This window comes from Lagenorhynchus albirostris, chromosome 17 (genome assembly GCF_949774975.1).
Source record: "Lagenorhynchus albirostris chromosome 17, mLagAlb1.1, whole genome shotgun sequence".
In the NCBI taxonomy this organism is placed as follows: domain Eukaryota; kingdom Metazoa; phylum Chordata; class Mammalia; order Artiodactyla; family Delphinidae; genus Lagenorhynchus; species Lagenorhynchus albirostris.
Window position 1 is genome coordinate 75,621,822 of NC_083111.1, and position 287,511 is coordinate 75,909,332.

The window sequence follows — 287,511 nt, forward strand, 5'->3', positions numbered from 1 at the left end:
CTTCCTAAGCTGTATTCTTCTCTGGGTTCTGGCAACAACATCACTCTTAATGTACAGCTGCATCCTCCCAAGGTCCCAGAGTACTTCACTGCCTTCCAGGAGAATGCAAGACAGTTATTGGGAAGGGAGGAGATAATAAATTCACAGAACATCAGCGTTCAAAGACATCCTCAGATCCTCCCAGCTTGGGCGTGTAAATTGGTGCAACCAACTTTGCAGAGCCCTGTGGCAACCGCTAATAAGACATATGCATAAGCAGTTCCCAGCCACCCACTCGTAGGTGGACTCTCCAGAGAGACGTTCCAATGTGGGCATAGAAGACATGCACATACAAGTTCACAGCCACAAGTTTTATAAAAGCAAGCGCATTGGAAACTCCCCAACTGACCTTTCATAATGACTGTATCAAGGCTGTGTGGTCTTGTGGGCCAGTAGAATACACACAGAAGATAAAACAAATACACTGATACTCAAGTGGGGATGCGGGCACGGCTCCAAGTGTACCGCTGATAGAATAAAGCAAGTTACAGAAAGACAACCAAGGCTGGGCTGCTGCTTTAGCCAGCTGTGGCTGCCGTAACAAAACGCCATCGACTGGGTGGCTGAAACAACAGAAATGTGTGTCCTTACAGTGCTGGAGGCTGGAGTTCTGAGATCAAGGTGCAAGCGTGGTTGGATTCCGCTGAACGCTCACCTTCTGGCTTGTAGACGGCCTCCTTCTTTCTGTATCCTCATGTGGCCTTTCCTGGGCACTAATCCCATCAGACCAGGGCCTTGCCCTCATGACCTAATCACCTCCCACAGGCCCCATCTCCAAATACATTGAGGGTTAGAGCATCAGCATATGAATTTTGGGGGGATACAAATAATCAGTTCATAACAACTGTGAATTCCTGTCCCCCTACTTGGCAGACAGGAGGACTCAGGTGTGCAGAAGGTGATATGCTTGCCTACAGCCACCCCGCCCACCAATCACAGATCAGGCCTTCTCACTCCCACCTGCATGCTCTTCCCGACACCGTGTTGGTCTTCAGCAGCCATTCCCATTCCTTTCTGCCAGGATCGTTATAAGAATATGTGTTATTAATTACTTTCTTCCATAGTGCTTCTTCCCACTCTCCCCTATCCCAGTCTGCTTGTCCAGGATATAACTGGGAATATATGTTACCTCTGCATCCCTCTCCTATCCCTGGGAAGGAGCTTTTCTTGGTCTCTGAGGTGTGCCTATGAGCCCCTGCACCTTCTCCCAAGAGCTGTTTGCATGTGTACTCATTTAGTCCACGACTGTTTACTGAGCACCTACTATGTGCCAGATACTATACCAGCAGTGGGGATTCAAAAATAAGATGTGGTCTCAGGTCTAACAGTGTTTGGGGTTTAGACGTGAATAGTTGGAAAACCCTTACTGTGTGCCAGACACTGTTCCAAGTTCTTTACTGAAATGGATTCACTTAATCCTCATAACATTATCATCCCCATTTTATGGGTAAAAAAGAAATCAGGCAGAGACGTTTAGGTCAACTTCCCAAGGTCACGCAGGTAGCGAGTGGCAGAGCCAGGATTCAGTCTCAGGGAGTCTGGCTCCAGAGTCTAGCCTGACAAGATATCCCCAGGTAGGTAAGCAGACAAAGACAGGGCACTGTGATGAACTATGAGACCCAAAGCTCAGGAGGCTTTGGGAACCCAGAGAAGGAGGTGTTCATGGAGGGCTGCCTGGATGAAGGGACCTTTGAGCTGAGTCATGAGGATGGCTAGATCTTTTTCTGGGTGAAATTGGACACATGTTCTCTACACAAAGCAAAAACACATGCAAAGACCCAGGGTATGAGAGAGTAATTAAATTCAGGGTACTGTGAGATGTTTGATGAGGGAGGACCAGAAGGATTGAGAAAGGGAACATGCAATTGATCCATTTCAAAATCATTGCCGTTTAAAAAAATATAAGGCAGCATAATATATTTTCGTGGCTAAGTGGCCATGTTTTGGACCCAAAAAATGCTTGGGCTCAGATCTCAGCCCCAAAGCTTCTTGGCTTTATGAACATGGATCTCATGATGTCTCATTTCCTCATCTGTAAAACGGACATGATGATGTTCCTGCCTCACAGAGTGGGGTGAGAATTAAATGAGTTAAAACACGTGAGGCTCTTAGAACAGTGTTTGCACATGGTAAGTGCTCTTTATCATTGTCATCATCATCACCATCATCATCAGTTGGTTCATTCGTTTGGCCTGTTTATTTTGTCCCAGGGCCATGTGATGGAGGACAGAGTTATGGAAGGCAAGTCCTGAAACTCACGTTTAGAGCCATTGTCACTAGAAAGTGTCCTCAAGGCTAGTGAGGAGAGGGACATGCTTCCAGCCTGTCACTTGCAGGAATGCAAAATGTCCCCACAGGTCCCTGTTTGATGAGAGCAAGCAAGGTCACTGCTGAAAGACAAGGACTTCTATTCACAAGGAGCGCAAAGGCGCTGGGTATATTAACATTTGACTTTGCAGAGGGAGAGACAGGGGCGCTGAGTGGGTCTCAGAGGCAGATCCAGCCTCATAGGACCCTTCGGGGATCATGGTCAATAGAGAGGTGCTCCACAGGGGCCTCCTGCAACAGGTGACCCTGGAACCCCCAGGAAGGACCCGTTAGTGATCATCTCAGCATTATCATCTTTGCTGTTTTGGACAACTGAGTCAGAACTTAGATTTCTAGGATTACTGTCAATGGGCACTTACATCTGTTAGTTTGTCTGAACCTCACCATACCCATGTTAGTGAGCAGAAGCTGGTCTCATTTTTCCTATTTTGATTTGTAAACTGAGGACCAGTTATGTGACCTGTTTAGTGATGAGCTGAATCATGACCAAGACTCTCCACACTTCAGGCTAAAGATCTTTTTAGTATAAATATATCCCTTCATCTCCCAAAGTACAGACAAAATCCAGGCTACTTCGTGTTCAACTTAAAGAGAATTCACAGTCCGCACGGCTGCTGCTAGCTGGCAGCTGCATGGCCTCCCTCCACTAAGGATGCTGTGTGGAGGGAGGAGCATGGCTTCCACCCATGGGCTCCCAGGCTCTGGAAATTGATGTGTCAATACAATTTCAAAGAATATTCTGAAGACAAACATAGGGTGGCCAATTTGTATTTTTCAAAATGAGGATATACACAAAATATAATTTAAAAAATATAATATTACAAAGAAAGGATATTTCAGCATTCCCACAAAACCCCAAACAAGTAGGAAGCACTCAACATCAGATTCAGGACATTCTCTGCAAGACGGGCAAGAACTCAGACAAGTGCACATGCTGCTCAGGACTGCTGGGAATAATCGCACAGGTTGTGCACTGCACAACTCCAGGGTCGGGAGTGCCATTCACAAAAACTATGCTGATTTTGCCCTTATTTTCTCATTTCCCCACAGACAGGCAGAAATTGCTTTAGAAGGTAAACTGGCAGATGAGAGTCCCTTCTAGCATGCCGATTCTAAATTTCTCAGTGTTCCAAAGGAATATTGACACATTCTGGTCCAGAAACTTTAGGTGTGCTTTGAGAATCACAAGAAAAACCACCAAGTCTACTCAAGGGCCCCGCACTCCAAGGAAAGCTATGCTTTAATTCCCTTTTGTTCAGTAGCCTCTTAAGCAAACATTTAAGAAAGTGTTTTGCAGTGGACAAAAGTGGTGAAGCCACTGCTCCTGCCCACCCACCTCATTTTACAAAGTCCCTGAAGGGTCACATGACTTGTCAACAAACCTAGTCTGTTTGGCCATGGCTGGAAAGATGGCGGTCACCTTTGGGCACTAAACATTGACACATCAATCTAACCCCTTCCTATACCCATCTCAACTCCACAGGTTCTCAGAACCTAGGGAGCCTACATATACTCCTGGGTACTTCTACCATATATGACCCAGCAATCCTACTTCTGGCTATTTATCCAAAGGCAATGAAAACACTAACTCAGAAAGGTGTATGCACCCCCATGTTTATTGTAGCATTATCTACAATGGCCAAGACATGGAAGCAACCTAAGTGTCCATCAATGGATGAATGGGTAAAGAAAATGTGATATATACAGTTGACTTTTTTTTAATAAATTTATTTATATATCTATTTTTTATTTTTGGCTGTGTTGGGTCTTTGTTGCTGCACGTGGGCTTTCTCTAGTTGCAGTGAGCGGGGGCTCCTCTTCGCTGCGGTGCATGGGCTTCTCATTGCGGTGGCTTCTCTTGTTGCAGAGCACAGGCTCTAGGCGTGTGGGCTTCAGTAGTTGTGGCACACGGGCTCAGTAGTTGTGGCTCGCTTGCTCTAGAGTGCAGGCTCAGTAGTTGTGGTGCATGGGCTTAGTTGCTCCGTGGCATGTGGGATCTTCCCGGACCAGGGCTCAAACTCGTGTCCCCTGCATTGGCAGGCGGATTCCCAACCACTGCACCACCAGGAGAGCCCTATACAGTTGACTCTTGAACAGCTCAGGGGTTAGGGGTACCGACCCTCCACACAACGGAAAATCTGTGTAGAACTTTACAGTCTGCCCTCTGTGTCCTCAGGTCCACATCCAAGGATTTAACCAAGCACGAATTGTGTAGTACTGTAGCATTTACTATTGAAAACCATCCATGTAACAGTGGACCTGCACACTTCAAACCCATGTTGTTCGAGGGTCAGCTGTATTTAGAGTGGAATATTATTAAGTTATAGGAAAGAAGGAAATCTTGCCATTCACAACAGCATGGATGGACCTTGAAGACCTTAGGCTGGGTGAAATAAGTCAGACAGAGGTAGACTATCTGCTTTCACTTATATGTGGAATCTAAACAAACTCATAGCTACATGGAGCGGATTGGTCTTTGCCAGAGGCGGGGGTTGGAGGTACAAACTTAAGTCCTGGGGAATAAATAAGTACAGCATGGTGACTATAGTTCATGAGGCTCTACTGTATATTTGAAAGTTGCTAAGAGAGTAGATCTTAAAAGTTCTCACCACCAGAAAAACAACTGTTAATTATATGGTGCTGGATGTTACCTAGACTTATTATTGTGATCATTTTGCAGTATATACAAATATCAAATCATCATGTCTTACACCTGAAGCTAACATAATGTTATAGGTCAATTATATCTCAATAAAGAAAGAAACGTTAATATTTCGAACAAACAAAAAAAGAAAGTCTCCTTTACCCTTTCTCCTCCCCAAAAGAAACAGATTCAACGTATTACTGCATGGTTTTCTAGTTCTTTTCTAAGCCCTTAAACACACACACAAATCTGTATATATATATCCAGGAGATAATAATGTAAGCATGGTTCTAAAAATTCCTGTTTTCACTTAAAATATTTCTTAGCAATAATTCCATGTAGTGCCTGACTCTTTTCGAATAGATGAAGAGATTTTCCTGGACACGCCATGAATTGTTTTAACCACTTCCCTTCTCATGGGCTTTCAGGTTGTCTGCACTTTTCAGTGTCAAAAATAGATTTCCAGTTAATATTCTAGAGTTAACATATTTGTGCCTAAGAATGAATCTTTATTTAAGATGTTTTCAGAGAAGTAGAACTCTTGGGCCAAAGGTGCATTTAAAATTTTGATAGCTGTAGTCAAATTTGTTTTAAAAATGTCTTTACCAATTCATCTCCCATCAACAACATATGAAAGTGCCTATTTCCACACATCTTCCCAGCCCAGGATTCTCAGTCTTTAATCTTTGCCAAACTGAGAGGTAAAAAATGTTAACTTATTTTCATTTGACTGTCTCTAGTAATTGGAGAAATTAAATATTTTTTCACGTGTTTATTGGCCATATGTGTTTCTTCTGTGACTTTGCACATTTTCCTATTCTTCTTCGTTTCCTTAACAATTAAAAAAATTATTTACATATTTCAGATGTTGATGAAAATATTTATAATTTTTTATTTCAATAATTTGATTGTCTTCAACTTTGTCATGTAATTTTTCAAACATAATGATCTTTTTCACTTTTTAAACTTTTAAATTTAGAACAGTTTTAAATTAATAGAAAAATTGTGAAGATAATACATAGAATTTCCATGTACCCCACACTTGATTTTCCCTTTTATTTATATGTCACATTAGTATAGTACATTTGTTACAATTAAACCATTGTTACATTATCACTAACTAAAGTCCATATTGTATTCCTATTTCCTTAGTTTTTACCTAATGACCTTTTTCTCTCCAGGATCCCAAGCAAGACCCCACATTACATTTAGTCTTTTTTTAAAAAATTAATTAATTAATTATTTTTTTGGCTGCGTTGGGTCTTCGTTGCTGTGCACAGGCTTTCTCTAGTTGCAGTGAGCAGGGGCTACTCTTTGTTGCAGTGTGTAGGCTTCTCACTGCAGTGGCTTCTCTTGTTGCGGAGCACAGGCTCTAGGTGCGCGGCTTCAGTAGTTGTGGCACGCGGGCTCAGTAATTGTGGCTCGCGGGCTTAGTTGCTCTGCGGCACGTGGGATCTCCCCGGACCAGGGCTCGAACCCATGTCCCCTGCATTGGCAGGTGGATTCCCAACCACTGTGCCACCAGGGAAGTCCCACATTTAGTCATCTTGTCTCCTCAGGCTCTCCTTGACTGACAGTTTCTTGGATGTTCCTTGTTTTTGATGAGTACTGGTCATGTATTTTGTAGAATGTCCTTTAACTGGAATTTGTCTGAGAGTTTCCTCATGATTAGATTGGGGTGATGGGCTTTTGAGAGGAAGACCACAGAGGAAAAGTGCCATTTTCCTCACACTGTACCAAGGGTACATACCATCAACATGACTTACCACGGCTGGTGTTGCCTCGATCACCTGGCTGAGACAGTGTTTGTCAGCTTTCTCCACCACAGTTACTTTTTTCTTCCCCCTTTTCCTTATTGTACTTTTAAGCACAGCCCACGCTTAAGGAGTGGGATGCTACCCTCTAATTCCTTGAGGGCAGAGTATCTACACAAAGTATTTGGAATTCTTCTGCACTGAAGAATTGTCTATTCTCCCCCATTTATTTATTTATTGAACCATTTATTCATAACAGGATGGACCCGTGATACTTACTTTATACTTTAGGTTATAATCCAGTAGCATCTAATGTCTTGCTTGAAGTGTTCCAGCTCTGGCCACTGGGAGTCGGGAATTCTTTCATTTGGCTCCTGCATCCCTTTGATAGACGCCTCTCCATCACTGTGACTTTATTTTTTTAACACTTCCTAACTTTCCAGCATTACAAGGCTCATCTTGTATATTTCACGACCCAGTCTTAGAATCATCTGTTTCTCTAAGGAATCCTGGTTCCTTTTATTGGAGAATGATATTAGCAACCATGATCTGGGTGGTAGGTATGCTTGTTGCCAGAAATTGGTATTGCCAGTTTTTTTGGACTTTAACCACTTAATGGGTGTGAGTAGTCTCTTATTGTTGGTTGAATTTGTGATTCCCTGAAGTCAAATGATGTGCATCTTTCCACATATTTATCTGCCTTCTATATATCTTCTTCGGTGAGGCATCTGTTCAGATTTTTTTGTCCATGTTTTAAAATTGTGGTAAAATATACATAACAGGAAATTTACCTTTAAACCATTTTAAGTGTACGTTCATATTCATGTGCAAACATCACCAAGATCTATCTCCAAAACACTTTTCATCTTCTGAAACTAAAACTCTGTACCCATTTAACAATAATTTCCAGTTCCCTCCTTCCCATAGCCTCTGGCACCACCAATCTACTTTCTGTCTCTATGAATTTGACTATTTTAGCTGTCCTCTTGCGTCTAGCTTATTTCACTTAGCATAATGTCTTTAAGGTTCATCCATATTGTAATATGTCTCATAATTTCCTCCCTCTTTAAGGCTGAATAATATTCCATTGTATGTATGTGTCTCAGTTCATTTATCCATCCATCTATCAATAGAAATTTGGTTTGCTTCCACTTTTGGTGATTAAAAATAATACTGCTATGAACATGGGGGCATAAATATCTCTTCAAGTCTTTGCTTTCAATTCTTTGGGGCTTGCTGAAGTGGAATTGCTGGATCATAGTATGGTAATTCTATGTTTAATTTTTTGAGGAAACATCCTGTTTTCTGTAGTGGCTGTACCATTTTACATGCCCACCAGCTATGCACAAGGGTTCCAATTTTTCCACATCCTTACCAATACTTGTTATTTTCTATTTTGTTAACAGTAACCATTCTAATGAGTGTGAGGTGGTATGTCATTGTGATTTTGATTTGCATTTCCCTAATGATTAGTCCTTGTTGGCCATTTGTATGCCTTCTTTGTAGAAATGTCATCTCAAGTACTTTGCCCATCTTTTAATTGGGTTGTTTGTTTCTTAGATACTGAGTTGTTTGTCCGTTCTACAATTAAGTTGTTGCTTTTATATTGTTGAGGTTTAAGAGTTTTTGGAATGCTTTGGATACAAGCCCTTTACTAGGTATGTGCTTTCTAAGTATTTTCTTCCTTCTGTGGCTTGACTTTTCAACATCTTAACAGTATCTTCCACAGAGCAGAAGCAAATGTAAATTCTCTCCTATGTTTTCTTCTAAAAGTTTTATAGTTTTGCATTTACATGTAGTTCTTTGGTCCATTTTGGGTTTATTTTTTGTGAAAAATGTAAGGCACGTGTCTAGGTTACTATAATTATTATTTGCATATGGACACCCAATTTTTCCAGCACCATTTATTAAAACGGCCTTTCTTTCTCCATTGAATTGCCCTTGCTCCTTTGACAAAGACCAAATACTGTATTTGTGTTGGTTCATTTCTGGACTTTATTCTGTTCTATTGATTGATGTGTCTGTTCTTTCACCAATACTGTGCTGTTTGATTACTGTAGCTTTTATAGTTTGCCTTGAAATTAGATATTGTTAGTGCTCCAACTTTGTTCTTTTTCTTCAGTATTGTGGTGACTATTCTTGATCTTGTGCTTTTCCATATAAACTTGAGAATTATTTTGTTGAGATATAAAAAATACCTTCCTGGGATTTTCATTAGGTTGCAATGATTCATAGAATAAGTTGTAAAGAATTGATTTCTTAGTAATATTGGGTCTGTCAATTTGAGAACATGGAATATATCTCCATTTATTTAGATCTTCTTTGATTTCTTTCATCAGAGTTTTGTAGTTTTCCACATACAGGTCCTATACTTATTTTATTAGTTTTATACCTAATTATTTCATTTTGGGGGTGCTACTGTAAAAGATACTAATTTTCAATTTTTAATTCCAATTGTTCAATGTTGGTATAAAGGAAAATGCTTCACTTTTTATATTAATCTTGCTATAATCACTTATTATTTCCAGAAAATTTTTGGCTATTCTTTAGAATTTTTGATATAGGAAATGTGTCATCTGTGAACAAAGAAAATTTTATTTCTTTCTTTCCAATCTGTATAACTTCTGTTTCCTTCTTAGGGTCTTCTGTGTGTGTGTGTATGTGTGTGTGTGTGTGTGTGTGTGTGTGTGTGTGTGTGTGCATCTTATTCCACTGTTAAGACTTCTAATGTGATGTTGAAAAGAGGATATCCTTGCCTTGTTCCTGATTTTAGAGGGAAAGCACCTCGTTTCACTCCATTAAGTTTGGTGTTAACTGTGTGTGTTTTATAGATTTTTTTTTTAATCAAGATGGGGAAGTTGTCCCTTCTTTCTAGTTTGCTGAGAGCTTTTATCAGGAATGGGTATTGTCAAAAGCTTTTCCTGCATAAATTGATTTGATCGTATGAGTTTTCATTTTTTTAGCCTGTTCATATGGTGATTTGCATCGATTGTTTTTGAAATGTAAAACCAGCCTTGTATATCTAGAATAAATTCCACTTGGTCATGGTGTATAGTTCTGTTTATACATTCTTGAATTTGATTTGGTAATATTTTGTTGAAGATTTTTACATTGATGTTCATGAAAGATGTTGATCTACAACTTTCTTTATAATTCTTTGAATTGGGTATTAGGGTAATGTTGGTTTCAGAGAATGAGTTAGAAAGTATTCTCTCTGATTCTATTTTCTGGACGAGATTATGGAGAATTGGTTTCATTTCTTTCTTAAATGTTTGTAGAGTTTACCAGTGAAACCATCTGACCTTGGTGTCATCTTTTATGGAAGGTTATTAATTATTGATTAAAATTCTCTAATAGATATAAACCTATTCAGATTATCCATTTCTCTTTGTATGAGTTTTAGTAGTTTATATCTTTTTAAATAAATTGACCTATTTCATCAGTCATCAAAGAGAATTATTCATAGTATTCCTTTTTATCCTTTAATGCGCATGAGAGCAGTAGTGATGGCATCATTTCTGATACTGTAATATGTGTTTTCTCTCTCTCTCTCTCTCTTTTTTTCTTGATTAGCCAGGCTAGAGGTTTATCAGTTTTTAGAATCTTTTCAAAGAACCAGCTATTTCTATTGTTTTTTTTTTTTTTTGCTTTCAAGTTCTTCAGTTTCTGTTCCTAATATTATTACTTCTTTTCTTCTGCTTTAAGCTTAAACAGCTCTTCTTTTTCTAATTTTATTGATTTTAGATCTTTCTTCTTTTTTAATATACGCATATATTGCTATAAATTCATCTTACAGTACTGCTTTTACTACATCAAATGATTTTTGATTAGTGTTACTTTCAATTTAATTTAGTTTGAAATATTTTTAAGTGTCTCTTAAGATTAGGGGAGCACTTAAGGTGAGGGCATTCTGAATCAAGGACACAGCCTACCAAGGAGGAGTGAGGAAATATGCCAAGTTCATAGGATGAAGATGAATTTTGTATTATAGGTACAGAATATGAAGTGGTGTCCAACCAGAGGCAAGATACGAGGTAAGAAGTCAGATCCTGAGTGCCCTCACGTGCCATGTGCTAGAGTTCAGCTTGTATCTTGGAAGTAATGGAGTAGAAAGCATTCTACCTATTAGTTTTGAATCTAGACACTGTACTTCAATCAGAATGCTATGAATTTTTGCTACCCAGCATCTAATCAGTGTGGCTTACAAGAGCTAGTCTTCACAGTACCCTCATGTCAGGGAAATGTGGAATGCTCGTCCCTCTCATGCTACTGAAGCCTAAACAAAGGAATTAAGAGGAGTCGATTCCTTATGCCCCATATTACACTAGTTCACCCAGCTGTACCCTCTCAGAGTACCCCAGAACTTCTTTTTATATAACACGCATCATAATATTAAACAAATAAATACAATTGCAAGTTAACATCTGCCTCTCCCCTCCGAAGGTTGGGATGAGGGTGCAGTGGATTTCATGACCTTTCATCCCTAGCATTTACAAGGACTGGGCAAAATTCTCACTGCCTGTATTAAATCCATTCCTGCTCAGAATACCTGGAGGGATTTCTCTTTTCCTTAGACAAACCACAACTCTTTTCGTATTTGGTACAGGGATGGATCCAAGAAACAGGACATTTGATGTGGGTTAGATCTGAAAATAGTAATGGTCTCATCTCTGGTGGAAAACTGAATGTTGGAAGTGCTTGGCAAATGTTGGCTGTTTGACAAGGCATTGCAAGACGCACTCAGGGGACCATTAGGTGGTTTCTAAGCAAGAATAAAAGGGAATAGAGGGAGTCCAGAAATGTGGGACCTTGAGGATCAGAAAAGCTGACTGATTCTAGACTCCAGATGGTAGAAAATAAGAATTAGAAAGCCTTTTGTCTAAATAAACAAGCAAACAAACCTTGCAACAAAGATCAGATTAAAAATGTGGTCTTCCGGGCTTCCCTGGTGGCGCAGTGGTTGAGAGTCCGCCTGCCGATGCAGGGGACGCGGGTTCGTGCCCCGGTCTGGGAAGATCCCACATGCCGCGGAGCGGCTGGGCCCGTGAGCCATGGCCGCTGAGCCTGCGCGTCCGGAGCCTGTGCTCCACAACAGGAGAGGCCACAACAGTGGGAGGCCCGCGTACTGCAAAAAAAAAAAAAAAAAAAAAAGTGGTCTTCCCACTTAACCTTGACAGCCTCATGTACTATGAAGTTGAGAGAGAAGGGCATAGGGATGGGGAAGCAAAGAAATAAAGTAGATTTGAAAAATATATCCAGGAAAGATGTTTGAGTATCATTACTGGCTCTTCGAACTGACTGGAAGCAAAAACATCAGATGTCTACTAAGGTTTGGGGAGGATTGTATTACCAAGGAACCCGTAATTTCAGACTAAAAAGATCCTTGATGATTTAATACTTAAAACAACACTTTGTCCTCCAACCTTCCGTAAGGAAAGATCAGCCTCCAGAAACTCACAGTTCCCAAGAAGAGCTTCTCCCCAACACACATCAGAAGTGGTCATGGAAGAGAATGAGCAAAGAAAAATCTCCCTAGGGGGTAAAGCCTGCACCACTGGGAAAAGTGGACATCATGATTCTGCCCAAAGAGCAGAACAGAAGTCTAGGGAGCCTCCCCCTGTCCTAAAACAAGGAGGCTCACAGTGTCTGCACTACAGGATTCCCACATTGTTATTAATCCGTGACTATTATGTGCCTTCTTTTGTGAATGTGAGACTTTACTGTGGAATTTCTGTTGCTGCTCCACCGTCGTACATCAGGAGAAAGAGATAATTTGTAATTTTAGTTTATAAGTCCCAAGATTCCTAATATCCTTTGTGGTCCTCAACACCCTTTCTCTCTTTCCCACTGGCAGGTTAGAGGTTAATACCAGGGTGATCTTGAGAACCATGTGCTTAAAAATGGCAGTATGTCCATCAGCCTGGGCCCCTGAATGACCATGTCGAGCAAAGCCCTCTGTTAACCCACATTGCATGATGATATCATAGGGAAATGCATGTTTAATGTGTCAGTATGCTAAGAGTATGGATTTGTTTGTTATAGCATCTGGAGTTAATTACCCTGACTAGTATATTGAGTGACTATTTTAAGCCACACAATAGCTCAGAAAAAAAACAGGTCCAGAGCCCGGGTCTCCGGATCCCTAGTCCAGTAAGTTTTCTACTTTTGGAATATGTCTTGTGCTGACTCTAGAATGACAAGTCACTCCCCGAGGCCCTGCCTTTATTCACTAGAATAATGACACGGTCCCATTGTTTTTCCGCTGGCCCAGCTTGTCCAGGTTAGCAAGTGTGATGGAGGCATCGTCTGCTGACCCAGTTTCTCTCCCTCTACTGTGTTGAAGGAGTTTATGAAGGTCTGTAACTACACAATCACCCTCCTCCTTTATGAGCTCAGACAACATTTCCCCCCTTTTATTACATTTACTGTCCTTGCTTGCCGAGGCACTTTTATGACTGTGGGAACGATTGCCTCGCTCTTGAGAAACTCAGGAATATCCCTCAGTGCTTCATATAACTTGTCACAATATTTTTAACAACAATTCTTCTTGTGTTTTTCTGTGACAGCCTCTCGCCAGCCTCTCCCCTGACAACACTGTGAGGGGCCGGTCTGACAATGGGAGTCATCCTTCTTTGCAGAAGCAGCTATTTTCCAAGGCTCTGCCCACAGCCGGCTTCTCCATTCTTCTAAACCCACTACCCATGGTCTCAGGCTTGAGGTTAGAGTTTGAAGGTTTGGGGTTTTCTTTGCATGGGTAGAGAAAAGAAACAGACCATCCTGAAATTAGAGGCTCAGAGGAGCAAGGGCCAATGTACAGCCTTAGACAAAGGTTACTAGCAACAACATTAAGAGCAAAAATTTGTTTACAAAGCCGTTTCATATGTAATCCATTTGGTACAGCAGTTTGGCTGGGGGGACATTACAATTTAGTACATGGTCTTCGAGATTCAGGTGCTTTTGGCCATCCTGGGAAGATTCTGCCACCCCCATCATCACCCCATTTTATTCAATATATGGATGTCTTTGTCTATCCTTTGTTCTCCCATAATATCCTAAGCTTATCTCTCCTGCAATATTTATCTGTTTTGAGAACAAAACAGCCATTCATCTCTCTGAATCCCGGACACTTTAACTGGTGCCCAGCACACAGTGAGCGATCAATATTCATTAAGCCAACATTGATTGAGCACCTACTCTATGCCAGCACATGTCCTAGGCTCTGGTGATACAAGGGTGACCGATAACATACAAAACACCTGATCTCAGGTTTAATTCAGTCGGGGAGAGAGATAGGAAAAATGATTAAAAAAAAAAAAAAGAGAATGTTTGGGAGCGAGAGCTGCCAGGGAGACAGTAAAATGCTCATGGTCAAGAGGTGATTGGGCTGGAGGGGAAACTAGGTGGTCAAGGGGCCTCTTGGAGGGAAGACATGTGAACCGAAACATGAATGAAGAGACAGAGGAGCCAGGAAAAATCTGGGTGAAGAAAAGTCCAGGCAGAGGGCACAGCCAAGTCCTTGCTGTGTTAGAGGAACAGAAGGACAAGAGCGTTGCCAGGTGGGAAGAGTGAAGGGCAGAGCCCCAGCAGGTGAGGCTAGATGGGCAGCCGGGAGGGGCCCGGGTGGGGATGGTGGATTCACTCTGACAGCAACAGGAATTACTGGAGGGTCCAAGCAGGGGGCATCATGATTTACTCCATATTTTTGGAAAGATCCCTCCAGACTGCTGGGCAGGGGACAGATGGCAGTCTGAGTGGCTGTAGGGACCTTAGGGAGGAGTTGGCTGCTCCCAGTAGGGGCTGAGGTTTGGACAAAGGCATACGGTGGGGCTGGATGTACTTTCAAAGGTAGCGCTGAAAGGAGCACAGTTTACCCGTCGAGGCGGAGATAATCCAACCCGTAAATACAGTGTGACATTTTTAAAGCATCTGCTACGTACAAAGTGCTTTCCATTTGTTATCTCATCCCTGCATTCATAAAACATGTATGGGCCTATCCCATAGGCCAGGAACTACGAAGTAGAAAGTATCTTTGTTTCTATACTTGGGAAACTCGATGACAGGAAGATAAAGCCAAGGTCTCAGACGGGGGACAGGATACAAGTCTAACTCCAATGTCTGTGCCACTTCTATTACACTCAACTGTGTTCCCTCCCACGGTTTTCAGGGAGGGCAAGATTTCCCAGGGCTTTATCTCTTCTTCAAAGTACCGGAACTACGAAAAATAATCACATCTGACATTTCTTGAACACTTACTATGTCCTGGGCACTGTGCCCAGAGAATGATGGACATTATCTCATTTAACTCTTTATAACCCTGTGAGGTAGAGGATGGGACTGAGGCTCAGGGAGCTGATTAGCCCAAATTATATGAATAATATAGAATGTTTGCAAGAATCAGTAAGTAGTAGAGCCAGGCTTTAAGACCCAGCTCTTTTGGACTCTTTACCACCATGGTTTTCTGTCTCCAGTAATACACAAAGAACGTCTGCATTGTTCTTCACAGTTCACAGAGCTCCTTCTGAAGTCACATCAGCTCCTGTAGGATTTGGACTGTGGGCCAGTGCAGGCTTAGGCAACCGAATGGCCCGACACACAAGGAGGCGCCATGCAGATGTGATGTCCGCTGAGACCCTCTCCGGTTCAGCCACCTTGTTTTCCGGAAAGAAAGCGGCAGCACGGCATTTCCCATGTGGGTCAACTCCCAATAAGCACATCAAAGCCCTGAAAATGTATCCCAGACATCTTTTCAGACTGACATAGGAGAACCACCCCCAAAATGTTATTGAAAACGTTGCCAATAAAAATGATGAACCACTTTTGCAAGTGACCCAAGACTAAAACTTTTTTTCTTCTTTGCCTCGAAAGGCATCCCCTTCATCTGTCTTAAATTGTAATCAGATACAACCTTGATAGAATGAAAGCAGAGGTCACACCGAACAAACTGGCACTTTACGTGCTCTGAAAAAGGCTCCTTTGTAACAGGGAAATTATAGCATTTCTATAGAGGGATTTTTCTTAAAAGGACAGGCTGCTTTGTTCAAATGGTGCTGATTTCAGCGCTCTGAGGAGAGGGCGCTTTCAGACTGTCGGCCTGCTGAAATGTGTGGGGTTCCTTTTTTTTGTAGAAACCTGCATATATTACAGGGAATATATTCAAATAGAAATTGTAAACCGTTTCTAAGCAATATTTTGCTCGTCCAGAGACATCAGACAAAATGCAAAATGGTCCCCACTTTACATCTTGCTTATCTATAGTATCAGATGTCGTATGAGCAGAGGTAGAATATGGTTCCTGGATCTCTGTGGGACCTGAGTTATACATTTTGTCCACACACATGCTGCTTCTCTTGGGAGGGGAGCTGACATTTGCAAGCAGTGGTATTCCAGATCACAGAATTTGACTTGCATTTAAAAGGGAAAACAGCAACAAAACAAAACTCTTGAGTTTAGGTAACGTACAAGAAGAAAGGAAATATAACTTGGACCCACGGCACCCTGCAATCTGAGGGAGCGAGGCCAAACTTTGGGAAATCATATTGCAAAGCAGAGTGTGAAAGTCTGAAATGTGTTTGAACTAAAAAACAGGGTTTTGTGTCAATTGAAATGCCAGACATGTCATGTCTCAACATGTAACGTTATCAGAAATTAAGCAAAGTGTTTCATTTTCCCGGTGTCAATTTTAACACTTAACAATATTTTTGGCATTGTAATTACTGTTTTCATTCCATTAGGTCTTCTGTGAGTAGGAATGTTTTGTCTGCAACTCTAATAATCATTTATACTTTGTATGAGCAGATGTATTGCTTCATTAAATCTGATTGTTTATAGCTAATCATAAAAGTTTTACCAAGCCTACTAAACCCCATATTTGGGTTTTAAGTGTTTGTTTCTCACCCCGTTAATTATGTCATGAATGAAATCAGTATTGTCATTTTTCATGAAACAGCTATATTTGTGTTGGGGTGAAATGAGACTTCTAAATTTCATTTCCTAGGTAATGAAAAGAAGGAATTCCAGGGTGATATTCTTTAATTTCATGCACAATGAGTGCTTTTTAATCTAAGTCTGGGCAGGAAGGGGCTGCCTTTCCCCTGGCATCATGAGGCCATTGTATTATTTCCCAAGAAATAAGGTATAGGTTTCATTAATAGGAAAGCTATGAATGTCTTGTGTGGTCTAGACCATAAGTTAGTAGAAAAGGATCAGTCCTAGAGGTAGCGGGATGAACTTGATTTTAGATATAGCAGGAGAGACCTGGCCAAGAGAAAGAAGACCCTGTAATGCATCCATTTCACAACCCAGTCTGGACTTGCATGACTTGTAAACTTTCATTATGTGCAGCCACTGAGATTCCAAGGTTTATGCATTACTATCACAGAGCCTAACCCGTTCTTTTTTTTTAATTAAAAAAATTTTTTAATTAAAAATTTTTTATTGAAGTATAGTTGATTTATAATACAATGTGTTAGTTTCAGGTGTACACAAAGTGATACAGTTATATATATGTGTGTATATATATATATATAATGATATTTATATATTGTTATATATTCTTTTTCAGATTCTTTTCCATTATAGGTTATTACAAGATATTGAATATAGTTCCCTGTGCTATACAGTAAGTTCTTGTTATTTATCTATTTTGTATATAGTAGTGTGTATCTGTTAATCTCAAACTCCTAATTTATCCCTCCCCCGCCCCTTTTCCCTTTGGTAACTATAGTTTATTTTCTAAGTCTGTGAGCCTATTTCTGGTTTGTAAATAAGTTCATTTGTATCACTTTTTTTAGATTCCACATATAAGTGATATCATATGATATTTGTCTGACTTACTTCACTTAATATGATAATCTCTAGCTCCATCCATGTTGCTGCAAATGGCATTATTTCATTCCTTTTTGTGGTGAGTAATATTCCATTGTATAGATGTACCACACCTTCTTTATCCATTCATCTGTCGATGGACATTTAAGTTGCTTCCATGTCTTGGCTATTGTCAATAGTGCTGTTATGAACACAGGGGTGCATGTATCTTTTTGAACTAGAGTTTTCTCCGGAATATGCCCAGGTGGGGTTGCTGGATCATATGGGAGCTCTATTTTTAGTTTTTGTTTGTTTGTTTGTTTGTTTTTTGCGGTACGCGGGCCTCTCACTGTTGTGGCCTCTCCCGTTGCGGAGCACAGGCTCCTGACGCGCAGGCTCAGCGGCCGTGGCTCACGGACGCAGCCGCTCCGCGGCATGTGGGATCCTCCCGGACCGGGGCATGAACCCGTGTCCCCTGCATCAGCAGGCGGACTCTCAACCACTGCGCCACCAGGGAAGCCCCTATTTTTAGTTTTTTGATGAACCTCCATACTGTGCTCTACAGCAGCTGCACACATTTACATTCCCACCAACAGTGTAGGAGGGTTCCCTTTTCTCCACACCGTCTCCAGCATTTATTACTTGTAGACTGTTTGATGATCGCCATTCTGACCGGTGTGAGGTCATACCTCATTGTAGTTTTGATCTGAGCCTAGCCCATTCTAACCAATAGATACTCACTTCTCAGGCTGTCATGAGGATCGAATGATGTTCACGCAGGGTGCCTAGGGCAGTGCCTAACTTCTTGCCTGTGATCGGTAAACGGTGCGCCTCCCTCACCCAAGCTGCACCCACTGGTTCATCAGCATAGGTGTGAAGAGGCTCACCTCTCACCCCAGTGGCACGTTGTTCCTGCCTCACCTCTCTGAATGTCGTGACAGCCTAGGAATGTTATAGAGCCTACGGAGGCATATGCAAATGCCACTGCCAGATTTATAGAGTTGATAATAGAGCTCTTGGGCTAACAAAGGCAGTGCTGGAGTCAAAGGTTGCAGAGCATTTTGATGCAAATGTATGAAGAGGTGTTTTGTCTCCTAGTCAAGCCTTCCTTGGCTGAGATGATAAACACCTGAGGCAGCCTGGTCCTGTCCTAGGGCTGTTTATCAGTTATGGCATCCAGTGGAGAGACAGCCAGCTGGGTCCTACCAGGCCACTTGCTGGAACTCGGGAAATACCTTGGGGGGAAACAAATTCTTCCCGGAAGGAACTCATCCCATTTGTTCCCTTCTGGACGCTAGGGAAGGGTGCCAGGCTGAAGTCCCTTGTCTGCCCCAAACTAGCTGTGTGCTCTGGGAGTGTTCTGCTCACACGAGGACTTCCTTTCTTCCTCTGATGGCACTGGGTGAATCAGAATAGAGCAGAGCTTTGCACATTTCCTGCAGCAACAGCAGAACCTTATGCAGAAATCCAACACAAAGAGCATAAAAGTAACAGTGTTTAGGTTGAAATAGGAACAAGGGCTGAGAGACACTCCACGGCCACCCCTCCCGGCAGCTCTGCAGCACCCTGCGCTCTGCAGGAGAAGGTTTGAAAACTTCAGGCACAGACCATCTTTCAGGTCCCTCTGAGCTCTGATATTCCGTGACTCTCCAGTTTCTATAATGTGAGACTCCCCCCATAGTGGGACCCCAAGCTGCCTACTTTCATGGTTCTTGCTTCCCAAAGATCAGTTTTTCTCAGATCTAAAGATGGGATTCTTTTCTTTGAAGGGACTGGAAAGATGGTCTTTAACAACTCAAGACCATCTCCTGTTCCTGAGTTCCTACCTCTCTCCCTCTTCCACTCTGGAGAGACAATGAAGATTATAATATGAGCAATCTCCTGTGGTTTTATAGTACTTGTAGTTTACACAAGTCATTGTAAAACCTTTATTTGGTTGAAGAATATGGAAAAGGATGAGAGAAGATCAGGCCACCCCCCTTCCCCTAGAAGAGGGTCCACAGATACAGCTCACAGAATGCCCCGGGGGTCTCTGTGAGGGGTGGGGATGCTGGCCAGGTCCCATCATTAACCTTCCTCTTTGAAGCCCTCTTGACTGCTTCTCTACTTCCTTCTTGCTACCGAAGGTCTGACTTTCCTCTTTCTGGATATTGCTTTCGGTTGCAGTCTCCTTGACTCTCACTTCCAGCTCTGCTCTGGCCACTGGCTCTGGTCTCGATGGCGTTAGTCCTCACTCCTACAGAAAGCAGCCCGAATCTAGTGCCCTGGTCCTCTAGAGAGTAGGAGACCCCTCCCCAAAGTCATTCTGGGCACCATGTATGTTGGATTCTGCTACCTCTTTACAGGCACAGCCTAAGTGCCCTCCCCTACCCGCCCTGCATCTATCCTACTTGGAGCCCTCCCAGCTACGGAGGCTCTGTCCCATCCTTCCTTTCCAGTAAGACATGCAATATCATCTTCACAACTATGACCTTAATTTCTGTGCGGCTTTTCTCATTCTCCACCCCTGAAATAAGCCTTTGAAAGTGTCAGATAACCCCCTCCAATTTCAGCTGTGACACCTGCAGGTGAAGCTCTCACCTGGTTCTGCCTGTTTCTGTCAAGAAGAAAGTAGGAGAAAAGAAGGAAGGGGAGAGGGTAAAAGGGTGGTTTGCCAGTGCCCTTTAGCCTCGAGATGTGGATTTTATTTATTCCTCTTCTCTTGAAAGGAAAATGGAAACTATGAAGAGGACAGATAAAACAATAGGGCCGCTAATATGAGTAGTACAGCTGACCCTTGAACAACACGGGTTTGAACTGTGTGGGTCTATTTATATGAGGATTGTTTTCAGTGGTAAATCCTCTAGTACTAAAGGGTCCGCGGTTGGTTGAATCCGCAGATATGGAACTGCTGGGTACAGCAGGCCAGCTGTAAATTACATGCAAAATTTAGACTGTACAGAGGGTCAGCTACTAATGCCCCACTGTTCAAGGGTCAGCTGTGTATTCTGTGCCAGGAGTTCTTCTAGTCCCACGTTACCTATTTGATCCTCACAGCGCTGTGAGCAGGCAGCCTCGTTGTCCCCGCCTTCTTTTCCCAAAGTAATGTAGCGGATCTAGTGTCGGACGAATATGAATTCCAGTGCAGCTTTGCCACTTTTTGGCTTTTCAACCTTGGAAAAGTCACTTCATTTCTCTGAGCCCCAATCTACCCTACGTGCAATGGAAATGATAATACTTCGTGTCTCACAGGATAATTGCAAGGATTAAAGGAGATTTTCATCTTAATGTTTAGCACAGTACAGGACATAATCAATACATATTGGTACTTTTCTTCATTCATAAACTTACTCAATTCTTGAGCATTACAGAAATTAAGAGACCTTAGTGACAAGGGTAAAATCATAAGTTAAATGGATCTCAAGCCATATGGATCCAATTCATTCGTTCATTCATTCATTCATTCAACAAATGCTTCTGAGCAACAGCTATGGGTCAGGGGCTGTGCTAGGACACAGGGAATACAGTGATGAACAAGACAGGCAAGTCTCTTCTTTTATGGAGCTTATATTCTAGTGAGAAAAGCTGACAATAAACAAACAAATCATGTTAAGTATCTTGAAGTAGATACAATAGGGACAATTTTATGTATCTCCATAAGTCAATACACATAAGTGCATGTTTATACGTTCACACATGGGCACACACATGACACACACATACATATGCACACAGATGACATACGCGCAGGCACCAGTCACATGCAGACTCACAAACTCTCACACATGCTCCTTCACATGTATGTTTTTTTAATGCTTCCTTTTACACCATCTTTACACTGAGCCAGAGGAATCCACTGCTTTCGGGAGGGTTAGGAGACTGAAAGCAGGAACGCTGAGAAGGACTCCATATGGAGCTTTTGATTTCCAAAATAGTCACCCCAAACATAAAGAGACTGGAGATGTCGGGCAAGGCAAGTTCCCACCTGAGAAGGGGAGGAAGTGGACTACTCTTCATAGCAGGAGGAAGCAAAGAGACCTGGAGGCTTCCCATCCAGGCTGGAGATGCTGCCTTCGCCTCTGAGAAGCACCTTCCCCACACAGAGCCTTGAGTCAGCAGCAAGATGGCGCAATGCAATAGAACCCCATGTGAGTGACAGCGGGTGTGACAATGTCCAGCTAGTGCCCCTCTTCTCCACCTTCTCTCGCATGTTCATGGTGAAGTGGAGCCAGTAGAGCAGCAGGAGCAGGGGGAGGCTCATTGATGGATGGCCCCAAGGTGGTGCTGCCAGCCCCCATCCTTAGGCAGTCCAGAAGTCCCCAAGTACACTGGGGGAGGGGCTGGTCCCTGAGGTCCTGAGTGGACAGTGGACCCACAGAGGTTTGAAGCTGGAGAAAGAGTCCACAGAGAGCTGCATCACCGTAGCTAGAGTGAAATGGCAGGGATTTTAGCAGCTTGTCCCACCTGACATCCAAAAGAACCAGACAGGATTAGGCATACCTCAGAGGTCACTAGGACGCACACTGGTGACCCAGTATTAGACCAAACTGGCCACACTACAGTGGAAACATCAGGAGATGAAGCACACAGAGACCACCTTCTCCCAGTTCTGGCAAAAGCATCCCTGAGTACCTAGACAGTATCTGGGAAAATGGATGGAGAGAGGAGAACAATGGAAAGGGGAAGGGGATCGTTCTGAGAGAGAGTTTGGACTTAGAATGGATGGAGCATTTTCCCAAAAGAGGCTGAACTTACCTGAAATAAGCTGTTTTAGAACGGAGGAGGGTGAGTTTATATTCTCCCCATCACCTACGACCGTTACTGCTTCCAACAGCTGAATAAGGAAGACTCTAGGGAAGACTGAGATCTCCTACAGAGAAAAAAATAAGCTATTGTTTTGCATTTCTGAGTTGTAGTGTGTAAATTTCAACTCCCGTACGTAAACAACAGCAAGAGCGAGACGCTGAGCAAGAGGATTGTGGGAAAGGGAGATTGACATTCTTAGCTAGTGTGGTCAGGGCAGGTCTTACTGAGATGGTGACATTTAAGCGATGACCTAAAGAAGGAGCCAGACACACAAAGAACCTAGAAAAAAAAAGGATTCCTGGCAAAGAGAACAACATATAGAATGGCCCTAGGGTGGCAAAGAGCTTGGCATGAGCCAAGGAGCTGGAAGGAGGAGGGTGACCTGACGTGGGATTGGAAATGTAGACAAGGAGTGGATCATTAAGTTCTCATTGACTACAGTGGAAAATATTGAAGGGCTTTCAGTAGGGCAACGATAGGATCCAATTTGTATATTTTTATTTATATATATATATTTTTGCGGTATGCAGGCCTCTCACTGCCGTGGCCTCTCCCGTTGCGGAGCACAGGCTCCAGATGCGCAGGCTCAGCGGCCATGGCTCACGGGCCCAGCCGCTCCGCGGCATGTGGGATCCTCCCGGACTGGGGCACGAACCCGTGTCCCCCGCACGGGCAGGAAGACTCTCAACCACTGCGCCACCAGGGAAGCCCCAATTTGTATATTTTTAAAAGATCCCTCTGGTGATGCATAGGGTCTGTTGGGAAGCTCTGGACATACCCCATGCAAGAGATGACGGTGGCTTTGACTAGGGCAGCAGGAGAGAGGGAGAGACATGGATGGATTCACAAATATTGTGGAGGGAAACTCAGCCAGATTTGCCCATTGCTGGTGAATTGGGTGTGAGGTAAGGGAGAAGGAGAGATGCAGAATGATGGCCAAGTTTTTGGCTTAAACGGCTAGGTAGAAGCGGCTGTCGTTTATTGAGATGGTGAACACTGGCTGTGGAGATATTAAAAATCTTGCAGCAAATTGTTACCTCCCTGCCATCAAGAGGTAGGTCCTGGCTCCTCTCCCCTCGAATCTGGTGACTGCATTGACCAATAGAGTACGGCAGAAGTGACTATGATATCCAAGATCGGGTCATAAAAGACCAGGAAGTGTCCCTCTTCTTAACTGGAGCATATGCACACTCTCGGGTCCCTAGGTTGTCACTGTCCCACTTATTTTGGCTGTAAAACAAGTTACACAAAATTTTCATGGTGTCAAGCAACACATACTATGCTGACGGATTCTGAAGGTCAGAAATTCATACAGGACACAGTGAAGAATGCTTGTCTCCACTCAGCCATGCTGGTGGCTTGAAGGCTCCACTCAGCCATGCTGGTGGCTTGAAGCTGCTGGAGTGATCTGAAGGATCTCTCACTCATAGTGCTGGTGCCTGAGCTGGGAAAACTTGAACAGCTGGGGACAAGAGCAGCCTGGGCCCTTTGGGCATCTCTAACTCTGTGTAGTCTCTCCACCTGTTCCCTCCAGCATGGCAGCTTCCAGGTTGCCTAGCCTGTATGTATCTGCCCAGTACTGCAAGGCCCTTCCTAAGACAGTGAGCAAGGTGGAAACTTTATCACCTTTTCTAACCTATCCCTGAATGTCACACAGCATCACTTCTGTTCACTAGAAGCAAGGCACTAAGACCAGCCTATATTCAAGGAGCGGTAATTAGACTCCGTATTTTGCATGTAGGAAGTACACAGTTTCAGCCATGTAAGAAGTTTGACTACCTAAGACCACCCGGCTGGCTCCATAGGCCATATATTGAGACTTCAGTTGAAAGTCCAGTTAAATCCAGCCTTCCCACTATGCCCATCGAGCACTGGACGTGTGAGTGGACCCTCCAGAACAGCCCATCTGCCAACTGAAAATCCCCTAGTGACCTCTGTCAAAGCCACATGGAAGAGAAAAATCACTCAGCTGAGTCCTGCCCAAATTCCTGAGCCACACATTTATAAGATATAACAAAATGATAGTTGTTTTAAGGCACCAGGTTTCGGGGTGGTTTGTTACGCAGCAGTACATAACTGTAGCACTGTGGAGGGATCTAGTTTTGGACTTGGAGGATGGATGGGGCGAGAGAATCAAGAATTTACTTGTAAACTCTTTTGCTTGGGGTTAGTGTCCTGAACAAGGCGGTCAGAGAAGTGAATCTGGAGCTGCAGGGGAGGCTTCGAGGTGCCAGGGCCTCGTCAGTGTCGGGGCAGCTGTGAGTGGTGGGGAAGCACCGCCTGGCACACTCAGACTGCTCCTGGATACACTTCATTCATTCATTCTTTCATTCACTCATTCACCGTGCAGACCCAGGCAAGGTATTTAAACTCTCTGAGCCTCACTTTCCTCATTTAGAAAGTGGAGAGTTCTTGAGGACATGTGACCCAGTATTCCCAGTACAAAGGCACTCAGTGGAGCCTCTGTACCTCCGTCTTTCCTGTAAGACTAAAGAAATAGTATAAACTGAGGCCTTAGGTGAGGATGGAAACCCTCACATCCCAGTGTGACCTTAATGATGTAGAAAAGATGGCTATTTACATTATAACTGTTCTTGAGAAGAACAATGTCCTACAATAAAATGTCAAGTCTAAATAAAATGTAAAATATCGAGGTCTCAGGTGACTTCCTCAGCCCCCTCCTCCTGTCTTACATGAACCTTCAAGAATCCCGGTTTGATTTTTTTTTTTTACTCAAAATATCTGAAAAATAAAATCCTTTTTTTCTTTTTTGCTCCTGAACCATATTCACATCCCTCCCTACCCATCAGGACTTTTTTTTTCAGCTGCAACTGATAAATCTGAAAAGCTCTCCCTTCCCACCGGAGACTTTGTTTAGGAATAAGAAGGAACGAGGGTCTTGCTGTGACCTCCTTCTGCCTCTGTCTTCCTTTCTCTCATGCAGGTGACATCGAAAGAGAAGAAGGAAAATTACACATCAGGAAAGGCCCCGAATGTAAGACAGCAAACAGACACAGTGAAATCTAAACCAGGGTCAGTGACCTTCTTTCCAAGTTGGATCCTCAATGGGAGGGTGAGAACGGAGGGGCTGCTTTATGGAAATCTGCTGAGGCCCCCCGGGGAGCAGCGAATGTGCCGTCATCACCCCCTCCCTCCCCGTCAGCACCCCACCTTCACGCCCTGCCCGGACACAGTTCTCTTACAGAAAAGTAGGATAATAAGGCCATAATGTTGTTTTCCAGAGGTAAGTGAAAACACCTTAAATGTGTTACTGGTATTTGGGGGAAAGGGAGATTAGGCTGGGGGTGGTGCCCGGGAAGGGTGGTGGGTACGCTAATTGAACCTCGGGATTAAACTCTCCGGGCCCTAACGCTGCCTGCCCCCTGGCAGAAACATCACAGAGGTCTCAGAAGCGGCTTTGAGGCTTTTCCGGGGCTCGGAGATGATCCTTTGGAGCCCAGGTACGATGATACCTGAGTTTGTCCCGGCCTCACAGTAATGGGGCCACTGGGAGTCTTTCTTCTACAGAAGAGAAAGGTGGGGCTGGCAGGCAGCAGGGGCGAGGCGGGTGCAGCAGGCAGCCGGGCAGCCGCAGGAGGCTCTGGCCGGCGCTGGGCGAGCCAGGTCTGAACCTCAGAGAGGGCTGCTCGCAAATGAGCTCAGCCCTGGCGTGGTGCCTTCACCCGACAGCCGCTGGCTGTTAGGGGCATTTTGAAGTCAGACAAATATATCTCCCAGCGGCCTGGAACGGAGCGGGAAGAGGCACAGAGAGTGGGATGACAAAGCACAGAGTCGAAAGCTGCTCCTGCTGGTTTTGGCAAAAGGGAGGGTGGGGAGAGGTAGGGAAGAGCCCACCCTGAGCTTTACAGGTGCTGTCGGGGAGCACAGCCGTCCTGCACCGCTGTTCGCCCGGACAGGGAGCTCAGGGTTGGAAGGGACCTTGGTACCAGCCGGTGCAAGGATGCTGCCGCCGGGGCCAGTGCAAGACGGTGGAATCCAGCGCATCACATCTCTGCTGCAACTCCTTCACACACCCCATCTTTCCCAGGCTCCGAAGGAATTTATCCTCCTCATGCAGCCCTTCAGACAGATGAAGGCAGTGTCTGAAACCTCCCCCTACTCTCCGCCTCCCCCAGACCTTCCATCTTCTTCATGATGACCGCCATGTCGTAGTGACTGTCATGTGGCACCATGACTGGTGAGCTCCTGGGGAAGGAATGTGGTTTGCCTTGTGTTTATGAGGGAAGCATCTCATCCTGGAAGTCCAGCTTCCCTCTGGCTCTGAACTTTAGGCAAGTTTCTCCCCATCTTTGAACCTTAGTCACCCAGCTGTCAAATGAGGGCATGGACTGGGTGACCCTCAAGTGCCCCTTGCACCTCCCATGCCCAGTGGCCCTCTAAGACCCTGGCCACGCTACCAGAAACCGGACACTGGGCTGATGGGTTCGACCCCCTGTGGCTCCCCCGATGCCTCTGGGGCTGGTGTTGAAGCGAGTTAAAATGATTAGAGGGGCTCAGAGCACACGGGATAGGAGACAGGAAGTTAACACCCCAGGAACCAAAGGCTCTGGAGACAGAGTTGGATCTGTATTGGTTTCCTGTGGTTGCTTGAACAAATGACCACAAACGTATTGGCTTAAAGCAACACAAATTTATTATCTTACGATTCTGGAGGGTTGGAAGTCTGAAATAGGTCTCACTGGCCTAAAATCAAAGTGTTGGCAAGGCTGCGTTCCTTCTAGTAGCTCTGAGGGAGAATCCGCCGTTTGCTTGCCTTTCCAGCTTCTAGAGGCTTCTGCATTCCTTGCCTTGGAACTGCTTCACTCATCTTCAGATCCGGCAAGTAGCAGCTCCCAGTCCCTTCCTGACCCTGAGGATCACCCTTGAGCCTTGCTTTTCCACTTTAAAGGACCCTTGTGATTGCATCGGGCCCACCCACACAGTCCAGGATAATGTCCTTATTTTAAGGTGAGCTGATTAGCGATCTTAATGCCGTCTTAACAGCCTCTCGCTGTGTCACACCTGTATCCACAGATTCTGGGGGACTAGGACATGTGCATCTTTGAGATGCCATTCTTTTACCTTCCATGAGACCCACATCCCAGCTCATAAAAAAGCCAAGAAACTGCCCAGGCCTGTAGGCTGGTCTGTGGCCACTGACCCCATAAATAGGATGTGGTCTCCGGCTGCGCGTTCCCATAGCCCCTCCCTTGTCCACCAGGGATCACTATGCACAATTTATTATAACTACTTTTTTTTAATAGATCTTTATTGGAGTATAATTGCTTCACAATACTGTGTTAGTTTCTGTTGCACAACCAAGCAGATCAGCCATATGCATACACGTGTCCCCATATCCCCTCCCTCTTGAGCCTCCCTCCCACCCCCCCATCCCACCCCCTGGGTCATCGCAAAGCACCAAGCCGATCTCCCTGTGCCGTGCTGCCGCTTCCCACCAGCCAACTGTTTTACATTCGGTAGTGTATATATGTTGATGCTACTCTCACTTCACCCCAGCTTCGCCCTCCCACCCCATGTCCTCAAGTCCGTTCTCTATGTCTGCCTCTTTATTCCCGCCCTGCAAGTAGGTTCATCAGTACCATTTTTTTTTTTTAGATTCCATGTATATGCATTAGCCTACGGTATTTGTTTTTCTCTTTCTGACACTCTGTATGACAGACTCTAGGTCCACATATAACTACTGTTTAAAAGCTTCCTCCTTAGATTATAACCTCCATGCGTTGGAAACAGGGTCTGTCTTGTTCAGTCTTTTACCCTAAGCACATAGTGTATTAGTCAGCATTTAATGTGTTAACAAACACCGGCCAAACCTCAGTGAGTTACATTGTTTTATTCAATGCTGCAGATTGAATTCTGGTCTGTCCCGTGTGTTTTCACATTCAAAGACCCAGACAAAGCAAAAAAGCAAATAATTGACAATAATAATACATTCTGCCCCCTTAGGATCTGACAAAAATATTACCTGACGGATAGATGAATGAATAGATGAGCTGCCATCTGTAAAAAGAGGGGAGAATCGGGAATGATTGGCCCATTCCTGTATATGACCATTTCTTTTAATTTTTTAACAAGTTTGCCAGGAGGTCTTGTAATTTCTGTCTTCAGACGAAACACCATCATGCTGGAATAAGAATTAAATCTGGTTCTCTCTGGCCCTAACGTCCATGCCCTTCATCTGATCTATTTTTCCTTGAAGAATTACTTGGAGGATAAGGCGTGCTAAAATGTTGTCTTAAAGGAACAAAGTTTGGTGAATATGAATATGTACTGTGGAAGCAATAAGGAGCTGATTCCTTAACCCTTTCGAGTCCTGTTTTACGAACATAAGCAATGCTCAGAGAAAGAGCCCGCATCTGGGTTTCTCATCCATTCAGATCCTTTCCCACTATGTCTCTCTAGGCCAAGGCTTGACATGTAACTGGTGAAAATTACATTTGCTTTTCACTGTCTAGTAGGATATAAGAGTCAACAATTCAGTAATCCAATTGTCTGGTGCCAATTTCATTTGAAATAGTTGCTAATAAAATCGAAAAGAAAACTTCAGCAAATCTGAAAACAGATTACAGCAGAACTCAGTGGCACGATGGGCTGATATTAAATATTGTTTCAGTGCTTGGGATCAGATTTCATATTGAATCTCAATGAATGCTGGGTCACAGGCTTTGGATTAAAGCCAGGCAGAGTCAGGTGTTCTGTCATTCATGGTACTTGGATCCTGAGCTGGGAGCTGATGCCTGAAGCAACTTACCTGTCTCCACCTCAGGTTCACCATGATTAAAGATTTGCATTCAAGAATAGCAGTACCTGAAATTAAAGTAATTCTACTGAATATTCCACTTACATCCTCATGCCATCACTCATAAATGGCACGTCCTAGGAAGTAAATATTATTTCCCTCGTATGGCAGAGGAAGAACTTGATTCTTGCCCAAATTCACACAGATGGTGAGGGACAGAGCAAGGATTCAAACCTTGCAGGTTTGTCCAAGGGAGTTGATCATCCCCCTGGACCACACTGCCTCTTAATCTGTCCCAAATATTGGTCGCCATATCATATAATTGAGGGTCAGAATCGACCTTGGATAATCCTATTTAACTTTCTACACTGATTAGTTTAGTTATATCACTGCCACAGTCCACTTCATGAATGTTGCACAGGAAGAGCTGAACGTAATTAAAATAACCAACTATTGATGTGCGTCTGCAAAGCTGAGCACAAATTGAATTTTTAAGCAACATATCATGTTTTATATGCAAAAACATTTCTATTAATTTGTGTATTCAACAAACATTTATTAGTGCCTTGTTGCTGACAGGCACATAATAGGCTCTGAGAACAGAGAGATAAGTGTGACCCAGCATCTGTCTCGAGAAGCAGAGGCTCTAGTGAGGGGAGACGAACCAAGGAGACCAGCGTCATGACGAGGCTCCCCCTCTGCCTCTCTTCTCCTCCCCACCCTATAGACCATCCTGTCTCTGGATTCCTGCCCCAGAGCAGTCTGCAGCCCGTCCGTGTTCTCTGCTTTAGCCAGCGAGTCTGTACTATCTCCAGACAGTGGTTTGTTCTCATCCCGGCTGTGAGGGTCCCCTGACTCTTTGCATAAGTACTTGTTCTCAGGTCACGTGACCCAAATGTCAGTCGTGGTCCCCTGCCCCTGGGAGACCCCGGTGCAAAAATGTCAGCCACCTTCAGATACTTCCCTGGCCCAGGGAAATCCACATGCACCTGTGCTATTTCTGCTAAGCCCAAGAGGCTAACTTTCCTCAGCCTCTAAGTCTCTTAACTTTTTGTTTGTGCTGTTCTTACCTACCCCGTGCTGACCCCAACGTGAAAGCAAGCTTGTTCCCCACTTCTGCATGACACACACACACATACACGTGCGCTCCACTCACAGGAAGCATGTATGAGTTTGGTAAACTTTTCTGAAGGTTTGGCAGCTGCAAGAAGGGCTAGCTAGCGTCATACACTGCACAGCTTCCTGCAGACCAGTGTCAACGCACATAGAGAGCTCCCCGTCCCCTTCCCTTTCTGTCCTTAGTCTCATGTTCAAGCTCAGTCCAGAAACCTTTCCCATACAGTGGCCGCTTGGCCACCCCTCAGGCCTGGGAGTGTCCGTGGTGCTGTTTGCCCAAAGGAAGACAGACTAGGTAAAAAGTCCTGGAGGCCCGGCAAGTGGATGGGTTAGAGGATGCCTGGGCTGGGAATTCTGGAGTCCGGTGCACCCAGAACACAGTGTGGAGGGGAGAGTTGAGGATGCCAGTGGAATGTCCCCTCGGTCCCCTGGGAAGGGCGTGGCTGGAGGAGGCCAGAGCAGGTCTTCCCACAGCACAGGAGCCAGGTTGCCTTGGTCTAAGGCAGTACTGTTACTATCATTGTCTCCATTCTTATGGATGAGGAAACTGAGGCACAGAAAGATTCAGTAACTTGCCTAAGGTCACAGAGCTAAGAAGAGGCAGAGGCAGGATTTGAACTCGGGCAGTCTGGTTCCAAAGACTCAAACGTTTACTCTACTGACTCTCAAAGACAGGGTCTCCTGCCTCTTGAAGCCCAAGATAATTGTTGTGTGTGTGTGCGTGCGCGTGTGTGTGGTGGGTGTATGTATGTGTGTGCATGCATGTGTGTGCATGTTTAAAATGATTGCTGTCCTCCATTCTGTGGGCTACATGCTAGGAAAGCAGAAAGCCAAGGGACAGGGGTTGCCCAGGGGAAAGAATCCCTGACCTAACTGTCCCAGGGAAACAGTGTCTGAAGGAGGAGGTCAGGGAAAGTGACCCAGGGGACATGACACAGGGCCTGAGACTTAAGGGGAGGTTAGCGAGAAGGTAGGGAAGGGAGTTTGAGGCAGAGAAAACACCATGTGCAAAGGCTCAGAAGGTTAAGAGCATAATGCTAGAATATCATTATAGAATATATCCTAGAATATCATCATCATCATCATCATTTATATTTATTGAGCTGATTACTCTCCACTCTTCATTACAACCTATAAAGGAGGTATTGCTGTTAATCCCAGTTTTAGGAAGAATGAAACTGAGGTTCAGAGATGCTAACCCAGGTAGTAATAGGATCACCCCGAGGTCAGTCAGCTAGTCAAGGATGCAGCCTGTGTTTTTACCACTCGGCAGGGCTGCCTCCAGCTAGTCATGAAATGTTTGTTGAGCTGGGTTAGTTGGATTGAGTTGGACTGAGAGGGAGGCAGTGGCCAGGGCACCACACTCTTGGTCAGGGAAGGGCCCCCCAAACGTTCCCCATGAAGTCCCTCTTAAGGGGCTCAGGACCAACCCCCCCCCACACACAGTGGGAAGTGGCTAGTAAATGTCAACTTTAATCTGAACAATTCGAAGTTTGCTTGCTAGACTAAAGTATCTCACTGCTTGTTTTAAGTTAACCACAAAGATTCATTAATATTCAGCACAACTCCCACTGCAGGAGGGCATCTGTGTTTTCCGTATCCTGCCCAGCACACTGCGGAGGACCCCATTTGAGAGCAGCAGTGTGAGTGATGGAGGCCCACGGAGGTACAGGGCGGCTTGATTAGATTTCCCTTCTGAATTAACATTTTCTTCTCTTGTCTTATCTACACTGATCAAATTAGCTGTCAACTTCCTTCATTTTGAGGGGTGGATGCTACCGGCTTCCACTGGCAGAAATTCTTTTATTCTTCAGCCCCGTATGAGGCACCCCAGTGAACTTCGGGATAAACGTTTCAGAATCAGGCTTTCACTGGAGCTCGCGGTGTTCGTTCGGGTCTGTTCCTTATCTCCTTACCAACTGTTGGGAGCAAAGCCCAGGGCAGCCTCCTGCCTCCTGATGAGCCCAGTAACCCCAACCCAGCCCATTTCCTCCTGTGCCCTACCTCACCCCACTGCCTTAACCTAGGAGCTGAGATACACATAGAAACTTCCATTGAGGGTCCCTCTCCTGTCCAATGGGAAGCCCCTGACCCCTTAGGATGGAACATTCAACAGCTATCACACGTGATGCCTACGTAGTCTTTAGTAAACAGGAAAATGCTTATATTTCCATAAAGTATAAAAAAGCAATAAAAATTGTCTACGTACAGTGTGATGACTAAGACCTGAGGAGGGGGCAGGAATCTTTGCTAGACCCCTCTTTCAGGGTGTAGCTCTCAGAAATTGGATTGGTCAGATTCCAGGCTGTTGATTGACTGTACCCTGAAGGTCAGGACATGAGTGTGACCCCCTCTTCTCTCTCGCCGTTACTTAATAGGATTCTCTTGCCCTCTCCTCTCTTAACACCCACGGCGGAAGTAGTAAGAGATTCTCTTGCTTTGACTTGCAGGTGATAGTCAAGGTGTGATAAGATTGGAAATCTGGTTTGGGTTGAGGTGGTGGAAGATCTCTTAGGCTCCTACTTGAGGCCACCTGTTCTAGTCCAGCTTCCCAGAGTGCTCCTTTGGGGTTGGAACCCAGGTCAGCTGACAATAAAATATTACATTAATTTTTGCCTTATATTGTTTCTTGTGTATACAGTTGACCCTTGAACAACACTGAGGTTAGGGATGCAGTCCCCCATGCAGTTGAAAATCCACGTATAACTTATAATCAACCCTCTGTACCTGTGATTCCTCTGTATCTGCGATTACGTGTCTGTGGATTCAACCAACCTCAGATTGTGTTGTACCGTCTTATTTATTGGCTAAAATTTGCATATAAGTGGACCTGTGCAGTTCAAACCTGTGTTGTTCAAGGATCAGCTATATATCTGCCTTATGGATCTCACTGGGAAGGACGTCTATATTTGGACTAAGAATCAGATGGTCCTGTATTCCTTGGCCATTATATCATCTTGATACCACTGAACAGCACCCCAGTCCAGTCTTTATTCCTTTATTTAACATACGTTTATTGAGCACCTACTGTGTGGCAGGCACTTGAAATACATCAGAGAACCAGGAAGTTGAAAATTGCTAACCTCATTCTAGAGAGAGACGAAAGACACTACATGGAGAAAAGAAAAGTAAACTATATAAGATGTCATAAGGTGACATAAGATGTGAATAAAACTTTGCCTGTGCAAATGCCAGGAGCAGGAGGGTGTGACGAGCAGAGACTGTGGCGGGGGGTGGGATGGTAGGAATGGGGCGGAAACAGAGGGCCAGGTCAGGCAGGTCCTTGTAGGCCTTACTAGGACTTGGGCCTTGACTCGGACTGAGGTGGGAGCCATCGGAGGTGGACACAACCTAATGTCTGCTTGCAAAGGCTCCCCCTTTGCAAGGCTGCAGAGATGAGAATACAGTCTAGGGAGCAAGGCGAAGCCCCGGAGAGGGGTTAGGAGACCCACAGCAATTCACTGAGAGTCCAGAGAGGGGTCATGAGAAATGCTCAGTTCTGGTTTTATTTGGAAGGTAAAGGCAACATGAGTTTTTGACGGATTGGGTGTAGAGCATCAGAGAAAAAAAATTTCAGCCTGTGCAACAGAAAAAACGGACTCATCATTGAAATGAAGTGGGAAAAACCATAGGAAGTGAAATTTTGGAGGGCAATTCCCTTATACCCCTTAATAAATACATTTTTTATGTGCATGAGGACTATTTTGGAATTAGAATTGGACTCTGCTTTTTACTAATGGTATAAATATGATTAAATTGTTTAACCTCTTGACCCTCAGTTTCCTCATCTACACAACGGGAATAATAATAACTACCTTACAGGTCTGTAGTATGGATCGGCAATAATCTGGTAAAGTACCTCGCACAGTGCCTGATGCATAGGACATGCTTTGTTTATGTTAGCGAAATAAGTGCTTGAACAAGTGAAATACCTGTGGGCTTGATAATTAAGTAGGAAAGACCAGAACTATGGACACTGTATGTTCACTCATTCACTTTTTAGTATGCATTTAAAAACACTGGGACTCGTAGAAAACTTTGATTCCTAGTTCATCCCATAATCCACCCAAAGGTGCATCACTTTTTTTTTTTCTTGCAGTACACGGGCCTCTCACTGTTGCAGCCTCTCCCGTTGCGGAGCACAGGCTCCAGATGCGCAGGCTCAGCGGCCATGGCTCACGGGCCCATCCGCTCCGCGGCATGTGGGATCTTCCCGGACCGGGGCACGAACCTGTGTCCCGTGCATCGGCAGGCGGACTCTCAACCACTGCGCCACCAGGGAAGCCCCCAAAGATGCATCACTTTGATGGAGATTTGAAACCTGTAGGAAAATGGGAAAGTAGCTGGTGAGTCTCTTGTCCTGTCTAGCTTGGCGATGGGCCAGAAAGACAAGGCAGCTACTGTTCTTGTTTCTCATCCAATGTTTCAGACAGAGAGAAGGCAGTTTGTTGGAGTCAATTATTTAAACCCTTCTTTCCATTTGCATCCAGGGGAGTTTGCTGCTGGCCCAGTTTGTTACCAAGTAATGAGATGAATTAAATGATCCAGTCAAACAGAATGATTACTTCCTTGAAGGCTAGAGCCCTGTGTTAGTTTTTCTGTTTTATCCCTCATAGCAGCACACCTGTGTAGGTAGAGCAGGTGCTTTACACATACGCCGGTAGAATTTTGTTTGTTCAGCAAACAGAGAACAAGGCGGAGCCTCAAGTTACACCTCACAGCTCTACCCTCCAGGTGGTAGAGGTGCTAAGGCTCTGATTGTAAACATGCATTGGAAACCTATTAGGTGTCAGACCCTATAACAGACCTGGTTACGACCTTCTCTCTAATTCTCCCAGTGATCCAATGAAGTATTATTATCCCTGTTTTAAGATAAAGACACTGAGCCTACCAGTGTTCGATGATTTGACTTAAGTTTTACCACTGCTGTGAATCAGAGTCAGGACTTGAGCCCAAGTCTGTCCAACACTTTTAATCACACCATGAAAAGAAAAGACTTGTTCCCACTTGAATAAATATTTTCTCATCAGCCAGCTGAGCACAGTAGAACCAGATTCAAATTCTATAATTCGCAGCCAGCCAGTCTAGATTGAATTCGATTCAATAGCTTCATTGTTTGAGCAACTAGAGGGTGTCAGATGCTGTTCCGTGCACTGTGCAGAGGCGAGGAAGACCCTCCTCTGGGGCTGCCATATGGTCTAGGCAAGCTGGGAGCCCTGGACTCATCCTGAGCCTATAGGTGCTTTGCTGGCTTTGAGTGGGCAAGGTCCGGGCAAGGGTGCTAGAGGGGATTCGGTTTCCATTTCGACCAGGAAGGCTGAGATATTTTGATATTTGGGTGGAATGGAGATAAGGATGGAAAGATGTAGGGATAGGAGAAAGGGAGGAAGAGAGGAAGAAAGGGAGGAAGGAAGGAAAATGTGAGTTACCTCTACCAGGGCATTTCTGTTCAATTTAAAACAAAGCCTTAGCTAGAAAGAATGAAACCACCGTGGTGAAATCTCAGAGAACAGTTAGTGGAAGAAGATGGTATTTGGGGATCTGAGACACACTCCAAAGATAACGAAAATACTCTGATGAGAACTCTGCCTATTTTAAGAATTTCACTGCAGTCAAGTACTAAAGAGAGAGAGAGAAAAAAGAGGGGTCAGATGCATTATGGGAAAAAGCACTTTGTATCAGAAAAATAATGGTGTTGTTATCCTTTCAACAGATCTTTAAATACAGTTTGTCCCTTTGCTTAATTAATTGCAGATTGCAGAGAACTTATTTTGTAACAAGACTTTGTTCTATGAACACTACCATCTAATGAAATATAGATTATTTCAGACTATTTTAGAAAATGTCTTCTGCATAAACAGTCTGATTACATAGATATCAGAACAAGCATGGGTTCCCTGGTTATATCTTTCCTTCCCCTAATTTCACCTTTGTGGATCTTCCTTCAGTTGTTTTGTGTCTGTACCTGTTAACACAAAGTTAGAGTTAAGTTGTGTAAGAAGAAAACAGTTTCCAGATATTATGAGAAAACATTTTTTAAAAGGAGGGTGGGAATAAACATAATCCCATAATGGAATTACTATGATTGTTTTATTGTCAGTGGTTCATAATAGGATCAGAAAAAAGGGAAATAGTCAAAGGGTGTCTATTTGAGTGGATTTAATTGAATAAGATCACTGACCGCTAGAGGTGGACAGATCTTAGAAATAACCAAGCCTTATGCTGTGTTTGTGAAGATGAATCAGTTAAGTAAGGGAGGACCGTGACTAGTGGAGAAAGCTCAGCTTTGGAAAGAGGAGGCCTGAGTTTTCCCTCATCTCTGTCCCTTGCCTTGTACAACAGTCTTAAACCCTTGGGTCTCTATCTCCCCAACTGTAAAACGAGGACGGGACAAAGTGCTCTCCTTCTAGCCTGTCACTTCCCTAACCACCTGATTTAAGTGGGTCACCTGCCATTCTTCATTCAGATAACTTATCACCATTTGTAATTTCCATATCGATGTGTGAGCTTATTTAATACGTGTCTTCCTCAGGGGACGAGCAGAGACCATAACTCGATGAGGATGCAGCCATCTCCCTGGTGCTCCCCAGTGCTCAGCATATGGTACCCAGTGATGTACTGAATGGATAAGCAAATGGACAATTGAAAAATGTTCTAATCATTATGGAGGTAGAGACTATAACCTGAATTTCCTGAATAGCTGTTAAAGGAAAAAGAAAAGCAAGCTGTTTTGGCTCACATAGAATCCAATGTTATTAAAATACATGTGGACTTTTTTTTTACATAATTAGCTTTCTAGACCTGATATGTAACAAACTATTAAGTAATTTAACACTCTTTTTTACACTCTTAGCTGCTAAGAACACAGAAACTTGATGCTTCTCATAAGTACAGGGAAAAATGCTCTGTATTTGAAGCCCTCCCCACCTCCACCTCCTTGAAAATTTTCTAGATAATACCTAGAGGAATTTTCTAGACAATACCTAGAGGAATTTTTTTTTCTAAATGCTGAAACTGGTTATCCATAAGCAGTATCTTTTCCTTTTGTATTTGAAGCTGCCACATCACAGAACAAATCAGCCTAGTACAAATCTGTTGGATATGAAATGTATGCAGATCGCTTAAGTAGCACACATTAAAAAGTGTTTTTTAACCGATTACATTGGAAAGGCTTGCCCCAGACGCATGGCTACAACAGTAATGGGTCATTTGTCTGTTTATCCAGCTCACGTGTACGGAGCAGGAAAACACGGCCCAGGTGGGAGAAGGATGAGTGTTTGGAGGAGGCCACTCTACAATGTGGAAGCCCCTCACTCTGGGAGCCCAGGGGAGGGACACCTCCCCAGAAAGGGCGTGCTATCCAGAGGACTTCTCGAGGATGAAAGCGAGGAGCCAGCGGAGGGAGGAGGGCTGGGAAACAGAAGTGATTCTTTAGAATATAGAACAAGGGCAGGAGGACGTGGCTGTCCCGGATCCCGGAGCACAAACATGAGACAGACAATCTGTCATGGGCTCACGGTCCAAGGGGATAGGGACAAGTAAATAGACAAGATGAATGCTTTGATGGGGGAGGTCAGAGCCTGGGATGGGCTCTGAAATGGGATGAGAAGTCATGGCCATATGTAGACTGAGGCTCACATCATCAGTTCTGTGGACCACGGAAGACTTACAATGGACCTCGCAGGACAAGATGTGAACACACAGAGTGAATAATTCTCAGGAGGGGGGCTTCACCATTTAGTTCAACACCTCCAGCAGCTTAGAAGCTAAATGACTTTTGGCCTCAATTTCTGTCTCTGTGAAATAGGAATGATAACACCCTTTGGTAGCTACTCCACCAAAACTAATTTCAACTGCTCCCCCACCTCAATCTGAAGAATCCCAACATTTTGGCCATCTCCTAACCTTCCTGCTCTGAAATGCATCCTGATTCTTATTCCAGAAAATATGGCCTCCTCTGGAAAAGTACTGTTTTAATTCCGAGATTATTCAGACATTACTTCTGGCTGTGAAGAATAGAGCAATTCACATATGCCAGAATCACGGGAATCATTTTTCTCTCCTCGTTCCCCCTCGCCTCTTATCCAACATCATATCCAGACTTGCCAACGTAGCAAATCCCCAGACCCGTGCAATGCACAAAAGGAGATGGAGGAGAACAAGAATGAAAAGGGAGGAAGGAAGGAAAGAGGCGAACCAATCGGGAGTAGGATATCTTGATAGGTGGAGGGAGCCTAAGGACACGGGAGAACACCCTTCCAGAAGGAGGTCTGTCGGGGGGCAGGGGCTTGGAAAACAGGCTGCGGATGCCTGGGCAACATATTGCTGGACACGCCGACCATCCTCAGGGCCCCTCTGCCCTGTAAAATGAGGGCAGAGAATAGAATCCCCTCTACCGAGACACCATGAGGGGTAGAGAGAGCGTTCACAAAAAAGGCCCGGGTTAGGGCAGGTGCTCCACTCATGTGATAGCTACTGTGATTGTTCTGGATCTGACCGAGTGGTGAGGTGGGAAGGACCCAGGGTTTGCTGGGCTTTGAAGCCTGGCTGACCAGTTGTGTGAATGACCCCAAGGAGGCAGCTTTAAATTTTGGAGCATGCGTAGCACCAGGCAGCAGATGCAATCCAGCGTTTACTAAATTGCCTCCGATGCGTAAGCTCCCAGCGTGGTGACTGACGTGAGTTCTTATTTAAAATCTACCACGCCGACTTTATCTCCTTCATTCCTATTACCTTCATCCTCTTTATTATTGACGTTGTAATTTTCATTTTGCAGATGAGAAGACTGAGCCTCAGGGAAGCCACGAGGCTCTCCTGAGGACACAGGGCTGGAGAGCCACAGAGAAGGTGCGTGAACCACATCTGGGCGTCTAGGAGGCCCGCACTGGTTCTGCCTCTGCTGACCCTCAAGGCTGATTCCTTACGTCCTAGCAGTTACCTCTTCAGAGGGGCCTTCCCCGGCCACTCCTCCTACGTAAGTCCCCTGCGTCATTCTTTGACACGGTGCCGGCTCTTCTCCCTTCAGGGAGCTGATCACAGTCTGCAATTCTGTGTTCCTCTGTTCACGTAATAATAAGATGAATCCATCATTTACTGAAGAAATATTATCCTGATACGATTCTAAGCACTTTTCTTATAGTATCTCATTATCTCTCACATTAGTCTTATGAAGCCAGCACTAAGCAATTGACATATGCTATTTTACCTTATTCCATAACAGTGCTGTAAAGGCGACATTAATATTTTCATTGTACAGGTAATGGAACTGGGATACGGGGACGTTAAGTAACTTACTCAAGGTCATAGAGCAGATAAGTAGCATGTCCGTCTCCTCCACTAAACTCTGTGCTTTATGAGGGCAGAGACCCTGTTCCAAAGCCTGAAGCAGACACATAATATACAGTCAGCAAACACGGAGTCAATAAAGAGATGAATACTAAGGAAAAAGAACATAGATGAGTTATTAAGTGGTGAGGAGGCATTTCCTCTCTGCTCAGAAATAGCTGCTTTGTCTCTGACCACACTGAGTCCAGGCACTGGTTTAGGTGCTATAGTCTGGGGAGTGGTGTGTAAGAGTGTGTGCGTGTGTGTGTGCATAATATTAGTTAATCAATCTCAGTATTTCTGTAAGGTAGGTATTTACAGTCAAGGAAACTGAGACTTAGAAAAGTTGTCAGCGGTCTTGACTCTTCAGAAATTAAAAGACTCTTTAATGATAAAAAGAAGGAAAAAAGAAGAAAATTTAAGTCACTTGCTACAGGCTACGACACATCAGGGAGTTGAAAAGCTGGGTTCCAAAGTCTATGTTCTTCCTACTGTGCCTCTGAGGCATCAGCCCTTCTTTCATTCAAAGTAGAACAACAGAGCCAGAGCCTTCTTCGGATTAGCACAGGCAAGAAGTATCATTGTGCATTGCTTAGTTAAAAAAAAAGACAAACCCTGCTGTACACTTGGTTTCAAATTTGTTAACACTTAATTAGCTGGTACCATCTGTGAAATTCAGTCTCCCAAACTAGTTCTCTCTCAGACTTTCTCATCGTTTATAGACTTAGAGATACAAAAGGTAGAAGGGGGACTTCCCTGGTGACGCAGTGGTTAAGAATCCGCCTGCCAATGCAGGGGACACGGGTTCGAGCCCTGGTCCCGGAAGATCCCACATGCCACGGAGCAACTAAGCCCATTCGCCACAACTACTGAGCCTGCGCTCTAGAGCCCACGAGCCACAACTGCTGAGCCCGCACGCCATAACTACTGAAGCCGGCGCACCTAGAGCTGGTGCTCTGCAACAAGAGAAGCCGTGGCAATGAGCAGCCTGCGCACGGCAACGAAGAGCAGCCCCCGCTCGCCGCAACTAGAGAAAGTTCGAAGCAGCAACGAAGACCCAGTGTAGCCAAAAAATAAATTAATTTTTAAAAAATCAACTGTTAAAAAAGAAAGGTAGAAGGAAAACTCTTCCATTGACTGAGTAACTATTGTGTAACTGAAGGAATATTCGATATAGGAATTAACATCCCCATTTTACAGATGAGAAAATGGAGGCTCAAAGAAAGATGAAATAACTTGACCAAGTCATACACACAAGGTAGTAAGGGAAGGAGTGAGAATTTCATTTCCTGTCTGCTAAATCTGTTGTTGGTGATCAGGAAGTATTGACAGAGCTTTGTTTTGTTCACAAGATGAAAAATCAAAGCATTCTCAGGCTATCGAATGCCAAAGAGTGATGTCAGTGACTTGTATCAATGAATGGACCTCTTGATTTTGCTGACTTAAGCATTTTCTATCTTTTCCCCTGAACAAACACAGTTTTGATTTGCTCTTAGCTCCCAAGGGAGAACAGTGTCTCAGACCAGTACTGATCACAAAGGAAATCAATTGGTCAAAATTTGTTTACAGAACTGAGATTATTCTATTTATTCAAGAAGCCTTTATAAAGCACATACTATGTACCTGGCTCTGTTCTAAGCACTTACAAATATTAACTAATTTCACCTTCATAACAATCCGAAGAGGTAGGCACTATTGTAATCCCCTTTCTACAAGTGAGGAAACTCAGGCACAGAGATGTCAAGTAACTAATTCAAAGTCACACAGCTAGAGAGGAGCTGGCTCTTTATATTATGGTCTTAACCACTATACTAAACAGCCCTGTACTTGAACTAGGCTTGGATATTTCTTGGGCAGAAGCAGGGAGCAGTGGCTTCTGTATTCATTTTCCTTTTCCTGAAGAACAGGGAGCCACCCCTCATGAAACCTGTCATATACTTTGTTCCTGGTCAGATGCTCTGTTGTATCTAGCCTAACAGGGTAAAGGAGGAAATTCCCACCCTCCCTTTGGAGGAGTCCAGGGAGGGCGCTGTCCATGCTCTCGGTGCTGATCATGTAGGAAGGCTGCGGAAGGGAGCTCAGTATGTATTAAGCGCACAACTGCATCTCAGTGCTTTACTTATAAAAGAGTGTTGATGGTAAGAGTCACATGTTGTTCTAATCACTTTTCATGTAATAGCTCATTTAATTCTCACAACAACCTTATACAGTGGGGACAATTTTCCTCTGCAGTGTGGATGAGAAATCTGAGATGCTAAAAGGTTAAGTAACTAGTCCAAGGGCACAGAGTTTTAAATAGCAGAGCTGGGATCTGAATCCAGTCATTCCATTTCCAGAACCTGCACTCTCACCCCACTGTGCTTCCACAGAGTAGTAAAGGCGTAGGAATCTTGTGTCGTTTCAGCTCATGTTCGTAACTAGCCAGTGAGACAGCTGTTTTTCCTCCTGTGATATGGATTAGAGAGCTTGGTTCAGAGTGGCCTGTTAGCTTGCACTAGGTCACTGGCTAGTGAGTGGGAGAGGCATGGTGTAAAATTCTGGGTAAGGGGCTCTAGACCTTTAACACCATGATGCCTCTCTGCCTCTGGACTCTCAACAGAAACCATGTGTTCACATAACCTGAACGTGGATACCAAACACCCCAAGCAGAAAAGAGAATTAACCAGAGCGCAAATCCAGCAAGTCAGTTCCAGATAGTTAAGGTGAGACCTTTTACTGTAGCACATTGCAAAGTAACTGGGTCCTTCTCCTTCTGCGCCTCTGGATCCATTCTCCACCCCTTTCAACACAGCTCTCTGCCGGGGGAGGCTGATATCTAGGGGATGCATCAGTTGGGCTTCCCCAGTCTCTGGCTTCAGTTTGGACTCAGTCGGTGAGGGGCACCTGCAGGACATGAGCGGGTAGAAGACTGAGGTCAAGGTGTGAAGTTCCCTGGCTCCTTCCGGGTCACATCACCGTTTGGCAGGGGTTCTGCTCTCTGTCTGCAGCTGTTGCTCCTACTGCAAGTCTCCTCCTACTTCTACAGCTCTTGCAGGTTCTGGGACCTGTCCTCTCTCTTGCCTCCCCAGGCGTAGGTTGGCAAGGTTACCCAGACTGCTTAACACCTCCTTCTCAGTTTCCCTTTGCCCTGCACATACCTTGTAAAGAGCCCCTTTATGAAGCTCTCTTTATGACTCCTTCAGAGAGCACTGTTTGTTTCTCGCCAGGCTTCTAACCAATATACAACATGACAGGGTGGACAAAAGGAAACACAAAACTCACTCTAGCATGATAAGAGAAAACTCAGAATAATAATTTATTGAGCACTTTCTATGTGGTAAGGGCTGAGCTAAGCATTTGGAATGCATTAGCTCATTTCATCCTCACAACTGGACTATTAAGTGGTCCTATTATTGCCCCCATTTTAGGATGAAAGGGAGGCTTAGGATGAAAGGGAGGCTTAGATTTTAAGTAACTCTCCAAGAACAAACAAGGTCATCACGTTGGTGACATTGAGGTTGGTAGTGTATCTTTTCCTGCTCAGCGATGAGCAGGGGTGTGGTGCGGAGTCCGGGGGATAGGAATTCAGCTTCCCAAGAAAGCCCTCCAAGCTGCAGCTGAGCCCACAGAAGCACCTTTAGTGTCCATGAGAAGGACCCTCAACAGGAACTACACTTGCTTTCCATAAAGTGACCCTCCCGGTTGCTTAAGGCACATTTCCTTCCAACACTCTCTTGAGCTGTAGCATCTGCCTCACCTGCACAAAGGAGTTGTTTTCTGCCCACGCCACCCCTCGTTCTGCCCACCCAGGGAAGCGGCCAGTCCTCCTGCCTTCCCTGCCCTGTCTATCCTGATTCCCTGGACCTTACCCAGCTGCATTCTAAGATGTGATGCAGCAAGGGTATTTCTGTTTTCTTTATTCAGCCAAAAAAAAAAAATACACAACTCTATTATTTTTTTTAAGGATTCTTTGTGAGTGCCCCTTGGAGTCTGGTGGCATGAGTAATAATAATTGCAGGTGCCACTTCGGGTAGAGGCTGTCAAGTGCCTACCAAATATCCATTGTCCCCTATTCCGTACTGAGGAACTCCACTTTTGTTGGAGGTGCCAATGTGCCCAGGTAAAACACTATGTTTACCAGCTCTGCCCTGTGCAGATAAGGGTGTCCGTGTGTGATACAGTTCTGGTTAATGACACTTAAGCAAAAGCCATTAGTTGGGGCTTCCAAGAAAACTCCTTAACAGCTGAGCAGACTCGACAGGTGATGGTCATTTTCCCTTTAGCTCCTTTGCTCCCCCCCTTTTCCCTGCCTGGAGTGAGGTCAGATGCCCAGGGTGTCATGGGGATAACCCATCCTGCCATCCTAAGGTGGGTGGAGCAGAAAGACTGAAGGAGCCTGGCTCACTGATGACATTTTGTAGCCATTGCACCAGCCCCGGGCAGCCTATTTTAGGCTTCACGTGGGGTGAGACCAGGACACATCTCTTTGGTTAAGCAGTTGACAGCTGCGTTTTCTATTCCATGCCCCTGAATCCCTTCCTCTGATCTGCACTGCCTGATACCATATCTACTAGTCACATGTGGCCAACAAGCACATGAATTAAGGCTAGCATTATGAAGAACCAGTGTTAATGTTATTTAATTTTAATTAATTGAATTTGAATTTTAAAATGCAAGCAGTGTTAAATGTTTTTCCATTAAACACAACTCTTCATTAAAATGTAGGACCACGTTTTACTTTAACTGCTGAGAATTCTTCTGGATTGAGATGTGCTGTAGGTGCAAATACACACATTTTCATAGTATAAAAATTTTTAATGTAAAATATCTCATTAATATTTTAAAAATTATTGATTACATGTTGAAATAGTATTCTGGATATGTATAGTTAAACCATCTTATTAAAATAAATTCCACCTGTCTCTTTTCGCTTTGCTAATGTGGCTGCTAGGAAATTTACAGTTATGCCTGTGGCTCATGTTATATTTCTGCTCTACGGCTATTCCATCCATTCTGTGCCCACTGAGTGCCAGCTCTCTGCTAAGCGCTTCACGTACATTTATCTCAAGGAGATCCTAAAGGAACTCTTTGTGACGAGAGGTATTCCCTTCATTTTACAAGTGGGGAAAGAGAGGCTGGAAGAGGCAGCTTTGCCCAGAGCACCCAGCGGACTAAGGGCAGGCCCAAGCCTCTGGTTGCTCAGCTGGTGGCTCCAACCATTACCTGCTCAGGGGTAACTTGCCAGGTCGAACTGGGCATGGATCACTGTGGTTTGTACATCTAAGTTGCTGCAGGTTGGCAGACCTGTTACCAGTGAGTGTGGCTAGGAAGACCAGGAGAAAATTGATTACCAGGATAAGATCTGACAGAGGAAGCTGGAACCTCCCCACATACCAGCTGCCATCTGAGGCTGGATCAAGTCCACCCAGATTGCCTGAGTACACCTGGCACCCTACTCCCCTCCCCTATCAAGAGCAAATAAGAGATTTTGAGGTGTTCCATATCACGCCGGTATAAACCCAGACAGGGTAGCAATGAGGGATGAGATTTGTGGGAAGGCTAGTGCCATGTTACACAGAACCCAAAGAAAAAAATCCAGAAGTCCGCAGATGGGATACTGACAAAAGTCCACATTTGTTTTGAGAAGAGATGTTTTCTCATGTAATTCAATGTACATGAGTATACAACTTCAACTTTATGTCCGTTTTTCTTCCACAGCTATTTTTTGATAAGATTGTCTCTCCATTTTTTTAGCTACAGAAAAACACAAACACAAGCTGGCATTTTTATATGAGACCAGGATGTGTTTACTTTTGCAGTGGACTCTAAAAATGTCATCACCCCCTTGGTAGCTGTTTGGACACTAAAGGTACCTTGACACTTCCAAAAATATTTTGTTTTGTGATCATTTTGCCGAACTCAGACATGTGCAGTTTTATTGCAAAGTATTCTGCTAATGTGGACGGAATTGTTTTGCGTGTATCTCTATGCATACTGAGAAGAAAGAGTGGGTTAGGAGATGGACATAGATCTTTTTACTACTGTGGCAGTAATGTTTTACATTTCAACAGCGCCTTTCAAATCATGGCATCTTATAAAGTACCAGAGGTCGTGATAACTTGATGCACTGTTGAAATATAGCAAGTGCTTTGGCAGTCCAGCATCACATATCACACTTTTGGTCCAGGAAGTAGAGGATAGAGGGCTGCTGTTGCATAGAGGAAAACAATAAAACACATTGTTGTGATGGTTATATCTGGGAATTTTTCAGAGCACTTTTTGGGGTTTTCTCTGCAAATCTTTATTGTTCTCATCAGATCTCAATAAAACAGGAAGAGAACAGCTGCTATTAGCGCACCTTTTAGAAGCTCAAAAATAGAGACAGAGAAAGATTTGGATTTTGAAAAGATTGCCAAGTCAGGCTGTGATGGGGTCAACTACATTGTCCCTGTCCCTTCTTCTCCCTGGCTCCTCTGTCCCCGCCTGACGGTGCCACAGGGCAGCCAACTGACCCTAGGCATGTCAATTCTTATTTTCCAGTACTATTTTCTTGAGTGTTTATCTTCGAAATAGAGAAAGGCTGAGCACAGAGAAACGTCCCTCCTTTAAGCCTTCCTTATTCTCTTGCTCTGTCTCCTATTCTATGTGTCTTCTGCTTTCTCTTTGTTCTTTTTGTTCTCTTCATCTTCTTTTTCTCCCTTTTCCCCTCTCCTTTCCCCCTTTTTTTTTTACCTCCTATCTTTTTCACTCTCTTTCACCTAAGATCATACTTCTCTGTCCCCTTTGCTGGGAACGAATTAAAATCCTATGTGAGGTTCCCTTTTGGTGGAGACCAGGTTCAACGCGGGGGTTGTCTATCTGGTTCAACACTAACTTTGGGGGGCATGTGCTTTCACACTTAGCCACTAGGGGGGGCCTGCGCAATATCTGTGGTTTTATTAGCTCATGCAAGAAAGTACCAGGATGGCTCCCTTCCTGCAGAAAGAAGAAAGTGGCTGGACTCTAGCTGCTAGAGGAACTGGATTTTCCATCCACCAACTAGCAAGAGAAGGAAACAGGCTTGTAGGGAACATGGATACAAAGACAGGATAGGAGTCTTCAGGTATGTGAGTGACTGGGCTGAAAGGTTTGATCCCATTCATCCTTAGACATGGCTGGAGGGTGTGTGTGTGTGTGTGTGTGTGTGTGTGTGTGTGTGTGTGTGTGTGTGTGTGTGTGTGTGTGTGTGTGTGTGTGTGTGTGTGTGTGTGTGTGTGTGTGTGTGTGTGTGTGTGTGTGTGTGTGTGTGTTAGTTGTATTTCTATATCTTGAATGCAGGAGGTTATGGAAAGTTGGTTGAATAAAGTAGGAGAGAGCCACCAACAGACTAGCCAGTCCTCGGTGAAGGCGTTCCTGATTTATGGATGGACTTTGAACTTTGCAAAGGCTCCCAACTTTGAAGAGTTTCTCTGTGCCCTACTCCACGTGTGCTAAGCCTTTTCAGTCATTCTCAAGGTTTGAAAATGCATTTCCTGCTGTAGCTGACGGGAGCCGGGATCACAGTGAACATTTGTGGTGCCTTTCTCCCTGACACATGAATGACTGATTTCTAGGTAAGGCTGTGCCATGTTCTGGTGCTTGTCTTACACGACAAACTCATTTATCTCTGGTCGCTGGGAAGCGGTGCTGTTGGGGGACTGCATTTCAGGAGAAGTGGACCTGAACGAGTGTTGAGTACTGGCTGTGAACTGACCGCCCGGCTGGGCACTGGGGCTGTGGAGGTGAGCAGGCTCTGAGGACAGCGTGGTGGCAAGAGCGGTCCACAGGTGCCCAGGAACTGATGTGTTAAGTGTGAACAGGAGCCCTTGACTGCTTAAATGCTGGTGGAGTGCAGAGGAGTGAGGCCCAAAACGCTTTAAACGCCATCAGTGCATATGACAAGCTTAATGCTTCAGTTGAAACCTCACAGAATCCTAGGAGGTTGGTATTTCCTCTCCCTGTGCTCAGAGACATCAAGTAGTTGGCTCAAGGTCACACAGCGAGTAAGCAGGAGAACCGGGGGCCAAATCGAGATCCCTCAGGCCAGTCAGATTTGGACACCATCACCCATGGCCCTGCCGGGTCTCGTGGTAACTGGGATAGGATTCACCTTTTTTAAACAAAAGGAATAGGAAGCTTGTAGTGTGAGCAGCAATTCAGTACAAACGTGACAGTGACCTCACAGACTCTCTTCACTTTTGTTATCCTCTGATGACATGGAGTTTCTTTGGCTGTGTCCGACCCGCTGCTGTTAGCGTCACAGAGGCCGGGGAGGTGTTGGCCATCTTTCTCCAGGGGTGGGCGTGGTGGTGGGGAGGGCGGCCGGCGGGACTCTAGCACTCGCTGCCATGTGGCGGCTGGCTGGAGATGGAGGGACTTGCTGTGGGAGCAGTGCAGTGCCTGAGATGGCCCAGTGTCACCTGGTGAGGTTGATTTGGGAAGTGCCCCTCTGTCTCTGACGCCGAGAGGTTGTCTGCTGACTTGTGGATGTGAGGAGAAAGGGCAGCTGGAGTTTCTTACTGCAGCTTTGGGCCTACGGTCCAGGGCAGACACAAACCTTGCAGATGGAGTAAGTGGCCCAGTGCCTCTGGCTTGAAGCGGCTTTGGAGAAGCCTGTTTTGTGCACGGCTAGTCCTTTGTACCCAGAGTGGTGCGTGCACCAAGCCTGCGCTCAGCGAGTCCTGGTGTGCGCCTGGAGAGATCTCTGTCTGGCCCGGCAGTCATTAGACCTGACTTGGAGCATTACCTATAGTTGCTTGAAGAAAATCCACGACCTTTCCCAAGACCTGATTTTCTCATCTTCAAAGGGATCAGAGGGTTAGTGCCTGCAGGATGGCCATCTCAGGAAGACCAGCAGAGTCTGGTCAGTAAGGTGTGGAGGTGCCCCACAGCCGACAGCTTGGCCAGGTTGGTGGCTGGGGATAATTTCATGAGCATCTCACAGAGACATTTGTCTCCCTTCTCCCTGGAGAGTCCCACGTGGATACTTGCGGTGCTGGGCACCTGCCCTCTTGGAAGGTTCTGTGAGAAGGAGGGGCCGGAGCAGAAGATTCAGTGCTTTGCTGTCAGCTTCCCAGTGTACAGCCCTCCTCCCCAGCTGCTGGCGAGACATGTCTGCCAACTATTTGGATGCGGGAGGGGTGGGGTGTCCCAGACTGCTACCTGGGAGGGCAGGACAGGGAGGGCAGGCAGAGGAGGCTTTGGAGTCCCATGGGCCTGGGATCCCTTGCTGACAGTGGTGGCACTTAAGCAAGGTATTAAACTGCTCTAAGCCTCGGTTTCCTCATTTGTAAGTGCTGATAAACAGTATCTTCCCTACAGGGTGTTGAGAGAACTGAAAGTAGTGGGTACAAAGCCCCTGGCCTCCCACCTAGCACATAGTAAATGCTTAATAAAAACAGCAACTACTCCAGGGCTGGACTGTCACTGGGGCAGAAGGCTGGAATGGAAAGGAGGGTCTTAGACAAAGTGGTGAGGGGAGCAGCTGAGCATCTGGTCCCCCTTACGGATCCCAGACTCTCTCCTTCTCCCTTCCTTCCTCAAAAAGTGGCTGCCAGGGAATCACACCCTAGAATGTAAATCCTGTGTTGTAAGGCATGGAAGCCAAAGGTCTGTGCATTCCACTCTAGTGTTAAAGGAGAAAACATTTCCCCTCAGATCCTTCCAACTGCCCTCCAGGACTGCCGGCATAAGTTGGGTTTTGGAGAGGTGGGCTCCGAAGCTCAGACAGGTTATTTGACTGAGGGTGCACAGTGGGTCCTGGAAGATCTGCGACTGCAGAGTGTCTGCCCAGCTACACTCTGGGCTCCTGGTCTGAAACAGAGACGTGTGGTCCCAGGTCCTTCATTCAGTCTGCTGGGGCGATGCAAGTGCCCCCAGGAGCTAAAGCTGGTTCAGAAAACCCAGAGAGCAGCCATGCATAGGGGAAAAACTCGACGAAGAACGACTAAGCACTTTCTATGTGCTGGAGACTGGGGATTTCATTGAGAGTTGATATGCTTAATCCTCACAATTCTCTTAGAAAATAGGTTCTATTATAATTTCCACTTTACAGATGAGGAAATCAAGAGGTGAAGTAACTTGCCCAAGATAACACAGCTAGTGAGCAGCTAAGCCATGATTCTAAATGCAGGCTGTCTGGGCCCAGAGGCCACACATTTAACTGTCGCACCTGACTGGCTCTTGCAAGTTTAGCCCAAAGAAAGACGTGAAGAAGATTCTTACCGGGAACTCTGAAATGGCACCGCACCTGGAACCAGGCCTGTCTAGGGGTGGAGCTTAAGAATGAGGGAAGTCCGGCTGGGACTTAGGGGCAGCTTAGAGGTCCTTGATTTCCACTCCCAGCATCTTTGGGGGTAGAGCTGCCTCTGTTTATATCAGGAGTACAGGAGGTTGCCTGGGGGGCTGGGAGGAAGATTCACTCCCGGAGGAGTGTCACTCCCGGAGGAGTGGCATGCCCATGGCTTATTCCTTCATCAGATATTTCTGGTGCCTCTCCATCTGTCCTAGTGCACTAAGCGCTGGGAACTTTCCCCATAAAACAAAACTCTAGCCCTGTCCCTGAGATGCTCGTGGTCTGATGGAAACAGAGTTACAGCTCTCTGTGAGCGAGGCTTGATCAGCGCTGGTGGGACACAGAACAGTAACCAGCTTTGCTGGGGGAAGTCCGGGAAGGCTGTCCAGGGACAGTGACATTGAGGTCAGGACTTGAAGGGGGGATTTGGTGAGGCAAAGGCAGGACAGATGCGGAGTCTTTGGCCTGCTGGGGGACACTGACTCTACACGGGAAATCTGAAAACGGCCTGATGGAGGATTTATCGGGGATGGGGGTCGGGGCGTGTATGGACGGAGGACATCAGTACCCACGTGTGTCCAGGGGACGGGCCTGGGGCGCAGCTCCCTCCTCCGCATCCGGGCACAGTAGGTTTCTACGCGAAGAGAATGACAACCCGGCGGCAAGTCGGGATTACAAGGCCGACCTGAAGGGCACGCGCTTTTATGTAATCGACGTCGGTACCGAGGGTCTTGGGGGTCGGCGCTGAGCGCGGGAGGCGCCGAGGGAGGACGGCGTGCCCACGTTATTTCCTAGCACATAGGAGGGGACAGCAACGCGAGATAAGTTAGGGAGCTTAAAGAGCAGGGCGGCTCGCCCCTTTGCCTTTCCCCAGAGCCCGCTGCGCCGAGCGCGGGCGCTGCTCGGCGTCCTCTCTCCCCGCCCAGCCCCTGACCCGACCCGGGGGCCGAGCGCGCAGCCCTCCTCCCGGAATCCCTCGCTGGGTGACCTTGGGCGAGCCGCTTCACCTCTCTGGGCCTCAGTTTCCCGGTCTTTGCGTCTGGCCACGCGGTAGCCGAGCCGTGGGGCTCCCCGCGCGTCCCGCGGGCCGTGGGAGAGCGCGGGGCGAGCGGGAGGCGCCGGGACGCCCCTCCCCGGCCCGTCCGCGCAGCCGGGAGCGGCCCCCCCTGGCGGCGCGCCGTGGCGGGCGGCGGGACGCGGGCGCAACGCGCAGGCGCGGCGGGCGGGGCCGCGGAAGGCGGGGCGGGGCGCTCGGCGGGGCAGCTCGGAGAACGCGGGGCGGCGCGCGGCGTGCGGGTGGCGGCTGAGCTCGGCGCTGGCGCTGGCGCCGGCTGGCGGGGTTCGCCCGGGACTGCCTCAGGCTCGCAGAGTGTGCCGCTGGCCCGGCAGGAGGGCCCGCCTGACCGCGCCGGCCCGTGGCGGGAGCTCGGGGACCGCGTCCGGGAGGCAGTGGCCGCCAGCGCGGGGCAGTCGGCGGCCACCCCCTGGGGACCGGAGCTGCGCGGCCGCTTCCCGCCTCGCGGCGCCGCCGTCGCCGCCGGCGCCGCCGCCGCCGCCGCCAGGCCGACCGCCCGGCTTGGCTCCGCCGCGCCCCGGCCGCGGCGTCCGGCCCGGGTTCCGCGCCGCTAGGGCGCGGGCGGGGTCGGGGGTTGCGTGGCCGGCGCTGCTCGCCCGCCTCGAGTCCGCGTCCCGGGCCCTGGCGGCCGGCGAGCATGGAGGAGAAGTACCTGCCGGAGCTGATGGCGGAGAAGGACTCCCTGGACCCCTCCTTCACGCACGCCCTGCGGCTGGTGAACCAAGGTAGGGGCGCGCGCCGGCCCGCGGCCGTTGGAGACCCGGGAGCGGCGGGCCAGGGGGCCGGGGACCGGGAGGGTCGGGACCGGCGGGCAAGGCGGGAGCGTGGGGCTGGCTGGCCGTCGCCCTTGGGGAGGGGACCCAGGTCGCAACCTGGGGGCGTTCGGGTAGGGACCTGGGAGCGTACCGGACACCTGGGGAGCGCCGAGGTGTGTGTGCACGTTGGGGAGACTCGGGAAGGAAGGAGGCTGAGGCGTTTGGCTAGGACTTGAAGGGAACCTTTGGGGCCTCGAGGTACCCAAGGGAAACTTACGAGTGGGGGACGGCGAACATCTGGGGGCTTCGTCAGGGCGGGGTTGAATGATCTCATTGGAGGGAGAGAGTGGGGCGGGGGACTCGGGGAACTAGTGCGTTTGGCTTGTCTGGAGGGAAGGAACTGGAGCAAGCTGGAGGGAAATGGAAGGATTTGAGGGGATCGAATGCAGAAGAGGTGAAGGAAGCAGGTGCTTGGATTGTTGGTGAAGTTTGAGGACCTTTGGAGGAGGTTTGGGGTCAGACCTCAAGCACTTTGGAGGAACAGGGCCAGTGGTCCCAGTGGCAGAGACCCGTCTCCTGTCGCATCCCCTCTTTGTCCCGGGTCCAGGCTCTAGCCGCCCTCCCTGGGGGTGGGCAGCTCATGCCAAGCCTTGCAGGCTGGCCCTCGAGGGCCATTAAGGGAGAAGAGGCCCACACCGGAGCCCGCTTCTTGGCTTGCCTGTCCTCTCTTTGGGAGGCTCTGGCTGGGCCGCCCTCCTTGGGGGCTGGCTGGGGATTCGGAACGCCGGCCGCGGAGCCTCTGCTGCCTGTGCCATCTTAGCACTACTCCGGCCAGCTCAGGGTGTGAGCAGCCCTGGGGAATGCAGGCCACGGGGTGCAGGGGGTACAGGAGGCGTGCGGGCCCAGGACAGTGTTCCCAGGCTTGTTCCTCCTCAGGCTTCCGGAGTAATCTTCTGGGATGGACGGTAAATTAAGCCTGCCTTCCCGGGACCAGCCCTTTATTCCTCCTGGATCTGGAATACGTGTCTCAGAGAAAGCTGGGTTTGGGAGCCGCTGGTCTGCTGTTTCTCTGGGTGATGGCAGAAGCATTATCTGGTCGGATCTGTTACCTTTTGCCTGAATCACTCACTGTGCCTTGACAGTCTGTGCTTCCTGACTTAGGCGGGTCTGCTGGTCTTAATGCTGGCCCTGGCTCTTTTATTGTTGGAAGTGAAAGATGAGGCAGACATATTCTGCTTGTGTATAGATATCTATATTTTAAAACAGCGACCTCCGGTATTTGCGTGTTGCAAGCAGTTCTTCCGAGTAGGGTGTGCGTGTTGTTGACTGAGGGTGGTGGTGGAGAGACTCACTGTCTCCAGGAATTTCAGCTTGATATTTAGTTTGTTGAACGGAGATTGGTTCACAGAGCTTCCCCATTTTATTTTAATTGTAGGCTTATTTTTATTTCTTTAACAACATGGGCTTGTGAAGAAGTAATGGGCACGCATTAAAGTAAGAGAATTTTAAGTTTTATCGCCGTGCTCTTCCGAACAGCCCTACAGTTGGGTTTGTACTCCTTGCTCTTTGTGATTTACTTATATCTTTTGTTGCCTGCTGGGCTGTCATCTCTTTGAAAGATATTTCTTTGTACATTGTGTGAGATCACTGGCGTTAGAAATATTCTGGATTGTAGAATGAGTGCACTTTTCTTAATAAAGAAGCTGAATCAGAGTTACGTTGTACTCAATTAAGGAAGCAGTTTAACAAAAGTGTAGTAAGTTATTTTATTTTAAAAGTCAGAATTATTTTTCTGTGCCAGGTTGCTGCAGTACATTCATTCTCATACATTCAAAATTCTTTTGGTTTCTGAGTTTATACCTGTGGTAACTGCCTCCAGTTATTTGAAACAGATCTTGGACAGTGTTGCCATTTAGTGTTTTTTTTAAGACCTTAAACCGGATTACCTTACTTTTCCATCAAAAATGTAGTTCTTGGAAGAAGTACGCTTCTCACACTGAACAGTTATGTGGAGGAAGAAAGAAATACTGCTCAGGTGCTCTTATTACTGTTAATTTAGATTATTTCAGACTAAAATGTTTCCCCCTTAAATCACAGGCTGGCGTCTGGAATGCAGAACCCTGTCATTTAAAATATTAATTACGCTCTGTTACGTAACTTCAGAATTACAAGTGCATTGCTAAAACAGTGTCTTAAATCTGGATTGGCTATTAGGAAATTGATTTTAAATCTGATGATCATCTTGTGAGTGGCTGTTGAGAGCATTTTTATTCTTTTTTACCTGTATTTTTGACTGTTTGCATCTAAAGGAGGCACCTGGTTTTTCAGATGTTATTCTGAATCTCGATACTGGAATCCAGATCCGGACACTAACTTGTTCAGTGCTGATGAGTCAGCAGTGCACACCTCTGTTTTATTATGGAGTGACATGTAATAGATAGACATGATGGTTAACATCTCCAAATGCTAACAGTACCTTTGTGTGCATAGTGTTCTAAAGTTTCTGAGGCTCTTTCAGGCACATGCTGTCTACTTGTGTTCTCACACTTGCACGCTGGTGAGGCAGCCTTTGATGTCTCCATTTTTCAGGGGAGGGAGCTGGGGACCTCAGCTATGGGAGCTCGTAGGTAACTGAGATAGGTTAATCTGAACTCAGGTGTTTGGTCTCATAAGGCCCTTGTTCTCCCTACTTATGCCTTCCTCAAAAGATGGCTCTGAAACACTTCACACATGCTAATTTACCTGCAGAAATCGATATAACTAATATGCTTGTTTCCTGTCGACTCCTGTCGGCTTCCTGTTGATTTTGTTAAAAAGTTTGTTTCTGTGCTTGTCTAGTGATCTTCTTTGAAGAAACAAACATTCACGGTAGATTTATCCTACAGGATTTTAGTGCTCAGGTCAAGGGGCATTTTTGAATTAAAGCTCTCTGGAGACCAATATATGATTTCAGTAATCAACACACTATGATAATGAAACAGTTGATAAATGAGGTTTGGTCATTCTTTAAAAAAATTCAGCATTTGTAAACTTCCTAGCTGAATTACTTTTTTTCCTAATAATGCTTAAGTAAGAACTTGAGCTGGGATCACATCAAGATGTGTGGTTCTCTGCTAACATAGGCTGGCTTTTACACTTTCCAGGCTTGTGTTTCGTAGTGGACATTAGTTCCTGACTTTTATTTCTGTTTTCTCAGGATAACTGATTTTCCTTCCCCCCACCCCTCGAATATCGAATGCTTTTGTTTCTTTGCCAATAGTAATGGGTAATGTTTACTTGATGTTAAACCGAATCAAATAAAATAGACTTTTTTTAATCGCCTCTCTGCCTCCCCCCAAACACCACTGCCTATAGAGTGAGTTGACATTGCAGTTTCTTGCCAAGGAGGTTAATTGGAGATGAAAGTAGCATTGCATGTTTAATATTATATTTGCTAGTAGGGGGTGTGCTGCCTCTTACTAAAAAACATCTTCAGAAATGTCTTACGCTTATAATTTAATCCAGTTCTCTGGTATTGCTTTGGATGTTTTTCAATCCAAGCCAAGTAACCATTAAATAAGATTACATAACCCTGTATTTTTAATTATCTGATATAATATATGGATTGGTGGCTGGTTCACTGCCAAGTTCTATTTAGTGGTTGGTTACAAGAGGAAGTGGAACAAAGGATTCCAGATTATGGTGGTCTATTCATGTTGAGATAAATAAGTGTTTTTCGTATTACATAAATGTCTCTAATAATAGGACTCTTAGCATTACTCAGGATATGTGTGAGGGGTAAACATGTATAAAGGAAGGATCATTATTTTGCCTTAAGTGCATCTCTTTGTTCAACAAAACTCAATGGCTTAAGAGTTTCATTTTGGGGGATCCTTTTTGTAAATGTTTTTGATCGCTTGCGTGTTGTCAGGCATTTAAAGTAAGAGAGAAGAATGAGAACGAAAATTACAGAGTTATATTTAGCTGTGGTGCCTTCACGCCACAGTGTGAGATTCTCTGCTTCATCCAGAGAAGGATGTGCTTACTTACGTTTTTCATAGTTTTTCTTAGGGTTATCAGGTTTTGTTTTTTGTAAGAAAATGGATGCATGACTCACATTTTTAGATAAACCATTTCTGAATTTTTTATAGTGTGTTATGATTCAAAGGGATCCAGTGACTGTCAGTTACCGTGTTTTGGTATCTGGACGTTAAGTAGCAGGTTTATTGAGAACCTGCCACGCGGGGCATTTGTGCTGGTCCTGAAGGTGGAGAGGGAAAAAGAGTCTCTGCTCTTGAGGAACGTCGGCTCTTCTGCATTAGATTGAGAGTGAGTTTTAAGTTTATAGATGCCCTCTCCGTTCCTAAGGAATGTCTTATTAGCCTTCAGCTATTCTTTTGAAATATTTAGTGACAGGCAGTTTAGATTTAACTCTCAGTCTAGGAACATTTTCGAGGTGCTTCTCTGTGCCCGGTTAGGTCTATAATCTCAATACTGGGAACGACCCAGAAATGTAGAGGCTATTAGCCTAATATTTCACTTGTAGAAACCAAGACTCCAACAATAAAGTTGAGTCACCCAGAGTGACATACTTATAAAATGTCCAAGTGGAGGTTCAGGCTTTGTTCTTCTCCAAGCCCATTGTTCTTTACCATATCACACTGAGCCTTGGACGTTTAAAGGGTCAAGCTCTGATGGTACAGTTAGTAATGACAGAAGGGGGATTCATACCCTGGCCTCTTAGGCGCAGTTTGTTCTTTTCTCCCTAGCCTGTGCCGGAATTGAAAGATGGGTTATGTAGCATCTGTTGTTATACTTTATCCTTCCGATTTCTGCTGTAGGTATCTCCTCTGACCACTTACCTCCCCCCCAAATGGGTTAGAGTGCCTGTTTTCTGGTCCCGAAGCAGCCGCTGCCTAAGTCTCTGATGGGGTCATAGTCATCACACTGTACTGATTGGATCTCTTTGTCTTCTCTGGGAGAGTGTGGGGTGCTTGGGAGGCAGGGCTTGGTCTTACACGTCTTTGTGTCTTCAGCACCTCATATAATTCTTGGTACGTATCCCTGGCAAACTCTAGTCTTCGTTTCAGTGTTGTGTTTTAATTCTCATAACGGTAGAAGAGTTAGAAAGTATATTTGGAGTTTGGCAGTCATTAAAGGCTTGACTCTTTGCCACTTCAGAGCCCCTGAGTCGGGGGTAGGAGGAGGTCACCAGCAGCTCTGCAGACAGAAATGAAGGGAAGTTCTAAGTGAAATGCAGCGTTAAACAAGCAGAAGAACATCCCGGGGCTCTGTGCCCGTGGTGGAACAGTAGGGGTCCTTCTCAGGAGGTAATGAGAAGATGTTATCAGATCTGCTTTGAATCAGATGCTTATTTACTTTTATTCTTTCTTGAGGAACTTGTTAGCCAGTGCACTGTAATACAATTAGCTCTCCTTGCCTAAACTCCTAATGAAATTTCTTATGGCAGGATTGAACCAGAAATTTGGAGGCCCTCCTCACTTGCCGAATAAGCCTTCTTACCTGAAGGAGTTAATCTTCAATCTCAGATGCCAGATAGACCCCCAAAGCCCAAGGAGCAATTGGGGTCACAGATGCAATGCCAGCAGCAACTTGGACGTCACAAGACCCTTTGCTTGTTGTCATGGCTCCCCCTGAGTGGAGATGGAATGGTTTTCATGTTTCATCAGAAAATAGAAGTAGCGTGTTCCTTAGCTTTGGAATAATGATTATAATAAAGGCCTCTGTGCCAGGTGCTTCCTGTGCATCGTCTCTCATCCCCACAAGGTCTTGCAAGGTAGGTGGTTTTATCCCCTGCCCACTTCCTTTATTTTTTCCAGTGAGGCATCCGAGGCTCAAAAGGGTAAAGTAACTTGCCCAGTCTAGGTATGCAGCTTTAAGTAGTCAGGCTGAACTTTCAAAGCAAGTCTGCCGTGTTTTGATAGGATACTTTAAGAGGCAGAGGGGTGGAACCCAACATTGTTGTTTGTTTTTAACTAAGAGTTTCATTGTAGTAGAAGCCAGTTTGGAATTTCCATTTGTGATGATGAATTTTTAAAAGAGGTTCCTGAAAATGTGTTTTACCAAAAAAGGCAAGCTCCTTTTTTTTCTGTGTTCTCCGGCAGTACTTTTCAGTGTTCAGTAAGCATTCAAGGTAAGCATTTTTAATTATGTATATTTCAGTAGTCAAGGAGGAAATGGAAAACTTCCTGTATTGAAATTAATCAAGCGTCTCTTGATAAAGTTCAGTGTCTCTTGAGGGAATCTCTCAGGGACACAGGGCTCTTTGTGTTGGTATTTTAATACTCTATCACAGACACAATTGGTATGATATCAGGGATTTATAGTCAGTTTATGGTATGTTTAAAAATTCTCCATCTTCTAAAAATAGGTCCATAAAAGGAAAAAAGAAGTGCTAGAACATACAAGAACATATTCCTGCAGATAATGGTTTTGGCCTTCTGAAGGGGAGTGGGGTTTGAATATACTTGATTGCAATTGTTAATAATCATAGTTACTGTTAATCAAGAACCTTTTCTGGATTAGATGCTTTATGTACATTATTTCATTTAATTCTTCTAACAGTTGTCTTAAAAGAGTAAATCATTTTACCTTATTTTATAGGTGAGAAAACTGAGGGCAGGAAGGTTAAATAATTTGCCTAAGGTCAGACAGCTAACAAGTGGTAAGCCGGGATTCAGATCTGTATCTGCCCACCTCCAGGGCGCTGTACCGCAAGCTTACCTGCGAGCTCCAGGCAGAGGTGGGAGCTTTCCTCATGGCTGGGTTTTCATGTTGACTCCCCTGGGAAGATCTCTGTCATGCAGCTCTTAAAATGCACTGCCCGGCATCGGACTGGTCATCCGTGAGCAGAGCCGACTGCACAGACAGTGGTGCGACCACGTGGGGTACGAGCTGTGTGACCATGGGCAGCGCGGAATGTCTGGTGGATGCGTTTCGATGGGGAGTGGCGTTACTTCACAGGGAAGAGCTTCTAAAAGGGCCGCGGGATTATGGGAGGCGACAACTTTCTAGGCTGTAACCCTGTGCCAGTTACTTAACTTCTCGGAGCCTCAGCTTCTCATTTGTAAAGTTGGAGACCTTATACCTGCCTTGTGGGGTGGTTGTGTTAGGCGTGAGGTAAGTACAGTGTCTGACATGCAATGAGTGCTAGACAGACATTACCTGCTCATTTCACAGAACTGCCTGAGACAGGTGTGTGCGTACTGGCGGCACTTTGCAGAGTAAAGTATATAATAAGAACTTAATACATAAATTATCCAGTTTCATTCCTCAGGTTAATTTTATGTTTTAGAATGATTTTAGTTTTCCAATCCTGGAGATCCTGAAGGGGAAACTCATTCTTTAGGAAGCCTCTTTCATTAATATCATGTACAAAATTAGCAGCAGCTCTGACTGATTTTTATTATGCTATTCACGACGCAGCACCTGAAGCTTCCATTAACAAATGAGGTTTCCATAAACAGATTTATGACTGCACATCTTAAAACATGTCTGGGCACTCAGCAGCCTCTCTCCACAAGCACAAGGTATCTTACACTGAATTGGTAAGCTTTAAATTTCCATAATTTTTTACATTTCCATAATTTTTCACCCATCAGCCCCTGCTGCTATTTTAAGGACTTTAAAAGGTGTTCCTGGCATATTATTGATGTTCTTCCTTGGTATGATAAAGAGTGTGAGTGTGTGAGAGCACCCTTTTTGATCTCTGTGTTTGATATGAATCTTACACTTGGGGTCACTGTTGGTTCAAGCTCCCATGGAGAAATTGTAATGGAGAGGAGGAGGGAGAAGGGACAGTTTGCATACTCGTCATTTTTCCTTACTCTCCCCGCTCTACTTCAGTTACTTATGCCACTTGTGCTCTATTCTTCTTCCACTAGATGGCGCTCCACATAGCCAGGTCACCCTCTTCCTCCACACAGGTAGCTTCTCCTGAATCAGTGTTAGTCTTGATCCATCAACAAGCTTGCATGGCTTTTGAAATTCACGTACTGATATTAACCTTTCATATTTCTGACATTTTAAGAGGCATACTCTGTAGCCAGCGCTTGGGAACCATTATGGCCTCTTTCTGTTTTGTGCCTAAGTTGTGCCTGGCACTGCTGCAAGTTCTTTTCCACACGATACCTCCTTTAATCCTGGGGCCTCGGGAAGTTGTGCGGTGGTTCTCATTCTACAGCTAAAGAAATGGAGGTGAGGGAGATGCATAGCTTGTTCAAGGTCATGCAGCTATCTTACGTTATAGGGTTTACTTACATTATAAGGTTTACTGTGCCCAAAGAAAAAATATTTCAGAAGCTTTGAATTGAAATTGTTTTTAAGGAAAGTATTAGGGTCGTCTGATTTATGGCTACCGGCCATTGTAATCTGTTTATTTTGTTGGGGAAAATTATAGTCCTGACAGTTATTTGCATTGGGGTATAAAAGTCAAATTCTTTGATTTGTGTAAAGAAGCAAGCAATAGTAACGAAAGCTTTGTCAGCTGGTGTGGAAATTGCTGCTTCCTCTTGCCTTCCCTTGTCTACTGACTTGAGTGGGCCAAGGGACTTGATCAGTACCAGGAACAAAACCATGGGGAAATTTGGACAAAGCCATGATTCTACTTTAAGTAATTTTAGCAGAGCTGAATACTGGATTGAGTCCATAGGAATTCAGAAATTTATACTGAGGTTTCCTTCAGTCCATTCATTTATTTAATATTTGTTGAATATCTGCACTGCTATATTGAACCGTTTGTTCTGGGCCAGTTACTTCTCTGAGCCTGTGTTCCCCTCTGCACATGTCATTAGGGTGAAATGACAGTGATTATGTATTTGTTTAATTTTACTAAAATTTTTTAAATTAGAATATATTCTTACATCCAATATACGTTATTTTTTTCTATCTGAATTTCACACATCAACTCTTGGTCGCCTACCAGTGCAGTGGACTATCTGCCAGTAATTTTCTGAGGGCTGGCTTTCTCCTGCCACCTTTTGCCACCCTTGTCCCTTGCTCTCTGGTTGGGTGTGCTCAGCGAACACAAATGCTTAGAAAAATCCCTCTCACCTTTTGTTTGCTTCCTATGTGCAAGCCACAGCTAACTAAAGACTCAGGCGAGAGTGGCTAAGGACATAATTTTAAATCAGACAGACCTGAGTTCACATCTGAGCTCTGCCACTTCTCCTTCTCTGGGCTGTGACTTTGGATACATGGACCCCTCTCAGCCTCAGTTTCTGTGATGGAGAAATGGCGATAAAAAATTAATAAATCCCCTTTGAAGTTTTTTGAGGTTTAAATGAGATACGTGTTAAGAGCTGTTTAGTGTCGTGCCTGACGTTTAGTAAGAACAGGGCGAGTAGCTGCTGTTCCCGCCATCATCCTCCCCGTCCTCATTTTTTATCAAGGAATTTGTAATCCAACGGGGGAGATAAACATGTGGGGGAACAATTTTAAGAGTGTGTTAAGCGCTGTAATAAAAGAAGGCCGCCTCTCTCACTCAGGACCAAGATAGGCTTTATGGAGGAGGCTTTTTCAGAGAGGACTAGCTGGATGCAGACGTCGTTGCGAAGACCGGGCGAAGGACTTGGGCAGGGATGGATAAACTGTCTGACTCCTCCAGGTTATTCATTTCCGTCTCCCATGTTTCCATAACTTCTTCATATTCCTACGTGCCATGGCATGTTGTAGGTATTGATCTGTCTTCTCCTTTCCTCTCCCCTTCCCGTTATTTTTTTTTTCCTGGCATTAAAATTTTTATTTTGAAACAACTTTAAACTTACAGAAGAGTTAAAAGAGTAGTGCTAAGAAGCCCTGTATACTCACTTGTCTGGATTCACCAATTGTTTACATTTTCCCACATTGGCTTTGCCATTCTCTCTGTGTCTGTGTATTTTCATGACTCATTTGAGAGTAAGGTGTGTGTGTTATCTCGCCTTCACCCCTAAATACTTGAGTACCTTGGTGTGTATTTCCTGAGACTAAGGGCTGTCTCTTACATAACTGCAGTTGCAGATAACAGTGATGACAGAAGTTAGTCATCGTTTCGGTACTTCTATTATCTAACCTGCAGTCCATGTGCTACTCTTGCTGGTTGTTTCCATTTTGTCTTTTATAGCAGCGGTCCCCAACCTTTTTGGTACCAGGGACTGGTTTCGTGAAGACAAGTTTTCCACGGACCTGGGGTGCGGGGGATGGTTTTGGGATGATTCAACCACGTTACATTTACTGTGCACTTTACTTCTATTATTATTACATTGTAATATATAACGAAATAATTACACAGCTCACCATAATGCAGAATCAGTGGGAGCCCTGAGCTTGTTTTCCTGCAACTAGATGATCCCATTTGGGGGTGATGGGAGACAGCGACACCCGAAGTGTGTTGCTTATGTCCAGTCTACTCTGTAAGATGCAGCTTAACTGTCACTTGCCATTCACTGATATGAGTCTGCAAGCACCTGATTTATTATGGTCTCTGTGCAGTCAAACGTCTCTGCTCATGATCATCTGTATTTGCAGCCACTTGGCTCCACCTCAGATCATCAGGCATTAGATAGATTCTCATAAGGAGCGAGCAGCCTAGATCCCTCACATGCGCAGTTCACAGTAGGGTCTCTCTCCTATGAGAGTCTAATGCTGCTGCTGATCTGACAGGAGGCGGAGCTCAGGCGATAATGTAAGTGATGGGGAGCGGCTGCAAATACAGATGGAGCTTCACTCGTTCGCCCCCCCCCCCCCCCCCCCCGCCCGCCGCTCACCTCCTGCTGTGCAGCCTGGTTCCTAACAGGCCATGGACCGCTACTGGTCCATGGCCCGGGGGTTGGGGACCCCTCTTTTATAGGACCCAGTTCAAGACCACACATTGCTTTTAGTTGTCAAGCCTTTTAGCTTCTTAATTTGAAACAGCTCCTCCGCCTTCCGTTGCCTTTTATGGCATGCACGTTTGAATATTGCACAGGCCAGGACTTTGTGGAATATCTCTCAATTTGGGTTGTCTGATGTTTCCTTAAATTTAGCTTCATGTTGTGCACTCTTTTTTTTTTTTTTTTTTGCGGTATGCAGGCCTCCCACTGCCGTGGCCTCTCCCGTTGCAGAGCACAGGCTCCGGACACGCAGGCTCAGCGGCCACGGCTCACGGGCCCAGCCGCTCCGCGGCATGTGGGATCCTCCCGGACCGGGGCACGAACCCGTGTCCCCTGCATCGGCAGGCGGACTCTCAACCACTGCGCCACCAGGGAAGCCCCATGTTGTGCACTCTTTAGGCAGGAGTTCCACTGAGGTGATGGTGTGTCCTCCTCAATACATCGTATCAGGAGGCACACAGGGTCGGTGTCACTTCATCCCATGATTGAGGACATGAAGCTTGATCACTGGCGTAGGCGGTGCCAGTTTTCTGCACTGTAAAGGTACCATTTTCCTTTTGTGGTTAATTAGTACTTCTGTGGGGAGACGCTTTGAGACTATGTAAATGCTCCTTATTAAACTCTCCCTCACAAATTTTAGTATCCATTAATGTTTCTTATCTGAATTATTACCATGATGGTTGTAAAATTGTAATTTTCTAACTGAGATATTCCATCTACACTTACTGGTTGACATTCTGCAGAAAGGGAACATTTTCATTTTTTTCTTTCCTTCTTTCTTTACCTCTCTCCTTCCCTCCGTCAGCTGTCGGTCTGTATTCAGGGATTCTTCTTTAATTCAATTGGTTGTAGTCCTTTACTATCACTATATAAGTTGATGCTTAATTCGTTCCACATTTGGCCATTGGGAGCCCTTTACCCTGACTCCTGGGTCCTATTGACAGGATCGATCAATACATTTTTTGAGTTTTTTTTTTTTTTACACTTTCTAACAGCATTTTGTTTCAGGCTCATCTTGTACTTGCTCTGCCCCAGCTCTGGAATTGGCCATTTCTTCCAAGGTTCCCTGGTTTCTCTTAGTGTGGAATGGTGTTTAAAAACCACAATCTGGGCTGTTGGCGTGTCGCGGCTTCTAGGCCTTTCACCAGACAGAGCCAGAAAACGGATATGTTTCTGTAGGTGTGTCACCATTGTCTTCATGTTAAACTCTAAGCCTAGGGCTAGCAAACTTTTTCTGTAAAATGCTCAATAGTAAATATTTTGTGGGCTCTCTGTTCTACTCAACCCTGCTGTTGTAGCAGAAAAGCAGCCGTACACAATATGTAAGTGAGCGAGTGTGGTAGTGTTCTGACAACACTGTTTGTAGAAACAGGCAGTGTGCTGGCTCTGGCCCTGGGCTGTAACCTGCTGCCCTTCCCTGCTCTCAGCTACTAGAGAGTAGGGACCGGGCCTTATCTCCACTTACCAGTGCTGTCCACATACGCGCACAAAGCTCTTTGATGAACGTATTCATGACTGTTAGCTCTTTGTATCACAGACTATTTATTTCTCTTACAGATCTTTTGGATGTCGATCTCTTGTGACTTGCCAATTTGTTGAGGTCCTTATTTGCAAGATGAGAGTCTTTAAAACATAATATGCACAATATACAAAGTAGTGCTGAGAAAAAATAATTTTGTAGAACTCCTGAGGGTGTTTTTCTTGTCATGGTAAAAAAGTTACCTTTTTCTTGAAAGCATGTCAAGGCAGAGCCTTCACACGCAGGCGTTAGCACAGGCCCTGCTCTGCTCTGACGTCACGGTCACCCCTGTAGTCTCAGCTGCGAGGCAGAACTCCAGCACCAGTCAGGTGGGCGAAAAATCTTGAAATTATACTCCTTTGATTGTCTCAGAGCTGATTTATTTCTTTGCAGTTTTCTTTATGTAATTTATTGCTTGAATTTATTCCAAAAGAGACTTCATTACAGCAGTGACAAATGGGTTTTATGAGAGAGTGAGCCCTTTCTCAGGAAGACTGTGTCGTTAGGAAAGACCACCTGACTGTGGTCAAGGCGGTGTGGACACTGGGAAGGAAACCACACGCGTCACGGCAGAGAGCAGTGGCGCTGGCATAAAGGTGCAGATTAAATCAGGTTAAGTGTCTGATGACTAAGTCAATCAGACTTTCAGTTCCGTCAGTTGTAAGCTTGCTGGTGAGCAGTTTCTCTGTTTGTCACCAAACCATCTCATTGTTTATCAGAAGCAGCACAAAGTTTTGCTCCATCCTTTCTCTAGAATCCAAAAAAGTGGTTTTAAAGTTCTGTGTCTCAGAGCAGTTCACGGTTCTGCAGGGAGTCCTGGTCTGGTGAGAAAGGGGAAGGCGAGCACGTCTCCTTCCCCCTGGGCTTTTGTCTTCCAGGTCCTGAGGTGCCTCATACGATTTTGATTTGCTTAATGAATTTTACTTTTTGTTGTTGTTTTAAGTGTGAAAAGTGCTGTCGAGGAAGTTGTACCTCAGTGACGGACTCTCGGCCAGAGCCCGGGCTCTGTCCACTCTGTGGCTCACGGCCCCTCCCTTAGTGCGCTGAGGCCATCAGTGCGGAGCAGCTGCGGAGACAGGGCTGCATGCCCTGTTTATGTGGCCTGCGGTGGCGCAGGGGGCAAGGGGGCAGAAACATCCAGGTCATGTAGCTTAACACAGTAGTTGGTTATTTTCTGTATTGTACTTTCTTCTAAAGTCTCCTTTTCACCCCCGTTAGGGCTGTGCTCCTTACCTGCTAGATGGGTGCACTCCTTTTGGTAACAGTAAGCTCTCTGGGCTTCGGTTTCTTCATGTATAAAATGAGCACGAGAGAATCTGTGTCCCGCGCCTGGCAGGTTGCAGGTCCTCACAGTCAGTCCGCTCTGCTCCGGGGCCCTTGGCCAGCAGAGTGCTGCACCTTGTGCCTGTCCCCGTGGAGCCCAGCGTGGGAGGCGGGGACACGGCGCGGAGCCGACCCCTGGACAGTGTGTGCATTCCTGGCTGCCGGTCTGGTCTTTGTGGTACCGGGCCCCACGTTCCTTTCCACAAAGGGTGCACGACAGAAAGTAGCGCTGTCGGCTTTGGGAGTCAGCATCCTGGCAGGAATAGCACAGTCTGCTCATCGCACTGCAGACTCTCAGACTCTCGGAAACCACTGCCCAGCTTCCAGGGAAAACCCTTACGAGGAGGCCCGTAGGGTGTGTATTTCTCCGCAGTTGTCCCCGCTGGACCCTGGAGGGTGTTCAGTTCTTTTTCATCAAGGATCGAGTTCTTAGGCTGGGCTCGGTGCTGGGACACAGGGCCGGTAATCCTTCATTCCTGCTTAAAGAGTTTTCAGCCCAGTGGGGAAGCAGCCAAATTAGAAGACATTTACATTGTGAGGTGGGGAGCGCTGTACCAAGACGGTCACGCAGGGCTCTGCGGAAGCCCAGGAGCCCCGCGTCGTCCCCGGGCTGGGGGCGGGGTCCTGACGTGGTGGTGGTGGAGGAGGGGCTGGGCTGCAGAGAGTGCCAGACGAGGCCACGCCGCGGAGCACAGGCCTGGCTGCCTGGTGTGTGGTCCCTGTGCCCGTCCCCCTCCCCCCCCCTCCGCGTTCATTCCCAGTGCCCAGTACAGCCCCTCCTCTTTGCAGCCCTGGTTGTGTTTGTCACACTCTAGATTACAGTGATTCGTTGGGAGTTACTTTTCCCACAAGAGTCCCAGTTCCTTACAGACAGGAGACCTGCCTTCTTAGCTTCAATTCCTGCTCTAGTGCCGAGCGCAGTGCCTGGGAGATGGTTGGTGCCCAGGAGATGTCTGTAGAACGAAGGGTCAGCTGGTCTCAGTTTCTTCTTCTGTGCATTAGGGCAATGAATTCATCATCTCAGGACGCTTTGGTGAAGGGAAACCGAGAAAGGCTGCTCTCCTTTTGCTTGAGTTTCTGACTGCTGGTTTTCAGGGGAGATCCTCCATTTCTCAGGCAGGTGTGCCAGGCGTGTACATCCCGGTGGTGTGGGACTCAGTCAGACCTGTGGCGAGTCTCCCTGGGCTGCTTAAGAGTTTCTGGATCTGGGCGCATGCTTTCACCTCTCTAAACACCAGTGCTTTAGTTTGTTAAGACAGGCATGAAACTACCTATGACCCAGACTGCCTGTGAGGTTTCAGTGACAAACACTGAGACTGTGTGTAACCAGACTCAAGGCTTCTGAGCCAGCAGCATCAGACTGGGTGTATCTGTTCACACTGCCTTCTCTGTGGTTCTCTCTCTCCTACTTTTCTCATCCATTTGTAAGGTCCTTTGTGATGATATTGGGCTCGCCTGGATAATCCAGGATGATCTCCCCATTTTAAGGTCGGCTGATCAGGAAACTTGGTTTTCTCTGCAACCACTAATTCTCCTTTGCCTGCAACTTAACATTCTCCGGTTTTGGAAGTCAGGATGTGGGCATCTTTGGGGAGCCACTGGTGTGTCAAGCACAGAGGGATTGGGGAGGCAGGGGAAACTGATGTTCATCAAGTACCGAGTGTATCTTCAGCCTGGTTTCAGGGATTTTCATATATTAGGACATTATCTCAAACTATACAGCAGAGGTTTTAGAGATGTTAAAATAACTTGTTCGTGTCATGTAATTAATAATAATAATGAGGTATTTTGTTGAGTTCTTGCTAAGTGTCATACACTGTGTCAGGAGATTTACAGAGCATATTTTTCTCAATTCTCAGTACAGCCTTCTGAGATGAATGACATAAATTTTACTTTATAGGCGAGAAAACAGGCTTTCGTGGAACTATGATTGGCTCAGTGTCACATGGCAAGCTTGTAACTGAATGCTTTGGACTTTGTCAGTCTGACTCCCAAGTCCATACTCTTTCTGTTAAGTTACGATGGGTTAAGATAAAAGGGCCTTATGGAGCTGATTTCTCTTGCATCCCACCTCATATTGAAGTTTTTGTCTGGATAACATTCAGAGTCCCTCTTAGGGTATTTGTCAAAGATTATTTGGTGTCACATATCACAATGACCAGGTAGTTAATTGACTGACTTGACAACTTCTCTTTCCTTTCCTCTACGCTCCAACTTTTTATCCCTTTGTTAGACCATAACAGCCTTTTGTAAGTATTTATTGAGCTCCTCCTCGGTTACCATTCTTCCCATCGATTTTCCATATTGTTTCATACATTATTTTATTTAATCTTTGCAGCAGCCTTCTACAGATAACTATTAATACTCCTATTTTATAGCTAATGAAACAGCCTGACAAAGATTAAAACCAAGCTCTGTTGTGACTCAAAAGCCTGTGCTATAAAAAGGTGTATCTTATTTACAGTTTTTTGCTTCAGTCCTACATATTCAACATGATCACTTGAAATAATTTCATAAAATATGAGGAAAATATAGATAGAAAAAACTAAAAATGACTGATGTAGTAGTAATTAAATAGGTAAAGAATGCCCGAAGAGCACAAGTTTATATATCAAAAGTAGGGCTAAAAAGTGCTTGGTTTATATTGACCCTGATGAGCTCAGTGACATGGAATAAACTAGGACTTGATTTAGCAGTGTGTTTCAATTAATGTTTGTGGTAGGCCGAAGAGTGGCCCCCAAATATGTCTATATCCTCAGCTTTAGAACTGGTGAATGCTACCTTATATGGCAAAAGAGACTTTATAGATATGATTAAGTTAAAGATCTTGAGATGGAGAAAGTATCCCTGATCATCTGGGTGGGCCCAGTATAACCACACTGGTCCTTATAAGAGGAATGTGGAGGAAGAGTCAGAGTCAGACAGAAGACAGTGTGACAGTGGAAACAGATTGGAGTGATGTGGCCACAAGCCAGAGAATGCTAGCAGCCTCTAGAAGATGGGAAGGACAAGGAAAAGGATTCTCCCTTGGAGTCTCTAGAAGAAATGCTGCCTTTATGTGCCCATTTTAGACTTCTGACTTGCAGGACTATAGGGCAGGGGCCCCCAACCCCCAGGCCGCGGACCTGTAGCGGTCCGCGGCCTGTTAGGAACTGGGCCACACAGCAGGAGGTGGGCAGCAAGCAAGCAAGCAAGCGAGGCTTCATCTGCCGCTCCCCGTCGCTCTCATTACCGCCTGAACCATCCCCCCTGCCCCCTGCCACTGGTCCGTAGAAAAATTGTCTTCCACGAAACTGGTCCCTGGTGCCAAAAAGGTTGGGGACCGCTGCTGTAAGGTAATGATACGTTTATGTTGTTGTTTTAAGCCACTGAGCTTGTAGTAATTTGTTACAGTGGCAATAGGAAACTAATACAATGTCCTTAAATAATTATGGACCGCTTAACAAAGTAATAGTTGGGGACTTCAGTACCCTTGTTTATATAATGGAGGCAACAACTAGGTAGAAAATTGGTAAGGAAATAGAAGACGTGAACAATACTATAAGTTGACTAGACTAAAGGAACATTTATAGAACATGCAGAAACTACATTTTTCTCAGGTGCACATGGAACATTCTCCAGGACAAACCATATGCTGGTCCGTAAAACAAACCTCAGTACATTTTAAAGGATTAAAATCATGTAAAGGATTTTGACCACAATGAAATGAGATTGGAAATCAATAACAGAGAGAGACTTGGGGAGTTCACAAATATGTGGAAATTAACAGACTCCTAAGTAACCAATGAGCCAAATAAGAAATCACAAGGGAAATTAGAAAATATTTTGAGATGAAGGAAAATAAAGACACAACATTTCAAAACTTATGGAATGCAGCTAAAGCAGTACTTGGAGACAAACATAGATATAAACACTTATATTAAAAATGAAGATAAATCTCAAATCAGTTACCTAACCTTCGATCTTAAGACACTGGGAAAAGAAGAGCAAATTAAATCTAAAAGAGGCAGAATGAAGGAAGTAATACAGATTAGAATGGAAATTAATGAAAAAGAGAATAGAAAAACAGTAGAGAAAATCAACAAACCGAAAATTGGTTCTTAGAAATGGACTTGAGGACACAGGGAGGAGGAAGGGTAAGCTGGGACAAAGTGAGAGAGTGGCATGGACATATATACACTACCAAATGTAAAATAGCTAGCTAGTGGGAAGCAGCTGCGTAGCACAGGGAGATCAGCTCAGTGCTTTGTGACCACCTAGAGGGGTGGGATAGGGAGGGTGGGAGGGTGGCGCGAGAGGGAGGGGATATGGGGATATATGTATACGTATAGCTGATTCACTTTGTTATACAGCAGAAGCTAGCACACCATTGTAAAGCAATTATACTCCAGTAAAGATGTTAAAAAGAAAAAATTGGTTCTTTGAAAAGATCAACGGAATTGCCAAAATTTTAGCTACATTGACTAAAAGAAAAGAGAGAAGACTCATGACAAAAATCAGGGATGAAAAAGGTACATAACTGCTGACTTTACAGAAATGAAAATGTAAGGGAATACTGTGAACAATTGTATACTCATAAATTAGATGACTTAGGTGAAATGGGCAGTTTCCTAAAAAGATACAGACTACTGAAACCGGCTCAAGAAATAGAAAATCTGAATATAATGGTAAAGAGATTGAATTGGTAAAATAAATAAATAAATAACCAAACTACTCAGTAAGAAAAGCTCAGGTCCAGATGGCTTCACTTGTGAATCCTATCAAACGTTTAAAAAACTAATTAGTACTAATTCTTGACAAACTCTTCCAAAAATTAGAAGAGGAAGGAATATTTACCAATTCATTGTAGGAGACCAGTATTACCCTGATTCCAAAAATCAGACAAAGACATCACAAGAAAACTACAGACCAGTATCTCTTATGAATATAGACACAGAAATCCTCAGTGAAATACTAGCAAACCAAATCCAGTTAGCATATAAGAAGGATACACCTTGATCACATAGGATTTATCCCAGGAATGCAAGGTTGGTTTAGCATCTGAAAATCAATTAATTTCATATCTGTGCTAATAGAATAAAGGACAGAAACCACATAATCATCTCAGCAGTCACAGTAAAAACATTTCATGGATTCTAACACCCTTTGGTGAGAAAAATGCTCAACAAACTAGGAATAGAAGAGAACTTCCCAAAACCCGATAAAGTGCGATCTGTGAAAAACCCACAGGAGACATCATACTTAATTTTAAAAGACTTTTGCCCTAAATCAGGAATAAGCAAAGATATCAGCTTTCGCCCCTTCTACTCATCATTGTTCTGGAGGGTTTGGGCAAGAAAATGGAGTAAAACATCCAGATTGGGAAGGAAGAATTACAGTTAACTATTCATAGATGACATGATCTCATATATAGAAAAGCATAAGGAATCCACTAAAAATCTGTTAAAACTAACAAATGAGTTCCTCTCTCCCTTCCCTTTTGTATTTAAAATTGAATATTTCTTCTGATAATACGTATAGTACATACGTTACTGGGCTATAAGTTTCACGAGGCCAAGATTCATATCTGTTTTGTAGACCATTGTGTACCTAGCACCTGCACGCATGCCTTGTCCATAGAAAGTGTTCTTTACATACTTGATAAATGAATGCTTGGAAAAAATAGAAAGTATAAAAAATAAAAAACAGTTGTACTCACCATAAACCAACCATTTGGAGATAGTCATTGTTAATATTTTAGACAGTTGACTTCTCCATAGAAAATTTCATTTTTTTTGCTTAATTTTTTTTTAGTGCTGCGTCTTTATTTTTATTTATTTTTAACATCTTTATTGGAGTATAATTGCTTTACAATGGTGTGTTAGTTTCCGCTTTATAACAAAGTGAATCAGTTATACATATACATATGTTCCCATATCTCTTCCCTCGTGCGTCTCCCTCCCTCCCACCCTCCCTATCCCACCCCTCTAGGTGGTCACAAACCACGGAGCTGATCTCCCTGTGCTATGCGGCTGCTTCCCACTAGCTATCTGTTCTATGTTTGGTAGTGTATATGTGTCCATGCCACTCTCTCACTTTGTCACAGCTTACCCTTCCCCCTCCCCATATCCTCAAGTCCATTCTCTAGTAGGTCTGTGTCTTTATTCCCATCTTACCCCTAGATTCTTCATGACCTTTTTTTTTTTCCTTAGATTCCATATATATGTGTTAGCATACAGTATTTGTTTTTCTCTTTCTGACTTACTTCACTCTGTATGACAGACTCTAGGTCCATCCACCTCACTACAGATAGCTCAATTTCATTTCTTTTTATGGCTGAGTAATATTCCATTGTATATATGTGCCACATCTTCTTTATCCATTCATCCGATGATGGACACTTAGGTTGCTTCCGTGTCCTGGCTATTGTAAATAGAACTGCAGTGAACATTTTGGTACATGCCTCTTTTTGAATTATGGTCTTCTCAGGGTATATGCCCAGTAGTGGGATTGCTGGGTCATATGGTAGTTCTATTTGTAGTTTTTTAAGGAACCTCCATACTGTTCTCCATAGTGGCTGTATCAATTTACATTCCCACCAACAGTGCAAGAGTATTCCCTTTTCTCCACACCCTCTGCAGCATTTATTGTTCGTAGATTTTTTGATGATGGCCATTCTGACTGGTGTGAGATGATATCTCATTGTAGTTTTGATTTGCATTTCTCTAATGAGTAGTGGTGTTGAGCATTCTTTCATGTGTTTGTTGGCAATCTGTATATCTTCTTTGGAGAAATGCCTATTTAGGTCTTCTGCCCATTTTTGGATTGGGTTGTTTGTTTTTTTATTATTGAGCTGCATGAGCTGCTTGTAGATCTTGGAGATCAGTCCTTTGTCAGTTGCTTCATTTGCAAATATTTTCTCCCATTTAGCTTAATGTTTTGTCTTTATCATTTTCTTAGATTATCAGAATGTTGGAAATACTGTTTTTCATGGCTTAGTAGTACTCTATGGTATGTATGTCATCCTGTACTTAGCTGATTCCTCACTAATGAGCATTTCCAACTGTTTGAATTATTGGTAATTCTGATTCGTCTCTTCTGTGTCCTTACATTCTGTACATTGCTGCCCTTACCTAGATCTCTGCAAGAGCCTGAATTTGTTCCTTACCACTGGTGTTCTTCTCTCTTTCAAGATGTGCGTTTTAAAAAGAAGCAGTACAAAATGCAAATCTTTTTAAACATGCAAATCCAATAAAGTCATTCCTTTATTTAAAGTTTTCACTAGTATATCATATCCTCAAGGTAACTTGTATCCTCAAGATCTTTCTCAGGATGGTGTTCGCTCTCCTACTTACCTCTCCAGTCTCGTATCTGTCAGTCCCCTCTTTGATCCTGAGGTTACAGTGATGCTGGATTTCTTGTCTGATTCATGAAATCCAGTTGTTCTTTTCTGTAAGGTCTTTTGTTTGCTCTTCCGTTCTGTTTTGTGTAACACAAATGCCCTCCTCCCCCCTTATGTGCTTAATCCATTTATGTTCTTAGGGATTCAACTCAGGGGTCACCACCCAGAAGGAACCAATTTGCTACCCACTCTCAATTTTGGATTGGGTACCCCCTTCTGTTCTCATCTTCTAGAGCGCTCTGCATAACTCTGTCATAGCCTTTATCACCCTGGATTGTCATCTCCTTATGTCTCCCCTTAATAGGGTAAGCTCCTTGAAGGCAGGGGCTGTATCCACTGTGCCTGGAACACAACAGGGACTCAGTGAATGCTGCAGGGAACCTCTTTGCACATCAGTCTGCACTGGCCATTCAGATAATTTCTTTAGGATAGCCTCCCACAAGTTTAATAACTAGGTCAGAGTTCATCAATATTGACAACCCTCGTTGTCAAATTGATTTATAGGTGAGATGTACCAGTTAAACTTTCTGCCAGTAGTGTTTGTGAATGTACTTAAATGGGACCTTCTGAATCCTATTTTGAGGTAAGATATATTGGATAGTTTGTGTTGTTTCTGCTTAGGCGTGGTTGTTTAGGGAGATACTAAGTAGAAAGTGTTATTTGACAGGCTCTCAGCCTGTCACCTTTTATGAATAATTGGTAATGGGGGCATAATGTACTAAACTGGAAAGCTGGGTATTTGGTTTTCCATTTCCGATTCTGCTGTATGGTTGCCTTTCAGATGTAATTTGTTGCTCCTTGATATTGTAGACAGGCAGAGAGCTTTCTTTGACACTCAGTGTAATGATCAAAACAGTAATAGGCACACTGCCAGGACTAATGCTTTTTCAGAATTTGGAGAAACTCTTGGAGAAGCACTTTTGTCTGATCTCCCTGTGGTTTTTCAGAGTTACAAAAAAGTGTTATGGTATCATTGAGTATTATATTAATATATAGGTTCAGAACTGCTGGTTGGGCTGATGAACTTATAGTGCCTAAAAGTTGTCCATAGGGCAGAGAGAAAAATAATTAGCAATGATGTATATAGCATTTAGATTTGCATCTGATAAAATCCACAATAGAATTACAAAGCATTTCACAGTGCTGCCTTGGGAAATAGGAAGTGGTTAGGTCTATAAGGGTTAATACTAGAGAAAAGGGGTGGTGGAACCGAGCTCTTGGTTACCAGACCAGTTTGTGGAAGAATATTCTCTATCAGTTATATGTCCATTGTCCGTATACCTCCACAGTCCCAAATGTAACCGGTGCCGTCTTTTTTCTCCTTCACTATTTCTTTCTCTAAGTTTTTGATCGGGTGTTTGTGTGTTGGGATGGGTGGGAAGTGGCTGTAGGGCCTGGGAAAAGCTTGCTATGTGAGATTCCGATTTCACTGTTTGAATAAGTAGTCTGACGCACAGCAGATGGGCTCTGGGCCAGCTATTAGCCACGAGGATGTGGGCAGGTATATTCCCTGCAGCACTGCCCTCCTCTGTGAAAGGGGTAAACACCACCCAGCCAGCCGAGTTGTCACAAGATGTGTGTGAAGATCAGGGAGGGAAAGGAACTATTCGTGAGGGGTCTAACCAGTGCCTGGCACATAGCAGGTGCCCAGCCAGCGTTTAGTTTATTCCCTTCTTTCTCGTGAGGCTTTTCCCATCAGAACATCCAGAAAAGATGTCCAGTGTATTAAACAATAGGTGTTGCTTTGTTACTGTTCTTGTGCTTATCCCTGGGGATGACAGCATTTTTCCTTCTCCTGTAGCATTCCTAGACATCAAGTCTCTTTCGTCCCTTTGTTTCTCTGTCTCCCTCTCTCTGTAAGTCAGTCCATTAAAAAAAAAAAGGTCAAGACTATTGGGTTTTCCCTGTTGAAACATTGTATTTACTAATCAAATCCTCTCTGCTCCTGGCTCATGTTTGAAAGTTGCTGATTATATTTTATGGACTCTTTTTTTTTTCCCCACATTAAACATGTGGCACAATGGTCAGACCTGTCTGAAAACGTCATCTTCTCAATCCACTAATGATTATATTATAGTTGCATTGTCGCACAGCACCCAGCCCGAAGATGATGGACTGTGGCGAGGAAACACATGCGGCTGCGGTTAGCGCGTGTGCTTGTTGTTTGCAGCTGCCCACACTGGCTCCTAAGTGCTGTCACATTGTGGCTAGTGCGGCGTTGTCATGGCAGTGGTGAGGGGAAGTGGGGGGCATTTTCTGTACTTTAGAACCTTTGAAGCTAATTAGTCTTTGGAACTAAAAGGTATAAAGTATGTGAATCAGATTCATACTCTGAATTTACATGATTCTGTCCCTCGCCATTATCAGGGCACCGTGCCACGAGGCCATCGTGTCCAGGCGCCTGGCGCTGCCTCGCCCAGAGCCCGCTGCTCGCCCACTGGCTCCTGCGGGGCCGCGCTCACTCTCCCACATCCAGACCTCGGAGCGCTGGGGTCCAGTCAGGACCTGCCCATTCTCGTCCCTGGCCAGGGTTGTGAGGACTCTGTTTCTGGGCCAGTACAGGACATTTTTGATATATTACAGAGCACAAATGTACAATTCCAATCTGTTTGGATGTGAGATGACTTTGAACGTCCAGTATTTTGGAAGACAGTCGTGGATTGTGACTAAGAATGAGGCCTCTAGAATCAGATGGCTTAGGTTTAAATCTGTCTTGTCACTCCTACTTGCTGACTCTATGCCTGGGGAAAGTAATTTAACCCTTCAGTACCTCAGTTTCCTCAGTGAGGTGTAATGTGGAATACTGTAAAAATTCTACCTTAAAGGACTGTTGTGAAGATAGGCTAACATACGTAAAGCTTTCATTACATGGTAGGTGGTAACATTCAATTAATGTCAGCTGCTATTATTGTTATTTTTACAATTTGTATTTGTCCAGCCCTGAGCTAACTGCTGGGCAGGTGACGATGAATAAGAAAGAAGGAGCTACAGTCTACTAGAATATGCGCAGCGTGATAAAAGCTGTGCACAGAAATACCCTCCCCCCATCCCAGTTATCTTCCTCGCTTAGTTCACTTCTCTTCAGAGCCCTCCTTTACCTTCTGGCAACTGATACATTTACGATCTGTCTCTCCCTCCTAGAGTGTAAACTTGTAAACAGCATGTTGCCTACTTGTGGCTGTATCCTCAGCACCTGTGATGGTGACTGACACATAGTAGGTATTCAGTAAAAGATACAGGATGAATGAATGCCAAAAGTGCCTTGGGAGCCCTGATGAGAAAGAAGTGCATTAGTATGGATGGGACAAGGAAAACTACAGAGATGATACTTTTTACGTTGGGCGTTGAAGGGCGAGCAAGAGTTTGCCAGCTGTCTACAGGTACTGCAGAGAAGGGCATTGCAGCCAGAAGAGCAGGGGTTTAAAGATAGGAAAGTCTCTGGTGTGTTAGTGAGAGGAAAGACTCACACCTGTTGTCACATCGGATGCTCTGATGGGTAGTTTGCATGGAGATTATAGGAATTCATTTTCTGTTTGGTTAGTTTTCAGTACTAAACTCTTCCTTTGCTTATTGTAGGAAATTGTTTTTGTAAGATTTCATATGGTAGCTTCATCTTTTCGGGTGAAGTTAATTTCTAGAATATTAGCTATTCCTTAGTGATACAACCGAGCACAAATAGGACGAAGTAATGCTGGTAAAGGTAATGGAGATGATGATGATGATGGCATTTGCAGGTCACTTTACAGTGCTTCTACCGAAGACTTTTACATGTTACTTCACTAAGCCTCTCGATAGCACGGTGAGGTGTGCAAGATTGAGTAGCATCCTTGATCTGTATGTTTTTTTCATCTGCCTAGGCCTTTGAAATACATCCTTTTATTATTACCAGAGGCCTTAGCTCCTGAGTGCTATGTGTTGTCTTTGCTTCACCTTTGCAGTCCTGGACCCGGGCCCCCGGGGGTAAAGAGCAACGTGTCCCAGAAGCCTGGTCCATGTGCTCCATTTGGTGTCACCCTAAACTTTCCAAGGGCGGGGATGCTCATGGTCCCGAGGGACTCCAGGGCTCATTGCCAGCATGTGGACCTTGAGTGTGAGAAGCAAGGCCAAAGAAGAGGTCAGTGAGACTGTGGCTGATGAGCCCAAGTCCCTCTCCAGTACCATTTATAATCCTTAATTTTTCTCTCCAGAGGCATCATCCCTTCCACAGAATGTGAGCTTTATGAGGGCAGGGTCTTTGTTATTCACTCCTGATGCCGAACAGTCAAAGCAGTGCTCGGTACATAGAAAATGCTCAGTAAACATTTTGGATGGATGAATAGTAAATGGGCGGTGGCCTCGTATTGTCTACCAGAAGTCCGTTTTGTTCCTGGCCCTTGTCTGAGCTCCTGTTAGTGGGTCAGGGGGAGATTGGGGAAGTCTAGACCCCTCCCAGAAATTAGAGATTTGTTAGTAGTCAGGGCGGATGTTACCTCCATTTTCTGAGTGACAGGACGGAGGCTTAGAGAGGTTAAATAACTTGCCTTGGGTTATATGGTAGGCAGGTGGCAGAAACTACTCAAACACAGGTCCCTCCAAAGCAATTGAATGGCTTTCTCAGCTCCATTAGAAAGGAATAGTAATAGTTTATTATATAATATGTGCATATTTAGATATGTATGTCTTGTGTTTTGTCTCCCAAATGTTCCCAGTATATGAGCATATACTCATAATGACAATCATGTTTACCTGTGTAGCAAAACCCATTCTTATACAGTGTATATTCATTTATAAGTTGGCATGCTTAATTGTGACAGAACTTGATTCGTGGAAATACTGTTATCAGATCTGATCAAACATCAATAATACTGCACAAAAATACTCATTTTCACAAGCATCTCTGATGAAAGACAGCAGTTTGATTCTTCTCTTTTATGTTCTCTCTTTTTCTAGAAGAGGGTAATTCGAGCTCACCTGTTTGGACAAAATGATTTTTCTCTTCTCTCTGGTATTTTGACCTTGAACCTTTAGACCTATGTAAAACAAATTTTCTTTCAATATTCTTTATGTTTCTCTTTCATTTTTCTCAATATTTTAAATTATTTAAATATTTTTATATAATGTCTGAGTATATTTATCATTTGACATCATTTGTCAGTGGTGGTTAATATATTTAACATTAACACTTAAGGTCCAACAGGGCATGTGATATGTCTCTTTCTGCTCACTGTTGATTTCCTAGCACATAGTGGGCTTCAAATGTTTGTGGAATAAATGACATTTGTGTTATAGATACAGAAACACTTTAGCATTTCCTCGTTACAGAGCACTTGTCACAGTCCTGATCCCTCCAGATGGGCCCCTTGTGTCTGGGAGAGACTGGGGTTCTTACTTGGAAAAGAGAAGCCATGGATCTGTATCTATACGTGGAGGGAAAGTGCCTTATAATCCAAGGCCAATGACTGTTTTGATGACCCCTCCAGCTCTGAAAAAGGACACGTCTACCCAGCGTCACTTACTTTTGACATATGTTGTCTACAGTTTGGGTTTGTAGCTTTTTACCATAGAAAATTGACTACACTTTGTTAAGTGCAGTGTTCTGGTTCAAGAGGTGTTAGGCCTGCCCTTCCTCGCTCCACACCTACATGGATGTCTGATGGTGTAGTGCCCTTCTTGGAGCCCTGTGACCGCAGACAAATGACTTCCCTGCCCTGCTCTGCTTCTTCATCTTTAAAGTGGAGATAGGAGCTTCCCTGGTGGCTCAGTGGTTGAGAGTCTGCCTGCTGATGCAGGGGACGCGGGTTCGTGCCCCGGTCTGGGAGGATCCCACATGCCGCGGAGCGGCTGGGCCCGTGAGCCATGGCTGCTGAGCCTGCGCGTCTGAAGCCCGTCCTCCTCAACGGGAGAGGCCACAATGGTGAGAGGCCCGCGTACCGCAAAAAAAAAAAAAAAAGTAAAGTGGAGATAGTGGTGTCTAGCTTTCTCACCCCCATAGAGCTGTAGGTTGAGATAAACTGGAAAAATCTGAAAGGCTTGTAAGCTGCAACACAAAGCCGGAGTATTATCATTACTGCCATCACTGTTATTATTAGAGTTATTAAAACACAGGTGTGGGAGTCAACATCTTTTATATAATTAGGTTTGAAAAGATTAATAATATGAAAGTGAGTGACTAATACAATGCATTGTGTAGTCAGGTGTTAAGAGGAAAGCCAAGGAGCAGACCGAGGGTATGTTGTTTAGAAAAGGCTGTGTCACCGGAGCTTGAAATTCTGGACTTCACTGTCTGTCAACGTTAGTACTAGTGAATGATGGAGAATTGTTCTTTATTTTTTTTAATTGGATTTTAAAAAAAAACACTTCTTTGTTTAACACCTTTAGGTTTAAATGCAGATTGTTAAAACAGGCACTGACAATAATAGCATTGAAAAATGGCGATTAGCATTTGACTCGATGTATCCGATATTTATTTAGTATATGTTATATGCCACTTGGTACACATACTTTTTTTTTTTTTTTTTTTTGCGGTACGCGGGCGTCTCTCTGCTGTGGCCTCTCCCGTTGCAGAACACAGGCTCCGGATGCGCAGGCTCAGTGGCCATGGCTCACGGGCCCAGGCGCTCCGCGGCATGTGGGATCTTCCCGGACCGGGCCACAAACTCGTGTCCCCCCGCATCGGCAGGCGGACTCTCAACCACTGCGCCACCTGGGAAGCCCCACATACTTATTTTGAACGACATTTTAGAACCAAATAATTATTTTTAAATTAATGTTTTTAAATTTCTCAGTTTTAATTTACAATATGGTAAATACTGATAGATTGTAACACATAAACAAAAAGTTCTCTGGGCTTCTTAAAATTTTGTATGAGTCTTAAGTCGAATGGGCTCCTGAGACTGAAACGCTGGAAAACTCTTGGGTTTGTGAGATCATGGTTCACATCTACAATAATGCTTTGTACTTTTGCAGGGAAATGTAGAAAACTTTGTTCCATGAGTAAAGTGTTTCTTGACCAGTAGCTATTAACACGTTGTTTGATGTTGTTATGGTTGTCTATTCAGTAACTGCTTACTCTATAAACTGCTATTCTAATGTAATAAAGTAGACTGTTCTTAAAATTCTTTTGCACATTTGAGAATTTTGATAACAGGAAAAGTCACTAATTTTTTAAGGATATGTTTTAGTACCTACTGTATACTTTCCTACCCACAATCACCAATTTATGATTATTTGACAAGCATATAGATTGGTAACTAGATAAATAAGCCTCAAGACTGGAAGTAGCAAATGAAATGCTGATAACCATTTGCCAAAAGTCAGGGATTTCTATGATGCAGTCATACGATGTAATGGATACAGGAGCACTTTGAGTAGTAGATTAGGCTGAACAAATATATCAGCACTACACTTGTGGGTTGTAATACTTTGCTCCATTTTATATTTTTTCACCTGAACTTTTTGTATCTTAAAGCAAAATGCATTTTTCATTTACTTTTTGACAGCAATTAAAATACTTGTGTATCTGTTGAACTAATCCAGTTAGAGAAAGCTCTAGGTATGGAGAAAGAGTTAAGCATCAAAGAAAACAGGAAGCAAAAAGGGAATATTCAGGTCTGTGTTCCATTTCAGGTTATTTCTTGTATATGGTAGAGCTCGAGATTAATTTGTTTGCATATGTATATCTAATTGTTCTAGCACAACTTGTTGAAATGACTATCCTTTCTCTACTGAATTGTCTTTGAATCTTTTTCAAAAATCAATTAAGCATATGTATGGCTTACCTAGTGTATATGTAGGACGCTGTTCTTTTGTTCTGTATGTCTTTCCTTGAGCCAACACCACAACTGTATTACTTACGGGAGCTTCATACTAAGTTGCTGAAATCAAATGAGTCCTTCAACTTGTTCTTTTTCAGAATTTTCTTCCCTATACTTACAAGGACCTTATACATGCAAGGTGCTTTGAACATGCATATACACTTTAAAATCAGCTTTTATCAATTTCTACAAGAAAGTTTACTGGTCTTTGACAGGGAATTACATTAAATTTATAAATCAGTATTGGGAGAATTGACATCTTAACAATATTGAGTCTTCTGATCCATGGACATGATTCTGTCTTAATTTATTCAGATCTTTAAAAATTTCTACCAGCAATGTTTTGTAGTTTTTAATGTATAGGTTTTATTCATATTTTGTTCACCTTATCCCTCAGTATTTCATATTTTTTGATGCTAATGAAATGTTATTTTTGAAGTTTCTTTTTTTTTTTTTAACGCATGTGCTCTTAGAAATACAGTTGATTGTTGTGTAGTACTTATATGCAGCAATTTTGCTAAATTCACTTTTTACTTCTGGTGGCTTTGTTGTAGATTCCTTGGGATTTTCTAGATTATTTTTTCTTTAAATAAAGGTACTTTTCCTTTTCCAATCTGAATTATTTTATTTTTCTTCTCTTAATTGTGCTGGCTCTGTCCATCCATGTCAGTAAGTAGATGTTCCTGGTTATGGGGGAGAAATGATACAGTCTTTTAATTGTGATGTTATCTGTAGATTTTTCATAGATGTTCTTTATCAGATTGAGAAAGTTTCATTTTATTCTTATTTGCTGAGAGTTTTTATCATAATGAAGGTTTAATATTTTTAAATGCCTTTTCAACATTTATTCAGATGATCGATCACAAGGTTTTTCTTTTGTAGCCTGTTAATGTAGTGAATAACATTGAATAACTTTCAAATGTTAAATAAGCCACTTACCTTCTTGGGACGATCCATACTTGGTGATCTTGTCTACTCTTGTTTAGATATTGCTAAATTCAATTTGTTAATATTTTGTTAAGGACTGTTTCATCCTTGTTCAGGAGGGATATTGAGATATAGTTTTCTTTTCTTCTAAAATCTTTGTCTCACTTTTATATTAGGCTAATGAAATGATTTTGGAAGTGTTCACCTCTTCTCTCTATTCTGGAAGAGGTTTTTTTAGAATTGGTGGTATTATTTATGCCTTATGCGTTTGGTCGAATTCACCAGTGAAGCCATCTGGGCCTGGGGTTTTCTTTGAGAAAATTTTGTAAGCTGTGAATTCAGTTTCTTTAATAGATAGAGGCTTATTCGTGTTGTCTTTTTCTTCTTGAGTGATCTTTGGTAGTTTGTGTCTTTTAAGGAAATTGTCCATTTCATCTGAAATATCCAATTTATTAATATAAAACTGTTGGGTAATAATTGTAGGATCTGTGGTGATGTCACTGTTATTCCTGATGTTAGTAGTTATGTCTTCACTCTTTTTCTCTGTCAGTTTGGCTAGGGGCTTATCAATTTTATTAGCTTTTCAAAGAACTGGCTTTTGGTTTTATTGATTTTTTTTCTCTATAGTTTTATGTTTGTAATTTTACTGATACCAGCTCTTTAGGATTAGTACATGATATCAGTCAGAAAGGCGGTATTGTCTCCTTGCTGAATTTGGGCCGATAAACAGCAGTTATACTCCCTTTTCTTTATGGTGTTGGTGGGTCCTTTGTGATTCCGCATTTTCCCTTATATTGTAACATGACTTTGCCTTTACAAGTCTTGTTTGTTTTACCAGGGTTGAATTCCTTAAGGTGAGGGGCTGTTTCATTAAGCTCTGTTTCCCTGGCTGGAGCACAGTCCTGGCACCTGGGCAGTCACTGTAGCAGGATGAATGGGCAACTGAACATATGAGTGATGGGGAGAAGGGCCGTGTGCGAAAAGCCTATTTTTGCCTCTAGGGAGGTGATTAAGAGAATTTGGGGAATGAATCACTGTGATACAGAAGTAGTTACTTGTGTTTTAAGTGCAGATATGTGGTATTTTTAATATTTTAGAATGTACAGTTTAAGCAAGTAAATATTCCTTTTGAAATGTAAATATGTGCTATGGAGAATTGTGTTCCTTCCTAGGGAAATAAAAGTAGACTCTGCAGAGAAGCTAAGGGCCAGGTTGGGGACAGAGCTGGCAACCTCCAGCTGAGGGGCGCGTTTAACCACTGATCTCTATTAGCAGGAATTGGAGGAAAACTGCAGGGAAATGGAAAGGTCAAGCTGAAAAAGAAAAAAACCTCCTCAAGAAGATAGATCAAAGGAATTGAAGGAAACTCTTCAGAAGCATTTTTTAAAACAAGTACCAGGGTTTAAAAAAAAGTAAATGTCTGCCATGTTGAACTTGGCGGAGGCGAGTTCATACTGCAGCCAGGGACTGCGGGGGGAATAGTCCCCAGCTTCACACCCGCACACCCTGATAGATACGTGTGTTATCTCAGGCCGTGTCATACGCCACCCCAAACTTAAAGTGGTTTAGAACAGCGTGTTGTGGACTCGCACAGTTGTGTGAGTGGCGGGATTTGGCCGAACAGCTCTCCCGTGGAGCGTCCCATGTCGTGGCAGGTAGAGTGGCTGGGCTGCGGTTATCTGAGGGCTGGACATCCAGGTGCTTCCCTCCCGCAGCTGGCAGGCGACGCCAGCTGCTGGTGGCTGGGACCTCAGCTGAGAGCTTAGCCCGAGTTGTCGGCCATCTAGCCTACTTCCAGCCTCGCCGTGCGTGGCTCGGGCTTCTTAGAGCTCCGGACGGGGTTGCCAGAGGGAGTGTGAGCGCTTCAAGCGGCCGGGCAGGACCTGCAGCGCTCCTTACAACTAGACTGGGAGGTCCCGGGGTGCCACTTCTGCTGCATTCCGTTGGTTGACTAAGTCACTGAAGTGAGCCCAGATTGAAGAGGAACGAATTAGCCCCCCATCTCCCCATGGGGGGGAGTAGCAGAGATACCGCGGTCATCTGCGTTATTTGAACTGGGATGAGCACAAACAAGGTTTCAGCATTTTACAGGACACGCTGCTCTCTAGAGCACACGGCACGATCCAGTTAGGGTTTTCCTCCTTCACTCCCATACTTAGCTCTGAGCGCCCTTTGGGGGCTTCAGAAAATCGGTTGTGCTGTCACCAGTGGATGTGGCAGAAGTGTTCCATATGTCCTAATGGTCGATTTGTAAGGGTATTTCTGAGAGGACAGTATTTCTCAAGACCTTAGCAGCAACCCTTCTGCATGCCTTTTCCTCGTCTTTGTTGCTACATTTTAATGGCTGTTTTGGAGGCTTTCAAGGTTTGCAAATGTTTGCTTTCTGCATGAATTCAACCTTATTACCTTCAGTATAAGCATCTTGTGGTCTGTTACTAATAGGAAGCAACATATGTGAAAGCTCCTTTCTTGGGCTGGGAGAGGGAATGAAAGGCATACATCCTGTAAGTTTATTAGGCCAAGTCTATACAGATGAAGTGACCCATCGGAAGAAACTGATGATGTTTTAATGGAAACGCATATGAAAGCAACAGTCATTAACATCTGCTGTGTGTCAGATACTGTGCTTAGTAGTTGTTTTTTCCCCCAAATAGTAGGTATTCCTTTATACACTGAACTTATTTTTTTCAATAATCATGAAAAGTAGGTAGTATTTTCTCTATTTTTAAAAGTGAGTGAAGTTGTAACCAAGTGAATAACTAACTTACCTGAGGTCATGAGGGTAGAAATTGGCCATTCATTTTGTACTATCCTATCCAGCTCCTCAAAAATATATTATTATTCTGTTAGTAATCAGGTCATTGTCAGATGATTTACATGTGATGGTAAATCCACAGAATCACCATGGCACCGTGAAACTGTGTACCTTTTCTTTATGCTGCGCTGTGGTTTGCGGTTTCATTCTTAGGCTAATGTGTTCATTTAAGGATATTTCATGTCTCTATGAAGGGAATGAATGGGCTTCAAGATGTTCACAAACTCAAAGATGAAAAAAACCTGGTTGTGTTCTATCCATATTGGATTGCTCTGCGGCACTGAAGCCGTAGTACATAAAACACGCTTTCTTTGGGAGTTTTGGGGGGATGATAAAGAGAGCTTTTGGTCATTAAGAAATGTCTCAGCAGCCATCTCCTAAGTGGTTCATCTGCCCTACGGAGTTGTTCCTCCCTGGCAGACCCTCCTCTCTAGGGCGGCCAGAGTGATCTCCTAACATCCAGACCTGAGCATATAATTCTTGTGCTGAAAACCTCTCAGCAAGTCTTAACTTGCTTGTCCATCGCTGACCCTGCAGCGGTCTCAACTGAGCTTTTGGGCTTGTCTTTCACAGCCTGTGGACCCCCAGCCAGAACACTCATCGCCTTTGCTGTAATTGTCTCCCTGATGCCTGCCTTCCCTGCTCTGCCTTAAGTTTCGGGATCACCGAATCTCTGTCTTGTTTCTGGAAGAACTCCGCAGCCAGCAGAGCCCCTGGCATGCAACAGGCATTCCATACATAGGTGAATGGAAATGGTTTTGAGGGAGTAGGTAACGATTATACTTGTTTTCTTCCGCTGTTGTTTGTTTTGAATATAAGTACACATGTATTAATCATTTCTTCATTTACTCGTCTAAAATACATTGAGCACTTACTCTGAGGTGTAGAGGGTATGGAAGAGGTAAGAAAGACATTATTAACCTGTCCCCAGGTGCAGGGTCTGGAGCTGGGAGAAGACACGCTACTGGGAGTGCCATCACAGCGGGGGCTCCGGCGCACCTGTTTCCCTCTGTGCTGGACGGGCCAGGGTATTTGAAAGAATCCTCATTACCATAACCTTGGGGTAGTTGTGTTTCAGAGTGGTTCTGTTCGTTGTGCTTTACTCTTAGAATTGACTTGCTTTTCCTATTTCTCTTACCCTACAACCCACAGGTCAGTTTTGGTGCCTATTCTAGCAGGCGGGCACCTGACTGCTGGAAGAAAGAGTTGGAAGATGGCAAAGAGCTTTGTGTTTGGGAAGGGTCGATATTTACAGTGTCTCATTTTTGGGGAGGAGGGGTATCACCTTAGATGTGCCTAAATGAAATATAATAGCAATATAAATAGTAAGTATCTACTGCCTGTCGGGCGTTGTTTACATTTGTTTTCTGTTTTGGTTGCGCACCACAGTGTGCATATTAGACATTATTATCTACATTTTGCCAATTAAAAGATAGACTGTCAGAGATTAAGTAATTTGACCACAGTCATGCAGCTTTCTGTGTTGGAGATATAATTCAAGTCCACTTAACGCTTATTGTTAAGTTGATTTTTCTACTGATCCACTTTCTTGCTATTAAAATTCCTGAATTCTTGGCTATTTATGTATGTGTTTATCTATACAAAAAGGAAATTGCAGTTCTTATCTCTAACTTTGTCTTTCATTATAATTTCCCGTTTCTGAAGATACAAAATTTTAGATACAGGATATGGCCAGCAGGTCATCTTTTTGTTATGGCATAGTGTCTACACATCTTAGTTTTTAAAAAGTATTAATTTTTACTCCAGAGACACATCAGAGTGCCTTAAACTCATTTATCTTACTTATTTTCTTTTCCTGAGTTTTTAAGCTTGCCTGGCAGGAGGAAATTTACTCTGGATTTTATTTGATCAAAGAGACTTTTTATATTAGGTGGCAAGGAAAAAATATTTTTTAAATAGTTTCCTTTTATCTTGTTCTCCTCCCATGCTAGAGTTCTTTTTCTTTTTCTTTTTTTTAACATCTTTATTGGAGTATAATTGCTTTACAATGGTGTGTTAGTTTCTGCTATATAACAAAGTGAATCAGCTGTACATATACGTATATCCCCATATCTCCTCCCTCTTGTGTCTCCCTCCCACCCTAACCCTATCCCACCCCTCTAGGTGGTCACAAAGCACGAAGCTGATCTCCCTGTGCTATGCGGCTGCTTCCCACTAGCTATCTGTTTTATACTTGGTAGTATATATAAGTCCATGCCACTCTCTCACTTCGTCCCAGCTTACCCTTCCCCCTCCTCGTGTCCTCAAGTCCATTCTCTATGTCTGCGTCTTTATTCCTGTCCTGCTCCTAGGTTCTTCAGAACCTTTTTTTTTTTAGATTCCATATATATGTGTTAGCATACAGTATTTGTTTTTCTCTTTCTGACTTACTTCACTCTGTATGACAGTCTCTTGGTCCATCCACCTCACTACAAATAACTCAGTTTTGTTTCTTTTTACGGCTGAGTAATATTCCATTGTATATATGTGCCACCTCTTCTTTATCCATTCATCTGTCAGTGGACACTTAGGTTGCTTCCATGTCCTGGCTATTGTAAATAGAGCTCATGCTAGAGTTCTTATCCCCTTTATGCTGCCAAAAAGTTAAATGAAAAAGAATTGTTACACTTAAAGTTTACCTTTGTTAGTTCTATGATAGAATTAAGACTATTATTTAATGGTTACAATGACTTTCAGGACTTTTTAATAGAAAATCATATTCTCATACTTAATGATACTATATCTCTTTTATTACTACATCATTGATCCTAAAAAATCACTGCAGCTAAGGCAGGTGAGACTTAGCCTCAGGAACGTGAACAAAGGGCTCCGTAAAGGTGTGATTCCTTGGCATTCAGGCTTTTGAAAGCCCGTGTATAATATCAGTCATGATTCTTGGCATCGTTGGTTCTTGTTTCACGCAAAGTTTTTTTCTTTTAACATGTTTTTTCTATGACTTGTAAAAATCATTTCTGGAAGAATCAGGTGTAGCAATTGAGCAAGAAACTTAAAAGGTATCAGAGAATGTTTAGGAGATCTGAATGCGTTTGAAGGAAATAGGCATGAATTCAACAGATTTAAGCTAGAAGTAGATTAGAGGAAAAGAAAAATGAAGTCACACGTTTTTACCCATCCTTCAGTACGATTTGTATCTGTTTTACCAGTTAGTTATAGCTTATCATGTTTACCAGACATGTCGCTTATCACTCCTTTTCTTCCTGTCGTGTAGAAAAGTTGTAGTGTAGGGATTTTTTGGTTGTTCTCTCAGAGATGTTATACAACAGAATTTTCTTTAATATCTTATTTTTTAGTCTCAGAGTAAAATGACCTTGTATTTACAAGAAGGCATTGCGGGTGCTATTGTGTAGTAATTCTCACTTTTTTCTGTGTTCCGCCCATGGCCTCAGGTTTAACGTATAATGTGTGAGTTTTTTCACTGAAATTCATACCAGCACATCTTGCACTTTTTGCATGAATTATTGAAGTTTGAAAATTTGCTTCATTCTTCTGATGTAGGTAGTTACAAGGGCCTGTAGAGGGTCTCAAGACCCACGTTTTCTGTATCATGTTTTTTCATTCCTGTGCAGCTTTTATGGGACATCTTTGTTTGTGAAAGTAGCTTAACCTTAGCGCAAACAGCTGCGGACACTAAAGCACCAGTTCCGACACAGTCGCCGTGGGGTGCTGCCGTCCGAGGCCGCTTCTCTTCTTCTGGACCGTGAAGGCCTTCCTGCTCCTGCCCCGTGTCAGTGCCTCCTGAGGCTCCAGTCCTGACAGGAGAGCTGCTCACCCAGCAGAGCGCTGGGAGTCTGTCTGCAGTCTCCCCGCCTTCTCAGCCGCATCACCAGGTGCTCCCGCCTTTGCACCACGTGGGTTTGTTGCACTCTGCTGCTCGGTGGCTTTGCAGACATCACCAGGGCCCTGTGTGCACGGGGCGGCTCGTGCGCCCCCCTGCATAGGGCTCCCCTGCACGGAGCCAGGCCCGTTCGTTCAGGGCCAGCTGAGGGACCGCCTGTCCAGAAGTTCCCCTTGATCTGCTGACCTGGAAGTGTTTACTGTGTCCTTTAAGTTTTGTAATACTTCATTTGTACTTAAAATGTAAACTTCACACTGTGAGTAGCCACGTGTAGGCTTTCCTGGAGCATGTATTTCCTGAGAGTAGAGTCGGTATCATTGTGTTACACAGTAGCGTGCCCAGCGCTTACTGAGCCTGACGGCCTGGCTCCAGAGTCCGTGTGCGCTTGTCCAGCTGCTGCCCACGGACGGTAGGTGTTTGCTAGGGAGCGCGGCTGGCATGTTGTCCGCACTCAGGAACTGGTTGTTGAATGACCCAGAAGTGTCCGAACTTCGTGGCACCTCTTTCTGCTGTCACAGGCCTTTTCACGTCCTGTCTAGGTTTAGCTGTATTCTAGATCTGTGCTGGGGTGGCTTCTAGCCACTTTGGGCTATTTACATTTAAATTTTAATTCATTCACTCATTACAATGAAACAAAAGTGAACATTCAGTTCTCCAGCCACACAGCTGCACCTCGGGTGCTCGGGAGCCGTTTCCACCCTCACAGAGGTTCCGCCAGGACGGCGCTGGTCCAGGTGGGTCTGACTCCCGTCTGAGTGGTCCCTGCGCACATGTGGAATGACTGTGTGCTGTGCTTCTAGCCTGGGAGTCACGTAGCAGACCAGTGTCCTGTGTCAGAGTCATCCCAGAAGCACAGTTTTCTGCACACCTTGTGCAAATGCACGGTTCTGTGAGCTGTAGCAGGGAAAGTGTCCTTTACCCAGCACACCACCCTCACTGCTCTGCGGAGGGAGCAGATCTGCTTTTCCTACAGAGCCCTGAGTTTAGAGAGCTGGCCGAACCCTGAAGGGCAAAGGGAAGGTCTAACCTGCCAGCCCTCTGTTAACTGCAGTTGGAAAGCTTCCCTGTAAGGACCGATGGCCCTGCAGCTTGCTTACTTATCCCACTTAGAGGGACCCTCCCTCCCACACAGGAATCACCTCGGGGCCCTTGCTGTGTGGTCCCCCTGATGTTTGCGTAGCTCTTTCCGGTGGTCTCAATTTCCACCTCAACTATGTGGGGTAATAGGGAGTCCTCATTTGACAGGCAATGAAACTGAGTTTCAGAGAGAGATTAAGCAACTCACCCAAGTGAATCCTAAGCAAGGAGTGAGTTAGGACAGAGGACTTAAGGCCCTCCGGCCTCATGTTCAGAGAGCTCCTGATTTGACTGTTGGTGCCCAGACCCTGCCCAGGGGCGGCACGACCACGAGTGACCAGATTTCTCACTACAAGAGGATCTAGATGACTGTGACTATGATTTCTTCTGATGATCTTTGCTTTAATTATATTAATATTTAAATTTTCATTAAATTTGTATTAGCCTTCTCTTCATATATGCCTCTGCTTGAATTAATATACAGAAATCTGGAGTGTGCAGGAGGCGAGAATTTGTTGTGTGTGGCGTCGAGGCAGGGCACTTGAGGTGTATCATCAATCCCCGCAACTCCAGACGTAGGTCTCAGTATCCCTAATTGATAGTCCAGGGGACTGAGAGCCCGCTGACTCGCTTAGTTTTTTCCCAGTGTCATAGTGTAAGTAAGTGCTGGTCTGTGATTTGAACCCATGTTTTTATTACTTCAAGTCTCACTAAATTAAGCTCTTCTTTCCATATCATCATTAAATTATACACTCTCAATGCAAGTGTCAAAGAGCTAGACAGTCGTGCTTGTCTGCAGGCTGTGGGTTAATGGGCTGCTCTGGGAGTGCCATGAGCAAAAACAGGTGAGAGAATAACTCGATTAAGCATTCACTTCGGGCTATTTTTGAACTCTCCTCTAAGCAGCTTAATGCTCATGTTTTGGCTTCATTTGTTCCCAAGCTTGAGATCATGGAATTTAAAGGACTTGGCTGGTTGTAGCATTTGTATGTAATACCTGTAATACAGTTTCTTTGTCAGAGGCATAATTAACAATATGATTTGTACATCTCCTGCCTTCTGGTATTCACAGTACCAGACTTAATTAGTTTGTAAACTTAATTAGTTCTTGGAATAGCAAATGTTTTGAAGATGATAAACACTTTCCCTCTGAATAATGTGTTGAATGGTTATATATTCGTGCAAGTTTACTCTATGCGTCTCAAATTAGGGTGCCGATAGGTCTGCTTCTCAAGGTAAACATCACCTGCAGTTGCCTAGTCCCAGATTACATTGTCTTTCTGTGCTTTTCACAAGGGAAATCAGAGATGTAGCTCAGATAATTCAGCCTCCAGGATATTCATTACGTTACCCTGAATGGAGACCGTCTATGCTAATGTCATTACGTAGGTGCCATTTTCCCACACACTGATGATCATGGTGGTATATGCTGCAGGGGGAGTGGGGAGTAACAGGCACACCACTCCCACAGTACTTGAGTTACCTCCTGTTCTCAGCTCTCCAAGATGTGGCTGAGACCCAGGAAGCAAGCGAGGAAGCGCTCTCAGCAGGTGAAAGAGATGCTGCCCAGGAAGGCCTTCTTACCATTCATAAATCACTGGTCTGAAAATGTTTATTGGGTTTCCAAGTAATAATGAACTAGAAGCATCAAATTAGAAGCTGATGCCATTAGATTAGTGACTTCCACCCCCCAGACTTGGGGATAGGTCACACAAACCTGGGTTTCCCCCCATTTTTACACACGCAGAAAGGAGGGCTCAGCGAAGCTAGTGACTTGCCAGAGACTCTCCTGTGGTCAGGCTGGGGCTGCCCCCCGACCCCTGTGTCCTCCTCACCACTTCACTGCCTGCCTGGTTTGTGGCTGATGGGGGCCCAGCGTGGTGCCTGGCACATAGTACTGAGACGTCCAGCCTGTGGAGTCCAGGGACTCTCCACTGTACTTCCAGGAGCTTACCAAGGTGGTGTGTCCGTCAGCATCTAGTCAGATGAACAGGAATCACAGCAGGCATTGCAACAAAGGAGATTTAATATAGAGGATTGGTTAGGGAGGTGCTAGAAGACTGAAAAAGCAAATGAGGAATACTGAAGTAACAGAAATAGTAACACAGGCTGTGCCGCGAGCCAGCACCATCAGGGCTGGAGACACAAAGAGAAGACACGTAGGAGGAAGTGTTCTGTGGAGCTGGGACCAAGGCCCGATGAGTCTGGCTACTCAGGAGCTTGGAAAGGGAGCTCAGAGGGCTGGGACTCGGGCCTCTGAGGAGAGGGTCCTGGCTTACTGAGGAGGTGCAGAGAATGTGGGGGAAATGTGGAAATCAGTCATGCCAGAATTTGGAAGCCCTGTTCTGTATGCTGCCAGGAACCTGGAGCAAAACGGAAGGGATGGTGCCCCTGCCTCCCTCCTCTGGCACCCCTGATGCAGAAGCTATAGGGAAGCGCCGGCAGCGGAGAAACGGGGCTGCTAGATTCCCTGCCCAGCCTTCCCGATGGTGCGTATGGAGCTGAGATGATAGCTTAGTAACTGGCATAGATGGTTTGCTTATGGAAATGAAAGATAGATGACTTCCATTTTGCTTAATTTGAACCTTGAGTGTTCTTAAAAGTTCATCAAGTCTTACTGGGCCTTTCCATGAAGAATATCATCATTCATTCTCACTCAACAAATATTTTTTGAATGCATGTTATATTAATGATGAAGAGCCAGGTACTGGGCATGTGATGATTAATAACACAGTGTTATTTGTATAAGAGCTAGTCAGTGAGACAGATGACAGGGACGTGTGTAAATCTCAGGGTCGAGAGGAACCTTCAAGTTCAGCTTGCCATCAGGCGTTTGAATCCTCTCTAGAACATTCCTGCCAAGTGGGTCCAGCCTGTGCTGGTCAGGCCTCTATAGATGAACTTAAAATCTCTTCAGGGTAGCTAGTTCCCTCTTCAGAAAATGCTGTTTTTAGAATCTTCATCTCTAAAATGAGTGGTAGCTCCTTCCTCTATCTCTGCCTTTTAGTTTTAATTCTATGCCACTGGCCTTCTTACCGACCAAATCTAATCTCTCTTTTGTATGACATGCAGAAATAATTGTATATAAGTTAATGATTCTCTCCTGAATCATTTATCCTTTAGGATAAGCATTTCAGTTATTTCAGTTGGTTTTTTTAGATAGTACTTTTCAATTTTTCCCATTATTTCCTCCCTTATAGAGCCTTTTAGACTTCTTTTTTTCCTCTAATCATCCTCCTCCTGTCATCCCCCTTCCCCGATGAAATAGTGATACTTTACATTTACTGTATATCTGATTATGTATGGGGACCATTTGGTGAGCCAGTAACCATTGTTGCTGTGAAAATTGGTAGATTCTTGAAAGTCTAGGGGAACACTTCTCTGGATTCCTGTCCATGTTATTAGTCTCTGTGTTCTCATCTTAGTTTGTTACTCGTTCATAGAGTAGATCAATAAATTATCCCACCTCTGTGTTTTAAGAAAAGAGAATAGAGGACAGTCAGACATTAACCTAACATGCTAGTTGTTAGTTTTAGTCAAAGTAATGCTCTGTATTTATCCTTTGATTGTGTCTCATTTACCTGGGTAGGCCGTGCAGTGCAGTTCTGTGAAGTTAAAAGTTATCTGTATTTTCAGCCTTAAAATAGATGGCCCAGTTGTCAGTAGATTTGACAAGTGGAACCCACTAGAGTGCATGATTGCTTAACCAGATACTTCATGGTTGAAGGACAAAATGAAAACCGAAGAATGCTGTTTACTGGCCTCAGTGTAGTTATCTTTCTGTAAGACCCTAGATGATTTTAATGTACAGCTTGGTCTAGAATGTGGAGATCTGTATGTAACTTGACAAATCCCTTTAAGAAAACCCCCAGTGGGAATGTCCACCGTGGAGAGATAGCATCTGACTCATAAGGAGAAGGAAAATATGAAATGTGACTGGAGAATGACCTAGTACGGGTAACACATCCTGGCTTTAAATTTGTGTGGGAAGGTGTCCTCATTTTCAATACTTGTATGTATCTGTGTAGAGATATATCCTGTCCTCAGAGGCTGTGACTATTAAATAGTGTGTACAGCTGGATTGTTTATCAGTGTTTTAACTTTCTATGATGATTAAATCTAAGTGACAAAATATGTTTCTGCTGTAATTGTATTTTGTTTTTAAAAAGTGTTTTATGCTTGTTCGGCAGTTTTTAGTTAGCTTAGAAGAGCATTGAGTTGTGAGGGAAATATAGTATTCTAGGCATCTTGTATGTTTTTGTGGGTTTTTTTTGTGGTACGCGGGCCTCTCACTGTTGTGGCCTCTCCTGTTGCGGAGCACAGGCTCCGGATGCGCAGGCCCAGCGGCCATGGCTCACGGGCCCTGCCGCTCCGCGGCATGTGGGATCCTCCCGGACCGGGACACGAACCCGTGTCCCCTGCATTGGCAGGCGGACTCTCAAGCACTGCGCCACCAGGGAAGCCCTCTTGTATGTTTTGTACTAATATTAAGCTGCATTTTTTTTAGTGACGTTTATTATTCTAGCATATCTCTCATGATTTCGTCAATATGCCTTTTAAACAGCATCAGAGTCAGTGTTCTTGGGGATCTGGTTGTAATCCTTGATCATGCTATTTATTTTTAGAATTATTTTTATAAAGGTGAACCTGTAAGTAATCATTATATGAAGAAATAGGATTTCATGTCTTAAGGATTATTTTCCCCCAATTATTCTAACTCTTTGCTGCATAAATAGAGACTGGCTATGATTCTGAAACTGACCTAAAAATGTAGAGCCAAAGCATGATCGTATCCTACTTTGAATTTATTTTGAACAGTCTGTCACACCCATAGAGTTTGTATTATTGTATATCTAACCAATAGAAAATATTCATTGGTAATCTTATTAGATATGAAAGTGAAGGAGAGCAAAATGCTCGTATTATATGGCTGTTATAGAATATCATTAGTACAGTCATATTTCTATCTCAAAGTGTGATAATGCCTGCGGGATAAATGAGAAAGACATTGACTCTTCACACAAAGGAAATGGGTTTTATAATGAGTGCAGTCTGAACAGAACTAATCTCTTTCTTGGATCATTACTTCACCTAATCATAAAACCTTTTTTTAATTCAAGTCCTTGCAGGGCTCTAATTGGTGACCTCTGGAGCCTGATAATTGTTTAAGATAGCTGGTCTTTTGCAGTATACTTAATGATGTTTGCAATTAAAAGTGAGAAATGTGGTTTAACCCTTAGGCAGGTAAAACTAAACAGTAGATTTTCCTTTTCTTGTCTTTAGTAGTTAATCCCATTCCTCCTCCCAATAGTTACTGACTTAAGTCATTATTGACTTCAATTTACCTGATGTATTGTTGTCTTCATTTAGTCTGTAGGTTTACCGAATCTTCATTTGACAAATGCATTGGGGTACATTAAGAATAATCCTGGGCTTCCCTGGTGGTGCAGTAGTTAAGAATCCGCCTGCCAACTCAGGGGACATGGGTTCGAGCCCTGGCCTGGGAAGATCCCACATGCCGCGGAGCAACCAAGCCCCTTCGCCACAACTACTGACCCTGCGGCTGTGCTCTAGAGCCTGCGGGCCACAACTGCTGAAGCCCATGGGCCTGGATCCCGTGCTCCGCAACAAGAGAAGCCACCGCAGTGAGAGGCCTGCGCACCGCAATGAAGAGTAGCCCCTGCTCGCTGCAACTAGAGAAAACCCATGCTCAGCAACGAAGACACAATGCAGCCAAAAATAAATAAAATAAAATAAAAAAAGAGTAATCCTGAATCTTTTGGAATTGGTCAGTTTGTGTTGGCAAGAACTCCTAGCCTCTTCTTTCTCTGTTGTCTAGGTTCATCTTTCTGCCTTTTTTGGGTGATTTAAGTAGAAGCTGAGACATTTCTTTGCAACCAGTTTCAATAAATACTTATTTCAGAACTTTCCTTACTACCAGATGAAAGTGAGTCAAGAGAGAAATTTGCCGGTGTTAACCATTAGGACTGGTAAAACTGGGGGACCCCGAGCCCTGATCTTTTGTTGTGCCTAGAAGCATCCTGGAAATTAGTTTGCGCTGTTGTACTTTTATTATGTCTTCGTCTTCCTCTGTTGCTCCTGTTATGTTTCTCAGTAAACAGCGGGTATTCAGTGAATGCAGTTGACTGACTATTCCTATAAAATTCTGTTCGTATATTGGAGGTGGAATTTAATCTGTTACGTTACCTGTTGGCTCAGGAGGTTTTGTTTTGTTTTGAAGTGTCGACAGAAATTAATCAGTCAATCTGAAATTTTATTTGAGCCAAATTGAGGGTTATAACCCGGGAACAACCTCTCAGAAAGTTCTGGGAACTGTTCTGCCGGTTCAGGCTCCAGAGGTCACGTATATAAACCAAAGCGCAGTTATATACGTGTTTGAGACAGAGGGCTGTATTCTAAATGATGTATTATTGACAGTTTACACAATCCAGATCTAAGCTTACAAAGCAGGTAGTGGGCCATGGGTCAGCGTGACCCCTTGCAAGATTCATAAGGAAGGGTATCTTTTAAGGAGTTGTCCTGTGGATTCTAGAATGTTGCTCCTCATGGTTGAGCAGGTGTTTCTGCCAGTGGGGAGGTTTGGTTGATGCCTAATGCAGTTCCACAATGCACAGTAGAGGGGAGAGAGGAGGCCAAAGGGCAGAGAAACCTTTTTATGTTTCCAGTTTTCTTTTCTTGCCATAAAACATGAATTTTATTTCACAGAAGCCAGTTGTGAGTATTTTGAGGGAGAAGCAAACCTTTTGAGAGTCAGAGAATCCTGCAGTCAGACTTTAGCTCTGCCACTTACTAGGTGTACAGGAGAAAAGGGGGTGGTAATTCCTGTCCCAGCGCTCTGAGAAGTTCTGTGGCCTTCGTGTGTGCAACCAGGGTAGTGTCTAGAATACTGTAATTGTTCAACTTGTTAGATTCCTTCTACCAATTTTAAGGAACATCTCACCTCTGATTTACATTCCTTGGTGTTTATGGTTTTAAAATTATAAAAACCCTTTGCGGGCTTCCCTGGTGGTGCAGTGGCTGAGAATATGCCTGCTAATGCAGGGGACATGGGTTCGAGCCCTGGTCTGGGAGAGGATCCCACATGCCGCGGAGCAACTGGGCCGGTGAGCCACAACTACTGAGCCTGCGCGTCCGGAGCCTGTGCTCCGCAACAAGAGAGGCCGCGATAGGGAGAGGCCCGCGCATCGCGATGAAGAGTGGCCCCCGCTTGCTGCAACTAGAGAAAGCCCTAGCACAGAAACGAAGACCCAGCACAACAAAAAATAAATTAATTTAAAAAAAAAATCCTTAAGCTTTCCCATTGCCATTACTAATAAGGCTCAAACTCTCTTAAAAAAAACACACACACACACAAAAACCTTTGCAATCAGAAGTTTATTTTGAAAATTGTTAGACTTCAGTACCAAAATCCAGTGACCTCCTCATTTCTGAAGGTCTTTGAGTCTTTCCCCTTGTTTAGATGATAAATTTACATTTCACTGGGGCATTGAATGATCAACATGTCTTATCTTTGTATTTTTTTTTCTGCCATGATGCCTTTTTTTTGGTGAATGACTGCATATATTTAAGGGGATGAAAAGGGGCCAGTACACTGGAAGCATGTTTTTTCTCTTAAAAATAATTGATAAAATTTGTTATAATAATTCTGAGTAGTGCTCAGAGTTTTTTAGTTAACCTTGATTTGCATTTGTAGAATCATATTGCTTTCACAAATTCTTCTTGAAATCCGTTCTACAGTGAGATACATGTAAATCAGTCATCACAATTTAGGCTTTGTATCGAGTAAACAAGAATAACCTGTATTTGCATTATGGGTTATAGTTTTCAAAGCACTTTGATAAACATCATTACTTTTGATACTTGTAATAACTTGGTTAGTTTCCCCCCAAATTAAGTAATAATCCAAAGAATTTTTTCTCACTCAAAATCAAGATCCCTTTACTACAGTTATACTAAGAAACTGGAGGGGAGCATGGCTTTAGGAATCAGATACACTGGGGTTGGAATCCTAGATCTGGGCCTGCTCTGGGATCTTAGCTAAATCACTGGATTCTGTAAGCAGCTGTTCCCTTTCTGTAAAATGAAGATTATATCTACTCTGCTGCATGGTTACAAGGATTAAATACCTGGACAATAGTCAGTAAATAAACTCCAGCTGCCAGTATTATTGTTATATTCTTGTTAATTATCCATGATGGGTAGAATTACAGTTGACTATTGAACAACATGGGTTTGGACTGTGCAGGTCCGCTTTTACCCAGATTTTTTAAGAATAGAAAATAATGGTTTTCTCCGCAGGTGCGGAACCGTGGATACAGAGGAACTGTGGATACGGAGGGCCAACTATAAGTTACATACGGAGTTTGGACTGTGGGGAGGATCAGCGCCCTCGACCCCTCCTTGTTCTAGGGTCAGCTGTAATTCCCTCCTCTCTCCCTCCCTCCTTATCAATCTTCCTTTTCCTCCCTGGAGGAATTTAACTGTCATTTCCTTGTGTGTATGTTTTAATCTTATGCCTTGTGTATGTATTTAAGGAGACTTTGCGTACAACTATTAACACTGTCTTGTCTTCATAAAAAGAGGTTTACTTCCAAGCATTTTAATATTTAAAGTATTGACTGTTTTTTGCTCCCCGGATGGTATATTTTTGTGTATTTATGATGAGCTTATTCTTACCAGATAGTGATATGCATCTCTATTCTGCTGTGCCGTTTATTTCTGTTTATGGAAGATTATTTGCAAGATCATGAGCTGTATGAATCAGTCTAGTCTGGGCAGGTTTTAGTGTACTCAACTCTGGTTTGAATCTAATAGGTGTTCTGTTAGGTTTGGTTTGCTTAAATAAAATAATTCCGTTGTGAAAACATTTGTCATGTTGGAGGTTAAGGAATATCTTTTCTGACCAGAAGGCATAATAACATTTTAGTAATCTGTCAAACAGAATTTACAATGGCTGTGAACACTATATATATTTTAAGATCATTTTAAATCCTCCAACTAGGCTCTTGTATTATTTTGAAATAGCTGTCTGAATGTGGAGCACGTAGGTATTATCATTCTGCTTATGTGGGCTTCTTGCTTCATTGTAGATCCAGGCTAACCCCTGTCCTTTAGTAAGTTCACACATAGTTAAGGTCCTTGGGAAAGGGCGGGGGGCAGCTTTTGACCATATTACTGTCTGCCCTAGTAGTTAATTGTGCAGGCTGATTTGCATTATTTATACTTATCTGAACCTTTCATGAATTTTTATTACATAGCTTTTAAACAGCTAATGAAACAGGCTTTAACATTAGCTGAATCTTAGCGTGAATCCTGCCTTGGTACTTACGAACTGTCCAACCTTTGGCAAGCTTCGAACCCATTTGAATCCTCAGGGTCTTATTCTGTAAAATGAAGGTGATAGATCATAAGTTCATTAGAATAGAGACCTTAAGTCAAACATGCAGCCCTTAACCTGGTGAATCATTGTCAACAAAGTCATGATAATTATTATTTACTTAGTACTGTCGTAATAAGTGATCTCTAAAATGATTTTCGTTACTTTTCAGTATTTTGCTGTGTAATATTATATGTGGTGTAAGCCCAAAAGGAAACTTTTGTATGTATCGGAGGCATCAGACACTGTTTAAAGCTTCCTTCAGTTACCAAAGATGTGGGGCTGGATTGCTGTTTTTTGCCTCACCAGTTCCTCTTTCACCCTCCTCCGCTCTGTGCCCGGGGCTGATGTGGGTGCCTGAGGGCTGCATCAGCAGACACTGTCACCCTCTGGCTTCTGCTTGGCTTGCCCCTCCCCCGTGGAGCCACCAGCAGCAGGTCTGCAGGAGGAAGTGAGATCCCAGTGTGTGTTCTCTTTGGCTTCCCCCCTGTTAGGTTAGCACAGGCTGGCTGCTTCCTCTGGGGAAGTTGCAACCCCTGCCAGGCTGCCCTCTCCATGCAGTCCCTCGTTCCCTTTCCTTGCCCCTTCCTGCCTCCCAGCTTTGTTAGGACCACGAAAGGAGTTAAGTGTGGGGAGGGGACTGGCAGTCTGTTGGAGAAGACAGACATTTAGTAGGAAGTTAACACCTGTGGTGAGTATCATGCTGGAACGCTGCGTTGTTTTGGGTAACTAATCTGGGAATTCAAAGACAGTCTTTCTAGGAAGTGGAATCTAGGCCGAGGCACCAAAGAGAAGGCTGTTATTCCAGGAAAAGTCCCCAGAAGTGTTCCAGTCTTGGGGGACAAGTGCAGAAGCCTGAACCTCGGTGAGCGGGTGCTTTAGAAGCCGTGAAAAGCTGGGCATTAGGTTGGGGTAGAGGGCAAGGGAGGGGAGAGGTGGGCAGGCACGCCTGTGTGTTTGCTCCAGCCCGGGTGTCCTGTGGGCTTGATGCCTCCTCTGAACACGAAGCGTTTGCCTCTCTGGTGGCTTTCTGTCCAAATAGAAATAAGCCCTCTAGTTCCATCCCTCATGCGCTGTTCATGGGACAGATTGTCTTATCATCCAGCTGTGATGTCATCTGCGCTCTCTCTCCACACTCCATCCATTCCATTTCTGCTCAGGCCCCCCTTTCCTTGAGGCTGGTGCCCATCACCTCACTCCTTAGCTGACAGCTCTCAGTATCTCCCTGTTGTTACAGGACCCTTAGTATATCAGTGCTGACCTTAAGAACCTGGCCTGCCTTTTCATGCTTTTGTCCTCATTTCTCCTCTGTGTTGGCCGCAGAGAACTACCCCCTCTTCTCACCCTGGTTCTTTCTGCAGGAACCCAGGATGTGGGGTGAGGAAATGGAGTCCATGTCTCAGCTTGTTCACTGACTGGCTCTACAGTGGCAGGAGCTCGTCTTGATTACTTGTGTGATTTATTCTATTTTGTACTGTTAAAGGAGAAAAGCGGGGGGGGGGAGTAAAACTCCATTATCAACTGCACCGTCTAACTGGTCAGATGAGGGAATGTGAACTGGTGTTACCCAGGGTTACTTTACTTCACAGAAGAACTCATCGGCTCTTTGCCTGGCAAACTCTGTTCCTCATCCTTTAAGAACTTAGCACGCATTTGCTACCTTTTTGAATAATTTTCCAAAGTTCCAAAGCTGTTAGTCCCTTTTCTGCAACACTGTGTACATTATATTAAATTCGTTTGTTTACATGCCACATATTCTGTGTATTTTCTTCCCAGCACCCAGTACAGTTTCTCCAATGTATCAGACCTCAGTCAGTGTTTTTTGGATAGATACCTGTTCCTCTCTCCCTCACTATGTGAACCCCATTGCATTGTAAGTATTATTGGATTCTCAAGATAAAATATTGTGCATGTAGTTTCCAGAAACACATCTGTTGCTTCAAGTGGGATAGGCAGTCCAGGTAAATTCCTCATCACAGTTTCAGTGAAAGAATATTTTAATGAAGAGCTTAAATGAATGATCAAGAGAGAGTCAAGCTCTGGATTTTCAGCCAAGACGCAAAATATAAACATGGCAATCTCTGTATACATTCTTATTTTATTCTGTTCCAATATGAAAAAAAAAATTCTGCCAAAGTGTTTAAAGATTTAAAATTTGAAGGGTAAAATATTCACATAATTCAAAATTTTAAAACAATGTAAAAGAGAGATACTGCGAAAGACCTATTCCTGTTTCTTATCCACTGCATTTCCCCCTTGACAGTGAATCACTGTTACTCGTTTCTTATATAGAAGAAGTGAGCTATTTTCTGTGCATATACAAATGAATATGAACATATATTCTTACACTGTTTTACACTGTGTGTGTGTGTACGTGTACTAAACAGTTATTTGGTGGAGACCTTTTCCTATCAGAACATAAAGAGTTTCCTGACGTTGTAAAGTAGCTGTATGTGATTTCGTTGTATGGCTGTGCCCTAGCTTAGTAACCAGGTTCTTAATTATAGACATTTAGATGATTTCCAGTGTTTTGCTATTAAAGACAGTGCTTTAAATGGATAACTTTGTATGTAATATTTTATAATCTATCCAAGTATATTTGTAGGGTAAATTTGTAGAAATGGAGTTGCTGGGACAAAGGAAAATGTCAATTTAGATGTGTTTGATTCTGTGAGAGAATTTAAGCAGTTTTTTGTTGTTGTTGTTGTTGTTGTTGTTGTTTTTGCGGTACGCGGGCCTCTCACTGTCGTGGCCTCTCCCATTGCGGAGCACAGGCTCCAGACGCGCAGGCTCAGCAGCCATGGCTAACGGGCCCAGCGAGATCTTCCCGGGCCGGGGCACAAACCCCGCGTCCCCTGCATCAGCAGACGAACTCTCAACCACTGTGCCACCAGGGAAGCCCTTAAGCAGTTTTAATGAAAATTCACTAGTTTTTCTTATATTGGAAATTTAACTTATTTAAATTCAAAGATTATTTTGCTGTGTTTTAGAGGATTAGTGGATTTTAGTATATTTGGTAGGCTAAAATGTAAGTGGCCATTGCTTAGGGAGGCTCCATACGGGACCAAGACAAAAACAAAAAGAAATAGAAAAACAAAAGCCAAAAAAGACATAACTGACACTAGATTTCCAGGTTGACAGAAATTTGGTGTCCATGGTTTGAAAGCATAGCATTTTAATCCCCTCCGTCATCTAAAACCTAATCACACATTTGCTTATTATTTCTGCACTGGGAGATGGCATTGGTACATTCAACTGTATGTAACAAATGTAATCTAGGGATTAGTGACAGTCAGATCCCCTATGTGTTCCACCTTGAACATCTGGCTGGATTTTCTATGGCTGACCTTCATATGCTCCAATTTACTAGAAGGTTAAATCCACCTTGGTAGGTGTCCAGTGCCTTCCCTTCCCTAAGGAAGACCGGAGGGGTAGTAGCCTGAGTTTTAGAATATGAAACTCCCAGTTAGGGACAGTTTCAAGATTTCATTAAATCATCTTGTACACTTCTGTTACTTTGCATATTACTTTATTGGACTTCATAAAAACATCAACCTACTTATAATCTTCAATCAAGCAGAAAATGCAAAATTGTTGATTGAACAACGCCTAAAAAAAACAAACGCCTAAAAAAAAAAAACGCCTAAAAAAAAACTGTTTTGAGCAGTTCTGAATGTTACCACAGGAGGTCACAGGGGTCTGAGCTGTGCTGAAAACCAGATCTGTTTGATGCCAGTGACAGGAATGGGGCTCTTTCCATTGCTATGTGGTGTGTTAGGTCCAGTACATGCAGACCTACATGCTTTAACATGACATCGGGCTTTAAACTTTTTTCTTAAATAAATCTTAAACAGTGAAATATTATATTTCATCATATTTCAAAGCTTACTTAATGTAACAACTAGGTATTTTAGCAATATAAGATTTGCAAAGTTGACTGGAGAGGAAATGAGGTATTTTATATATTTTTTCTTTTAAATTTTACTTTCCTCTTTAAAATCATAAACATATCTCAAACTTTAATATATGGTAAAATATATAATTTTTTCTAATTTTTTAATCTTACCTTTATGACTTTCCATGTTACTTCAAATGTTAAACGTCACTGATGCAAGGAATAACATTTTGAGTGCTGATTAGGGAATTAAATATTAAATTATGCATCTAAGTTCTCAAAATTATAAAAATGCTTTGTTATTTAAAAAGAAGATAGGTAGTTAAATATTTTGACAAATGTATACATAACATTAAAAACCCTTTTTTCTGGTAAGTTTCAGTGTACCTAATTTTGTTAAATCTTCTAACTCGCTAAAGGTACTCCCAATTATAGCATAAATGGATAAATAAAAATAAAATGTGGAATTTATTTTCTTCTACTGATTAAAGCTGAAGTCAGTGGAGCAGGTGACATGTGACTTATTGCTTTTTACTGAGGAAAACAAAGCTAATTTAGCTCATATCCACCGTTAGTTCTACAATTTTCAAACAGATTGTATATGTGCATGCCTGTGTGCTGATTTATTCATGGAAAATTTCTGAAAGAGTATATAACATTCTTTATTATTACCTCTGGAGTATGGGTATAGGAGAAGCTTTCTTTTACTTTTATATTCTATGATACTGTTTTAACTTTTCACCATATGTATATTTTATTTTTATAGAAAAATGTCAAAATTAAAAGTACCCTGGAAGAATTTTTTCCAGCAACAATAACAAGAATTATCTATGTAAACGTTTACATTTCACATGCTTCCGTTTCAGTGTATATTGTTCCCATGCAGATTCTATAGAGAATGATCAGTTTTACAGGATCAAAACTTAGGATAATACAAGAAAGGAAACAAAATGATCAGCTCATTTGGAGACTTAGTAATTATCTTTATTTTTAGAAGCTTTGGTCGGAAGCTGCAGAGCTAAGCTAGAAATGGTAGTAGCATTGTGCATGAAGTGCTTTGTGAGTACCGTGGTGGGAGGGACTGAGTTTCCCACTGCTGCTGCTGCCGCCCAGTCGAGGAAAGGGACCGTAACACATACAAGGTAGTATTTAATGTGGTTGAATCTTGAAGGAGATGTGTGAAATTGAAATCATCAGAATAACATCACAAGAAGAGACAAGAGCATTAACAAAGCCATGAGCTTGTGATTGGGCTTGTCACTTGTGAGGAGGGAGGATTTGGTTGGGGAGGGTCGACTGACAGAAGGTTGTCCAGGGCTTTTAAGGCCATCTTGGAGAACCCATTCTTGATGGGAAACGCCTTGGAGAGCCAGGCGGGGTTTGATAAATAGGGATGTTGGTGCTTGGTAATGGTGAGCTGAGAATAGTCTCTGGCTTTTCTTTGCCATTTGATCAGCCTTTTCCTAGGATTCCAAAAGGCCCCAAAGAATCTATTTTTACGTTTGTGTTTGTTCCCTTCCATTAGCTTGGGCGATTGAGATTTCACGTTGTAGTGCCCTGGTGTGTGCGTTTTCCCGCTGTACTGGTAGAGAATCATCCAGACAATGGGACATATGTCATTACTTGAAAAAACTGTAGCCATCTGAAGTCCATATTCTGTACTGGGTTTCTTGCCACCGTAGAGCTAAGGAGAACCCCCAGCCTCCGGAGTTCTAAGTCAGACACTTCACAGTTGTCTGTTTTTCTTCCACAGAAATAGAAAAGTTTCACAAAGGAGAAGGCAAGGACGAAGAAAAGTACATTGATGTGGTGATTAATAAGAACATGAAGCTGGGACAGAAAGTGTTGATTCCTGTAAAACAGTTCCCTAAGGTAAGACCGTGAGCCTGCACTGCAGGTGTGTCAGAGCTTATCACAGGGGAGCGCACGCTCCGTTTACGTTCTGTTTGGTGTGTTCTTGAGGTGTTCTCCCTTAGCACGACGCCCCAACACACATACTTTTACAATCAGGTGAAACCTTATTTGGTGATTCTGTCCCTCCTGTTTGGCGTGAGTTGCGGAACTCTAAAATTTATTCTTCTGAGTTACATTTTGGACTTTGGACAGCCTGTTCAACTTCTTCCTGCTGTAGTTTCTTCGTTTGTAAGATAAGGTTGGATTGATAAGAAATAAGATTATCCATGTTAAATGCTTGGCCATAGGGTTTGGCACATAAATGCTTAAAATATTCCCTAATTATTCTAGAAAAAAGTTTGATTTTTATTCACTGTAAGTGTTATTTTATGACATTTGGCACAGTTACAATAGGTGCTTTAAAGTCTAATTCTAAAATCTTGATCATCTCAGATTTGGCCTAAATTGATCTTCTTTTTACTCTGCTTTTCTTTTTTCTTTCCTCTGAGTGTCCATGTACATGATTTATGCATACTGTTGTATATATTAGTAGTTAATTTCTTTTGATTGCAGAACAATAATCCAGTACCTGAAAATACCACAATGTATTTATCCATTTGCCTGGGCAGTTTTCAGTTTGGGGTTATTATAATTAAATTTCTGGGAACCTTTTCGTACATTTTGTGACCATACGTTTTCATTTATTTTTAGTAACTATTTAGGGTTTAAATTGCTGTGTATTTAGTTTTATAATGAATTGCCATAATTTTTTTCCCAAAGTGGTTGTATTTGTGGCATTTCTAGAACAGTGCATGCAAAGTTGTGGTTACTCCATATATCTAAATCCATATTTGATGTTGTCAGTCTCCTTAATTGTAGCCATTCTGATAGGGTATTGGTATTTTGTTGTGGTGTTAATTTGCATTTCCCTGTTGATTAATGATTTTGTGTACTTTTTCATGCACTTATTGACCATTTATATATCTTCAATTTTGAAGTCTCTTTTTAGAACTTTTGCCGCTCCCTGAGTGGGCTGTATGTCTTCTTATCATTGAGTTGTAGGAGCTTTTTTAAAATATATCCTGGCTACAGATCTTTTGTTGGATATACGTTTTGTGAATATTTGACTCAGTCTGTGGCTTGCCTATTATTTTCTTAACAGAGTTTTTTGATAAGCAGAAGTTTTAAATTTTGATGACGTCTAATGTATCAAGTTTTTCTTTTATGATTTTACCTTCTGTCAACTAAGAAATCTTTGCCAACCTCAAGGAAATGTTAGAGTCCTTTATAAGTTATAGTCTCCTGTGTTTCCCCTAAAAGCTTTACCATTATAGCTTTTAATTTTACGTCTGTGATACATCTCAAATTAGTTTTTGTGTATGGTGTGAGAAAGACAGTCAAAATTCATTTTTTCTTCCTATGGATATCCAGTTTTTTCAGTACCATTTGCTGAAAGATATTTTCCTCCCATGGATTGTGTTGGCATCTTTGTTGGAAACTGGATGACTGTGTTAAGTGAGGGTCTATTTCTGTACTTTCTGTTTTGCTTCATTGATCTGTTTATGGATCATTATGCCGGTACCATACCATCTTCATTACTGTTGCTTTTTATAGTAAGACGTGAAGTTAGGTAATGTAGTCCCTTCAACTTTGTCCTTTTTCAGGATTGCTTGCATATAGATCCTTTGCAATTCTATATAAATTTATTGTTTTATTTTCACAAAACATTCTGCTGGGATTATGATTGCCGTTGCATTGAATCTGTTGATCAGTTTAGGGAGTTCTGACATCTTAACAATATTAAGTCTTCCCTTCCTTGAACATGGTATATCTTTCCATTTAGATTTTTAATTTCTGTCAGTAGTGTTTTGTACTTTTTAGGGTAGAGGTCTTGTCTTTTGTTGAACTTATTCCTAAGTGTTTCATGTTTTTTGAACACTCTTGTAAAGTATTTCGAAATCTTGTTTTCCAATTTTTTTGCCTCTACTATAACCTTTTGCCTCTAGTATAAACCTTGTATTCTGCTACCTTGCTAATAAATTCACTTGTTCTAGCAAGTTGTTTTATAGATTCCTTAGAATATGCTATGTACATAATCATATCATCTGCATAAACAGTTTACTTCTTTCTTCCCAATTTTTATGCTTTTTATTATCTTATTATTGTATTGGCTAGGATCTCTAGTATAATGCTTGAATACAAGTGGTGACGTTAGGCAGTTTTCTCTTGTTCTCAGGCAATGTGGAAAACATTCAGTATTTTACCATTAAGCATGATAAAGCTGTGAGGTTTTTTTTGTAGGTGACCTGTATCTGGTAGAGGAAGTTTTCTTCTATTTTAGTTTTGCTGAGAGATTTGATCCTGACTGGGTGATGAATTTTGGTGAATACCTTTTCTGCATCTATTGAAATGAACACAGGATGTTTCTCCTTTATATTGTTAATATAGTGAATTTTATTGATTGATTTGGCTAAATTAAACCAGTTTTGCATTCTTGGGTTAAACCCTACTTAATGATGTATTATCCTTTTTATACATTGTTGGATTCAAATGCATCTGTATTCATGAGTGATAGTGGCCTATAATTTATACACACACACACACACATATAGAAGTGTTCTTTCCCTCCTCCCCCCCCCCCCAAAAAAAAATGCATGTCAGTTTGGTGCTATTGTTTTCTTTATTATTAGATAGAATTCACTAGTGAAGCTGTCTGGGGCCTGGAGTTTGGTGGTGAAAAACTCTTTTCAAATACATATATTTATATATGAATCAAATATAAGTTCTTCAGTGTCTTTAATTGACAAGGCACTAATCAGATTTTCTATTTCATCTTTTGTGAAAATTGTTTTGTGTTTTTCAAAGGATTTGTCTATTTCATCATAATATTTCAGGTATTGCTTCTTTAAATACTTTTTCTGATCCTTTCACTCCCCGCCCTTTGAGACTCTAATTACAGGTACTTTCAACCTGTTGATATTCTCGAAAAGATTCCTGTGACTCTGTTTACTTTTGTTATTAGTTTTTTCCCCCTCTTCTTCAGTTTGGATCATTTCTGCTGCTGTATCTTAAACTCATTGACTCTTTCCTATGTCATCTTTATTTTTTTGGTAAAGCCGATCAGATAAAATGTTTGTATCACGTATTGTACTTATCTGTTTCAGAATTTATATGTGATTCATATATAAATATATGTATTTGGAAACATGTTTTTTTCTTTGCCGGGATTTTCCATTTATTGCAGGTGTTATATTTTGTGTAATTGAGCACAGTTAAAATAGGTGCTTTAAAGTCTCTAATTCTAAAATCTTAGTCATCTTAGATTTGATGTGAATTGATACTCTTTTATCTTGATAATGTCATATATTTCCTATTTTTTATATGTTGAGTAATTTTGGATTGTATAATGGACATTGTGTTATACTGTGGAAATTGGATTCTGTTATGTTTCTTTGAGGGATGTTGATATTTTTGGATTCAGATGCAGACTCTGTCGGATAGGAGTGCAGAACTCAGTTTACTTCTCAGTTTGACTTTTGCGTTTATTTTTGGAATAAAGTGATAAGGGAGCAGTGAATGGAGGCTGATCCCTCATCACTTTACTTATATAAGGTAGGGTTGGCCAAGGGGGGGGGGCTGTGAAGTTAGAACAGGAAGTGACCTTTGAGCTGCTTTGGAGTATGAGGTGGGTTTCTCCAGGTGTTTAATTATTGGAAACTATTTCAGGAAATGGAATGCCACATGTAAAGTCCCGCTAGGGTAAAAGAAGGCTTATGCACCATTTTAAAAAGTCAGTTGTCATAGGAAATTGAATTATATCTGTATATATCATTATGCATACATGCTCTACTGCTATGGTAAGATTGTCTTTATTATACTGTTAAATAAAAGAAAGAAAAGCAACATGTAGGACAGATAATACCCTAGTTGAACATTTATTTTAAGAAAAACTAACTTGAATCTTACTAGCAGTTATTTTCTGGAGGGTAAGGATCATGTGCTCTTTTCTACTTCACATGTTTCTGTACTTTAATGTTTTAATAATAACTTGGTGTCACTTTTATAATTAGTATAAAAAAAAAAGATTCCCATTTTGGGGGAAAAAAAGTGCCCGAGATTGTTAACTTAGGAGATACCTGTGTACTATGATTATGGTTTTTAAGATTTAGTGTACTGAGTTAGATTCTACCGGTTTAAATTAGATGTATTAATTTTCATAATTTGGTAATTGTTGTCTAATCTCTCAGCATTCTAATGCTTACATATTATTTTCAGTAACTTTATATTAGGCAATATGGGTTCTTACATTAAATATTTTCCTATTATGTGCATATTTTAAATTTGATATATTTGCTGTCTCACAGAAGTTCTTTGGTTAAGAGTCTTTGAGAGAGAAGAGCGAAGTGTTTATAAAACATGTTTCCTCTGGAGTTTGAATTAAAGCTCGAGAAGCTTTCTTTTTAAAGTTGGCTCGCATTTTCCCCTGTAGTGAATTGCAGACAATTAAAAACCCACGGATTTACTACTGGGCGGAAGGAAGCCTATTCCATAGAAATCATCATGGCTATCAAAATTTTCCTAGAATGGTAAATATTTGACAGTCATATCGGTATGTTAAAAGTTGCCTTTTCTGTGACTCCTAATTAATTTTTGGAGGCAAATAATGTTTTTTCAAGAGGATTCATGTGAAAATCCTTTTTATTTTTGGTGTCCAGTTGATACTTTACCTGTAGAAATAAAATGATAATGCACTTGTTTGTTAGTCCTTACGTGCCATTACCGAAATCCACAATGCTGTCCAGGGGGGATTTTGAAACTTGTTGGTGTCGAGGAAGCCTGATAATAAACATCATCACTTAAAGACACATGTGTTTATGACAAGTCATGGTCAGTGTCCCTCCTGGTATCCATTACATCTTGGACCCTCTGGGGAAGCAGAAAGGCCACTCTGGAACACGGAGCCTTAGGAAAATGTCTTGGCCCGCGGTCCGTTGCTTCACTAAGCGCAAGTCCCCTTCCAGGCCAGCCCTCTGCCACCTTGACAACCCGTGTCTTACAGTGGGAGCGGGAGGAAAGCGCAGCTGTAAGTAGAGATGAGCCTCTTCGAGGCTACTTTCGTTCTTTTCTCAGAGGTCTTCTCTGGACCCTTGAGGTCTTGTGATACACGCCCCTATGTCATGAGAATTAGAAAGTTAAGTTGGTATTTGTGAATATGATAGCTTTCAAAAAACACTGTGAAGGAATTTCAAATCTTATGCTGTGACTTTTCCCTTCTTCTCTTTTAAAATGCTTGATTATTGACCCAGAAAGCAGCCCTTGAACTTAAAGTTAAGTGGACTTCAGAAACAGCAATGCATGTATTAAGGGGCTTGTGACAGAATTTACTCACGTTTTTTTTGGAGGGGGTGTTATTGTTATTACTATTTTATTAAGTCAAATGAAAATTTGGTTATCTATAGGTCCCCCAAAACCTCATTACATTTAAAAGAGTAGAAATGCTACCATTATATGTGCTTTGGTCACAATGCAGTGCATTTAGAAATTAAAGTCCGTGATGAATATTGTTCTGTGTAAATCTTTTGTTGCATCACTGCTTATTTTTGAGAGGTGATGGAGGATTGGTCTCTTAAGTGTGTTGCTGAGCCAAAAGGTAAAACAACTTTAGTGCTTAGCGATATGTTACTGGCTTAGATGTGTTAAATGTTATTGGACGGCTTATTTTGGCTCTGGGCCCCATGAAGACCTCCCAGTTGGATCACCTGAAAATTGCACAGCTGTACTGTTGGACACAGGAAATTTGAACAAAGCTTAACCCCTCTCTTCTAGGATTCCACCCACCTCACCTCCACCTCCCACCCCTGCAGTGGCGTAAAATGGCAGAAATTCATTAAATGGCCCAAACTGTGAACTTTTATCAAAACAAGTAATTGACACACAATTACATGAAACAGAGGGCACAGTATATACATTGATACTGAGACACTTACAGAGGGGAAAGCAGTCAGGTTTAGAAGTCAGCCCCTCTTTGTTATGCCTACTAGCTCTGCCATTTACTAGCTTTCTGACACCAGATGTGTCACATCTTCCTTTCCCTCCCTCCCTCCCTCCCTTCCTTTCTCTCTCTCTCTCTTTCTTTTTTTCTTTCTTTCTTTCTTTCTTTTCTCTCTCTCTCTCTCTCTCGCCCCCCCTCCCTCCCCCCCCTCCCCCCCTCCATCTCATCAGGCTAAACACTTACTGAACCACCTCCACTTGGATATCCTGCAGACTTATCTTTGATGTGTCCATAAGTGAACTTCATACCTCTTCTTGGCAAACCTGGACCTTTCCCGGTGCTCCTATTTTAGTGAATGACAAACAGCCCCTGTATCTAAGAGCCCATGCCTAAAACTAGCATATCATTTTTGTCTACTAATTTCTCCTTCATTTACCTCTCCCCCTCCATTCTTGAAGTACAATGACATATGCACTTTATTACTTCTACTTTTAAAGTAATTCACATCTATTTCTATCTCTGCATTCCACTGCCACTCCTTACTTTAGACCGCTGTCATCCATCACCCGGTCTTTTGTAATAGCCTCTTATCCAGTTTCAAATCCTCCATCCCATTCTCCACACTTGAAGCCAGACTATTGCAGTCTGGGATTTTCTGGATTAACAGTTTCAAACTTAAGTATATATGGGCTACATTGCTTGTTTTATTTGTTTTGCTGTCCACCCAGTCCCCCACCCCCGCCCAAAGAATATAATCCAGCTTTGAGCATATAGAGATTAAAAAGTACATAAAGTAGATGATTTCAGATGGTGTGTCACTGTGTGTGTGATTTTGCCCGTGTCATCTCCTGAAGAAGTTACTTGTGTACTTTACTTGATTGATTTTCAGGGTTGCTGATGTCTAAGTAAGTAGGGTTGTTTACCATTTGAAAGTAGATAACTGTGTTAAAATTACAGTCAGTGGAGCAATACCAAATAATCTCAACCACTACCAATAATGCTTAGTGATTTCTGGTTGGCAAATTAATAAATTTAAATAATAGTATTTATATAGCTCTAATATGTTGCAATAATTTCTGCAGCAAAGAAAATCAATAAAAACTATGTTGACTAATGCCATTTGGTTTGGGGCAAAATAAACTTTAGTTTCACAAGTATGTATTGAGAAATCATTATGCAGGAAGGATGATGAATAAAATATGGGTCCTAATTACTCTCCAGGGATTTATAGTCTAACAGGAGAACCACAGTAAATTTTACTAAATAATATAGGGTAAAGACTGAACTAACATAAGAGAAATAGATGGACACTGCAAGATTTTAAAAGAGTGAGGAAGAGTTATTTCTGGAGAAAGAATTACAGGTGGAATTAAATGTAGTCCTTAAGTATAAATTCAGGATGTTAACAAGCAGAGATCGGGGGAAAGACAGAGTAACTCTTGGGCCAGAATGATTTAATTATGGGGAATGGTAGTTTGTAGCATTCGTTGGAATGGTGATGACTAGCGTGGAAAGCCTTCAAGTGCTGTACTTGCGCATTAGATTTTTATATGGCCTAGGGAGCCCTGAAAGATTTATGACAGATACAAATAAACAAGTAGAATATATAGTAGGAAATATTCTGCATTATAAAAGATCTTACCTTTTTTTTGAGTCCTCAACATTTAGGAATGATTGATTTAAACACAAGTTGGAATGACTTTTATTCCCTAGAAATTCAAGTTCTCATGTAAAAGTGATTGTTATTGTTAGAGGTGATTATCAGAATCGTGAAAATTATTGTCAGTAATCCAAAGCTTGACTCAATTACTAACGATCCTAAGAAACAAGTGTTCTATTACCAAAGAGGCTGCTCCATTTCATATGAATGCTACGGTCCCAAGCTTGTTGTTAGGTTTACTACTGTTTGGAGTTTTGCATTTATGACATTGGCTTAATTCAAATGAGATCAGTATTCTGAATACCAACTAAGAGGTGGATTTATTTAATTAATCATTGTGTGAGTGGTTAAATTATTGGAACCTAAAATGGCTCGTAAAGCTAGTGAAAGTAGTGATCCGGTCTTTTCCTTTCAAGAGAAGAAGATAGGTAAAACAAACCTCGTTTACTTTCTTTTCATTCTTGCCGTTGGGCAGGAATTAGGTGAATGTGGAGGTGATGAACCAAATGTGTTTCCTGACAGTTTAATTCTTTCTCTCCAGTAAGGTCTAGAAAGAGAATATGGGGTGACGTTTTCCAGAGAGAGATGTGATGTCCAACCTTACATTTGGGTGCTAGAAGAACACGCTAGAACTTCTATTTCAGTGTATGTATGTAGCGTATGGTTTCTGCATCTCAGGCACTGTTCTAAGGGCCTTACATGTATTAACTTTTCACGTGTTAATCTTTACAGTTTTAGGAGGAAGGAATGTTTATCTCCTGTTCACTTATGAAAAACTAAAAAACAGAGACGTTAAGTAACTTGCTAAATGTTATTACACAGTAACAGGCATTTGAACCCCAGAAATCTGGCTCCAGAGCCCATGCTCCTGTTCAAGAAATTAAGCTTTATTAATATTTATTACACAGGTTAACACTAGTCCTATTACCTGGCACATGTGAGTCCAGGACAGTTGTGTGCACAGTGAGACAGGATGCTGGAGTAGAAGAGGGGATTCTCCGAGGCAGAAGCTCCCAGGTTTTAATCGCTCACTTGCTTTCAGTAATTGGGGCAGATAGCTGTGTATGTGCCTGCGTATGGATTCTTGGGTTGCATCTACTAGTTTTAGTTCACTTACCTTCTTCAGTGGACAAAGATTGTTGCAAGAGAGACTGCGACTTCAGGGCCACTGTAGATGCAGTCGAAATGAGCAGGAAAACGGCAGAGCCGCTCCATCCCCGTGCCCAGCACAGGCTCGGCACCGGGACAGGGGGAGAGCAGCTGCCGTCCAGATGGGCGTAAGAAGAACAGTCTTTTCAAATTGGGACTGTTTTTTTACATCCAGTATCGTTAATGATGAATCTCTTGACCTAAGTAAGGATCGAAATATTATTACCCAATGGTAGATCAGGTGTAGCATTTTAAAATAAATGTATACATACATGTATATGCACACACACTCACATCCGTTTTATGTGCATATAAACTGTAGTGCAGGGGCCAGGGATCCTTCTTGGCTGCCTAACTTAAGATCTGGAACACTGGGCGTGATAGTCTGTGGGGAACACTTAGTCGCCATGGACTGCACCGGTGGACCTGCTTCCTTTCACCTCCTTCCTTTCTCACAATTTATTAGCTCTTCATTAAACTTGAGACACATACTGTATGCAAACAAAGGTTTTTTTATTTCTTTATATCCTCTCATTTCTCACATCCTACTTCAGACCTACCTCTACAGAAATGAATTACATTGTTTATGTATTACGTACCTCCTTATTTTAGTCTTTGTCAGATGCCTTTTTAATCATTTTTAATAAACACGTAGATTTTATACGACGCTCGATTACAAGATGTTGGACAGTTAGGACCATGTACCCAAAATACGCCTCCCTCCATCTGTGCCTGTATGGTATACTTTAGGGTTCGTTTTAATTAAATCTTGGGTAGCGATTGGTACATTTTGGACGTTGATTTTGGTTGGTACTCATCAGTCACTCGCAGCGCATGAAATGCTGCTTCCTGTTGGGAGCTAGTGCGGCTCTCGTCTGTGGCTGAGGCACACGGGGGGTGAGTCAGGGTCCCTGCCCTCAGAGAGTGCCACCTCCATCCCCTCTTAAGGGAGGGAAGGCAGGCAGGTGATTGCTAGGCCTAGAAAAGACCGTGATGTTTGAGGCTCTTAAAACTTTTTGATAAATGACTGCTTCATCGTTTTTTGTCTGGGGCAGTGCGCCCCCCAGTGGCCACTCCCTGCGTTCATGACCTGTATCGTGCGTGCCCTTCCCTTGAGTCTGTCCTGACCCTGCAGCTCCCTTTAACTGACAAGATGTGAACTTCCAGGCTGGAGCTTTAAGGAAGCCTGACAGCTTCTGCTTTTCTGACCTTGGAAGACATATACCATGCAAAGGTCCTGTCACCCCGAGGCCACCATGGGAGGTGGAAGCTTGGGATACCCAGGTGGAGGAGAATCAAACCAATAAGAACTGAGGTCCCCATCTGACAGCCACCACCAACTTAAGAGACATGGGAATAAGCCGTCTTGGAAGTGGGTCCTCCAGCTGCAGTTGGTCTGGATGTTGCCACATAGAGCTCCCCCCAGGGCTCAGATTGCTGAACTGTGAGCAAATAAATAAAATGGTGGTTGTTCAAGGCCATTACATTTTGGGTTAGTTTGTTATGCAACAGTAGATGCCCAAGATGTCATTAAAGCATAACCTAGTCCCTCATTTTCTAATTACCAAGGCAGGTGCGGCTGTGTGTATGTCGACTGGACCGGGGTTTTAGGGTCAGGTGGGAGGACGCTGAGGGGGAGAAGGGACTGTAATGGACCAAAGGAAGCTGCTTTTAGCACATATGAGATTTATCCCAGACTGTTCTGTTGATGAAATAGTGAAGTACATTTAAGAAAAATAACTAATGTACCAGGAGCGTTAAGTAGTTCATGTTATAGTCAGGAAAGATACCGTAGTGCTTTTGAGCATTTTTGCCATAGTGAACAGGAGGGATTCTACCATTGAGAGGACCTTTATGTTTTGAAATTCCTTTCCTTTTGTGCCAAAGACTGTTTTGACTTTATGTTACTGCTGATACAGCCGTGGCCTTTTTAAAATAAAGCAACGATAGGCAGAAGACTAGGTTCCTGGACCCAGAATTTATTAACCTGTTCTTTTGCTTTTGTTGATCCAGTACAAGTTTTCTTTTTCTGAGTATTATTGTGTGTATTAAGACTGATGACTGGGGTTAAGATGTAAAGATTCCACAGTTGAGTAAAACACATTTCCTCTTGTCCAAGGAGTACAACCTGAAAGGAAATGTTTTAAACCGTAGTTTGGTAAGTGGGAGAAAAGAAGGCAGGAGGAGAGGGAGTGCGGGGGGGCTAAGAGGGTCGAGGTGCCTGGAGGAGCCGCCCAGGCCTGCCAGACTCTGCTGAGCCCGGGAAGGGCTGGCTGTGTTGCGTTTGTCCTTTACAAAGAAAAACTGAAACCCCCTTAGACCCCAGATTAAGTCCAAGCTCTTAGCCTGGATGGATGACTCTGCCCCTTCCTTCCCCACCCTGGCTGCTCTGCTCCATCAGGCTGGCCATCTTCTTATTTCAGAGAAGGTCCGTAGTGCCTGAGGGCTTTTGCACTTGCTACTCACAGTGCAGGAAAGTCTCTGTTTCCAGATCTGGTCTGACGTTACCCAGCCCTCCATGACTACCCACGCTCTCAGTAGTTGGCTTCTGCCCACCTCCATAGACGCTTAGCAGTAATTAACAGACGTTGTGTCTGCGCTTCTGTTTTTCTTGTTTGTCATCCGGCTCTTCTGTGAACACATGGGGCTCAGTACGGACGTGGCCATTGCTTGTTTCGGTTCTTCACCCAGCACCTAGAACGTGTCTGCACTTCACCAGTGTTGTAGCGAGAATAACACTTCCTGAGGGCTGGACACTGATGTCAGGACCTGTGTTGTTGATTTTGTCAATATTTTAAGAAACAAAGCAAAGTGGGTTTTGTTGCCCTTCCTCCTGCAGATTAGGAGGGGAGATATAGGGGATGTGGCTCTGAGCAGATTTCAGTAGAGGCTGTTTTCCTCTCCCCCACTAGCCAAGGCAAGTGGTCTCAGGATTCTTCCCTGATCTTGCCTGTGAGCACTTGGGGGTTGGGGGTGGGGGTGGGGGTGAGTTCCTGCAGGAAAAACCTTTGAGAAGGTGTCAGCTCTCTTAATTCTGGGCTTTTGGTCTTCTCTGCTCTCATGCTCGTCCCCCGTCCAGAGAAGCAGGTGCTTGAGTCTTATCTCTCCCCGCAGGTGTCTGTACTCTCTCCAGCCATGTGGTTGGTGTTTGCCGTGGCACTTCAGCATTAGTCTGTATTCTGTTCAGTTTTCTTCCTGTTTTAAGGGTGAGAGTGACGTTCTTTACAAGCTCTACATCTGAGCTGAAATGGGTACTTCTTGGAACACGGTAATTTTGAGAAGCTGCAATGAGTCCAGAATGGCTAAAGTCAAAAGCAGGAGAGTGGTGAGGCTGGGGAGGTGAGCAAGGGCAGTGCTGGAGAGGGCCTTGCACGGCAGTTCCGGGGCATGAGGACTCCTCGAAGGGGAGTCGGACAGTCCTGTTTGCAACAGAGATGTAACAAGGTCCCCTTTGGGTTAAGACCTCTCTGCTGATCCAGGGAGATAGAAGTGGATGCAGAGATGGAATCCTGCAGTGGGCAAGGGTGAGGGATGGTGATGGCGGGACTAGTGGTTGTGGTGAGGCTACAGGAAAATGGGCAAGTTTAAGAGAGCTCTAGGAGTTAACATTGTTACGATACAATTCACTGATTCACTGGACATTGACTGAATGCCCTCGCCGCACAGGTGTTGGATCAGTGACTGCAAAAGGCCTCGTCACTGCCCTCATAGAATGAATGTCAGGTTTCTGGCTTGAGTTGCTGCATGGACGGTAGTGCCATTTGCTGGGAAGAATAACGTATCTGCTGCTGCTACGTTGGCAGAGATTACAAGTTCAGTTTTAGTGTTGAGTAAGAGGTCGATAAAGCATCCCTTTGTTAGACTAATCCACTTTTTGGTGAGCACCCAATTAAGGGAAATGCTTTAATGGAGACAGTGACGTGTCCTTGACTGAGGCTTAGTTGTTTATGAAATGACAGCTTAACTTTAATTGTCCCCATGGAACAGTGTCATGTCACAAATGTAGTTTAGATCAATTAAAGCGAGTTCTTCCTCGATCGTTACTGGGGAAGAACATCATTATTGGATCATACCCGTTATGTGGTAAAGCTCAAATATACTGTATGTTGGTTTACCATCTTCATAATCATTTGAAAAGTTTCCTATTTACAGTTATAACATTTGTAATACGATAGTATATTTGTCATATAATAATTGGCATCTGGAGAAAAATCATTGGTCTTGGAAATAACACTTTTACCTGCGATTCAAATCTGTGCACAAATGAAATCATTAGTAAAAATGAAGGCTGAAATGTATTAGGTTCTTACTGTCTGTCTTGCCAATACACTCATCAAATAGAAAACAAATCCTGGCTTAAGGAAGGACAGACTTTGTATTTGGAAGCGTTTCTGGAAGATCAGGGAAAGGGGCTGCTCTTGTGATAGGGAGAGCTCTGAGCCTGCGGCCTGTCGGTGTCTCAGAGGTCAGACCACAGAGAGAGAGAGAGTGGACGAGGCCGGGAAGGTGCAGGGACGTGGGTGGAGGACAGGACGGGGGGCAGGAAGGGACAGGCGGCAGAGAGCGTCTCGCCCAAGGCTGGTCCCTGGGAGCAGAGGGCCTGTCGCAGAGGCCTGCGCCAGCCCAGGTTGCTGTGTGAGGAAAGGACAGAAGCTTAACTGGAGTTCGATCACGTCAGGTTAAGGGACATTCTCTGACTGATCAGTGGAGACAAAAAGAACAGTTAATCTCTTATGGCGCAAAGAAAGGAGGGTCTGTGTCCAGCCTAGAGAAGCAAGGGGGTCGCCCGCGTCTGGGGAAGAGTAGTTCTCTGCAGTGAGCCGTTCCCAGTAGTGCAGAGGGGGCGTGGGCTCAGGTGGCTTTCAGCAGGTCCCAGCCCTCAGCGCTGGATGCGCTACCTCTTCGTCTTCATGATGCCCCTTCAGCTTAATGACCCCTGTGAACCTCAGCCATGGTGGACTCGGTGGGGCTGAGGACACTGCTGGGGTCACACCGCGGGCGAGAGGGAGCCCTCGACGCGCCTCAGAGGTCGGCAGCAGGTGGCTGGACCCTCGGTGGGTCGTAGAACTCGGCAGATCGGAGGGCTGTGCTGCTCAGTTGCTCATTTAAAGTCTGAACCGTGCTCAGCCCGTAGGCCCTGTCGCAGGTGCAGGCCGTGGTGGGCTTCAGGGGTGCGTGTGTGTGGGGGGTATCTTCTAGAACCCCTGGAGGAAGTGAACTTGTGATCTGAGGGAGACAGCAGCAAGGGCTGCGAGCCGAAGAGGCAGAGTAAGCAACAGGTCTGTGGCCCCTCCTTTCAGCCCGCAGGGCTTCTGAACAGGCACGACTGACGTTTTACACAGGCCCCTTCCTCGCTGTGCAGGGCGGCCCCATCCACGCTGATGTGTGACGCTAGGCCTTTGACCACTAATGCAGTGGTGGCCCACAGTCATTGTCACCAGGTACTCTGGCCATCTCCAAACGCCTGCCGGGGAGGCGACGCAGCCTGGGTGGAGACCCCCGTCGGGCAACCAAGCCCATCGCCGTTGTGTGGCTCAGCTGTGCAGACGGTCAGCATCCACATGCCTGGTTCTGCCTCACACCCCGACTCCCAGACAGAGCTCAGCCCCTCGACCCACCTGGGTGGCCTGGGTGCAGCCGTGTTGTTCCAGGTGGTGGCTTCTCGGCAGCCTTGTACACGTACAGGGTGGGCATTGTTCACCCCAATTTATGTATGTTCACGATAGCTAAATTCATCCATTCATTACCTACTGATTTGTCAGCACAGAGAGTGCACAGCCTGCCGGCTGCTCTGCTAGGTGATTTTTTGCATTTTCATATTAATTCATACATCAGGCGCCCGCAGTAAGCGGTTGACCCCTGTGTTGTGGATGAGGCGTCTGCAACTCACGAGGGTAACTTGACCAGGGTGATGCAACTAACGCGCAGTGTGTGGTGACAAAGAAGAGAGCAGAAGTGCTTCCGACGGTCAAAATGCGCGTTTGTATACTTTTTGTGAGCAAAAGACTAATAGAAGTTAAATGGAGAAAGAAAACTGCAGATAAAATGCTCTTCCTTCTTATATGGAATCTCGTGGTTTTATGTTTTATCAAGTGACTTTGAGTAAATCATATCATTCTGTGGACTTCAGTTTCCTCAGTATGAAATTAGGTGTTTGGACTGGATGTTTTCTAAGGTCTCTTAATTTTTATTAATTGGGAGATATTTAACTGTTACAGACGTGATATATATATATATGGTTGTTTGAATACAAATTAATTTTTATGCTATCCTTGAAACCTGCTAAAATGAATATAAATGAATTAAAAAGGCACTGATCTATGAAGATAAGAATGGGAGTGTGAGACAACAATGGACAAACGATGTTAGTAAAATTCGGTGCTGCACTGTATTTACAATAGCCAGGACATGGAAGCAACCTAAGTGTCCATTGACAGATGGATGGATAAAGAAGATGTGGCACATACATACAATGGAATATTACTCAGCCATAAAAGGAAACGAAATTGAGCTATCTGTAGTGAGGTGGATGGACCTAGAGTCTGTCATTCAGAGTGAAGTAAGTCAGAAAGAGAAAAACAAATACCGTATGCTAACACATATATATGGAATCTAAAAAACAAACAGAAAAGGTTCTGAAGAACCTAGGGGCAGGACAGGAATAAAGGCGCAGATGTAGAGAATGGACTTGAGGACACAGGGAGGGGGAAGGGTAAGCTGGGACGAAGTGAGAGAGTGGCATGGACATATATACACATATATTCACATTTCATACACCAAATGTGAAATAGATAGCTAGTGGGAAGCAGCCGCATAGCACAGGGAGATCAGCTCGGTGCTTTGTGACCACCTAGAGGGGTGGGATAGGGAGGGGGGAGGGAGGCAGACACAAGAGGGAAGAGATACGGGGATATATGTATATGTATAGCTGATTCACTTTGTTATGCAGCAGAAACTAACACACCATTGTAAAGCAATTATACTGCAATAAAGATGTTTAAAAAAAAGAAAAAATTTTTTGGTGGCTGCAAAATACATGGATAAATGGTAATAACCTTCTCTGGTAAAGACCAGAGAAAGCAGAATCCTGAGCTTGCAGGGCAAGAGAAAGCCAACCAGAAGCATGCCTACTAGTGTGGGAAAACCTCGAGAAGACTCTCGGGAATTGTAGATACCAGTTAGCTGCATGTGAATTTATGGGGTGGAACTGACAAGAGGGAACTTGGTGGAAAGTGTGCATGAAAGTAGTTTAGACCCCTGGGTCCTCTCCCCAGCTGAGAAAAGCAGGCGTCTGCCCTTCTTAACCTAGCAACAGACGGGAGATTTCCTGAAGAGTTTGAATGAGAGAAACTTTAGGTTCTAAGACCCAGATGGATACGGCTGAGGGCTGCAGTGAGATGCCACACTGAAGATGTGGGAATTATTTCCTTTAAATAGAGGTGTGTGTGCTTCATAATGGGATTCTTCGTATTCTGGCAGCCGGGCTTATATACCTCCTCCTAGGAAGCTGGGGAATTCCTATTCAGGTAAATGCCTAGCACAAGGAAAAAGAAATACAGATATTGATATTTGAGTAGCTTTGGGTGAAAAAACTGGGCTGCTGTGTTGCAGTGAATTGTTATGTCCAGTTGTCAGATTGCATGTATGAAAGCAGAACATCCAGTTAGCCTGTTTGAGCCTCAATTTAAAATTTTTAGAAACAAACAGCAGAGGATTACCAGTCATGTGAGGAAAGGCCATAGTGTAGCAAGAAACAGATTCTCAGAACGTGGAGGGTAAGGGGAATCTGTGGGAAGAAGCAGGCTCTGTGAGCTCCACGGCGTCGGGGAGGGGACAGCTACCGCCTTTGACGCCTCAGGAGGATAAGAATTTGTATTACTTCCAAAGTGCCATAAGGAAGGGACAGATATAAGAAACTGCTGTTAGTAGTGAAACATGTGATAGCAGAAATGAGAGAATCAGTAGAAATGTAGGAAACGTAATTAAATCTCCCAGAAAGTAAGACAGAGGGAGGTGAAGGAGGGAGGAAAAATCAGAGAAACTTAGAGATCCAACTCAGGAGGCCCAATATCCGATAGTAGGATTTCCAGAAAGATAAAGCAGAGAAAACAGGGAACAAGAATGAGGGAGGGTGGGTTGAGACATTATTTCCCCGCCCCCCCCCACCCCTTGTAGTAGTATTTGATATTTTAAACTCTGTAGACCTCACTTCTATATTTTTTAAAGTAATTTACTTAAAATTAAATTTTAAAAAGCAGAAAAAAAGATGACATGTAAAGGTTAAAAATAGACAATTTAGTTTTTGTTGAAGACCAATAAAATTGAAAGTGGGCAAGGAAAAAATACCATTTTGACTTTTTAAAACTACATATTTCAGGAAAATTACTTTAATTACCATAGTTAGAGACACGAGGAACGATTTTGTCTTAAAAACAGCAACAGCACAGCAGTGGCATGGCTCATGGAAGGTGGCTGATATCACAGCAGCAACTACGTGAGTTTGTGATCAAGAATCCTGCCAAAGAGAACAGTTTCTCTCCTGGTAAATAGGGCTGACTTTCTATTTGGAAGCAAGAAGAATTCATAATTATTATAAGGCTTTTAGAAGTTGTGTGAAATCCCTATCAATAATTATTTCATTCACTTGTATGTATTTATTCTCTATTAATGTGCTAAACGTTGTTCTAAATGATTTATGTTGACCCATTTAATCCTCAAAATACCCTGCAAGGGTAGGTCCTATTGCCATTCATTATTCCCACTTTACAGATGAGGAAACCAAGGCCTAGTGACCCCGAGCCCAGGGTCACTCAGCAAGAAAATGGAAAAGCCAGGTTTTACAACCATGGCAGTCTATCCTCAGAGTCCGTAGTACCCTCAATTAATTCACTGCTACTCTGCATGCTGACTAAAGAACGCTCCGCATCTAGGCTAAGTAGACAGGTGGATTTTGTCATAAAGCCTTGGTCAGCCACTGAAGGCGTAGCGCTCATCTAGGCCAGTGCACTCAGTGGTTGATTAACTGAGGCTTAAGTGCTGACCAGGTAGAAGAACCCAGACACTCCATGGTGACCAGTTTAGTGCACATTACAGGACACTTGGTGTCGTTTTTCCTCACCAACAGTCTAATTCCAGCACTGTTCGTGGTTGATGTTGAATGTGTGCTGAAATTGTCAGGATGGCACCTAAGGAATTCTGGGAATTAACTTCATTTATTGATACAATTTGTAAAATACAGCCATCACTGAAGTGATTTCGTAGAAAGAAATACATCCTTTGTTTGTTTGTTTTAGCCCTGTTTTATGTGGTTTGTGGGAAACATTATAGGGTGATGCATGTAGCAGTAACTTAAATACTTGTCGTTAGTCAATGATGTGTATCATACTGACTGCAGTGTTTCCTAAAATTCAAGAAATAAATTATTTTCCTCAGATATGAATGTTACAAATCTGTCCTTTTGTTTCTCCTAGTTCAACTTTGTGGGAAAACTTTTGGGGCCACGTGGCAATTCTCTGAAGCGCTTGCAAGAAGAAACCTTGACAAAAATGTCCATCCTTGGAAAAGGCTCCATGAGAGACAAGGCAAAGGTAATACTTATTATAAACAATGGCTACTTTTTTAGTCACGTTATATAATGTACTTTTAGATCATCCATGGTATTAGTACATATGATATAAAAGCTAACTAGGACCTCAAATGAAATTATGTGAAAATGCTATATAGAGTGATATATTTGTGATACTATTTAGAAAATTCGGTCGCTCTGGCCAGTTTCAGAATATGTAGTATCTTAAACCAAATCTGTAACTATTATTTTTATTTATAGAGTGGAATTGTAGCACCTGTGCTTTTGATTCTAGAAGCAATACCTTCTAGAAAGTACAGTGGTATTGAAATTACCATGAAGAGAAGTGAAAGTTATCTATAGTCTCACCATTACTATTTGCATTTTAGATTAGTTCTTTCAGGTCTTTTTTTCTACGCTTGTGTTTCATATTGTTGACTTTATAAAGTATATGCTTTTATTTGCCCTTTTTGCCTTTCTTTTGATATCCTATGCATTTTACCAAGTTAAAATTGATTGTAAATGTTTTTTTGTTTTGTTTTGTTTTTTTTAACATCTTTATTGGGGTATAATTGCTTTACAATGGTGTGTTAGTTTCTGCTTTATAACAAAGTGAATCAGTCATACATAAACATATGTTCCCATATGTCTTCCCGATTGTAAATGTTTTAATAATTACTTCCTATTCTAACACATAGTTGTTCTTCGTGCATGTATTCACATAACTGCCTCCTCTTCTAAATAAGCTAAAATTACTGAGTTACTTTTATTGATCACTTTCTTAAATATACCAATTCTGAAAGAAATTTTCACATTTCATAATGTGCTGTCGCTTATGTAGTTCTATTATTACTTTGTTGTTCTCTCATTATTAAAAAGATTTATACTACAGAGAACAAAATCCACATTGAGTGATCACTTTCCATGAAATGATTGTGTTAGAAAAAAAGTTATTTAGACAAAATCCAGCCTCCTCACAAAAAAGTCCATTTAACAGTAGCTTTTATAATTAAAAAAAAAAGCCACCATTTGTTTATTGAGCAGCCACTGTGAGTCAGGTACTCTGTGAGACATTTTACATGCATTACTCCATGTTATCCTTGGAAAAATGGTGACAGATACATAATATTTTCCTTATTTTATGTAAGAAAAGTGAGATTCAGAGAAACTAAATATGTTATTGGATTAATCAGGGAAGTTCATTATATTATTTGATTAAAACATGGCTATATGTCAGACTCATATGGGATGCTGTTTAAAAATATAGAGTCCCGGACTTCCCTGGTGGTCCAGCGGTTAAGATTCTGCGCTTCCACTGCAGGGGGCATGGGTTCAATCCCTGGTCGGGGAACTAAGATCCTGCATGCTGCGCAGCGTGGCCAAAATTATGTGTGTGTGTGTGTGTGTGTATATATATATATATATATATATATAGAGAGAGAGAGAGAGAGAGAGAGAGAGAGAGAGAGAGAGAGTCCCATGCACCAACCTGTTTAGGGTGAAACCTCAAAATGAATTTCCAGTAGGTGTTTAAAAGATTCTAATGCATGGCCAGGTTAGGTTGACTGCTCACTAAACATCACTGTCTCAAATGATGTTACTCTGGTTCCCTGACTCATCTATTCTGGCAGTAGGAGCAAGTGGAACTGTATATTGGTCAGTTGGTCAGAAAGTATGTGTATCTTGTTGGAAAGTATCCCATCCTTGCTGATATCTTAATTAAGTTTTCAGGAAGGCCATCTGGTAATGAGGTCCATGATATGACCAGTGAAGCCCATAGACTTTGTGCTGCTCTTGTTTGTTATTTAGGGAGTTCCTTGGTGAGAAGCAACATTTTGTGCTCTGGCGGCAGTGATCAGGGCCCCCAAAGATCCTTTTACAGGTAGAAGGGAAGCAGGGATGGCAAGTCTTTAGCCAGATTATATGTCCAAAACTAGCAAGTGCCTGGCTGTGCGTTTAATGAAAGGAATGCTAAATAGCATAGCAGGGCTGGGTGGTCCTCCCAGGCCATATTGCCATTTTAAGGGCTGGTGGTGGTTCTCTGCTGCTGGCATATTAGACAGTCAGCAGTGGCAGTAGCCTGGAATCCTTTTTGAGGGGAATCTGTGTTGTGGAGTAATGCATAACCGCTCTCCCTGTGAGGGTGGGATGAACTGGGAGATTGGGATTGACGTACACACGCTACTACATATAAAATAGGTAACTAATGAGAACCTACTGTATAGCACAGGGAACTCTACTCAGTGCTCTGTGGTGACCTAAATGGGAAGGAAACCTAAAAAAGAGTGGATATATGTATACATATAACTGATTCACTTTGCTGTACAGCAGAAACTAACACAACATTGTGAAGCAACTGTACCCCAATAAAAATTAAAACAAACAAACAAAAACAAGACCTCTTTCCCTGTCACCATAGGTACTTTGTTCATGAGTCCTTTGAGTAGCATTGAGGTGGCTGGGGAATGAGGTGCTTTGACGTCTGCTGCAGTGGGTCCCCTTGGCTGCCTGGTCACTGAGTGCATGCTCTGCCTCACGTGGGGCTCCCTGTTCTTACACACTTGGGCCTCTTCCCAGACCACTTATCACCCCTTCACTAATCCTCTCATTTCTGTGTCCTTGACCGCATGGGTCAGCAAGTCAACAGGGGTATTCTGCAAGTGGCTGATCATTTACGTTCCATCAAGACACCTAGAAACTGAGGAAGTAGCGTAGTCCATTGGGCCCACGGTCAACGGCCTGGGAGCAGAAGCCCTTCACCTCTCGGCCCCCTAAACCCCACTTCCATCGGCGGCCTTCAGTGGGGCAGCAGTTGCTCAGAGCCTAGTCTGTGAATCCTCAAACTGCATGAGTGTTTCTTCATCTCAGTGTGCAGTCATTCTAGTAAAAGTTTCCAGATCCTTACTGGGAAGACTGGGAGGAAGCGTCCAGTGCATACACACCAGGAGACGTTACAGTTACTATACTCACGCAGCCTTCTCCTCTAGATTTAGCTTAGCTCTTTTGTTCTCTGCATCTCTGGGGCAAGCAGGGATCTGATCTTAGGCCAGGAGGTGATAAAGGGTAGCAGTAGTAAAGCATGAGAATTGTCATCTCCTTTCAAGGAACTACCTTGGCTGTTCGAGACAGGCTTCTGCCAGTGTGGAAGGCTCAGTGGGACTTTAGCGTTTGTATACTCAGAGTTATTTGAATCTTTCCAAATGTTGCCAGTCCAGCTCCCAGATTTTCACTGTCCTCCGGACACCGTCCTAAGCCTCCCATAGCGATGACCAGGCAACGTGCTGGTCGTTAGCACACGCCTGAACTCTGCCTGGTCTGTTGACTCCATCAGCCTGTGGCCATAAGCAGTAGAATCTTCCGGGATGCTTCTGGCTCTGTGGGTCTTGGACTGATAATGCCGCGTGCTGAGTCTGTCATGTCCTTCTTTAAGTTCTTCAGTACAGTAGGAACAGCCCCTTTCACCCCACCCGGCCCACCGTGTCTCCTCCTCGCCCGTCATGCTGTGCCAGGTGGTCCATCAGTTACACCTTCAAAAGCATTTCACTGACAGTAACCACAGGTGATAATTTAAGTAGACAGGTGTCCCATCTGCTGTATCGTAATCAGATCCTCACTGCCTGAACTCTTGAATACTGATTTCAGTTGATCCTTTTTACTAATTTTTAGTCTACAGAAAATTCTCAGTTAACAGTGTTTATTTCTAAAGAGATTTCCATTCCTTAGTACTAAAATCTCATCCTTTTAGATTTTCAGTGTTCACCATTTAAATTCTAATGTGAACATAATCATTTTCTTCTTGTATTTGCTACATTGACGATATTATAGGAGTCATTGCTGACAGGTATCAGGTGGTTACGTAGCACAATAATCACTATAATGCTGCGGTCTGTGGAGCCTTCAGTTTGTGCCAAACATGCTAGACGTTTTGCCCACCTCATCTATATTACAGAATAATAGAATAATTAATACTGTTGTTACGTAATAATAGTTATCATTACTATATTTATCATTTGAGTGCTTATTACGTGGTAGGCATAATTCTAAAGACTTCCTGTGTCTTTCGAATTACTACAATTCCTTTATTACTAATAACTCCTAATGACTGTTATAATCACTCCTTTATTACTACAACAACCCTTTGAGCAGTAGGTACCACGCTATTATTATCCATTTTAAAATCACCTCTTCAAGATGGGGATAAGGTAACGTCACCAGTCATTGGATTTGGGGTTTGAAAGCAGCACTTCAAACACAGTCTGTGTTCTTCCCCAAACACTGCATTGCCTCTCATCATTAACCCAAGAAGTAACCCATTTCATAACTGCTCAGTCTATGGAGCTGCTGTGGTTATGGTAAGAAGGCCTTCCTGTTCCAGCTTAGGTTTGTAATAGCAATGAGAATGTTTGCCTATGAATCAACAATTATAACCTCTCATTAAAAGCATTAGTTTGGTGCCATATTAGAAAAAGATAGGAAATGTTCATTTCAGTAGTTCATGCTTTCAAAGATGAACTACTGTGCATAGAATCCAGTTTCTAAAACTTCAGCTGTGAAAGGCAGAGTCAGATCAAATGATTGAAAATGTTCCGATTAGAACAAGAACTAGTCCACCATTGGCATGAAAGTATAGTCCTTTTCTTTTTTTTTTTTTAAATTTATTTATTTTTGGCTGCGTTGGGTCTTCATTGCTGCGCGTGGGCTTTCTCTAGTTGTGGCGAGCGGAGTCTACTCTTGTTGCGGTGCGCGGGCTTCTCATTGCGGTGGCTTCCCTTACTGTGGAGCACGGGCTCTAGGCATGCAGGCTTCAGTAGTTGTGGCGCACGGGCTCAGTAGTTGCGGCTTGCGGGCTCTAGAGTGCCGGCTCAGTAGTTGTGGCGCTTGGGCTTAGTTGCTCCGCGGCATGTGGGATCTTCCCGGACCAGGGCTCAAACCCGTGTCCCCTGCCTGCATTGGCAGGCGGATTCTTAACCACTGCGCCACCAGGGAAGTCCCAATAGTCCTTTTCATACTTGACAAATTTTGAAGGAAATGCGTAGGATATTATGGTAGCTTATGTTTGCTCTCCCTTCAAAAATATTTTTCTTCTTTTCTTTCAGTTTCTGGCCCACTTTCCATAAATGTGAAGGAAACTAGCATTTACTGAGTGCCTGACACGTAGAAGGCAGTGTCCTGGGCACTATATATACACTGTCTCCTGGGCCAGACCTTTACACAAGCTGCCTTTGTAGTCTTCTCAGTGGACCTACATTAATATACATGTGTTAACCCCAAATTGATTTTGCAAACTAAGTGTTGGATTACATATAACTTGTTCAAACTCACACACATACCTGGTGACCACCATGGCTAAAATTCAGGTTTATCTAACTCTAAATCCCCTGCCCTTTTCATGCTCTTTATTTTGATATGTCTTTTCTTTGTAAAAATTCAGATTAGTTAAGTAACAAAAGTTGAAGCCTTAAGGGGTGAAGTCAAGGGCCTGTGTGCCTCCTCATCCTCTTGGCTAATTTTGGAATCAACAGGTGCTGTTGCCAGGAATTCATGGGTTCTCTCTCTTACGGGGTGGGTTTTGGAGAGGCTAGGAAGGTTTCCTGCCGTTTAGAAATCACTCTAGGTGTAGGTTCCTACTAATCTTAATCTCTCTGTCTGATTTTAATGTTGAGAACAAAGACTATTAAAAGAACCCGATTCTGTAATTGCTACTCTAACAAAGGCTTGTTAGAAAAAGATAATGGAGCAAAGTTAGTGGTCTCTTAATGATCTGGGGTTTTTCCCCCCTGAATTTCATTATATCCACCAAAATTTTTTTAAATGTTTCTCATAATCATATAAAATCCTATAACAAAATTTTTCATTTATTTTATTCATTGTTTTATTCTCAGATATAGTGCCTGGCATGTAGAAATGGTTTTTTGTATGAATGAGCAAATGAACATAGAAATGAATAAATAATATTTACCTATTCATTCAAAAATATTTGTTGAGCATCTACTATCTACCAAGCACTTTTCTAGACAAGGAGCATGCAGCCCCAAACAAGACAATCATGGGTTCTGCTCCATGGTGATCACCTTAAGTGAGAAAAATTAGAAAATGGACGAGCAAAAAGTAAGGCATTTTAGATAGTGGTAAATGCTTTGTGACAGCTCAGGGGCACACAGGGTAGCCAGTGCAGAAGTGAGCTTGGTTGCTTGGCCAGTCTGAGGAACACGAAGCGGTTCTCTGCAGTGCCTGGAGGGGTTGGGCCGGGTAGGCTGCAGAGCGCGTGGCCTTGGGGAGATGGCCGGAGGACTCCTGGGCCAGAGGCAGGACTTGAGACCCCTCCCACAGCAGCAGGAAGCCTTTGGGGTCTCCATAAAGGCCTGGGGACAGCAAGATCAGATTTATGTTTGAAACTTTCTTCCTTAGGTGGTGTTTGCTGTTGGGTGAACCTCTTGTGATAACCACGTGCCAGATAAGCTCGGGTAGTTTTTCTTTTCTTTTTCTTTTCTTACAGTGACACCCTTTTAAACATGATTTTTCTTTTTTCAGGAAGAAGAGTTGAGGAAAAGTGGAGAAGCAAAGTACTTCCACCTCAATGATGATCTCCATGTTCTGATTGAAGTGTTTGCCCCGCCAGCAGAAGCCTATGCCCGGATGGGACATGCTCTGGAGGAAATCAAAAAGTTCCTCATTCCGGTGAGTACAGTTTTTCTTGATAGTTAATTTGTACTTTAAAGTCCTCCCTTTGTTTTAATCCTTGACAGTTCTTATCAGTAATTGTTATTTGCATAGCGCTTTGTCTGTTACAGTGTCCCTGTGAATTACTTGGCATCATTCCTTCTTTACCTGTGAGGCCAGGGATTTTTAAAGAGATTAGGTAATACTGCAAGAAAGTTGAAGAGCACAGTCACTGGTGTGCCTCTGGGGTCTCAGGCCCTGAGCCTTGCTGTGACACTCAGTCACTTCACAAATTCGTTGCTCTCGAGCGCGAGCTCGTTGGTGCGGTCCACGTGCCAAGCGCTGTGCTCTGTGGTGTGTCGCGTGAGTAAGCGCAGCCCCACAGGAGGCTTGTGTGGTTTAGGGGAGAAGCACGTGGTTTCTGTGCAGCGTGAGGAATGCTTGATGGTGTCGGAGCGGCGGGCACAGAGAGGAAGGCACTGTGTGGGTGTTTATGTTTTTGTTAACAGTTGATGGTCTTTTTTAATCCTTTTCAGACACCCTGACATTGCTGAGAATGTGATAATTTGAAGAGAATTTGTCCCTATTTCCATTACAAAAGTTAATTTCGGTCTTTTGTATAATTTGCATGTTCTAGATTTAAAAAACAAAAACTTGAACACATTGGTTCTTCAGACAGTTTATTTTAGAGAAACTGTCACATCTGCCAAACAGCTGTCTGGGATAAGACTGTGTTCAGCGATTCCCAGTGGTGTAGTAGATTGACTTACCTACTGTAGCATGTGTCACGATTATGTTATCTGTGAGGAAGACTGTCACATTTATAGGGAAAGGACGTTTTAAATCATGATTGTCTTGGAAAAGCCAGGGCATAGGACCATATTAAGTATTTTAATTTGGGAGCTTAACAGAGTTTTCATTAGTTCCCTCAAGCCAGTGTGATGATCCTATTATTCATTTAGTTTAAAAACAGAGCTTTTGAGTGCTCTCTATTTGATAGACACATGTGGACTAATAGAAGACATGGCCCCTGCCCTTATGGAGTTTATATAATGGGAGAGACAGGTAAGAATCAGATACTTATATAAATGACTTTAAAAATTGTAACTGACAAGACCAAGGAGAGGTTTAATGTCCTTGTGGTCATTCAGTGTGGACGAGGGAGTGCCGGCTTAGCCAAGTAGGACAGACTCTGTTCTCCAAAGGTAGCAGCAGCCGTCCTCCCACCCCATCACTTCTCACTCTTCCACCAAGAGGTAGGCTCCAACTTCTTTCACCTTGAATCTGAGCTGGCCAGAAAACTCCTTGCCTAACCCGAGGTGGCCAAGAATTTCTGCTGTGTTTTCTTCTTAATGTTTTATGGTATTAGCTCTTGGATTGAACTCTGTGATCCACTTGAAGTTACTTTTTGTGTATGGTGTTAGATTAGGATCTACATATATCTTTTTCTATGTAGATATCCAGTTGTCCCAGCACCATATGTTAAAGACAATTCTGTCCCTGTTGAATTGCCTTGGCACTATTGTTGAAGATTAACTGAATATAAATGTATGAATTTATTTCAGAATTCTCTGTTCTGTTCCATTGATTTATATACCTGTCCTTATGCCAGTACCATACTCTTAATTACTTCAGCCTTATAGCAAATTTTGAAATCCAGGTTGTGTAAGTTCTGCAACTTTGTTCTTCTTTTTCAAACTTGTTTTGGCTGTTCTGGCTCCTTCGCATTTTTATGTATATTTTACATTCAGCTTGTCAATTTCTACCAAAAAAACAAAAAAAAACCTTGCTAGGGTTTTGATAGTGCATTGAACTTATAAGTCAATTTGAGGGTAATTTTCCATCCTAACAATATTGCACTTTCTTGTCCATGAACACGAAATGTCTCTCCATTTTTTTAAGAGATATTAAAATTTTTTCTCAGCAGTGTTTTATAGTTTTCAGGATACCAGGCTTGCATTTCTTTTGTTAAATTTATTTCTAAGTATTATATACTTTTTGATGTTATTGTGAACGGAATTTTTTTTTTAATTTCATTTTCAGGTGGTTACTTGTGTATAGAAATGCAGTTGATCTTGTTTGTACCTTGTGACTTTGCTGAATGTGTTTATTAGTTTCAGTGTGTGTGTGTTTAATGGAATTATCAGGATTTTCTACATACAGAATCATGTGATCAGTGAATAAAGAAAGCTTTACTTCTTCCTTTCATATCTGATGCCTTTAATTTCTTATTTAATTTTATTTTCTTCCTTATTACACTGACTAGAACTTTCAGTGCATTGTTGAGTAGAAGTGAGGATAGACACCCTTTCCTAGTTTTCAGTCTTTTACCGTGAAGTGTGATGTTAACTGTGGGGTTTCTTTTGCTGCCCTTTATCACGTTGAAGAAGTTCTCTTCTGTGCCTGGTGGTAAGAGGTTTGGGTTTGTTGGTTTGTTTTAGTCACAAATGGGTGTTGGGCTGTGCTAACTGCTCTTCTGTCCATTGAGCCCCTCACGTGGCTTTTCTTCTTCATTCTGTTAATAACGGCGTATTGCATTTGTGATTTCAGATGTCAGGCCAGCTTTGCAGTCCCAGGTGTAACTCTACTTGGTCGTGATATGTAACCCCTTTTATATGTTGCTGGAAACATATAAAAAACCCTAATAGTTTAATGATTATTACATCTATAATCATGAGGGATATTGGCTTGTAGTACAGTATTTTTATAGACGTTTCTGTTAAAGCACACATCTAGCATTTCTGGTGCTCTTTGTTTCTTTATGCGGATAGAGTTGACATATGGTGTTACTTGTTTTCAGCCTGAAGGACTTCCTTTAGTCTTTTTTGTAACATAGGTCTGCTAGCAAAAAAAGTTTTTTTCTCGGCATGTCTTTATTTCACCTATATCCTAAAGTTTAGCTTACAAACGTACCTCTTTTTATTGCGCTTCACTTTATTGTGCTTCAGAGATACTGTGTTTGTTTTGTGTTTTTTTTTTTTTTAACAAATTGAAGGTTTATGGCAACCCTGTGTCAGGCAAGTCTTGGCATCATTTTTCCAATAGCATTTGTTCCCGTCGTGTCTCTGTGTCACATTTTGGTAATTCTCACAATATCTCAAATGTTTTTACTAATTTTATATCTGTTATGGTGATCTGTGATCAGTGATCTTTGATGTTACTACTGTGACTCAACTGAAGGCTCAAATAATGGTTAGCATTTTTTAGCAGTATTTTTTAATTAAGGTAAGTACTTTTTTTTTTAAGACATAATGGTATTGCACACTAATAGACTACAGTATAGTGTTAACTATAACTTTTATATGCACTGGGAAGCTAAAAAATTCGTACGACTGGCTTTATTTCAATATTTGCCTTATTGCAGTGGTCTGGAACCAAATCTGCAATACCTCCGGAGTATACCTGTGTATAACTCTTGGTCGACGGTTTTTTCTTTTATGTGGTAGGAGGCCATTCTTCTATTTTCTGGCCTCTACTATTTTTGATGTGAAGAGTCATTAATTATTTTGTGGTTTTGTATGTAATCTGTTGTTTTTCTCTTGCTGTTGCTCAGACTTTCTTTTTACCTTTGATTTTCCACTATTTGACTGTGGTGTACATGTTTATCTCAAGCGAATATGTGGGTTTATGTTTTTCTTCAAATGTGTGGGTAGTTTTCAACCATTGTTTCTTTAAAATTTCTCTGCCTTTCTCTTCCTCCTCCACCACCCCCAACCCCTGGATTCCCATTATATGTATGTTGGTACATTTGATGGTGCCCCACAGATCTCTGAGGCTCATTTTTCTTCATCCATTTTTCTCTGTGTTTTTCAGATTGAATACTTTTAATTAACTTCAAGTTCACTGATTCATTCGTCTGCCATCTTAAATCTGCTGTTGAGCTCCTCTGATTAACTTTACATTGTAGTTATTGTGGATTTTTTTAATCTCTTTTTTTTTGCTGGTCCAGATTTGGGCCCTCTCCTAGGCAGTTTCTTCCTGCCCTGGGTATAGGTGACATTTTCCTGTTTCTTTTCATGTCTCTTAGGTTTTTGTTGAGAACACCACATTTTAAGTAATGTATTGTAGTAAATCGGATTCTGATTCACTTTATTCCCAGAGGGTTATTGTTGCAGGTTTTTTTTTTCCTTTAATAATTTAGTTGGACTAAATCTGCAGTCTGTCTCCTTCATGGTTTAAAGTTTTGTTAATTTTTTTCCTTCTCACTTTTATTTTGAAGCCTGGCCTGCTAGGATTTTCCTCTGGGTCAGCATTGCTGAGAGATCAGCCAGTGGTTGGTCAGAGGGTGTGCTCAGACACCTGTGTCAGTAAGGCTTCCCCCCTCTGCTGATGGAACTGGGTGTGCATTGGGGAGTACATCCAAAGGCTACTCAGTTTTCCAGTCTGCCCTGGCTTCTCCTTTCTGCCAGGAATCCTTGTGTCTCCTTTGTACGTACACAGGCGAGGAGGTGCGGGGCACTTTAGCTTTCTCCGTTCTCTGCTGTACGTGTGCATAGCCCTCTCTTCAGCAGGCGGAGACGTGCAGAGAGCTTATCGAGGCTCTCCAGGCTGTTAAATTTCTGGCTAATTGGCCAGTCTGTTTGTTGCTCGCCCCACCCAGAACGTGATTATTCGGCTTGCTGATTGACTGGTCTCCTCTATTCATTTGCTATCAGAATTGCTACTGATGTTGACAGTGCTGCTGGGCATGGAGTCATTTCACACTTTCTTCAAAATTACGTGAACATCCGTCACTGGTTTTCACGGCTTTCCCCATCCTCGTGGAACTTCTGCGTCATCTGGGCTGGGGAGGAGGGGTGGGAGCATAAGATTGCCACAGACTCCCACTCTCCTTTCCAGAGTCCCGAAGCGGTCGTTTTTAACTGTTTGGTCAGCCTTTACTGTTGCTTTTTATGGAAAGGCTTTGCTGAGCTCCTTGCTTAGTTATCCTGAAAGTCCTGTGCTCTCTCATAACCTTTCATTTTTTTTTTTTTTTAACTTAGGTTGTTTTGGATCTCTGTCCATACGAGCATATGTAAAGTTTCACTTCATCCTTTTTCATGTCTGCATAATGTTTCATTATATGCGTGTTCCAGAATTTATTTAATTAGTCTTCAAATAATGGACACTTACTTCTTAAAGATTATAATTCAAACAGTGATCCCAGGATTAACCTTGGACATAAATATTAGCATATTTGGGCAAATATGTCTGAAGAGTACATCTCTGACTAGTTAGAGAACCCACTGAATTTTTAATAAATTACTTTTAATGATTTTATTTTAAGACTTTTTTCCTATTCTCCAGGCTAACACATTTAGATAGATCCTAAACTTACTGGCTAGAGAAATCCCATTTACACATATTTAATTAGAATTCTAATCAATTTTCTACTCTTCACAATTGGTGATAGTGTTGGTGTTAATGTTATAATAGTTTCACTTTTCAGGTGGGGAGTTGAAGTGATAATTTACTAGTGACTAGTTTAAAATGTAAAATTGTAAAAATAATTTAATCTATAAGCTACCATATGTGATTTGGTTTCCCTACTGATCTAAAACATTATTTCAAAGACCAATAAAATTGTAACTACAGTGTGTATGTCAATAGTGTCTATCTGACCTCAGAAGAAACAGTTACCTCACATTTAAAGAAGTTGTCTAAAATCACATAGCTGGTCAGCCCGATTGGGTAAATTCAGGCTTAACCTCAGATGCGATTGACTCAGATTCCGTTTTTTTGCTTTTTGGGGTTTTTTTTTCCCTCCTAACTACACTATCTGCTGTAATGTACTTTTACACAGATGATGTTTAAAATAGGCTTTAATTCTAGTTTTCGTGGCACCATTGTAAATTACCTAACTTTACTTAGAGCAATGCTTTTCTTTTTTTTATTTTTCTTTTTAAATTTTTAATTGTATTTTTGAATAGGGCCTCAGTTATCTTCTTTTCCCATGAATCAATTTTTAACCACATACAATTTTATGTCCTGCCTCCTAACACTTTTCAACAGGGCCAATATTCGTCATTTAGGTAGCACATTTTATTTAGAATGTGCTTTAAAAATAATTTATTAATCACACGTTTTTAGTAAAATGGTAAGGAGCATACTGTTAGTAGGCAGAACCCACCAGGGATTCAGAGGTTATCTGCCAGGAGCCTGCCAAGGGCCAGCTGGGATGACACACCCTTCTCTGTAATGTGTGCAGCCTTCCTTCCCACTTCTGTATCCATATCTTTAACTTCTGAATTTCCAGTTCCTATGTCTGATTGCTCTACAACAGCTCAATTTTTGTGTGCTATAGACCATTGCAGACTCGACCTGTACAAAATTGATTAAATCATGATGTCACTTTGTTACTCTCCTTATCTTCCAGAAACCAGTCAAACTTCTTGACTTTGTTCATATACCCCCATATCCAATATTTTACCATTTCTAATAAAATTAGGCATTATAAATAACTCCATATCTACCTGTCACCATCCTTCCTGCCACTTCCCTACTCCAGGCCATCTTTACCACGTACTGGGATTACTTAAGTGCTTCCATCTGGTGTTTCTGCCTCCAGTGTGTTGTTTTTTCCTTTTAATATCTTTATTGAGATATAAATCACATGGCATAAAATTCACTCATATAAAGTATACAGTTCAGTGCCTTTTAGTATATTCGCAAAGTTCTGCAGCTGTCCCCCTAATCTCAGCTGGGCCATTTGTATTGCCTCCCAAAATGAACCTTGTAACCAACAGCCGTCACTCCCCATTCTTCTCCCACCTTCGGCAACCACTAATTAGTTTTTGTTCTTTTTACACAGCTTTTATGGAGATATAATTCAGATACCATACAGTTTACCCATAAGGTATACAGTTCACTGGATTATTGTATATTCACAGTTTTGTAACCATGACTACCAACTGGTTTAGATTTTTATCATCCCCCAAAGGAACTCCATAGCCATTAGCGGTCCCTCCCACTTGGCTCCCCTACCTTCTCACACTCCTCTGGCTTACATCGCCACTAATTTCTCTCTCTAGATTTCCCTGGGTTTTTTTGACATTTCATATAAAACACGTACAGTATGTGTAGTCTTTTGCCCTGACTTCTTTCACTTAACATACTGTTATCAAGGTTCATTCAAGTTGCTTTTTATTGCTGAATAATATTCCATTTTACAATATACCACATTTTATATGTCCACTTATCAGTTGAGGACTTTGGGGTTGTTTCTACTTTGGGGCTATTATGACTAATACTGCTGTGAACACACATTTTTGCATGAATATATGTTTTCATTTTCTTGGGTATTACCTAGGAATGGATTTGCCAGGTCATATGGTAACTCTTTGTTCAGCATTTTTGAGGAGCTACTACGTGGTTTTCCGAAGTGGCTGGACCATTTTACATTGCCACCAGAAAGTTGTAAGGGTTTCAATATCTCTGCAATCTTACCAACACTTGATATTGCTTATCTCTTTGATTACTGCTATCCTAGGGAGTATGTTCGTGGTATTTCATTGTGTTTTTTGTTTGCATTTCCATAATAACTAATAATGTCGAGCTTCTTTTCTTGGGCTTACTTTCTGTTTTTCTTAGAGAGAAATGCCTATTCAAATCCTTTATCCTTTCAAAATTAGGTTATGTGTCCTTTTATTATTGAGCTGTGAGAGTTCTTCATGTATTATGAATACAAGTTGCTTATCAGGTAATAGGATTTCAAAATATTTTCTTCTGTTTTGTGGGCTGTATTTTGACTTTTTTGATGGTATTTTTGTGGCACAATAGTTTTAAACTTTGACTTGGTCCAATTTGACTGTTTTTTCATTTGTGCTTTTGGTATCTTAGCTAAGAAATCATTATGTAATACAGGATCATGAAAATTTACTTTCACGTTTTCTTTCAAGAGTTTTACAGTTTTAGCTCTTACATTTAGTTCTCTGATCCATTTTGATATAATTTTTGTGTATGGCAAAAAGTAAAGGGCCCATCTTATTTTTTTGATGTGGATATTCATTTGTTAGAGACTATTTGAAAATCAATTGACTATAATGGATAACTGGGCTCTCAATTCTATTTCATTGATCTTTATGTCTACCTTTTAAGGCAGTACCATACATTCTCCATTACTATAGCTTTATAGTAAGTTTTGAAATGAGAACATACCAGTCTTCCAACTTCGTTCTTCTTTCTTGAGATAGTTCTGGCTAAACTAGGCTCTCTGTAACTACTGGTTGATTGAGTTGTAAATAATAATGTCCATATATCAGTTACGTGCCATTTTAATTTTATTATAAATATTTCACTTGGAAAGTATGCACAGCAGAAGGAGATATGGCTGACTGTAGAAAATTCTAGTTTAGGGGAAAAATACTGTTTTTTTTTTTCTTTTTACAACAATTTATTGATAAATTTTCATTTCAACAAACTCAAGTCTTGTTTTATGAATTTAACTATTTTCCTTACCTTTTTTTTTCCTATTAAAAATTATTTGCTTCATGTCCTGAATTCTTTGTTATCTTCTGTCTTTTGTGTAGGACTATAATGATGAAATCAGGCAAGCACAGCTCCAGGAATTAACATATTTGAATGGTGGTTCAGAAAATGCAGATGTACCAGTTGTTCGAGGGAAACCTACCTTGCGTACAAGAGGTGTACCGACCCCAGCAATAACCAGGTAGGTGTGATTAATTGACTTACCTGTTTGTTGTTAGAATAGGGTACCATGGCAACAGTTTTAATGTTTCCTTTTTTAACGGGCAAGTGACTTTACCAGTGTATTGGTACAAAGCCTATAGGAATACATTCAGGCAATATGGTGTCGTATTAAGAGGATTCACTGTGGACTGAGGTGTTCCTGGCCTTAAATATTACCTGTACCACTTACTAGCTAATGACTGTAGATAAGTTTATTTAATCACCCTCACGTTATTAATCCCCTGATTCTTTGAATGTAAGTCATAGCTTTGATGCACAAATGGAGATAGTGGAAGCTTGTGTTTTCCCAGTGAGCGCAGACAGTACCAGGCTAGTTCATTGCCGCACCTCCAGTGTTGAGCAGTGTCAGGTACCAGGTGAGCGTCCCGATGCGCGCTGTCCTTTATGCCGCGTGGGGCTCTGTGGTATCTGAAACTCCGAAGCTTGTCCAGGCACACCGAATTTCTATTTCTGTCTCGGAATCACGACTGCTTTTATCATGAAAAATACGTTAATGAATTCGTAAGTCAGTTGAAGCAAACTATAAATTGAGACGTGACTCTCAAACTTATTTGAAAATGATTTTTAATTTTTGCATTTTTGCCCCCAGAAGAACTCAGTGGAAATTAGTAACACAGACTTTTTTTCACTGGTGACTGTATATATTTTTTCAGGTAGAGTTTTGCATGAAATAATTTAAAATAGGTTTCTTCCATTTATCCAAGTTCCTTTGGAGGAATAAAGAGTGAGTCCCCCTGCTGAGTGCTGATCGACACGCTGTCAGAGCAGTTACAGACAGGTGTTATTGCAATGTAAAAGGAACACAGATCTGGGCATGGTACCAGGTGGGTTTTCTCTGTAAAAAACAGGCTAATAATAATAATAGGATTGCTGCTGATGATTTAATGAAATAATTTATGTAGCTGTTCAGTAAACGGTAAATCTCTATCATTTCCATTTCTCCTGTTAAATAATTTACTTGCAATCATAGGAAATTACGTATTTGCTATATTCGTTTCCAGTGGCTGTTACAATGAATTACCATAAATTTGGTGGCTTTAAGCAATAGAAATTGGTCACAGTTCTGGAGGCTAGATGTCTGAAATCAGCTTTACTAGGCTAAAATCAAGGTACTGACCGCTGTTCCCCCTGGAGGCTGTAGGGGGGACGTCGTGGTGACCCTCCCAGCTTCTGGTGCCTGTAGGCGGTCCTTGACTTGAGGCCATCGCGCTCTGCTCTGTCTCCTTCTTAGCGCTGCCTTCTCGCATCTCCAGTTGCCTCCCTCACATAGGGATGCATGGGACTGTATTTAGAGTCCACCTGGGTGACCCAGGGTAGTGTTTCCATCTCAGGATTCTCGACCTAACGTCACATCTGCAAAGGCCCTTTTCTCTAAATCAGGCAACATTCACAGAACGGATATCCCTTGGATAGAGAATATAGATAATAGAGCACGTGCAGTGCCACCATTTAGGGGATGCCCTGTTCCTTAGACCAGGTCTTCCATTTTTGCTGAAGGTAATTTCTAATCTAGTTGTCTCATTTTCACTTCAGTTGAAAATGTTATGTTATGAATCGACAAGGAAGGCAGAAACTTTCTGTTTTGAGGGAGTGTAGTATCTGGAGAGATACCTCCATCTGCCCAGGTGAAAAATTATTCCTCTTGGTGGCAGCCTATACCCTGCTTGCCATGTTGAGCTTTTCCATTGCCTTGGTAGTGGGTATTTTGGGATGGAATTACCGTTCAGGTCACACTTCAGACCCAGTGGTTCCCCTGTGGAGCAGTGGCTGGTTCGTGCTGATCCAACACCTGACGCGGGGCACTTCCGCTCCCCACGGGCCAAGGAGCCAGGCACCGCCTCCTTCCCTCCATGTGGTTGTGGGCTGGCGTGGCACCAGATCGTTCAGATACTCTGTTTTCTACAGTGTGAGATTCATGTTCCTCTAAGAGGCATTCAGTTGCCCTTCTGTACTTTCTCTTAAGACCTCTCTCCCAGTTGGTCTTTGTTCATTACTTTGCCAGGTTTCCTGCTTTAGCGCCTGCCTCCCCCCGACACCGCCACTGGGTTAAAGGGTGTGCTCTGCCCTTCCAAACCTTTGTTCACACTGCTCCTGTGTCTGCAAGTCTGTGGTTCCGCTCTCTAACCCTCTCACCTGTTTAAGTCCTACTTGTCTTTACATCCCGAACTGAGACTTCCTTTAACAGACACTCACATCGTGCCTACTACTGACTGAGCGCTTTCCGAGCACGTCACAGATATTAACTGGGTTAAGCCTCATAACAGCCCTGTGAGGCGGGCACTGTTTTGCTAAAGTCGCCATTTCACAGATGAGGAAACCAAGGCCAGAGGAGTCAGTTACTTGCTCCAGTCACTCAGCTGGGGATTTTTAGAGCCTGGCTGGAATGCAGGCAGTCTGGTTCCAGAAACCATGCCTCTCCCTCTCTTTGATCCTTCCCTTCTGTTTTTATCCAGAATCTTTTTTTTTTTTTCTTCCACTCATTCTCCCCTTGCAGTTTTTCCATAGAATTTTCATTCTGTCACTTTTCTCATATATTAATTACAGCACAATTAATACAAACTACGATGAAAAGACATATTTTTACTACTTTTTCTCATCAGATCACATATACTAACTTGCTAAGTTAATGTCCATCTACCAGAAGAAAAATAAATTAATATGGAAAATAATTAGGATAGAAAATTACAAAAATCCTAAGGGTGAGATTAATACACAGAAAGGTACATGTTATTTTGTAGGGTTGGCAAAATTGGTCTTCAGATTACGCTTTGAGCTTTCTAGTGGCCAAAGCGGAGGAAAATATGGTTTTAGAATTCACAGCATCTAAATGGCTAAAAACAGTCATAAAACAAAAGGCAAATGCACTTCTTGCAGCCTAGTGCTTTCTAGTCCTGGGACCACTGGACGGTCATAGGTAGATCCTCGCTACACTCAGTCCCTCAGTAAGTCATTTTGATTTTAGCTCTGAAATAAGCCTTAAACCTATTTTTCTTCGATCACCTTTTCCACCCTGCACTCCAGCCAGACTGGTCTCCCTTCTGTTCCTTGAACAGGCCGAGCTCGTTCCTTTCCCTGTCCTTTGCCTTCACTCCTCCTCCTTGGCAGGCCTGTCTGCAGTTGCCTGCCTGCCCCTCAGCATCCTGTTCTCAACACACACAGGCACCATGTCAGAGAAGCCTTTGCTGGTTGCCTTGTTTGAAGTGGCCGCCCCCATAACCCAGAAGCCGGCCCACAACACCCTTCTTGGTTACATGGTAGCACTTATCAAACTGAATTTACCTTTCTGACTTGTTCACTTTTTCATTGGTTACCCCTCAGTATTATGTAAAACCTTAAAGGTACTTGTGTCCCTAATGTTTGGCATATAGGAATCACTCAGTAAATATATGTTGAGTGAATACAGTACAATCGCAAATTCTTTAGACTCTTTTGATCAAGTGTTGACCATTTACAACATTTTTTGTTAGGGTAGTTCTTGTCTGTCACGTGACTAGATTACCAGGGGATTAGCTTTTTGGGAATGGTCACATGGACAGCACCACTTTGGAATTTCACAGCAGAACAAGTCATTACTGGAATCTTCATGAATGTTCCCCACTGGTATCACTTCAGGGTAGCTTTCTGCTGAAAGATGTAAATGATCTAAAAGTAAATCCTGCAGAAGGGAGAAATAAGTATTTTAATAAAACCTTTTCATTCAGTTTCAAATGAGAGGACTAAACTTATTCCTTTTTAACTTAGGAGATAAGGAAGTGTCTTTACTTCCGTTCTGCCCTGTGCAGCCCTGTGGTACGTCACCTCCCTAACTCCCCACACGGACCCCAGCAGAGAACACATCAGGGAAGATTAGGACTGACGCCACTCCAGGCAAACTCTCTGTTTAGCTCTGTGGTTTTCCCCGTAGGGTCTCCACCGCATATATTGCCTGCTGCCCTGGTGGTCTGGGCTGCACAGTTTTGAGCCCCCAAGGATGCTCCCTTCCTTTCCCCTCTTCAGAACAGCTGGCTAGTTCTGTGTTGCTTCTCCACTGGCCTTGTCTGGCCCATCTGGCCCTTTCCCCAAGTAGCAGGCAGTGTTCTCTCCCTGCATGTGTTACCAGAAAGAGCAGGAAGAAAAAGTGAACAAAGCAGATGAAGCCTGTCTTTCTAAGTAGTACGTACGCATTCACCAGCGTTGGGTGCCGAACGTGGTGGTTTTGTTTCAACCTAGGACATAAGGCTGACCCATTCACGCGGCTTTTATCAGCTTTCATCAGATGGGGAAAATTTTCAGCTACAGTTTCTTTAAAGAGTTTGCCTTCCCCTTATCTCTTCTTTTCTTGGACTGCAACCCCATGTTAGATCTTATGATTGCACTTCCCAGACTGTATGCCAGGGCGCTGGGATGCTGCCTCACGCTCACAGGGCTGCCGTGGAGAGTTTAAATTTCATGGGACCACTGCAGTAACCGGCAGCTTTCAGACACTGCATGAAACTATCAGCTTAAGTTAATCATTTATTGTTTTAACACTAGGTCATGCCCCACTGATTTCAGTGACATCGTATCTTTGTAAAACCGGCATCTCAGCAGCTGCTGTGATAAATATTAGGTAGCCACAGTTGCTCTGCCTGTTGGGCAGAGCACGTGACTTCCCCAAACCAGGGGATCAGATGGGACTCGGTCACTCTCATTTTCTCATCCACACAGATTTTCGCATGGTACCTATTCTCTTTTTAAAATGGATTATGAATAGTATCACAGACGTTAAAGGTTGTGTTAATGACAGAAAATGATCCATTCTTCTCCGCAGTATGTGAGAAATGTTATCGGGAAAGCTGAATAGTTAATATATGGGCCATAAATATTTCACCAGCATATGATATGATTTATATTATTCTACCAATCTCTATTAAAAAGCCCTTCTTTATCATTAAGAAAAGGCTGGATATAGGAAAATGGTATTTCTTTTTCTACTAGCCAAAATTATAAGAATTTCCAGTTTTAAAAACCCATTAATTTGGGATGTTATGTAAACTATATGATTGCCTCCTGGATTTACCTTCTGAGGACCTTGTACCACCTGACCTGTCAGAACAGTCACTCTCCTCTCCTTCCTTCCAACTCTGTGTCTACTGTCCGTGCCTTTCTTAAAACCCTGACAGTGGTTGACCACACACGTGCCCCGCGCCCCGGTCAGACACTAGAGGACTTTCCTTGGACACGAGCTTCTCTGCTTCTCTTGCCGTGAGACCTGGACTGCCCCTCAGTCCTCAGCATTCACTCCCTTGGGTCCACATGCTCTCTGAGTGTGTGTTAGTGCAGCCACGCTGGAGTTGATTAACGGGAGGCAAAAGGAGAAAAACGTGTGCTTTCTTTTAAAATCACCTTAATAGGCTTTGGGAAGGCAATAACTGAGGCAAATAATGTGCCAAACAGCGAGAAAACTTCTGACAAGAACTTGTAACTTAAGTGCAGCCTGGAACAGACACGTGAGAAAAGCTGCTGAGCACGGTTCTCCTGCTTATGGTGCATCCGCGCAGCCCAAAGCCGGGTGTGGGTTCCCGGTCCTCCTGTCAACTCCAGTGCCGGCTGAAGGAAGGCTTGGATACCCATCAGGCCAACTGACTTTTCCTAGAATGATGTCAAGCAAGCGCCGCTGTCAGGCTGCAGCCCTGGAGGGTGGAAGGAGCCCAGTGAGTGTTTCCGGTGCAGTGGGCGTCTCCTCCCATCCCCTCCCCTCCCCACCCTGGCTCTTCAGAAGTTTTAATCAATTTTTTTCCTCTTTGGCCATCAGTCAGTTTCTGGTGTTAGGTCATTTAATGTCACACATTTTCCTGAGCTCTTTCCCTGACAAATTGAAGTTGCAGAGATGATGACCAAGTCATTGTCCTGCCATTCTGGGATTTTTAAGGGGAAAGTCAGAGAAACAAGTAGTTATGGCAGAATGGCTGAAACAGAGCACGAGGGTTATGAGGAAAAGTGAAGCGGAAGCAGAAACGATAGCACAGATCATCCTGAATGCGGAGCGTGGGTACAAACACACTTAGGATGAAGGTAAAGTAATAAGGCAGGGTAGTGCCAGAGGGAAGTCATCCCGCGCAGAGGGGCAAAGGCTTGAAAGCAGGAAAAATGGGGCCATCTGCCTGGAGTTAGGGTGTGGCTATGGGAAAATCAGAGTCACCCCCAGCCCCTCCTAGCTGCATGGTCTCAGGGAACTTCCCTCTCTAAGCCTAGTTTCTTCGTCTGTAAAATGGAGATAGGTCGTTGAGCACACATTAATCCATATCCTACTTAATTTTTTAAATGTCCCATCGGAGCCCAGACTGTGGCATGATTCCTTTTCTGATTACTCAAAATGATCCCTCACTAAAAATAGAATTCCTGTAGCACAGATATTTGATCAGTCCTTGGGCAAATTGCACATCTCTTCTTCACTCCTTTATTATCAATTTCACCATCACAGAGGAAGAAGACTTGTGCGGCATAGTCCCAGAAGGCAGAAGTAAGGCTGATACTTAGAAGTGATAAAGGTTTTTGCTATTTTTGTTTATAAGGAAAAAAAGTAAAAACATGCTAACAATCAGAATTGGAAGACAGTGACAGGCTTCAGAGTACAGAGCGAGCTGTCTCTTTTCAGGGGCTACGTCCCTGGATGAAACGGTAAGTTTCTTGTACTTTTAAGAGGGTGGACTCTCTCACACTGTCTTATGTGGTCAACAGTTTTACTAGTAACCAGTTTGTAACTTGTTGGAGAAGAAACAGATTGCATTGGATTCCTTACAGACTGTGTACAATGTAGGATAACGTAACACTTAGTCTTTTTTTTTTTTTTAATTGCATCGAAGGTTGGATGGTTCGCAGAATAAAGAAAAGAGATAACCGACAGGTTTCATAACAAGTCTATAACCTCTGGATCCAAGCTACCCAAGGCAGCACTTGAAATGCAGAGTCTCAGTCCCCAGCCTAGATGTACTGATGCAGACTCTGCCCCGAAACCAGGCCCCAGGTGAAGTGCGTGCACAGTAACGTGTGAGAGAAGCACGGCCCTAGCACCGCGCTTCAGATGATCTGTAAAGGTGGTGAGAGAGAGCGCTGCCAGAGTCCTCTGTTCAGAACATCTAGTCTCCATCAGCCCCGATGGCTTCTTACATTTGTGTTGAGGGATTATGACTATAGGCTGCGTTTACCTTTCCCTTCTGTCCAGCTTCTCGTTCCCTTGTCAACCTCTGTCAAGAAAAAAAAAATCTCAGTGATTAAGCTTTCAGAGAGGTGAAGGAAAGTTGTCACAAGTCTTAGGGATCCTACAGGAAAATAAATTAGCCCTCAGGTCATTAGCGCATCAAGCATGGGTCCTCGGATGGATCTCTGGGAAAGCTTATTCTTACTGTGAGACCGGCTAGACCTTGACACTGGATCCGGGAGGCACCCCCTCTGTGATCCGCTGTAGGCCTTTCTCTTCCTGAGGCCCAGGCATCCCCTGTGTTTCCCAGGGTCACCCAGCTGATAATGCTGGAGCTAGCTTGAGCTAATTCCACGAAATTCATTGTTTTATCATATACTTTTGCTTCCCATAAAATATATAGACAGGGCTTCCCTGGTGGCACAGTGGTTGAGAGTCCGCCTGCCGATGCGGGGGATGCGGGTTCGTGCCCCGGTCCGGGAGGATCCCACATGCCGCGGAGCAGCTGGGCCCGTGAGCCATGGCTGCTGAGCCTGCGCGTCCGGAGCCTGTGCTCCGCAACGGGAGAGGCCACAACAGTGAGAGGCCCGCGTACCGCAAAAAAATACGTATATAGACAAAGGCCAAACAATGTGGTATATATACCCTTACTCTGTACCACACTGCATCACTGTTGCTACATGTATGAAATGTATGTAAATGCGCTGCTGCTGAATGGATGACATGAGCACAAATGCGAGTTGTACCTTCTGTCTCCTCTCTCTCCTCACCCTTCGGTTAGCAGCCAAAAGGACAGCGTCAGGACAGAGTCCAGGTAGAAATCCACACGGTAATTACCACTTGCTGAGCGCCTGTTTTAGCTTAGGCACTTGATGTGGTTGGAAACCTCACAACCGTTCTGCAAGAGCCAGATGTTATTAACTGGACTTGTCGATGGGGAAACCAAGGCTCAGCAGCCCAGTGACGACAGGACTAGATTTGAGTTTGAGTGTGGGTGTGCTGGAACCCACATCACATGCCTTTTCATCATAGCCTAAAACCTCCTATTAATATATAAACTGAATGATTAGTTCCTAATTGACTGAACGCAAGAAATTATTGATCATCCAAAGCACTCTTTCCATGGAAAAAACTTTTCTCAATTATTTTCACATCTGAGTTTCAAAACCAGAAACCAAGGTCACCCTGCTGAAAAATGCAAACAGAAAGAACCATTACAGTCACACCCCTTTGCTTATGAAACTTTCTAGTCAGATGTGTTATGTTTCTGCTTTTCCCTTATCCCCGTTCTGAGCGGTGTAGCACCCAATCCTATCAATTTGAATCAACCTTTCAAGTAAAAAATAAGTACGTTCCCATTGATTGTCGTTATAAATGTCATCTCCCAGACACTTTTCTGTTCTCATCCCATGTTATGAGCCCTGCTGTTCAGCTCTACCCTGAACTTCATTTGTAGCGTTGAGTGAGCACGAGGCAGTGCAGCGGGACCTTCACGTTGGCCTGTCACTGCGTCGTGCCTTCCTCTCACCAGAGACCACTTAACGGCAGTACTAAGACCGTGCTGCTCGACACCATTCCCGTGGGATTTGAAACTCTTAAAAACGAATCTTCAAAGTGTCTTTTGTAGACAAGTATCCCGAGCTACATATATCAAATGACTTGTCTAAAATTCTGTAACGGATTCTTTAGTATGATTCCATATACCCAGTGGGCACATAACCTAACAATGTCGACGATGATAAGAAAGAATAGTGAGCTTCTTAAATATAATGTCTTTCAGTGTGGTAAAAGACATGAATTTATTGAAATACTGAATATTTTGTGATCGATATAGTACCTTGGACGGCAGAGATGGGGTATTAGATAAAGAAGCCGGAGGCTTATTGAGTTTGAATACACACAGATTGACTGAAGTATCACAGATGAGTTAGAGGTACCATAGGTAGAAACTACTCTTTTCTCTAATCACATTGAAGATTTTTCTAGATGTATAGCAGAGATAAAAAGGTGAGGAAGACTATAGCTATTACAGTGTCTATCAGTACAGCTCAGAGAGACTGAAATTTATCTAAGTTGCTGCTATTCATTGAGTAGCCAATGGGCTAAATACCGTGTATGTCCTGCCATTTTTCCTTCACCATAACACTAAGAAATGGGTTCTGTATCCCATTTCACAACTGAGGAGACTGTCTTGGAAAGGTCAGACTCTTGATTAGTTTGAAGGTTAATTGGAAGGCAGAGGTAAATAAGTACAGTCAGGAAATCGATCTGAATCCAGTGTCCTTGCTCTAGACCACCAGTTTTATCGCACCGATTTTTATGACCTAGTATGAAAACACACACAAAAAAGATCTAACTTACAGTGCTCAAAAAAGGGATAACACAAGTTGCCTAAAGGTGAAAGTCATGGATTTTGACAGTTTTGAGAAGTACCAGTCAGGTTTTTGGTAAGATGTCCCTCCTTTGGGATTTGTCTAATATTTTTCTCACGATTAGCCTAGGGTTATAGGTTTGGGGAACAGAAACCGCAGAGGTAAAAAATAAAATGCTATTTTTATTACATCATATCATGAGAACATACTGTTCACATGACTTACCACTATTAGCTCATTGCTTTTTGTTGCTGAATCATATTCCATTATATGAATGTACCCCAGCTTGCTTATCTGTTCACCTATTGAACAGAGGGCATCTTGGTGGTTTTAGTGACTAATTTCAAAATTTCAGATTTCAGGTATTCATTGCAGCTGTGTAGGACAGCAGTTGACTTATTAACTTCGTATTCCAAGACCTGTTTCATGTGCTTATTAGTTCTAGTTTATTGTTTGTTCGTATGGTTGCTTTGTTTTGTTTTGATCTGGTTGATTCTTTGGGAATTCTTACATGGAAATGTCACCTGCAGACAAAGTTTTGTTTCTTCCTGCGCAATCTTAAAAGTTTTATTTCCTTTTCTTGTCCTATTGAATTAGGTAGGACTTCTAGTACAGTTTTAATTGGAGTGGTAAGGCTGGGCATCCTTGCCTTGTTCCCAATCTTAAGGGGAAAGCATTCAGTCTCTCACCGTTCAATATGATGTTAGTTGTAGGTTTTTGTAGATGTTCTTTTTTAACTTGAGTAAATTTACCTCCGTTCCTAGTTTGCCGAGTTTTTATCATGAATGATGTTGCATTTCATTAAACGCCTTTTCTGCTTTATGTGACCTTACGATTCTTCTTCGTAAGCCTTCTTGGCAGGCTGGTCACATGGATTTTCACTAATGCTGAAGCAGCCTTTCATACCTGGAACAAATCCCATGTGGTCGTGACGTGTTTAATACATTATTAAATTCAATTTGCTGCTGCTTTTGAAGATTTTTACGTCTTTGTTCATGGGAGATACTGATTTATGGTCCGCTTGCTTGTTTGTTTCATTGTATAATGTCTTTAATGCCTTTTGCCTCCCCTTGGACCACATGTCTCTTCCTCGGGATGTCAGAGACCACCTTGCTCAGCTACCTGCCACCCTTCCTCGGCCTCTCTGTCTCCTAGCCCCTTGACCAGTTGTGGTTTCCACAGGTGGACTTAGAAAAAAAAATCTTGGGAGGCACCTCCTGTGACAGGTCCCCATAAGGGCTCAAGACCAAGTGGAAGCCGGTCACTTCTGTCTTCCCCGGTGGCCCAGGCCAGTCTCAGCCTCTGACTAGTAATGTAGAAATAATTTTCAGGAGGCACGTCTGGTGGCCACCCTCAGAGAATGAGTTAGGAAATGTTTCCTCTGATTTGATTTTCTGGAAGAGAGTGGAAAACTGATATCATTCTTTCCTTTAATACTTGATAGAATTCGCCAGTGAAACCTCTGGGTCTGGTGCTTTCTTTTTTGGAAGATTATTAATTATTGATTAAATTTCTTTAATAAACATCGGTTTATTCAGATTTAATTTAATTCTCTTTGTAGGAGATTTGGTCATTTGTATATTTCAAGGAATTAGTCCAGTTCATCAGAGTTAACAAATTTGTGGGCCTAGACTTGTTCATCATCTTCCTTTTTTATCTTTTAATGTCCTTGAGGTCAGTAGTGATGACCCCTCTTTCATTTATGATATTGTTGTTTTTTTCTTGTTCAGCCTGTCTAGAGGTTTATTAATTTTATTGATCCTTTCAAAGAACGAGCTTTTGGTTTTGTTCATTTTCTCTGTTGTTTGTGGAATTGGAGCTTTCAGCTGTGTATTTGCTATCCCAATCAAACAAGAGAAGAAGAGAGAACTGGTCTGTAGGCAGCCTCATTGTCTGCTTGGTTCTCCTTGTTTGGAGGACATTGTCCACAGGAGGTGGGTCAGGCTATGCCTTTATTTTCTGGCGGAGCCAAACTTCTGTCCTCATTTCTTCATGGGACTTGCACACTTCCTCAAGTTTTACCTTATGTTGGGCTCTTCTGCCTCCTGCCTTCCTCTCTGACTTGGAAGTCTCATATTTTATGTTAGAAATACATGAATATGTTGAATCCTACTTCAGAAAATATATGTGTTTACTTAACCTAAGAGTGATGCTTTCAGCCCCTAGGTAGTAGGTACACTCTTTGGGAAGGTTCATTTTATTCCCTCTCTCGTGGAATCTGATATGTTTTGGTCCCGGGTGTGCCACCTGTGTGTCCTCAGACAGTCTTAAGGCCTGTTTAGGCCTCCGTTTCCTTGTCCGCAGACAAGCCAGGTAAGGCCCAGGTCACAGTGTTGGAGCGAGGGTTGGCTGTGACCCTGGCAGGACGTGATGGAGGAGTGCTCAGTAGATGCAGCCTCCCCAGATGTCAGTTTCCTATCCTGTGTCCCAGACAGACCCTGACTCCTGGGGTTTCTTTGATGTTACCATCTTTATTGTTGCTGGACGAGCTGCCTAAATGACTTAATTTCCTTCCTTTAGGTAGGTGCCTGTTTCTCATTTGCTTTTCGTTTTCACTTTGCACGTGGTTTCCTTATTTCTTTTTACAGAATTACGGGACACCGATTTTTGTGAGGTATAAATGCATGCGCACAGTGGAATGCTAGAGAATACCACGAGTATTGCTAATTTGACCCTCTTGCTTGCAGGGGAAGGGGAGGAGTCGCGGCCCGGCCAGTGGGAGTCGGGGTACCGCGAGGGACGCCGACTTCCAGAGGAATCCTTTCCACCCGAGGGCCAGTGAGTCGAGGAAGAGGACTTCTCACTCCCAGAGCAAGAGGCGTCCCCCCAACTGGGTACAGACCTCCACCACCGCCCCCAACACAAGAGACCTATGGAGATTATGTAAGTGGAGGTGTTCTGATGATCTGTGACCCAGACATAGCGTCGGGTGTTGTGACCGATATCCCTCACCTTGCTTTAGCTCTTTAGCAAACGTTTATTGAGTGCTAAATAAGTACTTGGTACCAGAGGCACAGAAAATGTGAAAGAAATAACCTCTTTCGTCAAATAACTTAAACCTCAGATATGGAAGATGAGTTTGGGTGGTGGCGAGGTTCAGGACCAGGGTCAAGGAGGCGTGCGGGCAAGCCCGCCAGGCGTGTAGCGTAGCATTCGGCCACGGTCCTCTGCAGGTTGCCTCGGAGTGATTCAGTCATTCAAAAAGCAGTTGCCTACGTACACCAAGCTGTTTTTACCCTTAAGCGTTTCCTCTTAAGCTGTGCTGCTGAATACCGATTCTTAGTGGAAATTCTTTTCAGTGAAGAAAATAAAAGTTCCCAGTTTTTTTAATTAATGGATTATCAGGTTTTCCATTTATCATTCCATAATTCTTTGATATGGTTCATAGACTTATTTAGCATAAGAGAAAGAAAATACATCCATGGAAAATGGGCGGCAGGGGGTGGGGAGGGCGGAATCTTTACCAAGAATACAGAACCCCTGGGATTCTTACTGTAACTTTCTGGTTAACATAAATGAGGAAGATGAGTACTGGATAGATGTTTCGTATTACTAATTGAAAGTATTAAAGAAAGAGTATATGAACTGTTGTCAAAGAAGGGGGAAGCAGTGACAGGCCTAAAATGCCAGAACCACTAGGTTTCCATGTCTCCCTTTAATGGAGGTCTCCTGCTAGGAACTCAGCACCTCTTTGCACAGTTTCTGGAAATCGCAGTAATCCCTGGGCCACAGACAACTTCTTCAGTGTCATCTGCAGCCACCGAAGGAGCTGAGTCTTCGTCCTGGTCGTACTGCACTTCTTATAATTCCCTGAATGGGCTGCGTCCTCTTAGGCGTCCAGAACTTTCCTCGTGTAGCAGCCTCGGCCTCGAGTGCTGCTCCCCCTCATCCGACTGTTTCCTGTCTGTCCTTGCAGACTTAGGTCAGCTGTTACTAGGGCAGCTCGTGGGAGGCAAGAGCTGGCCTGTTGAGCGTCACCGCAGTCTCCCACCTGACTGTGGCCGCTGGCGGGGCAGGGACGGAGAGCTGCACCCCTTTGCACTGGCAGAGCGCACTGAGCTGGGAGCTCAGTGAATTGTATTCTGAAAATCAGTGCCATGTGGGCAGCTTCACCATTGGGCTGTTCGCTTGGGGAAGGCTGTGTCTGTGTCTCGGCTCTGTGTTCTCTACGGCTGGACGTGGTCCTGTTTACTAGTGTTCTTAGCAAGCTGGCGGTGGTGCCTCAAATTCATCCACAAAGGCTGAGTCTCCTTAGAGTAGCAGAGACTGAGGGAAAGGAAACGTTGTGAAATTCCTCTGAGGTGGCCCGGTGTCTGCTTTTTCCCACCTCGGCCTGCCTTGAGTTCTCTCAGGTTTGGGTGCTGTAGATGTGGCTGGATGGTGTCGCCGTAATCGCCAAGGCAGGGGGTGTGGGAAACCTGGATCCTAGGCCCCCCTGTGCTATAAACATGGTACGAGTCAGGCAAGGTACTTAGCTTTTTTTGGCTAAATCCACCAATCCACCCGTCTCAGAAAGAGCTAGTGCCTTCTTTCCATACATTAATTCATCTTCCCACTCAGCAAAGATCGATCGAATTCCTACAGTGTGAGCCAGACACACACATCCTCTGTCTCAGTGTGTATACCCCGGTGAGTCTTGAATGAAATTAGATGAATACAAATAAAAATTTCTTGAAAGGTTAAAGTCGAGGGGAGCAAAAGGAAGAGAAATTCAAGGCACTTGGTTTTTCTGTGTTTAGCTCTGAGTTTTATTGATATGTGATGGCAAAGGCCTGAAAACAGTCGATTTGCAAAGTATTCTGTTGAGTTAATAACACCCCTTCCCATCCACTACCGCGGCTAGTGGGATGGTGGCCGTGCAGAAGAATATGTGTCCTGTCATTAGCAGACGAGGGCTGGAGGGCTCTAAGCAGAAAGGCAGCCTGCATCGCGTGAGCCCACACTCACGCCTGGCCCTCCCCAGGCGCGCGTTGTCCCTGAGGCTGCATTTCCAGCACAGCTCGTACTCATTCTGCCACACCACAGCGTTGCCTTCAAATCACAGACGGCCACGTTGGCTGTGTTGCTTGGCATTTGCCATTCGTCGTAACCGTTTGAGATTCTGAAGATTACTCGCACTGTACGCTTAGCTTTGCAGCATGGGAAGGGGAAAGAAAACCTTTAAAAAATTATTTTATTTGCTTATTTCTAGGATTTTAGATCATGTGGGTATACTACAAAGTATCCAACTTAGCCTGGGTCCTGGAACCGCCCCCCCCCCCCGAATGGTTACTCATTCACGTGGCAAGTGGGAAAGTTGAAGCTGGTCTTCTTAGAGTCTACTAAAATACCTATTCCATTGGACTGGAATAATCATAAATTAGACTGTAAACTCCATGGGAGTAGGGACCCCCGACCCCACCCCTGCACCCACCTTTATATTCTCAGCACCTAGTATAACGTCTAGCACATAGTCGGTCCTTAGTACATGTTTGCTGAATGGATGAATATTCTCAAGACCGAGTTTCTAAAAATTGCCGCCTGTGGAGAACCCACCCCAAATGCCTCCTGTGTGCTTTGTCGTTTTTAGTCACTTAGCGGTTTATGTCTAACTTATTAGCATGTCGCTGCGTAGTGCAATCTTCACTTAGTATGCGTCTGTTTCTCAGAAGATTGTAGGCTTGTCAGGAAAGGCACTGTGTCTCTAGCCACTAGCCTAGCTTCTGGCACATTGCAAGCACTTAGTAAGTGTTTACTGGACTAGACAACCCGGCACAGGGACCAGGTAAGTTTTCCTAACGAAGGTTGCCATTGATCTTTTCTAAGTCAGTTACTGTAACCATCCCGTGGGAAGAATATGATAGTTGGCATTTGAACAAAGATCTTCCCTTCCTTATTCTTGTGCTCAGAGGGCAGTTGCAGGTTACAAAGACGTAAGACCGATTCTGTGTAGCTCCTGAAAATAACGGAGTCGTGCGTTATAAGTCTGATCTCAGTATGAGAATGAACTTTCAAGAAGGACGTAACATTTAATGAGAAACTGCTCTCCATGAGGCACTTTCTTATATGTCATGTCATGTTGTTCTCACAGCCACTCAGAGAGGAGGTATTGTGATCCTATTGTGCAGGTGAGAATTTCAGGTGTGGGAAGTTAGTGTCTTTCCTCACGTCACAAGGATGATACAGAAGGGGCAGATGTGGGATTCACGACGCAAGGCCTGTATTCTATCTTGAACAGCCTGTGCTTGTTTGAAACCAGCGCTCTGCGAGCTGAGTTGATAAGATCTCCTCACCTTTGGGGAAAGTGCAGCAGATCCTGTACCCTGCTGTCATCAGGAGTGCAGCAAAGGATGGCAGGAGATTATGTAACCACTGTGGTCCCTTGCAGTTTAATAATTCTCTGGTTAAAAGCTACCTTAAGTAGGAAAATGGAAACTGAGAACATTAGGAAGAATGGGATGGGTTAGGATTTAAAAAATAATAATAAGCAAAGCATTATTACATTGATAGGCAAAAAAAAAAAAAAAATGAAATAGCGCTTTCACTGTTTAAGAATTTCCGAGCATCTGTATCTCTAAAAAAGGCTTGTCGTTCCTTTGGAACTCAAAAATACAATTTTTAATGATTTCCTTGAAATACATTTGTCGTAATAAATGTGCTGTTTCTATAGAACTTGTTGGTTATATCTAACCAATTCAGTTTACTTATTTTAACTCTGATTTAACATTTAGTATCTGAGGCCATTATTTCCAGAATAAAAGATGCAAAGAAATCATATCAGTTGCTTATTTAAACAAAAAAGGGGATGAAACCTGTTCTTTCAAATCCTGCCACAACTGGTGCTTTTTTGAGAAAGTATACATTTCAGCCCTTAAAATACTCAGTGTTCTTCAGATTATGTATACTAAAATGAAGGTATTTCAATACAGCTTTAGGCCCAAGAAAAAACTCAGTGTATGGTATATGTTAATATTATTTTTAGTAAATAGTTATAATCTGCCCATTATAAAAATGTTCCCTATTAGCCCAAGCAAGAAAGCCTGATAACTTAAAGGTATTTTCTTGTTGGAATGTTGTGCCTATTGAAATTGGACTGATTTTTCTCAAGGTGAGTTGGTGAAGATAACTTGATCATTTACAATGTCATCTGAGCCAGCTGTTCTTCATCGGAGTCACTGTCACAGAATATTCCCTGAGTATGTGTCATTGAGAAGAACATCTGTTAGCAAATCTGTTCCACTGTGAGAAACGTTATTATCACAAAAGTACATGTAACACACAGTAGCCGTTTGAATAGTATAGGCTCACCACCGCTCCATGAACACTAGTCTTCTGAGAATAACTCTAAGAATACAAGGCAATTCAACACGATTAGCTTTTTTCCAAAAAGGAAGAAAACAGATAATGGATGTGTTTTCAACCATTTGAGTACAAACTGGGACCTTCTGCTCCACTTTTAACTTAGTAAAATTGGATATAATTACAGTAACTTCACATCTCTTTTTCGAGAATAAGAAGCACCTCTTTCCCAGAATGACATTCATTCATTACTTATGTCCAAATAATTAAATAGCTGACAAATAATTAGTGTAACCAGAATATATTCAATGAGAGCACTTTAGCAATTCAAAACGTCGTTGTAATTACACAAAAGGACATGTTTGATGCTTGCTGGCCGAGCCCAACTTACATATGAATTTCTAAAGTGAAGTCATTTTTTATAAATTGCTTTAGGCTCCACATACAAAGAAAACACACAAGCAAAGTACACTCGGCCCTCCATTATCTGCAAGTTGGGCATCTGCGGATTCAACCAACCATAAACGGAAAATATTTTTTAAAGAGTTCCATAAAGTTCCAAAATGGAAGCAAAACTTGAATTTGCCCCATGCAGGCCACTACTTACCTAGTATTTACATTGTATTTACAACTATTTAAATAGTATTTACATTGTATTAGTTATTATAAATAATCTGGAGATGATTTAGAATACAAGGGAGGATGTGTAGGTTATATGCAGATATAACTACATATCCGGTTTATATAGGAACTTGAGCGTCTGTGGATTTTGGTTCCGAGGGGGTCCTGGAACCAATCGCTCGTGTATACCGAGGGACGACTGTAGCTGCGTGTTCCCCAAACACTCAGTCTGGTTGTTTTATTTTACTGTCTCTGAAAAATCTTGTCCATTGCCGTCATTTCACGTGACATTTGTGTGTTAGTGACTACTAGATCTGCCGCTCCTCCGAGCTCTCTCTAGGGCCCCTTCCTGAGTCCCTCCGTACAGGCCCGCAGCTTTGTGCAGGCTGTGGTGTGGCCCTCAGGGGCCTTGTTCCTCCCAGGACCCTTGTTGAGGGAGCAGCATCTCCATGAACCCAGGCGCCCAGGATCTCGTTCGTTCATCGTCATTCCCTGCATTCACACGGTAAACACGGCTCACTTCTTCATGAATAACTGTTTGATCTCCAGTTAATCTGCGTCACAGCTGCTTTAGGGAAGACGCTTGTCCTCCTGCGTCTTAGAAAATATTCTTGCCAACCTCCCCGTGTCCAACTCCTGTGCTCTGATGATGGCCTCTCACAGTGCCTGCACTTTCCACAATTGGTAGTTACTTGTTTGTATATCGTTTTCACGTCAGACTTCTCGCTAACTTTAAGTCTTTGTTTATTCTTTTATACTACCACCTAACATATAGTAGTCCCTCAGTAAATGCTCGTTGTTTATTTCTTTTTATTAATTTTTAAATTTAATTTTATTTATTTTTTTATACAGCACGTTCTTATTAGTCATCCGTTTTATACACATCAGTGTCGACATGTCAGTCCCAATCTCCCAATTCAGTACACCACCACCACCACCACCACCACCACCACCCACCACCGCTTTCCCTCCTTGGTGTCCATACGTTTGTTCTCTGCATCTGTGTCTCAATTTCTGCCCTGCAAACCAGATCATCTGTACCATTTTTCTAGGTTCCACATGTATGTGTTAATATACGATACTTGTTTTTCTCTTTATAACTTACTTCACTCTGTATGACAGTCTCTAGATCCATCCATGTCTCTACAAATGACCCAATTTCGTTCCTTTTTATGGCTGAGCAATATTCCATTGTATATATGTACCACATCTTCTTTATCCATTCGTCTGTCAATGGGCATTTAAGTCGCTTCCATGACCTGGCTATTGTAAATAGTGCTGCAGTGAACATTGGGGTGCATCTGTCTTTTTGAGTTATGGTTTTCTCTGGGTATATGCCCAGTAGTGGGATTGTTGGGTCATCTGGTAGTTCTATTTTTAGTTTTTTAAGGAACCTCCATACTGTTCTCCATAGTGGCCATATCAATTTACATTCCCACCAACAGTGCAAGAGGGTTCCCTTTTCTCCACACCCCCTCCAGCATCTGTTGTTTGTAGATTTTCTGATGATGCCCATTCTGACTGGTGTGAGGTGATACCTCACTATAGTTTTGATTTGCATTTCTCTAATAATTAGTGATGTTGAGCAGCTTTTCATGTGCTTCTTGGCCATCTGTATGTCTTCTTTGGAGAGATATCTATTTAGGTCTTCTGCCCATTTTCGGATTAGGTTGTCTGTTTTTTTCATATTGAGCTGCATGAGCGGTTTATATATTTTGGAGATTAATCCTTTGTCCGTTGATTTGTTTGCAAATATTTTCTCCCATTCTGAGGGTTGTCTTTTTGTCTTGTTTATGGTTTGCTTTGCTTTGCAAAAGCTTTGAAGTTTCATTAGGTCCCATTTGTTTATTTTTGTTGTTATTTCCATTACTCTAGGAGGTGGATCAAAAAAGATCTTGCTGTGATTTAGGTCAAAGAGTGTTCTTCATATGTTTTCCTCTAAGAGTTTTATAGTATCCGGTCTTAAATTTAGGTCTCTAATCCGTTTTGAGTTTATTTATGTGTATGCTGTTAGGGAGTGTTCTAATTTCATTCTTTTACATGTAGCTGTCCAGTTTTCCCAGCACCACTTATTGAAGAGACTGTCTTTTCTCCATTGTATATCCTTGCCTCCTTTGTCATAGATTAGTTGACCATATGTGCGTGGGTTTATCTCTGAGCTTTCTGTCTTGTTCCACTGCTCTATGTTTCTGTTTTTGTGCCAGTACCATACTGTCTTGATTACTGGAACTTTGTAGTATAGCCTGAAGTCAGGGAGTTTGATTCCTCCAGCTCCGTTTTTTTCCCCCAAGACTGCTTTGGCTATTCGGTGTCTTTTGTGTCAACATACAAATTTTAAGATTGTTTTGTTCTAGTTCCGTAAAAAATGCCATTGGTAATTTGATAGAGATTGCCTTGAATCCGTAGATTGCTTTGGGTAGTATAGTCATTTTCACAATATTGATTCTTCCAGTCCAAGAACATGGTATATCTCTCCATCTGTTGGTATCATCTTTAATTTCTTTCATCAGTGTCTTATAGTTTTCTGCATACAGGTCTTTTGTCTCCCTAGGTAGCTTTATTCCTAGGTATCTTATTCCTTTTGTTGCAATGGTAAATGGGAGTGTTTCCTTAATTTCCCTTTCAGATTTTTCATCAGTAGTGTATAGGAATGCAAGAGATTTCTGTGCATTAATTTTGTATCCTGCAACTTTACCAGATTGATTGATTAGCTCTAGTAGGTTTCTGGTGGCATCGTTAGGATTCCCTATGTATAGTATCACGTCATCTGCAAACAGTGACAGTTTTACTTCTTCTTTTCCAAGTTGTATTCCTTTTATTTCTTTTTCTTCTCTGATTGCCGTGGCTAGGACTTCCAAAACTATGTTGAATAATAGTGGTGACAGTGGACATCCTTGTCTTGTTCCTGATCTTAGAGGAAATGCTTTCAGTTTCTCACCGTTGAGAATGATGTTTACTGTGGGTTTGTCATATATGGCCTTTATTATGTTGAGCTAGGTTCCCTCTGTGCCCACTTTCTGGAGAGTTTTTATCATAAATGGGTGTTGAATTTTGTCAACAGCCTTTTCTGCATCTATTGAGATGGTCACATGGTTTTTATTCTTCAGTTTATTAATATGGTGTATCACATCGATTGATTTGCGTATATTGAAGAATCGTTGCATCCCTGGGATAAATCCCACTTGATCATGGTGTATGATCCTTTTAATGTGTTGTTGGATTCTGTTTACTAGTATTCTGTTGAGGATTTTTGCATCTATGTTCATCAGTGATCCCGGTCTGTAATTTTCTTTTTTTGTGGTATCTTTGTCTGGTTTTGGTATCGGGGTGATGGTGGCCTCATAGAATGAGTGTAGGAGTGTTCCTTCCTCTGCAGTTTTTTGGAAGAGTTTGAGAAGGTTGGGTGTTAGCTCTTCTCTAAATGTTTGAAGAATTCACCTGTGAAGCCATATGGTCCTGGACTTTTGTTGGAAGATTTTTAATCACAGTTGCAATTTCATTACTTGTGATTGGTTTGTTCATATTTTCTATTTCTTCCTGGTTCAGTCTTGGAAGGTTATACCTTTCTAAGAATTTGTCCATTTCTTCAAGGTTGTCCATTTTATTGACATAGTGTTGCTTGTAGTAGTCTCTTATGATGCTTTGTATTTCTGTGGTGTCCATTATAACTTCTCCTTTTTCATTTCTAACTCTATTGATTTGAGTCCTCTCCCTCTTTTTCTTCATGAGTCTGGCTAATGGTTTATCAATTTTGTTTATCTTCTCAAAGAACCAGCTTTTAGTTTTATTGATCTTTGCTATTGTTTTCTTTGTTTGTATGTCATTTATTTCTGCTCTAATCTTTATGATTTCTTTCCTTCTTCTAACTTCGGGTTTTGTTTGTTCTTCTTTCTCTGGTTCCTTTAGGTGTAAGGTTAGATGGTTTATTTGAGATGTTTCTTGTTTCTTGAGGTAGGCTTGTATAGCTATAAACTTCCCTCTTAGAACAGATTTTTCTGCATCCCATAGGTTTTGGATCATCGTGTTTTCATTGTCATTTGTCTCTCGGTATTTTTTGATTTCCTCTTTGATTTCTTCAGTGACCTCTTGGTTATTTAGTAACATATTGTTTAGCTTCCATGTGTTTGTCTTTCTTACGTTTTTTTCCCTGTAATTCATTTCTAGTCTCATAGCCTTGTGGTCAGAAAAGATGCTTGATACGATTTCAATTTTCTTAAATTTACTGAGGCTTGATTTGTGACCCAAGATGTGATCTATCCTGGAGAATGTTCCATGCGCACTTGAGAAGAAAGTGTAATCTGCTGTTTTTGGATGGAATGTCCTATAAATATCAATTAAATCTCTCTGGTCTATTGTGTCATTTAAAGCTTCTGTTTCCTTATTTATTTTCACTTTGGATGATCTGTCCATTGGTGTAAGTGAGGTGCTAAAGTCCCCCAGTATTACTGTGTTGCTTTCGATTTCCTCTTTTATAGCTGTTAGCAGTTGCCTTATGTATTGAGGTGCTCCTGTGTTGGGTGCATATATATTTATAATCGTTATATCTTCTTCTTGGATTGATCCCTTGATCATTGTGTAGTGTCCTTCCTTATCTCTTGTAACGTTCTTTATTTTAAGGTCTATTTTATCTGATATGAGTATTGCTACTCCAGCTTTCTTTTGATTTCCAGTTGCATGGAATATCTTTTTCCATCTCCTCACTTTCAGTCAGTATGTGTCCCTAGGTCTGAAGTGGGTCTCTTGTAGACAGCATATATATGGGTCTTGTTTTTGTATCCATTCAGCAAGCCTGTGTCTTTTGGTTGGAGCATTTAGTCCATTCACGTTTAAGGTAATTATTGATATGTATGCTCCTATGACCATTTTCTTAATTGTTTTGGGTTTGTTTTTGTAGGTCCTTTTCTACTCTTGTGTTTCCCACTTAGAGAAGCTCCTTTAGCATTTGTTTGTTGTAGAGCTGGTTTGGTGGTGCTGAATTCTCTTAGCTTTTGCTTGTAAAGCTTTTGCTTATAAAGCTTTTGATTTCTCCATCGAATCTGAATGAGATCCTTGCCGGGTAGAGTAGTCTTGGTTGTAGGTTCTTCCCTTTCATCACTTTAAGTATATATCATGCCACTCCCTTCTGGCTTGTAGAGTTTCTGCTGAGAAATCAGCTGTTAACCTTATGGGAGTTCCCTTGTATGTTATATGTTGTTTTTCCCTTGCTGCTTTCAATAATTTTTCTTTGTCTTTAATTTTTGCCAGTTTGATTACTATGTGTCTCGGCGTGTTTCTCCTTGGGTTTATTCCTGTATCGGACTCTCTGCGCTTCCTGGACTTGGCTGGCCATTTCCTTTCCCATGTTAGGGAATTTTTCTACTATAATCTCTTCAAATATTTTCTCGGGTCCTTTCTCTCTCTCTTCTCCTTCTGGGACCCTATAATGCGAATGTTGTTGCATTTAATGTTGTCCCAGAGATCTCTTAGGCTGTCTTCACTTCTTTTCATTCTTTTATCTTTATTCTGTTCCTCAGCAGTGAATTCCACCGTTCTGTCTTCCAGGTCACTTATCCGTTCTTCTGCCTCAGTTATTCTGCTATTGATTCCTTCTAGTGTAGTTTTCATTTCAGTTATTGTATTGTTCATCTCTGTTTCTTTGTTCTGTAATTCTTCTAGGTCTTTGTTAAACATTTCTTGCATCCTCTCGATCTTTGCCTCCATTCTTTTCCCGAGGTCCTGGATCATCTTCGCTATCATTATTCTGAATTCTTTTTCTGGAAGGTAGCCTGTCTCCACTTCATTTGATTGTTTTTCTGGGGTTTTATCTTGTTCCTTCATCTGGTACGTAGCCCTCTGCCTTTTCATCTTGTCTGTCTTTCTGTGAATGTGGGTTTTTTCCCACAGGCTGCAGGATTGTAGTTCTTCTTGCTTCTGCTGTCTGCCCTCTAACGCTGGTTGTTTAGATGGATGGACAGACACACGGACAGATGATTGCCTTAGCCTCCCTAGTCCCACCTTTGCTTGTTGTCCTGCCCTAACCCTGGGTCCTTCCCTTAAATGATGTATTACTCATATTACTTCTGGTATACTTTCTGGTATCTAAAGTCTGATGATGCTACCGCCCCGCCAGCCCCAGAACGTAAGAGCTAGTTGAGAAGTTTAGGAGGATAAAGTCGAGATTCTGCTGAGTGATGTCTGAAGGCTTTCTTGACTACCCTCTTCAGCCTCTTAACCCCCTGCTCTCCCCACATCATCATTTTATTTCAATCAGTACCTATACTGCAGTTCCTTAAACATACCAGGACTGTGTGGCTATCTGTGTATGTACTATTGCTTCTCTTCTAATGCCTTTTTTAGTTCTGTCCCTACCAATTCTTTTTACTATTTATTCTTCAGCTGTGAAGCCTTCCTGGTCCTACTCAGGCAGCCCTGGGTGCACGTGGTGCCTGCCTCAGTGTCTGCTTACTTGTCTTTGTCCCCTGTAGGCTGGATTTCTTCAGGGCAGGAACTATGTCTTTTTTTTTTTTTTTTTAAATCTTAGTTTGCCCAGAGCCTATCACAGGGCCTGACATTTTGGAGATACTAAATAAACATATGGAGGATGGCTTTTATTAATGCCAACTAATTCTGTCATTCCGTGTGTCGTGTGCCTTGTTAAACATACTTAGTGAAATAAAATTAAAGCCAATTTTAGCAGACATTTAGTGACCTAATAAATAGGAAAGACAATGCAGTTTAATAAAGAGGTTATTATTCTGAGATGTAAAATACTTGGTTTCTAATCCTCCTTATTGTCTGTATGACGTCTACTTTTTTTCTTTTGTAAACTATTTAACCTTTTTAGTTTCTTCATCTGCAAAGTGCAGGTGATGGTACTTTACCTATAAATCAGCAGGTTAGACCAGATGCTGTTCTAACCTCTTTTCCAACTTTAAAATTCTATAATTGGTTGTTTTCTGAAACTTACCTAGTTTCCACTCACCCTAAACATGTTCTTTTAATAAGAAATTGTATTTTCATCAAATAGAAATCTTGATATTGAAAGGAAAGTCACAAAATAAACAAAGCAAACATTCTCATGAGAGAAACAAGCTAAAGGTGAGTGGCTCTGAATGTTTTGAATTCTGAAACAAGTTTTGAAAAATAATTTTAAAAGTGAGATCCTTTTTTAAATGCAAACTCACCTTTCAAGATGTATAAACTAGAATTGTCTTAGAAATTTTAATCATATTATTTTTTAACTCATTTAATTATGGTTGCATCAGCCTTCTATTCATGGGAGGTATTTACCATTCACTAATATCCCTTGATATCTTAATATTGTGTAATCATTCTAAGCTTTTGAGCCTGAGCTGATGGGTTAATCACCTTTAAACATACGTACAGTGGGGCGTTCTAGATGAAGTCGTAGGAGTTCATCAGAATATGAAAGCTCTCTCAGGTACTTAAAATGCTCTGATTATCCAGCTGTATGATGTTTACTGAACAGAATGTGGAATTGTCCTGAAACCACCCCATCTGGTGTGGCAGCGCCTACTGGAGCGAGGCAGGGGATGGCTGGGCACACGAAGGAGTTTTACACGTTTTAGAGAAGGATGTGCAGGCTCCTTGAGGCTGCTGGGCCGTAGGAAGTAGCAGAGCCAAGTACATCTGACTAGAGCACCAGGCGCTTTTCTCTTCAGATCCTCCGATCAGGGCCTCCCCACGGGGGATGTGGTGTGCATTGGAGCACATGGTCCCCCCGTGCTTCCCCGTACGCTGCTGCCCCAGCCCCTCACAGTGCTGCCGGGTGGTGTCTTCTCCTAGACAGGAGGAAGGAAGGAAGGTCACTAAGCCACAGACACACGGGATGACCCAGCCTGCACTGTGCAAGGGTGGACATCCCGTCCAGTGGCCTGCGGGAAGAGAAGTGGGTGAACTGAGATTGGATCCCAGGTTCCCTAACCCGGGGTCTAAAGCTTTTATTCACAGTGTTCTAGCTTGTGTAGTGTTTATGAGAAAAGAAGTGAGGAAAGAGTATAAGAACCAGAGCCGGAGACACAATCGTAACTGTATAGCGGAGGCATCCCTAGGCATGGACCTTTCTTCCAGATTGATGCCCTTATCTGGTCTGTCTGACTGACTGAAGAGGATCCTGAGCTTTCTAGGTGCTTCTTTGTAAAATCATCCACTTCAGTCTTAAGGTCAGAAGTTGCTGCTTTAATTTATTATATGTTTGGAAGGACAGTACCTGAAGGAGATGGCTTCATTTGGAAGCGATCACAAGAGTGTAGGACAGTGTTCTCCTGACTGTTTTAGTCCTCTCATATTTTTCTGATTCTGTAACCACAGGAAAACAGTGCACTCTGCAACTTTTAGAAGCTGATGGAAGAAAAGGCAGCTGCCGCTTGTTGGGTATTTACTTTATAGAACGTATTAGTGTGCCGCGCACTCCTCCTGTGTCATCTTATTCAATCCTCACTTCAGTCCTGTGAGGTAAACATGATCACCAGACCGTTTAGAGAGATTAACTAATTTTTCCCAAACCACACTTCTAGTAAGTAATGAAACCCACATGCCCTTATTTTTCTTAACCAGCACTTTCCTCAGCGCTTTACGTGGATCTGTCATATCCTTAAAACACCACATGAGATATCAATACTTTCTAGAAGTCATACAACTGATTGGGGCAGAGCTAGGATTTAAGGCCCAGCAGTCTGGCTCCAGAGCCCACGCTCTTAACCAAGATCTGGTGCTTCCTGGACAAGTCAGTTTCATCTAATTTAAAACTCTGTTTGTGGACAGAGAAACTGACAGGTGAATGGGAAAAATTATTTAATCACTTCAGACATGAGGGTTCCTATGCGAAACTTAGAGCACGAGGCCCATGATTGGTTAGTAGCTGGTTTTACTAGTCCTTCTGCAACTACTGGAGGGTGTGTCCTCATAGGACTTCTGCCATTGGTTAACCTAACGCAAGTGTGAAGGGTCAAAGAGACAGTTTAAATGGGAGCAGAAATCTGTACCTTGTGTTTGTACACAAAGACATGCCTTTCCTGCCTGTTCTCTAGCATCAGCCTCGTTAAAGCTGTAGGAGAAGAAACTTGTCTCAGGAAACGCTGCTGCCACCATCAACAGTGTCCTTGTCTATAAAATGGCTCCGCGGGGACCACCATGTCTCCGTCGGCCCTACGGATAAACTCTTCTGAAATTTTGTCAACTAGGAACATCAGTGAAAGCCTGTAGGGGAAAACCAAATATATCTTTAAAATGTACACGTAATTCTGTAATGTAGACTTCGCTTAAAGACTCAGGGAAGTCACGTTCCTTGTCATTCTTCTGAGAGCTCACCTGAAGTTTTAATTGTATGACTAGTCTGGGAGTTTCGGTCCAGATGAGAGTTGTACTAACGGCAAATTTTCCCATTGCAGTGACTGCTGGCGTAATTTTTTTGACAAGCAATCTCTAAACTGCTTCAATTATCTTGTTTTCCACAGTGAGAAATTTAATTAAAACAGAGTTACAGATTGTGAAAAGGTTATTTATGAAAATGCATTTTAAATGTGGATTGAAAAGCCTAGATAAAAATTTATCTAAAATTTTTATTTTAGATAAAAAGATGAAGGTTCTGTAATTTTTTATATCTATTTTACCAGAAGCAAGAATAAGAGCAGTGTGCAATTTACTTGAAATGTCTATCAGGAGCTTCACGAGTCTGTCTCTTTCCTAAATTGCTTGAAAAGTTGACCTCTTTTATAGAAATGTAAAACTTTAGGAAATAATTTCAGATTTTAAAGTTGTGAATATGAAGGGATTTTGTTTTTGTTTTTCCTCCTTTAAGCAAAAACAACCCCCCAAAATGTGCTTTATTATTAATAAGGGAGTAGAGGACTCTGAAGTGGCAATGTCTCTAAGGCATGGAAAGCAGATTCTGCCTCCCTAACTAGGCTTGCCCATCCAAGTAAGGTGAGCGAGCGACCGTAGTTGAGCTAATGTGAGGGGCGTGTCACATCCCTTGGGTGGATCAGGGCAGAGGCCGGGAGGAACTTGAGAACCACTAGACTAGTCCTCTGTTGCAGTGGATTTCCCACAAGAACCTGCCATCTTCGTTTTATTGTTTTCCTTGAGCTTTTCACCAGCATGTATAGAACTCAGTCCTCGCCTGCAAGCAGACCAGAGTCTACGAAGGAACAGTTATCACCCTCACTTTGAAGCCTTTCACAATCCCCTGGAAAAGTCAGGTGGTCGTTATTTGGATCCACGTGTGTACATCCTATTTAGGGTACTTACCTTAGAGTGATGTGATCGCACCTTTATTGGTCTTACTGTTTCCCATTATATTTTAAGCTGATGATAGGGGCCATCCCTTTTTATCCACAGAGCCCAGGATTGAGTAAGTAATCAATGTTTGATTTCTTGATTCAGAAACAAAGCCCAGTGATTATTCAGGAGAGGAACACCTGCAATTGACTTACATACAGAGCGTTTAGGGAGGACGGAGGAAGGAAGGCTAACTGCTTGATGGAACATGGGAAGACTTTCCAGAGGAAACTGTGTAAACCAAACAGGAAAAGGGGCTGGCAGCACTCAGACAGGGAGAGCTGGGGGGGGGGGGGAGGACACTTTGCATGAAGGCTCACGTGACATTCAAAGGCATAGGCACATGCAGGTGCAGGCGTGTGCAGGGACAGCCGGAACATTGCTGGTACAGTACTGATGAGGTTTACTAGCGTCTTTTTATTTATACCTTTATTTTTATTCTATTCAGTTTGTTCATAGGTAGAATAGAGCGGAGGTACATAACAGTACATGGAATCTTGAACGATACTTTAGGGCTAAAGCAGTTTAAAGCAAAGCCACATCATCAGGTTGGGTGATACAAGTGGAAGACCAGCTGGCCATCTCGATATGTCCTCATAGTGTGACATTATCTTGGGGAGTTCATTAAGGTACAGGGTCTGACCCTCCGTTTTATAGGGTCAGGCAGAATATCCGTGGTTAAAAGCAAAGTCGGTAGCCGAACTCACTAGTTTGAAATCCTTGCTGTGCCTTTAATTGCTGTGTGACCTTAGGCAAGTTGCTTAACTACTCTGTGCCTCGATTCCTAATCTGTAAATGGAAATATTAGTGCTTATCACATGGGGTTGTTAGGAAGATTAGGTAAATTAACATATGGAAAGTATTTAGAATAGTGCCTGGCACATTAAAAGTAATATTTAGTTCTTCAGTTTACCAGTATTGCTCCATCTTTCAGGGCCAACTCTTGCTAACTGTACCCCAAACATTAATATATGAAAGACAAAATATACAGTACTATTCACACCCACCAGGAAGATTAAAGTTAAAAAGATAGTTTCAAGTGTTAACTGGAATGGGGTGCTATAGGAATTCTCATCCACTGTTGTGGGAATGTAAGTCGATACAACTGCTTTGGAAGAATGTTTGTACCACATATTAAAGCTGAAAACATGCCTCCCCAAGGGCCAGTGATTCTGCTCTGGGAACCACTCAACAGAGACAAGACGTGCCGAAGAGGCATGCAGGCAAAACTAGAAAGAAGCAAAGTGTTCACAACTGGGGTGGATAAAGAAGTGGTAGTACAACCATACAGACCAAGTTTTCACACAGCGAGAAGGAACCAGGGTTGCTGCCTGCAGCACCGTGGACAGATCTCACGGGCACGCAGTTCACGGAAAGAAACCTGGCACGAAGGGGTAGCCACTCTGATTCCATCTCTGGTTAACCTCCCTGGTGGTGTTGAAAGTCAGGATGGCGTTCCTTTGTGGGGGAGATAATAATAACTGAGGGTGCGCACAAGGGGAGCTACTGGGGGCTGTTGATGTTGCCTTTCTTGATCCGGGTGCTGGTTACATAGCTGTGCTCACTTGGTGAAAATTCACTAAGCTGTGCACTTAGGATTTGTACCTTTCTATGAATTATTTTATGCTTGAATAAAAAGTTTAAAAATGTGATCAGTCTGTGTATTAAAAACATTGTATTAGACAGACCAGATACTCTTGTTTATAACAGAACAGCACGTCTTCCTTCTAGCAGATTTGTTCAAGCCGAACAAACCTTCAGCACATCTGGTCCCTCTGCTGTTAAACCAGATGAGAATCTGAAGGTTTCTGGGTGAGTCTCAAAGCTGAGCAAGGAGTAATCTTAATACTAACATTATGAAACTCTGATAGTTGATGTTTTCATTGTGGAGAAACCTCTGCACCATGAATTAGGTGTGCACCTAGGTGGGCCAGGAGCCCCTTCCCCTTCGTCACGGGACTGGAAGCACTTGCTACCTCTCTCCTGGCCAGTCACATAAGAACACTTGGAAGGATGAATGAACCCATATAAATCCGTCAGTGCCAGCCAGGCATCCATTCAGGAAGTGCTTATTGAATGCTTTCTTATGCCAAGCACTGGGGACACAGTAGTAAACAAGGTAGGCGAAGCCCCTGTTCTCAGGGAGACTGCATTTCCAGCGGAGGACATAGGTAATAATCAAATATATTGGGTATCGATGGGAATCAGCTGTCAGACCCTTTTAGAATTTCTGGCTGATTTTCCCTTGGGGCAGCCTTTCTCAACTGGGGTTCCAGAGCCCACAGAACATAGAAAATGATGTGCATAATTATTTCCTGAGCTTCCCAGGGGTGGTACAAACGACTGCTGTTCTAGATGCACAGGAGAGACGTGAACTCACTTTATACAGAGTGGACACCTTAGGGCACCGGGCTTCACTCTCTGGTGGAACCCTGGTTGAGAAAGGCTGTGAACGCTTCTACCAGTTCCTGAAGAGGTAGCTGAGAAGCTGAATTGAGCCTTAAAAGAAATCCAGAATTTGGGAAGGATAAAACAAAATAGTTGGAGTTTAAGGCTCCCCAAGTTTGGGTTTAGGGAGCTGATTAATCCCCTAGGCTTTGGATCAGAACCCAGAAAAGCTATACTCCCAGAGGAAGGCTTATCATCTCAGTGCTGTGTGCGGTGCAGGTTGCTAATTCTTCTGTCCTCCACCAAGAGCAGATACACAGTCTCTCTAGAGAAATAGAACAGTGTAGGCCTTAAATTATTTCTCTTAATTTTTCATATGTAATAGCAATTAATCAAAAATTACAGGCATACAAGATGAGGAGACAGTAAAAAACAGACCACGATAGATTCATATAGCAGACGCAAACTTTAAAATAACTACGCTCTTTATGATCATGGAATTAGAAGATAAAGTTGATGATTTAAGCAGACAACTGGAAAATATAGAAAACAGCTATTTTAGAACTGAAAAAAAAAACGGAATGGTTTTAGTTGCAGACTAGACACAGTTAAGGGAAGAAATAGTGTACTGGAGGTTAAACCAATGAAACAGAAACCTGGACGACACAGAAGATCGCATGAGGCACAAGAGCCTCCAGCAGCACCTCATTCCCTTCAAGCCCCAAAGGTGTGATGCGGCGCCTGCACTTCTCCCCCGGCTCCCCCGCTCAGGCCTCTGTGTCCGCTGTTCCTTCTGCCTGAGATGCCAGCATAGCTCGCTGCTCCGTTGGCTCACGTTTGTCTGCGGTCCTTTCTGTGAGGACGCCTCTGGCACCTGTCCGAGATCTCCAGCTCCTCCTTGCTCTCCCTGTGTCACGCGCTGTGTATGTGAGCATTGATGTTTGTCTGCTTCCCTGCTGGAATGTAAGCCCCATGAGGACAGAGGTGTTCGTTTTGTTTTGTTTGTTCAACACGATATCCCCAAGGGCTCGGAACAGTAGGCATTCAACAAATGCCTGCTTCCTGGGGAAGATGGCAAAACCGATACCAAAATCCCTAGCATGAGTTACATAATGTGGGCTTAATAAAATTTAGTTATCCCCCTTTTTCTCATCTTTGTGGAATTTCTGGTTTAATTTTATTTTCTTTAATTTTCTATTTACAAGTTTTCCCTTCCCTTTGTGGGATTTCTGGGTTAACCTCTTTGTTATTTTCTGTATTGTATTGTATTTCTTGTCAAATCTAGATAAATCTAGTTCTATCTCAGATACAAACTGAGAGAAGAGAAGACTTTGAATAATTGATGTAGATGTGTTTTTAAAAGCTGTGTTCAGATGTGGATAGAATTACAACTACTGTTGGTCAGCCGTTCCTTTATCTAAAAACCACAGTAGTCGTTAATACTAGTATTTGCAGAATGAAAATGTAGACATCACAGTTTAGACAACATTTTAAGAATTTATCACATTCAACAAAAGAAAAATACCTGGATAGCTCTGATGTTTCTCTGGCCTAATAGCTTGAGAGTGTTAAAGGGAACAGGTCTTCAACAAAATGGAACTAGCTTTATTGGGCAAGAACTGTGCCAAACAGCTTTCATAGATTTTTTTTTTTTTTGGTTAATCCTCCCACAACCATTGGAAACAGCCAGGATGTGGATTATGATTATAAAATTGAGGGGGAAGGAGGGTAGGTGATTTCCCCGAAGCCACATAGCCAGTTAAGAGGCAGAGCTGGAATTTGAACATGGGCATCAGACTCCAAAGACTGAGATGAAGAAGTTGTATGAGTCTAGAAGCTGCATAATATACTCCTCACAGCCATAGATCAGCACGTGGGGATGCAATTTGATTGTTGAATTAATGATGTCTTATTTAAGTGATTATGGGGGACAGATTCTTATTTAGCATTGTTATTAATGTTGTGGTTTTGTCCTTAATTATAAAATAACTTGGTTATGTGATGTGTTCACGGTCACTGCTGATACTCAACGAGGAAATTAGTATTATTCAGAACCCCAGCAAGAATGAATTTCTCAAAAGACTATTTTTAGCTAATGTGTGTGTTTTATAAACTCAAAATAATCATGGTAAGAATAAACTTAAATAATCTTTTAACACTCTATTTTATGTGAAAACTTTTTACATTTTGAAATGACCAGGTTTCACCCTGGTGAGGTGGTGTGTAGTCAGCATAATTGTCTCCTTTTAAAAGGACTCAAAACCTAAACATTATTTTCAAATCACTTTTGTAAATTCTCTGTTTAAAATGGTTTTTCCCAGCTTAAATTTTATGCTTGATTTTACTTGTGACAGAAATAGAATTAAACGCTGTTTCCTTTATCCTAGAAAATCTTTTCTCTTCAGAGCAAGATTTCTTTGGTGTTGGGCCATATGTCGGTGGAGTTTTCAGGTCGGGAATGGCAGATGAAGGACCTCTGCCTGTGTTAGGGCATGTTTTGCCATAATGTGACCCCCCTGACACCTGTCAAGTGTCCAGGTCACCCTGTCAGTTCCATTTAGACATCTTCCTTATCGAAGACAAAAACTCAGAAGTGGATCTTGATGAATAAGTCTCTTATAATGATTCAAGAATGTTTATTAATATACATTTATTTCTTGTCCATCTTTGTTCACTCTTTTTAATAATGTTCTGACTTTCAGGAATAGAATACAGAGGGTTTTTTTTTTAATATTTATTTATTTGGATGTGCCAGGTCTTAGTTGAGACACGTACGTGGGCTCTAGTTCCTGGACCAGGGATCGAACCCAGGTCCCCTGCATTGGGAGCGCGGGTCTTAGCCACTGCACCACCAGGGAAGTCCCGAATACAGAGTTTCACTGGGAAATTTTTTTCCTGAGTGCAGGGAATGAAAGATTGATAGGTAACATTTGAAAAAAGAATTCAGGTGAGGTCTCCCTATCAAATTTTTACACTATTTGAGTAAATATTGCATTTTACTCTAGCAGATCTCCTTAATTCGCATTCATCTTAGAGAAGCTATTGCTATGTTTCCTGCCACTTGGTCTTTAATTAGTTCCTTTCTTTATTCGTTACTGTGTTCCCGACATTGAGAATACAGGAGAACAAGGTCTGTTCCTTCCTCTTAAGGACCTTGTAGACCAGGGGGAGAGAAAGGAGGCAGAGAAATAATTGTGGGCACTGAGTACGTGCAAGTTATCAGGGAAGCACAGAGAAGGGAGTGATAATTCAGCCTGGAGTCTCCCAGTGAAAGACCTAAAGAGGGAACAGCATGTGCGGAGAAATTGCAGCATGAAACAGACAGGCTTCCTCAGGGTCCTTAACGTGTTGATGAAGCTTACAGTGCACTGTCTCTCTCGTAGGAACCAGGAGAGAGGAGTGGAGATTTGTAAGCAAGGAAGCAGCAACAAGCTTAGGTTTGCATTTTAGCAGATAATTCTGGAGAAAGGATTAGATAAAGAAGCACTAGGCAGCTTCTGGGTGATTCTAATGTAGTCACGTTGGGAATGTAGAGGAAAGATATGAGAGAGAAATAGGAGATAAAGAAAGATTGGCAGGTGGAATGGTGGTGAGATGGGAAAGTGGAGGCATGGATTCTGTCTAGGACAGGAGTCCTTCAGAGGTTCGTGCAGACTGATGGTCTCCTGGCACTTGGTTAGAGAGGCGTGCCTGCAGAACTGCCTCACTCACAGGTACAGGACCCTGTTTTTAAAGTGCAAAGAAGGGGGATCTTTGCAGTGCGTTTTAACAACATAAAGGAGCTCTGTTAAGCTTCTTCCAGAGGAAATTCAGTTACGTTGCTTAGAATCAAGGAGTTTATCATGCCCAGCGTCCTCACTCTGGGTCGTCTGAGGAATGGCTCCAGAGATGTGTAGACAGGCGGAGGCAAACTCGGGGCAGCTGAGAGGACCCGGTGCAGGAGGGATTTGGCGCGCTTTCCTCAGGAGCGTTCAGCCCAGCCGTCTAACGAGCACTTGCTGAGTGGTCCTCCTTATGCTCCAGCCCTGCCATTACTCTGTGCAAAAGAATCAGTACCCCACAGTCCGTGCTCATAAAAAACAGTAGGTGAGGCCAGAGCCAGTCAGTCGTTTCTGTACAGTAACAGCGGCATATGTTGGTCCATTGTTGGCATAACAGGTGTGGTGGACTCTGCGTTTGTGGGAGAAACAGAGGAGGAGGTTCACTGGAGCCTCATCGTGAAAAATTGACTAGGCAGAGAAGGCAGGTGCAGAGACTCACAGGGAACAGCATGTGAACTGGAAGGAACTTGCACGTGGAGCGCCGGACTCACTGCAGAGCAGGGGGCTGACACAGAGACTTTGCGGCATGTCGTGAAGGGGAACGTTCTCTAGGAGAAAATGGAAATACGAGAAGTTACGCAAAGACGTCAAGTGTAAAAAGAAATCGTTCCGCACATCTGAGCTCTGCCGACAGTGGAGTCCTGAGTCCCCATCCCAGGTCCTGGCGCCTTTTAAGGTGGATTCTGAGCTGCTCTAGATGGATGATTCCACTCGATTATTTGTGAACTTGTGACAAAGAATGCACTCACTCTCGTTTAAAATTTCTAACTAGCCTCAGAAAAATCTGAAGAGGAATTTCATAATGTCAGATTATTTAAAGGGAAGGAGCCAGTTGTTGGGGACACTGGAAGATAAGAGCATTAGGAGAAGAGGGACAGAGACACAGGGTTGCTCTGCCTCAGATCCCCCAGCCCTCAGACAGAAGCCCTCAGGCAGCCCGCCACCCTCGTCCTTCCCTGTAGTAACCATTTGTTGATCCTTTGCTGGCTGACCTCCCCAGCTGTTCTTAGCCAATGACCTCATCTCCTTCTTGAAATAAAATAGCAGGTAATCAACAAGAATCCCCTCCACTCCCTCCCAGAAACGTACACATTCGTCTGCAGTCACACTCCTTTTTCTTCTTTTGGCGGTCCCAATCTGCTTTTATGCTTTCCTACATTTTTCACGTCCTGTCCATTGAACAGACAATACTTGTGATGGAAGAGGCTGCACCCCCAAGGCCAAGGCCAAATCCAACTGTGAAATCATCGTCATGAAAGAAATATTGTGAAAATTGCATTTTTAATCTTCCCTGTAAAATATGAAAGTCAGTAATTCAGTGACCTAAACAATTTGAAAATTCAAATAAACTAACATTGTAATATCTGACAGAATAATTGAACAAGGAATGAATGACATAAGTGTAGGTTTTAAATAGTCTACTACTTTACATTTCAGTTACTTAAGAAGATTCCAGTCATTTACTGGAGTTTAAAGAATCTTGATTCTTTTAAATAAGCAGAGAAAGAGAACTCTGCATGGGTGAAGCCATAGTCTTTTTAAGCTACTAACAAATGACTGAAGCAGCCGTGGGCTCTGCATTTTGCCAAGCCACGTGCTCAAGGCAGTGACCTAGTTGCGAGTCCCGCCCTCCAGACTGACCTTCCCGGCTCCATGCCCACACAGTTTCCAGAGAGAGTCCCGAAGTGCGGAATCTAAATCCGCACTCCGTAACTTGGCCACACGTGGTCTGGTATATGGGTGTCTCCGGCTCATTGCTCTCCCCTTTCCTGTGCATTCCACAGTGTGCTCACCTGAACCCTGGGTGAGAAGGGTTCTTGTGTCTGTACCTCCATTGTTTTGCACCTGCTGTTCATTCCGCCGAATTTTTAATAAATTTTCCCAGCTGCTTTTGCTTTTCTCTGCTTTCAACACTTCTGGGAAATTTTCTTCCCCTTTCCCTTTCCCGGTGCCACGCCGGGTGCTTCCCTTCGCCACAGCGTGTGACACGTTGCCTGATAGTTCTCTTCAGTCGCCTGTCGTCTCCGTCCCGCCAGCGACCTCACTAGACAGGACACCCCTTTCCCGCCACGGTGTCTAGCAGGAGTGCCAGCCACAGAGTAGGGGCTAAGTAAAGGATTTTTTTTGGTTGTTGTTTTTTGGGTTTTTTTTTTTTAACGCGGTGAGATTACTTTCTTTTTGTTGAGATGCTAGCTGCTTTTGTTAATTCACCAGAGTTGTAATATCTGCAGTTTGCTACTTGTAACTAAAATCATCTCAAATATTTTTGTTTGTTTGAATCTTATCTGAGAGCTTTCTCCTCCTCGCGTTGGTCTCTGGAAGATCATAGCTATATTAGCAACCTGCCTTCAGCTACTGCAAGGGACACCATGGCTTACCAATATGTTCTAAGGATATTCTCGACCTTTATTCTTCCTCTGCCCCTATTTAATGAGTATTCCTTTTAGATTCTGTCCACGTTCAAAGTTCTGAACACATAGCTCTTCAGCAAATATTCAGTTCCTCCTTTATGAGAAAACATTTTTAAAAATTTAAGGTGGTGGGCTTCCCTGGTGGCGCAGTGGTTGAGAATCTGCCTGCCAGTGCAGGGGACACGGGTTCGAGCCTTGGTCTGGGAAGATCCCACATGCCGCGGAGCGACTAGGCCCGTGAGCCACAACTACTGAGCCTGCGTGTCTGGAGCCTGTGCTCCGCAACAAGAGAGGCCGCGATAGTGAGAGGCCCGCGCATTGCGATGAAGAGTGGCCCCCGCTTGCCACAACTAGAGAAAGCCCTCGCACAGAAACGAAGACCCAACACAGCCAAAAATAAAAAAAAATTAAAAAAAAAAATTTAAGGTGGTCACGTACAAATTGTATAAGCCTTACCCCTGCAAAGATAGTATCATCCCTTCAGATTAATAGTTGTCTTACAAAATGGAGCGCATTACAATATACCTTGCCATTCAGATACTTTTGCTTTTCTAAATCAAATAAATTGAGATATACTATTTAGTAGATGCTTCTTAAAAGAGAGTAACTAAGGTCAGCACTTTAAAATCAGTCACTTGGCTCCTCCCCTTGTGTGTAGTGGCTGCTGAGGTTCATCACCTGTGAGTCTCATCATTTTAGAAATCCAGGAGAGAGGTCGGCAAGGGTAATGCTTTACTAGGATAGTTAACAATGTAAGCTATTCTTTATAAAGTTCTTAATACATATCTGGCATTTTGCTGGAATACATACGTATGTATATGTAATTTCTCATCCTTTCAGGATACTTATTAAGGATTCACATTTTACAGGTAAAGAAACAGGTTCTGGGGAAGTGGATGACCTTGACTGAGATCAGTGACAGTAAAACACAGAAGCCCATCTGACTCCACATCTTTTCTCTTACCCCTTGACCACATTTCTCCACTTCAAAAGCTCTGGTGATGATCATTAAATTGATGACCATTGATAAAACTGATGTTCCAAAATACTTAGATTACTTCCTGGCTCTTTTAAATATTAAGTAAATACCAGTAAGTCCAAAGTCACTATGTAATTGATTATCCCCAGAAACTTAGAAATCAGTTGTAGGGTAGGCTTCACACTTTCATAGATATAAATGTCATTGAGCAATGAATCTAATTTGATCTTACAGAATGATCATCTCTCTGGACCTTTTTCAGTTTCAAAATACCTTTAAAATAACCATAGTGTACTTGTTATCACATCTGCAAAATGTCCTCATAGAACTAGGAGAATGGCTTTAGCTCTTTTTGGGTTGTTTTTTATTGTTGAGTAATGAGAGTTCTTCATATATTCGGGACACTAGACCATTGTCAGATATGTGATTTGCAGATATTTTCTCCCGTACTGTAGATCGTCTTTTCACTTTCTTGCTGATGTCCTTTGACACAGAAGTTTTTAATTTTGCTGGAGTCTGTTTTATTTATATATTTTTTTGGTTGTTTGTGCTTTTGTTAGCATATCTAAGAAACTAATAACTAAGGTCACAAAGAGTTACACCTGTGTTTCTGCTGTTCAACCTGGCTAGTGAATTTTTCACTGGAGTCGTTACACTTTGCACCTCAAGAATTTCTTTGGATTCTTTTCTGTATTTCTTATATCTATGTTAATATTCTCGATTTTGGTGAGGCATTGTTCTAATACCCTTCTTTAGCTTTTTAGATACAGGCTGTCATTTAGTTCCTTGAATATATTTCAAATAACTGATTTAAAGTCTTTGTCTAGTGGGATGAATTGGGAGATTGGGATCGACCTATATACACTAATATGTATAAAATAGATAACTAATAAGAACCTGCCGTATTAGCACAGGGAACTCCACTGTACAGTAGAAACTAACACAACATTGTAAAACAACTCTACCCCAATAAAAAATAAAAATAAATAAAGTCTTTGTCCAGTAAGTTCAGTGTCTCAGCTTCATCAGGGGTATTTTTCTACTGACTACTTTTTTTTCTCGTGTATAGACTATACTTTTGTTTTTTCTTTGCATGTTGCATAATGGTTTTTGTTTGTTTAAAACTGGACATTTACTATAGTGTGTCCGTGTGAAAATCAAATTCTCCTTCCTCCCTAGGATTTTTTTTTTCTTGGTTTAATTACTTTTCCAAACTAATATTGTAAAGTCGATATTTATCATGCGTTGCCACAGAAGTGTCTTTTCTCTCTTACCTTAGTGGTCAGCTAATGATTGGACAGAGATTTTGTCAAATGCTTGGAAATGAAATCTGTAGTCTTTACCAAGAGGCTGTGGGTACCTGCTGGAGCTTGTCTTCAACACTGAGCCAATCAGTTTGCAACTAACTGGCTTAGCCTTGACTTTCCTTCTTATACTGAACCTCAAGGTCAGCCAGAGGAGAGCTCAGGGCCTTCTCAGGTCTGTCCTGGGCAAGTACCTGACACTGTAGCCTTTGAGATTCCAGAAATATGTCAGAACTTTGCAGAGCTCCTAGGGACATCTCATTCCCCCACTTTTCCTTGTAAGCTTTGTGGTTAGCCTGTTATTTGCTCCAGTCTTTCTCCACCACTTCAAGCAGCTAATCTCATAAACATTTGCCTCTAATTATTTTCTTCAAATACCCTGAGGGAAAAGACTTTGTGCACTGGATGAGCTCCCGGTCAGGTCAAATAAAGGCAGTCCTCTGGGGATGGGGTTTTGAAAGCCTCCACCCTGCCCTGCCCCCTCCAGTGACCTCCAGCCTGCTGGCTTCCTGCATGCTGGATTGCGGCTCTGCAGCCGGGGGTGAGGGGTGGGAATAGGACCGAGCTCACCCTTCATTCCAAGGTGCGCCAATTTTTTTAAATACAAATGCTCCCTAGATCTCTGCAAGCCTTTGGTTAACTTCCAGGCATCTAAAAATGTTGATTCTAACAATTTTTGCCAGTTTCTCTCTGCTTTTTCAGGAGAATTTTTGGAGGTTCTTACCCTATCATTTTCAGTGATGTCACTTTTATATTTTTCCTTACATTATAATTAGATATATAGTTAAATGGTCGCCGAATTAATTCACTAAAAGCAGAATGCGTCTTCCTTTCCAGAAATTTCTCTGAACCTTTTTGTACTTCTCCTGTTATATTTTAGGACTATGATGATGGATATGGCGCTGCTTATGATGAACAGAGTTATGATTCCTATGATAACAGCTATAGCGCCCCAGCCCAAAGGTAAGAGTCAATCTTTATGACCAGACCCCATAGCAGACACTTGTGCCCTTCCACAGTTGCTGTACTCTGGGAACAGGGTGATGATTGGCCAGTGACGGTGAGATTTGACTCGGCCTGCTTGGTTTTGTTTGTTTTAATCGGAGAAGCACTGTCTATCCTACCGAATAGCATGTATTGCTCTCAACTTTACTGTAGTGCTAAAGCAATGAGTCTTGGAAAATAAAAGTTGAAATTTTATTTGCTCTAAAAATTTAACTTAAGCATTCAGTATATTCTAAGGAAGAACAGTGTCTACCAAGTCTGTGGCTCTTCAAGTCCTAAGGCCCAAAGTTATATCAGAAATGTGTAAATATCCCGCATTGTCAGTGCCTGGGGATGGAAGTGACAGAAGTTTTTTTCAGTGTTCATAGATCATTTCTGTTTCTTCGCAGCAGTGCTTCTGTTTTCTAACAACTTGAAGTTCCTATTTGTGAAAAATGAGTGAGTTCTAATTTGTTTCCTAAAGAAGTGTTGACTTAGAAATGAGGGTTATTAGAGGGAAACACAGCTTCATAGTTACGTCTTCTGATAGTAGACCTTGATGTCCATTGATATATGAAATCCGTGTTCTGTTCAGAATGTTTTCCTAAATGCCTAGAAACCTCTTGCTTTATGTTTAAAATTCTGAGTGGTAGACAAAGACAGACAGATGCAAACCAAAATACTGGCTTTGTGAAGCATAAATAAATATGGACTACATGGTTATTTCGATGAAGCATAAATTCACTTTTGAACTCATTCGGGGCCAGGCAAGCTTTGAACAGACAAGCACCCTGGTACTGAGGTTGACAGGGATATAATTTTTTCTCTTTTTGTTCATGCCAGATTTTTTACTTATATAATTTATAACAATTAAGTAGCCTTTAAACTTCGGCTCCCAGCTGGTCTTCTTTACGGGAAGCCTCGTGCATGGTGTTCGCATCCTTGCGGGTTTGGGCGCGCCCGGGGGTGGCTGGCGCACAGTGGACGTTAGACAGGACTTTACGTGTCTCACCCTGTATAGGTGTCCCGGCAATGTCACGAAGCATGTGGGGCTGTTCCCGTTACACAGATGAAGGGAAGGCGCACAGAGCATAAGATTAAGTAATTAGCCGGAAATCACACATGGAGTGCAATCCTTTAAAGACTCACGCATCTCATTTAATCTGAAGGGCAACAGCCGGAGTTAATGTGCCTGTTTTACAGATGATGAAACTGAGGCTCAGAGAAGTAAATAACTAACCCAGAATGTGAACCAGACTTGGAAACCTTGTAGTCTTCCCACTTTAAGCTGTGATAACGTATTAATATGATTGATCACACGCATTCGTTCCTTTGGTCATTTATTCATTCAGCCAACATTTATTAAATGTCCACTACATGTATTAAATGTAGGCACTGTGCTCGATGTTGGATTACAAAGATTATTGAGACAGAGACCCTCTCCTTGGGAAGTTCACAGGCTAGAATGAAATACAAATATTTAAAAGCAAGGTAATGTGGTAACCACGTGAGAGTCTGAGGAAAAACACAGTATTTCCATAAGAAGACAGTGCTCAAGTCTGGTTGGGAACACTGGGGACATTTCACTGAGAAAGTGAAGGGCAAGTAGGGGTCACCAGGCTACAAACAGAGAAGGACATTTCCCAAAGCCAGAGCAAGGCACAGAGCCTGACACAAGAAGTGCTGCCTGAGCTGGAGGACGTGCCGCACGGGACAGATGAGGCAGGAGAGGGAGTGACCGCATCCTCCCCAGTCTCAGGGTGCAGGCTCCGGACCGTGGGCAGCAGCAGGGAGCCAAGGGAGCAGTGTGTTCACACCTGGATTCGGAGAAATGGATTAGAAGGCGGTAGAGAGGCCAGATTGGCAGATGGCGAGCCTGGAGGCAGAGACCCATCAGGAGGCTGGCACGTTCCGAATTATAAGCCCTTTAAATGTCAGGAAGACTCACGTGAAAGAAACACCTTTCATGACAGCCAGCCCACCTGCCCGGAAGTGATCTTTTCAGTGCTACCTGAAGGAGTTACAGAGAATTGCATGAGAATGCCACACGCTGGCAAGTGCGGGAGTCACTGTTGGTCGGTTACTCTTAAGATTCATTTAATCCTCATAACCTGTGAAATAAGTGTCAGTCCTTTTAAAGAAGAAAAACTGGTTTACAAAAATTAGGTAACTTGCCTAAGATCATGCAACTTACAAGCGAAGGGGCTCGACTGAGCACCTCGGTCTGTCTGTCTGTCTGTCTCCCTCTTCACCGTCTACTGTAAATCACAGTGAAGCAGCTGTATTATGGAGCAGCGTGAAGAAATGGTCCCAGGCGCTGTATTAGTTTGCTAGAGTTACCGTAACAAAATACCACAGACTGTATTTAAAGCAACAGAAATTTGTTTTCTCAAGGTTACAGAGGCTGGAGGTCCAAGATCAAGGCGTTGGCAGATCTGCCTTCTTCTGAGGCCCCTCTCCTTGACTCGCAGCTGGCCGCCTTCTCACTGTGTCCTCTGTGCGCGTGCATCCCTGCTTTCCCTTTGTGTCCAAATTCCCTTCCTTGTAATGACAGCAGTCAGATTGGACTAGGGCCCACAAAAGGCCCCATTTTAACTTAATCACCTCTTTAAAGATGATTGATTGTCTCCAGATACACATTATGAGGTACTGGGGGTCAGGGCTTCAACATCTGATTTGGGGGGAAACACAGTTCAGCCCATAACATGCACATATTGTAACATCGGTGTAAGTACAACACTATGTATCTCATAATTAGAAATCTAGTATAAACCAGTTAGGAGAGCAGATTTTTTTGAAATCATCCCCAGGATTGAGTAGTAGGTGTTGACCAGGAAATCACCATCACATCATCTTCAGCAGTGAATGTTGGCTGTGTGCTTGGTGTACTATACCATGGGCGTCACACAGATTCTTTCGCCTCTCAGCATGCCCTGAACTATTGCAAAATTCAAGTCTAAACACGTCATTCCCTTGCATACAGGTTCAGAGAGGTTAAATCGCTTATCCAAGCTCAGCAGGCTGAGCAGTGGTAGATCCGCATTGGCCCCAAGCATCCTCGTTTGTACTTCCATTGCCTCTCAACTCTCCTTTTGTCATGGTTTTGATTTCAGTTACTGCAACTGGTTCCTATTAATATTTTCCATATACAGTATTCAAAGATCTGATATTTTGTGATGCTTTTAAATCCCTTAGGAATCATGCTTTCATCTGAACTGGAACTGTTGCCTTATCAGACTGGAATGCCTTAATCAAACCTAAGAATTTCATTTATCCTGCATATTAATGTTGCGGGCTAAGACGAATGAAATTAAGAGCTTGGTTTTTCCAATTTTACGTGAGATCCTTTCAGCAAGGAACATTCACGGCCACTACTTTCAAGGAGCAAACAACCTAGTATCCACTAACAGATAATACCATGTAACACTTGATATTCTGGGGTCTAAATTTTCTTGGTTTTTACACTCCAGGTTCTATAAAATGTATTTCAGACTTCAATAATTCTCTCAGTTCAGAATTTGAAAGTACAGTCTGTGCTGTAGTTATATAGCTCAGCATTACTGCCGAATTCTTTACTTGGTCTCCTCTTAGATTACAAGCTGTTCTGAAAATGTTCTTTGACACGTCAAGACGTAGTGGAAAGAGCACAGAGCAGAAGTTCTTAGGACCGCACTGTCCACCCTGGCAGCCTCCAGCACATGCGCCTGTTGAACACTTGAAAGGTGTCTAGTCCAAAGGCGGATGTGTTGGGGGTGTCAGGCACATACCCGATTCCAAAGGCGGTGTGGAGTAAATAAAGGATGCAAAATAAATACACGATTAAGATCAACATCACCTGTTTCTTTTTGCTTTTTGTTTAAACGTGGCTACTAGAAAACTCTAAATTACAAATTTCCCTTGGACAGCGCAGAGTTAAAAGACGGCGGTGTCTCTGGCACCAGCACAGAGGAGCTGTGTCTCAGGTTCAGGGCGATGCACCCTCGGGGCAAGCAAGTCAGCTCACCAGGAGCAGAAAGAGAAGTAGAGAGTGTCCAGTCACATTGATCCTTTTGAAACTTCTATTTTAAAGTTTTGTACTATGTTACTCCCACTGTAGCACACATGTTACCCATAAATAGTTTCAGTTACAAGCTCAAAAACCATTTCTCTGTGACGCAGATGTGTTACCAGAAACGTCTGCAGACCCAGGCCACGGTGTAAGAGTCTGACGGAGCTGGGTTTAGGTCCCACTTTTAACGCTTACTGGTTACGTGACTGTGGGCAAGTCATTTCACCTCTCTTAAGCCTCCATTTGTAAAATGTGTAACTTGGTTTTTTTCTTTGGAGGATCGACCTGAAGGTTGAACGAGACAGGAAAACCCACAGCCCTAGTGAACCGCGTGGAGGTAGGCGGGCTGCCCAGCGTCTTCTCTGTGAGGGACTAAATGAGACCTTCCCCGGCGTAGTTCCACATTCCACCAGGTGGTTAGCGTAGCGCTGAGGGAGCCCCAGTGCCCGCCCTACCTAGAAAATAGAAAATTCAGCATAGTTCAGCTACGTTTCCCCATCGATGTTTGTGATGGCCCCCATAGCGTAAAACAAAATGTAAAACAAAGCATTGTTTATCTAACTTCACACATTTAATGAGTAACAAGCTGTCATCTATTACTGTGAAGAGAAATATGAGCTATTCTTTACAATACTGGAGTTATTCTAATATACATTGGCTCAGAAATAGTTATTGCTTCATTCCTGTGGGCACACCGCTCTGGAGTAGCTGCGGTGAACTAAAAAAGAGCAGGTGATTAATGGCCTCAGTCCTCAGGGACCTGCACCTGCCCTGACACGACTAGAGCCTTCACAGAAATCATAGTCTGACTCCTGGAAGCCCTTTGTAAATGTATCTATTTCATTCTAAACTAAGCGGAATTAGTTTTCATTTGATATTTATAGCATGATGACTATACTTAATAATACAGTATTGAGTTCTGGAAATTTGCTAAGAGTAAATTTCAGGTGCTCTCATCACACGAGAAAATGGTAACTGTGAGAAAATCTGTTAATTATCTTGACTGTAATAATCATTTCACTATGTTTTTGTACCTTATGTACAACTTTTATTTCAAATTTCACAATTTTTTTTTTTTTTTTGCGGTACGCGGGCCTCTCACTGTTGTGGCCTCTCCCGTTGCGGAGCACGACAGGCTCTGGACACGCAGGCTCAGCGGCCATGGCTCACGGGCCCAGCCGCTCCGCGGCATGTGGGATCTTCCCGGGCCGGGGCACGAACCCATGTCCCCTGCATCGGCAGGCGGACTCTCAACCACTGCGCCACCAGGAAAGCCCCCAAATTTCACAATATTTTAATCTGTGTTTCCAAATAATTGTAAATTCTCCAAGGAGATATTTGATTCCTCTGATGATCAGTCATAAAGAAGGTAGAACAAAAAGGGTTTCCAAAAAGTGCTAATAACCCCCTGAGCATAAGTGGATGACTCTGTAATAAAAAGTTTATTTTCTTGCGGGTTTAATGTTGACATGCTAATTTTCCATAGCACTTTGTGGCTTGACGGTATTTTTGAGTACCTATTTCCTTTCATCCTCCAGAATCTCTATGATTTTCCTGAAAACACTTAGAAATACTGAAAAAGGGAATTAGAAATAATAGCTGCTAGTTTTGGAGAGCCTGTTAAGTCTAGCACTCAGCCATCTGCATCCTTTCTATACATTATCTCCAGTTTTCACAGTGGCCCTACGTGCTAAGCTTTTCCATGTACAGAAGTTGAAGATGTGATGTTTAGCGACTTTCCCAAGAGTACGCTGCTGAAGAATACTGAAGCTTAGGTTTTTGTCTGACACTAAAAACCATTATCCAGCTAAAAAAATTTTAAATGTAAAATCATTGACTTGTTTTTGTGACAAAACAACACCTCAGCCCCTTCATCCAAATAGGCAGAGTAATGGAAGCTGTCAGAAGCTACGAGTACTCTTGGTGTGTTTTCAGATGCCAGTTCCAAGGAAGGCAATGAGACAGAAATTAGTGTTGCCGTATGCCCAGCTGTCTAGTTTGCTGTTGCTTCTGTTGGCAGCCTTAGCACTGTATGTGCAGTAATGTCTTCTCAAAAGCTGACTTGTAGAGGTCTGAATATAGTTTGGAATTTTCACTTTGGAAATGATGACCTGGTGTTTAGTTTAGGATGTAACATTTAAACATCAGTAAAACTGTCTTTTGGAAGATATTGCTGTGTTGTATCAGGGTTGGCTGTTTTGGATTTTTAAAAGCAGTAATGGTCTGGCCTGGATTAACCATGCCTTGCAATATTTTTGTGAAATATACTTTTACCTAGCCTGGGTTTTTGGCTACTTGCAGCACAAGTACTGAAGGAGTCTCTTAGCACAAACTAAGCCGTATCGCTATTGACAGACAGATACTTCTAACACAGTATTATATAGACATTGACCAAATAACAGAGACACCAACCCAGATTATACTGTAAAACTGTAAATATCTAAATTCTCAGTCAAGGACCATATGCTAAGAAAAAACGAGGAGATGGCTATAGTGAAAACGAAGCTACAACCTAAAAGGGAAAAGGGAGGGAAAAGCCCAAGGGCCAAAGTTTTAACATGTATAAGTATTGCTGTTAATAATAATTACTGTGCATTGACCACATCTACTGCAGCATTGGTTGTATCTAGATAAGTGTGTGTGTGTGCACATGTCTCTGTGTGTATGTGTGAGCGCACGTGCACACGAGCATGTATTATCCCCTCTGGTCTTAATTTTAACTTTAAAAGGTGGATGTTCTCATCCCCATTTTTTTCTTGAGAAAACTGAGACACAGAGAGAGGTTTAGTAAGTGGTCTGAGTTACGCACTTAGTGACATTACTCATCTCAGTCCATTTTGTTTCTCCTGTTGTCGTGCTTCTCAAAGAGTCGTACACCTGTCACTGAGGCCTCACAACATGCTTTCAGGTGGTACATGGCCGCCTTTTTTTTTTTTTACAGTTTTAACAATTAGATTTTAAAGTTTCTGGAAAAGTACGATTACCATATCAAGCACATGATTTTATGAATAGTATTGCTATAAATAAATTACAGTAGGTTTAAGTTAAAATAAAATCAGTCTAGGGAGTAATATGAAGTCACTAACAGGACGAGTGCTGGACATGGATGGGAAAAGTCCCAGAAGTGGCCCATGAAGGGCTGAAGTTGGGCAAACACCGCCCTCAGCACTTTTCTGTTTTCAAGATTCATTAACAAATTTTGAAGGAATGAGATATCTATCGAGTGCTTATCAAGTGTTAGTTACTGTATTAAATGCTCTCATGCCTATCATTTTATTTAACTCTGCAAGATTATCAGTTTTTAGTTTTACAAATAAGGAAACTAATGCTCAGAGAGTTTGAGCTTGACCAAAGTCACATCGCTAATAAGTAGCAGTCAGGCCTCATATCCAATTCTCTTTAAGATCAAGTTCTTTTGCTTAACCTGAAGGCAACTAAGATGGGGGGTGGGGGTGGGGGGTCCCTACAAATACAGAGAATACCAGAACGCCTGAATTGGCCACGTGGAATCTTCCGACATGATCTCCGCAAGTGGATGAAACAGCAGCAGGGCCAAGGCGTGCTAATGGCAGTAAATCAATTGCCACTGTCAGTTCACTCGTTCATGTTCTTGAGAATACGTGAGATTGATCACTGAGGACTGTGGAATGATGGTAGTATGTGAAAACAGAGTCCACCGGGGAGATGTACTACATCGTTTGGACTTAGCGCTGCCATCTGCTTAATAGCATCAAGAAGACGACAGTGGTGCTCATGATCACCCACTCATGGCGGTGACAGATGCTGCGGGGAGTAGAGTAAGCATTCCCGGAAGCGAGGCTCCTCGCCAAAGTGTAGATTGTGTGGCAGGCTTCCTAAAAAGTGCGATTGTTGGTTATCACACCACAAGTTTAAAATCTTCACTATAGAATTTTAAGTTCTGTTAGATAAGGATCTGCTTGGTGAATCTCCCGTGTTTTCTTTCCCCGTGTTTCATGCATTCTTGAAACGCATTTTTATTAGTTCTAGAATAATTTTCCTGACGAATTCTGCCCTCTTTCTAGTGAAAGAAAATGATAGAACTTTTGTATAATTCTTGACGCTTACAGTTAGTCACGTGATTTAGTTAAAAAGGCTTGTGGGCTGTGAAACCACACAAACCTGGATTTGAATCCCAGCTGCGTCGCTTTCTCACCCGTATTATTTTGGCCGGGTTACTTCTTCGAGTCTTCATTTCTCATCTGTAAAATGACGGCAAGAATATTTGACTTGTGAGATTGTGATTAAATGAGATAGCAGATGTAATGTACATAGTGGAAGTTCAGTAAACTTGGAAAGATAACGTACTGGGTGCGGCACGCTGTTCTAAGCATTTTACAGCCTTCCTTATGAGTAGGTTACTATTATTATCATCCCACGTTATAGATGAGGAAATTGAGGCACAAAGATTATGGAATTTCCCTAAGGTTACTGGAGAGTAAATGCTGGGGCTGGCATTGAACGCGGGCAGTCTAAGCCCTCTGCGGTACTGCCTCTCTGTGTAACCTGTTCTTATCAGTTTAGTTCTCCCATCTAGCAACTTGTACAGTCTTTTCCTGAGGAAGACTGCAGTCAATAAAATCTCAACAAAGAAACAACCTGCATAAAATTATACGTGCCACTTTGATTCCCCATTTGTGAAATAAAAACGTATTAAAGGCTTCATTTTAATTTAGATTGTTTAGAGTTCTAAGATGTTCGGAAGCACAGACTTGAGGTCAAAGCTTGAAGTAACTTGTGAAGAATGATTTATAGTAGAGAACGTCAGTGTGCTTGAATTTCTCAGAATCTAGTCAAACCTCATTTACTGGACTCACAACTCCAGAAGCGGAAATAATTCGCACATGATGTGGACGGTGTTTTTCCCTTTTATTTGACATCATGAAGGGATGTGTTCTTTTGGAAAGTAATTTACAAGTGTCCATCAAGACCCTTGAAAGTGTTTGTAACCTTTGACCCAATATTTGCACAATAAGTGTCTGAACTTAGTATATAACGAGTGTTTGACAGTGTAAACATATTTAAGACCTCTTTAAAAAGAATAAGCAGTTTCTGGCAAAGTTCAGGGAAAGTAATATGGCTCTTTAGATATGGGGGAAAAACAACAACCTATGCGTATCATCTTGGCCAAAGTAATGTAGATAAAACAGCACCTCAATTAAGGCTGAATCCAGACTTGGTTAAATGGGCGGGAAGACCTGGGTTTGCATCACAGCTCTGCCACTTGCTAACGCGCAGCTGCGGTCAAGTTACTCTACCTGTGCTTCAGGTTGTTCATCTGTAAAATGGGGATGATGAGAATAGTAACCACCTGTTAGGTTGTTGTCGTGTTAAATGAGTTAATATTCAATATGTGGAAAGCACCTGGCACTTTGTATACGCTATCATTAGCTATCATTAAAATTCTATAATATATTATCTAAAAGCCTTGGGGCTATAAGTGTCTTAGACGTAAAATTTTTGAATTTTGGAAAGATAGTGTGTTACATTCCACGTGTTATACAACTCTGGGCGGGGGGGTGGGTGTCTATTTGTGGTTCTCCAGGACAGTGATTGCCCCTTGGATTATTTGACATTTATGATCAAGGAAAACGTGATTACAGAGGGATGGAAAGCATATATGGCAAATTGAAAAACAAGGGGATTTCTGAAGGGGAGGGTGGTTGGTGTTCAGCCTTTGCAGTTTGTGATCCTACCAAGTATAACAAATGGTTAGTGCTAGCAATTAATTTTTAAACAGTACAGATTTAAGGATTAATAACAGGACTCTCCCTTCTATTAGAAGCCATCCCATTAGCAGGGCCTCTGTTGATCTGGCCCTGATCTTTCCCTAACCTCATGTCAAGTCACCCACTCATACAATCTAACCTTACATTGAATTGTTCAGTCATGACTCATTTATAATGTGCTCAGTTACACACAAAGTAGATCTCAAGGCATAGCTATGAGAGTAAATTTAATTTCGTCAGATTCTTCCTGGCTCCTTCAATCATTTTCTTCGCTTACACCTTTTAAAGACATTGCAGTTGTTCGGCACATTTCTATAAAGATTACATGCAGTGTTTTTTAGACTTTGCCACAATGGTGCAAACAGGATAATTTGCTTTTCTTTCCATTTTAGTGCTTGCTAGATTGCTTGCAGCAGAGCAGAGGTTCCTTGACTCGGCCGTTAACCTCATCCCACAAGCTTCCTTGATGCTCTCTCTGCCCCTCCCATCCCCTCCCATGTTTACTAAGTACTCAGCCAGGCTTCTGTGTTTCCACAATACTGTATGCTTGCCTCTGCTGGCCACTAGTACCTGCTGGACTGGAGAACCTCTCTCTCCTTTTCATACAGAGAGGCCCTCAGTGGCAGAAACCCGCTTGTATTTATCCTTTTATCCCCAGTACCTAGTGTAGTGCCAATCAGAGAAGTGACCTGTCTGTGTTTTTCACTTAAATTGATAACATTCAAGAATCCTGCATCTGTTCTAGAAAGAAGTCTGATACCATTGAACATCTAATGTGAAAATGCAGGTAGCCCTCCTTCAACTTGGGCTGTATGGAAGCGTCACTTATACAGCCTAAAAAAAAAAAAAAAAAGTAGGTGCCCAAGCCAGTCTCCTGTTTATTGTTTTTAATCTGAGTCTTTGTATAGCACAGCTATCTGAAAATTTTTAAACTCTACAGTCAATTTTTATGAGCAACCAAGGTTGAGAACTACTCTTCTTGACTAGTAAGTACTATGCAAATGAGATATTATATATAAAGCACTTTTCAGAGTGCCTAGCAGATAATCGCTAAGTAAATATTTGTTTCCCCAATAAATAAGTCATTGACATGTCTTCCATTCGTTCATTCTGGAAACTATTGAGTACCTACTGTGTGCCAGCAACCATCCTAGGTGCTTGATAAGTACCAGTGAACAAAAACGGATAAAGAATGTGCCCCTGTAGAGCTTACGTTCTAGTGGTGGTCATGTTTGAATATGGCAGGCGTGTTCAGCCTTCTGAGAGGATGATTTAAGACTTGCAGGAGGTGAAAGAGTTTGCCTAAGGGTATATCTGTGGGAGCAGTGGTCTGTGCAAAAGCCCTCAGATGGGCGTGTGTCTCGTGTATTCTGAAATCCTTGAAGTTATCATTTTCTTCCATTTGAATTTGTAATTTCAACTTCTCCTAACAGAAAACTTGAGATTTCCCTTTGGAGTAAGGTATTTTTGAACAATTTGGAAGAAAATGTTTTAGCATTTCAGGAATGTGTTGTAATAACTTTTTCCTATCTAAAGTTAATCCCAGTATGATTAAAGGAGCTTGCAAACCTAAAACTGTGAAGTTACAGAAGACTGTGGCCTGTACATGCTGATATCTTGGCCTGTGGCAACTTTGGTAGGCAGAATAATGGCTCTCAAAAATATCCATAGACTAATCTTCCAAACCCGTGGATATGGTCTCTTACATGGCAGAAGGGACTTGCAGGTATGATTAAGTTAAGAACCTCCAGGTTCTTTTTTGAGCGGGCCCATGGTAATCACGAGGGTCTTTAAAAATGGAGGTGGGAGGAAGGCAGAAGTGTCAGAGGAAGAGGTGGCTATGGAAGAAAGGTACAGAAAGATGCAGTGTTGCTGACTTTGATGATGAAGGATGAGGGCCATAAGTCAAAGACTGTGGGCCACCTTCAGAAGCCAAGATGGGTAAGAAAACACATTCTCCCCTATAGCCTCCAGAAGGGAATGTGGGCCCGCCAATACCTTGATTTAACCCAGGAGGACCTGTGTGCAACCTCTGTCCTATAGAACTGCAGCATTATGAAGTATGTGCTGCTTAAGTTGCTACGTTTGTGGTCATCTGTGACAGCAGAAATAGAAAATTAATAGGCAACCAACAGCCTGACAGAAGAAGAGAGATGTCCTTTACAGATGTAAATCTTATTTATCTAACTCTCTCTCTCTCTCTTCTTTTTCATGAACAGCCAGCATTCAATTATGAATAAAAATTATGCAGTTAGAAAATATGACCCAGAGTCAAGAGAAAAAATAGTCAGTCAAGAGAAACAACCCAGATATTAGAATTGTCAGACAGGGTCTTAAAATTGGTATGTTCAGTATGCTAAAGGATATTGTGCGAAAGGTGGACGGCATGAGCGAACAAATCAGAATCTAGCCAAGAGAACTCTTAAAAAGGAACCAAGTGGAAATGCTAGAATTGAAAAATTACAGTGTCAGAGGTGAATAATTATTTCAGTGGGCTTATTAACAGATTGTACACCATAAAGGAAATAGTAAGAGAACTCGAAGACAAATTAATAAAAAGTATCCAAACATGCAAAGAGAAAAAGAAAATGAAGAGTAAAAGGAAAATTGCACATGAGATCTGCAAGGGTGAGGTGAAACAGTTTAACATGTTATTGGAATTGCAGAATGAGAAGAGAGAAAGTGCAGGGTAGAAGAAATAACGACAGACATTTCTAAAATTAACAAAAAACACCACCACACAGATCCGCGAAGTGCAGAGAACCCTAAGCAGGATAAATATGAATAAAAACACATGAAGGTATAACATATACCAATTGCTATAAAACAAAGAGAAGAGATTGAGAGCAACCAAAGGAGAAAGAAATATAAATGTAATCAAAATATAAGATCTTTTACATCAGGTATTTTCACTTAGCATTATGTTTTTGAGGTTCATCCACATTATAGCTTTCATCAGTATCTCATTCCTCCTTATTACCGAATGGTTTTCCATTTATGGGTCTACCACGTTCTGTTTATACATTAACTAGGTGATGGATACTGGGGTTTTTTTTCACTGCTTGGCTATTGTGAATAGTGCTGCTTTGAACATTTATGTGCAGATCTTCATGTGGACTTGTTTTAGCTTCCCTTAGATAGATATTTAGGAGTGGAATGGCTCAGTCAAATATTAATTGTATGTTTAACTTTTTAAGAAACTGCCCAAACTGGTTTTCGAAGTCGTTCTACCATTTTAAATTCCCACCAGTGGTGCACAAGGATTCTTAAGGATAATTTTAACCAAAATGTTCAAGACCTCTATACTGACAACTATTAATAAAACATTGCGGGCTTCCCTGGTGACGCAGTGGTTAAGAATCCGCCTGCCAGCACAGGGGGCACGGGTTCGAGCCCTGGTCCGGGAAGATCCCACATGCCGCGGAGCAGCTAAGCCCGTGTGCCACAACTACTGAGCCTCCACTCTACAGCCCACAAGCCACAACTACTGAACCTGTGCTCTACGGCGTGCAAGCCACAACTACCGAAGCCCACGTGCCTAGAGCCTGTGCTCCACAACAAGAGAAGCCACCGCAGTGAGAAGCCTGCACACCGCAACGAAGAGTAGCCCCCACTCGCCACAGCTAGAGAAAGCCCACGTGCAGCAACAAAGACCCAACACGGCCAAAAATAAATAATTTAAAAAAAAAAGAAAGTTGCTCATAGAAAGTAGTGAAGACCAAACTAAATGGAGAATACCCCATGTTTTTGAATTGGAAGACTCAATATTCATAAAGATATCAAATTATCTGTAAATTCAGTACAATTCTAATCAAGACCCATGCAGGCTTCTCTCTCTCTCTCTCTCTCTCTCTCTCTCTCTCTCTCTCTCCCCCCCCCCCCGCTCTCCCTCTCCCCCTCCCCCCCCACCCCACCCACTCTCTCCCTCGCTTTTTTTTTTGGTGCAAAATGACAAGATGGTTCTAAAATATGTGGAACTTCAGAGGACCTGGAATAGCCAAAACAACCTTGATGACGAAGAACAAATTTGGAATACTATACTGACTTCCAGATTTATAAAACCACAGGAATCAACACGCTGTGGTACTATGAAAGGATAGGTCACAGGTCAATGAATATCCACAAATGGACTCACACTTAATTGCTTTCAAGGGCTCCAGAGCAGTTCAGTGGGTGAAGAATTGTCTCTTCAATAAGTAATGCTGTAACAATTAGATGTACGTGTAGGTGAGGTTAGCTTTGATTGCCCCCCGCCAGATACACGCACCACCCTCACACGATTTAGGTGGTTCATGACTTCAGGTTAAAAGTTAAATTTATAAAGCTCCAAGAAGAACATATTGAAAAAGACACAAATCACAGAAGAAAAAAATTTACAAATTTAACTTCATCAAAAGTTAAAACATCTCAAAAAAAAAAAAGTTAAAACATCGTGTAATCAGAGGACATCATGAAAAAATACGTAGATAAGCCACAGCCAGGGAAAATATATTTGCAACAGACACAGACACACATATCTGACAAATGATCTTCATGTAAACTATATAAAGAAACTGTACAGCTCAATAAGAAACGCATAAAAGTGTATATATTCAAACGGCCAAGAAGCATATGCGGAAGTGCTCAAAATTACTGGTCACCAAGGAAGCGCAAATACAAGTTGAAACCTCATCAGGACACGCTGCCCTCCCACTAGAATGGCTGAAACAAAATTGTCGACAGCACCAAATGTTGGCATAGTTACAGGGCAACTAGAACTCTCATACGTGTGTGAAATGCCACAACTGTGGAAAACTTGGCAGTTTCTCTAAAAAAGTTAAACATATATCTACCCTGTAAACCAGTAATTCCACTCCTAATGATTTTATCCTGGAGAAATGAAACTGTGAATCCAGGAAAAGCTGTATGTAACAGTGTTCAGCGTAGCTTTATGTGTAACCGCCCAAAGCTGGAAACAGCCCAGATGCCCTTCCACAGGGGAATGAACTGTGATGTATTCATGTGAGGGAATGCTACTCAGCAATAAAAATGAATAAAGTCGTGCTCGCTGCAGTAACATAGATGAAACCATAAGAAAACTTTTAAAACATACTTCCTACAAGGCTTTCAGTGTGAGTGAGTTATCGTTTCGTAGTTACCCACGTAACTGTCGCTAATAGTACATGAACGTTTTAGTAGGCGAAACAGGAGGAAGAGAAGGGAACAAAACATGGAACGGTCCTATGAAGGGAACTGACTTGGTATGTGCTGGTACTAGTTAGTCCCTGCGCAGGCCATAGCCTCAGTCTGGGTTGTCTGAGGAGGGTGAGCCTGATACCAGGCTCAAGAGTTTCCTAAGCCAGTTTGTCCTTACAGACCAGGGTGCTCTCCATACCCTCCACCACCATGGGGCCCCACCCAACGCCCCCTTAACTCATGGAGCGCCAGTAGTCTGCTTGCAGCCTGCCCCGTCTCCACTTGGAGCCGTTTCCTATCATTTCTTCATACTGTAGCCAGAATGATTTTTTCCCCCAAATGTGTTATGATTCTGTGCTGTCATAATACCAAGCAACTTCCCTTCATAACTGCAATTTTATATTGAAGTAATTCTCTGATCAATGTCTGTCTTCTTTAAATTTCTTTACTGTCATAACCCTCGGTTCCTATCCCAGGGCTTGAAACATAGAAAAAGCTTAATAAATATTTGTTGAATAAATATGGGGAGGTAGAATTTTACTTCACATCAGTAATTTTAAAACAAAGTAGATGTTCCTATCTGAATTTGCTAGTGTTGAATTGGAATTTAAATACAGTTGCTATAGGTAGTATAGTTTAAATTGTTTTAATTCTACTTATTTGAAGAGTGAGACTGAATAATTTGATATGCAAACTGATGCAAGTTAGTGTGCTACTGGGGTCTCCAGAAACACTGAAACAAGGGTGCTGACCGTCCCCTGCAAAGTCACATGGGTTCCTTCCACACTCATATATGTATTTCACATACATAAATAGTGTAGATCACAGTCAAATATCCTTAAAGAGTAATAGACAATGGCTTTGAAATCTAACTATTAAAATCGAGCTAACCGATCGATCGGAAATCTCCCAGAAAGGATACCTCAATATAGCAGGTGGAGAAGTTGACTGAAAAAACAAATTCAAGATGCCACAAATAAATCTCATTAACAAATGATCCCATGAAATGCTGTAAACTGCTCATAAAGTGTTGATGGGCTGTTTTCAAATGCTCTTCAAAGAGCCAAAGAATCCAGTATTGAAAGCTGACACGCCTTGGCACTCAGTGTCGTTGGACTAAGAATCCAGCATTGAAAGCTGACACGCCTTGGCACCCCGTGTAGTTGGACTTGGGTGCTGACAGAGAGAAGTACTAATAAATAGGCCAGTGAACCCAATGTCCATTTTGTTCTCTGTCCAAAAATCTTTTTATGTTTGTTAAACTCGTAGGTACATATTTCATTGGTTAGAGATTAATTCTCAGCAGCCTTCCCAGCCTCCTTCTGAATGGTGACTCATCCCTGACCCCCTTCCCACTCTCAAGACTTGCCCTGCAGTCTGTGGTGGCAGTCATGTTCTGTCACGTTCCAATTTGCAGTTTTGATACTTCACGCAAAGAATTCTCAATAAAATTTCTTGGGCTGTCTAGTGATGATACATGTTACTGGGACATTTTTAAATTATCTTTTTGCCAGAAAAGTGTTATAAAAAATAAGTCTGTTCCTTTCTGGTTTTTTCATAAGAAATTTTAGTTCTAAATGTTGGTGTTTCAGAGAAATTTAATCATTGTTGAAAGTAACAGCTATAGTGGAAATACTGAAGCTTGACTCAAAGGCAGGTCTAACCTTGAATCGCAGCTCGGTCACTTAGCGTGTGACTGGAGCCAGCCACCAGTGAACCCAGTGGGTCCTTGTGTTTAATTAATAAAGTGAGTGGACGAAATAGCACTTACTTTCCTGAAAGTTAAAATTATGAAATTGCAGAGAACTGTGCAAATAGAAGGAAATTATTAGTTCCTGTTGGTATTTTTGTTAGACTTGTATCACTGAAGGTACATTCCTCACTCTAGCAAATAAGCAGAAATAGATTGTATAACATCCAAATAAGACTGTGGGACAAATACTACTCATTTAGAAAGAACCTCTACTTCAATAATATTGGTAACAGCTGTCCGTGAATAAGAGCTTAATATATGTATGTAACACATTATCTTATTTAAACCTCACAACAATCTCATGAAAGATTTATTTTTAAACCTGTTTTACAGATGAGAAAACTGAGTTGACGTTGCCCAAGCTTAACACACAGAGGTACATGCTGGAGCCTAGATTCTGACAATGTGTTTGCTTGACTCCAGAGCCTGATTCTTAACTATTAATTCTATATCGTCTTCCAAAATTACTATAATAAGACAAGAAACCTGCTGAAAAGTGAAGATGAGTATACAGAGTCAATTTAGCATTGCATGCACATCACATCACAGCCTCGGTATGTGTTGCTGTGAAACACACACCCTGAGTATCACTGAAGCCTCTTTGCGTGCGTGCCTGCCTCAGGTGTGCGGGAAGAAGAAAAAGACACAGAGTGAACTGAAGAGACTTGTGTAGACAAAACTCTTTTCCTTTTACTCTTTCATTTTTCTTGGAATATAATCAAAATTCATAGTTTTTTAAAATTGTATAGAACCATCTGCAATCTTCTAAGCAACTTTTGATAGAAATAGCACAACAGAGTGCTGCAGCTAGAAAAGAGTAGCTTACAGAGTGCTGTTAAAATAAGCATAACTGGATATCTCTGCAGCAAAAAAGTACAGATACTCAACATCCCTCATTTCAGAATTCTTGCACCACCTTTTAGGACTGGGATAAGCTCTGAATTAACCATAAATTCAAACGAATTAGAGGTTTTGTCTCTCGTGCAAGAATGTTAGCAGCTGCAGACTAATGGAGAACTCTTTGTAGTTACTAAGGACCCAGGCCTCTCCCTCTGTTTTCTCTATCCTCACCCTTGCCTTGTGTCCTTAGGCTCACCTCGGTCTCAGGGTGGCTGTCACGGCCCCAGCCACCAGGCTGGGGTTCAGGCAGGAAGAAAGAGGAAGAGGAAGCCATACCTCCTGGGCGGGTCAGCCTTCTGTTAGGGAGTTTCCTGGAAGCTTCACTTCCTGAAGCTCACTCCTATCTCGTTGGTGGCCTCATCTGCAGAAATGGGCAAGAAACGGGGTTTTGTGGATTGATATGTTATCACTAGCACTTCACCCTCAGTCTTACAAGGAGTCTTTTGGTAAGAAAGAAAGGGAAAGTGCACACTAAACAGGCAACAACCGCACAGTGATCCTTCCCTTTTAACATGTATGTTAGCTTGCTTCTTTTAGATTTGTTTTCCTTTTTCTGAAATATGATGTACATACAGCAAAGAGCATAAATTCACACTTATCTGAAGCATGTACATAGCTGAGTGAATGTTTCCAGAGTATACACCCACGTCACCAAGAGAGCGATTCCAGCGAGAGTAGTGATTGGTAGTTAAGTTAGACAGTGGCGAGTGTAGTGATTGGTAGTTAAGTTAGACAGTGGCGAGTGTAGTGATTGGTAGTTAAGTTCGACAGTGGTGAAAGTCACCTGGGGGAGTGGGAGAAACTAGCCTCGCATCCTGACTCCCCGGCACTGTGGCCAGTCACTGCTTTCCCGTCCCCGAGGCAGACCGAGTGTTGTTCTGTTTGGGATGCTTTTCTCTTCCTTATTGTCTGGCTCTTCTCTTAGGTGGCAGTTTAGACCCCAAAACAGGTTCAGGCACCCCACCCCCGAGTTCCTTCAGAACTCTGGGCTTCTCGGGCTCACAGTACTCCACTGGCCTATTTACGGTTGTCTGACTTGCACACTAGACCAAACGTGTTTTATCACAAAGACCGGATCCTGTTCACTGCTGCAGCCCCAGTGCACAGCACGTGGTAGGTGTTCCAGAAATACCTGCTGAACGGATGTTGAAACAAGGTGATATCTGAACTTCATAAATTCCTGCCAAGAGCATCCTTCTCAAGAGAGTGTAAGAAGTGAGAGTTTTCTCTCTGAAATGGTGGGAAAATGTTGGTTTTAACCTAAATTTATGAAATAGAGATGATACCAGATTGCAAGTTTGTTTTAAATGTGAGAGAATTTGTGTGGAGTACCTCGCACAATACAAGGCTCCTACTAGGCATTTGATAATATCTAATAGATACTATTTGATAGTGTCTATTGTTAGTGTTATGTTAGCTAGCTCTTGCTTGCATGCATCTGCCCACCACCCGATGCTAGTAGTTGACGTAGGTCCCTTAAGTTAGGTTTGCCAGTCGCTACCGAGGCACGTGCTTCAAACTGCTGTGTGATGTCTTCCTGAGTGGTCTCTCACAGGAGGTGGTACTCTCGAGCTCTGAGGAGAACAGAATACGAGAAAAGGATTCTGAGTGTCTCATGAGAGATTAAGGTTAAACATGGAACTTTCTGGCAGGCCGGTCCACGTGTGTTACTGTGACAGGTTATTCAGACTCTATTTCTGAAGTCTTTGAAAGCGCGAGGGAATCATTCTCTCAGATGGTTGAGACAGTTTGGCCTGAAGCCCGGAGGATGGATCACATGACTTCTCAAGGCCGATTTCTCCCATTGATCAGGCAAGTACCAGGAAGTTCCTGCACTTTATAGTGAGGTCAGATTGAGAAGTTTTTCACGGTAGAGGTGGAAGATCTACCGTACCGCGTGTCTCTGATTCTCTGGCAGACCTACATTAACATTTAAAATCTCTTTATTTGACAAAGTAATTGTTCCATCTGAAATGAGGCTTTGCAAACTGAATTACAACCCCAGGGTTAAGAACAGTCGCCGCCGTTTATTCTGTGCAGAGGAAGTGGCCGGCGGCGAGGGGCGCTGTGTGCGAGCCCACTGAGTCACAGCTCACTCCCTGTCGCCCTGTCACAGGAGGCGCCGCTGCACTCCTCACCTCCCGGGCAGCACACACTTCATTCACTCGTCCCTGTCACTACTCTTCTTGAGCACCTTTTACGTTTCAGACGCTTGTAGCAACAGCCACTCAAAAAGACTAAGCTGCCTGTCCAAGATCACACTACTTCCAAATGGAAGAACAGATTCAAAACTAAGTGAACCTTTAATCCGGGATCCGAGCTCTCTGTCCCTTTGCACGTGTTCCCTAAGGGATGGCATCCTGCCTCATGGTTTGGAGTACCTTCTATATGGTGATGACTGCAGATTCACGTTTCCAGTTCAGACACCTCTCCCCTGACCTCTCCATTCCTCTTCCCAGCTGCCTCCCGGTGGCCTCCTCTGGGAGGTCTGGGAGGCCCGTCAAACCTGGCCTCTGCCAGGCCAGACTTCTGATGGCTTCCCACCCAGAGCGCTTTCTGCCTCAGTCTTCCCCATCTCAGGAAGTGGCAACATCGTTTCTCCCTGGAGCCGTGGAAACATCCAGTAACTTCCCATCTTACTCAGGATAAAGAAACCAAAGCCTTTCAGTGGCCTGCGTGACCCTACATGACTCACCCCTGCCTCTCCCTCATCCCCTCTGCTCCAGCTGTGCTGCCTTCCTGGTCCCAGATGGACCAAGAACGTGCCTCCTTAGGACCCTGGCACTTGGTGGTCCCCAGCCCAGGATGCAGTCCCTCAGGTGGCGTCTGCTGTGTGTGATCAGCTGTGTTACATCTACTGACCAGTCACATGACAGGCCTGAGAACTGACCATTGAATTTAGCAACTTGGAGTTCATTGGTTACCTTGACAAGGGATGAAAATTTTAAGAACAGTAGTGGGGATGATTGCAGTATATTGGAAAGCATGGTCAGCATAATCCTTTTGAGGGAGGGAGTGAGACTAGAGAGAGGAAATTGTAGTCAGAGTGGCATATACGAAATTGGAGCGAGGTGGGGGAAGACTGAAGTTATCAGTATGACAAGGTCTAGGATGTGACCTGGGAGTTCGTGGCTAAAGGAGACTAGAGACAGGATCAGTGGACAAGAGTGGTCCAGGGACTCGAGAGACCAGCTTGTCTGAAGGATTGTCTGCCTGCATATGGAAAGCACCAGGACTTAGGGCAGCTATACTGTCGGGAGGTTCAGAGCTGGGTGTTTGTACGGCGGCGTGGAGCATCGTGGTTAGAAGTGGCAGTGGTGTGTCTGTAGGGCGCCCGTTGTCGCAAAGAGAATACTCACCCTTCCTGCGCTCCCAGTGGTATGTGGGCTGTGGGGCATAAAAGAAGAGAGCGGGGCTGCCAGGTAAGAGCTGTCATTAGAGGAGAAGCAAGTTTCCATTGAGGAAGAAAGTAAGAGAATGTCCAAAGAGGAGGCTGAGAATATGTAAGGTGTTTTGCCCACGATGAGCCATGAAGGAATTCCAGAGGGCACGGTCGGGATGGAGATGAGGACAGATGGGGGTGGGCAGAACTTTACAAGCACTGGAGGTAAAGAGTAACTAGTGGTCTAGAGTTCCCTGAGCTGCACAAATACAAGCAAAGGGGCTAATGAGATGAGTTCCAGCGACTCCAAACTAGAAATTCTGGAGAGGCGTGAAGAGGTTGAAGGGATATGGGACAGATTCGTGTCAGGAGTTCCTTCTTAATCCCGTTCGTGGAGACAGGGTGATGTGGGAACCCGGAGTCTCTGTCCTCCTCTTGAACGCCTGTCGATGGCCTGGGGAGACGTGGACTTGGTCCCAGTGCTGCCGTTTGCTCCTTGACCCCCCGTGTTTCCGTCCACTGCCGGGCCTATTTCTTGACTCTGGTTGATGGGATCGAGAACCTCCAGGAAAGCCAGGAATTACGCTGAACGTTTGGACTTCCTTCACCCCCTGATACGGGGTAGAACGCAGAGGACAGATAGAAGGCCTGGGGAGACGTGGCCCTGGTGCCAGTGAGGGGAGCCCATTCTTGATCTATTGAGGGAGGGGGCTTCCCTTGACCCCTTGTGATGAAGTTGAGGCATGGTCAGCCTAACGTGTTTTCTTGCATATTATTAATATTGTAAGTGTTGTACACATAAATGAAGAAATTTTTAGAATTTTTCCCCTTTGCCATATGTTGGTTTTTTAGTTTATCCTTGGGAAATAGGACACGTCTTTGGTTAATAGACATTTGAGGTGCACGAAATGAAATCCTGCAGAAGCAATTCAGATGGAACTGACAGGTACGAGAATGGGGCTCAGCTGCTCCCAGCTTCTTGGTTTGATGACAGTCTTGAAATAAATAATCAGAAACTGGGTGAAATGTTAGCAAATGTCAGTTTAAAGTTTTCACTTGTCAAAACTAAGATTGTCTTATCACCAAACCATTGCAGGACCAAATTATGCTACCTTTTATTCTCCTGTTCATCGGGAAACATTCTTCACCCCTGATTTTTTTATGCTGAACCACGTTAGAGCACTCCGCGGATGGATTTCCGGTCGACACTGCTGTTCGTTCCTGCTCACTCCGTTTAATAGAGAGGACTTGGTTTGGGCAGGAGGCAGTTGTTTGATTCCTGTTTGTGGGTCTCAGTACCTGTCACTGACGGTTCCAAGTTAAACAGTGGGGACCTGTCTCAGTAAAGAGAATTCTTTTCAGCTTTATGAAGAGGTCACTCTCATTGTTTCTGTGCAACGAAGAGAAAATTGTAAAGAGCATCGCAGCTTTATTTGTCTAAGGAGCCATTATGATGTAACTTCTGACCTTTGGAAAGAAGACTGAGGTTCATTTAATTTAGTGCTGAGTTTTCCAGAAGCAATAGCCAATTTATTTTCAACAAAATGAGAATTTATGTTGACTGCTTGTGTCCAGATGCTGTACATGAGCCATGGAGAACGTTAGGGCTGCTCTGGCCAGAGTCTGGGCAGCCCAGCGCAGCGGGATTCGGCAGGGGGAGGGGCACGCAGACTCAGCGGGAGGGTGGGCAGCTGCCCCAAGTCCGCCCAGCCCTGGGAGGCCCAGGTTTTAGACTCAGATGTCTTGACCCGTATTTGGCAATGACATTTTATCAAAAGTTCCGCTTCTAAATTTCTATCCGCAAGACGAGAAAAACCTTCTACTTTAATAGCGGTTCTCGTATTGAAAGCTATTTAATCTTAAGAGGTAGGGATGCCGTATTTTTTTGCTGTTGCTTGTTTTTGCTGGATTTTTTTCCTTCTTGAATATGAAGGTCTCTCTGTTCCTTTTTCAGCTAGTCCCTCTTTTCTTCTCGCCATAAATGTGTATAATACTTGGATGGAAAATTAGGACTACAGAAAGGGAGAGGAGGAATTTGAGACCAGAGAGAGAACTAGGCAGTTAGAATTTGCCGTGATCGTATGGCATTGGGTTTCGCGTGGACCCTGACTTCTGTCTCCAAGCATGAAGAGGGATCACGTAAGCCCCAGGGGAGCGAATAGGACATTCTGGAAGAGTGGCAGAGCAGGTGGGAGTCAAGCAGGAACCACCGGATTAAGGGGGCCGGGCACGGCACGCGCCGTCCGCTTCTAGCGTGGGTAGGTGCTCAGCACGGGGCAGAGGCGCGTCCTGAGCCTTGAGCACAGCTGCTGCCCCATGAGCTGTGTGACTCTGGGAGGGGGGCGCCCTCACCGAGCCTCGTCTGTAGAAGCACAGCGATTCCACGTAGACCCGTGGGCTCGTGCCTGTGGAGAAGCCGTCAGGACGGCAGGGGTCCAGCTCAGGAAAGTCCACTCCTCTCAGGCTCCCTTCCTTTTCCCGGGCTTCTCTAGGAGTGAGTGCCAGCTCTCAGCTGTCCTCGGAAAAATTGCAGATCGCTGCCTGGTGTAATAGGTCAGCCGTGGGAGGGACTGCTCTGTTCCTGGGCTCCAGTTAAAGCAGCCAGCGGAGCCCGCAGCACACTCCAGGCCAGAAAGCTCACACCGTCACCGGCCTGGTGCAGTGTATTGATTAGCTTTTGAGGACGTGATGAAACCAGAATAACAAGAATCTGGCCTGTGTTTGCGCGTGGAGGAAGCATTCTGTGCTGAGGAACATCCCAGCGCAGGCCTTTTATCAATGCTTATTCACCCTGCTTAACACGACTCCTTACAGACGCTCAGCTTGCAGCCCGCTTCCGCCTCTGTGCCCGGCACGCCACGCCCACCGCTCACCCCGTCTTCAGCTTCACCGGGGCTCTCAGAACGTGCTCAGGCATCGCCGTCTTGTCCAGACACAGCAGAGGGCGGAGGTGCCCCTTCCTCTGTACCCAGGCACTCAGTTCCTGGAGAGCGAGGGCCCGTGGGGGCCAGGAGAGGGGTGAGACACGGAGGAAGGGCTGTGACGGGGACACACCCAACCCTGGGAGGTGGCAGTGTGCTCTGAGGAAGTGGCAGTTAGGCTAAAGAGTGGGTGGGAGGCGCTTGGAAGGAGAGGGAAGGGGCACATTTCCAGCAGAAGGAGGCGCCGTCCCCACAGGCTTGAGGCAGACGGGCTCGCAGCTCCCCGCCTCGGGCCCTTTCCCTCATAGGACCTGCCTCCTTGGGCTGCAGTCAGCGGAGTTGATGATTAGCCTCTGGTGATATTTACCTGAGAAACCAAAGGTGGGAGGAGAGGACCAGGTGCGGGTCTCGCTGGTTGTGTCGCCTGTATGTTCCCTGTGAGATTTTAGGCTGGCCTCCCAGCTGTTGTGATCTGCAGTATCCTTGCCTGTAAGATGGGCACGGCAGCCCTGCTTTCTCACCTCAGGAGCTGAGGTGACGGCTGCTCGGAGCTGGTGCAAGGCGACGCCCACAGCATGGATTTTATTACTCACTCCGTGTCGTCCTAGGGTGTTGCTGAGCTGAGCTGATCATTTTCCGTTTTGATTAGAATTTCTTACTTGATTGCATCAAGTTGGAATAATGAGAATGTTTATTTCCAGGACAATCCAAGATAACAAATTCAGGATGATTGTTTCCCTACAAAATTAAGAAGAGGGGGAAAGGGGAGAGCAGGAGAGAGTGCGTGAAAGCCCTCCTCCGATGCTCAGAATAGCATTAGAAACTGGATCATACCCGCCGTGGTCGAGTCATCCAGATTTTCCACAGATTCGTTCCTGTGAAAGGTTATGCCTAGTTCACATCCTTCGTGTGTGTGTGTGTGTGTGTGTGTGTGTGTGTGTGTGTGTGTGTGTGTGTGTGTGTGTGTGTGTGTGTGTGTGTGTGTGTGTGTGTGTGTGTGTGTGTGTGTGTGTGTGTGTGTGTAGCCTGTTTTGCATCGTCTACAGAATGGCCGTGGTGCCAGACCCCCTCCCTCCCGGTGTCTCAGGGATGTTGTGCCTTGGAATACAGCTGTGCCTGTGCTTTGGAAAGATTCCTGGCCTCTGTCCTCACAGACTTGGCCAGGGCTGGTGACTGGACCGCAGGGGCCTTTCCCGCCCCTGTCACACACAGTCCTCCAGCTGGGCAGCCACTCCCGATGGGAACGGGATGGTGCTGGGCAAGTAAAATGTTTCATCCCGTAATGGTGTTACTTTATTGTAAAGTGAACTGCCCACGGGTCACACAGCATCGAGTTGTCTGGTCCGTAGGTTTGTGCCTTCCGTGGACTTTGCATCAGTTGGAAAGAAGCCGTGGCTGTCCTTCCTCCTGTCCCCTGCCCCTCACACGAGCCCAGCCCAGGTTCCGGGTGCACAGGCTGTGATTGTCCACCGCACATGCGTCTCCTCTCAGGCCACAGGCCTCTGTCTTCTCTGTGGGAATTCCTTTCAGTGTTTATCCCTGCCCTTTATTAGTTATCTTTAAGTTTTAGAATTCTTCCTCGAGTATGATTTAAACTCACAGGCAAGTCAGTTTGTCCTAACTATGTTTTCGTCTTTCTCTGCTTGTTTTGTTTTGTTCAATACAGTGGTGCTGATTACTATGATTATGGACACGGACTCAGTGAAGAGACTTACGATTCCTACGGTGAGTAAATGGCCAGAGTGGAGCCGTAAATAGAAAAGGTCATAGAAACAGCTTGAAGATCTTAACTCAGGGGAAATCTCATACAGACCGAAATTGAGACAGCAGCTCCCTCTCGGTTCATCTGTGCTTATCTAGCTATCTTCAGAAGCTCCTTAAGGTTTAAATTTAATTTTTAAAGAGGACTGAAGACTTGCAGAAGATTACAGGAATTCAGATTCTAAACTTAGATTTTCTGTTTGGGATGATTGCCATGTGCTGATTTTCTCACTATTGAACAGTGTGCCAAACGGCAGACACTTGATAGAATGGATCTCTTTGAAGTGTCTTTGCTTCTTGACAGTAAAGAAAATGAAGCAATTGAGACTACAGCCCTACAGTGATTCCACCACCCCCATCTTTATATTTTAATTTATTCGCAATCTCAAATCCTCTAAAAACATTACGGTGAGAATCATTCAGTAAAGGTTACGGAAGCACTGAGCTGGGAAGGAGATGCACCGCTCTCTCAGGCTTACGGGGAGACATCGAAACCCCACTCATTTCAGTGGGAGCTGGCCGAGATGCCGGGGAACCCATGTCCAGAGTCTCAACATGCAGAAGGACGACAGCTTTAATTAAAAGCATTGGCGGCAGCAACTTAACCATACTAAGAAGCTCCTTTGCCACGGGGCAGAGATCAGAGAATGTGAAGCCTCAGTCAGTTGCAAAGCTCTGATGAATGCTTAGTGCCCAGTGCGAGTGAATCAGGATTCTCGTTAAATGGATGTTATGACATTTCTCTGAACATAACTGAAAAACCATTTGCCAGTGTTCCCTTTGAAGTGCATTTTGTTGTATCACCTGCCCCAAGCCTTGATGAGCGCACCTTGGTTATTTTTGTTGTTGTTGTTATTCGTAACAGACGCTTCAGAGAAATACCTTGGCTTGCTGAATGCTGTCTACTTAAATTGATGCAAGTTAGCTGGAGGGAATGACGTTGATTGCATGTTTGTATCAAATAAGAGGTCATTTTCAGCGTTTTTTCCTTCACAGCTTTTTTAAATTGGTCTCCACGGAGGCATGGCTTTTAAAGCGCAGTGTGTTGCAGCATGGATGTTAACTGCTTGTTGTCAAAGACCCGCAGATCACTCACTGACGGCCCAGAGATGGGGGCTGATTGAATGTCCCCCTGTTACAAATAACATCGTTCGGTATGGATTTAGTACCAGGATGAAAGCAATTTGACATTGTCATTGAGATTATTTCATATCCAGGAAGTATTTTTGAGGCATAACTCTCCACCCAGTACAACCTTCATTGACTCTTTGAAGGACCTGTGGAGAACGAGGCATCATTTCCCCCTCCCAAGCTGCCCGTTTCCATTTTGCGCTCCAGTTTGCTCTCCTTTTGCCTTCACAAATTTTTATCTGTGTTTTCTTTGTTTTTGAAGAAGAAATCCAAGTGACCCTTTTCCCATTCTCTTTCCCATCCATAGATGTCTTCACGTTTAGCAAGAGGCAGTTCAATTTGCTGCTTGAGTTTGCATTTGTTAAATGAGTGGCCGAAAGGAATTTCCTGCAAAGTTGGTTGCCATTTAAGATACAAAAATTATTTGTCTTCCCAGGCTGGTAGGTTTTGCTAGTGAGAGGACCATTTTCCATTGTGTTCGTAATTTTTTTTTTTTTTTTTAAAACGAATTCCCTTGGGTTTTTTTAGGACCTCGGGGGATACATACCTTCAGTATGGCATCTACCGCTGGTTCAGGGCTAAGTTAGATTCTGAAAAATGAAGCCAGTGGGATCCCTGGCAATGGTCTAACTGTGATTGATCTGACTGACTTTAGGGCAAGAGGAGTGGACAAACTCAAGACACAAGGCACCCTCGGCGAGGACAGCAAAGGGCGTCTACAGAGACCAGCCATACAGCAGATACTGATTGTACTGTCTGATGTTGTGACATAGCCAGTCTCCACCAGTCCTGTATACTGTTCAAAGTAATTGTTTTCTATGAACAATCCCTTTTTAAATAAATCAAAATGCTTAACATCTGAATGGATGGAATTTAAAATTACTTTGTTGAAACATCAACCTGGGCAGAAAAAAGAAAAAAAAAAAGACATGTAAAATTTTGTTATTTCCAGTCTGTATATGAAAAAATAGGTCATCAAAAGGAAAAAAAATAACTTTGATTAACTAGTGTTAAACAAAAAAGATAGGTTTACTAAATATGTTAATCCATCCTTTTAACATAAGCCTCACCTTTCATTTTAAAGGTTTCCATAGAAATTTAGTTATTTTATCTTTCAGCCATATGCTAGTTTTTTTTTTTCTCTTGCCAACATGCGTAAAAAGGGAAGCCAATTACAAGTGCAAATAATGTGGTATTCTTTTGTAACTCAAGTCTTGAAATGTTCTGTAGTGTTAAGCAAAGTCTCCTCTTGCTTGATACTAAATAAACTTTTGAAAGAAATTTTGTGTGTGTGAGCTAACAGTTTCATGTCTCTCTTATTTAAAAAGGCCTTCATAAATAGTCGTAAACAGGGAAAGGATTCATTTAACAACGCTTGTCAAAAAAGGGTCACACTAAACATTGTACAACTTATTTAAAACATGGTATAAAATTAAATGTACCATTATATACTCACCGTAGATTTAAATGCTGTTTAAAGAGTCCAAATGGTATCAAGCTGCTTGAGTGGCACGTTAAAAACTACGCAAAACCAAATCTTGTTTAAAAACTGGTTTTAAAATAACTACTGATTTTCTGAAAAAGATGTGATCAGTTTTCATCTTGTTGAGCGTTTTTTCACTAGTGCAACTTTGGATTTTTTATGAGAATTTTGGTACCTTAATGAACACCTCGCTCCATGCTGGAAGCAATAAGCACAAAGCTTTTAAAGACATTCTGACTTGACTAATTGAGGTCGCACTCGCCAAGGCTGAGGATGTGTAACCCTTAAACGGTCTTCATTTTCAAAGGTAAATAAATCAAATAAGATTTTAATCTCACTTAATTTATCTTAATATAACTAATAAAACCAGGGAGGTTACAACTTAGCAAGTTTCATTATCCATTTTAGAAAGGTTTTAAGATCACCTAAATTCTCATTTTAAAAAGTTTAATTTGTTTTAGTAATCTAAAAAGCCTTAGTTTAGTCAGTTTAATTGGGGCCAATTATTCCCTATTAAACAAATGTAAAACCTCATAACTAGTTGTTTGTAATATACATTCTTTGGTTAGTAATTGAGGGCACTTCTTAAAACTGACAAATATTTAATAAAGTTTTTCTTTAATCATTTGGCTAAGTTTTTTTTTAATTGTAGATTATGTAAAATGTTTGATTTTTTATTTCCTGAGGGGTTTCCTTCTCTTTGAGTAAAAAGGTCTTTTCTTTTGTTAGGAAGTGTTGGCCATCTTGGAAAGTGAAAGGAAGGTTGTGTCCGTCCAGCAGACACAGGTGAGTGCCTCTGTTCCAGTCATTTGATGTGCTTCTCTGAAGTCGCGCGGAACATTTCCCACACTGTTCCCACCACCAGCACTAGTGACCGTGGCTAACTAACTTCCTGAATGTAAGCAAGTCAGACCCAGGGAGCTCTGCGTAAGCTGCAGAGGTGGGAGGCTCGGCCGGTCACACTGTGTAAGTAACTCTGTTACTTTCCTCAGTAAAAACGTAACAGGCTAGTCGGTAGCATGAAAAGTTTTTCAAAAGTATCAAGTGAAAAAGCAGTTTACCGCTAGCAATACTGTCGTCCCAATTTTATTTTATTTTATTTTATTTTATTTTTTTATTTTTTAAATTTTATTTATTTATTTAATTTTGACTGTGTTTTGGGTCTTTGTTTCTGCGCAAGGGCTTTCTCTAGTTGCGGCGAGCGGGGGCCGCTCTTCATCGCGGTGCACGGGCCTCTCACTGTCACGGCCTCTCGTTGCGGAGCACAAGCTCCAGACACGCAGGCTCAGTAGTTGCGGCTCACGGGCCTAGTTGCTCTGCAGCATGTGGGATCTTCCCAGACCAGGGCTCGAACCCGTGTCCCCTGCATTGGCAGGCAGATTCTCAACCACTGCGCCACCAGGGAAGCCCCCAATTTTATTTTTAAAAAATAGACTGTATACATTCTCTCTATATATATTCATAGGCAAAATATTACATGGATATGCTGGAAATTTTTGACAGTAATCATCTTAAGCTTGTGAAAGTATGATTTGTGTATGTGTCCTTTTCTACTTTGAGTTTTGCAAAACAGATTATTGCTTTTAATAAGATAAATATGATGAGGTGTATTTTATAAAATTGTTTCATAAAATTTTAAAAATAGGCATCTGTGAAGGAAAGGTGTCCTTAATCAGGTCTCACTTTTTAGATATTCTTGCTTTTTCCTACACCGTCAGAAACACTGCTTAGGCCCCGACGTTCCAGAGACTCTTACTTAAGAGTGTGTGTATCTGAGCCCTGCCCCTCACTGGGTGACGCTGGCCAAGACCCCCTTTGGACTCAGCCCAGGGAGGACCTCGCTCATCTCTCGCAGTTGCTCTGAGCATTAAGTGAGGCAGTGTTGTGAGAGTGTGTTGTAACCTGGAAGGTGATAACAGTAACGCAGAGTTTAATTGTTGAAGTTGAACATGCATGTTTCGTATGAAGGGGAAATATATGAGCTTTTTTTTTCCTTAATCACCAAAATTAACCTGAGATAATTAAATTACTCTTAGGAAGAAAATAGTTCTCTTCACTCTCATAAGTCAAAATAAGCGTTCTGGTTTTTTTTGTTTCTTTTTTGTTTGTTTGTTTTTGGGGGTTTGGGTCTTTTTTTTTGGTGCTTCTCTTCTTGTACAGAAAGGGAATGTGGTATGTCACATATTTTTTCAATTCGTGATGTTATATTGAAATTTTTTCACTATTTAATAAATAATTTTTTTTTTTTTTTTTTTTTTAGCAATTGGCATATTGAATAGTAAGTGTAGGTTTCTTTAATCAGAAATTTTGGACAGGTCCCTGGAGGGTAAATCCCCAGATAGTCTTCAGAGCTAATTCATGGGACTTGTTCAATGTTATGTTTATTTTCATTTTATTAAATAATCCACAGCTCCATTGGACTGTAAAAAGGGGTTGTGAGCCAGAAAGGTCAGGAACCACCAGGAATGCTCTTGGACAGGAGCTCTTCCGCTTGGCTTTCTAAGGCTTCCCTTATTCGGCAAATACTCTACTGAGCCTCATTTCTCCCTGTTTCAGTAGGAGGACTTGCAGACAAGCAGCCTTCTCCTGTCCCTGAGCGCACCCTGCATCCTTCCCAGATCTTTCCCCTGGCCTTTGTCTACCCCCCTGGGATTCGTGTATCTTCTCATTTGACAACGTTTACTGAGCGCGAGTTCTTCCCCAGATGCACGTCTATAGGACGTGGACCTTACGCTCAAGTAGTTCAGCATGGATGGAGGTGGTAGAGGACACACCAGCACTTGCTGCCCCTGGGGCTTTGCCCCTAGAAACCATGCCCATCCTTCAGGACTCGGCCCCACACCCTCCCTTCCGTGTCTTTAGCAGTGAAACCACGATCCCTCCGTGCTCTCTGAAATAGTGTGCTTGGTTTATACTTCTGCGTTTTAGTGTTGATACCATATGACTCAGATTGGTTATAAGTTGCCATTATGACCATGTCTGTGCTTAATCGCTTTCTGTAAATGACTTCATTGAATCCTCACAACGCTAAGAAGGTGCGTGTCATCTCCATTTTGCGGAGGAGGATGCTTAGGCTTCAAGGGGTGAGATCACCGTGTGGGACCCCAGGCCCCGTGACTGGTAGAGACAGTTTTGGACCACCCACTCTGATCCAGAGTCTTTGTCCTAACCGTGCCGTTACACTGTCCGCTCTCTGGGCTAGCACTCGCTCTCCCATTAGATTAAAGGCTCCTTGAGGGCAGGGGCTAATTCTTATGTCGCCTCGTATTCCTAGAAGTAAGCCTCACAGCACTGAGTGTTGGCAGACGCCCCTCTGCTTCTGTCCCACCCTGCCCCACATTCCTCCCTGGAGAGATTCTTTGGCTGTAGTTAGGTTCTGAATCTTGCTTTGTTCAAGACATTGCAAGTTGAGTAAGTACCGGCGTTCATGCAGACACGTTGGCTGGGCATCTGCTATGCTGCAGGCAGTGGAGACGCAGTGGTGACAACAGTCTGCTGGCGAAGTGGGCCAGTCAGGCGCCAGTGACTGGGCGGCGACAGATGTAGCGTGGGAGAGACATGGACGCCAGGCGGGGTGGCAGAGGTGGGACGGGTGCCAGCAGGGCTGTAAGGGCCAGTGGAAGGCAACCATGTGGGAAGGTCTTCTTGGGAGCGGTTGTACCCAGCTCTGTCATTTACCAGCTTTGTCACTTAACCTTACTGGACTTCAGTCTCCACTGCGGTTTCCCCATCCGTACAGTGGACACAGTCGTGGAATCTAGCTCAGTATAGCTGTGAGGATTAGAAGCATGCCTGGCACAAAGCTAGGTACGTGCTCTTGCTTGTTGCTTTATGTAGATACTTGGATTATAAGAAAACACAGTTATCTAGGAAATTTCGATTGTTTAGGTAATTAGAGAAAGCTGTAGATGATGCTGTCTGTGTGGGCAAAGGGGCACATAATGAAGGATCTTGCAAGTCCTGCTAAGAAGCTTAAATACGGTGAGCCCACGTTGAAATGTAATAAATATCCCCTAGGCAGAGGTGGTGCCTTTTTCAGCCTGTGTTCCAGCAGGAACTTTGTACAGACCTCTGTTTGCACTGGTTATTGATCTGATAGCCAGATGGTGAGAGCCTTAAAAAGGGGGGGGGGGGCTAACCTTTCCATCCTTTTGTTCCATCTCTTAGCACAGGATTTGGCAGCCGAAAGCGTTGAGCAAGAGAGTGACTGTGAAAGAATGACATTGTCGGTGCGATCAATATGATTCGTTAATAGGCCGTGTTAGGAATGGTTAGGAATAGTTCACAGAGACCCAAAAGAAGGAAGAAAAAAAATCACTCATGTAAATAGTAATAGTCTAACTCAAAATTAGACAGTGACTCTAGTCACTGTGTACGGAGAGACAGGTCCCAGAATTTAAAACAGATGATTTGAAGAAAAAAATTAAAACGTAGTCAAAAATCTAATAAACCAAATTCAGCTGCTTTACAGGTTATATGTGATAAGTATAAATAATAAAGTTAGTTATTTTATATGCAAATCATATCTACTATTTATAGTGATGTACTATTTATATTGATTTATATTGTAGGAATAGAAAAGAAAAAATCCATCATTATGTTTAAAATAACAAAATCTACTTTATGCTTGATTCTGTTTCCATCTTTGAGGAAGGCTGTGGAACATTTTAAAATCTGAATTCCATCCTCCGCTTATCTAATGGAAAATCCTTTCCGGTTGAAGCTGATTCTGGATGGGATTCTTGTTCCAGGAATCCAGTTATCTTTCAGGAACCAGCACCCACTGCTGTGCCTGTTTTTCGCGTCTTAGTGTGAGTCCTTCCGTGGCTCCCAGCGCACCATCCTGGCCCGGCCTGCGCCTCCAGCCGCTCCCCCACCCGCCGTGCCGCTCTCAGCCTTGCTCTGCTGCAGCCTTGCTCTCGAGTACCCTTCGCGGTGTTTGGATATCTGTGCCATTGTCTGCCTGAAATCACATTTCCTTACTCTTCTCCCCAGCTCTCGATATAGCTGGTCAGTACTGGTCCGTCCAACTTTGGAGTGAGACTTGAAGCGTCACCTCGCTCAGGAAGTCTTCCTTGGCCCAGTGTCTCCACATCTCCCTGGGTGCAGAATCCCTACTGGAGGGCCCTCATCTGCAGAATGGGGTCCTACGATTGACTGTTTAGTCTCCTCTCCATCCCCACCCCCCACCCCCCCGAATGTGAACATCTTCAGTGCAGGTACCATGGCTTAGCACAGCCGTCATGTAGGTGGTGAGTGAAATGAACAAGGTGGCGTGGTGTCTCCTGGTACGGGACAGTGTAGATTAGGACTTCACCGGCTTCATCGGGTCAAGTTAGAGTCATTCTTCCACTGGAAGAGAATTTACCAGGTTGTTAAATGTTGCTGTTTGCATATGCACGTATGTAAGAGCTCACCCGACCACCAGGGCAAGATCCACGCCTTTCCTCACCTCCCCACATCTGCTCACTGCCACACTTCCTAGCACCTAACAGGCTCTCAGAACACGGAGGTGGAACAGATGAGCAGACACCGCTGTGACGGGCGCGGGGCTGGAGGTGCCCTCCTGAAGCCGATCTCTGCTCACTTGTTGACGTGTTTGTCTTTCTCACCAGCGGCACCACTTCAGGTTCTTTAAAGACGGAACCACGTCTCATTTGACTTCCCGTCCAGATCCCAGCGAGGTGCCTGGCGCAAAGCGGGGGCTGACAGTGCTCATTGAGGGGCGAATGACTGAATGAATTAATGAGCAAACGACGCTGTAATTCTTAAAATACTGACACTGAGCCCTTCTCATTGTTAGTTCGGTTTATCAGTGGAAATGAGATAATTGACTTCTGTAACCATTGGCTTTTTCAGTGGAAAAGGAGAAGTTGGAAAACAAAAACATGCCCTATATTTAGTAGGTGATAGCATGTGCTTGGTACAAAATCCAAAACTTTGGAAAAAGGGTACAATGAAAAGTTGGTCTTAATTCCCACCCCTGCCCTCAAGCACCCAGAGGCAGCTGTTGGTCTTGGGTTTTTTGGGGGGGTTTTTTTGTTTTTTTTTCAGAGATAGAAAAACATGTGCTTTGCTTCTTCACAGACTAATGGTTACTGTTTCTTAACATACAGAACAGTACACTGTTTTATACCTGCCTTGTTTCACTTTAGAGTATACCTTTGAGTTCGTTTTCTATCATTTTAAATTCTAAAGGTATGTTTTTCTTTTTATTGGCTGAATAATATTTATATGAACACATCATAATTTAAACAACTGTTGACAAGTAGTTTTGCTTCCAGTGTTTTGCATTCATTAAAGACAGTGCTAGAAAGCACAGCCCTTCATCTCTGTTCTTGTGCACGTTCTCTTACATCTGTAGAATAAGTTTCTAAGGTAGATTTATTGAGTCATTACATTTTCTTAGAGTTATTACTGTATTGCTCCCCGTAGAGGTAATGGTGTATCTTAATATGCTTTTCTGAAGGAAACTTGAACCCTCAGTGCTATACTCTCCATCACCACGTACAACTGTTAGCACCTGCTGGGGGGGGGGGGCGGCCACCCAGAAAACTCACCCGCGCAGAGTGGGTTCACAGTGGTCTTTCCTTCCCACGGAGGTGGGCACGTGGTGGGCTGGATCCCCGTGTGAGCAAGTGAGTGAGGACAGCTCTGGGCGCTCGGCTGTGTCCTACAGGGATGGTGAAAGACCAGCCTTCCTCAGGCTCCCGCTGGTCTCCTCACTCCTGGAGCCTCCTTTCACGAGCCGATGGATTCTAAGGCCGACCTGCAGTGGCGGGCCCTGTGCTCAGCACTGTGGACGCACCCGGGGAAGGGGAGGCCTCTGCTCTTAAGGGGCCCACGGTCTTTCTGAGGAAGCCGGCCCCCAGCTGGCCCTTCCGTCCGCCGTATCTTTGCCCACCTTCTCCTCTCCTCTGGGTATCCAGAGCCTGCCAGTTCCTCAAGATCTTCTCTCTCTCCTTCTGCCCAGAGAACCCTTGTCTCTCTTCACTCTGAGAGTACTGGCCAGTAACACCCAAGTGGCGAACCCCTGATTCTGATCTGTTGATTGATGTGTGGGTTGTCCTGCAGCCCTGAGAAGTCCTCGGGGGCCAGGAGCAAGCCCGCCATGTGTAACTTAAGAGCACGCAGTCATCAAGCCATTCAAGAAACAGGCACTGATGAATTGAACAGTACCCTAACGGATGGGCGCACGGTGTTAGCCGTTTCCTTTTTGGGCGTTAGCCTTGAAGATAACTGTCTGTGTCTGGTTCGTCCTGGCACGCCGGTGCCGTGTGCGGGGGCCAAGGCTCACTGTCCCTGGCTCCGCGAGCGGTCGCGACAGGTGAAGGCAGAGGGTGCAGAGGCACAGGTCACGAGCTCTGGCCGAGGAAGGGCGAGGAGGGAAAGGCTTCACAGAGGAGGAGAAACCTGAAGCGGGGTTTAGAGTAAAGTCAAAATCTTGAAGCAGACGCTGGAGGAGGAGATGTCAGAGTTGCCATGCTGGTGCAGGTCGTGGGGGAGGAAGGGAGGGGCCTCATGTGTCTGGGGACGAGGAAGCAGTTGCTGGGAACTGAGGGGCAGGTGCCGGTGGGGGGCGGGGGGGGGAGGCGGGAGCGGTGGGCGGGGCCGGGTCACATCACAGGGAGCCTCGAGGATGGTCCCCCCCTCCCCTCCCCCTCCCCCCTCCTCCACGCATCTGTGACCAGAGCAGTGAGGAGCAAGCATGGCAAAGGCCGCGTCTTCTCTTGTGATTAGGTTCTGTTTTGTGTTTTGTTTCCTTCTGGTTGCCCCTTGGGTTTTGAAACAACAGTTTTTGTTGTAATTAGCACGTCAGAATATATTGTTTGGTGTTAGTAAATAAAATTTTGTTTAAATATACCTGAAAGCTGAGTCTCTTCTCCGGTGACAGGAAGGCAAGGACAGTGCCAGTGTGTATCCATAGGAAGTCGCTGCACATTTTAGTACAGGAAGTTCCGTGTGCAAAGAGGCACGGCCATCCTGAAAGCCTCCTACCCATGCATGTCATAGCAGGGAGGAGTCTGGTCATCACCATTCTGTTTCATCACTCATCTGCCTTACTGAACACAAATATTTTATGTCCTTAATCTCTACAATTCTCTTTTGCATTGTTGTTCTCATTTCTATCCAATTTCAGTTTGCCTGCTTCCCCTGCCTAAATCCTGCCATTCCCACCAGAGTGTAAATAATTTGTTACTTGAAGTATACAAATATATATCATTTTCCTCTCTTTCAGGAACTTTCCTTGCAATTATGGACTGCTTAAGAATAATCAACTCACCAACGTGCCTAGTCAGTAAATGAATTCACTTGAGAACTTGAAAATAATCACTTTTTTTTTTTTTGTACAACTCTGTTTCATGAAATGTTTTATAAAATGGTATGCTTTTTAATTTGGAAAATCTGTTTGAGAAAGGGAAAGAAAGTCAATCTCTTTGTCTCCTCATAACAGAAAACAAATGATTTGTGTATTGCTTAACAAAGGCTGCCCATTTCAATCTCTTCTACTTTAATATAAACCTAGAAAAACAAAGGCTTGTTATTTCAGCCCAGCTCTAAATTCTGCACACTTGAGAACCATATATGGCTGCAACTCACAGCTCACAAGAAGTCAAGCCTCAGCACAAATTCCAGCTTTGAAAATGATTTATCCAACTCAATTATGGACCAATAAATACGAACATGTTATGCCAAAAGTAAGTGGCCACGTGAAAGGTTAATTATGAAGGCTTCTGCGGGAAGCAGTGGCACTGTCAGAATAGAAACCCGATTTTCATGCCTCTGTACTTTGTTGTGGAACATAAAGGTCATCATCCCCATGGACAGTATTATTCAGTTCCTTCTCTTTTCATCACTTACTGGTGCTTTGTGATTTTAATTCAGTACGCCCCGGGAGGATGCCTTTTTTTTCCTTCTGCTAGAAGCCCACACAACACGCTTCCTAGTCTTGGAATTTCAGAAACAGTCTTGTGCATCATTAAGTTGTCACTTTCTTACCTCAAAGACACATTCCCTCAAGGCGTTCACTTTTTACAGGGTACCGCGTTGGGAGCATTGTGTTAAAAGCACAGAACAACTTCTGATAGGTTTGCTTTTCCTTATCCTCTCGTGATGCACCCTAAAGACATGATCTTCTACCCCTGCAGTTGGCACTTTTGCGTTTGTCAGATACGTGTTTCTCCCTCTCAGAAGTGCAAGGAATAAAGGCCCGCGTGGCAGAGGGCCACGGCAGTGCTGCAGTGAGTGGGCGTGGGTGCTCACCAGAGCGCGGCCGGCAGTGCCCCTGTGTGGAATTAATCCTAAACAAGCCGGAACTTTAGGATGGGAGCCAGACTGTCGTAAGTGGGGAGGAATTTGAGCTCCCTTTCTGCCTGCAGCCTTTTCCCCTCCTGAGCTGCGGACACAGTCACAAAGCTGCAAGTGAAATCCCAGGGATTCGAACTGTCCACCTCACCTCCTGTCTGTCCCGCTTCTCCCAGCCTCACTCTCGCTGCCTTAGTCTTGGCCTCATACTGTGCCGCCTGTATCACTTAAATTCACTGAGCACACATTTACTGAGAGCCTGCTACATGCTGGGCACCGCCCTGCGTGTGAGAGCACAGGACAGAGCACAGGGGCTCCTGCCTCGAGGAGCTTACATCCCAGTGGGGTGATCCAGGCCATCACCCGCAAACCAGAGGACGCCAGGCAGTGACAGAGCTGGGGGCGACAGAGCACAGTCACGGGAAGAGGGGTTAGACTTGACCTTGGGCCACAGGGGAATAATAAGGTGATGTTTCAGCCGTGACCTAGAAAAGTAAAGAAATGAGCTACATCAAGACGCTAACAGGTGCCAGGATCCTGAGGTGGGAACAGGAGGGCTGGAGGAGCCCCGAGGATGCAGGAAGGAAGTCAGGGTGGGGGCGGGGCCTGGGTGTGGAGGGCCGTCCGGAGCTTTACTTCAGAGGGACTGTCAGGCACACTGAGCCCAAGAGGAACGCTGTCCATCCGATGTATATCTCAACAGAATCACTTCGGCAACCACGTGGAGAAGCGGCGATGGTGGGGCAAGGTAGGGGGGACCTGTTAGAAGCCCCTGCGGTGAAGGTCAGAGGGAATGCTGCCATGGCCCGGGGTGGCCGCCCTGCAAGTCCTGAGGACTGGCCAGACTTGAGACGCACTTAGAAAGTAGAGCCGATAACACTTAGTCTACTACAGGTTGGATGTGAGGTACAGAAAAGAAGGGGTTGGGTGATGCAAAGATTTTGATCTAGAGCCATTGGGAAGATAGAAACTTCTTTCTGAGATGGGAAGATTGCAGAAGGGACTGTTTAAGATACAGATCTGAAGTTTGAGGGGAGATCTCAGCTGGAGATGGGAATTTGAGAGCCGTTAGAATATAGATGTCTTGTAAAGGTATAGCCTGAGTGTGGACATGAGAGAACAGGCCCAGGGAACATACGACACGTACAAGTCAGTGAGATGGCGAAGAACCAGAGCCCAGGAAGGAGCTGCCGGGAGGTAAGAGGAGAACCAAGAGTCCTGCCCTCGACGGCATGTGTAGAGAGGGTTTTCCGGAGGAGGGCCGTGACCCTCTGCTGCAGGGGGCAGGTGACATGAGGAAGACTGGACACGGTAGCTGCGTAGAGGCCGTGCTGACCATGCTTTGCTTCAGAGTGAGGCCTCGGCAGATTCAGGAGAGAATGGAGCAGGCAGACCTCGGAGGTACTGGGGGTTTGCTTCCACACCATGCAGTAAAGGCAACAAACACTGCAGTAGTAAAGTGAGTCACAAAGGTTTTGGCTTCCCAGTGCGTATAAAAGTTAGACTACGGAAACATGTTAAGTGGGCAACAGCATCATGTCTAAAAAAACAAGATACATACTTTAATTTAAAAAGACTTTGTTGCTGAAAAATGCTAACCATCACCTGACAACGCAGGGTTACCACAAACCTTCAATCTGTAAGAAGCGCAGTATCTGCGAAGCGTAGTAAAACAAGGTCCGCCTGTGTAGTCAACTCTTCCAAGGAGTTTGCTTTAAAGTATCGCTGGAGAGGGCTGTGGCCTCGAGATGAGAAATTTGAGAGCGTGGGAGAGCGTGAGGGTGCTGGGGAGATGCCCCGACAGGAGCACAGGAGCGGGCGTGGCCGACAGCAGCCAGATGGTAGGGCTGGGGCCGGGCGGGGAGGTGGGGACGGCTCGGCATGTACGCGCACCGGGGCGCCTGCTGCCAGGGCTGCGTGACATCGCCTCTCAGAGGCGCGGCCAGCACCCTTGGGTGCCCGCGGCTTCTCCGATTGTTGCCCAGGCCCTCCGCGATTTGGCCCCTACCGACCCCTCCAGCCTGAAATCCCCCCTGCGACGACCATCCTCAGGTGGCTCTAATTCTGTACGCCAGCTGGGGGCAGGGCCTAGCTCCCCACTCGGCCGCCCTGACGCTGCGCACCGTGTGCCCCCGTGCGTCCCCCTCACGGGGGGGTTGCTCGAGGCCCTTCGCCCGGACCGTCGGTACCCGTTCATTGCGTTTCACCTCAGCACACGCGTCCTGTCGGCCTGGTCACCTCTCTGCTTGCTCCGTGCTCCCTGCCATTTCAGGACGTGGCAGGGAAAAGGAAATGATGACATACACACAGCTCAGAGCCCCAAGGCCTCACTGCGTGGCCCCCGGGGAGGGAGATCTGGGACCCGTTTGCATCACAGGGATCTGGAAGCGCTGAGGTTCTGCCAACTCGTGTGCCTCCTTTAAGACTTGGTGCCGGAAGCTCTGCCCCAGAGACCCCGACTCGTTGTCACACTGCGTTAGAGTCACTGGCCTCCTCGTGGGTGCTGCGCTGGCTTCAGGGCTCTGCAGGCCCCACTGCATCCCAGGTGACAGTGTCCTCAGCTCAGCCCCGGGCCAGGCCCCTAACGGGCTGGGGAGGAGGTGTGAGAGGGTGCGGTTAGCCCAGAACAACTGGACAAAAGTCTTTCGATTTGAAATTCCACTTTACTTTTCTCCAGCTAAGCTGGTTTTGGTCCGTCTCAGCGGGGCTTCCTCCTTGGCCCGTCCGTCAGCAGCAGCTTTCAAGCATGGCAGGCTGAGATAGCCATTCTAGTGTTTGATTTTTAAAGGATCTGAGCGACTTCCCGTGGTTTTTAAAAATAACAACTGATGGCTTCTTCAATGTGTATGTAACTGTCTTCAACCCTTAGAGCTAGCTTTTTAAAGGGATGCCTTGGTGGAGTTGTGAAAATCACGACCACGACGCCGAAGGAGCTCTGCTTTCTGCTAGTCCGACGGCCCTGCCTTCGGTGCGACTTAAATCTTGCAAAGTGGCCCAGGCCTGGTGCTTTTGCATTGCATTATGGGAAGCTCCGACAAATGGATGCTTCTGTGCAGAAGCTAAGAGCTTCTTGTCCGTGTTCCGGCTCCGTGGTGATTTCGAGTCCCTCCCCGGGCCGCCTGGCTCTGGCCTCTCTCCCGGTGCCCATGTCCGCGCCCACCTTCCTGCCTTTAGACAGCACCTTCCCCAGCAGCCTGTCCCAGATGGCTTGCTGTCCTTGCTCTGCCCTCACCCCAAACGCTCTTCCTCCACATTGTCCCTCATTTTGGCTCATGGAGGTGACCCAGCACAGGGCATCCTCTGGAGGCACAGCGCACTCCCTGCAGCCCATACCTGGGTGCCCTTGTTATCAACTGCCGTGTAACCGACCACCCCAGGACTTAGCAGCTTAACAGAACAAACATTACAATGTCACACATTCCCTGAGGGTCGAGAATCAGGGACTGTTTCTGGCTCAGAGTCTCACGAGGGTGCGAACCGTCAGCAGGGGCTGCGGTCCCTGGAGGCTGGAGAATCCACTCACCGACTCACTCACGGGGCTGCTGGTGGGAGGCTCTGGCCCTTGTCCCACGGGCCCCTCCACAGGCCGCCCGAGGGTCCTCACGACACGGCGGCCAGCCTCCCGCAGAGCAATAGGTCCAAGAGAGAGAGTCCCCAAGCGAGGGGGCCACAGGCTCGGCCCAGATTTCAGAAGTCACATCACGTCGCTTCCTCCACAGGCTTGTGGTCCTTACCCCACCCCCTCCCCGGCCCGCCCCCCCCCCCCCGCGGGATAGTGTGGCCGGGGGACTGCTCCGGGCTCCCCCATCCCCAGGGGGGCCACTTGACACCTCTGTGTCCTCCCCCACAAAATGGGGAGAGTCGTGCCCCCCTCCCGGGTCGTCAGGAGGAGGCCTGGCACGTGGTAAGCTCTCGGCAGCTGTCAGCTGTGCACTAGGACGGGAAGAACCCTGACTGACGTGCGCGCCTGCGCAGAGGCACTTCCCAGGGGGACCGTGGACGCCACTCTCCGTCCCTCCCCAGGTGAAGAGCCTCAGCCTTCATTTCCATGACAGTGACCTCCTGAGGGCAGGACAAGGACTCGCCTCCCCACGACACTCACCACGACAGCAGGCTCCCGTGAAGTGCCCGCCAGGTGCAAGGGCCCCTTCCACCCACCAGCGAGTGGTCCCCCAGCTGCCGGACACGCACTCGGCGCGCCGGGTGCAGCCCCTGCAGTCCTCAGGTGTGGGTCACAGCCTTCCCTTGACCCTCGAGGCCCCCGAGGGGGCTTCAGCCCAGCTTCCCCGCTGGTTGCAGAGCCATCACTCCCAGAGGCCCTGGCCTCCTCCGCCCCAGGACCCCAGCCCCCTGGCCGCCGGCTGGGCCCTGCCTCGACCGGTCTAACCAGCCGGGAGTGAGAGGCTGCCCACCGAGTGACTCGTCACCCACTTCTCCCAGTAGCAGACCACCGCGGTTCCAGACAGAGGCGCCCGGCCCCGTGGGTGTCGTGTTAACCCCCGATGTCCTATCACCCTTAACCCCTGGCTGCTTCTCCAGAGCCAGGCCCAGGCTTCCCCGTTCCTGTCCTTCCCCATCAGCTGAGCCATGTTGAAGCTCTCTGAGCCTCGGTTCTTCCATCGCTAAGACGGAGATTCTCTGTCGCCACCTCGGGGTGCGGTGGAGGGACTCTCAGAAGCCAGCAGTTGGGGTGATAGGGTGGGGCCGGGGGCGGGCTGAGCACCTGCACTGTGCGGGGTGTGGGGAGGACGCACCCACCCTCACGTGGGCGGGAAGATCACACAGGGTTTCTAAAAACCAGAGCCCCTTTAGCTCTCCGGGCTAGCCTCGCGTGGTATTTCTGCTCAGCAAAATGTAGGACGATCTCCCCAAACAAAATGCTATGCTGTGCTCATTCCCTCGCCCAAGGCCGGGCTCCTAGGGAAGCCGCCGGCGGCTGTCGAGGGGACATCAACGTCAACACCCAAAGCGAACCATAACACAACGGTGCAGGCAGAGGGGATTGGATCTGCTTCCCTCTGCGGGCAGGAAGTTCATGATTTCCGAAGATGATGATGCAGGGGGCAAGATCCAGAATCTTCCAAAGAGGGGCGCGAAGGGCAAGTCCACCGGGCAGCTGAGTCCAGAGCCACTCGGGCCCCCGTGGTCGCCGCGGTGCCGTCTGCAGAGCAGCTGCAGGGGAAGCCCCAAGCCCAAGACGATCCCAGGAGCGTGGGCCCTGTGTAGGCCTCTCCTGGATTCTCTGGATTGAAAGGGATTCCGAGTTCATAATGGGAAAGCACAGACTATTTTCGTAATGAACACACATGCTCTATCAGTCGTTCCTAAGGCTGTGCAGGCTTGATCCAGGAGAGCTGGGCCTTCCCTTGCTTAACTTCTCCATCTTAAACCAAATGGTGCAACTGTATCACAGAATATTCACCTCCCTAGATACTTTTTCCTACACGTCTATTATACTGAATAATTTAGGTCAAGCTGTAGATACCTTAGAAACACTTTTGCATTAACTATCAAGCGGTGAGCCTATTTTCTCTGCTTCTGACTTGCCAACAACAAGTGGTGTTAGATTATTTTCCCAGTGTTTTAGGTTATTTTCATCTGCTACCAAATAACGCTACACAATTATTTACATTTCTGATTGCACGATAAGCAGGGGACCTGCAACCTCAGCCCGCGCTCCGCGTGCCCTGGGTCTGCTGGGGCGTGGAGCCGTGGAACCGAGGCACAGGCCCCGGGGTTTGCCCCAGTCCCCACGGTTCTTTATCGCCTCCCACTCAGGCCGCTGCAGGCATTTGCTGGTAACTGTTTGGCCTCGTTTGCTATTTGCATTTGAAGTCCATGGCCCAAGCAATAAGGTTTTGTTCCATTCTTTCTTCTGCGTGCTATGAAGGAATCAAGTTAGCTGGAAAAGTCACAGCCCAGTCCTCCCTCTGTGTCACAATAGGATGGTGACTTGCACCGTTAAGCAAAACATACTCCTTACACCTGGCTCACTGTGAGCTCAGCAGGGGCAGGACTCAAGAAACAAGCAGTGCCTTGTCCGAGTTCCCCGTGGGTCAAGGGGAGAGGATCCCCCGAGCAGACGGCACCCAGCGCGGGAGACTGTCAGGGGCATCCTCCACCCGCCCTCGGCTGCAGCAGCCCCTGCAGGTGAGAAGGGAGGGGCCCTGCCACACTGGCCAGAGATGCCAGGAGACATGCCCCCACCTGAGCAGGAGCCTAACGCACAAAGCTGACCCTGCCCCCCACTGAGCAGGGCCGCGCGCAGCACCGGCCTCCGCACGTCCAGACACTCCCACACCCGGAGGGGGGGCGGGGCTTCTCTCAACCGCGCAGGCTCTCGTTCTACTACTTTGCTTTAAGGTTGCGCCGCGCAGAGCCTCCGTGGAGACAGCGGCTCCGGGGTCTCGGGCTCCTCTTCGCCCTTGTTCATGCCCAAGGCTCCCGTCTCCTTTCCTTCGGCGTCAGAGGCCATCCCCCATCTGGAGAGCTGTCCCCTTGATCCGCGGCCGCAAGGCTCTCCCAGGCACAGGGCAGGCACCCTCGGTACCCTGCGGGGTGGATCCCAGGCAAAGAGGTGCATCAGGGTCCCCTATCCCGCCTCCCAGGCAGGCCCCCCAGGAGGGGGCGGGCAGAGAGGGGCCCCGCACTTCCCAGGGTCTCTTCATGGTGTCAGGGCCCACGGCGCTCGTCCCAGAGAGAATGGTCCTTGGGGACGTGAGGTGGAGCCCCTGGCGTGATGGACAAATCCCCTGAGACTGACCTGCCACTCCTCCCAGCTCTGCCACCCGCTGGCCTCCTGATCTGGGGACAGTCCCCTGCCGCCCAGAGCCTCGGGTCCTTCAGTGGACGAATGGACGAGAACACTAGCCTCGGGGGGATTGTCGAAAGAATCAAAGGGAAACCAGGTCCTGCCCGGGCTGGGTTCTGGGGCTGAGCCAGGACCCAGGTGGAGGTGGCGCGGCGCGTGGGCGGCCAGGTGGCCTGTGACCTGCAGCTGCGGGCGGTGCTGGGCCAGGAGGGGCTGAAGGAGCAAAAGGGGAGAAGAGGAGGGAACAGCGCTCGCAGCTCTGCAGGCCGGAGCTGGCGCTTGTCTGCTGCGTAATGACTTTCTATTTTTGGACGGCAGCGTGCTTCTCAGATCGTGACCTGCTTTGTAAATAGACGCTTCACAGAAGAGATGGGCCGCGCTGGGGCCGGGGGTGGGCGGGGTGGGCGGGGCGCGGGGGGCGGGGCTGATGGGAGGGGGCCTCCCTCCGCCTCCAAGATAGAAACTCTCCTTGAGTGAAAAGCTGCGAGAAAATCAGTGAGTGGGGAGAGGACCAAGCGGTCTCCGGGGCCTCACCCTCTCTTCTGGGGCCACTTTGAGGGCACTGGGTGCGTAAAAGTTGTTTGTTCGGTTTTATTAGCATTGTAGTAAACTCAGCCAAAAAGGTAGAGAAGAGGGGCCCGCTGGTCACGGCCAGCCCTGCCTGACGAAAAGAGGGTCAGACCGAGATCCAGGAGGAAGGAAGGGACTTCATCTCGGGGCCACTTCCCGGGGCTGGGGGCGGCGCTGGGCGACTGGGACAGTGGTGTGTTCGGTCACCCATAACCCTACAGTGTCCCCTCTCCACTCCTGGGGGATCGTCCCTCCCCTCCCCTCCCCCCCCCATGCTGACTGTCCCGAGATCCGGTCAGGCCGGGGCACCTCTGGGACAGCAGGTCCCCTCCCGCTCTTGGCGGGCCGCACAGCCCCACTCCTGGCGTCTGGCTCTCGCTGATGACAAGTGAGGGGCAGCGGCAGGGCCACTACTGGGGCTCAGTAGTTGTGGCTCACGGGCCTAGTTGCTCTGCGGCATGTGGGATCCTCCCAGACCAGGGCTCGAACCCGTGTCCCCTGTATTAGCAGGCAGACTCTCAACCACTGAACAACCAGGAAAGCCCAGATTTGCTTATCTATTTATCAACTTATTTGCTCACTGTCTCTTCTGAGGGACTTTCTGCTTTCAGAGGATTTTTTTTTTTTTTTCCTGAAACTCTTCCTTCAGAATTTCTTCAGCGAAGGGCCACTGGTCATAAATGCTCCTGGTTTGCGCTTGTCTGGAAAATGTCTTGACTGCATGCTCCGTTTTAAAAGATTTTCGCTGAATACGGTTTTAGGTTGACAAACGTTTTCTCTCAGGACATTTGTGATATTATCTCATTGTCCTCTGCATTTCACTCTTGCTACCCAGAAGTCAGCTCTCCATCTGTGCTGGTTCCGTGAGAGGGAATCTGTCTTCCGTCTCTGGAAGCTTCTAGAATCTTTGTTTTCAGTGTTGTTCACTTTCAGCCTGGGTGTTTTCTTGTGGTAGGCTGAGCTTCCTGAATCCTGACCTGTCTTTCATCATTTCTAGAAAATTCTTAGATTTTCTCTTCAAAATTTCTTCTTCCCCATATTCACTGTTCTGGAAATTTGATCATAAGGTTGTAAAAAGCCTTTTCACGTGCATCTTCTCGGGTTTTTTTGGGTTTTTTTGTTCTTTTTTTTTTTTTAATCTTGCTTTTATATTTTTCAGCTTGGTCTCTTGATGCTACATTTTGAGGCAACTTCTTCAGAATGATCTTCCTGTTCATGAATTCTCCCATCGTCTGTAGCCAATCTGCAGTTTGACCTGCTGAGTTTTAAATTTCAATGATTATTTTTTCAATTTAGAGAAGCACTGCTTTTTAGATCTGCTTGTCAATTTTACTATCTCATGTTCCTGTGCATAGTTTCTTTTATTCCTTTAAACAGTAAATGTATAAATGATACGGTGCCTAATTATTTGTGGGTCTGGTTCCACATTAACAGTGTTTTGTTTCCTTAAGTGTTTTGAGATTTTTTTTTTAATTGTGAATTCATGTTCCTTGGGTATTTGTCTGTAGAAATTCTTCCAGTACTGGAATGAAGTTGCATTTTTCTAGAAATGGTTCATATTTGCTTTACTTTAAAATGAATTCTAAGCTTGTGATTGGTTATGGACTAAACTGTGTCCCCCTCAAATTCATATGTTGAGGCCCTAACCCCCAGTGCGACTATATTTGGAGATAAGGTCTTTAGGGAGATAAGGTTAAATGAGGTCATAAGTGTGGCACCGAATCCAGTAGGACTGGTGTCCTTATAAGAACAGGAAGAGACACCAGAGCGCGCTCTCTCTCTCTCTCTCTCTCTCTCTCTCTCTCTCTCTCTCTCTACGTGTACACAGACGAAAGTCCATGTGAGGCAGAGAGAAGGGACCTCTCACCAGAAACCAACCCTCCAGGAACCTTGATCTTGGGCTTCTAGCCTCCAGAACTATGAGAAAACAATTTCCACTGTTTAAGCCCCTGCTCTGTGGCATTTTGTTATGGCCGCCCTTGCAGACAAAGGGTCTTGGAACTACAGGTAGAGCAATAGTTTGGTCTGCAAATATGCGTGAGAGCTGATTGGTGGTTACGGATCCTCAGGGGAGGTTTCTCTCTACCCCGTGCTGAGGCAGGTAGCAGTGGGCAGAGTTTCCTGCTGTCTCTCTGCAGTGTGTGCTTTTTCTTTTTCCCCGTTTCACACATATGGAACACATTCTAGCGCTTTGGGATTCCAGCTTCATTTAGACTCTCCTGTCAGACTTTCCACCGGCCGGCCCTACATTTTCCTTCTCCTGGGGAAGCTGCATGTCTGTCTGCGGGGAGGATGAGTGTTGCAGACAGGTGCCTGAGTGCCCCCAGGGAACCCCACTTCCTGGCATCCCCTGCCCCTCTGACATTGACTCTGAGTTTGGCCGCATGACTTGATTTGGCCAATGGTCACATTAGCCCCTGTGATGCCAGCAAAGGCCTTAAATCTGCCTCCGTGTTGGGGCTTGTCCTCTTGGAAGGCTGCCCCCGAGAATCCAGTTGCCATGCTCTAAGAAGTCCGGGCTATCGGCTGGTGGACACAAGGATTCACCCAGAGGCCACAGGAGCTGAGACAGCACACAGAGAGTCGGGCCACGTGGAGGAGAGCCAGGGCTCCCCAGCTAAGCTCTCAGCTGAAGGCAGCGGCGTGAGCTGCTCCACCAACCCAGAAGCAGAACCCCTTTCTCCCCGACCTCTGTGTTCCCAGTGCCAACCCGGGCCCGGGCCCGGACGAGGAGGCCTGCAGTGCATGTGTGTTTGGTTGCTGAGGGAGAATGAGGAGAAATAGTAAACATGTTTTCAGCCACTGAGCTCTGGGGAGGGCGCTCTGCTGGACAGGTGACCTAGTCGATGAGAACTGACCTCCGTCTCCTGTCTCCTCGGAGCGCAGGGCACACATGTCGGAGGATTAAAGGAGAGGCTGGTGGGGGAACTCTTCTCTTGGCTGTTGCCCTCACATCCGCAGGTTTTAGGGATGCGTGACAGCTTCGTCTCTCACTCACTGGGGACTTAAGTCGGCAGTGTCTCCCCTCTGCCTCCTTTTCTTCATTCAGACACAAAGGCTTAGACCACTGGTTCTTCTCCGAGTTCCTCGGGTCCTTTGCAAACCCAGCCTCCGGTGTTTCCCATCTTACTAGGACCTCAGGGAGCTAAGAACAGAAATCAAAAGTGCCACCCTGGCCTTGTGAGTTTGGTCCCAGCCGTGACTGGAACACGCCTCGGGCAGGCACTGACCAGAGACTCATGGGGGCAGCAGGGAGCCCTGCACCCTCTTGGGAGGTTCTGCTGCCTTTTCCCCCAGCCAGGCCAGTGGACGGGTAGGGCCTCCGCACAGAGGGCAGCAGGGCAGGGGCTTTGCAGCTGAGATCAAAGTGTGAGGGCAGCTGACCCTTGAACGCCGGGAAGTTTGCCCCAGCACAGGGCCTGAGAGGAGAGCAGGAAGGGAAGCATGGCTTGTGGCGGGAGGACAGGTCAGAGTGGCAGCAGGGCCCATGGCACGGACAGCCTTCGAGGCCATGGGAAGAGTCAGGCACCTTCCTCGACGGTGACGAGAAAGCAACGAAGAGGGTCATGGTTTGTCTTCTGCTTTAGGAGATCACTGGTGACTGCTGTGTAGACACAGGCTTTTGGGAGGCGAGAATGGGCACTGGGATCGAGGGGCCAGACGACCACAGACGAGAGGGCTCACCTGGGCCTCTGGATTAATTTTCATTTGCTGCAAGTTAGCTTCCTTCACACGGGGGCTTCTGTTCACTTTCAGCTTCTGAGCTTCATACCCCGTGGCCTCCATCATCAGAGGCAGGTGAAGTGTCTACTGTAGCTGGAAGTTCCTGGGTAACAGCTCTGCTGGGCCTGGGTCCAGTTGGCTTCCCAGCCCTAGAAGAGGGAGGGGGGCTGAGGATAGCCCTGGAGCTGCAGCTGCGGTGGGGAGGGGCGGTTTCCAGGTGAACCGGGCTGGGGCTGGGGCCTGGGTATAGAATCCCACCAATCCCACTGTTCCACCACTGAGCCTGGGGGACTCAGGCTGGGGGGTCATGAGCGCTAGGGAGTAGAGGCAAGGTCTCTCAGAGAGAGACACACACAGGAGCAGAGACACAAAAAGAGACAGAGAGAGCCAAAAGTCTAACCTGGAGAAGCCATACCTGTTAGTAGCCCAAAGAGCAAGGCCAGGGTCAGGCTCAGGAGGCATAGACGGCAGATTGGAGCGAGCATGGGCACCAGGGGAGGGTCCTCGGCTAGTGCTGGGCTGGAGGAGCCCCTCATGTTGTGTTGCAGGCGTGGTTCTGTGTGGTCTGACTCAGACCTTCTTGGCTGCAGCAAGCCTGGAGGGAAGGGATCAGTGACCTGTCCCTGAGAAGCCTGGGAAGTCTTCCTGGAGGAAGCAAGATTTCTTTTGTGAGTTTTTTATTTTTGTATTTTTTTGGGGTTTTTTTTTTGCGGTACGCGGGCCTCTCACTGCCGTGGCCTCTCCCGTTGCGGAGCACAGGCTCCGGACGCGCAGGCTCAGCAGCCATGCCTCACGGGCCCAGCCGCTCCGTGGCATGTGGGATCTTCCCGGACCGGGGCACGAACCCGCGTCCCCTGCATCGGCAGGCGGACTCTCAACCACTGCGCCACCAGGGAAGCCCTTCTTTTATGAGTTGAGTTGGCTTTTCTTTCCTCTCTGGACTCATTGGCCCTCGTTTTTGTTTCTCATCACCGCTGCTTATAAAGTAAAGAGATAGAGGTGCAAAATGCAGCCACAGCAGCAGGTGCCGGCCCTCACCGAGCTCTCACTGTGATAATCAACTTACGTAGGATTTAGCACTTCCACGACCTTATGATATTTGTGTTGTTAAACCCATTTTATAGAAGAGAAAACTGGGGCTCAGATAGAATAAGAACTTGTCCAGGGCTCCACGTCCAGTGAATGGCGTGACAGCTGAAAAGCCTGACCCCAAGCTTGGACTCGTTATCTCCTCACCGGTCTGCTGCCGACTGGGAGTGGGGACACGATAAATACATCTCCATAACTATATAGATCACTTTCTTGGAAGTAGGCCTCGCTTTTCTCTCCTGGGACTAGCAAACTCTGCAATTATTGCTACAGGTAGTGCTGTTGTTTCTGAACTCTTGTCAAGAAGATCAATTGGCTCGTCTCCATAGTTCCAGCTCTCTGCGAACTTCAATCATTTGGCAATTATCAAGTCTTTCAGCCCAGTAATTATTTTCCTTGCTGCTCTCTTTAATTTCTCCTGTTCCCCTGGTGAACTTGTAAGAGAAGGGGATGAGGTGACCCACAGTAATATGAAATTCTGCATCTCAGGGGCTCTGGGGGGATGTATAGAACCACAGCCGAGCTCTCCATGAACCCTGCTGAGAAGGAAGGGCAGGCCAAGGGGTTCCAAGGGCCCCCGGGGATGGGGGGGGGACCCAGATCTGAATCTCTCCCTGACTTTGATGGCCTTGACACCTTTGAAAACGTCAGGCCAGTTATTTTGTCAGTATCCCTCACTTCAGGCTGACGTTCCCTCAAGGTTGGGTCAGGCCCCTTGGACGGGAATGTCACAGAAGCGGTGCCGTACTTGTGGCTTCCACTTGTCCCATCATTTTGAACATCTGGGTAGGACGGGATGTCCAGATCTCCTTTACTTCCCATTTCGAGCAAATTCTGTGAGGAGATTACATTCAAAATATGTCAATAGCTGTTGCTCAGGAAGGCCCGATTCCTTTAAGACAAGGGTATCTAGAAGCCAAGGGCTGGGTGAGAGGTGTGCCTGGTGTTAATGGAGTTTGCTGCCTGGTGGCATCAGACATTTACATGGATGTTTGTTTCTAATTCTATCTGTATGTACTGAAAACCGTGAGTTGGGAATTCCCTGGCCGTCCAGTGGTTAGGACTCAGCGCTTTCACTGCTGAGGGCCTGGGTTCGGTCCCTGGTCGGGGAACTAAGAACTAAGATCCCACAAGACATTCAATTCCAATCCAACCCCAGAGAGTTTATTCTAGCTTTCACTCTTCCTGTATTTGTAAGTCCAGTGGTGAGAAACCTGACTTCCCTCCATCCTCCTTAACGTATTCATTTATTTATCAACCCTCCTGTATGTGAAATCTCCTCTATTCATTCCCACCACCTCCCCCAGGCTCTGACTTCTCCTGTCAAGCTGCCCCACCATGAGGCTGTCCTCTTCCCCCAGCTTGGGTTCCACGCCACGCTGGCCATGTCCATGCCAGGCTGCCCTCCTCACCCCTTTCAGGCTCTGACACCTCACACAAGGCTCCCCTCTCAAATGTGCAGGTCGTCCTGTGCACACTGCTTTTTGATGATCTTTTTATGTATCCGTCTTCCCCACTGGGCTCAGCAACTCTTCAAAGCTTGGAATGTATCTAATGCATCCTTATACACTATTACTTGTTCCAATGCCAGGTACACAGAAGGCACTCAGCAAATGCTTGTTGGGTGCATGAAGGAAGGAAAACATGGGTCAAGGCTCAGAGGCGTAAAGGAGGGAAGAAGTGAGTGGATCGGTACTGAGGGAGCAGAGCCAGAAACAGGCAGCAGGGGAAGGGGGCCAAGGTCAGATCACAGAGAGCTCAGGACTCTGTGGAAAGAAGCCATTCCCAGGCCTCGGGACAACAGAGTTCGTGGGCATCTTTTGGTCTGAAAGGGACAGGTCAGCTCTGCGCTCTGGAAGCAGCCCTCTGGCTGCCTCCCTGCCCCCCTGATCCCGAGGATTCACTGGCTGGGACAGAGCGGAAAACCCAAGGGCCTCCAGGTGGCCCAGTAGCGATGCCACTGCTCCCTTCCACCCAGACTTTTAGTCCCAAGGTTCCTTCTGCAAATGGAAACGCAGGCCCTCTCAGATGTGGTATTTTTGATGTTCTCATGTATAAATGCATTAAAAGGAAAGCTGCTTTTCATACTTCGTCTACTTTCCTGTACAGGCTCGGCTTCATTTCCAATTCCCTACCCGAGTGTCCTCATTTCCTCCTTGATGGATTGCTTGATTCCATCCTGACCGACTTGCTGCTGAAGGAAAGCTCTTCAGGGCCGGGTTTTCTTTTTTTTCTTTTTCAATCTTAGAAGTAGCTGGGGAATCTTGGTAGGGTTCAGTGAAGGTGGGATCCAGAGCCTGGGATTTGTTTTCAGACCCTACACAGCATCCTGCCCCCGCCTGGTTTGGGGCTGACTGTGGACACTTTAAAAGAAAACTCAGGGGGCTTCCTTGGTGGTGCAGTGGTTGGGAATCCGCCTGCCAATGCAGGGGACATGGGTTCGAGCCCTGGTCTGGGAAGATCCCACATGCCCCGGAGCAACTAAGCCCGTGTGCCACAACTGCTGAGCCTGCTCTCTAGAGCCCGTGCTCCACACCAAGAGAAGTCATCGCAGTGAGAAGCCCACACACCGCAACAAAGAGTAACCCCCTCTCACCACAACTAGAGAAAGCCCACGCACAGCAACGAAGACCCAATGCAGCCAAAAATAAATAAATAAATTTTTTTAAAAAAAGAAAAGCATTAAATATATATATATATCTTAAAAAGAAAACTCAGGGATAGGACAAAGGGTTACTGGGTGCTACGTCCTATGGCCATTGTCTCTGCTCTGATAAATCCATTTGCTTTCTTCTGGAGAGAAACGGTTATTGACTTGGCTGTTCTCCATTTTTGCCTTGACGTCTAGGTTGCTCAGGCTGCCATTCTTTCATTTATAGACACATCTTCCTTTTACAGACCAGAGACAGCTTAAGGATGCTGTCAAGAACCCAGGTCCTTTCCTTCTTTCTACTCTGTCTCCTTAGTGCGTTTTGAAGTCCTCCATGTCACAGGATTTCTGACCTCCTCACATAGCCAAATAAAAAATCAAGACTAGGGGCTTCCCTGGTAGCGCAGTGGTTGAGAGTCCGCCTGCCGATGCAGGGGACGCGGGTTCGTGCCCCGGTCCGGGAAGATCCCACATGCCGTGGAGCAACTAGGCCCGTGAGCCATGGCCACTGAGCCTGCGCGTCTGGAGCCTGTGCTCCGCAATGGGAGAGGCCACGGCAGTGAGAGGCCCTCGTACCGCAAAAAAAAAAAAAAAAAAAAAAAAAACAAGATTAGAAAAGACAGAGCTGAGGCTTTCTATTTGTGCATCTGTATCTTATCAGAGAGAAATGTTCCTCGGAAGCCTCAACAGGTTTGCCCTCCACTCTCACTGGCTGGCATTGATCACATGACCACTCTTAGTGGCAAGGGAGCCTGGGAACTTGAGGACCTGCCTTTGGAACCTCTGTCATTGAGAGGCAGGTTTTGCTGATCAAGAAGGAGGGCGAGAAAGGTAGCTACTGGACGCAAGTAGCTTCCTGTGCCCAGCGCTCGCTGGCCAACCCCCCTTCCACCCATCGTGGGAAAGGCTCTCCAAGGAAGTACACTTGATGGGGCCACTGGCTGGGGATGGGTGAGCGCTCCTCCCTGCCTTGGTTCCCTCTCTTCCCTCTCGCTAGAGTGCGAGCCACATGATTGCCTCCCCAGGGTTGAGATCATCGCATGCAGGAGGTGCTCAATAAACGTTGATAAAATGAACAAGACCGGGGCTGAAAACGACAGCTATCTGGGAGAAAACCCTGTTAGCATCAAACATTGCCAGGAAAATGCCTTTTGAAACAGACTTTGTTCTGGGGAGAAATTTGCCATAAGGTCCAGTTCAGATAACCAGACCAAGGGAGTAGCTGGGGATTTGGGACTTTATCAAATCTTCCCTGGAACCCGTGGAAATAGGGGATTGGTGGGGTGCAGGTGCAGCTGGGGAGAGTGGAGGGGCTTCCCACTTTAGAGCATGAGGAAGTGTGTCAACCTTGGGGATCTGGGTCTAATTTCTGTGATGTGGTGGGAAACGTACAAGCTGGGGTTCACATTTAGGTCCTTACCCACCTGTGCAAGCCTGAAAGAGACACTTACCCTCTCTGATCTTAGTGCTCGTCAACAGAAACAGGGGATAATAGCAGCCTGCCTTTCCTGGCTATTTCAGAATCTACAGGAGGGAGCTCTAGAATAATTACCATGTCCTGGGATCTTTCAATAAATGTTAGTGACAATAATAACCAGGAATATTAATACTCGCTATTATTGTTCTTAAAAGCCAATTTGCATTTACTTGTGTTCAATGAATTATTCTGGCTGGTTTAATTTCCTTTTGATACTCAAAAGCACAGGAAAGTCCCTACCGCAGACAAGAAGGCTCCCTCAATGAACTCTGTACGTTGAAGAGTCAATAAGGGCAGGGAACGGGCATTTTTTTGCCTCATGTTTTTATGATCTCATCATCTGCTCCGGTTTTTAGATGGGAACATGTGATTGTCAATTAAGATTCTGAAAAAGAGTTCCCTTTGTTAAACACACACACACACACACACACACACACACACACACACACACACCCCATAAGCACCATATTTCATGCTGTATCAGAGCTGCTGCCGGCTAGCTGGAATTTACTGCCTTGGGTTGCAGCAGAGAAAACTTGCAGCTGGATTAATACCCCTTTCTCTGGCAGTAAATCCGTTTCACACATGTGGCCATATTTCCGCCCAAGTGACAGGGAGCAACGGCTGCTCTTTGTAGTCACCGTAGGAAAACGGGGATAACTTCCAAGGCATTTGGAACCTCCTCTGTGAATAGTGTAGGATTGCAACATTTTCCTGGGGAGAGGCACTTTAGAAAGCTTGGCCCGGTCACTCCAAAGATGGGAAAACTGACGATGGGGCCTCTTTAAGCACACTTCATCTCTCCATCTGGCCAGTCCCTTACCGTGGCTCTGAGGACACATAGGACCGTCCAGTGAGCCTCCTAGGGCCACTCTCCTCTTTGCTTCCATACTCCGGGAGCTCTGGACTTCTCGTGGCCTCATACACACACTTCCTCTGTCTGGCCTGTCTTCATACTCTGAGAGGCATCTTCTAGGTTAGACCCCTGTTGTGTGCTCTCATCACCCAGAACGTCTCAGGCAAGGCCCTCACATGGACGTAATTAATCGTCGCATAATCAGTCACTTAATGTTTAATGACTGCTCTCCCCATTAGTGTCTTCCTTATGGAGACACTAACCTCCCTGAGGACGAGCGGCCCCCCCAGTCCCTTGCCCTGAGCATCGGTGTATCTTTGTGGAAGGAGTGAATGAATGATAGCTGAATGAATGAATGAAAGGGCCAGATGTGGGGACACACAACAGTAGCGTCTGGGGGATGGTAAGTAGCTCGCTGTATTTGGAGTGGAAGGTTCTAGGGGCGCATGGAGGGAGGGGAGCTGCAGGAGAGGCGGCTGGGAGGGCTAAGAACCCTGTCTTTCAGGATCTTGTGAAGGTGCCCTTGACTCCGGGGTGACGTGGCACGGTTGGGGTGTGGGTTACAACACGGCTTCTCACGCCTTATTGTACGTGAGAATCCCCGGGAGTTAGTGTGACAGTTCAGACGGTGTCCTGTAGGTCCACAGTGGGGCCTGAGGTTCTGTTTTTGTAACAAGCACCGAGGACCACAGCTCTAGAATCATCCCTCCTGGCAGCTGGTGGAGGATGGCCTGGAGAGCAAGGAAGGGGGATGCAGGGACACCAGTGAGGAGGTGATGGAGATGGTCCAGGACCAAAGAGATGAGGGTCAGATGGAGGCAGAGCTGTGGGGATGGAAGGAGGGGCTGAGCGCTGACGCTTGGAGGGCAGGCCAGCAGGACTCAGTGGCCATCAGGAGGAAAAGGGAGTTGATCAGTGTGTCAGTGTCCGCGTTGCTGGTTGTATCAGTGTCTGAGTTGCCGGTTCTTGCATTTTTAAAATTTTATTTTATACTGGAGTACAGCCGATTAACAACGCCATGATAGTTTCAGGCGCACAGCAAAGCAGCTCAGCCATACATATTCATGTATCCATTCTCCCCCAGACTCCCCTCCCATCCAGGCTGCCACGTAACATTGAGCAGAGTTCCCTGTGCTCTACAGTAGGTCCTTGTTGGTTATCCATTTTAAATACAGCAGCAGTGTGCTCATGTCAATCCCAAACTCCCCAACTATCCCTTTCCCCACCCTTCCCCCTACCCCGGTAACCATAAGTTCGTTCTCAGTCTGTTTCTGCTTTGTAAATAAGTTCATTTGTATAATTTCTTTTTAGATTCCGCATGCAAGCGATATCATAGCTATTTCTGTGTCTGACTTACTTCACTCAGTATGACGATCTCTAGGTCCATCCACGTTGCTGCAGACGGCATTATTTCATTCTTTTTTATGGCTGAGTAATATTCCATTGTATATATACAACACATCTTCTTCACCATTCTTAAAAATTAGTGTTTAGTGGCATTGACATCACTTTTCAGTGCTTGTGATTAGTTTATTTTAAAATGGAAAGAACTAAAAAAAAATTAATAAAATGGAAAGAACTCCATTATGTTGAAAATAGTGGAGTATAAATCCATGCAGATGCTCTCCACACCCCAGCCCTGGGGGCTCACACAAGGTCCAAGACCCCAGCTGTGGGATTGGAACCCTGACCCTGAACCCAGCTCCCTTGTTTGGGACCCAGGCCTCCCAGACCTCTCTCCTCTTGGCCTCTATGCTGTCTCTTGGTCTTCGCCCCCTACGCCCTGTTTTAAGGAGATGGGCCAGCCAGGGGGAGCAGACAGTGGGTCCTGTCTCCTCTGTCAGCTTGCAGCTCAGACCCTCCTGGAGTCCTCTCTGGCCCAGGGTGGCCCAGATGCTCAGCCCCCCTTACCCCCCAGCATGATGTTGGCTATCTGGGCAGAAGCCGCCTGTGGCAGAGTCAACTGGTCCCCTACCCATGTGGATTCTGCTGTTCCTCACTGCCAACAAAATAAGAAAACTCTCATTTTGTTAGAGGGAGCCCTGCCCTGCTGAGAGGTTACCTTGCTCACTGCCCCCTGCAGATGGGTTTGTCCATGGGACTGAGTTCAACCAATGGACAGGCTTCTAGAAGTGCTCCTTGCATTCCCCATTTCCCTTCCTGCTACCTGGAATGAGGATGTAGTGGCCGGAACCCCGCAGCCATGTTGTATGGAGCAAATAAGCGATTCGTGACACCGCTACCAGCTGCAGTGCTGTCCCCTTATTTTTTGACATCACTAGCTGCTCATGTGTGTCTCTTACATTCAGTCTTGGCAACTTGGTGTTTTTCTGGGGCTTTTTTCCACGAGAGAATCTCATTTCTCTCTCCACAGGATCCTTGGCTGGTTCTGAACCTGCACGAGAAACTTTGGGCCTCTCAATTCCCTGCTCTCCCTTTGCTCTTGGAACACCCAGCCCCAGTTCTCTCCGTGGCCCACAGATGGCTGCCTCCTGTCTCCACTGGCAGAAGGAGCAGGCCCAGGTGTGCCAGGCATGGTGCTAAAGTTCTCACCTATTTGGGGCCAATCATTAAACTGCTCCTAGGGATAAGAAATAGTTGCATTTCTTTACTGGTGGGAACGTGGCCTCCAGGAGATTATATAACTTCCCTAGTGTCCTTCATTTGTTCACTCAGTAATTATTTGCACCAAAAACTGTATTTTAAAGAAAAATTTTTTTGTTTACGGTTGCTTTGGGTTTTCGTTGCTGCGTGCGGGCTTTCTCTAGTTGTGGCGAGCAGGGGCTGCTCTTTGTTGCAGTGCGCGGGCTTCTCACTGCGGTGGCCTCTCGTTGCAGAGCACGGGCTCTAGGTGCAAGGGCTTCAGTAGTTGCAGCGTGTGGCTCAGTAGTTGTGGTGCACGGGTTTAGTTGCTCCGGCATGTGGGATCTTCCTGGACCAGGGCTCAAACCTGCATCCCCTGCATTTGCAGGCGGATTCTTAACCACTGCGCCACCAGGGAAGCCCCCTGTTTTAATTGTGGATGGTACCCACAACATGCCACTTTCTGAGACTGAGGAGACGCAGAGACACAGGCTCGGTCATGCCATGTCTAAGTTAGGACACCCAAGGGGAAGGCCAAGTGTGCCTCTGGGCACGGGGGTCACCCAGCAAAGCCATGATGGCATCATGAGTGGAGCCCAGCTCTTCTCTGCCTGATGAGGCCTTTGGAATCAGGTGGGACCCCAAGGGAGACAAGAGAGAGAAGGAGAGAAGAAAACCTTCTCAGGCAGGTCTGGCTCAATTTGAAAATAAATAACCAGTTTCCTAAGGGGAAAATGGCAAAAACTTTTCAACCACCTAAAATAAAAGATCTCAATCTAATTCTATATCCTCCTGAGAGCTGCGGTGACGGCCTCATCAGAGAGTCAGTGACCACACTGTCCGACTTGAAGAGTTTTCTGTTCTTATTTCAGAAAATGAAGGTGCCTCGGGCACCGTGAGTTTGGCGTGTGGAGCTGGGGCTGTTTCTATCGACCTCTCTGTGCCTTCATGGCCCGGCATTGATTGGAGCTATCGATCTCTTGGTTTCAAATAACTGACACGGTTTCCAATGGGTCCAGATAATTAAGACTTCTCAAAGGGCGACCAAAAATTGGCAATGCAGTGTGGGCAGCCCACGCTGGTGGACATGCAAGCAAAAGCTGGACCTGGCGTTCGTCTGATCCTCGCTAATGGAGCCTTAGAAAAATCCTCTTGCCCGCCTGACCGATCTTCCCCAAGTTATCAAGTGACCGAGGGGAGTGATTTTCATTTCCTGGAAAACGCCTGGGGCTGGCGCACAGCACTGGGGAGTGTGGTCTGTTTCTCAGATTCATCCCTCGGTCACTCACAGGGGTCAGGTTGTGGAACTCCTAGGGGGTCCCTTGTAAGAGGTCTTTCTGCTTCGAGTCCCTCTCTCCTCTAAGGCAGCCTTCTCTCTGTAACCAGCATGATCTTCCTGGGGCCTTTATTCCTCTTTCACACCTCCGTTGTGTTCAGAATGAACTGAAGTCCAGGCTCCCGTGGAGATTGGGCCCAGTTCTTTGCACCCGCGCATTCTACATCCGCACCCCCTGCCCAGAACCATGTGGATGCAGAGTGTATATCATTACACCTTGACTCTGGGCTTGCCTGTGTGAATTTCTTTAGCCAATGGGATGCTAGTGAGTGCATCTCAGATAGAGGCTTGAAACGTGCTTGCGTGGTTGGACTTGCCTCTTGAGGTTGTGATCTGCAGAGAAGAGCGTGCCCTGGGTGGCTGCAGGTCCGGGAGGAGGAGAGACATGTGGTGGAGCTGAGCACAGGGTACATCGGCTAAACACACAGCACCGTAGGCCATGCTGCAGGACTGAGCAGTGTGAGAAGGTGACTGTTACTGTAAGCCACAGAGTTTAGGGAGTGCTTGTTACACAGCACTGTGTAACAATAGCTGAGAGGTAATGACCCCATTGCAATATGGTTATTTATGAGTTTGTTTCCCTTCTAAGACAGATATTGAAGGCAAGGACCATACTCTTCCTCACCCCGAATACAGCCCAGGGTCTGCTATACAACGGAGCTCAGAATTTGCTTGTAGAACTGAAATAACCATGTGAGAGGCAAACCAAGAAAGGAGAAATACCTTGGGGAGGGGTGCATTGTTTATACAACAGGTGTAACAATTACAACCGTATTTATTGAGCACTAGCTGTGTGCCTCGTAGTGTTCTAATGTTTTTAAATCTATTTTCTCATTCAACCATCATTACCCTTGTTTGCTTTTCAGGCGAGGAAGCTGAGGCTCAGTGAAGTTACGGGCTTTGCCTGCGGTGAGTGACCACTAAGGCGAAGGAAGGCCCATGCCTTCCAGCTCCTAGCTGAGCATCCCTCCTTTCGTGTGTACAGTAAGGACTGGCCTGCCCCACCTGCTGGGACAGAATCTTCCCAGTAAATGCTCTAGCTCACCAACTAGAACAGGGTGGAACCAGGATTCGAGCTGGTTTCTTTGTTTTCAAAACCCTGCCGAGTTGGGGGTGGGCGCAGAATGAGGGGGAGAGGTCCCTGAGGAGAGGAGGTGCAGAGTGCAGTGCTCTGAGGGGCTGTGCTGGGTGGGGCAGGGGACGTGGAGGGGGCAGGGCGCTGACCGGGAGGTGCTCCCTTGGGCCTGGGTTGGGGAGATCTCGGTGAGCAGCTGGGTTTTATTCTGTCTCCTCTTGGTAGAGTCTCTGCCCCTGAATGTGCAGGAGTTAAACACAACGCTCATTGTCAGCTTGCTGTTCTTTGGATCTGCTCTGTCCTGAGGGGCCTGGCTGCCAGGCTGACCTGACTTCCTGGTCTTTGATCACAGCCCCTGGAAACAGCTGAGATCCATCTTCGTTTATGAATCTGCCTCCCAGGATCTGTTTGGTTCATCCGTGGGCGCCCAGAGCCCAGCGCACGCCCATCACAACAGCGGACAGTCACCGAGTACATGCGGGGTATCTACCAGCACCCTCCCTGCCCCCCGCTTAACTCACTTAAGCCTCAAGGAGCTATCAATCCCACTTTACAGAGAAGGAAACTGAGTCGTGGAGGTAACTGTCAAGGTCATGCACTTGGTAGGTGTTGGGGCCAGGATTTAGCCCCAGGCAGTGTGACCACAGGGCCCAAGCTCTTAACCACCAAGCCATGCTTGTCAGATGAATACAGGATCCCTCTCCCCTTTCCCCTCTCCTGTCCTCACCTTCCCTTCCTCCTTCCCTCCCCTCCCTTCCCCTTGGGTACTCAGTTCCCTACAGGAGGCCTTTTTGTGAACCAGCAAAGGTGCCCTTCTGTTGGGCAGGTGCACCTCTCACCACATGGTGCATGGCTTGGGCAGTGGGGACTGGGGCCTGGGTTTCAGTTCTCTTCAAACTTTCCTTCAGGGCACAACACTGCCCCACCTCCCTCTGCTGTTATCGACTGCTGACCCTCTGGTTTGGTGTCTCACGCGTGGCTATCTTCCAACCTCCCACCCAGATGGCCGTTGCTGACATCTGTTATTGCCCCCATCCATGGTGGTGTGGTGGGCAGGGAGGACCCACAACTTTCTCCCCAGTCCCAGAATCCAGGCTGCAGTACAAGGGTGGCCCTAGCTGGGGACAGCAGGGAATGGGGCAAGGAAGGCTTTATGTTGAGATTCTACACCATTTAGTTTGGAAAAAAGATCACACTTCCTTTTAAGTTTCAGACGTCATCTTCGAGTCAGACAATTAAACTGAACTCCTGACCAGCCCTTCTGCTAAACCTTTTTGAGAATTAACAAAGGTTGCCTGTTGCTCAAGCCTTCTCACTGCCCTTTGCTGAGAGTGTCCCAAACTGTGATAACAAAAACAGCATCCCTAGAGCCTAGAGCTGTGCAGTGCACAACCTGTGCAACTGTGTATGGCAGCTCTGACCCTGACGAGTTGCAATGTTTTTGAGCCTTGTTATCTTCACCCATAAAGTGGGGTTTTATAGTCCCGAGAGAAATTGGTTAAGAATTAACTGATATATTATTATTGCTGTTATGACTTCAATTCTGATAAAAATGATTAAGATGCTGATGAAGACACTGGTATTTATAGAGGATTTATGCTTTTCCAGTGGGGTTCCTTCCAAATTTTCTAACTGCACAGTCACAGTCACAAAGCAATCATTATTATCTGCATTTGACAGGTCAGAAAATCGACCCATGCATTATTTCATGATTTAGGATGAGGCCATCAGGAAAACCAAAAGTACCATATCAACTCGCAGAGTTCTCACTCAGCTTCTCGTCATTCCACATCTGGCTTCCTGAAGTCGTGGGGATGGTGGTGATGGGGACAGTGGTGGTAGTGATGTGTGTTCTTGTTCAAAATGTGCTTTTGTTGGAAAGCCTTATTAAATTGCCTTCTGTCACTGTTCCAGATTTATTGCTTTAATTTATTTTGGCTTTTTATACACAGGAGCTGCATTTTCCTTTGTTCTACCTCATTTTCAACCTGCCTGTAGGGTATAAAAATATTTATATTTTTATATTTCACCCTCTATAGTTTTCTCCTCTGGTGACGGATGTTAAGGAAATGATTTACTTTGGACTTGTGGGTCAGCAGAATGTGAAGCCATCTGTATCCGTAGTACTCACATGTTTACAGATAAAAAAACACATGGACATGAGACTAGACTACTGAAGACCCCTGGAATCCTGACTGACGAGGCACGATTTTCAGGAGAATCTCTCTCTTCTTACCTAGACGATCGTCATCTCGTTCTAGATCACCCAGCATGGCAGAATTCTCCCTCCACCCCCGCCCCCCCCCCCCCCCCCCCCCCGTGCAACGCCCACTCCCCAGGTGGGTCTCCGGGCCTCTGCAGAGCCCTCTGGTCACGGGGGGTGGGGGTGGGTGGGGGTGGGGGTGGTGTGTGTGGTGTGTGTGTGTGGTGTGTGTGTGTGTGTGTGTGTGTGTGTGTGTGTGTGTGTGTGTGTGTGAAGTCTGGACTCTGCCCTTCCTCCCGGCTCTGCGGGGGGGCTGCTCATGAATTGACTACACCATCTCGGAAAGAGCAGATATGGTACTCAGCACAACGTGCCACCCGTAACTTTTATAAAACACACAGGTACTAATTTTATGTGGGGAAGCCACTGGGGGAAGGAGAAAGGTAAAATAGGGAGGGAAGGGAAGGTGGCAGGGAGGGAGGAAGACAGACCAGAGCCTGAGGATCTGAGCTTTGAGAGACAAAAATCATGAATTCCTGTTCTTCCCTTCCTTGTAATCTTCTCTGCAGGAATGTGGACCCATGCCCCCTCCCTCACCAGCCCATCTCCTGTCCCCTCCCCCAGCCATCCTTGCATTGCGTCCTGTGATCCTCCCGGGCCGGTCCCGCCGGCCCCTTCCTCAGGCGCTTCTTGTCTGCCCCCAGCTGGACGGGTCTCCCTGTCTCCCGCTTTTGCCTTTAGAGCACCTACAGGGACACATCTGGGGCCCACGTCACATCCTCCTTGCCCTCCCCCACCTCCCTCCGCCAGCCTGGGCGTCAGTTCACAGAACTCAGGTGGGTCTCGGTGCAGAGCGCTGAGTCCAGGGCTGGGGTCTCGGTCTCTCTCCTCCAGGGCTCCCCCGAGAGCAGCCACATTGGAGAAGTGGGATCGAGTTCATAGCGGGGGGCACCCCGGAGCTGTGGACAGTGCTCCGGTCTCCCTCCCACCGCGTCTCTCCGGCTGACCTTCCAGGAGGGTTTCTGCCTACTTCTCAGGGGTCCCAGGAGCACTGGCCCCTGCTCGTCTGCACTGACCTCCCAGAGGCATCCCTGTGTGTGTCCTCTCCTCCTTTCTTTCCCTGCCTGCCCACCCTCCCTCCTTCTGCTTCCTGGGATCACATCCCAAATAAAGTCTGTGCACCCAAGGCCTAGTCTCAGCTCTACTTTTGGGGAAATCAAAAGACAACACTGTTCTCATGGTATGATTTTACACGTAGGGGCTGCCTTGTCAAATGCATGTTTGTTTCATGAGTCCATGAGCTCCTTGGGGGCTCCATGGGTCTGCTTTGCCCATCACCGTATCCTGAACATAGTCCTGACACATAGTAGGTGCTCAATAAATCCATATAACATTCCAGACTCTCCACTTTGGTGATGAATTTCCTCCCAGTGGACTGGGTTCTTTCTGCAAGAGGAAGCTTGGTCTAAATTTTCTGGCTACTCCCTACCAGGGACTGGGCCGCGAGCAGACCCACACAGCTTGGAGCAAGGTAGTCTGTGTCTCATGGCCACCCCTGCACCTCAGTGAGAGAGGAGGTCTATGCTTGGACATAGGCAGCCCTGCCCCTGAGAGCATCCCACCGTCTTCACATCTGGTATCTACCACCCTGGCCGAGTTCAGACTGAATCACCTCCAAGGAACAGCCTCCTTGACTCCAAGAGTTCGTGACCTGCAGGGAGCCAGAAAGGAGGGCTGGAGTGGTGTGGGTTTTTTTGTTTTGGCTGCATTGGGTCTTCATTGCTGCACGTAGGCTTTCTCTAATTGTGGCAAGTAGGGGCTACTCTTTGTTGCGGTGCGTGGACTTCTCATTGCAGTGGCTTCTCTTGTTGCAGAGCACGGGCTCTAGGCGTGTGAGCTTCAGTAGTTATGGCTCACGGGCTCTAGAACACAGGCTCAGTAGTTGTGGTGCACAGGCTTAGTTGCTCCGTGGCATGTGGGATCTTCCCGGACCAGGGCTCGAACCCGTGTCCCCTGCCTTGACAGGCGGATGCTTAACCACTGCGCCACCAGGGAAGTCTGGATCTGTTTCTTTTACTTTAACCTTTGCTTCCTGCTGCTTTTGTTCACTAAAAGGATACTGTGTATACATAATGGCCTGCCTTGGGGAACCCTGCCCCTCTGCCTGAATGTTAAACCAAAGTGCCTTTGTTCAGGGAAACATCGGGACCCTGTCCACCTGTGGGTGGCTGCAAGAAAGAAGAAATTAGCACATCCCCTCCCCGAGGCTGGCCATTCCAGGGGAAATTTGCAAAACTTAGGGCCTTTTTACTTTACTTCCTCATCTCCTCCCCCTCTCTGTGCTATAAAAGAAACTGGCATCCAAACCCTGACACGATGGTTATTTTGAGATTTTAGTCTGCCGGCTTCTCGGTCTGCCGGCTTCTTCCCTGCCTCAACACCTCGTCTCCGACTCATTGGCCTGTCATGCGGCAAGCAGAGCGAGCTTGGACTCGGTAACACAAACAGGAGGAATAAACAAGCCGAAATACAGAGCAAAACCAACCACAGCCTCCACCTGCAGGGACTAGCACATTCTGCCTGATCCCGGAGAGAACAAAACGCACACACCTGGGTGGCTCTCCGCCCCCTCCGGGGCTGGAACGCCCTACCTCGAGGACGCCGAGTGCCCGGGGGCCTCTGCTCTTTAAAGCAGAGGTTGCAAACCCTTTTCTATAAAGGGCCAGGTAGTAACTGTTTCAAACTTTGTGAGCCGGGCCAGAAGATCTCCTCCTATCTACTCAGCTCAGCCACTGGAGCAAGAAAGCAACGACAAGCCATCAGCGAGTGCGTGCGGCTCTCTCCCAACCAAACTTCTTTCGCGAGCGAGCAGACCGGGTCCACGGGCCTCACCCTGCCGCCCCCTGTTCCAGGCATCTCAGGGCTCCCACCCCGGCCCCTCTGATGGGTGGGCAGGTGTGATATGCCGCCCCAGGACGCGCTCACGCGCAGCTGGCGGGAGGGCTGGACTCTGACCTGGGCTGGGGCAGTGGCCCCGCCGTCTGAAGGGTCGCCTGAACTTGTCTGCGCTCCTTTCCTACGGCACCAGAGCACGAGCCCCGTGAGGGCAGGACCCTGTCCCGTGGGCCGTGCATTCCCGTTCCTGGCCCTGCACTCTCGACTGTGTGCCTTTAGCCAAGGGCCTCAGCCTCTCTGAGCTGGGCTCCTCTGCCAGCAGAAAGCACGAAGAAGAAAGAGGTGCCGGAACCAGCGCGGGGCATGGGGGGAGGGGACGCGGTGGCTGAGCTGACGTCGAGGGGCTCATGTGAATACGGAGGGAGGCGGCTCCAGGCAGAGGGACCAGCGTGGGCACAGGCTGGGTGGCATCAGCTTTGCTGGAAACTGCCTTTATGGAACGTTTAAAAAAAGAAGAAAAAACAGTAAGAGAACCTCTTGCATAGACACTTGCCCATCAGCACCTGCCCACTTCACGGGACTCGTGAGGCCCCTACAAGGGAAAGCACGTGCAGCTGGGACCCGGGGGAAGGTAAGCAGAAGCTGGGAGTCAGCATGTGGTGGTTTGCTGAGTCCACGAGCTCTTAGCCCTTCAGGTGTTTGACTTGCTGGAGTAATTTGCCAGGGGAAGGGGGCGGGGATGGAGGTTTTTGCCCTGAGGCCTGGGCTCTCCTCCCAGCTGTGGACCAGGGCCGAGTCCTGTGGGGAGGGACGGGCTCTGGAGACAGGATGGAAGGCCCGCAGCCTTCATGCAGGGGCAGGGGAGGCCGTGTAGCTGGGCTCTGCTCCTACACCAGCAGGAGGGCCCGGCCTGGCCTCGCACGTCTTTGCTAGCGGAGAACATGACCCAGAGTGTTGGCTCCTGCAGCCCCATGTAACACGGAGACGTGGGGCCAATGAGCCTGGGAAGTTTACAGCTAAAGGACCCAACTGCCTCATCATCCCCTCTGACTGTGAGGCCCGGGGAAGCCAGTCAGAAACCAGCTACAAATCTGGGAGCTACGCGGCTCTGGCCCTTAGGTGGGTGTATTAGTTTCCTAGGGCAGATGTAACAAGTTACCACAAAGTTGGGTGTCTTAAAACAAGAGAAATTCAATCTTTCTCGCGGCTCTGGAGGCCAGCGGTCTGAGATCAAGGTGCCGACAGGCTTGGCTCCTCCTGGATGCTCTGAGGCTCACGCCAGGCTTCTCTCTGGCTTCCGGTTGCCGCTGGCAAGCCCTGGTGTTCTTGGCTTGTAGATACATCACTCCAACCAGTGCCACTAACTTCACGTGGATTCTCCCTGTGTCTCTCTCTGCCTCAAATCTCCCCGTGCTTTGTCTTATAAGGATCAGTTATTGGATTTCTGGCCCACCTTAAATCCAGGATGATCTCATCTCAGAAAAACTTTTGCAAGGACTCTATTTTCAAATAAGGTGAATGCACAGGTAGCGAGTTGGGACTTGGACCTCTTTCTTTTGGGGACACAACTCAACCCACTGCTGTGGGTGTGTGTCATCATGAAGACACCCTCCATCCCCCGTCTTTCCCGCCTCCTCCCCTTGAATCCCTCCAGGTGTCCTCTGGATATCCCCCTCTCTCCAGAAACACCCCAGGCCTGACTCTAATTCTCCCTTTGGTACTTCTTTTGGGGTCTTCCTGCATGGGTCTCTGCTGGGAAAGACATCCCATTAGTCTGGTAGCCACAGCAGAGTGTCCTGGGGCTGGGCTGGGCTTTTATTGAGGCTTAGGGGATGAGAGACCATCTGGGAGGCCAGCTGATGAGCCTCTCTGGGAGGCTGATGAGATCAGAATCCGTTACCTCCCTTGTAATTTTCTTGTTCCGAGGAAAGACTTTTCTCTGGGAGTGAGTTTTCCCAGAAAAGATTTTTTTTTTTTTGCGGTACACGGGCCTTTCACTGTTGTGGCCTCTCCCGTCGCAGAGCACAGGCTCCAGATGCGCAGGCTCAGCGGCCATGGCTCACGGGCCCAGCCGCTCCGCGGCATGTGGGATTTTCCCAGACCGGGGGATGAACCTGTATCCCCTGCATCGGCAGGCAGACTCTCAACCACTGCACCGCCAGGGAAGCCCCCAGAAAAGATTTTTTAAAACAGCCTAAAAGCTCTTCTCAAAAACCACACCTAAAGACAGAAGGCTTCCCTCTAGCCATCTTGACTCCTGGCAAAGAAAAGAAACTAAAAAGGCAAAGGAAAGAGCATAAACCGAGAAGGAAGCACTTGGGGGTGGATTCTAACTGCTGGATTCGAGGGGCCAGGGCTCGTCTGGTGGGAGCATGCAGACTTCTCCCCCTTCTGTTTTTGTCTGGACTGGTTTTTCTCTATTTTTTTAAAGAGAGGGAGAGTATTATTAACCCTGTGCCACTGGCTTTGGGCAAAGTTGCGGAGTCACTGGGACCGCAGTCTCCTCTTCCAGAAAATGGAAGTAATAACACTCGCTCTGCAGAATGGCCTAGAGAGTAAATAAGATTGCAAGAGTGTCCAGCACAGTGCCTGGCGCATAAGAAGTGCTCAGTTGTATTTATTGCAACCTTTTAATTTCATGAGCGCTTGATGAAATGGGTGTAATTCTCTTTTCCACAGATTTGAACACGTCTCACAAATGTTACATCACTAGTCCAAACTCGCCCAGCCGGGCGGGAGAGAGCCCAGTTCCTGATCGCCTCACCCCTGCCCTCTCATCCCCTTCTTCCTCTATCCTCCTTTTCCTCAGCCCTTCCCTGTCTCTGTAAAACCCGAGTATACGCTCGGGATCAGAGCAGAGATGGACAGAGGTCACGTTGTGCAGAAAGCGCCGGATTTGCAGTCAGGAGCCGGAGTCCAAGTCCAGACTCTGCGTGGAGTGAAACCTGGGCAGTGCCTCCCTGTGACCAGCTGTGATAGGACCACCCGCCCTGGCCACCTCTTGGGCTGCAGTGAGATCATGCAGGGGGTTTGTGCCCTGCTCTGTGCAGGCTGCTGTAGGTGAGGCACAGAGCCTTACAGTCTCCCTGTCTCATTTCAAGCCCAGGTGTCATCAACATACCTTGCCTATCACTAGGAGGCTGGAGATGGCTCCCACCTGCAGGCAGTTTTCCAAACCCTCATTCCTGACTCAGCACTCTGCTCTCTAGAAAGGAGCTATTGCCAATTTTTCTTGTCTGCTTCCTTCTCCCCCAACACCAGTTATCAATGATAGATATCTTTAGTTTTTCTCACTTAGTGTTCCTAAAGGGAGAGAGAACCGCCCCCCCCCGCCCCCAAGAAAAGATGCAGTCCTTCATGCCGCTGGACCTTTGCACATGCTGTTCCCTCTGCCTGGAGCACCCTTCCCCCATACTTCACTTAGGTCCTACCCACCCTCCAACCTGTAGCTCATGTCGCTTTCCTCTGCACCCCTGGGCTGGCTGTGCCCTCCCTGCTTCTTCCAAGCTCTGTGCTGGGGGCTTTCATTTCCTGTCTGCATCAGTCTCAGCTCCACCCATCTTTGTCCCTGCGGTGGACAAGCTCCATCAGAGGGACCCACTTCTTCTGTGTTCTCAGTCCCCACCGCCACGGGGCAGCAGATTGAAGAAGGTGGCGTGGCCCACCCATCTCTGCTCCAGGCAGCCTGAAGGACCAAGCCACGGGGGTTCACAAACGCAAATCAAGTTACGTCCGCTTCAAATTAAGCCCATATTCTGGTCTAGTGGGGACAGAGCTATTTCTTAGCCAATAAATACTAACAAGAAAAATAAGCCAATCTTTTAGGCTTCCTCCCCTCAACTGCCACCCCAGAATCATGCATTAGGTACTGCCCGAGTCCGTTTTGACACCTGTGATGAAGTGGGCTTCAGATTCGGAGAGCATTTCTCCCGAAAGGCTGCAGCACTGCGCGTTTCACGTACAGTCACCCCCCACCTTTTCCTGTCTAGGAGGAAGACTTGACTAGAGGTTTTCTACCCTGGGGCCTCCTGTCACTTTTTCTGCCAAAACACTGACTTAAAAAAAATTCGACCCTTACCACAAAAACCTAGAAAAATTCTATCCAGCAGGAAGGACAGGCTCCCCGCAGGGGGCAAGTCAGGCTGTGATTGACCCCCTCCAGTGACCCTTGTGCGTGGTCTTCACCCTGCGGGGACCAGCCCCCTCGTCTGCCCACCGATCCCCGCCGACAAAACCCAGCCCCTCGCTGAGGGCCCAGGTCAGGCTCTGGCTTCTTGCACGCCTCTCTGAGCGCTATTCCCTGTTCCCTCCCTTCGCTCCCGACTAACGAGACCAATCTTTTCTCATCTTCCCTGCTTTCCACCCAGCTGGTTCCCACTCTTGTTTCTCCCACTGTTACCCACCCAGGGTGGCTTTAGCCCCGAGCTCAGCAAGCCAAAACAAAGAGGTTTTCCTGAGACAGACGTACAGAGAGACAAAAAGACCGGAGGATAGATCTGAAACCAGTCTCCCACAGGCCAGGGGCTGAGGTATTTATGGGTTGAGGACTAACGCAGCAGGGAGGTCCCGGCGTGGGGCGCGTGGGGCGCGTGGGGCGCGTGGGGCGCGTGGGGCGCGTGGGGCGCGTGGGGCGCGTGGGGCGCGTGGGGCGCGTGGGGCGCGTGGGGCGCGTGGGGGAGGGGATTGCAAAAAGGTGCGGCAATCGTCGTTCTGCGCAGGCGTAACTAAGCCACGGGCCTCTGCACGTTCAAAAATGGAGGCGCTTGGCACGAGCGGAGGGTGGAGTTTTCTGCCCTCTGACGTCAAAAGGTCACTCGGTGCACTCGCGCATGCCCAGTGGGAGGGTGCGTGGTCCCATGCAGTCTTAACCAGCTCAGCTCCAACAAGACGCAGCTTGAGTCCAAGTTCACGCGAAACCACTCGGGTAAGCATCTTCTGGTTTACTCTACTTGTGGCGTGGAGGACGTGCAAGTCTTTTGCAGACCACTTTGATTAGGGAAGGCAGGGGAAATGGGTTTCATGTCCACGCGTCACCACCGCCCCCAGTAGGCGTCAGGTGCCTTTCCTCTCCATCCCCAGTGGTTCCCCGCCCCTCCCCCCGTCGCCTCACACTTCCATCCTGGCTCACCTGCGCTTGCTTTCTTCTTCACTCAGCTATTACCGGTGTAAGCAAAGTGCACAAACCCCGGCTCTACCTCCAATGAATTTTTTTTGTGTTTTTTTTTTTTTTTTGCGGTATGCGGGCCTCTCACTGTTGTGGCGTCTCCCGTTGCGGAGCACGGGCTCCAGACGCGCAGGCTCAGCGGCCATGGCTCACGGGTCCAGCCGCTCCGCGGCATGTGGGATCTTCCTGGACCCGGGCACGAACCCGTGTCTCCTGCATCGGCAGGGGGACTCTCAACCACTGCGCCACCAGGGAAGCCCCAACCTCCAATGAATTTTTACATATGTCTACACCTGTGGAACCTCCAGCTCGAGACAGATTTCCAGCACCCCTGCAGCTCCCTTGGGCTCTCTTGTTGGTAACCAAAGGCTCAGTTACCTTTCTCACTTACATCAAGGTTACTTTCACCTGTTCTTGAACTTCTAAATAGAATCAGAATGCATTTTTTTGTGTCTAGCTTTTCTTTTTTCCTTCTCACCATTATGTCCATGAGATAAATCCAACTTACTGTATTTAGAAGTAGATTTTTTTTCGTTATGACGAAGGGTTCCGCTGTCTTTGTTCTTTTGGGTTGCTTTAACAAAATACTGTAGACCCGGGGGCCTTGTAAACAAGAGAAATGTATTTCTCACAGTTCTGGGGACTGGAAGTCTAAGATCAAGGTGCTAGCAGATTCAGTGTCTTGTGAAGGGAAGCTTCCTAGTTCATATCCATGTTTTTGTCTTTTTGCTGTAACCTCACATGGTGGAGGGAGCAAGGGGTCTCTTTTATAAAGGGTACTAATACCATTCATGAGGGCTTCACCCTCATTTCCTAATCACCCCTTCAAAGACCCCCCACCTCCTGATACCATCACATTGGGGTTTAGATTTCAATATATGAATTTCAGAGGGACACAAACAGTCTGTAGCATCTGCTAAGGAAGAAAGTCTATCTATATTTATATCTCTATATCACAAATTATTTATCCTTTCTACTCTTAATGGGCATTTAGTAATTTCCATCTTTCTGTTATTATGAATAGTGCTGTGAACATTCTTGTGTCTGTCTTGGTGGAAAGAAGTTTTCATTTCTCTTAGGGACGAAGCCCAGAGTGGAGTTTCCAGGTCATAGAATATCTGTGTTTAGCTTTAGTTGATTTTGCCAAATAGTTGGCCAAAGTGGTTGAACCAATTTACACTCCCACCAGCAATGTAGGAGAGTAGAAATTATTCCATACCTTCTACACTTTGTTTTTGCCTTTAGACTCGTGTGTGTGTGCGCGTGTGTGTGTGCACGCACACACGTGCATGTGTATGTTTGGTCCATTTAAAGAAATTGAGTTACAAGTCTCTGCATTGTAGGAATTATATATTCTGGATATGAGTCTTTTTTCATATATATGTGCGACAGGTATCTTTTCCCACTCCGTGGCTTGTTTTATCACTCTCTTAACAGTGTCTTTTGATGAACAGAAGTGCTTCATTTTAGTGAAGTCCAATTCGTCAATCTTTTTTTTTTAATGGCTGGTGCTTTTTTTGTGGCATGTTTAAGAAATCTTTGCCTACCCAAAGGTCGTGAAGATGTTCTCTTATGTTTTCTTCTAGAAGCTTCATTGCTTTACCTTTCACATTTAGGTTTATGAACCATGTCAAATTGATTTTTTATGTACTGTGTGAGGTTCACCTTGACTTTCGAAATAGCCTCTTGCTTGGTACCCACCCCACTTCCTATTATGAATTATCCTACTTTTTGCTCCAGTCACGGTTGTCTATTCCAAAGCCAGGTCTGATCACATGACTTTTCTGCTTAAAGCTGGTTTGTGTTTCTTTGACTGTAAAGTCTAAAGTCCTTAGCATAGCATGCAGTGCCTTTCAGGATCAGACAGATACTTATCTTTCTAGTTTCATCGCCTGTTAAGTATAATTGATGGATATTATACTCCAGCCACAAAAAATCTAAATATCTGCTTTGTGGGTTGAACTGTGACCCCCCCACCTGAAAAAATCAAAAAAGAAACATTGAAGTTCTGACCCTCAGTACCTCAGAATGTGACCTACTCCAGGGCAGAGGATAAGTAGTTTCCCACGGCAATCTGTCTCCTACCGGCCACATCCAAGATGGCTCCTGGTTCGGATCTCCAACACCGGGTAACAAACTATCCCAAAAGTTAGTGACTTAAGATGATAATTTATTACAATCTCTCTAGGTTCTGTGGGTTCACAGGTCTTCACTGGGTGGTTCTTGCTTGGTCTTCCATATGGTTGAAGTCAGATGACAGCTGTGGGTGGAGTCATTTGAAGACTCAGCGGGGCTAGACAACCAAGGCGATGTCTTCACCAGTGTCTGGTGCCTTGGTTGGATGTATAGAATTGCTGGGAGATGGCTGGTCTCTCTCTTCACGTAGCTGCTCTTGGCTAGCGTGGGCTTCCTCACATCATGGCAGTATTAAGGTTATCATACTGCTTACATGGAATCTGGTTTCCCTGAGAATGAATGTACCAAGAGATCAAGGAGGAAGTTGCAAGTTTTCTTCTGACCCAGCCTGAAAAGTCACTTCCTAAACATTCTATTTGTTAAAGCAAAAGGACCAGACTAGATTCAAGTGGCAAGCATTATGCAAGAGTGTCAGTACTGGGAGACCTGGCTAACGAGGGCCTGTGGGGAGACTAGTTATGATAGCTCCTTTGTGTATCCTCCTTAGCTGTGGACAGAATATCTTTTGTCCCTGGAAGGCTCTAATCTGAGTCAGGAAAGGGCATTTATTAGAGTAGTAATTTATTTTGCAGTCGATTTCCTATTACATAAAGCATGCCAAGCCCTGATATCTAGATTAAAAAAGGACATAAATGAGCTTAAAGGATGGCCTAAAACAACTCCTTCAAATCATGTAACCTCAACAATATAGACGTATCTCACAAACTGCTATATAACACACTGCACTGAGTAACTAATGACCTGTGAGGCTGTATCACGAATGATATCCAGGGGCTTCTCTGGTGGCGCAGTGGTTGAGAGTCCGCCTGCCGATGCAGGGGACGCGGGTTCGTGCCCTGGTCCGGGAAGATCCCACATGCCGCGGAATGGCTGGGCCCGTGAGCCATGGCCGCTGAGCCTGCGCGTCCGGAGCCTGTGCTCCGCAACAGGAGAGGCCACAACAGTGAGAGGCCCGCGTACCACCAAAAAAAAAAAAAAAGAAAAAAAAAGAATGATATCCAGTGTACACTTAGAAATACAGAAAACAGAATAGCTCCCAGATAGTACCTGGGAACTTCAGGTTAAGAAGCACCAGAATAGATTACCTCATTTGAATCTCGGATAATTAGCATTTTCATTATACCCAACGGAGCTCATCAAAACAACCATGTAACGGAACTAAGATGTATTATACACATTTTATACAAGAATAGTTGGAGTTTCAGAGAAGGAGACGGATCTCCCCAAGGAGTAGCTCTTCCGTGGCTGAGCTGAGGTTCACATCCAGATAGTGTGATTCAAAATCCACTGTTCTTTTGACTATAGTAGGTTTGACTATAGTAGATTTCTTTTGACAGCAGGTTGGTGTCATACATAATATTGCTTCTCCTCCCATGTCTGCACAGACATCACTAATCAATCATGGATGTCTGTCCTGCTGAATTGAGACATTGGCTCATAATCCTTCTCAACCCAGCCCTCTACCAAACACTTGAGGCTCAAGATAACATTTTCTCACCACCCTGGTAGTCTGTGTGTTGTCTTTCTGGGGGCTGAGCAAGGCCCGGAAGGTATCTTGGGTTATATTTTGGTGGTCCTTTCCACATTGGAAAAACTGTCTCTTCTTTGATCAGTTTATTTTTAAACATAAGAAATATTCTCCGTTTACTCACTTCTAAGATGCACATCTCCCCCACCTCCCACTCATTTGAACATTTTTGACTTGTGGTGTATTTTACAGTCATTGTGGTGCTGTTTCCTCTCCCCCTGAACCACGTCTGTTAAGCTGGTAGTACATTCTTCAACTGGCAGCATCTTAGCGCTGAGGAATATGTATCTATACACACTCCGTGCGAGGCTGGGTACTGGGAAGTGAGCCCCCATCAGTGAGCATGGTGCAGACTCAATGCTTGAGGACAGAGTTCCTCAACCTTGGTATGACTGACATTTGAGGCTGGATAATTCTTTTTTTTTTTTTTTTTTAGTGGGGGATTGTGAGAGGCTCTCCTGTGCATTGTAGGATGTTTAGCAGAATACCTGGTTCACATGTATTAGCTGCCAGGAGCATCCTCATCCCAGTTGTGACAACCAGGATGTCCCCAGACATAGCCAGATGTCCCCTGCTGTGGAAAAACACCCCTAGTTGAGAACCAGTGCTCTAGAAGTTAGCTCCCTGGGTCATCACAATCTTTGGTCTTCTTTCTCATATCACTCATTCATAAACTGGAGACTTACCCAAATTGAATCCAGGCAGTTTTTTTCTCCATGTGCCCTGGGAATTGAATAATGACCACTATTTTTAGGGCACTTACTATGTGCTGGACACATACTGTGCTCTCTGCATACCCTTAGCTCGCTGAGTCCTGATACAGAAGGCCGGGATGTATGAAGAGGGGTTAATGGTGTGGGCTCTGGCGCCTTCTGTCTGGGGTTAACTCCTGGCTTGCCACTGCTGGCTGTGCATTCTCATGATCCTCTCTTCTGCCTTGCTTTCTCCATCCATAAAATGGGAGTGCTAATAGTTGATGTTATAAGAATTAAACAGTTAAAACATTAGAAATGTTTAGAACAATACTGGGCCTGTAAGAAGTACTCATAAAACTTGGTTTTAATTCTTAAACTCAGTGATGTAGGTGTTGCTGTCTCTATTTTTCAAATGAGGAAATTGAATCGGGGAGGTTACGTGGTCCACGTTCACACAGCTAGGTGAGTGGCAGAGCTGAGGTTCAGTCACTGTTAGACCTGCTTTCAGCGCTGATGGAAAAACTCAGGGAGCACACACGTGGCTGTCCTGCGTGTCCGCTGTGCCACACTTGCTGCCCACAGCATTTGCAGGCGGCTGGAGTCTGAGGCTCGCACACACTACCTTATCCAGTCAGGGTCACCGGGGGTCACGGGTTAGAACGTTCGGGGCGGCCCTGCGAAACAAGATAATGGGAAAACACCATGGACTGTGAACAGGGTAAATGAGAAGCACACGGAGAGAAAGGTGGAAAATAAGACGTGAGAACCAATATAGGAGAAATACACTAGCACCCAGCTGGGGCTTAGCTGGAGACCAAGGTCAGTGTTCCTTATTCTCTGTGCGCTTTGAGTCTGCCCTGTGGAGCGTTGGGCCAGCTGTGGCCTGTCCACTGGCTGTGGCTGTGCCCCCTTCCTCAGGGTGTGCTGTGTGTGGCTCACAGTGTCATCCGTCTCGCCTACGAAGATGACCTGCCCTGGGCTTGGAGCCACTTACTGCTGTGGGCAGTGCCTTCCTGTCCCTGTGTCACCAGGGTGAGTGCCCTGTGGTGCTTGACTGTGGCTTGTTTCATAGAGGGAACAGCGATGGCATCTGATTCTTGTGGGAATCCTCTGACTTACCGTCTCATTTCATAGTGAGGAAACTGAGGCAAATGAGAACAGGGTGCTTGAACCCCAGTGCATATGGTCAGTGAGGGGTGGGATTAGATCATGGCACAGACTCTGTCACCGCTGTTCATGCAAATGGATAGATAATACCTAACCGTAATGCGTGACATATTCATTCATTCATTCATTCATCTAATGAAGTTATGGGCCCTCAGTATGTGCCAACCACCTGCTGAACTTCCTGATCCCATCTTATCTGAACCACTCACTCCATTAGCACGTGAGCCTGTTGGGGGTCCGTGGAGAAACTAGACCTGCTCCTGTCCTCACGGCTCCCAGTGTAGTGCTTGAGCCACTCTGATAAGTAACCATCATTTCATCTGACAGTTTTTAAAATATACACAAGGCAGAGTGGGGGCAGTGGCTTGTCGATTGTTGTTAGATGTGCATCTTCTTTCTGCAAGTGGACGGTGAGTCCCTTGCAGCTGGGAACATGTCTCCTGCACTTTTCTGGTGCCCTACTAGGGGCAGCTTAGGCTTCGAATATTGTAACTTGGTCAGGTTCAACTGGTGTCTGTGCTAGGACCTCTTATTGAGCATCTACTATGGGACAGACACTCTGCTAGGTACTTCACATGGGGTAGCTCACAAAATCCTCACAGCCACCTAGAAAGAGTCTTAGTCCCATTGTACACATGAGGAAATTTAGGCTCAAGAATTTTGAACTGATTGGTTTAAAATGTTACAGAGACTCCATGTTTCCTACTCAATATCCATTCTCCTTTCTTCTTTAATGACAGAAGCCATATATATCTATATATCTATATATATCTGGACGTGGCAATGTGTCAAATTATAAAAGTGTATTTTACATGCTCTCTTGCTGATGAGAACGGCCAATGAGATGTGGCAAGAAGTTGTTGCTTGAGACTTTTGGGGGGAGCTCTTTAAAAGGAGATAATTTGGCTCAGAGTAGCATCCTTTTCCCTGTTCTTCCTCCTTGCTTGGGACAAGGATGTGATAGCTGGAGCACTTACAGACTTCTTGCACCATGAGGGGAACTTGAGAATGGAAATCACAAGTGAAGAGCGATGGGGAAAATGATAGAATAAGTCTGAGACCTTGATTACTAGGGAGCCACCAGCCCAGCCTGGGATTGCCTACCCCAGGCTTATTTTAATGAGAGGAAAATAATTACTGTTTCATTTACTACATCATATAGGTTTTCTGTTCTGCACAGCCAAGATGATTTCCTAAGGTCCCACTGCTAGTAAGTGGTAGAACTGGAATGTGAAGTGAGGTCTTTCTTAGGTGAAAGCTCATTTTATTAATCACAATGCTTTTGTTCTCTTGGAAAACATTACATGACTGTCACTGTGCCAGCTACTAAAGACACCAAAATAAATAAAACTACATGATATTTGAATGCTAACCTATGCTGGAGGTACATGATAGAGAGGGTGGCTAACTATCTGGTTCACAAAAGGAAATTGCAGACAGCAGTATTAGCAAGGATTTTAAATGTTTGAGTTCATCAGCAAAGTGGAGTAAAAAGGCATCTAAGACAGAGGGGATAGCACATTCAAAACAGCTAGATGACTCGGGGTTATGTTCAGAGCAGACAGAAGGCAGAACTTGATAAACATTATAGCTGGCTGTCTTTTAAATGGGCAGCTTTGTTAGCGTGTCAGCCTTCGCTGTGTAACAAACCACCCCATAATATAATGATTTAAGACAACACATATTTCATTTGCTTTTACTCCCATAGGTCAGCAATTGTGGCTGGGCTCAGCCGGGTGGTTCTTCTGGTCTTGTCAGACTCTTCAGGGTCCTGAATGATGGACAAAGATCTTGGCATTGCTCCAGGAATGCAGTGTTTTCTGGTGGTCCTTGTATTAGAAAGCATAGTTTATCATTGTGTTTTCTTGTTAACCAGCTCTGAGAAGTCAGTTTGTCTTTTTCTTCTTTTTCCACTGACCAACACCTAGTAGCATCTATCAGAACCTGTGTAGGTCAATGATTGCAAATTATCTGGGAAGGAGAGAGATTCTGAACAGTGGAGCAATGGGAGAGGCATTTTGTAAGGTATTAAAGTTTAATAATGGCTCAACATTTTTACCCCAAATTTACATCTTCACTAATGCTCTCCTTAGGTCTTGTTTTTTTTTTTTTTGGCTGCATTGGGTCTTTGTTGCTGTGTGTGGGTTTTCTCTAGTTGTGTCAAGCGGGGGCTACACCTCTCATCGTGGTGGTTTCTCTTGTTGCGGAGCACAGGCTCTAGATGTGTGGGCTTCAGTAGTTGTGGCACGTGGGCTCAGTAGTTGTGGCTTGCGGGCTCTAGAGTGCAGGCTCAGTAGTTGTGGCACATGGGCTTAGTTGCTCCGCGGCATGTGGGATCTTCTGGGACCAGGGCTCGAATCCGTGTCCCCTGCATTGGCAGGCGGATTGTTAACCACTGCACCACCAGGAAAGCCCTCAGGTCTTGTTTTTATATACAAGATATTATTACTGCTCTTAACATTTTGTGAGGCCTGCAGATTGCAGAACTATAGGGGCTCTCTTTAAGAAAAATACCACAGGATTGTGAACAGAAAATTAGATATAAAATAAATATTTATTTAGAGCTGGAAAAGAAATAAGTTATACAGATTGAAAATCTATAAAATTCAATGTAATCTCACAAAATCTAGCCTAAATTAAAAAAAAGATATTAATAACTTCCAGGCACACATCTATAACAAGCTTTCCCTAAGATTTTGGGTGCATACTCTTTTATTGTCTCTTCACAGGATGACAACTGCATAATTTTCTTTTTTCTTTTTTTTTTTTTTTTTTGCGGTATGTGGGCCTCTCACTGTTGTGGCCTCTCCCGTTGCGGAGCACAGGCTCCGGACGCGCAGGCTCAGCGGCCATGGCTCACGGGCCTAGCTGCTCCGCGGCATGAACCCGTGTCCCCTGCATCGGCAGGCAGACTCTCAACCACTGCACCACCAGGGAAGCCCCATAATAATTTTTAATGAGAGAATAGAAAGCTTATTCAGTGTTTCTTCTAGCATGGTAGACTAAAATAGTTTTATTCATAATTTAGAAAATTTCTCTTCAGTATCCCAATCTACTGCTGGTCCTGTCATGTAAGTTTTTAGGATTGTTACCAACTTTAGGGAAAACTCTATTTAACTTCTTCCCTAGATGGGCTATAACATGTAAGAGCATTTGAAGTTTTCTTGTGTAACAACTAAATACTGAATCACCTTTGAATGACTGAGGTTCAGTGATTTCCTCTTGTAATGGTATATTTTGAGTTTTGTGTGACCTTATTGATGTCAGCATTTTGTTTCAGATCAGCCAGGCATTTGAATATCTCCCCAGTATATTCAGATGATCCATTCGTTTAGGTTGATCAAAATATTAAACAATTTAAGAGCCTATGCATTATGTCTGTGAGAGTCACTCTTCCTTCTAATGAATGACCACATTTAGTTTTTGTTATAATTCACTCCTAAATGCCAGATTAACTTCTATTGCTTTTCTTCCTTCATTTTTTCATTTTGTTTCCATTAATTTTTAATTGAATTTCCTCTCCTCTCCTTAACAAATAAAGATGATAAATGGGATGTTCATAAACATCCATTTCAGGAGCCTGTATTTCTTATTTGTTTTATTGAAACATTCCAGAATGCCTTTTCAAATTGCAGTGGAAATGGTGTATTGAAGCCTTATCAACTTTTTGAATACTTTCTTTTTTTTTTTTTTTACATTTTCTTTGTGCTCAGATTTCTCTTCTGAGTCTTCAAAAGTGTATGTCAGAGTCTTTTTAATGTCTTTAAGTCCATGTGCAAGACTTGAATAGCTTTATAATGGCCAGGCCATTTTATCACCCTTAAAATCTTCAAAGAAAAATCCGACTTGGCATGTGTGGATAAAATAACACATCTACAATTCAAATCTGCAAAGAAAACATTTAGTGTAGCAGAATACCAAAGGCATCAACAACCTCAGTCAGCACCGGGGAGGCAGCTTTCTCTTCAGTAGGTTTAAGGCAATGACATGCTCACTGCACACATTGTGCCATTTTAAAATGTTTTAAAAGCGCATGTGGAGTCCTTTGTTCTCCATAGTAGCGTGTTTTCATGTGACTGACCATGAATAGCATTCAAGGGCGGGCTACAGTAGTCCCAAACTTGTTTCCCTTGGTTGAATGAAGTCATCGATAGATAGTTGTCAGTCTGCAAAAAAGTTAAGATTTTCTCATAGGATTTTTGGTAAAAAACTAAAACGCAGTACTAGCCACAGCTCAGTGTTGGTTACATCCCAAGGAGGACCTACAATAATGGATTAGTATAATATTTAGGGGGTGGTTTATTTGATATAGTTCTCTTTTTCCCCACCTGGATGTTAATTAAGTTTGATTGTCTCAGTAGTTACATTGATTTATTACATTATGTAAATTTCATGTGTACAGCATTATATTTCTACTCCTATAAACCCTAGAATGTGTTCACCACCAAAAATTTAGTTTCCATCTCTCACCATACAGTTGACCCCCCTACCCATATGGTCCTCCCCCAGCCCCTCCCCCCCCATAACCACTACTCTGTTCTCTGTAACTATGTGTTTGTTTATGCTTGGTTTGGTTTGTTCACTTATTTTTTCCCCACTCAAATGTGGAATATAAAAAATGAATAAACAAACAAAAAAGCAAAATGTTCAATACCTCTCTTAATGGAACATGATTTATAACCAAAACAGCACCAAGCCATACAGGACACACCTATAGGACATCCTATAGGACAGCCAGGATCTCAGAAGTTTGGTCATTAATTTTTTAAGTACTTGTTTCAGAAACATTTTTATGTCCATTTTTGTTCTGTTGGATTCTTTGTATTTCTTTGTAATACGATGCTTCATATTACTGTGGTCATGATATTAGAAAAAAGTTATTTTTAGTTAAACCTATATGAATAAAAATACCGCTCACTGTAACAGTCTATCACGAAATATCACAGAAGTTACTGAAGTTGATGAATTCAGCAAAGGGGAGCTACTGTTGACCTTCATGCCAGTTTTGTCACTTGTACAACTTGTGTCTTACTTTGCTTTTATTTTCATCTCCCTCCTGACTTTGTTTTCTCTTTGGGAGTGTCCTGATTTTCCAGTTTTTGTTATCTTTCAATTGTCATTTTAATTTTACCCTTTTGGTTACCAGGATCCTTTTCTGCATCTTTCTCATTTTGTCCATCAGAATTTTAATTCCCATTGTGATATAACAATAGAGTATTTGACATAAAGATTCTGCCAGTCTTGGCTTAATTTTTTTTTTTTACGTCTACTAAGATATTTCCCATCAGATTTTCATTTTGTTTTGATCAATACTTCTTAAAATGTATACAATTATTCTGAAATTAAAGCATAAACAAGAGCAATTCAAATGCTTTTAAAAACTGCCTTTTCACTTTGTATTGAGCTACTTAATAGTGTAATCCAATTATTCTTCCTCCTCATCCATTGACTTACTGATGAATGTGTAGGAGATTGTCACTTGTTTGTCACTTGTTACTTCAGGCTGTTTTTCTGTGTCGCTGACAGTGTTGCGTTCTCTTTAATCTGGAACCAGCAGACTTGCTCAGGACAAGATGTGTTGGCTGTGGTAGATGCAATCCAACATGTTAGAATACATGAAACACACAGCTTCTCACACAGACACACTTGCTGTGATTGTTCTGTTTATTGTTCTCATACTGGTTTCCTCTCTACAAACACAGGGATTCTGATAAATTCTATTTTGTTTCAAAGAAAAATGCATACGGTCCATTTATAATCATAACTTCTGAGATTTTGAGCATATTTGAGCATATTGCTGACAGGAGAGGGCCTCTGTTTTGATGAGACAAGGAGAAACAAACTTATAATTGTTCACAGTTGATGACTGGAAATATTTTCAGCCCTTGGAAAATTCTGGCTTCTGGCTGTGTACATTTCAAACCTTGTTTCTCTCCCACTAGCTACACAGACCCAGTGCCAGGGAATAGAGCACAGATTCCTATCAGAGTCAAACCTTGAATCTTCAAGTCACCGTGCAGGGTAATTTGGCACAGAGGGAGGTGGAGACTTCTAGAAGTTCTTCCTCTACCAGGATGGCTAGCAATAACTCAACTATAAATGGCAGTGACAGCAAATCACATAAATAATATCAACAAGTCCCCACTAAATATATCCCCAACTCAACCTCCCTTTAGCCAGACCTCCAAAGCACTTGGGGTAATTTATCACAGCAAAATGATAAAAGGCCCAATTAGTCAAAGAAAAGGGGACCCGGGGAAAATTCAGAGGAAACCAGGAACAAGCTTCCTAGCATCCTTTCCTAATGGAGTCACACGGGATGTGCTTAAATCCTCCAGCAATGAATTGTGACATACATGATAATAGAAAATCCTAAATAAAAACTTAACAAACAATTCAGCAGCACATTAAAAAAAAAAAAAGCACAGCATGACAATATGGCATTTATTCCAGTAATCAAGTGTGGTATGTTATAAGGCAATATGTTTAATTCATCATATTGGTAATTCTAAGGAAAACAACTTATGATAATCTTCATAGCTGCTGAGTAGGCATTAGGTAACACTGAAAATCCATTTTTTTTTTTTTTGTTTTTTGTTTTTTGTGGTACGCGGGCCTCTCACTGCTGTGGCCTCTCCCGCCGCGGAGCACAGGCTCCGGACGCGCAGGCCCAGCGGCCATGGCCCACGGGCCCAGCCGCTCCGCGGCACGCGGGATCCCCCCGGACCGGGGCACGAACCTGCGTCCCCTGCACCGCCAGGCGGACCCTCAACCACTGCGCCACCAGGGAAGCCCTGAAAATCCATTTTTAACTTTAAAAAACTTAAAGAGGAATTCATGATATTTTCCTAACTTGGTAAACGGTATTTCTTTTGTCCCAAAGGCATTTTCAGGATGAATGTGAAACATTCCCACTAAATTCAGGAAAAAGACAAGGATGCCATCACTCCCGTAATTTCTCATCATACCAGACTGTTAATAAGATAAAGAAATTATATGTACAAACTTGGAAGGAGGAGGTGAAACAGTCAGTAATTAAATATATGATTATATACCTGAAAAATTCAAGGCAATTAACAAAAATATTAAAAATAATTTAATAAAATAGTGTGATTCAAAATTAATATCTAGAAATCAGTAAACTAATTGCATATATATACATACACATACATACACTGCTATGTACCAAAAGCTGTTTGTTACCTTGTGATATATACGAAGGAAGAAAATTATCAGTGGACTGTGAATAGCTTCGTTTACATTCCATGTTTCCGAGTGCATTCCTTCTGCCACTTTCTCAGAAACCATGTCAGCAGGGAACCAAAGGTTCTGTATCTGCAGGAGGCCAGATTCCCCTCAGATGAAACTCCACGCCTGCATCCTTCCAGGTTGCAGGTCTGTGCCCGCGCAGCAGTAGAAAATCCGGAGCGGAGAAGAAAGCTTCCCGCTTGGAAGTGGAGACATAGAGGAAAGGGCTGCAAAAGGCCAGTTCAAGGAGGGTTTTGAACATCATGGTGAAGACCCTGGGCTGAAGGCAATAAAGCCATCGAGTGAGCTGGGGGCAAATGTGGAGGCAGAGAGACGAGTTCAAAGGCTCCTGTAGAAACGGTCCAGCTGAGAGCTGATGAGGGGCTCATCTCCTGTAGCCATGATAGAGATAGAGAACAGATGGATACAAAATATTTAAGAAGTGAAGTTGGCCAGGTTTGGATAGTTGGTTTGGCCCATGTTGGAGGGCAGACTCTAATTGGTGCTATGTCTTTAGAATTCATCCTTCTAATATGGTTATTAGAATTTTAATTCTTATTATTATTTTAGTAAATTGACAGAAATCAGAAGCCAGTGTTTGTATCTTGATCATTGTAAAAATGCTCCACAGATCCCCTCTCTGTAACTGTGGCCCCTGTTTCTGTAGCTTTTACTATTACTTATAATTCACAAGAAATGTCCTATACCATCCTAATTCTTCTTCCCGGAGGTATTTCAAGTTTCAGGTCATTGATGGAATAGAAAACTGGGAGACAAAAATAAAGAGTGAATTCCTAGGTAGAAATTGAAGTGACAAGTCTGGGGTGAAATGTTTAGAATTGGAGTAATTGTCACAAAGAGCCCTGGAGTGTGTTCGGCTCAGTTTTATTAGGTTTTCTTGCGTGATCCGTTGGGGTGCTTTAAAGATAGTGTGTGTTTTTTCATGAGCGTGGGGCTACATGTTATTTTGAGCAATGAGAAAAAGAAAAAGAAAATGGTAGGTGCATCCTCATGCTTTTTTGCACGTTTACATTTTTCAATGATATTTTATGAGCAACTGCCTACCCATTGACTTGTGAACTTATTTTTGCCCAATGAGCCATTCAAGATGAGCACTGCAATTCAGAAGAACGTAGACTGAAGTTACCCTTTAAAAAGTCTTGCTACACGGGAACATTAAAAAATATATATTCATTTGGGAAGCAGACTTTCACAAAATTAGAAAATCATAACTTTTCAAGTCCTTAATACCCCAGTCCTCAACTTTTTTTGACCTGAGTTTCACAGACAATCAACCCAGGCTGGCAGTGCAGTTTATCACCACTGAACTTTGCCACCTGGCTTAATTTCCCTTTCAGCTTGACTTGGTAATAATATCCGCCTAATGGAATCCCATCTCCAAAATTTCCAGTCATCCCTGCGTTGCACAATGGATGAAGCTAATCATGTTTTAAAGAGACTGAATATTACAGTGACATAAAAAGGTTCATTATGTCTTGGTTAGGAGTATTAAACATCTGTGACCCGGAGGAGGAGAAAGGCAGAGATTAAGTTTGACGTTTGAGTGAAAACTAGGTGATAAAAACAATTAAGGGCATTAATGGAGGAAGATTCTGGGCATTTTAGTACCACTGACCTTTCCAAGCCCACTGCTTCTCTTTGCATCGTCTCTTCAATTGCTACGTCTCCTGAGAGGGGAAGAGGATAATTTAGGGGATTGGATGGAAATTCACTCAGTTTCTTCAGTGGAGGAGGGCTGCCGCTCCGTCCCATCACCCAGGGGTTTGTGTGTCTGCAGGCTCGTTTCCTGATCAGCGAGCCTCTGAACCATCAGGACCCACACCTGTACTGCTGGATACCGTGAAGGCAGTAGCATCTGGATGACCAGTCTGATTTTTAACCCCCACTAGTGCATGCGTTTGCAGACGAAGCTTGGTGGGGTGGAGGAAAGAACGGATGTTGAAAGTCAGACGGAGCTGCTGGCAGCCCTTCTCCACCACTGGCTGGCTGTATGAACTTCTGTAAGTGGCTTAACCTCTTTGAGCCCCATTTTCTCATCTGTAAGAGGGAGGTGATGACATCAAGGTCTGTGAGATCAAATGAGACACATAAACAAAGCACCTGGAATAGTACTCAGGACAGTCTCCATCTCTTTGCCCCTCACTTTCTAGATTCCTGTGAAGACCTCTTTCTCTATGAGGATATTCATTCACTTACTCATTTTCCCCGCTGTGTTTACATAGTACTGACGGTGGGCCAGGTACAGGGCTACATGAGATTCAGAGATCATTAAAATGCATATTTTCTTTAGTAGGTTCTAGTTAAGTTGATCAGAGAATGGAGGGAATAGGATCAAGTTCATAAATTTGAGCTGAAGATGAATCACTTAATTTTGTTTTGTGTTCTTGCTTCAAATGTCTGTTAAGAGTAACAACCGTTTAACGAGCACCCGTTACAGCCTAAACACTGTACTGAGTGTTTTAAACGTAATGCTTATTTTCATTTTAAAAATACTATTTTTGATTATATAACAAGATTCATCATGATCACAGAAGGATAAAAGTGAAATTTGGGATATATTTGAAGACAGAAATAATGGCTTACAATTTTTCTTGCAAGAACCACCGCCAAAACATATCCAGTGTTAACATTTGGGTGTGTAACTTTCCAGAACTTTCTGAGACTTTCTCTAATTATATACATAACTTTGTATTAATTTTTGTGTATATATGGTAGAAAATAGAAAATTTTGTAAAGAAAAATGGAATCACATATCAGGAATTTACAGCATGCTTTTTCTGTCAGTAGTATATTATGAATCTCCTTTTGTGTTCTATAATTCTTAACTGGTTATATGTTTGTCTCCAATTTTTACACCACAAGCAATTCAGAAACAAATGGTTTTGCACATACATCCTTTTGTGCAGAGCCAATGATTCCCTTATGATCCATTCCTAGAACTAGAATTCCTGGGCTGACTTTTAAAATAAAGTGTTTTTATGGCTGTGGCCAAATTTGTCTCCAGAAATGTTTTGCTTTTTACACACCCGCCAACACTCCATAAGAGTGCTGATTTCTTTTCAGTTTCACCCTCATTTTTATCGTTCTTTTCCATTCCTTCAGGTGTAATAGCTGAAGGTATTTTCTTGTTTTAGTTTCTGTCTCTTCACTTACTGGCCAGGTTGATCATTTACTGTCCATTTACGTTAACCTTGCCAGTTCCTTTTTTAAACCATTAAAAAAAATTGAAGTAGAGTTAATTTACAATATGTTAGTTTCAGGTGTACAGCAAAGTGATTCAGTTATATATACATTCTTTTTCAGATTCTTTTCCATTATAGGTTATTACGAGATAGTGAATATAGTTCCCTGTGCTCTATAGTAGGTCCTTGCTGCTTATCTATTTTATATATAGTAGTGTGTATATGTTAATCCCAGACTCCTAATTTATCTCTTCCCCTCCCACTGCTATCACCTTTGGCAACCATAGGTTTCTTTTCTATGTCTGTGAGTCTATTTCTGTTTTGTAAATAAGTTCATTTGTATCATTGTTTTAGATTCCACGTATGAGTGATACCATATATTTGTCTTTCTCTGTTTGACTTACTTCACTCAGCAGGACAATCTCTAGGTCCATCCGTGTTGCTGCAAATGGCATTATTTCATTCTTTTTTATGGCTGAGTAATATTCGATTGTATCTATACACAACATCTTCTTTATCTGTTGATGTACATCTGCTGATGTACATTTAGGTTGTACGTGTCTTGGCTATTGTAAATAGTACTGCTGTGAACATCGGGGTGCGTGTATCTTTTCGAATTAGAGTTTTCTCTGGATGTATGCCCAGGAGTGGGATATATGCTGGATCATGTGGCAGGAAATCTGAAGTCGGCACTTGCTGCCAGGTCAGTGTCTCTGCAATCCTTTTGATCTTACCCTCAGGGCTATAAAATAGCTGTTGCAACTCTAGTCATCACAGCTGCATTCCAGGCAGAAAGAAGGGGGAGAGATGTGTACATCTTTTTTTATTAAGAAAGCCAAACAATTCTCAGGACCAGCCCCAGAAGACGTCTGCTTCAGCCTCAGAGACCAGAACATGGCCATACTTCTCTAGGAGAGAGGCTGGGAAACGAGAGACCACGGATACCCTGATGGCTGGGGTCAGTCACGATCTATTCCTTGGGTTGGGTGTTTGGCTGCTCCAAGCCAAACTGTCTTCTTTATCAAGCACGGAGGGGGCGAGAATTTGGATGACCAACTAGCACAGCTTGTTTCCTGCTGGCGCCCCTCTGGGCAGGTTTAGGGTTAAGATGCTTGCTTTCCATTGTCTAAAATTTAGTGTGCGCCTCTCATTGGCTGTCCTCTCTTCTCCCACCTCTCTTGTCTTTATAGGTTTTGATTTAATGAATTCCCTTACTGTCATTCTTTCAGGGTTTTGGGACGTGGCTGCTTTTAACTGCAAAGCCAGAATGCATTCTACTCCTGCTCTGGGCCATCAAAGCACTACTTTCGCCCTCTGTTTTTTTTTTTTTAACATCTTTATTGGAGTATAATTGCTTTACAATGGTGTGTTAGTTTCTGCTTTATAACAAAGTGAATCAGCTGTACATATACGTATATCCCCATATCTCCTCCCTCTTGCGTCTCCCCCCCACCCTCCCTATCCCACCCCTCTAGGTGGTCACAAAGCACCGAGCTGATCTCCCTGTGCTATGCGGCTGCTTCCCACTAGCTCTCTATTTAACATTTGGTAGTGTATATATGTCCATGCCACTCTCTCACTTCATCCCAGCTTACCCTTCCCCCTCCCCATATCCTCAAGTCCATTCTCTAATAGGTCTGTGTCTTTATTCCCGTCTTAACCCTAGGTTCTTCCTGACATTTTTTTCCTTAGATTCCATATATATGTGTTAGCATATGGTATTTGTCTTTCTCTTTCTGACTTATTTCACTCTGTATGACAGATTCTAGGTCCATCCACCTCACTACAAATAACTCAGTTTCATCAAAAAATCTAGAAACAATAAATGCTGGAGAGGGTGTGGAGAAAAGGGAACCCTTTTGTACTGCTGGTGAGACTGTAGATTGATACAGCCACTATGGAGAACAGTATGGAGGTTCCTTAAAAAACTACAAATAGAACTACCATACGACCCAGCAATCCCACTACTGGGCATATACCCTGAGAAAACCATAATTCAAAAAGAGTCATGTACCAAAATGTTCATTGCAGCTCTATTTACAATAGCCAGGACATGGAAGCAACCTAAGTGTCCATCGTCGGATGAATGGATAAAGAAGATGTGGCACATATATACAATGGAATATTACTCTGCCCTCCGTTTTTTTTTGTTGTTTTTTTTTTTGTGGTACGTGGGCCTCACTGTTGCGGCCTCTCGCGTTGCGGAGCACAGGCTCCGGACGCGCAGGCGCAGCGGCCATGGCTCACGGGCCCAGCCGCTCCGTGGCATGTGGGATCTTCCCGGACCCGGGCACGAACCCGCGTCCCCTGCATCGGCAGGCGGACTCTCAACCACTGCGCCACCAGGGAAGCCCTGCCCTCCGTTTTTAACAGTATATTTTTTCAGAGACGACTTTACACATTCCCAGGGGGCAGGAAGGCTCCCTGCTCACCCTTCCCTTCCAGAGCCTGACCAAGGGCCTGGCTCACCGCAGGTGCAGAGAACATCGTTGCTGACCGAAGCCACCCGGGAAAGGAAACCTTCCTTACATCTTATTCAGGTCCTCCAGGTGACAGCTTTGCCAGTGTCTTCTCATTGCTGACCTCTACAGAACTGTAAAATGGCGCATCCTGTCTTTTCAAGAGGAAGCAAGGAAAGTGATAGAAGCTCCTGGGGGCAGAGTTTCAGAGTCCAGAGCCAGGCCGAGGTATATTTTTAGTTACAGGCTTCCGAGGCGGCAGATTGGAGTTGCGGCTGCAGGGAAGGAGTGGGCGCAGTGCGCCCCCGCCTGCCGGGGGCTCCGAGGAGCTGAAAAGCCCTCAAAGCGCCTGGCTCTCCTCATGGCGGGCGGGGAGGGAGCCGAGCATCAGAACCTCAGACTCACCTGCTCGGGGGGCTGAGGGGTCCAGAGTGGGCGTGGCTCCCTGCGCAGTTCCGCCGTGGACTGTGTGCAGGGCAGCAAAGGGAGAGAGAGCGGGGACGGTCGTTCGGGGCTCCGAAGGGGACTGCCTCACCTGGATTCATCCGTTTGGGGCCTCGGAATCTTGACTTAACACTCAGTAGCATCCACGCAACCCAGCCCCCGTGTAGGAGTAAGTAATAGTGACATTTAATAAGCCGTACACATTAACAGTTTGTAAGCTCTCTGTTACACGTACACCCATGAAACCATCACCACGACTGGCATTGTGAACACATCCATCACCTCCAGAGCGTCTTCTCATTCCCTTGTAATCCTTCCTTGCCACCCTGCCATCCACCAGCAGCCGCAGATCTGCTTTACATCGCTGCACACGGAACATAGTCTGATAACTGATCTACAGAGCTAATGGAAAGACCCAGCAAGCATGTCCCTGCTTCTGCGTGGGCAGCTTCTCTTGACTCTTTTCTTTCCTGGGTATGGGACATTTTTCTTTGCAGGTGAAATCACTTGTTGAAAGCTGTACATTTTCAACAATATAATGTGGCTACTCTGGAAATGTGACTCCCCTCTCGCTAGGGTTGACTGTTGTTACTCTTTGTTGCTGTTATTGATGCTACTTGTTTATTTCGTGACTTTTCTGGACTAATCTTCTAACACCTGTATTTCCTGTCCTGTGCCGCCACTGAGGTCTGTGCCCACTTAGCTCCATGGTCAGTTGGAGATTGGACAGAGATTTCCTCAAATCCTTGAACCAATAAGTCTCCTGCTTTGCCAAGGAGCTCTGTTTGTGTGAGTGTGTTTGGACACCTTTTCGCTGCTCTAGCAGTTTGTAACTCTGCCTTAATCATTACTTCCTGTTTGCACAGAGTCTCAAGGGAAGCCAGAAGTGGTCCTTCCTGGGAACGTGCACACCCGTGCACGTGTGTCTGGCCCGTGAGATCCCAGGGATGCGTCGCAGCTTTCCAAAGTCCCCTGTGAACCTCGCATTCCTCAGATCTTTCAGAGGTTTTGGCTCGCTTCTTTTTTGCCCCCAATAGCATCACCACCTCAAGCTGTCGCACCACAGTATGAGACAGTTGCCGCTCAGTTTTAAGTGTACTTCTCTTCAGAGCAGTGTTAGGTGCTCACAGTAGAGTTGAGCAAAAAGCACAGGGAGTCCCTGTATGTCCCCAGGCCCCACGAACACACAGGCTTCCTCCGCATCAGCATCCTGCCCGAGTGGTACACCGATGCCGCATCGCCCGAAGTCCGGAGTTTACGTTAGGGCTCACTCTGGGTGGTGGACAGTCTGTGGATTTCACGAACATATAACGACATGCTTCTACTGCTGTAGTTGCCTACAGAATAGTTTCAGTGCCCTAAAAATCCTCAGGGCTCCGTCTGTTCCTCCTCCCCTCCTCCCTGACCCCTGGCAACCATCGATCTTTTTTATTGTTTCTATATTTTGCCGATTCCAGAATGTCATGTAGCTGGAATCATAACAGTCCATAGCCTTTTCAGATTGGCTTCTTTCACTTAGTAATTGCATTTAAGGTTCTTCCATGTCTTTCCATGGCTTGATAGCTCATTTCTTTTTAAAGCTGAATGGTACTCCATTGTCTGGATGGACCACAATTTATGTATCTGTTGACCTGCTGAAGGACATCTTAGTTGCTTCTAGGTTTTGGCCGTTATGATTTAAGCTGCTCTAAACGTATGTGTGCAGGTTTTTGTGTGACCATAAGTTTTCAACTCCTTTCAACATCCCTTCCTTCCCAGCTCCACAGGGACCTTGAAAACCAGCTGCCTTGCAATCTTGATTGCTGGGCAAATAAGCAGCCTCGCAGACACTGAAGGGTCTGGGGCTCTTCAAAAGTCCCATCCCCATCACACTGCACTATTTCTCTCGTCTGGCAACTCCCTGGAAAACCCCCGTTATTTGACCTGATTCAGAGCTCACACAATGAGAAAAGTTCTATCCCCAGGGTGTTTGTCAAAAACAATCAGTGGTCAAGAGGATGAGAAAACAAGCCACAGACTAGGGGAAAATATTTGTCAAAGACATATCTGATAAAGGACTGTTATCCAAAATATACAAAGAATACTTAAAACTCAACAGTAAAAAAAATGAATAACCCAGTTAAAAACTGGGCAAAAGATCTGAGCAGACACCTCATCAAAGAAGATATACAGATGGAAAATAAGCATGTGAAAAGATGCTCAACATCGTATGTCATTAGGGAACTGCAAATTAAAGCCACAGTGAGATGCCATTGCACACCCATTAGAATGGGCAAAACCCAGAGCACTGACAACGTCAAATGTTGGTGAGGGTGTAGAGCAACAGGAACTCTAGGAAGGAGGAGCACAACTGCTGGATGATATGCTGAGAGTAGGTTTAGTTTTGTAAGAAACTGCTAAACTGTCTTCCAGGGTGACACTAGCATTGTGCTTTCCTAGCAGCAGTGAATGAGAGTTCCTGTTGCCCATTTTTTAACTGGGTTATTATTATTATTATTTTTTTTACTGTTGAGTTTTAAGTATTCTTTGTATATTTTGGATAACAGTCCTTTATCAGATATGTCTTTGACAAATATTTTCCCCTAGTCTGTGGCTTGTTTTCTCATCCTCTTGACCACTGATTGTTTTTGACAAACACCCTGGGGATAGAACTTTTCTCATTGTGTGAGCTCTGAATCAGGTCAAATAATGGGGCTTTTCCAGGGAGTTGCCAGACGAGAGAAATAGTGCAGTGTGATGGGGATGGGACTTTTGAAGAGCCCCAGACCCTTCAGTGTCTGCCAGGCTGCTTGTTTGCCCAGCAATCAAGATTGCAAGGCAGCTGGTTTTCAAGGTCCCTATGGAGCTGGGAAGGAAGGGAAGGAAATAGGGCAAGTTAAAACATCACAGCACTCCCGATTCTTACCAAGATTCAGCTATTTTTTCTTGAATAAATGCTCCTTGGATTATTGCAAGATATTTGTTAATTTCCAGAATTTTGGAAAATGTGATTAGACTTTTTTTTTTTTCTTTTGCCAGCGCTCTTGTTGTCTTTGTGGAGGAGTGGATCTTCAGAGGGTTCTTTCTCTGCTCTTCTGGAAGTCGGTCCTCATTGGTTCTTTTCTGCATAATGGACTGAGTATTTTCCACATCGTGTGTGATGTTAAAAGTTGTTTCATACAGCAAGGATTCTATGCTCAAAAAAAATTGAGAAGTAATACACAAGCAGATTAAAAACATCTCCTGTGTTATGTGCTCTTCTCCACCTTTGATTCCAACACAGCCTTGGTACCTGGTTCCATGCCTGCTGGGGTCCTACCTTCTGCCGCTGCAGTAGCATCTCATGCTATATTCCTCTGTGGTTTTGTCTCATTGTTTCCCCTAAGCTGCAGCAGATCTCTTGGCCTGTGTGAAGGTGTCCAGGGGTGTAAGAGAGTTAATGCTTTGGGGGTCAGCCCTCAACCAGTAGAGGATCAGAAGTGGTGGTTAAATGCAAGCTTCGTGAAGTTGGAAGGAAAACTCTGAGGGCGTTTCCCTCTATTCCATGTAGGGACCCTCCGGAGACCAACCCCCAGGTAACCATAGTGGTGGCCACCTCCATAGTGTAGCATTTATTACCTTTTCCTCCTTCCCCGTCTCGCCGTTCCTTCTATCCTGATTCCTGTGATCACCTTTATAACTCTGTGCAAATCTATGTCTCAGACTTTGCCTGTAGGGAAATCGAAATGAAGAGACATGGTTTCAGGAAAAGCTAAATAGTTCCTCTCTATTACAGTTCTCAGAGAGTTGTATCCACTATTTTGGATTATCATTACCTAAGAGAAGGTTATGGTATGCTTTTAGCCATTGCACCTTTTAAAATTTATCAGCTGAGGGTATGTGCCCCATGGAATATGAACATGCTTTCAGAAGTGTTGGTTTAATGTATACAAATACCTACCCGAGCTCAGGATATCCTTTTAGGTGCCAGTTAACGTGAGGTAAGAGTCATCCAGCATTAAAGGCATATAGTCTCCCCAGGATACGAGCAAAGTCCTCTGGGGGTTGGGCAAAAATGTCATCACATCAAGATGCCTCAATATTTCACACGCTTTATAATATCCAAGCTCACACAACAGGCCAAGGCATCGCTATTCGCCAGGCTCAGTCTGACGTAGAGATGATAGATCTCTCCATGAGATAGAGTTCATACTTTATATTTTATTTGATTTCTCATTTTATTTGGTTTCTCATTTGATGAAAAATTTATGATGTCTGTTCTACAACAAAACAATGTGATTGTGATTTAGCTGATTTTATCTGTTGTGCTATATTAAAATGTGCCATGTTTTATCACTTAGAATATCCAATTTGGGGGATATTAGAATTATATCGTAAGGCTGGCTTGTACGCATGTGTGTATTAGGGAGGTGTTGACAACTTCTTGTCAACATCTCATGGTTTGGGGTACCGCTCCCCCCTCCAAGTGACTTTGGGGATACCTCCCACTTCCAAGATATTACAAGAGTCTAGTGATTTTCAGCCAGTTGGGGACCTTCCTGGAATTTTCCGTTATTGGCAGTAGATGAGAAGTTGTCTTTTTCTTTTGAATCAAGGGTGGTAAACATGTAGGCGTGGGGCTGGTGATGGCTGTTTCGACTGCTATGTGGAGAAAGCTTGACTACAGGAAGAAAATCCAGTTAACAAAGGGAACCAGAGAAGGACGTTGAGTGGACAGAAAGGTGGAGAGCTACTGTTATTGCTGAGCCCTTATCCAGAGCTGTGCCTGAAGGCAGCTTTGTCTCAGGACTTGCCAGTTGCACGCGTCTATAAATTCTCTTTATTGCAACTTGCTGAACTAGTTGGCCTTAGAATTCTGTCACTCGTCACCAAAATTCTTGACTTGGTGCATGGTAAATATCTGTGCTTGGTTCTGACTTCCTGCCCACCCCCCTCTCCTATCCCCTTGCCCTTTCTAGGGGAGAATGTGTTTGCTATGGACTCAGGCAGACCTGGGCTTATAACCTGGTTTTATCAAATGTTATTGTCACTGACAGTTTCTGAGAGAAGTATGACAATGTCAGAGTAAAAGGTATGTTTTGGGCCAATCACATCTAGGGTTCAAATCCTGGATACGTCAGTTTTAATCTTTGTGCTGTTGGGCAAATTTCATAAATTCTTTGAACTATGTTTTCTCAATGTAATGTGTAAATTATACCTTTTAACTTTTGTAGTTACTTTGATGATCAGAAATGATTTGCTTTGCAAGCTTGATAAATAATTGTTACATATTTTGAATACCTCATTAGTTTTTCTTATTCCATAAAAGCAGTTCACTTAATAAAAACAAACAAAAGAACAAATGAAACAAAAATAGAAACATTCAACCTCAGAATCTTCTTTCCCAGGAATGAATGGAGGTCTAGCAAACTAAGGTTCCAGGACAAAATGCCTCTGATACATGATACTGTTTCTATTTTTGCTCTCCCAACAGAAGGACTAAATAGGGAATGTTTGTTCATTGACCTGTAAACTTATGATCTTAACAAATAAAATAAATATTTACTTTGTGGGACAGTGGTATTTTTCCTCCTAAAATAACGGAAGGGAGAGAAAAAAATTTCTATGCCTCTTTCATCCCCACATTCTGTGGCTAATCCTCCACAGTATTGAAATCAGATATAATTACTCATTAAGAAAGGGACACGAGATTGCTTGTGCATGAATTGTGTGCCAGGTAGTTTATATTCCTTTTTTCCTTTTAACTCTTCTGTGAACAACCCTGTGATGCCCGCAGCCACCTTGCTGCAGGAGCCCGCTGAGGAGTTACTAGGTCTCTGCTAGGTCTCTTCAGCGCCCTCTGTTGGCAAAGTTCACAATGGAAAAAGTGTTTAGAGGGCCCAGCTCCATTTTTTTGCAGAACTGACATTGAAGGATTAATTTTCAGTCGAGAGGCAATAAATTGATAGTGGACACACTTATAAACCATCACAGGAGGCACTCAGTAAGGGAGAATAATTAATACCAAGAAAAATACACCCTAGGAGACTTTCCTTTTAAAAGAAGAAAATGTCGTAGTAAATGGTGATATTTTAATTTAGAAACATAAAATTCAAAATTTGAAAGTGAGTGCATTTTACTTATAATGAATCATAGTTAGGTTATAATTAAAACTATGATAACCGTCCTGTGCCTTAGTTCTCACATCTGGGAAAAAAAAAAAGTTTACAATAATGGAACTTATTAGGGTCATTGTGAGAAACTTAATGGCATATTACACATAATGGATTTAGAACAGTGCATGGCATATATTAAACAATCAATAAACATTAGCTACTATTTTTAATTTTTAGAATGCACAAAATGGTTAATTTTGAAAAGCAAAATAAATATTTGTATTATAATAAATACATTCAGTAATTTCACTTAATAGATATTTGTCAATCACCTACAAAGGTGTATTTAGATCAGTGGCGAAAAACGGGAAAAATCTCTAGTAGAGTTGATATTCTAGCATGGACTGTATAAGGACTAATAACCTCATGAGGTGTATCTTGTCCTTCTCTCTTTCCTCTCTACCTTTTGAAGAAAGAGAAGGATGAAGGTCTAGAACAGAATTTGGCAAACCACAGCCAGCAGGCCATAACTGGCTCACGCTTATTTTTGTAAATGTCCTTTTATTGGAATACAGCCAAACCCATTCATTTATGCATTGTCTATGGCTGTTTTTGTGCTACAATGGTAGAGTTAAGTAGCTGTGACAGAGACCAGGTAACCTGCAAGCTGAAAAAATTTACTGTCTAGTTTTTACGGGAAAAGATTGCCAACCTCTGGTCAAGAAGTTGGCAGATCTACATGGATGGAAGGAGTCTGATTGGAGGAGAACTTCCCTCCCATCCCATCCCATCCCACCCCACGCCACGCCAATCCACCCACATCAGACCACATCTTGAGTGAGAAACATACTTGCATTCATGTTAACCCTCTGAGAATTTTGAGGTTGTTTGTTACAATAGTTAGCTTACCTTTATGAATTTAAAGTGTCCAGTTTTCTAAGGGATTCACCAGTTTTACCAGCGGCTACTTGTAGTCCTGTAATACTTACATAAATCTCTTGTGAACTGCCTGTTCAGGTTGCGTATTTTATCTTTTTTTTTTAAATTGGAGTATAGTTGATTTACGGTATTGTGTGTGTTTGGGGCATACAGCAAAGTGATTGTTATACATACGTATATTCTTTTTCAGATTCTTGCCCATTATAGGTTATTACAAGATATTGACTGTAGTTCCCTGTGCTATACAGTACATCCTTGTTGCTTATCTACAGATTTTATCTTTCACTGTTTGTTAATTATCAAGGTCATCAAGATGAAAGTTCAAGGTTGAGCCTTGGTGTCCTCCTTTAGAGGCAAGAGCATTTTGTTGAAAGGAGGGATGCTTGCCCCGACTTGGGGCCATCTAGATGGGAGAACAGAAATCTGAGCTGACTCTTGACTATAAAGAGTAGACTATGAGCACAGGCAGTGGCCTTGCCAGTTCAACCAAATTCTAGGAAGTAATGCTAGGCTCAAGGCTGAACGAACCAGGAGCTCGATATCCTCCATGACTGCGCAAAAGCCGTTAACATGAAGACTTCCTCATAGGTAAGACATACCAATTTCAAACTCATACCTCCTGAGACTCCAGTCAGGATAAAGTTTAAAAGAAATAAAATGGAAACACTAACAACTGACATACCCATTTGAGACTAGCTAGAGTATCATCATCATTATTATTATTAGCTGCCATTTATTTAGCTCTCACTGTGGACCTGGTGTTTTGCTTATGCTGCCTGTAATTCTTACAAGTGCCCTGCTTGGCTTAATTGGTTCAGTCTCCAGCCATCCTCCAAGTTTTGATTCACATGCCACTTCCTCCATGAAGCCTACCCTGACCACACCTCCCCTCTTCCCCAGCAGTAGCTACTGTCTAGTTCATGCTTCTGAAGGCTTTCTTGAGCATCTCTCATCATGTTTTTCACTTTGATTACGATTTCTGTTAATATTATTCCATTACTGCTTCCCCTTCTAGACTCTTCATTGATGGCAGAATCTGCGTTTAACTCCTCCTTTCTTCATTTGCCCATGTGTTCTTTAAGAAACACCTATTATCCATCTACTTTTTCAAGGCAATTGATCGGTACAGGAAGTACAAAGTGAATGAGGCCTGGTGTCTTTGTGGAGTGAGTTCCCATTATTATGGAAGAAGCAGACTTTTAAACATAATTTCAGTGTGCGCAGACTGATCTCAGATGTTTCGGCTGGGCGTCGAAGCACGAGATGGTAAAGTACAGGCAAAGGTTTGGAGATGTTGTGGTCAATGCCATGTTTGCATTTGGACTGCAGATCGCACTTTGGACGGTTGGAGTAGAGGGCAGATGGGGGGAGTGATGGGCCATGAGTCTAGAAAGGTAGCTTGAAAGTCATATTTTGTGACTCTGCTGGTGCAGCACAATATAGGTCCTCAAATGTCTGTTGACTGTCTCGCTTTCACTCACAACGTGGCACCTCATATAAAGCCCTTTGATACCTCCTGTGTGATATTTCAACTCAAAACTTTGTGGAGTGTGGGGAGAGAATAAGAAAGTAAGGTTTTGAAGACCTGGGTTTGGGATTTGATTTCCTAGCCCTCTTTTGGCCTCTTCTGCTTTTGTTCCAACCCAGAAACCCTCCTTGAAGTCAGCAGAAAGTTTGGGATCTTGGCATGATATAAGTTCAGGCCCTTAGACATTCTATTTTTAATAGACAGGCATGGTTGAGTTTTTGTAAATGAAAAAAAAAATCAATAAGGCTTTGATATGAAGACTTTGCTTTTCTTTCTTTCTTTTTTTTTTTTTGGTCAGGAGTGAAAAAGTCACTCTGTACCAAAGAAAAATGATGTCCATAGATGAAATATGTTTTCCCTGATGGTTTTTGATCAACTCAATGCATACCAAGTGCTTTCAAGGACTCAGGATCCCGCTGGAGGTGGGCAGGCCTGTGGAAACTGAATCTGTGCATCTCTTGGCATTTTTGTGGACTCTGATTATTTTAACGTGTCTGTTGGAAGTCAGAGTTTTCACAGTTTATTAAATTTAGAAATAGAGCTCACCAGATAAATGGAGACTCTCATCTGGAGGGCAGGAACTCTTTTCCCAGTTCTGGTCCTTGCCAATTATTACACACTTTTGGTGTCCAGCCCTGATGGGTGATTCATCATGTCACTTCTTGGTAATCTTTGATAAGTTTCCATCGTTCATAGGACAAAACTTAGATGCCTTCATGGTACGATACCATTTGGCAGCAACAAAATCTCTGGGCTAGTAACTGGAAGGTCCAGGATCAGGTGCAGTGAGGCTACTGACTGGTCATGCTGCTCTGGAAGGATCTCCGTGCCTCCCTGGGGTTCAGACCTCCATAAAGCAGTTTTGTTGGGGAAAATAATCTCTAAATTCTATTTTAATTCTTTGTTTTTGTTTGAACATTCTGTATCTCTGTCTGAAATTTTCAAACTTATCTCCTACCAGTATGTGCTGGAGGTCTGCTATATGCCAGAAAATGACAGTACATTATTCTTTTGGCTCTTCGTATAATTACAACAAATATTTATATGTCAGAGGAAAGGAAGCAGAGATCCAAGGTCACACAGCTGCACAGGGCAGAACTGTGACGGAGCAAGGGTTCTGGTGATCTCGGTGCCCTCTTTCGCTCTGCCCAGTGGTCAGGATTATGAGTCTTACTAAGCTGAGACCACTTAAGCAAAAGGGGGCCAGAAGACCTCAGTGCCTTCAAGAGGTGAGAATTGACTCTAGTCTTCATTAAAGAAGTCCAGGAAATGTGCTGTTTTATTTTTCGTAGAGATGTATATATAAACCTGTAAGGACAGGTTGGTGTAGTGGAAATCGTCTTGTATTAGCCACAGGACAGAGATTTTGTCTGAGTTGCATGTGGTCAGTACATGTTGAACTGTACTGACTGTACTGAGTGAATGGCCTATTTTTATTTATTTATTTATTTATTTACTTACTTACTTACTTTACTGGCCGTGCTGTGCGGTTTGTGTGATCTCAGTTCCCTGACCAGGGATTGAATCTGGGCCATGGCAGTGAAGGCCCGGAATCCTAACCACTAGGGCCACCAGCGAACTCCCTGAATGGACTACTTTTAAACTAGAGTTCATGAGCCTTCCATCACTAGTTCGTTATAGTATTTATTATCACCTTGGTTAAGTGGAATAAAGTTCTGAGATGGCAGTTTTCTCCAGTAAAATGAGATGGTTGGACACCAGATGATTCTAATTCTCAGGTTCTATGAAATAATGGGGAAGACTGTGTTAGTAAAACTTATAAGTATTGGATCTGAAAGGCTCAGAAATCATACTTGATTATTTAGAATAACTCCTTTGAATAGGCGGGGGGCCAAAGGAAACTACCAATTAACTCCAAAGCAAAGATTACCCAACTTCCAGCTATAAGGGAGGAGGGCTCAGATTCCCACCAATCAGAAGGTTTTTGTTGATCAATTAAGGGCTGGTCTTATATTTTCTTTTCTTGTTTTTCATTAATTTTTATTGGAGTATAGCTGCTTTAAAGTGTGGCGTTAGTTTCTTGCCGTACAGCAAGGTGCTCTTAGGTTTTCGGATTTTCTTTCCATTGGCTTCTTCCCCTCACCATCTTAATATGTTAAGTCTCTGCATCTTTAAAGTAGATTATTAATTTGTGCCCATGCTTCCTCTGGTTATCTCTCTTCCCCTCATCTGTCTCTAGCACCAATTCTTTTCTCTCCCTTACCTGTCACTCACTATACAACCTGGGATGTGCAGACCCTGGCCCTCACCGCTCCACTGACATTGCATTTCCCAAGGTCTCCAATATTGTCTTTGTTGGTAATTCCAAAGGACCCTTTCTGGACTTCCTCCTGGCAATCGGCAGTGTTATGATGAAAATTTTTCTAAAACAATACTTTGAAAGATACAAAATTTAAAGTCATTTTTATCCCTGGACTTGGGTGGGTGGTGAAGGCAAGGGACTGGGATGAGAAGAGCCTTAGATTAAGGCTTAGGTACTAACGTTCTTCTTCATGGTTAGGCGATGGATATATAGATGCTCTTTACCTAACAGGTATGATTTTATCAAAACCCTAAGAAATAATAGAAGGCATGGACCACTGGTGATAGTGTTTCTTGAGCCAAGAATTACAACTTTTGTGTGCTTTAGGTTCATAAAGTAAACAACACAAATATAAAATTTTGATTTACATTTTCCTGTAAACTACATGACAGTGTGTTTTATTTCTCTCTGATCCACATCAGGATAGTGCTAGGATTTAGAAGGGGATGTAAGGAATCAAAATGATACGTAGGATATTTCAGAAGGAAAACACATTTTCCCCTCCCTCCCTCCCTCCCTCCCTCCCTTTCTCTCTCCTGTCTATCCACCCATCCATCAAGCCAACAAGTGCCATTCTGCCTTTTACTCTAAGGTAACAGAGGGATTTAAAACTTGCTTGTAAACTGCCTGAGGGCAGGGGCCACACCTGTATCTTTTTTGTTTGTTTGTTTGGTTTTTTGGGGGGAGGGTACGCGGGCCTCTCACTGCTGTGGCCTCTCCCGTTGGGGAGCACAGCCTCCGGACGTGCAGGCTCAGCGGCTATGGCTCACGGGCCCAGCCACTCCGCGGCACGTGGGATCTTCCCGGACCGGGGCACGAACCCGCGTCCCCTGCATCGGCAGGCGGACCCCCAACCACTGCGCCACCAGGGAAGCCCCACACCTGTATCTTTGCACTCTCCAGCGTCTTGCCTTTGTTGTAGCTACAAAAGTGTTTGTTATACACGAAGTATGGAACTTTAACCATTTTCTCTCTAAACAGGATATTAGGGATAACATTCATCCCACATATTTCACAGATGAGAGAACTGAGGTCTAGAAAATGTAATGAATTTACCCATGCTCACATAAGGAATTAAGGGCAGCTTTTGGAAGCAGCATTCATTTCAGTAGCCCAGAAGTTTTCCAACGTGACTACACTTCATACTCACATAAGGAGCGTTTATTTTTCTTTTTTATTTATTTATTTATTTATTTATTTTGCGGTACGCGGGCCTCTCACTGCTGTGGCCTCTCCCGTTGTGGAGCACAGGCTCCGGACGTGCAGGCTCAGCGGCCATGGCTCACGGGCCCAGCTGCTCCGCGGCACGTGGGATATTCCCGGACCGGGGCATGAACCCGTGTCCCCTGCATTGGTAGGCGTACTCTCAACCACTGAGCCACCAGGGAAGCCCTTTATTTATTTTTTAATAAATTTATTTTATCTGTTTATTTTTGGTTTCACTGGGTCTTCATTGCGGTGCGCGGGCTTCTCATTGCGGTGGCTGGCTTTTCCTGTTGTGGAGCATGGGCTCTAGGAGCGTGGGCTTCAGTTGCTTTGGCTCTCAGGCTCTAGAGTGCAGGCTCAGTAGTTATGGCTCACGGGCTTAGTTGCTCCGCGGCATGTGGGGATCTTCCCAGACCAGGGCTCGAACCTGTGCCCCCTTCATTGGCAGGCGGACTCTTAACCACTGCGCCACCAGGGAAGCCCCATAAGGAGCTTTTAAAACTTATTTATGCCCGGGCCTTGCTGCCAGGTAGTATGATTTAACTGGTCTGGACTGGGATTTGGGGATGTGTCTTTAATGAGCTTCCCAGGTGACCCAACTGTGTGCAACTAGTGACTCTCAAGCCCATGTTTTCCCGGTTAGGCCTCCTATGGGTTGGATTATCCACAGATGGAACTAACAGTCAAGGTAGGGTTGTTTCAGGCTCCGATGTGAGTCCCCAGTGTAGAGTCTTCCTAGTTTTCCATGACAGGGCAGGAACCAGAAGAAGTTAAGAGTTCCTGAAGGTGCAGGGGAAAGAGAGTGGATTTGACGCATTGAAGAAGAGAAGCTGGAATCTCTCTTGCACATCATGGCGTTTTGAAGAATGTAACTTACTCCTGACCTTTATGCTGTGCTCTGGTTAATTTAAAAAGAAATTCTTCATCAATCTTCTATGCTTAAGTTAAGTGAACTTCCTGTGATGAGAAACTCTAAAGATTCTGGTGCTTAGAGAATAAACCAAGTCAGGTTTCTCCCTCCCTTTCCTCCCTCTCTCCCCTCCCTCCCTCCTTCCAGTTTATCATCAATCAACCATTAATTGGGTGCCTACTGTATATTAGGATGTTGATCAAATAAAAAAGTGGTTGGGCTTCCCTGGTGGCGCAGTGGTTGAGAGTCCGCCTGCCGATGCAGGGGACACGGGTTCGTGCCCCGGTCCGGGAAGATCCCACATGCCGCGGAGCGGCTGGGCCCGTGAGCCATGACCGCTGAGCCTGCGCGTCCGGAGCCTGTGCTCCGCAACAGGAGAGGCCACAACAGTGAGAGGCCCGCATACCGCAAAAAAAAAAAAAAAAGTGGTTAATGAAGAGAGCAGTGCATACAGAGAGCTGGGAAAAAAAAAAGCATAGTTCTTACCTCCAGAAGCTGTTCACCTTGAGTAAATTGGGAATACTTACGAGGGCATGTCTTGCCAGAGAACACAGAGGTGGTCAGGCAGATTGGGTATGATTTCAAAGCAGATCTCTATTTATGTATTCACATAATCATATATTTTTGTAAAATGCACACAATTAAGATTTTTCCGTATTTTTCTTAGTTTCCCAAATTGTATAAGCTTTTGTTTTGGCAAAGCGTCAACTGTGCCTGTTCCCAGGCTCCCTGTTCCCACCATTCTTTTCCTTTATCACTTACATATTTCCTGCCCACGCTCTGCTAGAGGTGCTTTGACACGGGTGATACAAATGCCTGGGCCAGCACACAGGGCAGGTGGAGCTAGAGAAGACAGGCTGGGACGTGTCCCTTAGTGTGCTCCCATCTTGGCGGTCGCCACGCACCTTGCTATTTTAAGTGCTCTGAGAACTAAAGACACCTGCACAGTTTCGTTAAAGCCTGAGTTCCTGAACTTATTTCATCCACATTGAAAAGAACAGTTTTTTCCCTTTTGGCATAAAACCTGGAGCTGACGTTTTGTTTTGTTTCAAGACTTTTTTTGATGTGGACCATTTTTAAAGTCTTTATTGAATTTGTTACAGTATTGCTTCAGGTTGTTTTTTTATGTTTTGGTTTTTTGGCCAAGAGGCATGTAGGATCTTAGCTCCCTGACCAGGGATCGAACCCACACCTCCTGCATTGAAGGACGAAGTCCCAACCACTGGACCGCCAGCGAAGTCCCCTGGAGCTAGTGTTTTGTAGACCAGCGGTCCCCAACCTTTTCTTGGCACCAGGGACCGGTTTCGTGGAAGACAGTTTTTCCACGGACAGGGCGGGGAGGGGCAGTGATGGTTCAGGCGGTGACGCGAGTGATGGGGGGCGGCAGATGAAGCTTCGCTCGCCGGCCCGCAGCTCACCTCCTGCTGTGCCGCCCGGTTCCCAGCGGGCCGCGGACCTGGGGGTTGGAGACCCCTGTTGTAGAGTACACTCCGAGGAGCCCTGAGCTAGGAATGCATCTGGTCTGGCTCGGCAGCCCACCCTGGTGTTGGGGAAAACAGCAGCGTTTTCACTCTATTCATTATGTAGTGATTGTTGTGGAGCCCAGTTACGGGTCGAACCCTAAACTAGATGCTGAGGATTCAACGGCGAGCAGAAGCAGACCTGGTTCCTGCTTTCACGGAGCTCACAGAAAAGATAGACGCGTCAAATAGATGCGTGGTTATCAATTATGATAGACGGCATAACATAAAAGCATAGCGCACCAGGGAGACCCTCATAAAGAGGGGGTAGGATTTGTTCTTGAAAGTCTAGGAGAACATCCTTGAAAGAGTGACAAAATATTTGAGATCTGGAGAGTAAATAGGAGATGAGTAGATTAGACTGGGGAACAGCAAGAGTGGGAGTAGTGTATACAGCATCCCCGTGGTGGAGAGAGCACGCCAGAGCTGAGGAGATAAAGGAGGTGAGAGCCACTCTCCCTCCACCCTTTGCTTAGTTCTAGAGTCTTCTGGATGTTTTCTTTTTCCAGCACCATAAGGATAATGTGTTGACTCTGAGTCACCTCTATGGGCTGCTGGATTATATCCTCGTGTTAATGACCTGAAGGCATTTCAAAACTTTAGAGAGATGTTGTTTCCATGCCAACGGCATTGGATTCCCAAGGCAGGTACCATAGGCTCCTTTGAAAGGCCTAGGTGTCTGTTCTGTTCTGTATACCTTATCCAAGGGAGAGCCTTCTCTTAGCTTATTATCTACATTTCACTGGAAGAGTATAAAATGTTGCCTTTCTTATTTTCATTTCTTAAAATACGAGATCACAGTTAAAGAAGAAGATGGTAGTGAGAACTCTCATACAGGAGGGGTCTCGTATAGGACAGAACGTAGCTGGTACCACCCTTGGCCCGTAGAAGGTACTCGTTACATATCTGTGGAATGAGATGCCTCTAGGGCATTTGAGTTTGAGGTGTCGGTGCCCCATTCTGTTTTCACCCCCAGTGGATGCTGATGCTTTGGTTACTATGTGCGCCTCAAGTTGATTTGACGTTTCCCTATGTCATTCTTTTACAAATTGTCCCCTTCCTCAGCTCCTAACTCTGCCCCTGAAGGCAAGAGAAACTGTCCCGTGCCCGGATTAACTGTTCAGGTTAATGGTACCGACCAAGACCTCAGATCACCAAGACCTTGCCCATCGGGCAGGGAGATCTCTGGAGAGAAGCTCTGAAGCAAGACTCTTGTCCAGATCAGGGCAGGGGCCTGCCATCGTTGGGCTCCCCCAGAAGCTGATCCTGAGATCAGAATTTTAGTGCTGGTGACTTACTTAAAAGATGCTTCCCAGAAACGCTAGCAAAAGAGGGGCGAAGTAATATAGGGAGAGAAGGAAGCCAGCAAAGTGTATGTTGCCATGAAAATGACCTCTGTGGCTGCAGGAACTCAGTCCTTCTGAAGAGCTCTGGGAGCCAGGGTGGAATACACACTTCTGAGTTATCCACCTGGGCTGTGAGGGGCTGGGGTTTTAGCCACCCTCTCTGCTTCTGTCTTTGCCGAGAGCCACTTTCAGGGTTGTCCAGCTTGCCTGTGTGCAGGCAGAGTCACGGGTGTCCAGGAAGAGCCCTCCCTGTGTAGCGGTTCAGAGCGGGGTCCCCAAATAGTGTCTGCCTCAGGGCTGCTTCCACACAAGCCTGGACTTGCAGTGGTCCCAGGGAAACATCAGGGCATCCTTGGAAGGGGCAGATGTGAGTGGCCAACTGACTGCATGTTGGGCAGAAGTCTGATTCGGGAAGAGGGAGGTACTTCCCCTAACGAGGCCATGACCTTCGAATACAAGACACATCTCCACGTTTAATACACACGGTGCCGGCTTCCATGGCAGGGTGTCAGTTCTTTCTTACTTTCCCGGGTGATGCTACCTCATTGTTTTTTTCGTGCTAATAACTATCAAGAAGCTATCAGAATTCTTCTTGTTCTGTTGCAATCATGGCAATGTTCTTTGTCTGCCTTTGCCACCCAACAAGACCTCTGTGGACCAGAGATGGGAAAACTGGTGAAGAAGGGCATACGGGGACAGAAGAGGCATTTTACAGTTCAATCAGGGAGGGGGATGCACATTTCTTTCCCCCAGATGGAAAGCATTTAAATACAGTGGTCGTAACACAGCCATGGTTGCTAGAGATAGAGAATTAGGTCTTGCATATGCTGCTTTTTAGGAACAGAATTGATTTGTTCTCTTGGGGCTTGCTACAAATAGAATTGGGAAACTCTGGTTATTATCGTACTGACCTTACTCTGAACAGGTACGCTGGGGTTTTCGTCTAAGACACTTGCCAGGTGGTTGCTTGAGATCACTTAGAGCACTGGATTAGAAAAAAGAGAAGCAGGGTAGAGCTGTGCGCAAGTCAACATTATTGTTCATTGTTTCTCATTAATCCTGTCTAATGTGACTTTTCTGCCAACTTTTCACGGCCACCACTAAAATAAGGTTATTTCTGGACCTGAGAAAACAGGGAGCAGAGGTCAGATCAATCCATTTTCAATTTACCTAACGCTGTTAAGGTGCTTCTCTACACCAAGGTCTGGGTAGGAAGCTGGTGCAGAGGTGTAGACATCACCGATTCTGCCTCTGGAAATTTACAGCCCAGTGGGGAAGATGATAAATGATGGGAAACACCTACCAGAAAGCTGGTAGCGATTGTAGGAGAGCTTTCCACAGTGTGTGGTGGACAGTGGGGGGAGTAGGAGGCCTTGAATGAGTCCAGGTGGGGATTGCGGAAGATGTGACCCAGGGCGAGGGTGGTAAGAAGGGGCAATCCGGAGCTTCAGCAGGATTGGCTCATGGTTGCGTAGCCTGGATGACCATGATTTCTGCACGAGTTGGGGGCTTGGTTGGCAGGAAACGGTGAGTTCTGTTACATGTTATGTTTGGGACGTCCTTGCCGAGAGACAAGTGGGAGCTTGGAGGACAGATCTGGGCTGGAGACGTGGATTTAAGTGTCGGCACCATAGGTTTCCATCTGTGGCAGCTGGGTGGAAAGCGATTCTTTTAATTAAAACAGGTCTCTGTTTCCCTGTCTGTAAAATGGGAATAGCACTGCCTGCCATCAGAGTGTTGTGGGAAGTAAACGAAACAGCCTGTGAAAACCATGGCACCGAAGAGAATATTAGTACCTTCCCCACCTCACCTTAGAAAAAAAATATTCATAATCAGATCCTATGATCTTGCTCTGCTCGTCTCCTTCTTATTCCAGTCCCAACTTAGCCAACTCAACCGACACCGTGAAGAGATGAGATCCTACGTAAGTCATAGGAGAGAAGCCCAGGGTCCTTCCACTCCACCATCTTGCTCCACACACCTGTCGCTTAACTCTCTCCACTGCTGCCTTTGCCCTTTCAAATTCCTCTCCTAAGGATGGTTTCTGGAGAGCAAGGCCCTTCTCGGCACAGTTCTTTGGTCTGTCCAGCCTCCAACTGATGCCACTTTTAGAGTGTTTTGCACGCATAATGGTGCCCGAGCCAGGATGGTGCCAAAGTGTGTGCACACGCGCGTGCATGAGTCTTCCGAGAACTACGTTAATCAATTCTAATCAGTCAAACACTTACTGAGCACCTACTGTGTGCTAGGTATGGACAATATTGGAATAGATGCAGGATATTAAGGAGGTACTGAGGGAGTACCTTTGACCCAAACTGCGGAGGTTTCTTAGAGCAATTGATATTTGAGTTTTGTTTTAAAGGGTGATTCATAGTTATCTAGGCAAAGAGGGAACACAGACGTTCTGGACAGAAGGAAGGACACAGACCAAGTCTCAGAGGTGATACAAAGTGTAGGGCATTCTAGAAATTTCAAGAAGTTTAATGTGACTGGAATGCAGGGGGGGAGCGGCCATGGGGCTGGTGCGGAGGGGACGAGGCAGGGACCTTGGGAAGGTGGGTCATGCTCCTGTCACAGACAGCTCTCTGTGCCGTGCTCAGGGGTCTGGCATTCACCTGCAAAGGAGCTGAGCTTCTGAAACGGATTCCTTGCCTTACGCTCACAAATGGCACCCCCGGTGACACACTGAACCTTCGATGAAACCTTACAGTCCCTGTCCGTACTATACTTTGGCCAGGTGTTCCAGCCCTCACTTGCAGTCTGCCTCCTCTGCGCCCCTCCCTCCCCCATCTTTTGGTAGCTGCTGCTTTTATTTATTTATTTAGGCTGCTCCGGGTCTTAGTTGCGGGATGCGGGATATTCATCGCGGCATGTGGGATCTTCAGTTGCGGCGTGCGTTCGGGATCTAGTTCCCTGACCAGGGATCGAACCCACGCCCCCTGCGTCGGGAGCGTGACGTCTTATCCACCGCGCCGCCAGGGAAGTCCCTTTTGGTAGCTTCTTAATTCCCATCTTTCTAGATTGAGTGCTGCTTTTCAGATTTCCAAACAGATGACGTAACCTAACCCTTTTCATCTCCTTATGTATCCATGATATTCCAAATAAATATTTATATTTTAACAAAACCAGAACTCCCCCCCACCCCTATTTGATGGACTCAACCATTCTAATGTAAAGAAGAAATCTGACAGGGACCTACCACTTGAAATAAAGAAACGCAGTACAAAACAACACAGACGCAAGTACTTAGTGTTGAATTTGAAATCACGCAGGGCCCCCTCCCCCCAGTTTCCAGAGACGTTAAAACCATTTGTGGAAAGGGGCAGAGCCAGTACCGGAAAGCATGTCTCCTGTCGCCTGGATGTAGACGCCTTCCGCAGCCCTACGAGCTGGGACTATTGAAGCTTCGGGAAAAGAATCCCCAGCTGCTGTTAGGAGCGTCCTTGCACACTTAAATGCACGGGCCCACGGAGACTTCCTGCACCCTGGGTCATTCTACCCTGAATAATGTCTAATTATATATTTCCATGGTTACTTTCAGAGATAATAATGAAACCCGCAGCCCCCTAAAACATCACAAGGAGTTTAGGAAGCGTGTCGAAGAGGGAACAAAACAAAACCACACAATTACCATATTCAAGTAAATAATCAGAGGCGAAATTGGCTACGGAGGCATATTATCTCTCACTAATTATCCTTTTAAATGATGAGAAACTCAAAATGGATGGGCCTTTCCCCACCCCTGCGCTGCACAGAGCGCTTCGCTTCCCAGCTCCAGGAACCAAGGGCCTAATTATATGCACTTAATAATTCAGCCCCGTCCATTCGTTGCTGTCAGTGGGGGCCACGCTCCTCACAAAAAGTGCATCATTAAAAATAAAACCCTTGCTTTTCCTCCCTCCCCTTCCCACTCCCTCGCATGAAGAATGACTGTGATTAAGACCAGCCCAGTTAACAACCAGAGCTCCGGGTCTGTCCATCCCCAGGCTCAGCAGGAGTACCTGCTCTTTGCCGTGAGATCTGGAGTGGAGATCCCTCCCGAGGAGCCAGATCAGACGTGCGCTGCAAATCGCTGCCGGCGCGGTGGGACTCAGTAAAGTGCCGCATGCGCTCTGTCATGTATTTGCAAAGGGGGTTGATCAAGTACTGGAGCCCCAGGTACTAAGTACTTATTCAAGTATGAGGTAGCTTTCTCACAAGATTTTGAGTTGCTGTTATTGACATGGAAATGAGAAATGGTTTGTTTCACTTGGTCGCTGATTCCGGGTCTCGCTTCTAAATAGAGCACAGGGTTAGCCCCTGTCATGGGGTTAGCATCCTGCAAGGTGGTGGCTTCACAGAGTTGCGACCAAAATAAAGTCTCCGTTCAGGGAGCTCACGTTCAATCCGAGGGAGATGGATTCAAGAGCGATCGGGGTGCAGTGAGATCACTGCCTTGAGAACTAGGGAGCTTCTGCCGTGGGCCTGATAAGGGTAACATTCGTGAACACGGCAGAATAAGTACGCTTTCCTAGGTCCACCTCTGCAAATGAGGCCTGGCTTTAACGGGGAAAAGACGGAATTGTTATCATTGAATACTTCTGGGGGGATGCGACCATGAGGCAGCACGCAAAGGATTCTCGGGGCATTTCACGTTCTGTCCCAGATCTCAGCCACGTTTTCCATGTCCGTCTGTGGCCCCACTCTGCTTTGGCTGTCCCAAGCATTCCACGATTTTCTAACTCAATGCACCTTCGTGCCTCTGCCCTTGTTTCTTCCACTGACATCCCCCTCTTCCTAGTCTGTGTCTGTGGAATTCTCAACCATCTTCCGAGGCCTATGTGAAGCAACATGCTGTCATGGAAGAAATAGAGACTTTCGAGAGAAACCCTGTCTTTAGCATTGGCTCCACCAGTGACCAGCCGTGGCCACGTTGTTTATTGCCCCCAAGTTCAGCTTTCTCACGGACGAAGACAGGAGTCATGACCCCTGGTTCAAAGAGCT

The 287,511-nt window shown here is 44.4% G+C and overlaps 1 protein-coding gene and 1 long non-coding RNA gene across 21 annotated transcripts in view; both read left to right on the plus strand.

The window, feature by feature from the left end:
* Positions 1-17,461, plus strand: part of LOC132507774 (uncharacterized) — an 87,037-nt gene extending 69,576 nt beyond the window's left edge. Inside the window, exon 3 of the long non-coding RNA XR_009536304.1 lies at positions 17,327-17,461. This is a non-coding gene — a long non-coding RNA (uncharacterized LOC132507774). The remainder of the gene's footprint in view (positions 1-17,326) is intronic.
* A 21,581-nt stretch (positions 17,462-39,042) lies between these two features.
* On the plus strand, positions 39,043-240,867 carry KHDRBS3 (KH RNA binding domain containing, signal transduction associated 3). Of its 20 annotated transcripts, XM_060127355.1 has the most exons (15): positions 51,435-51,641; positions 104,255-104,373; positions 122,666-122,782; positions 129,292-129,438; positions 137,928-138,067; positions 150,327-150,522; positions 177,600-177,682; positions 203,296-203,354; positions 205,177-206,311; positions 206,734-206,790; positions 237,272-237,314; positions 237,833-238,082; positions 239,721-239,823; positions 240,030-240,084; positions 240,253-240,867. In XM_060127355.1, exons 1-9 carry the CDS (start codon positions 51,554-51,556, stop codon positions 205,266-205,268), a joined length of 1,041 nt encoding a protein of 346 aa, XP_059983338.1. In that variant the 5' UTR covers positions 51,435-51,553; the 3' UTR covers positions 205,269-206,311; positions 206,734-206,790; positions 237,272-237,314; positions 237,833-238,082; positions 239,721-239,823; positions 240,030-240,084; positions 240,253-240,867. The 20 variants fall into 20 exon arrangements, with proteins under 20 accessions (XP_059983352.1, XP_059983353.1, XP_059983338.1 ...); XM_060127369.1 differs by lacking the exons at positions 51,435-51,641; positions 240,030-240,084 and adding an exon at positions 39,043-39,200 and having other exon boundaries at positions 239,721-239,819; positions 240,578-240,867; XM_060127370.1 differs by lacking the exons at positions 51,435-51,641; positions 240,030-240,084 and adding an exon at positions 42,234-42,252 and having other exon boundaries at positions 239,721-239,819; positions 240,578-240,867.
* The last annotated feature ends 46,644 nt before the right edge of the window (positions 240,868-287,511 follow it).

Excerpts from the sequence above, each read along its gene's own strand:
- KHDRBS3 (XM_060127355.1), top strand. The coding sequence starts at position 51,554 with ATGGAGGAGAAGTACCTGCCGGAGCTGATGGCGGAGAAGGACTCCCTG. Across the intron at positions 122,783-129,291 it reads CCATGAGAGACAAGGCAAAG|GAAGAAGAGTTGAGGAAAAG; the intron begins GTAATACTTATT and ends TTCTTTTTTCAG. Across the intron at positions 203,355-205,176 it reads AGAGACTTACGATTCCTACG|GGCAAGAGGAGTGGACAAAC; the intron begins GTGAGTAAATGG and ends GACTGACTTTAG.